A 228,399-nucleotide genomic window follows, 5' to 3' on the forward strand; every position below is an offset into this window, starting at 1 on the left:
GTCCTGTCAAAGACAACTGATTTAGCAACTCACATAAAAACTACATAATCTCAGAATCAAAGTAGCCAATAAACAAACTAGTTCCAAAGTTTTGTTTGGGAGGTACCTTGTTTTTGAGAACAACTGTGACATGACGTGCCAAAGAAGCTGATAGGAAACCAACTTCCTTTGTTTTTCCTACCAAGGGAGCTGGTAGGAAAAAAAGGATGTATGCAAAAATATAAATTCATATGGATTCATAAAAGGCAGTGATGTAAATATTTTGTATATATGTGTGGCATAATCTGAGATGGCTTGACAATTCTTTCCTGGCAAGTTTGCTATGAGGACTGCATAACGATATGCCCCAGCCTTTGGTCTCTAACTTATCTACACAGATACACGCACCCATTACTACACTTTCACATCCCATTCAATGAAATGAAGTGCAAATCAGCATGTCATAAAAAAGCATTGCTCAAATTAAAGTAAACCAAAACAGAACCAGTAGTGAAAAGCTCCTTAGTGCCTACCAGAAACAGTGTGATTAATGCAGAAAAAGGCTCACTTTGTTGAACACTCAAAACCATCTATGTTATTTACTAGACAGACCTCTGTTTCTCCTTTTGGGATCAAGCAGCATTAATGCAGTGCCACACCATTGCTGTGCCATCTCTACTTGCTCCAAGAGGCAGGGAAAGTTTTTTCTCCTCCCACTTTTTTGATGGGAAGTCTCATTATCTGTGGTAATGAGAACACTCACTAGGACACTAGAACTTAATATTTTAACCAGCAAATACAAAAGAAAAGGATGTGAGAAAAGTACTGGATGTCTTTTTCTCAATGTCACACAGCAGCAAGTTCCTGTCAAAGAAAACAAACAAGACTACCACTTTTTTTGTCACTATCACTTTTTTCTCAGCTGTTGAGGCAGAAAGCTAGGACATTGCATAAGATTGAGTCTTGTGGTCCCAAGAGAAGAAAAAGGCTTTCTGAAAGGCTCTCAAGAAGTATGCCCTTTGAAAACCAAAAAGTGAAAGAAGAGATGGTTCATGTGGTAGCTTAAACGATCAAAGGTAAAAGGAAGAAAATGCAAAATAATTTTACCCCAGTTCAACGGATATTTACCCTCCGAGCACCCTGCCGTACTTCTAGTCTCCTTCCAACGCTCATGCTAAGTCTGACCTTCATCTTCACATACGCTATGAATCCAAACCCGCTGCTTCCCCATGCAGACTCAAGCGCCATACAGCTTTAAATATTCCAGATCCTTCTGTTTCCATCCCCTCCAACGCACTCAGATCCCCTCACCTCCACCTGCCTTGCCTTGAATCACAGAATCACAGAATCAACCAGGTTGGAAGAGACCTCAGGGATCATCGAGTCCAACCGTTGCCCTGACACCACCATGTCAACTAGACCATGACACTAAGTGCCATGTCCAGTCTTTTCTTAAACACATCCAGAGATGGTGACTCCACCACCTCCCTGGGCAGCCCATTCCAATGTCTAATAACCCTTTCTGAGAAGAAATTCTTCCTAATGTCCAACCTGAACCTCCCCTGGCGAAGCTTGAGGCTGTGTCCTCTTGTCCTATCGCTAGTTGCCCGGGAGAAGAGGCCGACTCCCACTTCACTACAACCTCCCTTCAGGTAGTTGTAGACTGCAATAAGGTCACCTCGGAGCCTCCTCTTCTCCAGGCTAAACAAGCCCAGCTCCCTCAGCCGTTCCTCGTAGGTCAGACCCTCCAGACCCTTCACCAGCTTGGTCGCCCTCCTCTGTACTCACTCCAACACCTCAACATGTTTCTTGAAGTGCGGGGCCCAGAACTGGACACAGTATTCAAGGTGCGGCCTCACCAGTGCCGAGTACAGAGAGGGACGATCACTTCCCTAGACCGGCTGGCTACACTATTCCTAATAGAGGCCAGCATGCCATTGGCCTTCTTGGCCACCCGGGCACACTGCTGGCTCATGTTTAGCCGGCTGTCGATCAGCACCCCCAGGTCTCTTTCCACCGGGCCGCTTTCTAATCACTCTTCCCCCAGCCTGTAGCGCTGCATGGGGTTGTTGTGGCCGAAGTGTAAGACCCGGCACTTGTTCTTGTTGAACCTCATGCCATTGGTCTCGGCCCATCTATCTAACCTGTCCAGATCCCTCTGTAGGGCCTTCCTACCCTCCAGCAGATCGACACTCCCACCCAACTTGGTGTCATCTGCAAATTTGCTGAGGGTGCACTCAATCCCTACGTCTAGATCATCTATAAAGATATTGAACAGCACCGGCCCCAGAACTGAGCCCTGGGGAACACCGCTGGTGACCGGCCGCCAGTTGGACTTTGCCCCATTCACCACCACTCTCTGGGCTCGGCCATCCAGCCAGTTTTTAACCCATTTAAGAGTCCACCCATCCAAGCCCCGGGCAGCCAGTTTGTCTAGGAGGATGCTGTGGGAGACAGTGTCGAATGCCTTACTGAAGTCTAGACAGACTACATCCACAGCCCTGCCCTCATCTACTACGCGAGTCACTTTGTCATAGAAGGAAACCAGGTTGGTTGAACAGGACCTGCCTTTCACGAATCCATGTTGGCTGGCCTCGATGCCCTGATTGTCCTGCATGTGCCGTGTAATGGCACTCAGGATGATCTGTTCCATCACCTTGCCTGGCACCGAGGTCAGGCTGACAGGCCTATAGTTCCCTGGATCGTCCTTCCGGCCCTTCTTGTAGATGGGCGTTACATTTGCTAATTTCCAGTCAGCTGGAACTTCTCCAGTTAACCAGGACTGCCGGTAGATAATCGAGAGTGGTTTGGCAAGCTCATTTGCCAGTTCCTTCATTACTCTGGGGTGAATCCCATCCGGGCCGATAGCCTTGTGAGTGTCCAACTGGCACAGCAGGTCACTAACTGTCTCCTCCTGGATTACGGGGGGTTCACACAGCCCCCCGTCCCTAACTTCAGGCTCTGGGGGCCGAGTCTCCTGAGGACAACCAGTCTTGACATTAACGACAGAGGCAAAGAAGGCATTGAGCACCTCTGCCTTTTCCTCATCCCCTGACACTACACTACCCTCCACCGCAAGTGGTGGAGGCTCTCCTTGACCCTCCTTTTGCTGTTGATGTATTTGTAAAAGCTTTTTTTGTTATCTTTGACTGTAGCAGCCAAATCAAGCTCTAATTGAGCCTTGGCCCTTCTAATCTTCTCCCTATACGACCTGGCCACGTCCCTATAGACCTCCCAGGTTACCCGACCCTTCTTCCAGAGCAAACAGGCTCTCTTTTTTTCCTTAAGTTCTAGCCTAAGTTCTCTGTTTAACCAGGCCGGTCATTTTCCCCGACAGCTTGTCTTCCTACAGACTGGGACAGCCTGCTCCTGAATATTTAGCAATTCCCTTTTAAAGCATGTCCAGCCTTCCTGGACTCCTTTGCCCTTCAGGACCGACTCCCAATGGACTCGGTCCACCAACCTCTTAAACAGGCTAAAGTCTGCCCGGTGGAATTCTAAGGCAGAAGTTCTGCTCTTGCCCCTCCTTACTTCCCCCACTATCGAAAACTCTAACATTTCGTGGTCGCTATTCCCAAGACGGCCACCGACCCTCACATCTCCCACTAGTCCTTCTCTGTTCACAAATAGAGCCCTGTTCAGTTTAATCTCCAACACAAGTACGCGCACAGCACCCTTCGCTAGTCTGTCTCTAGCATCCTCCTAGCATGCTAAGCCCCTTCAGCTTCTACTTTACCGCTCTTGGGCTACCTCCATTGCTAACTAAACCCACAACAAAACACGAGGTGACCCCTCCAACTTTAAACTCTGCCCACCGCCCTGACTGGCCCGCACCGCAGGGCCGCCTCTCGCAGGGTAGCGCAGATGGCACTCCCAGTGCCACCTTCTGCCTCCCCCGGCCACCAAGCCACGCTGACAGGGTGGATCTCTGACAGGGTTTTGACGCTTCCCAGCTCCCTCCTTGGCTCCCCTCCGTGCAAGGCCTCAGCCCTTCCCTCCCTGACTGGAAGCACCCCAGCTCGCTGTCTCCTCACCGAGCCTCGGCCGCCATGTCCCAGGTCTCACTGCCCTCCGCCTCCCTCCTCCACTCACCCGTGTCCACCCCAGCGCCCGTTCCCGACCCATCACCTCAGTCCCTGGCACGACACGGCCGCCCCCCTTAGAGCCCCGCCGTCCTGGGGCCTGGCCCGGGACGGGGAGGCCGTTCCTCAGCCCTGGACACCCCCTCACCTGAGCGCGGCTCCCCCGCGGCCTCCGCCCGCTCCCCTCGCCCGCCGCCCCCCCGACCCCTCTCCCCCGCTGTCAGAGCAGGAGGGGCGGTGCCGCCCCATTCTCCTCCCCTCGCCTCCCCTCCCCTCCTCCCGCCGGAGAAAGAGAGAGAGACCGAGACCCGGAGGGAGACGGCGGCACCGAGGGCGCTGGGCAGGACTGCTGAGCGCGGTTGCTCGGTGTGAGGGGAAGAGGGGGGGGGGGAAATAAAAAAAAATAAAATAAAAAAAATTTTAAAAAAAGTGAGGGGGGGGTGGAAGGAGAGCGCATCAACTTCTTCTCTCTCTGCCCAGCAAGGTAAGGGAGAGGCGGGGGGCGCGGGGTTTTACTTCGCCTTCTCGCCGGTTTCTGGGGAGGGCACAAAGGTAGCGGGTCGGGGCGGCGGCAGCGGCGCCCCGCTCACTGGGTCGCGGTGGGTGTCAGTCACCCTGCGGAGCGCAGCACCGGGGGCTGCGGGCTGCCAGCGGCGCGGCTGGCTGCGGCCGGTGTCACCGGCGGGTCGCCGGTGCCCTCCCCCGGGTAGGCTCCGACCCTTTGTTACCGATGTTTTGGACCGGGGGGGGAAATGACCCCGCGCTGACGGGGCAAGGCAGGGGCGGCACAGCCCTGGCCGGGCGGCTGTGGGACCAAAGCCGCCCCTGCGTGCGGCAGGAGGGCGGCAGGCAGCAAAGCCCCGGGGAGAGGCGGGGAGGCGGGCGGGGTGGGCGCGGGGGGTGCAGGTGGTTCTGCTGGAGAGCGGGCGAGCGGCGAGCTCCCCCGCCCCGCGCTGCCATGCGGGCGGCCGCCAGCAGGGGGCTCGGCTGCCTCGCCCTCCGCGTCCGGGGGAGGCTTCGCCTGAGAGGGGAAGCGCCGGCGGTGGGCGGCCCGGGCGGGATGCGGGGTTGTTTCGGGGGCATTTGTCGACATGTGCAGGCTGGTTTTGAGGAGGGGAGGACAAGGTGCTGTGTCTCCTTCCCCGAGGGGACTGTCCCTGTCGCGGAGGGGCGGCGGTGTCCCCTAGAGACGCGGCAGCTCAACGGGCAGTAACAGCGCTGGCGGGCACCGAGCGCAGGCTGCCGTCGCGGGCCCTGTCACAGGCGGCCCTTCGGCGATTCCCTTCACCGTGGTGACGGGCGATCGACAGGACTTGTTTGCTGTTGGGAAGTAGAGGTAGAGGGCAAAAGCCGGCTGCGATGGGCCGAGCGCCGGTTCTCCGAGGCCGCTGACAGGTTTACGAAGGGCCGCCCCACCGCCCGCGACAGCGCCGAGGTGCCGCCGGGAGCCGGCCCGGCCCGGCCCTGCCCAGCGCGTCCCGGCGCGTTCCTGACGTCTCTGAAAGATTAAAACTTTGTTTAAACCATAGGATTTTGGCCAACCCGGAGGGTGGGCCAAGGGCTGCAGTTCGTTTAGGCCCCAAGCCTGCAAATGTTTATCCTTATTATGAAATTTAAGAATTACCAATGGTCAGATGCGTTTAAAGTGCAGGAGACTTTTTAAGTTACCTGGTGGAAAAATACTTCCCCTGTCTACTGCTTGTCAGTCTGTTTGCTTTAAATACCCTGAAGGTGTGACCTTTTTTACATAATTTTGTTTGGCTCTCTTTGAATTGGTGATTCTTACGACTTTTCCACTGAATTATATTTTAAATATTATTAAAATAATATTTCATATTCTTCGTACTTGATTGATACCTTGTTACAAAGAGCTTTTTAAAAGATGTAAATAAAAGGCTGCTGAAGAAGAAAGTGCTGTCTTTCATTTCCTGACTCTAGGAATAACTGAAGCACAATGTTTTACTACAGTTATTACTGTTGTTTAGAGCTGAGAGTGAAGCGAGTAGGTGCGAATTTCAGTTGCAGGTATAGTTATATATGTGGCCTCTGATAGAACAGGTAAAAGCTTTCTGCACTGTTAAATACTGTAACACACAATTAAGTTTGGTTTTTGTTAAGGGGTTTGGGATGTGCCCTCTAAAGAAAAACAAGGGTGGGTCTCCTATTGTTTGAAAAGCACTAGTGAGATTTAAAAAATTATTTTAAAATATTAAACGTTATGCTGAAGAATTTACTTGTGAGTAGGACAAAAGGACTTATGGAGCTGGTGGATTAACTTTTTAAATACCTCTTTGCAAAGGAATAAGGATTGTGTGAGGATTCTCAGAGCTGTTGAGAAATGTTTATTTATTCCTCATTTTAACACTTGTGGATTTTGAACATATGCATACTTCTCCTGTATTCTCAAGTATTTCCAATAAAATGCTCCAGAAAGTCAATGAATAATGTTCAATATGTGCCTGCCTGTTTAAAGGATTGGGCTCCGAACCCTGAAGGTTTAATTGCATATCTGTTAATACAGATACACCGTATTTGTTATGTTTTTGTTTGTTATTGGTAGTGTTTGTGTAAAACAAATTATTGGCTAAGGTGTTTAACAGAAAAATAATTTAGTTATAAAAAACAGTATGTAGGTACCAGGAATTTTATTAGTTGGGTTTGGCTGTAGATAATGCAGCAATCAGAAACAGTGGTGATTTCTTGGTAAGGCAGTTTTTAAGCCCAGGATGTAACACTAAAGGAAGTAAGCAGTAATAGGCGACCTGATTACTGAGCTTTTACTGGGATAATTAAAATATGTGAAGTTTCTTAAGATCACATGAGGACATCACAGATGAAAGGAGGGGTGATCTGACTGTATGAAAAGTTTGTCTAGAATTCAAAAAAGCACATTTGATTCAAGGTCTTCTTAAACACGTAAGTATCAGTGTTGGTATTTAGCGATTCAGTAAGTCATGTCCAAAGTATTTTGCAGATACAAGGAAGAAGAAAACTTGGTAGTGTAATTTAGGAGACTCTAATTAGTTGCTATGGGATATAGAGAATTAAACTATTTTTTAAGGGAAATCTGGAAAAATCTCTGTACCATGAAGCCTATCATATTATGAATGCTACGCTGTTCATTCAGTGTAAAACTAGATTCAGCATAATGTCAAAAATATACTCTAGGAAATCTTATTAATGATATATTAAAAAAAAAAAAGAGCTTTGCATGCATTTCTCTATAATTTTCAATGTTTCTAGGAAATTTTAAGTGGGCATAGAACTGTGAGGATTTTACTTTCAGCGGTGTAACCTTTTGTAGTATCTTTAATATTAAGCATTTTAGAGTGGTTTTTAAAAGTGCTTTTATGCTTTGTATGGTTCTGTACCATATGTTTTGTATTTAATTCTTTGAATGACCAGTGCAGCCAGCTTCGGGTGAACGTGGCAACTGTTAACTAGCGCTTAGCAACAGTGCACAATAATCAAGACGGGAAGTGAAGAAGAATACCATGTCTAATTGAAACTACAGGGGGCATTTAGGTAGGTAGGATGTAATTAACAAAACCTGGAGCTTGGACATGATATTAAGGCATCACATCTTTACTCTTGAAGAACGGGCTGCAGAATCATTAACGTAAAAAACATTTTATATTTTTGGTTTTATACCTCAGATGGATAGAGTCTTTGGGACATTAAGTGTTTAGCCTATTCTTGCATAATCATTTCTCGCACGTAATGCAGAAGACATTTTCCTTAGCTTCTAAAACGGACTCTTGAAAAGGAGGACTGTCAAGAAGACTGACAAATGAAGGAGTAATAAGCCTTGACATTTTGACAATGATGTCTTTTAGAGAATTCGTGAACTAGAGTTCATTAGATACAGTAAGTGATTAAGATATCTCTGATATTCTGAAACAGATTACAGTGGCAGTCATAAAACAACACTAAATTTTTACAATTAATGTGGTGTTATTTTCTCCAAGAATCATTGACTTTCCTCAAATCCTGTCTTGTCATGACATTCCTTAAAGTGTTGTGAAAAGTGTTGCTTGTAAGAATATTTGTTCAAAACACTTTTGCCTAATAAAGTTTCAGTTTCATTTTTTAAAAATTCCAAACACGATCATTTTGTTTCATGCTGTATTCTACGTGGAGATATCTTCATGGACCATTTTTATGTCTTGTGTATCCCGAACACATCTTGTTTCTAAGAACTCTGAAAATATCCTCATTTAATAAGGAGAGAACTAGTAAATGAATTTTCACTGAGTCATTACAGAGGCTCATTTGCAAGTCTGAGCATGGCTGATACAGCCCCTGTTAACGGATTCGAACTTGCAGGTAGGTAGTGAAGATGACCTAAAAATGAGGAGCCGTGCTGTGAAGGTGCTTATAGTGGTGAACTATCTAGTAGAATTAGGCTCCTAATATTTTAATAGAATAATTAATGGTTTTATAATCCAAAAGAAAAAAACACAGAATATCTGCTGGAGGAACTTGTGGATGACAGAAATTTGGAACAGTGTTTATTCACAATGGGAACAGCCAAATTTTGTACACTGCTGCGGTTGGCTTGGAAGAGTCAAATAGAAGTATGGAGTTCCTTGTAGACATTGCATTAAAATATAATTATTTTTGTTTTGAGTGACTCCTGAAGCCATATCAGCTGATTTCTGTTGCCTTACTATGTCACACAGTAATGTCACAGCTTCTGTGAAATTCTTTTGCGACATGAGAGGCCATAGAGAATTGTGTAAATGACTACCTTCATTGAAGTGTATTTAATGTAATTCTCATTGAGTTAGCATTTTAAGTTCCATGGCACTTCAGAGGTTAATAAAAAAAACCCCCTGTACCTAATATGAAGATCTCACAGCACGTATTGTCAAATGCTTTAGTTAATTGGCATTTAATAAATGTTTAATTTTTTTAAATTGCAGTTATATTACAGTAACTAATAAAATGTTCATAAAATATAAGATTGGAAGAACTGTATGTAGTGACATAAAATGACCAGAAGAGTAAGATGGTAGGAAGCAGCCTGAGTCAGTATGACAAGATCTGATAGAATTGGTCAATTAATATTCTCCATGTAAGGTTCTAGAGCGGTTATTTTGAGGTAGTTTTTCAACATGATGAAGCTGTGAACAGCAAAACAGTGTGGGCAGACTTAAGATACTGTTACTTAAGAGATTACCAGACATCTGTTGTAGTGGTTCCATGAACGAGCCTGGAGTGACTAGTTTTATAAAATGCTGTGCAAAGATCCTGTTCTCTCTCTCTCTCCCTCCTATCTCCATCCCAGTCTGTAATTAGCTCTTTTCAAGACTGTTGGCGTGATCTGAGCAGAGCACTTTGAGGCAAGTGAAGAAGTTAGTTACTAAATTAACTGTGGTCTGAAATGCATTCTATTAATACTGGGAGGTTTTTGCCGCCTTCTTTTTTTTTTTTTTCTTTAAATGAAGACTCATCTGTGCATTTTACCAAAAGTAATAGGGCTTCCCTGGAACGTACAGCGTGAAGTTGTTAGGGTTAGTTAGATGTCTGACTGTTTTAAACTGATGCATTTAGGGTGGCAAATGCAATTGAATATTTTTCTAGTACCTCTGTCTTTTTGCACTGAATTCTGCTGCATCTCCCTCCGCAGCACTGATTTCTCTGTTGAATAGAGTGTACACCACCAAAATTTCAGAGAGATCAGTAGCCTTCTTTAGAAGACAGTTTAGGCTGCTGTTTTTCTCTAGAACCGTACAGCATTTAAATTTGGCTTCATAAAGAAGCATTAATGTGCATATGAAAAAGTTTTCCTTCTAACTTTCTACATATTTGAGAGTTACTAGGCTTCCCCTTCCATTTCTTTTGTAATGCTACCTCCAACTTTGAAACTTGCTTTCTTGTAGACTCTCAGGTCTCTAGACATAAGGGAACATAAAGAGACCTTTTCTGCGAGTTTGATAGTTAAGTTATGCTTTTAATTGGGTGGATTTTTTTTCTCCCTGTTAATTCCAGTTGTCTTTTAAAAGATAGAGGTGGTTCATCTGCAATTTTAATGCCAATGCTCAGTGAGACTATGTATACTCTGTGTTTTATGGTCGATTTCTTGTTGTGTTATCAGTTGAGAGTAATTAGTAGTGTGTTTGGATATTGCTGTGTGCCTGATCCTCCACAATCTTCCTAAAAAAGAGGAAATCATCACTTTTTAAAAACTGGAATGTGGCATAGCATCCTTGGCTTAGTGAGATCCGAGCTCTTTGGAGCTTCCTCCATCCTACCGACTTCAGAGAGCTGTTGGAGTGGTAAGGAAGAGCAGTTGCCAATCGCTGAGTTCGACTGCTTCTGACGCTGTAAGGGATCTGGGCAACCACCTCTTTACACTGGAGTCACTGGTGAAACAGGGACATTCATGGCAGAGCTTTATAAGCCTTACTGTTGCCTACCCTACCCCCTACTGTTACTGATGTCTTAGGAGGAAGAGCATATGTGGCAAAACCTTGTGTTGATGGCTGTCGGTTTGGGATTTGCAGAGAGCCAAGTGCTTCCTTCCCTGTCCTTTGCCTTGCAGCCCTCCACTGCTCATATAGTACTTCGTTGCTATTAGTTCTCAGCTTACTATCTCCTTGGTGATAAGGTGTTGTTTGTAGTATGGTGTTTCACAGTGCATGATTACATCTCAGTCTTGCCATTCAGGAGATCATGCCATCTACTTTTACTGCTTTTGTTCCTGCCTCATTGACCATCTTCCTGTGGCTTGTCAGGAAGCCCCCCAAATTCTGTGTTCCTTTAGAGCCTTAGGTGGCTTTATTCTCCTGTGCTTTCACACTTTCAGTCCATTTTGAGAACAGCTGTTTCATAAAGGAAGCTTAATCTTGTAATTTCTTCAAACCACTTATATAGAATGAAATTCTTAGTGCAACTAGGGGATTCCTTTGAGAAGACTGGGAATTAGGTCTTTTTTTTTACAGCTACAATGCCCTTCACTGCATCAAGAAAAGGGAAACAGCTTCCTGCCGATTGTGTTGTATATGACATTTAAGAACATGGTGCTTTCCTAATCTTGTAAAAAATGCTTTCAAAAATTTATTTGTGTAGATGAAACGTTAAGATGTTGTTGTTACTCTTTCTAATCTTAATCTCTTAGAGGAAAAATTCTGACCATGAGAACAAGTGATTAGCAAGTGATCAGTACCAGCTCACAGAGGAGCAATTTTGAAGAAAAACCTCAGGGAAGGGGAGGGAAAGGGCAAAGGCATCCAAGAAGACTTTAATGCCTTGGATACAGGCACACAGAACTACCGATGGGGTATTTAAAAGCAGAAGTTCAGAGCAGAAAATATGCATATCCTCACAGTCCTGACTGCAGTGGTTTCAGCAAATTTTGAAGGTTAGCTCTTGCCAAATTTTTTTTGGATTAGGAGAGTCAGTTCTCGGTTTTCAAGCCTCTTGGTGAGGGGGAAGATGACTTGCCTGCCAGATTGTTATTTCACCACCTTCCTCCAGGTCCACAATCATGATTTTAGCAGATGTGGGAGGCAAACTGGATTTCAAGGGCATCAAGATTAAAACATTAGCTGTCGCAAGCTTTTGTGTCAAGAGCTATGCAATGTTTCCTCATGAAACAGCAGGACATCTAAACATTCAGATTTCTTTGCTTTGTAGCATTAACTTAGTAATACCTTTCTTACTTACTATGTGCCTGAGAGTGTTCCGGGTGCTGCATGGAAAATGCATAGGCAGTTGCGTCCTCCAGAAGTCCTCTAAGCTGTAGACTTGACAAACTAGTGAGGATAGTGTGTGTGTGCATGTACATATATATATCTATATATCTATATATCTATATATCTCTGAAAGAGAAAAGAACATGAATTAGAGATGCTGGGGTCTAATATAATGGTCCAGTGTCTTAATGGGTCATAGGATTCTTTAATGATTGCTTGGCGGAGATGGCTTATGCTGGTCTGATCTCTCACATTGTGTTCACAGTTTGCCTTTACAGGTGTAGATGACTAGACCAGGTGTTCTTAGTGTGTAGTAGATGTGCCACTAGTAATGCTATTCAAAACAGTATGCCTCAGAAGCTCTTAAACAAAAGCCACCATGAAAAACCACTTTAATTTTGAACAGCAGATGTGACCTTGTGGCAGAAAAGCCTGAGAAAAAAAGGAAAAAAAAAAAAAAAAAAAGCTTTCTTTTGGCTGCTCTCAGCTATCATAATGAACAGTGTTTGCTTGCTGACTGTCCAGCATGGTTGTTTTATTGAGAGATGCCTTGTGCCTGATGGCTGTGCAGATGGATGCTCAGTTTTCATCTGCAGCACAGCTGGCTGGCTTTCTGTCAGGCCTGGCTTTGGGGTGACTCCAGTTGTGATGTGGATTTGGTGTAGAAAGAGGGAGGCTGTGCTTGTGATGAGGGTTAAGCACTCCCCTGCACAGTGCAGTGTAGGTTTTCAGCTCCATTTGCTGTCACTGTAGTAAATCCATTTCTGATTATGTGCTAAGGCCAGACAGATTAACTGCTGAGTTGAACTTGTGAAGTTGCATGTGTGTGTTGCCAGAGTTCCTCCTGCTGAAAAAGGCAAATCTATATAACCTGTAGGTTCAAAACAGTTGAAAATTCATCCTACTATTGTTGCTATCTGTTTAAAGGGGGGGAAAAAAAGGGTTGCTTTTGATCACCATGTTTAAAGGATGCAGTCCCAGCAGTGTAAATAAATGAGAATTGGATCTGGGACTTAACGTTCAGTAAAACGCAGTATTCTTCCAGATGCTTTTTAATTGAATTGTCCTGTGAAAATGGGCTCAACTTTGAATTCAATAACATGCAGTTCAGGGTCTTAGGGCTGAAAAAGAGAGAGGAATGCAGCAGATGCTGCACAGTTTTGATACTTCTGATGATACTGATATCTCTAAGCTTGTGTTCTCTATTCTGATGCACTATATAAACAAATACAGCATGAACCTCAATGTATAACCTTGACACATGAGTGGATCTTTACTTTGCAGTTCATTAATAGTTTGTCCAAATTGCAAAAACTGCATATTGGGAAACAGATGAAGTATTTGCATCAACAAAACATTTCATTTTCTTTGAGAAAAACTGTATTTTATGCCTCAGACTTTTTAAGAAACGGGCCTTCAGTTCTTGTTTCATTGTAGTCTAGCTGAGACCTACTGACAACCTCACATTTAAATTTGACAGGTTGATGAGCAAAAACTGTTGATGCAGATCAGCCATGAACCAAAATACATCAGAACAGTGTTTTATTTTCACAGGATTTCCAATGTGGGCCTGCCTTGAGTGTGAGGTTGGACTGGTTGACCTTCAGAGATCCTTCCAACCCAAATTATTCTGTGATTCTGTTGTTTGTTGTAAAGTAGGGTAGTACAAAACCCATAAAACCAGGCAGTAGTACCTCTTGGTAGGATACAGCTTCCTGAAATAATTTATCTGGCCTGAAGGCTTTGCAAACATACTCAAGGAACAGGCTACTGGCAGCATGAACTGTTTTGGTAACCTTCTTTCTGGCCACTTTTCTGCTGTGTGCTAGATGTGCTTTCTATATGTCATCAGCAATACGTGCTGATTGCATATCCAGTCACACACATCAACGGGGAGACACAGTGAGTCCTGTTACTGGCACCTGTCTGCAGGTCTTGTCATGTTACTGGATGGCAACCCAGAAATGGTCTGGTGATTGAGGCCTCGCTGGGCATATGTTAGTAGGAAGTCTGCAAAGCTTGAGTGACTCCATAAGAGGTTGTTTGGCCTGCCCGGATGGAAGATTGATCATCAAAGGGTAATAATGATACCTGATGGATTGAATTTGATGCATTGTCTAAAGTCAGTCTTTCTAGATTAATAGTCATAATCGAACATTTTACTCCAAGGAAGCTTAAAATAAGCCCAGTACTATTAATTTTAAACCTTTTCAGGACCAAAAGAAAGCATGCATAAAAAAGAGATATTTGTTTATGTTGTTTCAATCAATCACTTCTACTTACTATTTTGTTAATTGGTGAGGTTTGGGAATTGCTGTTCTCAATTACATGCCCTTGTGCATCTTTCGGGTAACTGAGTTGTATGAGTGTCCGTATGTTTTCTTTTTCTGGGCATATTGATGCTTATGTGATGATCCAGTATGTGGGTTGCAGCTTCCCTCTAGCTGCCATATTCTAGCTGAACATAATCCATATGTAGAGGAAAAACAGCCAAGTGTGGAGAGAAGGGGGTTGTACTTTTTAGTTCCAGTTACGAAATGAGGAATGGAGGAGGCTGGATGACAACATACCTTTTTCTGCTTCAAATGATTATCTGAATAAACTGTGTGAAGTTGAGGTTTTCCAAAAAACAAAGCAAGGGGGAAAGAAGAACTAGAAATTGGCAACTAGAGGTTCCATGTTCTTTGAGAAACCCAATTTTAGGAAGAAGTTGACTGGCAAGTTAACAAGGGCCAGAGAACAGAACTGTTTTATGATCCATAACTAAACCTTTGCCCCAAGGACAGAAAACGAGTGTATTTGAGGGCAGTGCCTGGAAGCAGGCGGGCCTCAGGATGAATTCATTAAAACAATTCTGTTCTCCCTGTTCCAAAATGCAGTTCATGCTGAGAGGGACTGATAAATGTCTCATTAAAAAATGCTTGTTGAAAATGAGGTCTGTTCTGTGTGTTGTCACAGTGCCTTTCTGATCTGGAATAAATCACATAAACTGTTCTTTCAGCCAGCGTGCAGAGATTAGAGAATACACTGGTGAATCTTCTTGTGTCCATACTGTCACTATGTGTGCCAGGAAAAATAGCCCCACACTATGAATATGTAAGGAGAAAATAGTTTAAGGGAAATGGCCTCTTTTGAAATGGGTTGATGTCAAACTGGTGAGTAAACAGTTAAATGCAATGTCACCATACAGCCATATGAAGGGTAGTATTCCAGTTGTGATTGTCTTTGTTTTAGAAATGAGGCTTGCAGTGACATATCTGCAGTCATTACTGGCTTACCTATCCCTGATGTTTTGTAATTCTTTCTCTGTTTCTACAGCTAGGCTTATTTTTACTTAACAGATTGTAACTGATGATCACTGTTTTTTACCATTCTATTCCTCTTCCCGTCCTTTATTGGAGAGAAGCACTACTATTACGATTTTAATAAAATTTTTGTATTCAATTGATCTTTGGGTTCCGCTTCTGCTACCACTGAGTTATTTGCTATTGAGAAAACATGTTTTTGTAACTTTAGCTAAAGCTTAGTACATCTGACCTGAGCAGGTCAGAGGTAACTGAGGAATGTTCTTGTGTTCTGAACATGGCCAATTGCTATTATGTTCCATAGCAAAAAAGATGAGAATTTGTTCGGATCATTTACAGATACATGCTGTATTTCGCTGGAGAATGGCTTAGTTCAAGGTATAGAGTCAAGTTAATATAATAATAGATTGAGTTAGAAGACTTAGAGTTCTAAACTAGCAATTTGAGAGATAGAGAATCCAAAGAAAATCTGTTGTGATTTTTTTTTTTTTTAAGAAAAAGATACTGGAAAGCGGGCTCCTCAGACCTCACTTCATAAAATCGTAGAATTATTGAGAGAGATTTGAGGTAAACTTGCATCCTTTTACATTTCGACCAAAAAACATGCAACGTGTCTGGGGATTCCACCTTGGCTGAATATGGAAATTTCTTGGGTCACTGAAGAAAAGCATGATGGCATACGTAAAAGGGGAAAAGGAAACAACCTTTCTTTCCCCTTTTATGTGGTTATCTCTCTCTTATCATGGCAGAGCGGTGTAAAGGACATATATTTGTGAATGTAAGAGAGACTCTTCTAAAACTATGAAAAATGCTTCTGCAAAACAACATTGTAGCGTTTTTTCCCCATATGATGGATTATGTAGTAGCACGTAAAGAGCTTGAGGCTTCTGTTGCCATGGTATATTTCACACCATTTATACTGATGTTCAAAAGAAACAAAACCATCGCAGCCCGTGATTAATTTAATATGCCAAAGCCAAATTACTAACATGCATTAGAGAAAAATTGTAGGTTTTTTGTGTCTTATTTAGTAAAATTCTGACTGTGTTAGAAAAACGGGTATATCCATTCCTGAATAACTGTGGGATAACTATCGCTGCCTGCCTGAGCAGAGAGACTAGTTTCAGTGAAGAAGTGGATTTCAGCTACAGGGCTCTCACTAAGCTGTGAAAAAGCAAGGAAAACAGCTGTAAAAATGTTGTTGTTGGCCGTGAATTTACATAAATAACAACTTGCTTTCATTTGAATGCTCAGGGTGCTATTACAATATGGACTTGGGTCTGCAGAAGATCTGGTTTTACTTCTGAATACTGTGACTGAGAGAAGGCACATGGCTTCTCCATGCCTCATTTTCCCTATCTCTAAAACAAGGATGGTTGTGTCCTGGGATTTTTTAAGCACTATATACAGTAATGATTAGCCGTTATGGTCTTCTGTGGCTGAGCCTAGAGGGTCCTTAGTTCGAGTCTCCTGTCAGGACCTTGGGCTGTTGAGCTTCATGCTTCTGTCAGTAAGCTTTAGCCATAATAGACCAAATGGTGTTCTTGGCATACATACAAACAGTTATTAATTTGGCTTTTGTGTTCAAACCTTTTGTTTAATTTCAGTTAATTTTAATTAACTGAATTTAAACGTCTCTGTCTCCGGTTTCCCTGCGACGTCTGGTTGCCATGTGCGGAGAGCCGGGGCAGCGTCTCCACTGAGATGGCTTTGTGGTGAAATGGATTTGAAAGTCCAAGGCCCTTCCTCTGCGAAGCAGCTCATGGCTGGCGCTCTATTTACCCACCGTAGTGGTGCTAACTGGTATCTGCGTTGGTATTGAAGGAGTGTATGAAATACGCAGTGAAAATAGGCTAGGCTATGTCTCGCAGAAGGTCTTCAGCTGGCTAAAGCAATCGGTAGTTGAGGAGGGAGTAAATAAAGCGTTTGCAGGCCACATGCTGTCACAGCCTTTGCCCTCCCCCCATACCCTCTCTTTTTTTTTTTTTTTTTTTTATTTGGCCATATGTTTTAGTAGTCTAAGTAAGTGTCAGTGGTAATCCCGGCTCTGCGCTTTTAAAGGATGATTACCCAGTTTGTTGCTGAAGTGAAACTTTTTCTTCTCCATTTAATATTTGTGAGGGTCATAATTGTAAACATTTTTTTTTCTTTAATTTTATTGCAGATTGCTCTTTGTATGGCTAAATTTAACTACATCTCTTTTTGTGGCCTGCTGGGCCTGTTACCAGTTTGTATGATAGGGGGTCAAACCAACTGGTTTGTTCTCTGGATGCTAATATGAATTTCAGAGCCACTGTCCTTTTCTGCTCTCTTCCCCCTCCTCTCCACAAGCAGCCACATCGGGTCCCTTCCTCCCTCCTTCTTCTTTCCTCCCCTGCCCCAGCAGAAAAGTCAATGTTGATTATCTTTTCTTACTCATCCCTTACCCCGAGTAGCTCATTCACACTTAGGGTGGTTAATGTACTAGAGAATTAATGCTCCGAATATTCAAATGATTTGAAAGTCTCCTGGTCTGTACGTTACATTAAAGATACGGTGGTGCTTTTTGGGGATTAAATTTTATGGATTTTTGTGGGTCAAAGCAGGTACAGGGTTTTATGATGACTTTTAAGAAAAGGTCATCTCTCTTGTCAGGGTGCGATCAGGGTCATATCAGTTTTATATAAAACAATCGTTGGGAATTGTCCTGCTCAGGGGAGTAATTTCTCAGGTCTCCAGTGAACCTTGGCCGAACATGGAGGGGTTACTAACTAGCACTGAACCCCTGCTTATAACCCACCTTCATGGTAGCTCTCATGGCATGGTTACAGTTAGCCACCTTCTTGGTTAACAAAAGGAAAAGTGGCTAGTAGGCACGCAGAAACGTGTTGTCGTTGCACAGAATAAACCCTCGTACCTGTTATTTAAAAAATGAACCCACAAACATACCGCCCTAGTAGACTGAAATGTATGTGTGTCGGGGAGGAGGGGAATAACACGTAGGAAAAGATTTATGCCTTCCTTTGGGCTGTTGCTTGGTAACAGAAAATGCCTCTTAAGCCTATTTTTGGAGAGGGGAGGGGTGAAACTTGATTCAGTGACCATCTGTCCCGAGCTGGTTGATTTCCTGTTGAGCTCTCCTTTGTTTCTGTCAAACAATTGATTGTTACCCTTTACAGATAAGAATATTGTTGGTGACATTGCCCTGAATCAGCAGAGTGGCTTGTGGCAACCACAAAACAGAGCTATTAATTTCAAATTTTCTTTTTTTTTTTTTTTTAAATGGTTAATGAGTTTTTGGTTCTTCCAAGGCCACTAACTGTGGTTTTGCTGAGGTTTATTTATCTGTGTTGTGGTTTTCTTTTGTTTTTGTTTTTTCCCTCTTGGGGAGTGCCCGTCAGTATGGTAGGTGAGTGTAATAAATATAATTGAAACATTTTTTTAAAGAGGACGTAATAATGCCTTTTTTTTTTTTTTAGTCTGAAATCATTGAGGAAAAGCAGCCATGGTTTTGGGCATGTTAAGCCCTTTGGCAGTGGGGGGGCAGCAGAAGTTAATTGAAGTCACTGTTGAAGAAATCCCCACTGTTTCTGCGAAAACAAAACCCAGATTCTTAACTGCAAATGGAATATTTGCTATTGTTCTTGCTTAATTGTCAGAAAATCATTCTCTGAGTACCTCCCGATGTTTGCTTAGTAGGAGGGTGCTGGATAGATTTGAACTCCGATTAGATTATTTTTAAGTTATATGCTTTATTTATATTGCAGAAGCCTATGTTTTTCCTTCAGTTTTATGCGTGCAGGGTACAAGGTGCATGCACGTGCAAATATGTGCGTGTCCTCTGTAGCTGCCATTATTTGTTAAGCATTCCAATACTATTTCCTTCCCTGCCCTGAATTTCAGCATTCAGGGAAGAGGTTCATAGTTCCAGGTATCTGCTGAAGAAAAAGTGAGGCATGTGTGTAAGGAGACAGGTAATACCTGCAAAAAGAGAGTGAAGTCCCTCAATGCAATAGGACAGCGATAGTCACTGTTATTTCTGTTGGTCAGTGAAACTCTTTCCTGGAGTATTTCCATGATGCTACGTTACAGAGGAGGGCGAGAGGGAAAGAGCTTCAATACGAATGTCTTGGCATTTTACAGGTCTTTGCTTATTTGAGTTTAGCCTACTTATCACTCAGTAGATGAAATTTGGAGGTAATTCCCAAAAGTCACTTCACAGAGTGGAAGGTGTTAGAAAAGTTAATTTCCCTTTCTCTTCTGTTTTTCCTACATGCTCTTCAGGTTGCTTTCCACACGTAGAAGAGCTGTAGTCTGCAGCTTTCCAACGTGGTCCTGGATGTAGGTTGGATTTAGCCCTTTTTGAATCTGGTGGCAAGGTGCCTACTGAACATTGATATAGTGGATGTTGGGTCAGGCATACTTGTGAGATTTCCTTCCTTTCTTTTTAAAGTTGCAAGCGGTAATTAAAAATCTGTGATTTGGCTTAATAAGGAAGGTTCATATCAAACCATGTGAATGAGCCTGTGGGACAGCACTGTGGCTTGTTGGCCCTTCCATCCTCCTTGTTGGTTGCCCATTTCCTCGCCCCACCCTCAGCCTTTCCCCCTATTTTGCTGCTGTTTGTTTCACGTATGCTGGGATCTGCCAGAGGAACTGATCCACTTGAAAAACAACCTCTTTTTCCAGGTTACTTTTTAGGTGGATCAATTCCTCGATCCAGTTTACCACCGAGTGACACACCGAGCTTGGCCAGTGCACTGGAACATGTGGCGGTGGAAGTGATCAGTACTGAGTAGAATTTTTTAAAAAAGAAAAAAATAAAACATTAATGCCAAATATACTGTGAGGTGTTTTTAAACACGCATCCTCTGTTAGGTAGAGAAATCCTGCTTTGGGATTAGTTTGGAAATATTGTAAACTGGACAAGTGTACAGACGTCACTTCTGTAAAAGTAGTTGAACATACATATGTTCTGCTTTTTGCCCTTCTTTTAGTAGAAAACGATAGGCACCACCAACATGCCTTTCAGGTATTTTCAGTCTGTCTTGAAATTACACTGAGATAAAAAAAAAAAATTTAGATCTAGTGCCAACTAGGTTGATGTTTGAGGGCCAAGGAGTTTAAACTTGGCAGTGAAAGAACAGTTCTGAACTGGTTTGAGAACTGATTCAGTTTTTTTCTTCCTGCAGAACTGAGTTTCTGTGAGGGGAAAAAAATGGACTTGGGAATTTTATTTCAAGCTTGAAAATTCTGTTCTAGGTATTTGGAACACAGTTTTGTGTCCGGCATAGAGGAATTGATGAGTGGTTGTTCTGATCCAGATTTTCTCTGTTCCCTTAAAAGAGCGTTACTAAGCTGTGTAGCTCAAATAGTAGGGAACTGGCAAAAAGTCCAGTTCTCCCAGCATCTGGGGTGAGCACTTAAGTCCATGGCCTGTGCAGATGACAGAGCAGTTAGAATACAGGCCTGCGCTTATCTTCGTGCTTTCTTGGGTCAGGTCGTACTGCATTTCTCCCATTAAAACAGATCTGGTGTGTCCTTTGTTCCCAGATAAAAGCAGCTACAGATCTGCCAGTCGGAAGGCACAGCCCTGTGGCTTACCTTACAAACAGGGAGGCAGTAATTCTAGAAAGGGAAGTAGGTGGGAGACTGGCATCTGCTTGCATTCGCCTTCAGTGTTGCTATTGCAAGGATGGAATTATTTATGTTTATTTCCTGCCTTCTCCTGAACGCAGTCAACCAGAGTCTCAGCAACGCTATTCAATGTCAGGGTGTTCTGCAGGGGTTTCTTTTGAGAGGAGGAGCACAGAGGTAGGGTCACAACCAGCTGCTTTTCCTGCTGGGTGAGTTCATGTACGCTCCTCACGTATGTTGTTGTTACAATGCTCCTCCTGCAGCTCTGACTCAGCCTCGCTTACAGAGCTGATGGCGGTGCTATCCTTAATACCATTTTGAGAAATCTTCCTTTCCTGTGATAAAGGCCTGTTTGTGGTTTGCAGGAGAGAGTTTGGACACTGTAGCAATGACTTCCTCTGTAAGAAGATGAATGATGTTATCCTTTCCTCCCCAGCCCACACCCCCAACTCCAAAACCATGTGCATCAAGGGTGAAAGTGCCAAGCTTCCCTTCTTCTAGGAAGGTGTGGCCGTCAGTACCACTGACAGGCTTTCCACAGAGGAAGCAACAAAACAAAAGTTTTTAGGGAGACTTTTGTTTCCAACAAGTGGCTTTCTGAAGTCACTAAGTTGAAGCCTAAATTTGGAAAGAAAAAAAACATATCCTCAATGGAGATACATGGCCAACTACTTCATAGTCCATCACAGCCCTCTTCTGTGTTAGAAGCTATTCCCCAGGTAAACGCTTGCCTTTAGAAGAGCTCCAGGCCTTCGATATACTGGGCTGTGCTGATCCTCCAACCTTTGCTTTGTGTTGCAGTGGCTACTGACTGAGCTGCTCTGCTTAGACCACTTCTGGCAGCTTTATTTATTTTTAGCGCTCTGAAAGTGCGTTGCAGGAGAAAAGTCATTATGATCAGTTCTGCCCTGTACTCTTCTGGTCATCTGACATGCCTCTTGGGTGATAACTGTGGGTCATGGGACTGCTTAGTAGTTGGCAGCAGTCTCAGGAAGAGATTGAAATGTCTGGGGCTGCCTGTAACTGCTGCTTTAGCTGTTTTTTCATCTTACAGTGAGGGAGCAATATCCATGGAGAAGCTTCATGGGAGTTAGATGAAATCAATTGATTTAAGTTAAGTTCGGTTGCATTTCTACTTCTTCACAGTAGAGTCATTCCAGGTGTAAGTACTGCTGGGAGAGAACCTGCTTTCTTCATTGCTGGAGGAACCTTTTCAAGGGCTGGCCAAGCAGTGGCAAGCAAGCTGACCCTGCTCAGGGTGGCAGCCAAGGCTACACCAGGCCAGGCAGGAACTGTATGGCAAAACTAGGCTAAAGGTGTGAAGCAACATGTGACAGAGTAGAGGGAAGCTTGGAAGGAAATAGTATTTCTGGTGATTTATGCAAACTTATACCTCGTTTTAATAATATGGTTCTGAAAATGGTTTGTATATTAAAGAAATTAATTTACATGAATATTTTAGGAGGCTTTTTTTTTTATTTCTCAAAACTTGTGGTTTCCTCTGACATCCTTTTCTCCTAAAAATATTTTGCAGTTGTGCCTATTTTACCTTGTTTCCTCAGAGAACTGAGTGACCAAAAAAAGGAGGGACTGATTGACCTGAAAATTGGACTTCTGAGTCTTAAGCTAACATCTCAAAACCTGAGACGGCCTTCGTTATGCATACAGATGGATAAAATGTGCTCTTTTATAACCTGCTGGCTCACTGCTGTTGTGGATGTGCTCATTGTAGAGATGAGCCAGTTTCTGGACACCTGATTGCACTCAGGAGTGGCGAATAGCAGCTCCTTTCTATATCTACAAAATGTGTGAATCGATGATGCAAGAAATATTCTTCCATACATAGCGACTAATTGGATTTAATCTAGATACCCTTTGATTTAACTTGAAGTTGCAGTTGCCTGGAGGAGATATGCTGCTGGTTTACCCTATGAGCAGTGCTTTGAGAGTGTCACTTTGGTGTTTATTAATAACGTTTAACGTGATCCAGACATTCGTATAGCATAGTATAAAAAAAGAGAATCTGGACTATTGCATGTAAAATGGGTGTTGCCACTGCGTGGTGCTGCTTTATCTATGTGTGTAAATGACTGCAGAAGGCTGGAGGTAAACGGAGGCAGTAGCTCTTATATGTATAATGGTGTCCTGAAATGGCAATTTCTGTGAATGGAAAAGAAATACCTCATCAGTCGGAAGGGAAGTGAGCGAATGTAAGGCAAGGTAAGTGCAGTGTCTCTGAACTACTGTTACCTTCCAGGCTTTTTGATGCAAAGATTTTTGCCATCACACGATGACCAAGTAGGCCATTATTTCTGCTTTCTTTTTTTCTCTTACTGAGCAAAAATATGTTCCTTCCCCTCCCTTTTTCTCAGTCTTACAACAATAAAGCATAGTAGTGTTGATCTAGAAAGTTGATCAGGCTTTTAGAGAAAACTTAGTTTTGATTAACAGGCAAATGCTTTGGTTGGCTATATTGCTGTGTATTTGTAATTTGTAGTTGACTGCAGAATTCACAGGTGAGGAGAGTAGCTGACTTTCTCTGGCTTTCTGAACAGGCCTGGTTTGTACTCGTGGGGAGGAAACTGTGGGCATAAAGCTGTATGTGTAAAGTTCAAGGAGCATTTAGGTGTTCTAGGGGCTGGGTCTAACATAATCCAGATGGTTGAGTTTCTTGCTCATTTTTCCAACGTTTTTGCCTGGAGGTTTTTTTTCAGATTGCTTTCCCAGCTGACCAGATAGCGGCAAAGAGCAAGGGGATGGACCTGGAATTAAGCTGTCTAAAGCCAGTGGTTGGGAGATCTTTGTTCTGTTCTGTTTGACCACAAGCTTCCCAACAGACCTCAGCGGGAGTGAGGGCATGGATCTCAATTCTTCATTTTCTTTTTTTTTCTTTTTCCCCCTCCATGAGTAAAATGAAAATACAGTGTTACTGAAATGAGCAACTAAATTCTTCATGTTGGTGTTGAATTAACATACCCCGTAGAGCCTGTAAATAAACTGTGGCGTTACAGAAGTGTCCTCGGTGGATATGTTGGCTTTTTATTTTTCTTGCAGTATCTTTGTTTAAAGTGAATTATCTATTAAGTCCCAGGAAAGTGGCTCTTCGTTTTATTTTTCTTTTTGGAATGGATTTATTAGTGATATCCAGAGGGGTCAGTGGCATAGCTAATGTTTGTTTCGAGGCTTTTTGGGTGCAAAGGCGGGGTTCACAGTGAAGAGAGCTGTTTTGTTTGGTGTGGCTAATCAGGAGTGAGGCTGGAATTGCTCATAGCTGTCATTCAGGTTTTGTTTCAAAGTCCAAGGACCTACTGGGAAAAACAAAAAGCTAATGAAAGCTGACTGTATTTCAACCCAAACCCTGTGGAATCCAAAATGATGTCCTGACACTCTGTGTATTCTTATTCTCCTGCATTCCCATGGTTACTAAGGTAACAGGTTTTTAGGGGCTTTACATCTTCATTGTCAAGTATTTGCTACACTTATTGTTGCTGTTTGCAGATTAGGGCAATTTAAACAATGCCTTTTGAAATGGCGACCAAAAAATACAAAAAGAAATATAGTAGAAATAGATGTAATGAATCAATTACCCTCTCTTGTTCAAATTTTCAGTGCTACTTCTCAGAAGTTACATACAAAATGTCACACTGGTTTAGTGTAAGGATTTTAGGCATGGAGAAGTGCTTTTTTTAAGGCTTGTTCGTTACAGGACTCTTTGAATACAGATGTGAAGAGTACCACATAATGCCATTTCCAACCAACAGAATTGTCGTGAAGAAGCTTGAGTTCGTATTTGCATCAGGGTGTTGCTTTTCCGTTTATAATACATCTGAGACAGTTACCTGAAGGACTAGTGGGAGATGTGAGGGTTGGTGGCCATCTTGGGAGTAGCGACCACGAAATGTTAGAGTTTTCGATAGTGGGGGAAGTAAGGAGGGGCAAGAGTAGAACTTCTGCCTTAGATTTCCAGCGGGCTGACTTTAGCCTGTTTAAGAGGCTGGTGGACTGAGTCCCTTGGGAATCGGTCCTGAAGGGCAAAGGAGTCCAGGAAGGCTGGACATGCTTCAAAAGGGAATTGCTAAATATTCAGGAGCAGGCTGTCCCAGTCTGTAGGAAGACAAGCTGTCGGGGAAAATGACCGGCCTGGTTAAACAGAGAACTTAGGCTAGAACTTAAGGAAAAAAAGAGAACCTACTTGCTCTGGAAGAAGAGTCAGGTAACTTGGGAGGTCTATAGGGACGTGGCCAGGTCGTATAGGGAGAAGATTAGAAGGGCCAAAGCTCAGTTAGAGCTTGATTTGGCTGCTACAGTCAAAGATAACAAAAAAAGCTTTTACATATACATCAACAGCAAAAGGAGGGTCAAGGAGAGCCTCCACCACTTGCTGAATGAGGAGGGTAGTGTAGTGTCAGGGGATGAGGAAAAGGCAGAGGTGCTCAATGCCTTCTTTGCCTCTGTCGTTAATGTCAAGACTGATTGTCCTCAGGAGACTCGGCCCCCAGAGCCTGAAATTAGGGACGGGGGCTGTGTGAACCCCCCATGATCCAGGAGGAGACGGTTAGTGACCTGCTGTGCCAGTTGGACACTCACAAGGCTATGGGCCCGGATGGGATTCACCCCAGAGTAATGAAGGAACTGGCAAATGAGCTTGCCAAACCACTCTCGATTATCTACCAGCAGTCCTGGTTAACTGGAGAAGTTCCAGCTGACTGGAAATTAGCAAATGTAACGCCCATCTACAAGAAGGGCCGGAAGGACGATCCAGGGAACTATAGGCCTGTCAGCCTGACCTCGGTGCCAGGCAAGGTGATGGAACAGATCATCCTGAGTGCCATGACATGGCACATGCAGGACAATCAGGGCATCGAGGCCAGCCAAAATGGATTCGTGAAAGGCAGGTCCTGTTCAACCAACCTGGTTTCCTTCTATGACAAAGTGACTCGCGTAGTAGATGAGGGCGGGGCTGTGGATGTAGTCTGTCTAGACTTCAGTAAGGCATTCGACACTGTCTCCCACAGCATCCTCCTAGACAAACTAGCTGCCCGGGGCTTGGATGGGTGGACTCTTAAATGGGTTAAAAACTGGCTGGATGGCCGAGCCCAGAGAGTGGTGGTGAATGGGGCAAAGTCCAACTGGCGGCTGGTCACTAGTGGTATTCCCCAGGGCTCAGTTCTGGGGCCGGTGCTGTTCAATATCTTTATAGATGATCTAGAAATAGGGAATGAGTGCACCCTCAGCAAATATGCAGATGACACCAAGCTGGGTGGGAGTGTCGATCTGCTGGAGGGTAGGAAGGCCCTCCAGAGGGATCTGGACAGGTTAGATAGATGGGCCGAGACCAACGGCATGAGGTTCAACAAGAACAAGTGCTGGGTCTTACACTTTGGCCACAACAACCCCATGCAGCTCTACAGGCTGGGGGAAGAGTGGTTAGAAAGCGGCCCGGTGGAAAGAGACCTGGGGGTGCTGATCGACAGCTGGCTAAACATGAGCCAGCAGTGTGCCCAGGTGGCCAAGAAGGCCAATGGCATGCTGGCCTCTATTAGGAATAGTGTAGCCAGCCGGTCTAGGGAAGTGATCGTCCCTCTGTACTCGGCACTGGTGAGGCCGCATCTTGAGTACTGTGTCCAGTTCTGTGCCCCGCACTTCAAGAAAGATGTTGAGGTGTTGGAGCGAGTCCAGAGGAGGGCGACCAAGCTGGTGAAGGGTCTGGAGGGTCTGACCTACTAGGAACGGCTGAGGGAACTGGGGTTGTTTAGCCTGGAGAAGAGGAGGCTCCGAGGTGACCTTATTGCAGTCTACAACTACCTGAAGGGAGGTTGTAGTGAAGTGGGAGTTGGCCTCTTCTCCCGGGCAACTAGCGATAGGACAAGAGGACACAGCTTCAAGCTTCGCCAGGGGAGGTTCAGGTTGGACATTAGGAAGAATTTCTTTTCAGAAAGGGTTATTAGACATTGGAATGGGCTGCCCAGGGAGGTGGTGGAGTCACCATCTCTGGATGTGTTTAAGAAAAGACTGGACTTGGCACTTAGTGCCATGGTCTAGTTGACATGGTGGTGTCAAGGCAACTGTTGGACTCGATGATCCCTGAGGTCTCTTCCAGCCTGGTTGATTCTGTGATTCTGTGAATCTTGTAAGCTGTGTTACTTTTGCATTGCTGCATCTGTGAAATCATACTTTAAAAATTAAGCAGCCAGGGACAAATAGGCAAGGACTTTTTCTAAAAAAGTATGACTACATGCAGAACTCTGTAGCTGAACATGCGCTATCATTGCTCCCCTGTGTCCATTTAGGTCAAGCAGAAATATGCTTGTTCACGTCTTCCCTGGAAAACTGGATTGTGGAGGAGATGGTCAGGCTTGTAAATGTATCTCTAAGAAGACAACTTTTTCAAATGATTTAGTCTCTGCTGGCTTCTTGAAAGTTTGTGCATTGCTGCAGCAAGCATCTTCTGCATCTGTGGTAGGAGAGCTATTTTTTAAAAAATTAGTGCAAATGTTAACTCTTGAAACTAGTGAGGGCTTCACATCAAGCTGATTTGTAGGTTGACTGTTAGGTGAGTGATTTTAAACTTCTTGGGTCATAGTTTTCCTTCTGTAAAATACGGGTAATGCCCAGATACGAGTTTGGAATGAAAACTGTAGATCTTAATCTGTGTGTATAAAGTGCTACGGGAGGTTTTGATGCTGTATATATAAGATTACATGCTCAGATCATGACATGCAGAATATAAGGTTGGAACTCTTCCTCTTACTGATTTCCAAGTGTTTTGGTTAAGGTACAGTTAATTATATAATTAAATAGTTTTAATAGTTTAATAATAATAAAAATAACTTAATAGCTTTAATTATGTATGTACTTTAATTTAAAAACCACAGAATTTATTGTACTCATGCAGCCAGCTAGTGCTATGATTGTGTCTTTATAACGTAGTTTCAATAATTGCTATTTTTGTAAAAATAATGATGTTTAAATCTTGTTTCATTGGTGTTTTTCAGTGTGATTTTTTTTTTTTTCTTTTTTACCCCCCTCCACTCCCCTTGCCTCCTAAATGGGTTTTTGCTCTTTGCCTGCTGCAATTTTAAAGCTTTTAAAGCAGCAGAGTTTGTTAGCACCTCGCTGTAGAGCTGCTTATGGCTGATGTTGCTAGAAAGACAGTGTGAACAGAGTTGGAAGTGACAAGGGCAACTCTAAAACTGTTGTTAAGGGTCTTTCAGATTAAAAAATATTGCTTCATATGTAGTAAATCATTCACATTTCTGATTTTTCTCATTGCTAGTAACTGAGATTTTGCATCTTTTCATTTAACAAACTGAGCTGCTTATTATATATTCATGTACGCAACCTGTGCTCATCTTTAATTCTGCAGCTAGCAGTAGCATTTATGACCCTGCATAAAAGCCCTCGTTTAAACTAAGTTTTGTTAAAACAAAATCTCCTTTCAAGCTGTATGATCTACGTGCCAGAATTTCAGAATAAGTAATCCTACAAAGTAATTTTCTAGGACCAAGCAACATTTTTCCTGTGACTGAAACAGTGTTTTTCATTTGCTGTCTCTCCTCCCTTTATTATAAAGCTGTTTCAGAGTAATCACCTTAAAGCTTAGAGTTTCTGTGAGACTGAATGTGTGAAGTGGGCTTGGGATCGAGTTTGGGATGCAGTTTGTTTTGTAGCTTCCCATGCTGCCGTCTCGGACACCACAGCTGTTTTAATGCTGACTGTTGTGCACGGTCTGAAGCAGAACACATGCAGCTGAGGTATGGTATATAATGAGTCCTTTTTGCCTGGCAGAAATTAAATGTTTCTAGTTGAGAAGAATCCTACCAGACTGGGGAGGATACAGGTATTGTTCTCTCTGTCTGTCCTTGAAATGAGTCCGTTGCCATATACTCTGGAGCCCTTTGTTGGCCGAACCGAAGCAGAGGCACTAACTGTGGCGAGATCCCCATCCTGCTGAAATAAATCACCACCACCACCCATGCTGTCTTCATCTAGGCAAGACTCTCACTCTGAGAGCATGCCCTTAGATTACACTTTTTATAAAGGTAGGTTATATAAAACAACATTCTTGCCACTTATTTGCAGCTAAATAGTTTCCTTGGAAGCATAAGCTGGAGAAGGCCTGATGAGCACCTTCTTATTACAGTTTTGCAGATGCTGCTCATGGTGGTTTGTGCTTAGCTAGGCAAGTAGTTACCCATGTTTGGTTACAACCGTCACGACCCCCAGTATCAACAAGTAGTAAATTTCTTGCGGTAGGTGAGACTTACGTGGCTGGTGTGCAGACACTCTAAGTACAGAGCAGATTACCCCAGAAAAAGGGAGGTGACAGATGGGTGGCTGACCAGAGGGGTGAAGCTGAATGTAGACTGAATTATTCCCTGTGACGAAGGACAGAAGGTGCTTGGCAAGCATCTCTCACAAATTATCATTTTAGAGTGTTTGTAAGGAAGCCTTTAACTTGATTAGGTCATTTCCTTAATAGTTCTACATGTGTGGTTGTTATGTTGCCCTGGACAAAGGTGTGATTTGACATCAAAATGTCTGTGAACATTAGCTTTTTAATAAACTATTTATAACAAGAATTAAAACTTTCTGGTAAATAAAAAAAGCTGAACGAAGGAATGCGAATATGGGAACGGTCACCTTCTTTCCATTTCATATAAAGGTATGTATAGTGCATGATAGAAATAAGGTATGTAACTCAAAAACATTATACTATGTGCCACAGAATTAGAATTGTTTATTAAAATGTTAATTTTTGTGTTCATGACTTTTTAAAAATTTGTTTAAACCTGTTGTCACATTTGGAGGGCTTCTTTTATTTAAATTTCCTGAAAGTTTTATGAAGAGAGAAAAGATAAAGAGAAGGGAAAAGAAATTCTTTATACCTTGTGAAGCTTTTGAGGTCCAAAGCTACTGGTATTCAACATGTGGCAGTTGTAAGCTTACTAGGAGAGCTTGTAAATTCCTTAGTTGGAAAAAAAAAAAAGTCACCAAAGTGTTAAGATTATAAGGACAGACTTGAATGCAGAGGGGTTCCCAAGAACTACTTCTTTTTTTTAAATAGAAAATTCATATTGCTGTTTTACAAACTTGGAATAATCATTGAAAGTTAATATGGCAGGAGGGTGTAATGACCCCTCAGCAGAATTTTTTCCATTCTGTAGTACCTTCCTTCTGTACTGCAGAAGGGATGAACGTTCACCCATCTCCGGTGTACAGAGCCCCTCAGAGGAGACCAGAGGGGGCCTCCACCGTAGGGAGTGGGGGATATTGTCTGGGTGCTTTGTGTATGCTCTGACATTCCAAATATAACCAAATATAATATAAAAGCATTTGTGTGGACCTCAAGGGATCCTTGTACTTTGTGAATGAAAACCAACCTTCCTCCTTCCCTCTTCTGCTCTTCCATCCAAAAGGCTGGAGCAAGTCTTAAGCAAAAATGGATTTTTTTATTTTTTTTTAAACCCATTTTTTCTTCAACTCTACCTCTTTTGGTCTTTTTAAGCAAGCTTTCTGTATTTAACAGTAGACCATTTACTTTTTTTTGGTTTAACAGTAACTTTATGTTCTAATCAAACTGCATCGTAATTGCTCATCAGACAGAGGAAATAAATGGAGAACCACAGAACTGGAAGCACAAAACTGTAATAGAACCAGAATTAGCAGGTGTTTCTTACTGCACCTCAGCGGGTACTTTAGGCTTGTGGGCTTAGATCAACATGTCCAGGAGAGGCAGATATTATTTGTTTCACATCTGGGAAATAACAAGCTTACCTGATGGTTTGTAATAGCAATCAAAAAAAGAAAACGTCTAGCAACAGAAACTAATCTTCATAAAATTAGTGAGTATAGAGAACCTGTGTTTAAGCAAATAAGAGTAGGTAAACAGTGAGTGTGTGCAATTTAAATACTGGTTTTATTTCTGGGATAAAAGCAGAGAGTAGGGAAAAAGAAGCAAATTTATTAATTAAACGCTTCTTGAAAAATATGTAAAGAGAATCTGAGCAGTTAAAAATCCTTACTCCATCAATCCACAGCAAATCTTATATGCAGTTAAATGGAAGAGCTTTCATTTATCTAGAAATCTGTGGCCTGTGTTTAAAGCAAGTGTGACCTTGCCATCCTAACAAATACAGTATTTAATCTCAACAAGAGGCAAAGAGAATCGGTACAATACAAAAGGCAAATGTTACATATGTGGTATACGTCTTGTAATATATTGCAGGTACCAGACAAGCTTTAGTAATACCTACTTCATTAGGGCACGACACTGAATCTGACTCAAAGTATTTTGGACTGGAATATCCTGAGGACAGAATTCTTCACTTCTTCCTCCTGCCTGGTTCTGCTCCCAGACTACATCTCTCTCACTTTTTAAAATGGTGCCAATATCTTCTGTTAAGGTTCTCATTGCCTAGTTTCTAAGCAATTACACACAATAACAGGCACTTCAGCCAGTTGGTTTTGGAAAAAGAATGAGAAAGGATAGTTATGCTGAAAATGAGTGTCTAAATAACAAACAAAAAAGAAGCTACTTATTTCTGTTAGAGATTTTTCTTTGCTAAGCTTCAGCTTTTCATTTCATTCCGTATTAGATTGATGGGTTGGGTAGCACCTGCAAGTATTCCAGGCGTGGCTCTTGACAGACACAGTTTCCATTTGTGTTTATGAAAGTTGCAATAAACCATATACCAGCGTATTTAATAAGGAGTCTAAGCGTGCTAGCTAAAGAGCTTGTTCTGCTCTTTTTTCCCTATAGGAATTACTTGACCAGCCCATGTGGGATACTGCTTTTCTGTCAACTTTTTAGATTCTGTTTTAAATTCCTTCTGAAAACTTCTCTTTCATGATAATCTTCGGAAAGGAGTCTATCCAATGGAAACCTTTCTCTTGAAAATAAGTGTTTTGGACAAACTGAAATATGTTAGTAGAATCGTTAGAAACTTATACTTTCACTTGATGCATTAAGTACAGGTTCTTCCCTTCAACACGCTGATCAGTGATTAAATTGCAGGAGATTGTACTAGGTAGGTGCTTCACGTGTGTGTATTTTTAGAAATGCATGTGTAACGTTTCTGTATCTATCGGTGTAGAGCTGTGTAAGTGTGGGTGCCAGCCTTGACAGTGGATTTGAGAAAATGATTTTGCAACTTTGATTTTTTTTGGGGGGGGGGTTAAAAAAACATTGTTTTTTTTTAAATGGAAGATGTTTGAATACCCTTATTTTTAAATAGCCGTCAGAAGGATTTATTTATTACACACCTTTTTGGATCTTTCGACAGTAAGATACTACTCCTCAGTGGGGCAGAGCGTATTTACTTCAGTAACATCCAGGTGTGGTTGAGCACCAGAGAAGACAGTTGTAGTTCAAATGCCAACTCTCTTGAATTGTTTTTGACTTTTTTCCACATAGTTTGGCTGTTAAATTAAACTTTGAGTTGACGTAGCTCTTTGCATTCTTACTCATTGTGTACATTTCTGCAGTTCTCTTAAAATATTTTGAAGACTGAAAGTATGGGTAAAACCAGCAAGATGATTTAATTGCTGGAATGTTTAGTGTGCTCCTGGTTCAGACGAGGGAATTACTTTTATTCTTTGTGAGTAAAAACAACTTAATGCTTTAGCAGATGTAGTAATTTCTCGAGAAATAGCACACTATGAAAGAGATACGGATTATAAATTTGCGTAGTCTGAAACTGAAGATGACCTAAATTGTAGTAAGTTCCTCTTTGTGATACTTCAGAAGAACTATTCACATGAGAAAAGGCTGTTCCTCTGAGCTGTCAGGCAGCCTAGCAATTTATTCCCATTGGCAAAGATGGCTAATGAAGAGGCACAGACATTGCAGGATCAAGCTGCATCCCTGGCACACTGGCAGCTCTTCAAAATGTCTTTTGTTGACAAATAAGAAAGCTCTTGCAACATAAGTAAGCGTTGTGTCTTGCAGCCCACATTAAACAAAGATGGAACGAATGTAAGAATATTCTTTGTTTTTGATGAAGTGGATTTCTCTGTTGGGAGATCGGAACATAGAAATGATTCAATGACCCTTTTGAGTCTGCAAGATTTTATCTGCTTAATGTCATTTTAAGGCAGCCTGTGCTGAACACCATTGGCTATCAGAAACAGAATTGAATAGCTTGAATAAGAAAGGGGTTTCTCTTCAAGAACAACACATAAATGAAACATTGATAATAAACAGTATAAACCTGTTCTTTTTTTTTTCTCCTCCCCTTCCTATAAACTGACTTCCGGGAATTTCCACACACAGCCCTTATAATGAGGCTGTTTGGGGACTGACAAGCTGGGGAGCAGCTTTCCTTTTCACCCTGAGCGTGATCCAGCAGAGGCAGGGGTTGCCCAGGGTGGCTGTGCAGTCTGCCTCTTTGGAGGTTTTCAAGGCTTGACTGGGCAAAGCCTTGAGCAGCCAGGTCTGCTCTCACGGCTGACCCTGCTGTTAGTAGGAGGTTGGAATAGAGACCTCCCAGCGTCCATCCCTACCTGAATTATTCTGTGATTCTAAGAATAAGCAACAGTTAAATCTGTTTGACCTAATTAAATGCAAATCTTGCAATATAAAAGGCAGTTTTCAGTATGGATTCAATGAGAGCAAAATCCTGTTCCATTGTATCTGTCTTCACTGAACCAATTAGTCTGTGTGCCCCTACTTGAGCCACTTGTGCTCTTGATTCATCTATAAAATGTATATAAGACAGCTGCATGATAAATTGTGCTTGGAGGGTGTTGCTTCTGTTGCAGTTCTGCAAGCAACAGTCTTGGACCTTCAGCATAGTAATGCTGAAGTGGATCAGAGAGTTGGAATGACCCACCCTGTTATCTGTGGAACAGCGTTTCTGTGGATTGTGAATGATCTTTGTAAAGTATTAAAGTTTTAGAAAAATTCTTAAAGAATGTCTATACTGTTGACATGGCAGCTGTCAAATTCAGGTGGAGAAACTGTAGGCCATGCAGTAGATATAAAGTAAATTGTTCATTGAGTAACTTCTTCTTTGACATTTAGTGCTTTAATAGAAAAGTGATTATAACGTGTCTCATTTATTCAAACTATCCAAACTGAATGTATCTAATGATAATTAAACAGGCAATTTTTGTAATATTTGCATTAGCCTATGAATCTTTCTCATTAGTAAGTATATGGAGTGCTATAGCCTCTGGTTAGATAGACAGTGGTTTAATACTCTTAAGGGAGAAAATTTTCTGGTTTTCAGCTCAGTAGTACTGTAGTAGCATGAAACAAAGATTGGTTGCAGCTAACTCTGGTTTCCACTGTATCCCTTGCTACAAACCAGAAGGCCAAAGGGGTTGTCTTCCATCTGTGCTGAAGATGCAAAGTCATGCTATCTAAAGGAAAAGAAAGATGACACTGCCCTTTAGCCTGGGTTTAATGTAGGTCAGTTGGGTCACCAGATGACATGACTTTAATTGCCAAACTGCTTTTAACAATTGCCTTGGGCAGTGTTTAATTTCACTGATCTTTGCCAGCCTTCAGGAGAAGAGAGAGGAAAAATCCACCTTATCTTCTGGTTTTCACACGGTGTGTGCTCTGCTGCTTCTGTCATCTTTTATGACTGGTCAGTATAGATCAACATGTGCCTATGTGATTATCCACATACGAAAAGTGTCATTTACTTCCAGATTGCTCTAACCCATCAGACCAGTTATTTTTTTTACCTCAGTTTCTTGCTGCTGAGGATTTTGGGGACTGAGCAGGCAGATAAATTACATTCACATCATCTTCGTAATTGCTTGTGATTTGTTCTTCCTGAAAAAGAGCTAAAACTCAGTTACTTAATTCTTTACATAGAGATATCTGTATCTATATAAATCTCTCTTTATAGTTTGATGACTTAATCCTCTTTTGTACTGAAATTTCTCTAATGAAACCTATTACCTACTACACATTTTCTAGTATGGAATGAAGACACTATATACTTAAGCATAACATTGTTTTGTAATAGATTTCAAGCTGGGTTCACAAAAAAGTTTGTCGGCATTCTTGGGCTATTCAACTACCATGTGCAGAATTTCTAGTCAGCTTAAGTTGACCTATGATTTATTATCACTCACATTCCGTATCTTCCTTCTCATTATGAAACGCTGTAACAGAATTAATCACATACCATAATAACAGAAGAGGAAGAATTGAGCTGAATTCCGATTGTCCTACTTCTTTTCCATCCTGGTGATGGACTGGGATAGTAGTATGGGGAATATATAATATTCACTTTCAGAAATTCCTCAGTATACATCTTGGAAAGTGCATGCATGTGTGTCAGTTCTGTACAGATGCTCTGAATGGGCTATTACTCTGAAACAATGTCTTGAGGTTGTAATGGGGAGTGCTATTAACATGCTAGCTTAATGGTCCATAATGGTGGGGAAAAAAGACAAAGAAAAGCAAATGTTAAGAGTCACTAGGGGGAAAAAAAAAAACCTGAGACCAAAGCAAAAAACGTTTGTGCTGTGCACATGCGTATTTAGTATATCTACATCTTGAAGGTCACGTGCAGTTTGTCTCCTTCCTTTCTTTTCTGCAATAACAGATAGTAAAATTGCGAAAAAACACAGAGAAAGCGATGAGGGTGATCAAAGGTGTAGAACAACTACTGCTATGTAAGGAGCAACTAAGTTGACTAGACTTCAGCCTGGGAGTAGGACAGCTGAGGTCTGTAAAATACCGTGGGGCAGAAGGTGATAGCTGTTCATGTCTTCTGTAGAAAAAGAACTGAGGAGCATCAAATGAAATTAGCAGGGGCCACGCTGAATGCAAACAAAAGGTGATAACTGCAAGTGTGAGGTCGGTTGTGGCACTCCTTTCTCAGGACGCAGGCATGCTGAAAGCTTAGGTGGTTTTTAAAGCAGCTGAATAAATTTATGGTTGCTGTTAAATGAGCCTTGAGCTGCAGATCAGTGGAGGCTGGGAGAATATTTTGGATAATTACTACTACAGGAAGGTCACAGGGTTCTTATTCTTCTCTGAGTATCTGCTGTTGGCCACTGTGTGACTGAGGGAAGAAGGCTTGTGGTCTGACATGCCATGTCTGTTTTTAGGTTGTTCTGACCACCCCATCGTTCTTCTTTGATTGTGTGCGTCACTGGGTTGGGTGAGGTGGGCTGTGGAAAGTGTTTTAGTTCTGTTCTTTGCTTGCAGTGCATTTTCTGCAGGCAATGAGCTAGATGAAAGAAGCATGCAGTTTTCTTTTCTGCACCATGTTGGTTTTATAGGTAATAAAACTAAGTATTACAAGCAATTCCAGGAGTGCTAGAACTAAAGAAGCCCAGTTTCTGAAAGATTTGGATTTCTTGGTTGATAAACTCTGCTTTAAAATGTTTTCTGTATTTAAGAAGTGGGTAGGATCAGCCCTTCCTATGGCTTCTTTTTGTACTGCCTTTACCTGTAGCTGAGACACAGTCAAATCTGCTGCCTAGCTGGCTAGGTTTCCTTGTGTATATTGAGGGGACAAAATATCTTTCAGACCTCTCTATCTCTGTCCCTTTTGCATGGATTTGTGGGTTAAGAGGTACTTGACAGAACACATGGTAACATAAGCCACATTTCCCTCAGAAACCAGGCGAAAAGAAATAGTACAAAATAAATACAAATAATACAAATAAACCATCCTTCATCCTTCCCCAAAGTAGTAATAATTTAGTTGAAAAAAGGCCCATGAATATTAAAAATAGATTTATTTTAATCTTTCTAAAGTTTTAAGTGTAATACAGGTTAGCTTCCGTGCATGTGGCTGTGGACAGGAACAGTGGGGTATGAATGTGACATCCAATTTTTCTTACATTATTTAGTAACTGACACACATGCTGTGTTCTTGCTGGTTGTTAACAGCATGTGAATTATGAGGCCAAAGAGGTCTTCCTCATGACAATGGCTCATGTTTGTAGAAATGCAAAGGTCATGATCACGACTACTTTTTTTTAATGCCATCTGGATACCGATGACAATTACTGAACTAGACAGATCTTAAAGGGTCAGTTTATTGACTTACCTTCCCTGCTTTGTGAGTGGTGATGGAGTCGATGCAACCGTCTGACTTCTGTGCTGTGCCTTCATATTTCTGTGAAAAATAGGAGCACCTGGTTCACTAGCTTTATTTTTCTGTGAGGTGCTACTCAATTAGCAGTATTATTACCATCTTTAAAAGAGAAAAGAAAATCAACTTCTTAAAACACATTTTGTGCTTTGGGGATAACTTTCTTTTCCTTCTAACCTGTAGTTTAAACTTTAGTGGAGCAAAAAATTGATGGTTTTCCAGACTATACGTGTGAATGGTGACAGTACGGTATTTTTGAAAGATAAACTTTTAAATCAAATTTGAGTAAAGACCTCTTGAGATAAGCCCAGGCCATTCAAATGAAGCTCTTTACTCGCCTTTGGCTGAAAATAGGTGAATGTATGTTTTGGTTTTTAATCAGGCATAGTGTGTTTGGAGGGAATTGAAGCTGTAGGAAGTGTGGTCTTGGGTTGTAGCTTCTCTCTCCGATCTCAGATGTTCAAAATCAAATGTCCATGAACCTTGAATTGATTGTGAACCAATTTCTCCATGGTAAATTGACCTTTCATCTGTTTATAAGTGTGTGTGCTGGGCAAGGTGGAATGTGGGAAGTCTGCACTTCAGTGTGTTTAGCCACCCTTTACAAAGATTAAAAATGAGAAATGGAGAAGAGAAAGCCATTATTTGGCTCTTTGGAAACCGTAGTTTACAATTCCTGCACTGGGTGATTTCTGGAGTAGTAAGATATTAGGCTAGTATTTTGAGAGTGGGAGTGCAGGTCACACACACATCAGGAAGCTGAGTCACAGCTGGAGTGGATACAGCACTAGGAAATATCTTTCTTAATAGCCTGAGAAGACAAGAAGCACTAGATGACCTCATTTTTTTCATCTGAATTTTTTTGCTCTTTTGACTTTATTTTCCTAGTTGCTGAGACTAAGTGTGGAGGACGTCTTTTTTTTTTTTTTTTTTTTTTTTTTTTCCCTTCATACAGGAAAGCTTCATCGGCGTAAAACTGTTTAGTTTGAACCTGCCTGGATCTCTGGCCTTCTCATGCAGGTGTGGTAGGTGTATGGTAGATATGATACTAGAACTTAATTTTATCAGTTTACAAAACTGTTGATTTATAACTAAAAAGAGGAAATTTGCTTTATGATGAGAATGTTCGTCTCAGAAGAGACTGGAAATTATGCAGTAAATGACTTTGTGTTTGGTAATAGCAAATTTGTGTGAACTTTGTCTTATGTTAAAAGAGTTGGTCTAAAGCCAGTTGTATCTATGTGATAGTTGAGTGTAAACTTAAAGTTCTTCGAGTCCTTTTGGGAGCTGGGGGGAATGGTGGCAAGATGGAGGTTAAAAGTCTTACCAAGGTTAAAGTTGGCAATGAAAGAATAGTGACTTTTAGAAACAAATGAGAGGAAACAGCAAATGCTTTTGGGCAAAGATTTATTTATTTTTTTAAGTAACTATAGATGAAACTGGTCATGTAATCTGCTGAGATTTGCAAGTAGTTTCTGTTACACAATTTAGTGTTCCAATGCTTTACCAGACTTCAGTCATTTGAGTGAAACTTGGGCTTCCTGAACAGCTGTTACAGACTACTCTGTCCCCTTATTTCAGCTGAAGTAGTTGGCAGATTTTGGCATCAGGCACACAGATGGAGCAACGGCTTTGTTTGCAGGAGGGAAAATATTAGAATAACATTGTTCTTTCTTGCCTTTTTTTTTTTTAAACATCCTTGTGCTCTAATTACTTTGTGCTTGGCAGGAGTCGATTTAATCTTGAGTTTGCATCTTTGCTGTCCCTTCAGGAGTCAGCCAAAGCTACCCGAGTTAAAAGCCAAAACTTCTTGTTTATTCATGCTCGAAAGTTACTAGTACTGCACTGCTAAAACTCTGCCTCCCCTAGGACTCAGTTGCAGCCCATGGCTGTACAACCTTCTGTTATACCCCTGGCCCTTACAAGCTGTCTGAAGGTCAGGCACTGGAACTGAGGAGATTTGTAGGGTTGGTTTTGTGCGTGTGTGACTGTGTGACTTTACTGGTTGGATTTTAGGCAATGTGCAGGTGGAAGCTACTTGACTTAGATGGTGAGGAAATGGAAATAATCATGGGGGGGAGTAAAGAAGGAGGCTGAGAAAGATAGGGGAGCTGGGACTGAAGGCTGTAGGAAAAAAGGAGAAGGAGATTGGACTGACCATACAGGAATCTGAGGGTTTGGAAGCTAAAGGGGAAGCACATGCTAGAAGAAAAAAAGATTGGCTTGATGGGGAGGAAGGGTATGGGAATAAGAGTAAGAGTGGGATAAGGATCCTATGGGATGACTGGGACTGGCTAGTGAAAGGGGCTGGACTGGAGCTGGACAAACCAGTTGAGAGAGGAGGCAGGAGGGTTAGGTCAGAATAATATGTTTCCACAGTAGTTTGTCTATTGTAATGCCTAAAACAGAATCAAAAGGTTTTTTAACATTGTTCTTCTGCTTTCAGTAAATCTCTTAAATCTATTGACTGACAGTGTTGTGCCTTATTGCTGGTGGTCCACATGGAGCACCAGGACCTGAGGGGAGGGACTCCAAAGACCTTTGCCACTTCCATTTGCGAAGTGGACGTGGGAGAAGTGAGCACCACAGCGCTCTCGCTGATCTGTAGGAATACTGGCAGTGCTGCTTGACTTCTGCTTGTCTTCATGAAAAGAAACCATCAACCAACCCTCCCTCTTCCCCCTGTCTGGGGCTTAAATATCCCCACAAGTACTCTGTGATCACTGCTGTGGCTAGGACATTGGTGGGTTTGGCTTAGTGGTTGGGTCAGGCTGCTGCTGGGATAGAAGTAGGTCATGGTCAGGGTTGGGAAAACCCAAGGTCAGAGACCAAAGAAGTACAAATGCATTAATTTTGAGGTCAAGGCAGGGGTGTGGATGCCACGCTATGGTGTGGAACGTGGGAAGTGCCGGTGTATCAGAGTGAGCATCGAAGCCTGTAGCCTGGGCTGAGGCAGAGGCTGGACTCAAACTCAGCACCAGAATGTAGGAATGCCGGGAAAGGAGCCTGGAAGCGGGATGGTTGGGAATGAGTGCTCAGGTGTCAGAAAATAAGATCAGGGATTAAGGCTAGAAACTGCAGCATAAAGCAAGGTTCTACTGGCAAGCTTCCAGAAAACCTTCTGTAAAGATGTGCCTTCCACTTCCTGTTTCTATGGCTGAACACGGGGCTGCGGAGTGGGGGACTCCTTTCAGTCATGTGGGAAAAAAGGTTGAAGCAAAGCATAGTCGCATAAGTGGAGATAACTGTTAGTGGTTTTTCCTAACTTATTGCTGATGCCTAGGTTTCACTCTGTAAGGGAGTGTGCTACCAATGTGTTCGTACTGTGTGGTGGTACATTTGTGTTGTCCTAGGCATGGCAGGTACAGTGGCACAGAGGGAAGAAAAATGTCATTACACTGAAATCGTGTTCTGAGCTCTGATTTTACGAAGTTTAATGAAGAAGGTCCTGATAGCACTGTTAGGAGGGTAAAATCGGTTCTCTGGGAAACTGCTAAGGCCCTAAATTATTACAATTATACACTTGCCTATTTCAGAAAATGAGAATTCTTAACTTTTCATTGAGGAAAAGACGAAAGTGTGTGTGAAAGCTGGTTTGAAATATTAAAAAAATGTAATTAGTGAGCTTTCATGTAGATGAAACTAATCTCACTTACGAAGGCTAACTAGCCCCTCACTTTCATGACTGTAATAATGTTCATTTGATCCTGGCTGCTGGCAACAGAAAGTAGCTTAATAATTAGTGTGGGATGGGCTCATCTGTGGGTGGCATGTAAGGTGACACCAGGTATCACTGAGGGGAAAATTCATATCTAGGTATCTAGGCTGTCATATTTTTACCACCATTAGCACAGTCAGTGGACCAGAGTCCTGGCTGGTAGATGCATCTGCAGCTCCAGTTTAGCTGTAACAGAGCGAGCGTAGGATTTGGATCTGGATTTCCATGGGACTTTGGCTCCAGCAAGCAAGTGACTTGCAGTGTTCTGTGTAAGGTGGAAACTCAGGAAGAACTAAGCTCAAAGTCTTGTATAAATAAATACTGATTTACAGTTTTTGAGCTGTGGTGAATTCTGTTGAAATATCCAGTTTTAATTCATGGTGGTTGTATGGAAAGGGAGGAAGCAGGAACAGAAGTGATTCAGCATTTCTTTAGGCTGTCTTAAAGTGTATAACACAGGTCAGAGGATTTTCCCAGTGGTTTGCACACTAGACGTTGGGTTATATGAGAAGCATAATTATTTCATTTGATTTAATTTGGTTTTCCATCCCTTAAACTTAATTACTGTCATTGGGTATTTGTTTGCTTGTTTTCTTTAATTTTGAGACACATACCGAGGTGCTTTCTTACAATTTGTTTCACAAGATTAGATGATATTTTGGTGTATGGACTTTAAAATCTTGTGGGTTTAGGGTGAGATTACCTTAAAAATTTAATCTCTTGCTGGTACATCAAATTGAATCCGAGAAGCATTTCTATGTTAAATACAGTAAAATTAATTGAGGGAATATTTGAAAATAAAACCATTTCTTCCTTTCTTTTTTCCTGCCTTCACCCAACCCCATTCCCAGCACCCTAGGAGGGAGCCTATCCTTGTAGAAATCTTCATTCTTCTTTCAGGACTGGTATTTAGTCATATTCTTATAGATGATGTTGGCAAGTTATGAAGGGTCAATCAAAACTTAAAATTTTTATTTACCTTTTTTTCTACCCAATGTGTTCTTCCTGCCTGTTTTTGGTGGAGAGACCATAGAGTGTAGCGCAGGGTGGAATGGGGAGGGGAAAAAAGGGCTAAGGGAAAATGTAGCACTTCAAAAAATTTGCTTTTTCATTTTAAAGCTCAAATTTTTATTTCATGTTTTGTTTAACACAGGACTTGGATTCTCCTTTACTTTTTCATTGTTCCTCTATTTCCTAGTTCGTAGAAAAGTGCTGTTTATTAGGAAGCACTCATAGGCAATGATAGCAACATTTTTTGGGCCTCCACCCACACCACAGTATAATAAGGTTCCACTGACTGTAAAATTTACTAAAATATTCAACATTACTTAGGAGAACTGCCAATCCACGAATTTCTTAAGTATGAAGACATGTAGTTGGTGGGGCTGTTACTTGCTGTTTCTGTCTTCCCACCCCTCCCCTTTGGTTTACCAATAACTCTGTTTCTCTTGAAAATTTTCTTCTGTCCCCACCTAACAACTGCTTTATAGCTGACAAAAATAGCCATTTCCTAACCTTATCCTCTACCTATGGAGGTCATAAAAATTGCTAATGCAAATGCTGGTGCCTTCTGTTGTGTGATTCTAATAGGAAATGGATCACTGCAATTTATGGGGTACTTACCCTTTTCGGTACATGATGAATGGCTCACTTCAAATGATGTTTCCTCATTGATTTCCTACTATTTATCACCAGAAATGACAGAGCAGGAAGAACAGCATTTAAACATGAAGTTGATTTTGAAGATGACATCTTTTCACTACAGTGTGAATTCATGGCAATACAGCATTTGCTGTAGTAGAGAACCAAAAGACATGAAGTCAGTTCTTTAAATTGCTCTTCATGTTAGGTAGCTCTAAACCCACTTTTTGTTATGCTGTATTAGCTTACTGGCCTGTTCTTTGGTAGGAGAGTGATGGGCTTACTCCGTGTAGAGATTTTCATCACACTGCCTATTTGTTGCTATGTTCTTGAAACAAGTACATAAGATATTTATATGTCATTAGTCACTTTATCTATGTTGTCAAGCTCCTTGGGGGGTTGGAACTAGATGATCTTTAAGGTCCCTTCCAACACAAACCATTCTGTGATTCTGTGATTTACATTTCATTCACAGAAAAATCTATGTGCAAGTAAATTCTGTATGATATTTAGCAAGTGACTCTGAAATAATCATGTTTCTGTGGTGGTGTTGTATTTGGCTACGTGACAGCACATGAAGAATTAGAAGAATCCCTCTTAACCTGCTCAGTTTCTCTCCGGTTGGGCTGCATTGACTACAAAATGCAAACTGTCCGTTTAGTTTCTGCAGTGTACGTGCGGTCTTTTTCTCTGTGTGTTGGTATGTGAATCACTGGGCAAGAGCACATATAAGCAAGGTAGATCAGGGGCAGATACAATCCTTCAAAATATAGCTGTTTTTAAATTGACTAGAGTAGAAAACTGAGACATTCCCTTGCCAAGTAGGATGGCTTGTTTCAATTTAGAATGATGTTGCAGTTTAGCTGCTTGTAAGACTGGCTTAAATTTCACTGACTTGACAGTCTTTAAATACTTCAAACATAAGTAAATAAAATTGTTTCATCTTCTTTAAATGATAGTGTTAAAACTTGTTGGCATTCTTCATTTTCAAGGAGTCCCATGTTAGCTAACTAGCTAGCAAAAATAAGGCTATGTCGGTTAGAAAAAAGCATGGAGTTTCAAGAGCACTTTGATAGCTACTACTGCCATTAGGTTTATTTTTAAGTGGATATAAACTGATTTTTGAAAAAAAAAATGCACTATATGAAACCATTGAGGTGAAATGTACCTATTTTGGAGAACTGGTAATAATTTTGTTTTAACTTTCACTATGTAACAGCACAGCTGCCAATCATTTTCTTGAATTATTTAATTGCTTCTTGAGATTTGTGATTATAAATTCACTATTTTCTCTCTTATTGTTATGTGCTTACAGATTTTTAGTTTCAAACCATGTTGCAAGCAATGCAAGTGAGGAATAAAGTCTGCAGACCTTCAAGTCTGTGCAGTTTCCATTTCTTTCTCTTTTTCTGAAAACCATTTTGCGTAAATCTGTGAACAATCTATCAAGCTGCATATAGATGACTCGAAAAAATATTTCATATTGTCCACTTCCATTGCTAAGCATTATAGAATTCATCTTCAAATATCTCTAGTGTAAACACGCTGGATGTCAAATGAAAAAAGCAAATACTGTCATACCTCTCTGTTCGTATTTGCTCTGAAATGGGCTTCATACAAAGCACAAATTCTTTCTAAATGAAAAAGCACTTTTCTGTAAAACCATCACTTCCAACTGTCCTTCCCAAAATTAGTATTATCAAGTGTTCCCTACTTAACTTCGCCTGCTTTCTCCCATCCTGCTGCAGTTACTTTCAAAAGGAGGACTCTGAGATTTGTGTGAGACACCTCACATAAAATAACAGCAATAAAAATAGTTACTTGCCTTGCAGAACACTAGATTATATATTTAATTCATGTACTAGGGTAAAAGTTGTCCTATAAAGGGTTGCCTCAATTCCCATAGTGTTCAAGTGGAGCCACCACGGTTCGTGACTAATCTGCGATCTCTTTGGCAGGGGATGTTGATTGGGCGGACACTGAGTAATAGGTAATTGTGTGAAGAATAGCTGCAGCTTCAGATCTGTGTAATGTTGTAACTCAACAGATAATTGAAAACATGCCTTCAAAACCCCCAAATATTACCTGACTTAGAATGTAATATCGTAACAAGGTAACTTCTTGTTAGAAGGCAAGAAGTAAACTATATATTGTTACCTTGGGTGTGTCTGAAGATATGGGCGAAGAAAGGGAAGGAAAAAATATAGTTGCTTTTCTGTGCTGTACTTCATCTCCATGAAAAACAACCATTATTCATTTCAACATATCTGGTTTTCTTTGTAACTTAGTGTTTGGTGTACATGCTTGAGGGGCAGAGAACAAAATGTACTTTTTGAAGATAAGAAATGTTTTACATGTTCATGATGAGAACAGCATGCACTGAACAAGCACAAATCATTCAGACACCTCTTTAAACTTCAGATGTTGCATTGTAGTGACTTAAAATAAGGCTGAAGTAATAATATAAAAATGTACACAGAGCCTTTTTTTTTTCCTAAATCCAGCTTTTAGGATTTATGTTCTTACTGTACATCAAACAGCTGTTGATGGCAGGTCTCTTAAGTGACTGGCCCAAATCTGAGTTTAATAGTATTTTGGAATGAACTTTCCCAGTCTTTGCTCTTCTAAACCAGCCTTGTTTCTGACAATGGTAGAAACGTCTGTATTCACAGTCTTGGCTTCTGCTCTTGCTGGTGGCATGGCTTGCATTGAAAATCTCAGGTCCAGGGATCCTGATGTTCTGGTGCAGCAGCTAGAGAAGAGCATCTGAATACTGATAGTCACTGAACTGTGATGGGCATGTTTGTAAGGTCAGAACAACATTGGTTTTGAGTAGTGCTTATTGCTGGAAGATCTGTCAGCCAGGAAATTTCAAAACAAGTGCAATTGCAATAAAACTTTGACAGAATTTTAATAAAGTTATAATTGCTACATAAGTATTCAAACCTATTTCACTTGTATTTTACCTCTTTATTATCTGCCTCACGTTGTTAATATGTGAACATAAGAACTCATTACAAAAGATCTGATGTAGGTTCATGAAGTATTTTAGCAACGCTACCCAATTCTTTCATTACCTTTGCAGTGACATGGAACTATAGACCTCACTGAAAAATATCTACCTGAATTATTAAAATTATGTATGTCTAAGAGTAGTGGAAAAATTCTTACGGGAACTTTGGATATGATGGACCCTTTATTCAAATAATTTATACTAATCATCTTAAATTACAGATCAGTAGTTTGTAGAGAACTTTAAGAAACATTAATATTGTTTTGCTGTTTGTCTTTTAGAGGACAGGTGAGAGACATAATTGAGAGGAATCATGTTTTCATAATCAGTAATTTTACTAGGAGGGGTTTTTTGGTGTTTTTTTTTGAGTTTTGGTTTGTTGGTTGTTTTTTTTTCCTTCTGTGGGGAGAGAAATTAAATGGGTGATTTAACAAGGCTGTCTTATCTGTAAATATCATTATACTTTACTACTGGTCATGGTTGAAAGTCTTAGATTACTGTAGTCTAAAAAACGTTGGGTTTTTTTCATTGAAGCTGAACGTTTGAACAGAGGTTTCTGTTGTAAACAAGAATTGCTTATTGCTTTGAGTTCCAAAAAGTCAGATTTCATTTAATCCATGCTAGCTGTGTACCACAGAGAAGGGCACTCCGTGGGGCTTTCTTTTGTGGGTGCCAAGTTCTGCATTGCCTGAAGGTGCAGCTGTGTCTGTAAGCAAAAAGTCAGAGGAACTACACTGGAGAGTGTTTTCCTCTAGTTTGTTCCTCACTACCTAGTGCTGTTAAATAAATATTGAATAAAACTGTTAGAGGTACTGGGTTTTTATGTGTTTATCCTGTGCCTTGTGTGTTCTTTCTTTGTAGTTTTCTGCTGTATCTGAAGCAAGTGTTAGTTGTTTGTTGTTTAGTAAATGTCTAGTTTCCTGATGGTTTTTGTGGAAAGTCAAAACTTCAGGTGTGTAAATGAGTTGGCAAAGAAAAAAAAGTTGCACAACCGTCATGAAACTTCTTCATCACTGTCACTTACCTCCAGGACAGAAATGCATGCTGTTTCCAAAAATGCAAACTAACACGTATTTGCATGTTTAGCACTCAGAGACATAACTTTTATTTCTGTGCACCAGAATTGTAATCATACACTCTATAAAATTCTCTGCTTGGATAATGTTCATGACAGCTTCTTGTTCATCAGTGTAGTGATGGAAAGTTACTTCCTTTGCACTAAGAAGGGAAACAATTTATAGTGTCCTACAAACAACTGTCTGGTGAATACCCACTCACAGGATCTGTGTAGAGAAGATGTCAGTCAAAATACTCTTTTTCAAGTAATCTAAAAAGTCATGCAACTTTGGGCTGGAGCTTCTCTGCTGGAGTCAGCTTTCCCTTTAATGCTCTTCCAGAGGCTGATGTACCACTACATTAACAGCCACCTTTAGCTCCTGGTGTAAATAGGACTACACCTCCCTCTATCTGCTACTCAGACATCAGGAGGGGAAGAACACTTGATCTGGTTAAAACTTGTCATGGTGCTGTAAATGATGGCTTACTCAGAACCTTAGGCAAGCCAGAAAGTATGAGTGGAGGTTGTTAGTAAAGAGGGAAGCAAATTTTCTGTCTGTAAGTTTTTTCTTCACTGGAGTTGCTTCATTGCCCAGCTGCCCTTGGGTCTCCTCTTGCATGCTTTAATATATGAAGAATATACCTCACTGTGTTATGTGGAGATACTTTGACTGGACCTGACCGTGCTGGCTCTGCAGACAGTTGTACAGCTGTTGGGGTGGCGTTCTGCTGGACCTCATCACTTTGGTCTCAGTGGCAGTGGGGCACTGCTGCAGTACGTTACTGCTCTTTTGCTGGACTGTGCCTTGTAGACATCTCCAGCTGGTAGCAGCTATCATTCATTCAGCACTCTGTCATGGGGTGTAGGCACACCTCATGCCATACCTAAATGCTTCTGCTGATTAAAAATGATTGTGCCATACCTTGGATGAGCTTGTACTGAGGAAGCCTGACTGCTGCTGAGCCAGCATTGACTGGGATCACTGGCATTAACCATCTTATGTATTTTCTACCAGAAGGATCAGATTAACAAATAATATTCTGCTCACTGTGGAATACTTTTCTATCAGTCCAAGAGATGAACTATTCCACATACATCCCTAACATGGCCCTGAAATTATTCTCATTTCAAATATCGTGGCATTTGTTTACAAGCCACCTGGGCCTCATCTTTCCAAAGAGATTCCTGATTTCTAGTGAAGAACACCTTGCAGCCAAACTCTACTAGGTGATAACTAAATGCCTAAGAGGTACTTAGCATGGAGAGGAAAATGTTTTGTACTTGCTGTTGTGACAATTATTGCCAGGAAAAAACCATCCGCAATTCTGTGCTTCATGAATTTGCTCTAAATGAACGTGCATGTACTAACGATCTTCTATTTAATATATACAGGGGGAAACCATCGGTAACAAATGTACTGCCTTCTTTTAAAGTAGCAGTTTACTGTAAGGAATTTAATGTCCTGATACATCCTACCATCAAACAGAAAAAACATGAACATGGTATTTCTTAATATGTCTATTCTGTGGTGCAGTGCAAAGGTACCCAAGTTTGACTATTTAGAGAAAGGCTGGACGTCAAAAGACACCGAACCAAAATAATAAGGAGCTCCATGTGAGCTATCCATTCCACTGCTCAGAATGGGCTGCCTGCAGAGCTGCCTGCGGGGCTGCCTGCAGCTGCAGGTGGGCTCTTTCTGGTTCTCAAGCTGCCTCCTGCCTCAGATATCTTTGCTCTGCGTGTGCTGGGAAGATACAGCCTAGTTTGGGCTGTACATCAGCTGCGTGCTAAGTTAACAACAGAAACAGTTTCAAAGGCACATCTTATCTTTGCACAAGCTGCTGCAGGTCCCTTTGCTCTCCCATTGCCCTGCTGGTGGGGAACTACTCCTTTGCTTTCAGGCATGTAGTGCAGAATTCAGCAAGTCTGATACTGAAATCGTCATGTTTGTTGTTAAACTTCACCTCTGACTGACAGACCTCTAGCTTGCTTCTGGTCTTCCCAAATAGGAAGGGGAATACAGACCTGTCAGATGAACAGTGCTAGCGATTTTCACATAGTTGAAGGCTAATTGAAAATAATTCTAATTCTTTGCAGTCCTCCAGTGATTTTTAATGCACTTTGTCCAGTTCCTGTGGTCCAGTGATACTCTATATTGTGGCAGTAAACACTTGATAAATTCTTGCCACTGACTTGACAACAGAGAGAGGGAGTGCTTAGCTGAGGAGTAGAGAGCTTTTATGGACAGAAAGCTCTGTGGTCTCCACTGTTCCGGGGGACTCACCTTTGGCTGGCCTGGGCATTTGCAAGGTTACAGCTTGCCATTTATTGAACAACTTTTTTTTTTTTCCCTAGTTTCGACTCAGCATTCCCAGTCTTAAGAAAATGTCATGCCAGCAGTGTAGGACTGCAATCCAGAAAAAAAGTGCCATTATTTCTGACAGCAAACAAGGCGGCTTGGGTATGAAGGAAGGCAGGTTTTTTGATAACCTGTACTGGGGGAGACGAGAAGAAAGAAGGAGGCAGTCTTGCATTTATTTTCATATCCTTTAAACCAAGATCTGCATTAGGCATGCTTGATACTGAGTTTAGAGAACAACCTCAAATTTTGCACCCTAAGATCCCAATATTCCTCTGTTTCCCATATCCTTGTGTTCCATAGCCCTTTGTTCAGGCTTACCTTTCCTCCAGACTCAGATTGCCCAGCCTTGCTGTCCTGTGTCCCATCAACCTGATCTAGTCCCTCTTAGCTTAGAAAGTCCTCTTTCCTGTTTGGCAATATGCAGCAGACACCCCCTCACTTCTCCCACTGATGCTCCTTTTGCCTCCCAACTGGCAGCGTCTCTGCTTTTACCTACAGGTCTTTGCATTTGGATGGTCTATCCACCCATGCCAGTGTTCCCCATCTCTGCTCCATCCCTCCTGTTGGTCTGTTCCCCTGTTAGTTCCTGCAGCCCGTCCCCTTGGCTGGCTTGGGAAACTGCATGAGGAAAAGTAGGAAACTGCAGGTGGCTGTTCCTGTTGCTGCCTTAACATCTGCAAGCATAAAATGCCAGTAAAGAGACAGGGAGATCTTTCTCCAGGTTGTGGCCTGCAGTCTTTTTTTCAGAAAGAACATGCATTTTTTCACTCTTGCTCTGATATAAACAACATTTAACTTAGACTGCTGCAACCTGGTTGGTATCCCTTGAAATTTCATGCAATTTATGGAAAGAACACTGAGTTCATTTTTTGAACAGCTAATTTTACAGAATTGATTTTATACACCATAGAGATAAATACTGCTAGATTTTCTGGTGTAACTGAATGAAAGAAGACTGCTCGGAGAACTGGCCTGGGCCAGATAGCATGGACAGTTAGTTTTATGGAGGGGTAAGTCCTGAACGAAACAGTCAAGGTCAGAGTGGTGTAGCTAAACCCAGGAGTTACTGAGCTACTGTGACTTGGATGAAGCTGTCTTTCTTGGCAACCTTAGTAAGAGAACACACAGACTCTTGTACGCTTCTGCTTCAGTTGTTACATTGACGAGATGGAGGTCTGTATGGATTGTGGCCTGATTTATATTTGAAATAGGTCCCCAAGAACTGAGTCAGACTTGCCCCGGCTGGGAGCAGTTCCCAGAGTGCCATGCCCTGGTCCTCTCTGACCTGCACTGGTTTCCTCCACAACCAGCAGCTATCAAAGAATTAGAGCTTTAAAAGGAATGATTAACACAATTTCCCTTCTCTCTGTGAGTGTTGAAAAGAATTAAATGGACATATAACTATGCTCAAATCTTTTTCTTATCTTTTTTTGAGAGGGTGAGGGAGATGAGTGGAGAGGAACTACAAGGTACATATAAATATATATAATATGTATGTAATTAAAATATATATGTATGAGGAAACAGCATTTTGCATATTAAATGCCTGTTTCTGAGAAGTGTGCAGAATCTTCTTCTTTACATCAGAACATCGATGCTGGGTTATGCCAAATCAGTGTCCTCAACGATATGTTACTAGAGTGGAGTTTGGTTTGGTTTGTAGTAGATAGTATCCTCCTTTTAGAAGGCATTTTGTAATGTTTTCCCCTTAAAAACTGAAATTCCTTGCAATCTTCAGAAGTAAGTATGTTAGAACTTGAGGGACGTGGGGTAAGAGGAGGAAATTTCAATTGCATTATAAGAAAAATTATTTTATTTTGAATAATTAGGAATACCTATGACGCCCACAATTGTGAGAGAAGGAAAGGAGACCTGGGTGTATGATCCTGCTCACAAAGGAGAGTGAAAATGGAAGCAACCATAATTCAGTTCAGAAAGCACAGTATGTGCAAAACTTTTTTCCTTTGGAATTTCTACTCTTTCAGTGCACAGTAATGCTGACTGTCTCTACAATTTGTCTGGATTTTAAACCAGCTCAGCGTAATTAGCTAACTTTACTTATTAGCTTGAGCTGACTCTAGTGGTACAATGGTTGAATTGGTTGCCATTATATTTGTTTAACTGCTGTAAAGTAAGTTTCTAACAATGGGTTCCTACACTTAAATAGCACTGTCGAGCACTGGTGCCCTATCAATCAGTCAGACCTTTCCCTCCTGCTGTCTGCTCTGATAGACAGTTCTGCTGATGTGGGGTCTCTGGAAGAAGAGATCAGGAAGAAGGGATGATGGATAAAGACCATCTCCTGTCTTGGGAGGAAATCAGAAAAATCCTTTCTTTGACTATCAACAAGCTGCTTTGTCAAGGTGTCAGAAGATTAATTATGCTCATGCGAGAGGTGAGAGCAACCGTTTTCCCCCCTGGTTTTGGTGGCATTCTTCTGAACTGTGGCAGAGAATTGCAAAGAAAGAGGCTTAAGAGATTTCAGTCCCCTAACATCACAGTCCCATAAGCGTTTGCAAAGCTCTTAGGCATACATTGATGAAGTTCTGCCAGTAATTGATTAATCAAAGTATTTGTTTCAAGTGCAGTATGGACTTGATCTCATGAAACATTTGGTGCCAACTGCTGTTAAAGTCTGTCAGCATTGTGGGTTTTTAGGGTATATAAAGATCAAGCTTTCAATGAAAAGAGATGCAGAAAAGCTTTCCATAGCGTAACGATGAACATGGAAATGTGTAACTGTTCATTAGGTTTTGAAGTTTATAAATCAGTAAAAGGGAAAATCTCCAGTAAGTGTTTGTGGAGTATTTTTTATTGGAGCTGAGCAATTCTGCTTAATATTTTGTTTTATCCACTGTCCTTTGGTACATTTTTGAATAAAGTAAGTGTAAAGTGTAATAAAAAATGAATTATCTTACATTTTGAATTAATCTTTTTGGGAATAACTAAAATGTGCTAACTCGAATTCTGAACAGAATAGGTTTAGGTAGAAAAGAAAAAGTGTTTTTTTCTTAAAAAAAAAAAAATCAGAGACTTGAAGAAAAACACTACTTAAAATGAGGCCATGACTATGTCGCTTGATATATTAACCGAGTCTCTTCAAAAGCTCTTTAAATCTTGCACAAACTGTGTCAGTAAAAGGATTCCTTCCGTTTGGCCTGATGTGACTTAGTCCTGTGATCAAATGAAGGAGAGCATTTTTTTGTAATCTGTTGATTTGATATAATTTTGTTTTTTTCTTGAAATGGTGAAGTCTTGAATTAGTAAAACAGAATTGGAGAGTTAAAGAGCCACATCACTTTTTTAGTTTTTCTGGTTTTAATGTTAGCAGTGCTAAACTATGAAAAGTGGTGTATTTTTTTTTTTTTGCGCTTCTGTGCAGCCTTCCTTCAGATTAATATCACTTTAAGATGTGTTGAATGCTAATATGCTATAGTTGAAATTGTAACAAAACCAAACACTTTAAACATGGATGTGCCTGACCTTGAAATGCTGCTGATAAAAGCTAATGCTGTTAAATTGCATGCCAAATTAACCCTCATTTCCAAATGCTTTGTGTGTGCGTTTCCTGTAGGATAGGCTTTGATCCTACCAAGCAACACTTCTTTTACAATCAGTTATTTTTTAATGAAGGAAAATCTATGAACAAGTTCCAATGCCTGATTTCAGCAGTAGTGAAATGAAATGTTTTATTTTGTATCCTCCTACCACTGTGCTTTGTCTACTGTATCTAATGCCTGACATGATACAGTGTTTTGGCATAGAGGTAATACTGATTTTCAGCTTAAAACCTTATTTTCACATGTGTAAACCTTATCAAGGGTTACAAGTTTGTGTCAGAAAGGCACAGGAAACTGGATAATGGACTGGACAAGGAATAACTTTCTGAAGCAGTTGGATTTTTTTAAAGTCTTATTGAGGCTTAGCATCAGTAAAGATGGGTTTTAATCTAAATCAAGAGAAAAAATGTTGCTTGCCTCACAAATATTTTTTTCTTGAAGCATCAAGGTTCCTATTATTTTAGCCTTTGCCCATTTTGGAGCACACTTGGTACTGTTTTGTGTTTGTTTTCAATTCACAAGTTACATTGCAGGAGCATCTGCCTGCGCAATCTATGGGTTTTTCATTTGCATCTTTTGAGAAGTATGGACTTTGTGTGCGATTTAATGGGATATAATCACGTGCCTTTCTGGACCGGTGGGCCTGTGTAACTCTGGTAGTGTAAACTCCCACAGAAATCAGACAACAGGCATGAGCAGAAACTGCTCACATACAGATACTGGCTTTTGCCTGTTCTTGTCTGCTGAAGACCTCAAGTGTTTTCATTTTAAAATGAAAGTTCATCTTTTTATCCTCTGACAAATGAACCACCGTCTGCATAAATTCATTTGAAGGGGACATTATCTTCCTGTGTGAACTTTGGTGGGAGGTGCTTGCAGGCCATAAAGTGAATCATCCGTCTCCCTGGGATGGAGCTGCTATCTCGGCCTGTCTCCCTGACATCTCCTCCGCAATGTTTAGCTTCTGGTCCTCCCTCCCGCGTCCCTTCTCTGCTGCTGTGCCTGGGCCACCTCTGTCACCCGCACCCATCCCTGCGCCCGCCTGGGCCAGGGCTGTGTCTTGCAGGTCCTCCCTGCGTAACATCTCTGACCTGGTGTTTTTGCGCTTTCATTTGGAAAGGGAAAAATCACTGTCCAGGCTTTCACCTCCATCTTCGCTACCTCAAGACCTTGTTCACTGGCCTGGACAAACACAGCCTCATGCCTGGTCTGTGTGAAAATTGTTTTCTGAACTTGTCACCTTGATTGTGTTACCCTTCTTTTTGTATTCCTCTGCCAGCATTTTCTTGTCTTTATAGCATCAGACCTAAGCTCTTTATCTTCTCTTTCAAGGCCTTGAAATCCCTGAGGGTTTTTTCTTTCCACTATCTGCCCCTTGTCTCTCCTTGTTATTGAGCTGTCAGCCCCAGGACCCATTCAGCCCTCTGTGCCTAATGGGGCAGACGCACCCGACCTTGATCTAGGGCCAGGCCAGCGCTGTGAGCTGCGCTGGGTCCCAGCTTGTTCACACGGTCTCGCTCGTGTAGTGCTTTCACATCTGCCAAGGCGTTTTGGCTCCAGGGGTGGGAGGGTGATTGCACCGAGCAGCCCAGCCGGGGTGGGTGAGCCTTCCCTCAGCGAGAGGCTGCCGGTGGCCCTGCAGGCTCCAGCTCTGCTCTGGGTGGTCTTTTTTTCACCCTGGCTCAGGCCTGGCCTTGCTGCTTTCAGGCAGAGCTGCTTTAATGTCTCTGCTCTGTGGTCCTGCTCTCTAGAGTTGAATTTTTCTGTTACCCGGTGTATTCTGGTGCCTGCCCCTCTGGGTACAGGGGGTGACTGTATTCCCTTGTACGCCATGTTGTCTCGTGTGGATGCTTTGGAAAGGACCCCATCTGTAAGTCAGGGTAACATCCTTCCTAGTATACATACTGCCAGCTCCAAGGTAATACAAAGTATTAAAAGAGTATATTTTTCTTTACATACTTACTTTGGAACAGGCGTTTGACCATTTTAGAGCCGCAGGGGAGTAGGGAGGTGTGAAGAGTTGGGAGTGAGTGAGTTCAGAGTGCAAAGTTTCTGGGTTTTCCAAAGGCTTTGTTTTGTTTGGCTGTGTGCTTGTGAGTTTTTAAAGCAGCATCTTCTTTCCACTCTCAATACAAGAATTAATGTTACTTCAGTACAGTAAACCTTGATGCACAGTTGTTTCTTTATGCAAGCCCACATCGCTCTCAGCCTGCTTTGAAGGACCCTGGGTTTGCATCCAGGAAAATCCAGAGGCGAGGTTTCCACCTTGAGCCTAATGGTGGGGATTTGCCGTGGCGTGAGTGGAAGCGAGGGGAGGCCTTCCCTCCGGAGCCGCAGCAGATGCAGCTCATGGGCGAGCGGATCGCTCATGACAGTGCTGAAGCGCTGGGTGGAACGGGCGTCTGGAGGTCTAGTCTGGCTCTTGCTCTTAACAGGACTGTTGCCAGCACTTGTGTTAAAATTTGTGTTAGAGGAGGAAGAAAAAGGGGATAGGGTATAACCAAATATATGATTGTAGTGTAACTGAAGGAACCTTAGGAAATGCTAATAGCGAGAGGAAAAGATGAAAGGTTTGTTGTTGCAACTTTTTAACAGCATTTCTCAGAGAATTTAAGAGAAAATTAATTCTGCTGAAGTGACCTTTTTTTCACCTCTTACTGGCTCTTGAAAAGCCTGTGCTCCCTGAGCCATCCACACAAACACTTATCCAAATAATGAAAAATCCAAGTGCACATGCTCCAAGGGATAGTGAAGCATCACTAAAAAAAATTCTTATTGCTGCTACTATGTTAGAGGGCAGTAGTTCCTAAGGAAAATTGATTTTTTTTCCATTTTAATAACTTCAAAATGCTCTTGATCTACCCAGAAGGAAAATGTGGTAACTCCTAAATAACTAACTAGAAGCTTTTTGAAGCCAGGAGTATCTTTGTTGCTCTCCTTTTGCATATGTTTTCTTGTGACTAAGGATTTTGTTGAAACTTAAAAATAGTATTTAGCAAGATCAGATACTTTATCTCTTTTTAAGTCCTGTACTTCTCTGTAGAAATACAGAGTAATTGAAGATGCTGATGCTGTTTTTTCACTTTAAAATTGGGTGTACAACAGATAAAATGTGAGCTTCAAAAGAGGCTGTTCTGGAAAGGAAGTGAACTTGAGAAAAATGGGCAACTTAACAGGAATTTTTTTTAGCCTTCCTTTTAGCACAAAGTGTTCTTGTTATACTTGCTGACCCAGTTGTTTCACTGCTATTTCAGAGCATACTTATTTTCTCTTCGATTTTTTTTTTTTTTTCTTTCTATATTCTCAGAGAAGGAGTAACGTGCAACATTTGCCTGATACCTGACATTCGACCAAACAGTCACATCTCTGCCTTCCTAAATGAGACTATTTCTGTGTAATACTATTTCTTATGTTTTCTGAAAAAGGAGAACCAGTATTTTTCTGGTTTTGGCAGATTAACGGCTGTGAATGGCACCTTGCAATAAAATCAGCATTTCAGCACTGTCCTTGTTGGGTCTTTCGTATTTATGGGGGAGGAATCCCTGATCACTGGGTTGTTTTCTGTGCAAACACTGGGAGAATGCTGGGACCAACAAGGTTGAGCTGACCTTACGTGCTGGCCTGTTGCCTGCCTCTGACTGTCATGTTTCAAAGGTTAAACTAACTGTGGATGAAATGTAATCAGTAGTGTGCTGGATTCTTTCCAGATCACACTGGAGGAGTGCAATAACCAGCATTCTTAGCTTCGGGAGAGCAAGAGACAGAGGTCATTACCTGTGTGCATCTGAGCATGAGGAACCAACTGCCTTTCCTGCTACCTCCCACGTATGTTTATTTAAATCTTATCTGGAATTGTTATCCTGCTGGCCCCTGCTTTACAAAAAAATGGCTGTTTATTCTTCATACACTGTAATTTTCATCTTTCTGTTGATTTCTCAGAGTTTCCGTGAGATCTCAAACCCTGTCATTAGATGGGATCTGGATCAATACTGGGGGAAGCAGAAAGGGCTGGAAGAAAGAATTGCTGCCTTTTTAGATGACAGCCAAAAATAGGACAGAGTAAACCAGACAGTACCCTTCAGACAGAGACATACTGCACCAGCAGAGGAAGGATGATCATGGTAAAGTTAGCTTCCTTTGCTAGTGGGTAGCTAGGGAAAGAGCTGGTACAGTAGGAAGCTGGCGAGGGACAGAGAGCAAGCGTGGGAGGAGGAGGTGGAACAGAAGCACTGAAGCAAAGATACCATCTCTGAGAATTGATTTCCTGTTTCTTTCTATACTCAACCACTCATCTTCCCCAACTCCATCTCTCATTTGTGCAGTACTTTCAGTGCTCTGCATTCAGATCTGCAGCAGCAGTCTGTTCCCAGCATCAGATAAAAAGGCTTTCTGGAAGGCACCAGAAGCGTGTAGCATATGGTGGGGAAGTACTGCTTATTGTCATGTTAGGGATTTCAAGAGTGACAGGCAGTGAAGCCAGTATTTTTTTCTGCCTATTTAGCTTTTACACAACCTGTCCTCTGAAACTGCCTGTACAATAGACTTAAATGAGGAACAAAAAAATTGTCTTCCTTTTGAATTCTGTGGAAAGGTTCCTACTCCATTGAAGTGTGTTGTTTTCTTTATAGATCGGTGTATGGGTATGGCCTTGAAAACGAATACATTTAGCAGCAATGGAGACTTTTCCCTGGAAAGAAGAGGGGGGTGGATGGGGGAACTTCCATTTCAGAGCAAGTCAGACTTAATAGACCTGTAGAGAGGATTAGATTATTTTAATGTATGTCTTTGTATACAGTCTTGATTGTTATGTTATAATTAACAGCTGGGAATATGAATGCCTTTTCTTTTCCGGGATCTCTCTTTATGGGTTTTTCAGGTTATGCATTTTGTGGTAGTTTCTAAAGAAGCCCTGACAAGAACAGAGGTCTGTATCAGTTTAGAGGAAGGTCAGCTCTGTCCTGAGGAGCTCAGTGTAAGTTGGTTATGATGTCAGGAGAAGAAAATGCCGTCATCCTCCTTAGACCACTTTTACCAGACTCTCTCAGGATTGTAATCCCAAGCAGAGAGCACTCCTTATCAGTGTTTCCATCTGTTGCCCCACTCTGTACTTCAAGAGTAGAATTATCTTTTCCTTATTCCAGAGTCTTCATGAGATGATCTCTCTACTTCAGTGTGCGTGACAGAGAACAAGGTATTCTCTTCCTGTTTACTTTTCTTGTGAAATTCTTATTTTTGAAAGGCCTTTTCTTTCCTTGACCAATTTTTTTTCTTTCTCTCCATGCCAGAGTACTGGAGATGTGGAAGAACTGAGTAAAAGCACTAGCAACTGTCTTATCCTTGTGAAACCTGAGTAGCATTCTTTCCTAGTCCTGTGTCTTTCACCTGGCACTATGTCTACGCTAGATTTCTTTTTAATTGTTCAAAGAGCAGCTTGGTTTCTCCACCAACCTTAAGGTAAAATGCTTCAATGTCCACTTTCATAGATGCCCCTGGACTTTTAACATGCCAAGCAGTGTCTGGATTAGGCACAATTTCTGTGTGAATGGTTTATACTCTACTGGGATAACTATTTTAATGTCCAGTATTTGTGTCCCAAAATTTTGCTCAAGTATATCACTTCAGGGAGCTCTGCGGGCATTGTGGAAGTCTTTATTTGGAGGGCTTTTCAACAAAAGCAGTTTTAATGTGAGAAAGCATGTAGACCCAAACTGCGGTTATAGAGGACGTAGATCAGCATGAGTAGTGAAGATTTCCTGATCTGTTTGTGGTTTTCCTATCAGGTCTACAAGGAGCCCATCCATTTTCCAGTCTATATGTGGGTCTTCATTCCAGGGACTTTCTGCCAGCTCTGCTGAGTGACTTTAGGAACAAGAAACCAATTTCCTCCACCTCCCAGGTGTTCAGTCAGCTGCGCAGAACTGGGTCCATGGCAATCCCAGCTGAGGGAAGACTTGCGAGTCAGGTGCTTGCCCCTATGTAAAAATAACTAGAATTTCTCAAAGAGATAAAGGCTTTTAACGTTAGCATTTTTAGGAAGGTCTGGCTACACTGTGTCTTTCTGTACAAGAAACAGCAGTTAAGCAGCAAGTCCTGACAGAGTTTCTGTTTTGCTGGAGTATCTTAGTGATGAGGGAACCCAGGGCAACACAACTTGAAATAGTCTTGCTTGGAAAAGCCCTTTGTAACTGGAATATGACATCTGCTTTGATTAAATATTAGAAGATTTTTTAATATTCTGAACTGATCAGCTTGCCCTTTTGTTTAGAGTGCTCTGACATTTTTATTAGAAAGATGCTGTGAAAAATCACTAATGGTAATATACTGTCCATGACTACCAACCAAAGATCATGTTGTTTTCTCTCTGCAGTGTAAAGGCCAACTGCATTGACGTGGATCATTTTATGTGATTACTAGCTGCATCCGTCTTTGTATTCAGACTGGCTGATGGCTATAAATACAAACACTTAAGTGTTACTCTGAATGGTGATAGGCTGAATCTCAGAACTTCTATTTATTTTTCCTTCTCCTCAGTATAAGGGTTCAAGATGAGTCTGATGTATGACAGCATCTCGTGCTTCTCCTCCATGTAGATTTACATAGCACATACATGTGCACATTATGGCCACTGCCTTTTTACTTCTGTGAATTTACAAAGGCATGTTTATGCCTGAGTGCTGTTTTGGATAAGAAGATAGCTTTAAAAGCAGAATAGGGACTTCTACTCTGTCCATCCATCTTCTTTGTCTCCCAGGTCATGTAGGCAACAAAAACACTAGGAGCAGTGTGGATACTATGATGATACTCCAGAATGGTTTGGAAACAGGGGAAAACCACACATGCAGAATATCTACTCTATACCATTGGGTTTGTCCTGATGTCAATAAGTTGGTACAGATGTCCTTGGAGGATGTCCATATTGTATAACTAGATGTCTGCATTATGTCTTTCCCCTTTCAGATATGTTTAATGGCTTTATATTTTTGTGAAGTCACCAGGTAGAAGGAGTTTGCAGAACTTTATGGCAAGCCTTTCATTAAGCCTTGATAGCAGGATCTCCATGTCGATGCATACCATATATTTGTATCTGGATGCAGCTGTACGTTGTGCTTTTACGCTGTCCCTCTTAGACTCTGCTGAGCTGTTTTTCTGGGTATGTTTTCTCTGCACTCGTCACTGATAAGAATCAGTTAGCTGTGGGTGTATATGCTTGTGAAATCCCATCCCTACTGAAGCTCAAAGGTTTAGTTGCTATATGTGTGCAAAAACTGGGTAAGAAATGTTCTTGTGTTAAAGGAAGGCCTGTTTCCTCATCCTGCGACACGTTTCTGTACTTGACACTAGCAGTGGGAGATGCACAGAGCACAGCTAGCAAGCTGAAATGTTCTCTGTGTGCTGCAGCATTCCTCATAAATTTCTTCTAGCTCATGGGCATTTCATAGCAGGGCAGCTTACTGTTTCGTGAAGAAAGAAAAAGACCTATTTTAGCTTTAAGTATATATAATTCATTATTGTGTAAGACAAAATTGTGGCAAATTTTCCGGTTTTAGCCTGGAAGGTTTTGACTTATCTCTCTCTCCAGTGTCTACATATTCTTATGGACTTCTGTGTCTCAATTTTGCAGTTTCATCCTTGTGGCTAAAGTGCGTCCAGACCCGTTTCAGTATAAAAATCCTTTGTTAAGCTTCTGATAAGAAGTATAATATGACTCTTTCCTTTCCTGTGTTGAGAGTGAGAGTGAATGAGACACGCGTGTGTGTAGCATGGGAGGAGATGAGGACCCGGGAGAGAAGGCAACCTTCTCGTGTAATTACATGAGAATATTTGCAGTATGTGCGTTCTCTGCAGGAGACTTTTAAATACAGATAAAATCTAATGAATCTTCTGTTGTGAAGTCTAGCGGTACATGTTAAGTCTTCCAACTGAAATCTGTGGAACAGATTTAAAAATCATTATTAGGCCTTTAAAATGTCACAAAGATTAAAAAGGCAGAGAGGCCAGCTTGCCTCTTTATATTGTGTTCAGGGATACATTATTTCAGGAGCTTGTCACAGCTTCATTGCTTCAAATGTCACTTCAAGTAGGAGCAGTTTTTGTAACTACACAGTAAACTCAAGATGGCTTAATGGAAATGATTTCTTCATGTGTCAAAATGACCCCTTTGTTTCTCATTTTACTCTTTTGTTGCCTGCAGCTAATCTGCTTTTTTGGGTTATCAGATCCAAGCATCTTACAATGCTGACTCTAGCAGTGGCATTCAGCTGGAATGCTGCCTTTTGTTTACTGGTTTCACCAGGCCTCCAGTGCTTTCTTTGGTCATCTGGTGGCTCCACTAATGTGATTTGCACTCCCAGGCTCTGCAGGTAGTCATGGGCTTTTATAAGGGAATTAGAGGAAGGCCTGCCACCCTGGTTGCTAATGAATCCACAGGGTATTTATTGTTTGTGTTTTAGTTTTCCAGCTTTTTTTTTTTTTTTTTTTTTTTGGAAAGCACGCTGTGATCTGTTTGCAGTTTTATGGAATTTTACTCTGCTCTGCTCGGACTAAAAGTCACTTTACCTGGCTGTGGTGATGTTCATTTTGTTTGAAATAGAAGTACCAGATCCTATTGATCGGAGTGTACATTCGGGGTTTTCTCAGGATTTGAAAATAAATACAGAAAAATAGATGGCTACACAAATACTTAGAAATTATTTATTGCAATAAATAATACACAAAAATTGTTCCTGGTAGTCCTGGGTATAGTAAGGAGAGACAAACCTCCACCTTCCTTTGGGAAAATGCTTTCTATTAAAATAATAAATGTTGGCATATGTAGGGAAGCTGAAGTGTTTTGCTAATGAGGCCGCAGCTGGAATCGTAAAATTTTGCAAGCACACCAGAAGTAGATGCAAGTTTAGAAACACCATCAGTGCAGTCTTACCATTTTGAACCAGTGAAGGACATAGTCAAGTAAATATTCCATCACAGATTTTGCAAAAGCACACAGATCTGTATTTATATTGGAGATTTTTTTTTAGTATGAAAAGAATATATATACTCAAGACAGAATGTATGTTGAAAACATCTTGTACTCATTTTAAAGTAGAGGAGAGTTTCAGACTGTGAGGAGTTAAGTTGGGGAGAATGTCAGATGCTGAGTAAGATGCCATTCCTGCTTATATCCACAGCCTCTTACTTAAGTATCTTTGTGGATTTGAGTGGGGACTAATAGAGTGATTAGGGTTTTTTTTCAGATTAGCCCTGCAGTTTTGTTAGGGCCGGTATGTGCCTTGCACAAAAACACGCACAACGTCAATGTTTTTAAAGCTTCCCACTAGTCTAATTAAGACTCAACCTACAGTGGCAAGATCTGCATGTTTTTATCTCTTCATAAAATGTTCATCTCTTTCTGTTGTTTTAGAATGGAAGATACTGAATCTGTGATAAAACCAAAATCTGAAAAGAACTTTGGAAATAAATGGGCCCTTTCCATATAAAAATAGAGAATATTGAATCTATCCTTATTGTTATTTACCTCGAAAGCAAGTCTGTCTGTTTATGAAAGTCTGAAGAATTTAGACTACTAAGAGTTGTGTCACTAGTATGTGATGTATAGGGTTGGGTCTTAAGAGTAGAAGAAAGCTTTAGAAAAACTGAAGTACACAGACATGTTTCAGTGCCCTTCCTTTGTGCCATTCTGCGATGTTAATGCTCTAGCATTTATCTGTAATGTCTGGAGGGGGCGTATGTTTCATTTATACATGTGTCTGTTTATATTTTTAACATGTTAACTAAATATTGGAGTATTAATTTCTTTTCAAAGAATGTCAGTGATGTTGAGTTGGTGATTCCGCTTCAGAAAAATCATGTAGAAATTCAGGTGCAGGGTTTTTAATAGTGGACATAGAAAGCAAGAGTATATTGATTGAGTTTTACTAGGCTGACAGCAGCACGGAAGGTCCTTGTGACCCAGAAGTTTGTGACCCGTGAAATCTCCTTCTATTGAAATTTCCTTCTATTGGTAATCTCCTTCTATTGGTAATGTATCTTGAAGTACAGAGGACTGAAAAATGCATCTTGCATGACCTAACACATTGATTATCTACAAATGGAAAATTATTTTGGGCTTATTGCTACAATTGTGTTTGATACTAGTAAATATAAGGGATAGGCTTAAATTATATTCTTTAAACAAATGTTCCCTCAGCAGAAATTCACTAAGGCAACAGCTGGTATTTGCAGGTATGAATAAGGTCCACTGTATTTTTATTTGAAATGAGGATTTCAGATGCTTGGCCATTTTGCTGACTCAGCTTCATCAGCTTGGATTCCAGGGAGCAGAAATCAAAATTTTGTTTTATAAATTTTACTTGCATCTGATCAAAGGAGATAAATGATGGTGAGGAACTGGGCAGAGTTATTTCTAAAAATGGTAAATATCCAAGGTTCCTGAAAACGAGCCTGTAACACACACGCGCACGAGCAGGCAGATTTTACAGCTCTGTCCAGAGCACAGAAGGAAGATAAATCATGGCCATCCCCCTCTCATTTTTGAAATGGTTCAACCCTGGGGTTTAGCTGAAGGACTTAGGAGTTTTTGAAGTGCAAATAGACTGTTGAAGGGTAAACCTTTTCAGAGTTTCATTTAGATGGATTTTTTTTTTTTTTCTATGTGGATTTCTGGCACCAGCTGAGATCTGGAAGGCCACAGGATTTTTTTGTTTTTGATCAATCAAGCAAGCAGAACTTGCCATGGGGGTGTACATTCTCTGCATACATATTGATCCTATTGTGTTTAAAAGTAGTTAATTTAATCAGGGCTTTTTGAAACATTCTCTGGTAAGACTTGCATTAATGGAGTTGTCATTTCAAGGTCATGTTTCAGTGTCAATAACTTAATGGTAATGACAGAAGTTACCTGTAGGTGTAGTAACAATATTTCAGTTACTCCATGTTAAATTTTCATTGAGTGAGAACTAATTTTACATACGTGCATGTAAACATGTTCAGTTTCAATTGAAAAATGTTGCTCTCATTAAATGAAAGATTTTCAAAGCAGTCTGGTGTTACTAAACACATCAACACCAACAGTTGTGTGACTATTCACCATTGTTTGGATCAGTACCCTTGGCCTGTCCGTTTTGGAGTTTGACTCCAAAAACCTATTTTACACCTTGTCTCTTCTAGCAAAATGGTTGTAATGTCGGAGTTTTTATTCAGGGCTCTTTCTAGTAGTTTTGACCTTTTACCTCACTCTCTGTCTTGTTTAAAAGCAGCAGTGTGCAGAAGATGGATTGCATATTAACTTTAAACACTTCTCTCTTCTGTGATAAATATTTGGAGATTCAACATGCAAGGACTGTCTGTATGATAAGATGCCCATTTGAGTGCAGAGTATAGATTTTTATAAGGCAGGATACAGTTTACTACTTTTTGGTCCATATCTGATGCCAAGATCTTCAAGTATTTCAGATGAAAGCATTATATGTTTTCAAGATTTTTCCTGTGAGGATATTAACTGCAGACTTTGTTATTTGCTTCTTTGATTTGATTGGGCTGGAAGAAGCTTCAGAAAGTTGACGCGGACAAGGTGACGTTCAAGATACAGCAGAGTTGGTGGTGAAAACTGGATTCAGATACCATGGCTGAATGTGCCTGTAAATCTCCCAAACTCCGTTTTCTCATTGCTTTTCTTCTTGGTAGTTGCGGCATGCCTTTAGCCCTGCTGCTTGCTGAGGACTGGGGTTCCAGAGCGATGTGGACTGAGCGGGCTGGGATGTGAGGAGGAAAGCAAAGTCTTGCATACAACTCTTTCAAACATGTACCAATAATTATGTTCTGTAGTTTCCTACATGTAAGCATTTCCCCCAATTGAATGGGATTTTATCAAAGATTTCAGTGCCAGATCACTCAGTGACTCAGAATGGGAGAAGAACTCTAAAGGTGGTGTGGGGTCCAGAGTTGGGATCCTCTTTAGGAAGGACCAGACTTGACTGGTTGTTAGTTTAATTTCCATATATTGGATATCCAAAACAGTACTGCATTGCATAGTATGGGGAAATCACCTCTGTTAAAAAATGGTGTATTTATACTTTGCTTCTGGATCTACAGTCTGGTGGTTTGATGTTGGCCTTGCTATGAGAGTGCAGTAGAAAGATTTCAGATCAGGATAGGGACGTAAAATAGTATCTCATCACAAGTTAATAAATATGGCTAAATACAATTAATAAATAAGGCTTAAGAAGTGCGTGTTGTGATTTTCCCTGACTTTACACTGAACAGAAGACATTTGGTTAATAGGCTCCCTGTCTTGGTCTTTGTTTTACAACTCTAGCTTTTGTCCATTAAACTCACATGCTGTCAATCTCATGTACAGTAATGATGGTTAATTCCTGTAGTGTTTGAAAACTGATCATGAGATGCTGTTTAAAGCTTTGCCGAGGGAGAAGGGAATTCTGTGCATCTCACTGTGGAGAAGGGATTCCCAGCATTTGTGGCATTACTTTTGTGAGTATGTCACTGGGAGATGCTAATATGACCTTTCCTTTGTTAAGTAAGAGATTTCTAGCACCACCCAGGACTCCTCTCTTCAGCAAGTCCCATTCCACTGACTGGATAGAGAATTTTGGGCATATTTGAAGTCAGCGGTTTTTGCATCAGTCCTATTATGCACAGAGTGCAGATCTTCGTTTGGAAACAGACATCATTCTGTAGACAAGTATGTGGGTGTTGGCTGGAAAATCTATCATTTTCATGTAAATATTTTTTCTAAATCGTATGTGCTCAAATGTCAAAACACTGAGGGGCGGTTACTTGTGAATTACAGATTTATCAAGCAGCCGCGACATTAAAGTAATCTCACTTCGGTTACAATACGCATCCGTCAAGGGCACAGGCTTGGACGATGATTCTGAATTCCTGTAGAATTTAACTGAGCGACAGCTGGTCTGTAGGATGTGTAGATTTTAACAAGGTGATGTTTGTGTTTTGGCGAAGGACTTGTCTGACATGCTGCTTGAAACTGTTCCAAAGTGCCTTCTTCCTCCATTCAAGTCTGTAGGGATCCTGAGACAGCTTTTGTGTGAAATTTCTCTACTCTCTCTGCGCCCCTTGATTTTATCACAGGTAAATTCTACAAAATTCTTCCATGGGGTATTAGGAAAAAAGAGAAAATAAAAAGGCCATCAACACCATTAACTACAGCTACAACAGTAAGAATACTCTTTTTGGCCTTTAATTGTGTTGGATTCCTTTTCCTTGCAATTGTTTTTCTTTTTTTTCCTCCCCACTTGAGAGAGGTTTATGGTGCTGTGTCCGTCAGGATAACCCTGTCTTAGGGTTGAAGTTGTATTTCTCCCTGAGTTCCTAGAGGTGATGTTATCTTTTGTTCACTCAGCAGTATGGTCATTCCTAAGAGCATCTGTCACTTCGGGCATTGTAAGATGGATGAGTCTCAAGTGAACTGCTGTTTGAAGCAAATGGTGAAAATAAGAAAAGACAAGGGGGTTGGGGGTCTTCAGAGGGGACAGACAACAAGGAAGCACTGTTAGAAATCAAAAGTAAGCCAGGCGGTAGTGAAAGAAAGGGCCAAGATGGATCAAATGTTAGCAGATCCCCCAGGTCTTGGAAATGAAGGTTGGTGGTTGATGAATTCTGAAGAGATCTGCATCTTGACAAAAATGCTGCTGACTTGTTTCCTGCTTCATTTGCAAATAAGGGAGGATCAGAAGGAGGTGATCTGAACATCCGATGAAGAAATTGTTTTCTTATCATGTTGTGGTGTAAGGTTAGGACAAATTAATGCTGCCAATACTCAGAAAGAGGGTTAGTGCTATTTTGTGTGTCTTAAATATTGTGTGAGAATCTGTCAGTACTGAGTGGGCACGTAACAGTATAAAACCAAAACAGCATGTTGGCAGTTTAGCTTTTGGAAAGAACAGTAAACTTAAAATTCGTAGCCATTTGTGTTTCAGAAGGTGCTCAATGTTTTTAAAAGTGGGAAGATTCACTACAGTATCTCTGATTTGGCTGGACTAATTGAGTTAGACATTTTAACAGAAAGAAAATGATGTCAAAAAACCACACCCCAAACCCCAAGAAAACTCCCCCCAAGCCACTGACCAGCAAATCCATACCTCCCCCCGCTGCCAAGCTGAGCAAAGGTCTGTGTTTGCAAAAGCAGCCGGTTAAGGACAAAAGGCACTTAGAGCCCAGTGTGTGTCAAGGTTTGAGAAGGGTCCAGGAAGATCTTGGCTTGAAAAATTATTTTGTCACACTATTGGCATTGGTCCATAAGGGGAAGCACTAGTTGAAAGGTGAAGAAATTAAGATGATTAGAAGTTTTAAAGCTTCACAAATGGTAGAGTATCTCTCTTCTCAATGGATGTAAATAATAGATGAAAGACCAAGAGTGACAACAAAGGATCAGGGCGTTTAAGAGAATGTGTGCAGCCTGAATAGAGGTCTGTGGCCTAGGGCCAAAGGTCTTAGCTTTGAGTGTAATTAGAAGAAAATACAAAAATGTCATTACTAGCAGGTGAAATGTTCAGCACGTGTCCGAAAAATAGCAATTTCAGAGCCAGGAGCTGTTGGAATTGGATTACTGACATTCTGCAATCATTGAAGTCTCTGCAGAGCCCTACAGTTTGGTCGGGAGCTGCGTGTGTTAACCTTGTTGGCCATCTGCGATGGATTCACTGTTAGCATGGCGGGGATGCGCAGTGCCAGGGTGATGTCGGTGGTCCCTGGCAATAGAGTTGTTTAATGTCTTTCCTCAGAACACAACAATCCTACCCAAAACCTTTCCTGAGTGAGAGGTGAGGGGTATTAGCTGCTCTCTTAAATAGGTTGATTTTTAAAAATGGGAGGAGGGGGACGAAGCTTAAAGCTATATTGCTTTTAATTTTAAAACCTGAGTTTTGAATTCTAGGCGTACAGCTGAAAGAGTCGCACTCATTCTGGTTTTGACAGCAGGCCTGAGGCTGTGGTCCCAGCTTTAAGCCTAAAATCCCATTTGTGAGCAACAGGGAAAATTCCTTTAAATCTTTTGGCAAAATATTGTCCATTTCTATTGAGAAACCAAACCAGCTTGTGTGCCTGAGAAAGTCTTGTCAAAGTCCAGTCAATGATAACTTAATTTAAAGCTTTTCCTGATGTTAATTACTGTTCTGTACAGCCCTAGGTATTTTAGGAATTACTATTATGCCTGCTGCTTGCTACACCATTGTTGTCATTCTTTGGGGTATTTCAGGTGTATTCTCTTTTATCAACTGCAATTTTTGTAGAAATGTTTTCACTTGAATACCTTTATGGGATGTCAGATAGGAGAGAAACCAGCTAATTCTGATTTCATTTTGAACATTGATCTCCAGTTTAGCATAGGTAACCTAACCACTCACCCGTTTAGTTTGTTTCTTTTTAAACCAATAGCAAAATAATTACTTTTACATTATTTTTTTTTTTAATGTTTCTGTGACCGTTAATTTTCTCATATTGATGTGCTAAGTTCCTAATATTTCATATAATGACTTCAGTGCCAAAAATGTGCAGATTCTGTGACGAACTTGTACTTCTGGTAGAATGCAGAGAAGCAACCATGCAGCTTCACCAAGTATTTCTATACACAAAAGGTGCTTTTTTAAGTGGTCAGCAGTCCTTTCCCCACCCCAGTTCAGTTTTCACCCTAGACAAGTTTAGATAGGCAGGTTTTGTTGGCTTGTTAAAAACTATATGCTGGCACGAGTCATTCTGATTTTTTTCTGCCTTCTTATTTTTCAGGTATTCAGGAGTTTTAAACAACTTCCCAGCAAGTCACAAACTCTTAGCTGCATCCTTTAATCATGACTGCATTTCAAATAGGTTAAAAGGAATCTGAGAAGGTACCGTACTTGCCTTTCCTAATAGACAATACATTGTATGTCTGTGTTCAGCATCTGTGCTTTCATTTCCATTGACTACATTTTAGGAACAGTGTAGACTGTAAATAACGATTTTATTTTTGCTTTGGGCATGTACAACATCCAAGTTCTTCAAAAATCATGAAAACTAGTTCATATAATTAAACAGCCTTCACCAAAGAGGGCTGATTTGTGCTTCCATTTTTTTCTTATATATGCACAATGAGGTCAACTTCATTATTTAATGTCAGTTCTTTTGAAGCTGTAACAATTTTCTTCTGCTGTTTTACTTAGAAGCACTGCAAATACCTAAGCAACTAGCTAAATATATGTTTTATGCTCTTGGAGGGTAGATGTTTGTTTGTTTGTCCTCTCAAAGGGTTTAAAACAAATAGGAAGAAGAATGCAGATCTCTGTAATGATCAGGATAGATTTGTGCTTCCAACTGAGATTCTCACGGGTCTTTTTTTCTGACTTCTGAAAGCGGGGAAGGCTTGTCTTGGTATACAATATTGGGCTCGCATAGTTTCTTGTTGCATTTAAATAGCTAGTGTACCCAGAAGGCTGAAGATCTATTCCTGCTTTATGACCTGTTGTATCCCTGGGGCAAGGGCAGTGCTGAGCAGAGCAAGGGGGTCATGGCCACAGCCCAGGTTCTGAGCGGCGCTTGTGGGTTCCCAAAACCAGCCTGCAGGAACCTTTTGCTCGGCAACATCTGGAACATAGTAGAAGTCTGGAAGAGGGGAGAACCTCTAGGATTTTGCTTCGCCAGGTGCTGGGAGGAAGCAACATTAGCCTTTTTGATGGGGGGGAGGCAGATTCTGTGGCCCTGAAGTTAGGCTAAACAATTGCAGAGGTCAAAGGACATCTGAGTGCGGTCAATGAGACACCCTGGGGTGTATTTTGTTACTTAGTAAAAGGAGCAGCATCCTAAAACCCTAAAGGATTCTCTTGAAAATCTGTGTTGTGAAAAGGTTTTATGAGTCTGATGGCAAAAAGTGCTGATTTAGCTAAGGAATGCTTGCTTTTGTCTAAATGAAAGGCTAATCCTTACCAAATGTTGGCAGCTATTATAGTGCAGTCAATGCAGGTCTGAAAGGACAGTTAGAGTAGAAGTGTACTTTGGGATCCCAAATGTTTATCATTTTAATGATTCTGTAACTGAAAAGATTTCTGAACTTTCACCTTTGATCCTAAAATTTATACCATGAGCAAAATATTTGAAAAAGTAAAAACCTGCACTTACAAATTGAAAGACTTTGTTCCTTAGGGAGGTGCGCCTGCCCGGTTGCTCTATATCTCCTGACAAATTAGCTTTAGATTATCAGGATACTGCCTGGTTTAAACTATAACTTCTTTTAAGCTGCTAACACTTATTAATTGGTTGAAAAAATGTGGGGGTTTTGTGGTCTTGAGCAATTTTTGCTGTTCTTGTTTCAATGCTCACAAAGTAAAATTAAAGAATAGTTTTTGAGTCATTAATTCCTATAATTTGTTTAGCATTATCTTTCTTTAAAGCAATGGCTTATTAACACTTAACATTTGTCATAGAAACAGATAAGAAATCAATGTCAGAGCCAAGACCTTGTAAATAACCTGAAAGGAAATGTAATAATGGCTGTCTTCACCAGAGAGGTGGTGGGGGAAGGACCAGGCATGTGGCAGAAAAGGTTCAGTTCTTTTTGTTTTCCTTTGGAGGGGGGGGTTGCTGCAGGACACAAGCCGGGGCCTCCGACTCTTTGGCCCTACTGTCTTACACAAACACTCATTGTCGAATTAGGAAGAAAAAGATACTTGGGAGCCAGCAGTGGTGGCATTTTTATAGTGACTAACCTACTGTTTCATCACGATCTTTAAAAGAACACCATAAGAAGAGTGAAAAAGGATAAACTGCATAATTTTCAAGGGGAAAAAAATGAGCAAAGAAGTTGACAAGTAGTGTTTTTTTGTTTCCTTTTGTTTAAGAAACATGCTTGCAAATGTAACTCTCCAAAGAGCTTAATTTTTATAAACTCCTTAGAAGTACTCTATACAGATGCTTAGCACTGATTTATGTCAAGGTTAAGGCACCTTTAAACAAATAAAGTTGGGAATGGATAAACCTACTAAAATACAAATTGCCTATTAAACACAGAAGATGTTTGTATAGCATTCAGGTTGCTACAAAACTGACACATCTTGAAATTCTCCTGATAACCCCTTCTAAACTCATCAGGAAATGATAGCATGTGTGTTTAAGGGGTACACAAGGGAGCGGCCAGATACGATAGAGATGGAAGGTCAGGCCTTAACTTTGACTTTCTAGGCTTCAGCTTCATGCTTTTGCAATAAGGCAATAACAAATGAAGAAAGGATTAAGGTGATTTATTTGTTGATGAGATTGGACTGGCTTTTGCTGTAGGAACTCAGTGAGATGTCTGTTTGAGCCTGTTTTCAGCTTGAACAATGCATGTCACATTGTACAAATATATCTATGTGGAATTAAGGGCTGTGTAAAATAAACTGTATAAGGAAACTGCTTAGCGAAGTACGTATTTGAGCTATAATGCTTAATTTTGTTTGTAACCCTAGAATTTATTTACTCTAAGTACACAAAATGGAAGTATATGTATTATTAAGATTTTTTTCTCATCTGATGGAGAAAATTGTTCTGTATCTATGAAGTATTTACTTATCACGTGTTTTTTTTCAAATGGATTTTAGCCCACAGTGAGAATTTTATTCAGAGTATTTATATTCTGTGGCAGCAGTCACAGAAAAATATTATCAGCACTAGTTTCTTGAGTGTCAGCATTTACTGGAAGCTTCATATGCATGCCTTCAAAAATGCATAGAACCTTCGAATTTTCTGCATTGACTCACTAACCATAATAACAGCTTTGGGAATCAAGATTGCCTCTGCTAGCATGTTTATATTGCAGGTAAATTAAGTCCAGCCTGTAAACATCATTAAGACTTCCTTTTGGGAGAAAAACAAGTAGAGAAGCACATCTAATGTCTCCAACAAATAATGTCTTTTATTATCATTTTTTCTTCTTCTAAGACATGAAGACCCCATACACAATTTATTGTAGTGAGTGGTGAGTTGCATCACAGAACAAATATAACCATTAGAAACAGGAAATCATTTTCTTCTCCTATTAAGTGTTAATAGTTAGTGATTTTGAATTTTTGCATTTCTGTTCTAAGTAAAGATAAAAATTTTTCTTTGCCAGACCTAAATGGCATTATAAAAATACCATTTATGGACATTTATCCCACAAATACCTATTGGGATTCCTAAGTATCTAGAAAAGGTAGCTTGAATGTCAAAGCTCTTCTTTTTAGATATATCCCTGGATGTGATGTTAATGTTTTGCTCTGTCAATTGCATGTTTGTTGCAGATTTCATGTTAACTGAAATCTGGGATGTTGCAGAAGGCCCAGTAGTGATGTGCATCTTTGATCTCAAACAGGGGTTGCCTCTGGTAATTTCAGAGATTCTGGACAGAGCTTTGTTTATTTTACAGAAGAATTTGTGGTATTCTGGGGAGGGGAGAAAGTAGAGTCAGCTTTGACATGTGAGGAACACATGTTGCGTAAAAGGAAAAGGAAGAACTCTGCAAAGCACTCTGCGCTTTGAAGTTCATTTCCACTAAAATTCAATACGAGAAATTTATTGGGTTTTTAAATAGAAATTCTATGAGCAATTTAGACACTGTTTCCCAGCAGCAGAGAAGTTGCAAAAAAATGTCTGAACGATATTAAACTTGACGTTACTTGTGGGTTTAAGCTGATTGTTATGGTTTTGACCTATGCAGTGTTTTCTTGTCCGTTCTGTGCGTTGTTTTTTGCATAGAAATGGCCACGAAAGCAGCTGGCTTTGCTGGTTTTTGGTCTCTGCATCATGGGCTAAAAGTGACTGCAGACAGTTAGATATGCCTCTCAATCTAGAGACTGCATGGGAGCTTCAGATAAGAAGAGATTTGTTTGTTCCTTTCTAAGACATATTCAAAGTTCAGATGAGCAGAAAAATGATCATTTTGGACCTATTTGAAAATGGTATTTTCAGAAGAGCTGCACAGGAATGTGCTCTGAGTAGACTTTATAATCATTTTTGACACAACCTTTCTGCAAAAGAACAGGGGCTTGTTTCCACCTTTGGTGTCTCCTTTTTAGCGATGATTGTTTCCAAGCCTTGTAGAAACAAGAACTCTCTTTCAGACTTGCCTTGTTTCCAGACAGGGCTCTAGGGAAAAAACAGTCAGTTTTTGGAGGAGGTGAGGAACCAACAACCCACCTAACCTTCTTCTATCCAAGTGTTGTTAGGGAAGGCAAGTTTGATTACTTAAGACTTCCTTTATTACTCCTTGATTTAATTTTACTTTTTAATCTAGAAATCTGTGTTAGGGATTTGTTTAATAATCTTCCTGGAGAGGGAAAGGAACAAAACTTGATGGTGCTTTTGGCAGGATTATGCACTTCACAGATGAGGGAGATGTGAGAAATGATACATGTGAGGCTCTTGGGTGCAGGCTCTGGCTGCAGATACGGTCTCTCTTTCAAGGTGATAATGCTGAAATTACTTTGAGGTTGCATATTTGAAGAACTGCCATGCTACATCTCCAGCTCTGCCAGCTTCAGGGGGGAAAAAAGGATTGCTAACAGCAAAAGAAAGGTTGAAGTTTACAAAGTCCTACTCCAGTGCTTAATTTTTAGTCTGTTATAGCTGTCACAAACCAGAACATGCACCAGATAAGATGAATACTGTGGAAAAAGAAAATACTGAGTGGATGTTCCTGAAGAATTGGGTCATCTCTGTTTGGAAAGTTTTAAGAGCCATTGTAATCTGTATTACCATTATGCCTATTACTCAGAAAGATATATTTTCACTTGTCAGTTAGTATGTGTTGTTAGAATTAAAAATTTTCAGAACAAGCAATGTCTCTGCAAGATGAATAGCGATTAGTTTATATTGCTTGGCAATAAAAATTTACTTGTCTCCCTGATTTAGTAGCCCTTTCACATGAAGAAAAAAAAAAAAGAAGAAAAGAGCATGGGGAAAAACACTTCTACTGCAGATGTAGATACCTGGGATGATTTTTATTAAGGATTTTTCTGTTTAATGCTTGTACTGTACAATCTGTTGTTGAGATGTGTCAGAATGGATAACATTTTAGCTTCTATTTTCTGTATCTTAGTAGTGAATTTTTATGCTGCTTTTCTATCAAGTAGTGTCATCTTGGTTAGCAGTCTTAAAAAATGTCAAGCAGTGTGTATGCATAATTTCCTATATAAATGGTAGCTTGTGCATACAATAAATAAAGAGCGTAAGCTATGATATTTAAAACTTAGATTTTTGCAGCCTAGTGGCCTATGGATTTCCAATAATTAACATACATGGTTTGCTAAGCCACAGTGCACAGTCCTACTTCATAGTCCTATTGAAGACAATAGAACAACACCAGGCAGGTGAATATGTACTTACAGAATGAGAAGTGGTGTAGAGAGCATGTGCAGGAAAAAAATGAATAAGAATTACAAACAAGTTGAGCAAACTCAGTGGTTGGAAATGATATAATATCATTAGCTTCATATGGTGGTCTTCGTTAGTCCAGTTGTGTTGAAGAGTTGACCACAACGTTGTTGATAAGGCATTCAAAGGATGCTTGGGATTGTAGGTGAAGTGCTAAGCTTCTATGTAACCAGGCCACATATGCTTAATAGTTCATCATCCCTTTCATTTTCACGAGTAGTGCAAGCTGAGGTGCCATTATTAATGCTACTTTTTACGTCATTATATGGCTCTTTTGAAACACTGGTAACTTTCACTTTCTCAGGATAGAAGCAACCCCTCAGGGAAAAAATATACATAATTCATGAAAGTAAGCAATTAGTGATAGTTATCAGCATTAAAACCATTGACAAATATGGACTTGTGTTTCATATTTAGAAAGATGTAACAAGGCTGTTCACTGGGCTTCCCAGTCATGGAAATTAAAGAAGTCCACATATAATCTTTAAAAAATCGTGTAATATTAGACAATGTTCCATTGAAATAAACATTAAATCTCCATTAAAAACACAGCTTTAAATTAATTCACTGATGGATCTGAGAAGATACAGTTTACATTACAGATTATTGTAAACTACATAAATACATTTTATGTCTCATAATTCTGAATAGTTTGTTTTAATTAGTAACTACTAAATACAGTTGTTAGCTAATAGCTTTCAATAAGATCTATGTATTACTAGCAGAATATGTATTGTCAGTGAATATACACTTACGTATATGAAAAATATATAAAAATAACAAAGTTTCAATAAAAATCTGTTAGGTTTGGGAACAGGTACCGATTTTCAATACATGATTTGGGGAACAAATTTGGGCTTGGAAAAACATTTCAGTAAGCAGCAAAATGCTACGTGCCGTTACAGTTATTTAAATAATTATTACATTAATTATTTAGATACTACATTAGTTTTAGCTGCTGTTTTAACTTGGCTGACTGTGCTAGCACACTAAGTTATTAGGAGAATAAACCGTAATTCATGTGAGTGTGTGAGCATCCAAGTGTGAGCCCATACTCCTTTTAAAATAGTGAAGTCTTTTAAGATTACCAAAACTTCAAAATTAAAAGTCAGGTTTGTAGGGTGATAACCTTTTTTTTTTTCACCTGAAGGTTTTTCTGTTGAAAGAAAAGAGAAAATGTACCTCTTCTTTTGAAGGTGCATAGTAATGTTCCATTCCCTATGTACATTGTGAAAGATCCCAGTAGCATAAAAGAATTTGCTCCATCTTCTACAAATTAATTTTAAAACCCCTGGAAAACCTTCACAGTAACTTATCTGCTAATTTCATAACATCCTTTAAAAGGGCTCTAAAAGCCTTGCAGTGGGAATAAATTAAATCAATATAATTAACTCCTGAAAGCTTCTATATCATGAAGGATATAGGCCTATTCATGTAAGGTTCATACTTCACTGTATAATCTTCTCATTCTTGGTTATATACTACTGAGCATTTCTTTTTTTATTACTGGCAACTGAATTTTTATTAACTCTTCTATTCTTTTATAGCCTTATGGTCAAATTTGTTGTCATCTGGCTTCCTGTCATTGTCCACAACCCTGTATCATCGACCTTTCCATGAAACACCAGGGGATGCAATGGGAGAAGACTAAAAAGGATAGATTTTTTTTTAATATTATAAACACAAAATATGGTTTATTTATGGCTTCTAATTAAGTTCCTTTTTCCACAGTAGGAAGGCAGAGGAGGAATAATGAGGGAAATGGTATATTTGCAAAAGCTTGGAAGGGGGGGAGAGTTGTGTGAACAGATGTGTGGGGGTGGATGAGAGTATAAAAGAGACAGTAAAAGTGTATGGGTGCATGCAAGTGGTGACAGAACGTATTTGTGCCTATTTGTGTCTGAGCATTTGTGTGCGTAAGACAGTCTTTGCTCATGAAAACGAGCTGTGCATTTGCAACAGTCATCAAGAGACGGTCCTTGATTCCAAGCGCCCTGCCAAATGGTATCGGCTGCTGTTTTGCTCCATTAGTGTTCAAGTCTCTTTATAGTACTTTTTAATGTAGTTTTCCATATTCAGGTAAGCATATGTTGCCTTAAATGCTTCTAGCATAGCATCATTTATTCACAGAAACTAGTCCTCCATAATTTTTGCATATCATGTAGCACTGTAGGTGAGTTCCCGTGAATTAAGTAGTGAGGTCAGATGTTTTCTTTCATCTGCTTATTGCATCTTTTTACTGAGGAAATGGCATCAAATGAAGTTTGGCACATGCTTAATCATCTCAGTCCTCACTAGAGGAATGGTTCAGCATCCCCAGTGCAGTGACTGCAGCATTTTCCTCTCGCTGTGCCGTAAGAGTTCAGCATACCTGGAATGTGACATTTCTTTTTTGAGTGGGAGCCATAACCTGGAGAAAATAAAGCCAGTGCAATGTCTGTATAGTCCTCATCACAAAGCTTCATGTGCAGAAATGACTTCCAGCTCCAGTTCAGGGATAAGAACTGATTGTTGTCGGGTTTATGTAGTTTGATTCTAACTACACAGATTTAACTCTGAAACAGTATCGTAAAACTTCAGACATACAAAAGATCGCATCTGAAGATTCTGGGACAGTTTTATCAGAACATTTGACAGATAAAGGAAAATGCAGGATGTTAGGCAATAAACATAAGTGCTGAATCTATAACTTAAAATTACTGAACTACAATTTTGTAAATCTTGACTTGAGCTTAACTTGCATTGACTTCCGTAACATTGCACCTCGCGATATATTCTATGTTTGATTGCAGTTGTAAACTCCTCTTTATGCGTACAGCTCAGTAAATAATACTGTTAAAAAGAACTAGAGAGACATTTCACTTTTTAGGTAAGAGATGAGATTGAGTTTCATTTTCTATTTCTTGGTGGTTTTCCTTTTTCAGCTTCAGTTTTACATCGCTGCTGGTGTATACTGTGAAGCTGAAAACTCCCAAATCACTGGATTTTTAAAAATGCAATTCAGACCTAATTTTTGCAGTATTTGGGGGTGATTTGAAGTTGACAGCTTCGTGCATATAAGTTCAACTTACTAACACCATCCTGAATTCAGGTGTGAATTTTGCCTTTAGCATGTTTATTGTTTTGTGAACTGTGCCTGAAGACTATGGCGATAGTCTTGGGGTGGAAGGGATGGAGCAGTAAGCAGCCTCCATACTAGCACCACTTGTGATTTGCTCTCTGTTTCGTATTGTGGGGAAGAGCTACCCTGTTCCACCATCCTGCATGTAGCTCTGTTGTGTATCCATTTGTCTGTCCAAGGAATTGTCCAAATCCAAGATAATCTGATGCGCTACTAGACTCTATTAGAACACTAATAGAACAGACACTATTAATTGAGTGGTAAGAGGAAAAACCTTGTGAGGAAAAAAATAGGCATTCTTGATCTTTTCCATTCCTCTGACAAAGTAGTGGCAACATCAGACTGAAAGACTAGATTCTAAATGATATTGGATGCTATCAATGTTTTCTTTGAAATAAAATGAAAAGTAAAAATGAAAGGAAACTCCACCGTAAAGAGTCATATGAAATAATCATTCATTTTTCCTGAAAGACTTTGTGAATGAATTATTTACCTATCACTTGCTACATAAGATTGTAAACTCTTTTAGTTGAGTTTGAACATCCCTAACCAAGAGACAATAGCAGGGTGAGAATCTCAGGACCTTGAAAGGACTGGGGGGGAAGAAAACTGATCTTGGAAAGGTTATGAGATAAGGCGTCTGTTACTGAGACTGCTCTGCCTTGTACTCTTGTATTGACTCACACATAAGTCTTTCCCCACTGAATGCTACAGTTAATGCTGGGTATATACTTTTGACATCAAAGTCTACACTTTTAATTAGCATGTATATTTGTTACTGTTGTTGTTAACTGTCATCCTTTCTGCTGTATGCATGTTCATGATACATCCTAATGATGCTTTAATGGGGAAAAAATACTTCTCCCAGTACATCAATAAGGATGTTGTAAATAATAGAAAATGCTACTTGTACCTGAAACAACCAGTTCCCAAACAATCCTACAGCATAAATAGATGCCTGGTCTCTCTTTGACTGAGATAACCCTCTGAGATACAGAAGCTGTGCTGGGCCTGGCAGTGCCTTTGTGAAGGAACTTGCTTGCTTTTTCTTTGAAGAGAAACTTTCCTGTGGGGTTAGGCCAGATCAGAAGCTAGATTATGTGTTTTGGAGAACACAATTACATCATTAGGTTAAACACAAAGCAGGGACTTGATAGAGCCGACTTAATGGAGGGTGTTTGCATCAGATTCATCATTTGCTATCAGGTAATTGTGAAATTGCTTTAAGCCATAACAACAACACTCACCCCCTCCCTCATCCTCCAGTTCAGTTCCTCTCCTTTAAAGTCACTGGGGTCATGACCCACCTGGAGGCCAAATATGTGGTATCTGGTGTACTGAATGATCTGATTATATTTTTACTAGCAGAGCCTTCAACTCAACATGCAGTTCTACTCCAAAAAGCTATTGGGTAACAATCCATTTTCCAGAGGTTACTTTTGTTTTGGTATGTGAAGGACCATAGTCACCTATTTTCCTCACTAAAAGTGGGTAGTGTTTACTGTACTTACACATTGCAAGTCTTCTGGAGCTGTAAAGAAGCCGGGCTCTGGTTCTTCTTGAGCATCCAGTGTCATGTTTCCGCACAGATTTTTTTGAAACCTGGATGACAGCATAAGACAAGATAATTTGTTTGAACTGACAAGACTTTCTTGTAAGTTCAGCTTCTGGGGTTGAAAGAGTCATCAGAATTTCACTGGGTCCTTCACCACACAGTTAAGTGATGCGGTGCTAAAATCAATCATCTTTGAAATTTTGCTTTGTATTACTTCCATTTCTGTCTGCCTTGATGGAAGCTCACAGCAGCTGTAGTTTTGTTTTCTGTAATGAATGCCTATATTTACTTTTTTATTAAAAACTATAGCATTAATACTTCTTCACTTGTGGTCAGGTTACTGGAATTTCATGATTGCCTTGTTCATGTCTCTTTGTAAGGACCCAGACTGAGATGTGACAGCTGCATTCCAGCTCTGCTGTTAAGGCAGCTCTCAAACTCCAGCAAATCTCACAGTTAATCCTCCAGTTCAGTGTTGGGCCACTGCAAAGAAGACTTGAAGCAGGCTTAGGAAATCTGCTTTGAAGAAGCATAGCAGCAGTGGAGATGTGTTGGGTAGTAATCATGATGTCTTAGTATCTGGATCTTTGCAGAGGAGTACCCCGAGAGTGATAGAGCCTGGAGGTGCAGGTGATCTGAATGTTAGGAAATTCTCCTCTTATGTCATGTTTTGCTGGAGATTTCATTTTGAAATTATTCAATTTTAATTGTGTCTTCTAGTCTCTCTATAGTAAGTTTTAAGGACATTAAATAAAAATTGTCTAAGTAGAGTGGCAAAGTTGGTGAGGTAAAGAGGGGGAGCCTGGAGAGTGGCTGTTGTCAAACTGATCCTTCTTCCTTGGCAGGGTGTCAGGGAGGAGAACATATATCAGCAAGTCTTACTATACATATATACTCTGCATGATGCACATATTAACATCCTGCAGAGTCCAATCCAAAACAGAGCTCAAAAGTTTTCTAAGAGAAGTAGACGACTTATGGATTACACAAGTATCCAGTGGTGCAGGTAAAAGGATGGGTGAGGGTTGGTATATTGTATTACAGCTGTGCAAATTGCTCGTCACTGGGAATCTAACCAGCTCTGTGCTGAGCTATCTGCAATTACTGTGCACATCGATACGGAAAGAATTATTTACCCCCAAATCAAACCTCTTGCCCATTAGAAACCTCTCAGTGCACCCAAGTAGGCTCCGGTGTAGTTTGGTGCAGTATGGCTGGATACAGGACAGTGTGCGTGAGGGTGAGCACTGATGTATCAGTGTTGACAGGAGAAAAACAGGCGTGTGAGATCGGGGAGCAGCTCCTCAGTCAAGTCCAGCTCCATTTTTCTCTCAGACACTGTGCCAGATAGTCTCAGTTGCACTCAGCCTGGCACCAGCTTTCCCACATCCCCCACGGGCCCACTGACACTATATCACATGTGGAGAATTTTAGGGAAAACTCATCTTAATTTCACTCTAGAAAACAACAGGGTTTTTTTTCTGCTTCTTTTATTTTTACCAAATGGCTTCATATGGGAAGGTAGGATAGACATATTATTTGGATAACTTTTTTTAAGAATGAGCATTAATTTAGTTACATTAAATCATTAGATTTGGTCGTATTTAAATGCAGACATAGCAGGTACATGTCTTAAGAACAGAAATGGTTTTTTTGTCTTTTTTTCCTTCCCTTATTTTTCCTCCAGACTCCCTGCTGCCTCCTCCAGCCCCCTCCACACTCACGAGCATGTTTAAAGCCCCTAATGCTCCCGCTGCCTCCCCTGCGCTGCTGCCCTGCCCTCCCTGCGAGCTGCCTCCCGTTTACACTGGGAGGAGGAAAACAAAGCGCTTCCGAATTGCACTAGGCCTTTAGGGGTGGATTCAAAAGCAGAAACACTAAGGCATTAATACCTTCAATTGATGCCGCTGGCTTTTGGGCAGGCTGGATCAGGGTGGCACAACCCCAGCCGGCCAGCAGCTCGCTGTCTCTGAGGGTCTCGCCACCTCCTCCCCTCCTGCTCACTCTCCCCCTCAGCTCCCTTGAACTCCAGATGAGGCCCAGCTGCCCTAATGGCCTCGGGCGGTGTTAGGAAATCAGCTGCCCAGTGCTGGCTCTCCGGGGCTCCCAGCTTCCCCCCGCCCCGCAGCCCAGCAGGACCTCTGGCTACTCTGCCCTCTGGTACCTCCGCCTGTCCCGGCTTGCACAAACACATCCCCGACAAGCCTTCCTCCTGCTCCTCTTCCATGGTGCAGAGACCAGTGCTCACACAAGTTGCGGTTCCTAAGATTTCCTTTACTTGGCGTTTCCAATTGCAATCTTGTTTTCTCTTGGCAAGCTAGAAATGTCCTCCAGTAATACTAACCAGCCTTCTCAGGTACATCCACAACTATTGCCACCCACAAACAAGTCTATTTGTATAGATTCCAGGGAGGCAAATTAAATTTGTGTGCACACAGCATTTTTGCTGTGTGCATGCTATATTTTATTGATAGTTTCCCATTGAAATTAAAATAGTTGGTGTAGATTGTGTGCAACAAATGGATTGTAGAAAACGTGGAAGATGAGCAGACTTCAGGCAGATGATATGCTATGGGAATTGCAAATTTTCTGATTCCTAAAGACTGATTCATATTTATTACAGTATTCTAACTAAAGTCTTTTCTTTTGGATATGTTCCTGAAATCCTACGTTAAGCACATAGTACCTGACATAAAATACCATAGCACAGAAATGAAATTTTATGGTATGCAGTTTAATGATATAATAGTTTGTCATGATTTCACTGACGTTTGTGGAAATATTATCCCTGATTTCAGTAAAACCAGGATATCAGTCACTTAGCTGTTTTTCATCAGTTCTTTGTTCAAAGGCACCTGACAGGATTTAGTGTACTGCAAACTTAATCGTGCTTCAGGGTAACTTTTTCCCTAACTCAATTTGTAGTTGTGTGTTTGTACACACTCCTTGCCTTTCCAGATTTAATGAAAGCTTACAGAATGAAAAAGAAAATCTACTTGTCTTAAATATTTTATTGCTGAAATACCTGAATGTGTCATGTTAAGAAACTGTCTTTATATTGTCTCCGGTTGGGGTAGGTAAATGCTGTTGCTCCGAAGTTTATTAAAAGCAAGTCTAAGTTAGAGATGTGGAATTCTTTGCCAAAAGTTTTATAAAGTCTGTAACTGAATGGGAACTGAGCCTCTGTCCCAGGTTGGAGGTGAGTAATTAGATAAGCTTCATGCCTATGTATTCCAGTAGTATAGTAATATTTAGCTCTTAGATATTTGTCTATACCAGCAGATCTCAAATGCTGCTGTAAGTGGCTGTCATCATTATTGCTCTTTTACAGGTGGCCCTGAGGACCTTGAGCAACCCAGTGTTAAAGCAGGAGTGGAATTGTAGGTTTTCTAAATGGCAATTTATCTTCTTGGCCAAGGTCTCTTCGTGGTCATAGGGCTAGGTGACATAGAGTGAAGGGAAGTACAAAGATAACGTTACAAGGTTTTGTACTTTTCTGTATGTTGATTTAACTGAGGAAAAATTATCCCTGTTGAAATAAAATTCTCTGAAAATGCAGTCTTGTATTCAGAATAGTGAAAATGTTAGATTGTTGTTTCTTTGGAACAAATGTCATATGGTATAATGATTCAGCAAAGTGGAAAATTTCATGTTTCAGTGAGTCTCCCTCAACTCATTGTAAAACTTCCATGGCCATCCTGCTACTAAATGTTTATATTTGAGAGTCTGTATCCTAATGAGAGGGGCACAAATATAATAGGCTGTGGGCTGTAAAATGTCACCCAAGGAGAAGTAATGGTCTGTTTGTGCTTGAATGTTTCATGAAGTTCATAAATTCATCATTGTTATAAACATAAATGTTAATTGTCAAAGCAGATATTTAAATGATTGTTATCACTATACTGGTGTAAAGCATAGTTTAAAATAAAAACATTTCACAGCATTTGCTGTGTATGGTTTGGATGTTATTTATTTCTCTCTTCTTTTACTTACATCTTCTGTTCTAGGAGTATGATTGGACAATTTGAATTATATGAATCAGACTACATGTAAATCGTAGTGTTACATTGAAGATAAGAGGCGAAGACCCTGAAAAGACAGAGAACTGTCCTTCCACATAATTTCAGTTAATATCAGCAAGAGCAAAAATTCAAGTTATTGGATGTCTCTATGTATTATTTCTCTGCAAATGATGGCATACTGACAAGTAAAATTATGTTAACACAGTTAGACAACTAGTCCTGAAGCCAAACTTGACGTTTTTAATTTTCTGTGTTACATACCCTGCTGTAGTCCATTCTGAAAATCCTAAAAAATACAGTAATCATGATTTTATCTACCCTTCATTAAATTTTACACCACGCAGGTTCTTGAGGCTGTTGAGAGGCCGTATATGCAGAAGACACAAAGCAGTGTGTTGGAAATGTGCTAAAAGCTGTTATTGAAACAAGAGGACACAGTCTACCAGATTGAGAGAGAAATGTGAACATGTAGTACTAGTTAGAAGTGTTATTTTCATAGCATACTTTCTTAGTACCTTTATATCACTGTCATGGTGGATGTTAATAAGACATCACTCTTCATTTGTAAATGGTCTGCATATGCATTTTATCACCCCCTTATCAGATGTTTTCTTTGTGGTTTTAGATCATGGGGAATTCATATGCAGGGCAACTAAAATCTGCCCGTTTTGAAGAAGCTCTTCATAATTCTATAGAAGCTTCTCTGAGATGTAGTAGCGTTGTCCCACGGCCAATCTTCTCACAGCTGTACCTGGATCCTGACCAGCCTCCTTTCTTGCCGGAAGGTAACCATGAAAGTATGGCACATTTCAATTGTTGTTTTTCTGTGTGAGAAAAGGGTGGGATATGTTTCATTAAAAAAGACAAAAAGCCACACAGCAGTTCATTGTGTGACACAAAATCTGAATCTTGGGCCTCATTAAGGAGAAATGGTTATTATTATGGCATGCTGATTATTAAAAAGGAGCTAAATGCAAGTACTGATGAAAAGTTTATTTTATTTTTTATTTTTGCTCAGATGTGAAGCCAAAGGTGGAAGAGTTGGATAAAGAGTTAGTGCATCGCTATTCACAAAATGGAAGCCTGGACTTTTCTACCAACCAAACTGTTAATGAAATGGAAGATGAAGAGGAGGATGAAGACCTGTCAGATTCAAGTAGTCCACCAATCCCGTATTCACAAAAACCTGCCCCAGAAGGGTCTTGCACTACTGATGGTTGGTGTCCATTCTTTTACATGTGTGATCTTTACAACTAATTCTCAGTATAATGCATAGTCTCTACAGTTAGAAACTCTTTAGCTAGGAAGTCTGGGAATAGAGTTTATAGCCAAAGCCTTTAATCTGAGAAAATACAGAATAAGAGGACTTGTTTCAGGCCATAAAATGTAATGTATTATTTGAAAGTAGGGTCTAGGACTGGTTGTGCCACTTTATTAGTTTCTGAAAACCCCTTATTTTCTTTGGTCATCATTGTTTCACTGTCCTCAAAGAAGTTGCACAAGTCAGCATCAGTATGGCAGTTCTCAATCTATCCCTAAATTATTCTCAGAAACATTGGCAAAGCTGGATTAGTTGCTTCCATGGGCAGAAGGAGGAATTTGGAGAGAGAAAGTGAAGAGACTTGGTGTTCCTTCTGCTGCCAAGGGCAAAAGAGGGGTGGTAGTGGAAGCTTGTCTGTCTGTTTTGTCTTTGCCACCTGCCTGCTGGCCATTGCCTGTTTGCCCTGAGCTGTCCTGATTGTTGTTCTAGATAAGTGTGAGGAAGTGTGGTCTGGATGATCAGGATTGTGAACTGGCTGAAAGAAAGAAGCCAGAGAGTGGTGGTCAATGGGACAGAGTCTAGTTGGAGGCCTGTATCTAGTGGAGTCCCTCAAGGGTCGGTACTGGGACCGGTACTATTCAATATATTCATTAATGACTTGGATGAGGGAATAGAGTGCACTGTCAGCAAGTTCGCTGATGGCACAAAACTGGGAGGAGTGGCTGACACACCAGAAGGCTGTGCTGCCATTCTGAGAGACCTAGACAGGCTGGAGAGTTGGGTGGGGAGAAATTTAATGAAATATAACAAGGGCAAGTGTAGAGTCCTGCATCTGGGCAAGAACAACCCCATGTATGAGTACAAGTTGGGGACAGACCTGTTGGAGAGCAGCGTAGGGGAAAGGGACCTGGGGGTCCTAGTGGACAGCAGGATGACCATGAGCCAGCAGTGTGCCCTTGTGGCCAAGAAGGCCAATGGCATCCTGGGGTGTATTAGAAGGGGTGTGGTTAGCAGGTCAAGAGAGGTTCTCCTCCCCCTCTACTCTGCCCTGGTGAGGCCCCATCTGGAATATTGTGTCCAGTTCTGGACCCCTCAGTTCAAGAAGGACAGGGAACTGCTAGAGAGAGTCCAGCACAGAGTCACGAAGATGATTAAGGGAGTGGAACATCTCCCTTATGAGGAGAGGCTGAGGGAGCTGGGTCTCTTTAGCTTGGAGAAGAGGAGACTGAGGGGTGACCTCATTAATGTTTATAAATATGTCAAGGGCAAGTGTCATGAGGATGGAGCCAGGCTCTTTTCAGTGACATCCCTTGACAGGACAAGGGGCAATGGGTGCAAGCTGGAACACAGGAGGTTCCACATAAATATGAGGAAAAACTTCTTTACGGTGAGGGTGACTGAACACTGGAACAGGCTGCCCAGAGAGGTTGTGGAGTCTCCTTCTCTGGAGACATTCAAAACCCGCCTGGACGTGTTCCTGTGTGATATGATCTAGGTAATCCTGCTCCGGCAGGCGGATTGGACTAGATGATCTTTCGAAGTCCCTTCCAATCCTTAACATCCTGTGATCCTGTGATAAGCAAAGTTGTTGACAGTAATATTTTTGTTTGGTTTTAAATGTGTTAAAGAAGGGGTCAGATCATTATGAATATACCTATTGGACCAAGTAAACTTGATGTAATCGATTCATCTTATCTCATAATTGTGCTATTCTGAAGATTTAACTTCCTTAAAAAAGGAAGATCTATTCATATTTATTAGATATGCATCTCTTAAAAACAATTCCTGCCCCCCTCTAACACTTGGAAATAAACAACCACGTTTCCCACTGGGTCCAAAACCCATTCTTGACATTTCATTTAATATCTTCCCGAATTATGGGCTTCCTTGTGTAGAGGTCATAAAAAGTTGTAAGTTGTAGAATGGTTTTGTACCTTATTATAGTGTATGGTTCTATGTGGTAATAGAAGTAAGCACTAGTGACTGGTAATCCTTTGATATTTTTAGGGGGTAATTGGTGGCAAATGTTGATGTTTTTGCCTTTACCCCTTCTGAACGCAGCTTATATAAGCACGTTTACTCTCCATAACAATGTACCTCCAGTTCCCTGTAATACAATGAACAGAAAGTCTGGCTGCTATGGGAAGCTGGGGAATATTCTTGGGAGAATTTGTTATTCACACAGAATTGTGTTTGCTGTCCTTTGGAGGCTTGTAAATTGGTAGGAGCAGAGAAGGAGAAAGTATAAAACAATGTATTCATAGAAAGGTATTCTCAAGTGAGGACAAGTATCAGTAAAGGCTGCAAAATCTCTTGTAGAGAGCAGGAACAGTTCTGATTGCTCTATTAAAGAAATGTAAAATAAAGCAGGCGGGATGCAGAGGAGAACCAACAGGCTGGTAAGAGGAAGGAGTTCTATCTAATAAGGCTCTGCCTACCAGGACAGAAGCTGAGATGGCGTATGGTTACACCTTCTAAATATATCAAGGATAAAACACTAAGGAGGGAGAAGAGCTGGTCATGCCAACAGGGCCCTGTGGAAGTGTAATGCATGCATAAAATGGCTGTGAATGCGTTCAGGTTAAAGGTTTAGGATTCTTTAACTATTGGTGACACGGTTCTGAAACAGCCTGCCAGTAGCAGGGCTCAAAACCCTGTCTGGACCCAAGGCCACCATTCGTTTGATTGTGAAGAGCTTTGTATATGACATCAAGACATCTTTCTCAGTCTCACTCACACGTTCCAGTGATCCCTATTTGCGCTTCCACGCCCAGACAGAAATGTTAGTTGTGAGTCTCTAGTTAAATGTCTGTGTCTTTACTTGAGAGGTGACCTTTCATTCATGTTCAAACTGTTCCGTGTTCACCAGTGCCTTTGCCACCTCTGCTCAGGCTTGCTTCATAAGGCTGCCCTGCCCGACGTGGCACTGCAAGGAGGTGCTTGGCTGTCAAGCGCTCACTGCAATGCAGACCTCTGCACTGTGGCTGTGTGTTGAATGTCACAAGGTTATGCCTAGTCATGCTATAGTTACATAATATATGTAATTATATGCTCATGTATATATGTAATATTACACTCTTTAGTATGTCCTGGAAAAAGATGACCTTCGAGGGGCAGTTTTGTGTTTTGATTTTTATCTAGAAGTCTTTTATGGTCAGGGCACCCTAGAAGAAAGCTTCCTATGTTATATCCACAGAATTTTAGGATTGTTCATTAGCCATTATCAAGTTTACTATTCTGAATTTACAAAATCAGTATTGTTTTCAAGGAGCTAATTTAAGAGAGCTGTGATTTTGTATCTGGAAAAGGAAAGGAAAATACATTTTTTAAAATACAACTAATGATCTGTTAGGTCAGTTTTATGTAAGTGTTTAAAACACTCAGGTTCCCAAACGTTCACGCTGCAGACCATATCTCAGCAAGATATTAATCTGATAGCTCATCTTTCATCTCATGAATATGCCCTTCCAAAGATGTAAGACAGGATCGCTGCCATTGTTTACATCCCTTATCTTAGTTATTTAATTACAAAGATAAATAACATTAGGAAAATGTTAAATAATACTGATAGACTAATTGAAGTCACTGTAAGTGTTTGGATGCTTTAAACTAAGCATATATTTAATTGTTTATCCAAGGGCAAAATATTGGTACTAGAACCTGCAGTTCATAGCTCCGATTGCTGTAAAACCCATCTCCCACCTTTTAGCACAGATGACCTGAAACCTTTTTCCCTTTTAAGGTATTTGTGCTGTTTGCTTTTCCTGAATTCAGGATTTATACCATACCCATCATACTATTTTCTGTGGTGGCTTGTTCTTTTTTTCAGATGGCTGAGTTGTCAGTCACATGGGTACAGAAAGTAGATCTTAATGCCTTTATTCATCAGTTAAAAAAATAAGTGCCTCAGAAGTGACAGTTTCTTGGATGTTCCTTCTTAGCTGGCCTTAATATTAGATCCCTTACCTCTCCTGTTAGCCAACTGTAAAGAGCAAATGCATTTGCCATTGATCCTTACTATTAGTCATAAAATTAAAGACTTTGTAATCAAGAAGAATAATGGTATTTGGGGGATTCATTTATTTTCAGGGGCTTTATTTTTCTGCTCAGCACAAACTTCTGTAGCTAACTTACCTGTTCTGTGAAAATAAGGTCTTAATTTTCATATAGGTTCCTCAAATATGCTACAGAATAATACAAGAAGCTGTTCTGAACCACTTGTTTGCTGTAGCTTTAAAAGAGGCTATTTCTAATTTGTGGAATAGCATTTTATGCAAGCTGTGGGAAACACAATAGTAGCACCTTTCTTTTATTAGTAAATCCTCAATTTACCTGACGCTTAAAGAAGGGCCGAGGTGGTTTCAGAAGCTATTAGGTAAGCAGGTACTTAACACCTGATCAGTTACTGTGAAGTTACAATAGCAAGTGACAGTGACTGGTAATTCATATGTAATTCTTGGAAGCTAATTCCTTATGCAAATACCCCATTTACTGCAGTACAGCAAGGGGCTGGTATCCCACATTGAAACTTCTTGTTACTGGTGGGGAAAGGGAAAATATACACAAATTTCATTTTTAAGAAGATTCCAGCACTTCTAGGTGTGGACAGTTGTGAGGATATATTTTCATTTTCAGGAAGATGGGACTTAATTTAAATGAAGTGATGTTGGAGAATGCAAATGTGCTTCTCAGAAGCAAAACCTAATGAATTTTCTTTCAAAGACATGCAGATAATGTCTGTAAAAGCTATTCATTATTCATTTTTGTGATTGCTCTTGGTATTTGCAAATCTCTAATCAGAATATAAATGCCTGTTCTTTATTTAAAACAAAGCTGAGATCCTGTGGGAAGATTTTTTTTTTTTTAATGGAACAGCTCAGCTGTGTGCTTTTACTTTTTATAATTCTCTTTTTATATAAAGAGAAGCTGATTTGTTTTAGTGTCTTGTGGGTTTTCTCCTCTTCATACTTAGGTGGCTGTAAGAGGTACACAGGTAAAAGTGATGCTGAAGTGCCATCCTTTTTTCTTAAGAGTTGTATGCGTTGGTGCTGCTTGACATAGAAATTTAGGTGCAAACTCAATTATAAATTAATAGCTATAAAATGTAAATAGATTTTGCGTGTTCTAAATCTTAACCATGGGCAGCACAAGTTCTGCTTGTACAGAGACATCATGTCTTGTCTTTCTTAACGTGGAAATGGTTATCACTCATAGGTAATTAAATATCAATGCAAAATCATGCAAAACAGAAGAAAAAAGTTTGGGGTCTCTGTGTTGCTTGCCAGATAGAAAAATACAATTTTATATACATAAATACAGCAGAGAAAGGGGTTAACCCCTCCTTCCTCTGCCCACGGTCACAGAATCAACCAGGTTGGAAGAGACCTCTGGAATCATCGAGTCCAACCGTTGCCTTGACACCACCCTGTCAACTAGACCATGACACTAAGTGCCATGTCCAGTCTTTTCTTAAACACATCCAGAGATGGTGACTCCACCACCTCCCTGGGCAGCCCATTCCAATGTCTAATAACCCCTTCTGAAAAGAAATTCTTCCTAATGTCCAACCTGAACCTCCCCTGGCGAAGCTTGAGGCTGTGCCCTCTTGTCCTATCGCTAGTTGCCCAGGAGAAGAGGCCGACTCCCACTTCACTACAACCTCCCTTCAGGTAGTTATAGACTGCAATAAGGTCACCTCTGAGCCTCTTCTTCTCCAGGCTAAACAAGCCCAGCTCCCTCAGCCGTTCCTCGTAGGTCAGACCCTCCAGACCCTTCACCAGCTTGGTCGCCCTCCTCTGGACTCACTCCAACACCTCAACATGTTTCTTGAAGTGCGGGGCACAGAACTGGACACAGTACTCAAGATGCGGCCTCACCAGTGCCGAGTACAGAGGGACGATCACTTCCCTAGACCGGCTGGCTACACTATTCTTAATAGAGGCTAGGATGCCATTGGCCTTCTTGGCCACCTAGGCACACTGCTGGCTCATGTTTAGCCGGCTGTCGATCAGCACCCCCAGGTCTCTTTCTGCTGGGCTGCTTTCTAACCGCTCTTCCCCCAGCCTGTAGAGCTGCATGGGGTTGTTGTGGCCGAAGTGTAAGACCCGGCACTTGTTCTTGTTGAACCTCATGCCGTTGGTCTCGGCCCATCTATCTAACCTGTCCAGATCCCTCTGTAGGGCCTTCCTACCCTCCAGCAGATCGACACTCCCACCCAGCTTGGTGTCATCTGCAAATATACTGAGAGTGCACTCAATCCCTACGTCTAGATCATCTATAAAGATATTGAACAGCACCGGCCCCAGAACTGAGCCCTGGGGAACAGTTACTTGCTTCCAAATTAATGTTTCTTACGTGGAATTTTCTCATTGAGTTTAAAAAAGCAGCAGGAACTTGAAACTCGAAGAGTGATTTGCAGCCCCAAAAGCCAAGGGAAAGAAGGATAATGAAGGGCTCTTGAACATACCATCTGCTTGTCTTTGAAGGAAAATTCAAGAGTTTGCTGCACAGAAGCAGATTTGCATTCTCTACATATCTGCTGGTAGAAGTGAGCCCCAGCTGTACCTGGCCAAGCTCCTCAGCCCTCCCTGGCTCTCTTGTTGCAGCTGTTGAATAAAAGAGAAAAGAGCCCCCAAAGGCTCTGGGGGTCTGTGCTGCCTCTTCTTGCTGCTCGCCCATTGGGATCCCTTTCTCCTCTGCAGAATGGGAGCCAGAGGAAACGACTTTTAGTGTCAGCCGTGTTATTTGTCTTGCTCTTTCAGAAAACGAGGTTTCGGCAGTTGCCTGTGAGCTCTGCTGCCTGTCTGTCAGGAAACTGGTAGCTGCTTTCTGCCACTTCTGGCAGAGAGGTGGAGATCCTAAAGGGTACTGAGTTTCAGCAAGATTTGTGAAGTTCAGGAGCTGGTTGGGTGCCATCAGTGTCCCAAAACTAGTGTCCCCTGGGGCAGAAAGGTAATTATAGCTCTCCTCTTACACAACCTGAACATTTCAGAGGCGTGTGCTGGCCAGCCAGTCTACACATACATACCTCTGATCCAGAGATGTCGCCAGCCAAAGCAGAGGAGGATGCCGGAGGAGATTGTGCAAGGAGGAAGAAGGGGAGCCATGGAAAGGATCTGAGGGAACTTTGGGTGGAATAAGAGATGATACAGGGGGTAAATCTTAGGTATTGTTTGCAAATTGGGCAGGGTGCGGCATTTCTACAGTACAGTCCTACATATCCTAAATGGTGTGAAATATTAAATATATTCAGATCAACAGTCTCTCAGGTAAGAGGCTGTGATAGCAGACTGAGATATAGAGTCTTGTGCTCTTTCTGAAAGCAAGTCTATATTGAAACATAACTGTTAACAACACTGGCAACCAAAATCCTGCTTTCTTTGGTGTTCCAGTATTGCTGTTGCTAACAATTCATTCAAAAGCCTCTCTTTAGTCACCATTTGTGCTTCTGGGCATTTCCTGAAAGTTTTTAGGTAGAGACAAGGCTAAAGAGTAATTGTGTAAAAGCACAGCTTTAAATCTGTCTTAAAATCTTACAGCACTTGCTGTTTCATAATCCTTATCTACAGATTTCCTGTTTGCCCACATTGTCAGCAGTGGGTGTTTTTTCTATTTTAAATCTAGACGTAGGGTGGTATTTTTCAAGCATGTCAGCTGCTCAGATTTCACTGAATACTTAAACATTTAAGGCTAGTTTTGAAAATTCTGGACATAGTACCCAAATGGCATAAACAGTTGAATAAGCAAATTCTATTTTGAATGCAAGAGAGTTTTGTTCCTAGATTTATCTGCAACTGTTTCTTTCTAAATTACATTGAAAATTCTAGATAATACTTAGCCTGGTACCTAGCCTTCCATTTGATTAGGATCAATATGTTTCAAGGCATACACTTCAAAAAGAGTTCAACATATTAAAATCAAATTGCATCTAGTCAGAAGAGAATAAATTTTGCTTTAAATATGTGGTTTTAGTGCTTTTCCCCTAAAACATATGTAACTTTTTATTGGTAAGTTATTGTTATAATCCATTGATTTGTAAATAAAAACTTTTTGCACTTCATTTTAATTCATTGGCTGTGTGAGGGGCAAGTCCAAACTAGCCTTTGGCTCGAATGAGCTGATTGAATAACTGAAGAAACCATTCTGCTAAGAATTGGTTCAGCAGATTGTGGGTCTAGGCACAAGACTGAACCTGTATCGGACCCTGTTTTCAGCAAGCTGCTGCTTGCCAGGAAGTTCATGCTAGCTGACTGTGCATTCCACTTGGCGCATGCTCTTTGCCTGGTACAGTTTTGAGATAAAAACAAAAAACAACATGAGCTTTCACCATCTTTGCTGAAGTTTTAAACTGTGGGTTTTAGCACAGTAGGTAAGAGTGCAGACACAGATATTAATAATGGTTGAGGTGACACTTGGTTAAGCTGTGATCACATTGTGTTTCCAGATGCTTAGTCAATGTCTTTCTCCAGTGGTTTGATTTTTCATTACAATTTCTGTAACAACTGTGGACTACTTGAATAATATTTTAAATTAAGTGTAGGTAATATACATTAATAACTGACATCTTACTAGATATTACAATAATTTCGAATTTAGTTTCATGTATTTGTTTTTAACCATAATATTAAAATAGGACACATTATTATTTAAATTGTCTTTATTTTGAAATATTGATTCATGCAAATGCATGTGCGTCTTGTCTATGTTGCAATATTTCTATGGTTGTAGCAAAAGAGAGATGGTCAATGGATGAATGGGTGATGTCTTTGGACATCCCTGCAATACAGGGGTTTTCTGCCAGCTGCTGCTGGGAGAGGCCAGACTGTAGCACTGATCTTGCAGCTGGAGAAGTGAGAGTTGTAGGGGAACACAACATAAGAGCCTTGCTCTTCATAAAACCTGGTAGTGCTTTCATCGAGTTCTGCCTAAGGGAAATCAGAAAGCCCTATGTGACCGTATCCTTTCCTGTGGAGGAAGCCACATGACTGTTGCTTTCTCTCACACCTGTTGTTTTCCTTGCTTGAAAGTAGAAATTACTCAAAAAGAATAATATGATGGAGCTGTGCAAAAAAGTGATGGGTGATTTTGATCCTTTTAAGTCCAGTGCTGAAACTAATGGAAGAGTCTTTGAATGTTCTTGTTAATTTACTTAGTCAAAAGAATCTAACTTTGAAGCTGGCTTTGGTTTGAGCAAAAGACGGGACCAGCTGGACCTCCAGAGGTCCCATAATTGCTCTAAGCTGTCCCATCCAACCTTTAGAAAATCCCCACCGTGGCTGCTTGGTGTTGTGGCTGCCTGGCTCACCGCGAGTCCTGAGCTCCCAAGGGCCCCATTGCGGTGCCCAGCCACAGCTCTGGGCTGCCCTGCCATGCTTTTTGTGTGTCCCAGCCTGCCGCCTGCTCGCAGCAGGTCTGAAACAGCAGAAGCTCACTCCAGTCCCCAGTTTTGCTCACTTATGCTGCTGGCTGCAGCCCTACCTTGACCAGTAGCACAAGAACCGACGTTATGTTCTTATTTTGTGTGCATATGTGTGTTTGGGTAGGAAAAAAAACTAATTGGAGACTTGAAGTCGTGCAGTCCATTGAGACTTCAAGAGACTCAACTGGAGACTTGCATAAAACATAGTGTACATCTCAAAAAAACAGTGAATTAATCTTTTACTTGCTGGAATTCCTTAAATGTATAGACAAGATAAAAATTAGATTTTAAAAGATTTTTCCTTTAGTAGTCAGTACTAAACTTCAGTCATCAATTTATATCATTCCTTTGTGTTACTTAGTGATGTTTATGTACCAATGCCAGCCTGTTAAAAGCAACAAAGACAAAAATGGTTGCCTTGAAAAAACTGTAAACTGAAATTTGGCAAAGAAAAAGTACTCTTTGGTGTGTTTTAAGAGCTGTTTTCTGTTATAAAATCACACACTTTCCTTCTTATTTTGAATGTTTTTGAAAAATTGAGTCTCTGAGCTATTTGGTGTCTAGTCTTTAGAGATTTATGTCTTTTCTCTGCCTGAATGTGTTTGGGATCTCTTTAAAATAATGTTTATCTATTGGCTCTGAAACCCTGAGCTAGTGAAATCTGATGAGATGCTATCTCCATTTCCTCTATTTCCCTTGAAAAGGGTATATTGAAACCCCCAGTTACAGCATCAAGATGTGAAGCCCCATTTGCTTTTGTAACTGGTAATAAGAAGAAAATTAAACTAGATCTTTTGAAGGTTTATCATTTGTTTTGGTTTGTATTTTAGGTTTTTGTCAAGCAGGCAAGGATTTACGGTTAGTATCTCTGTGCACAGAGCAAATTGATATCCCAGCAGGCTTCCTATTAGTAGGAGCCAAATCTCCCAACCTTCCTGAGCACATTCTAGTCTGCGCTGTTGACAAGCGGTTTTTGCCAGATGATCATGGAAAAAATGCACTTTTAGGTAAGAGATTTTTTTTTTTCTTCGTGCCTTAATAATTCAGAGAAAAGGGTCTGTTCAAAATTATCTAAAGTCATTTCAGCTAATGACCTTCTCTTGGAAATATGTTGAGGAGAGGCTTGTTTTAATTAAATTAAACCTGTAGCTGAATCTGCCTTAAAAGCCCATTTTAAAACAAGTCCCTGGTTCCACAATTAACCACAATTGAAGCTTGGTGATTTCTGTGTGGGCAGAAGTCAACTGCAGCCCTGGCATTCTAAATGTGAACTATCCATATACTCTTTATCTCTACTGATGCTCACAGCATTTTCATTTAAGAAGAAATATTCTCATGCAACTGTAGAAGATGAGCGATCTATTTTTCTGTAGATAAGGAACAAATTCTGCCCTTGGCTCCACCGGGAACGTTATTCTCAATAGCAGCTCTGAGGGCAGTTCACTTCTCAAAATCTAATACGTAAGGAAAAAAAAAACCAACCAACATTTACATCATAATTGGTTACATTTACGAGCTTTAAAATTTTAATACAGGAATGCTTCTTGGTGATTGAAGGCAGGCGTATGTGCACCTAGATTTCCTGCCTGGCTTACAACTGATGCATGTTTTAACAGGCTAGTAAAAGTGATTTAATTTAATGTATTTTGACTCCTTTAACCTGTTCTGAATTTACTCTCTCATTTCTCCCTCAAGTCATAGTGCTGCCTAAAATATATCCAGAAAGACTTTTCAACAGGGAAGAAATTACAATAAAGCATAAATACCCTGATTTAAGCACACTGCTCAAATTCTGGTCCAGACCAGCAATATTTTGCTTAACTATTGAAAACATCTCGGTTTTGTACTTATGTGCTTTAATGTTATTTCTCCCTTAAATCCATTTAATATGCTACTACACACTGTAAACCTTTGGCAGAAATCCCACTGGCCTGAGTTAGATGGGAGCTGTGGTGTGATGTGCCCTTGCTGGGTACGGTTGGAGATGTGCGATAGTGGGGTACTCTGGTGTATACTGCCATCCTCAGAGGAGCTGCTCCCCCACTAAGCAAGGGAAGTGTCAAGAGCTGATCAATAAAAACTATCTGATAGACAGACAGATGGTGTTTAGTCTGATTAAATGTGGTACTACTTGTCTTTGTTGATAAGCCTTCCCCCGGCCCCTCAGCTTTATATCATCTTCATTTGATAATGAGCCTAGTGACTCACAACTCTGCTCTGGCATTGCTGATGTTACATATTTAAATGCCTCTAGGCCTGTGTAACTGGTACCTATGAGCAAAGAATTGACTTAGTAGCTCTGTGAGACCCTGAGGACTGTTTCTGACAACTATGGAGATGCACCAATAGTTCCTACGGGTTGCAAGGGAGAAGGGAAGGACTGACTCAGTCCCAGGAGGAACAGGATGAAGAAATCTACTTCTTGGCATCCTCAGCAACACGATGATAAAAGGTGATAATGAGGCAGAGTAAGGCTAAAGACAATGACCTAATTAATAAGAGCTTTATGGAAAATGCACTTTGTCAAAAAGACTGAATATCTTTTTCGTAAAACTACGAATTTGGCTGACAGGTGAGTGTAGGAACCAGTGTTCTCCAAGGTGCTTGGCATTGTGGAAAATAATTATAGTAGTGACGATGAAAAATTTGTTTTGTTACAGAACTTGAACTGATTAGTAAGTGGAAAAAAACACAAAAATAAACATTTCTACTAGGTATTAATCTGCCCAGCACTATTATAAATCGTTATTGATGTTCCAGAAAGAATATAAAATATTTCTTCCTTAAGGGTTGAAAGCGCTTCAGAGATGAGTGACAAGTAACTCACAGGAGTTTAATTGTTCAGCATTAAATAATAGAGGGCTTATTCAAACAACAAGAATTTTAAGGCAGGCCCATTTCAGAACATGCACTGTGCTTTGCTCTGGGAGATATTGGACTGGTGCTGTCTATATGCAACATTCCCATTATCATAGTTGTGAATGGCACTGGGAATCATGGGTGCTTATAATCCTCAGTCTGGACCCTGTCCTCCAGACCTCAACTCAAAATTTCACCCCATTCTGTGAAACCATGTTGGGAACATTGCAGAAAAGCAGTCTGCTGCCTTTGTTCCTAAATCTGTTACTTTCATGAGTGGTTGTAGGGTTTTAAAAGCATTCTGAAGCACTCCTAACTTTTGCCACGAAAATGTTGACATCAAATGATTGCTTCTAAGACTTTAATAAGCTGTAAGGTCCAGCTTACTTGGAAAGTGCTTTGTATAAGGAGTCTCAGAGAAAATTTATTAGATATTAAGGTTAATTTTAGTCACAGGAAGTTGCAGTGGCTCCTATGGATTAGGCACTGTTTTGAGAGATATGTATGCAGCTTGGAACCCATGCTTTTTTAATGTAGAAAAAATTGATTATTTTTTTTTTTTTCCTTATGGAAATTTCCTAGCCTGGCATCATAGCTCTCCCCCTGCCAAGTACTTATTCCTCTTTGCACTGTGTAGAGTGGAAAACTGGTGGTAGGATTTTGCCATAAGTTAGTGTGACCTAGAAAGATGGAGAAGTTTCAGAAAAGCTGAGACTAAAATCTGCCTGTGTTTGGCTGCTCCCTGACACACATGTGTGGGGCAGGGCATCTACAGAAGCTGTCTGTCTGGAGACCTACAGTCTCTCTGAGCTGGATGTGCAGGTAGGTTAAAATGGCCTTATTTTTAGGAGATAGCATAAGTCATTTAATCTCTACGTGCATCTTCCGCTTCATTCTTCCAGGATTTTCTGGGAATTGTATAGGCTGTGGAGAAAGAGGATTTCGGTACTTCACAGAGTTTTCCAATCATATCAACCTGAAATTAACCACTCAGCCAAAGAAGCAGAAGCACTTAAAGTACTACCTAGTAAGAAGCTCCCAAGGTGTACTGTCAAAGGGACCTCTTATTTGCTGGAAAGGTAATAAAAGGTGCCCATTTGCTTAGGGGTTTTTTATTATATTAGTGTGATGTTGAATGAAAAATCGAAAGTTGCTATTGAAAATGTATGCATTCAAAAGGAACTGTGGAAGATGACTTCTTTTACTGCTTGAAGGAAGAATTCCCACTGATGTCACTGAAGTCTGGGTTTTGCCAGAGAGATTTATTTAAGTCTTAACAGCAACCATGCAACTGTAAATGATCTTCCTCCATCTCCCCATACTTTCAAGGGGAGCCCTAAATCTGCCCTTCTTAGCTTGTGCAGCCATCTTGGTAGAAGAAATAACGTTGCTCAGTCTGCTGATTCTTTTCTGTGCCTGAAGCAAGATGACTCACAGCCAAGGCTCCAGCACTGGCTTTCCACTGATACTCATCTCAGCAGGTGCAATTCAATCTGTCTAATGCCTGAGGACAGCTAGCAGGCCATAAGATTAAGAAAGCTCAGGTCACTGATCTCAGGGAAAGAGGAGAAATCTTGCATACTCTTGCCATTTACTGTGTGTTTTACACTTGGGCTTACCCTCTACTGGAGTTGCATGTGCAATATTGTTGTGTTCTAGAGAGACGACATTTGTGACCCCCAAGTCAAGGTAGCCATGGGGGTTATTGGAGGATGCAGGTTTTTGGAGCTAGAGCCGTGCAAAGACTCAAGGATCCTTGAGAATGATTTACTTACTTGCTGTCTGCCAAGTTGGTGTATATGCAGACTGCCTGTCTCCCTCTGCCGTGGTCTCACTCAATAAAGACCGAGTTCGATCTGGTGCCTGTTGTTCCAAAGACGATGATGTGAGGAGAGGAGAAGCTCCACAGGAGGACTGACACACATCTGAAGAACCACATCCTCATGAGAATGGCAGCTTGACACCAGAGAGAGATGGTTATCACTGAGCTGTATGAGTGATTATAGTACTGTATCAGTTTGTGGTTCAAAGGGATCCTGGTTTCAGCTGCTTTTCTCAGTTATGAGTATAATTAACTACAGTGGATGTGCTTTTCAGCTGCGTTTTTCCCAAAAGCTACAGAAAGATTTAATTTGGCAGTCTCCTTTTGAAGTTCCAAATACAGAAAAAGGAAGCTTTTTTTTTTTAATTTTGGAATCTTTTTTCTGAAACCCCTCCCTGATGCTTATGCAGTTGGGGTTGGTGTGTGTCCTGGTAAATGCTGTCAGGGGGTGACACACACGAAAAACTATTTACAGCCACCTTCTGATCACAAATGTAAAGGTGTGGAAGAGACAGATACTGGGATCACTTTTGGTCATACGCTGAATGCAAGTGTTTTGAGCACCCATGAAAATTTAGAAAATTGACCAAGAATCGACCTCATGGGCATTATTTTGATAGGCTCTATCCCGGTATTGATACCACCCATCTGGTAACCCTTCAACCTTTACTTACATTAAAGGTCTAATTAGAAGAAGAAAAATGCTCTTAAACACCCCCTTCTCTTCAAACAAAACCTGATTAGATCTCAGTTAAAAAAATGGATTAATGTGTGATTTTTAAGGTCACTTTCTCCTCCCTCAACTCAGTTTTCATCCAAACAGACACTCACAGCACTGAGATCTCCCTGAAGGTTTTGTGAAGGCATACTAAGAATCTGGGTTTCAGCACAATTTCTCCTTTTAAAGGGCAACATATGATGGTTTGTGTAAAGGTTGTGCCACAGAAGTCACTGAGTGTTTCCTGGGATGTGTCCAATATCTTCAAATCTCTTGGAAGCTGCAAACTGAGGGCTCTTGCCATTTTGCAGCATCTGGTCTGTATTTGCCTGGCCCTCTGAATGGCCCCCAGGGAAGTTTTCTTAATTAGAAGACAAAGTTGACTAAACTGCGAGAGCCGTATTTTTGTTGAATGCTGCCATTTGCCGCTGTTTGTTGTACGTGCTGTATGTATGCTTTTAACATTTTGTCGCCTTTCGCTGCCGTGTTGCTGAGTTTTAGCTACTGGAAGGCAGGCCTTGTTAATATGTACTGTAGCTGCTTCGTTTGCAGAATGTAGAAGCAGGCAATCATCTGCTGCTAGCCTCTCTGCTAAACCAAATTCTTCGGTGTCACCGTCCACGACCCCAGAGGGTGGATCAGCTAATGGATACAAATCAGGGTTCACTCAGACAGGTAGGAGCTGAAAGTGCTATAAAGATAACCATTGGGGGTGGTAAGTTACCTCAGATATTGCTGGTTCAGGGATGCTGTAAACAAGTGGGTATTTACCTCAAGCCATGTATGGATTACAGCGAGGAGGATGCCTTGCAAAATTTGCTTTGTGAAAGATTAAGACCTAGGTGAGGCTGAAGGTTAGCTTAGTCCTCATAAGAATAGTCAATTAAAAAGTATTAAAAGATCTTTTGATTAATTTATTTGATTCTGTGTCTCCCTGTGTTTGTTTCATTTAATTTTTTGTTAAATTACACATTTATAGGGAGGTATTTACTTAGTATTTAGACTAGGTTATTTGTCTTGAAAAGGAAAATAATCTCCTTTTGGGGCTAGGGGGGCAGCTTTTATTTATTTGCTTGCTTATTTATTTACTTATTTAAATTTTATTTCACACAATGGTGTACTTAAAATACCAATTTCCCCCTACACATGCGGTGGTTTTGTGTTATGTGAGCTAGCATGCATCTCATAACTGTTTGAAAAGCTATTGATGACATACTTAAACAAGGAGAAGCTATAAAAGTCAAATGTACATTGGCTGACAAAGAAGCAGCATCTTAATTTCATTTATATATTTATGTATTACAAAATGCCAAGGTGCTTTTCTTTGAGCTTTTTTCTCATCGCTTTATTGCAGCTTCATCTATGCTGTTATATGTTTTTGAGTCTGTCTGTGCTGTGTCTTGAAAAATTAAAAACAGGAGAAAACTTTCTGTCAGTTGTAATTGGTTGATATATATGTACCAGAACTTACATTTCTCTAGAGGAGTATGAAATGCAGATGAAAAACCAAGATTGTTAAAATACTTCTCCTACTTACAAAGTATGTTTAAAAGGAATAATAGACAATAGCTGAACATATGAGCATTCTTATGAAATTGTAACCACTGATCAGTATGTTCAGAGACACTTTCCCCAGGTGGTCCCCCCTGTCTCTGATTTCATTTTCACCAAAGCCTAAAGCATACAGCTTCTGAAACAGAGTGTTGTTTAAACATCTTCATTTTATTGCACAATCCCTTGGCTTCCAGATCCTGGCATGAGAACTGTGCAGATGCATGAGAACCTATTTATTTGCAACAACAAATGACCCAATATTTACACAGCTTTGTCTTCTATTGTACCTGCCAAGTTAATAGATACACCTTTTTTATACTGCTTTCTCCTTATCACTCACTGCGATTTTCAGTCTGCTTGGTGTTTCTGTGTGTCACTGTTTGTACTCTTAGGTCATGGTTGTCAAAACCTTTTCATCTCCTTCTACTGTTATCTTCTAGTGAAGATAATGTCACATGCATACATATAAATCCCCTGTGACCGGGAGAGGTGGGGGAGGGCACCTTTTTTTGGTGGCATGAATTCTGACGTGTGTCACCTGTGATGGAGGTCTGACTTTTTTCTCTCCTAGGCTCTGCATACCTGTACTTGGAGTTGAAATCTCGGTTATTTTAAAATGAGAGTACTTATTAGCAAGTTGCTTTCTGAAATTGTTTTCAATTTATTGTCAACTCATACCCATTTTTTTCCTTTTAAATTTGTGTAAATATTTCTCTTTTCTGCCCTTGTAAGTGAGCAGTTCAGTCTCCAAGTTGTAGAAGACACCTGTAGGTAGACAGTTGTAGGCACACTCAGAGTACTGCATTGAAATGGTAGTTTCATGATAGAAATTAGAGCACAAGATAATTTTGAAATACCATAGTTAAAGCTGGCAGTATGGAGTGGCCATGGCATTGCGGTCAGGTGTCGGGTCCACCTTTCAAAGCAGTGGGGGAAGATGCAGTTCTGTTGCAGAGCAGAGGCAACTGGCAATGCAAAAATGGCTGAAACCTTGAACAGAATAAAAAATTCAGTTTTAGGCAGACACACAAGGGAAAACTTCAATTCAGGTGTTTAAAGTGTGTTAAGCAACTAGAAACAGGTTTTTATAATAAAAAGACAAAGAATTTTAGTAAATGATAGTACTACAAGTTTTGCTTAGGTACCGGTGTGATGTTTAAACATACACCAGCTACATCTGTGTTCACAGATAAAATTTCAAGAAAATATATTAGAACTAGAGAGGAGAAAAAAAACCCAAAAGCTTCTGGACAGTTTACTTTGAGCAAAGCTTTAACACTACATTGTTGCTGCATCATATTTAATGAGAGACCAGTGTTCTCCTCCAAAGCCCCTGACCTGGTGGTCTGTTTCGTTAGCCATTCAGCATGTTTCCTGGGATCGTAGACAAGGTTTGCTGGTGGAGCAGCAGCAGCAGCAGAGGCTTCTGTCTTCGTTCCCCATCTCAGTTATTCTGGCAAAGCAGACTTTCCTCCCCACCCTCCTTTGCCAAATGGTGTGTGGCCTGAGGGTGAATGCATTTGGCAGATCAAGTTGGTCTTTGCCTTCTGTTTTCCTTCCCTGTCTGTTCTTACTAGGACATCTGTAGGTGAACTTAGCCTACTTTGCCTACTTGTTGAAAACTACTTTCTGGACAGATGCTGAGTTAATGTTCTTTCACCCCAGTTATAAGAATTTGGATTTGTTGGTGTATCAGCATCTGCATGTCAAATTTTTCTTGAAGTAAATGGCAGATATTAAATGCCTGATGTTAAAGTAGGGGCCTACATGCCGAGAGGTTTGGAATCAGTTCTGATACACAGTTTTACACTGGGCAAGTATTAGAATTCGTTTGTTCTTCAGTTTATCCATCTATAAAATAGGACTAATATTTTTCAGCCTTGGTAAAGTACTCTAAGGAGTTGCTGTTTGTTAATTCATGCAGCGAGTTTGGATTCTGATACCCTTCATTTATTACCCAGACTTGTAAATGGACATACACTTTTCATAGCCTTATAGGCAGTAGTGCTGTAAGGAGGTTATGTATCTGATTTTTTTTTCTGCCCTAAGTCAAGCTCAGCTGTGTCTGACAGAGGTTCGATAACTTGTTCTTGAAAATCTCAGGTGATGGAGATTCCACAACCTTTTTAGACAACTTATTCCAATGCTTATTCCCTACACTTGCTGGGGGCAAGTCATGTAAGCTCTTTGCCTTAGCTTTCTCATCTGTAACACGGGATAGCTGTGTTTACTTGCCTAACCCAAGGGCTGTTTTGAGGAGCAATGAGATAGCCCTTTCTACAGTTAAAATATGTTTCCTGTGTATGTGAATACAAAATATTGTGAAAGAGATCAATCAGCAGATTATGAGATTCTATAGAAATGCCCAGTTAAATGTTTGTTACAACTCCTAGAATATACTGATACATGATGATTTCTGAGGAGTGTAAAAAAATTGTTTGCGTTATATGCAGAGATGAGTTTACATAAATGTGTATGACTGTTCATGTGTATATAATACAAATTGTATATGTATGTATATATGTAATTTTAAATCATTATTTAATTGAACAACTTATTTTCTCAGATTCTTCAGTATTCAGTCCAGCAAAATCATCTTCTGCTGTTAACTTAAGTGGAACTCAAGAACCATCCCGGAACAAGAACGTTGTGAAACCTCTGGCTCTGTCAGTACAGCTGGTAGGAAAGGCATTTGCTGCAGGTATGGCTTTGCTTTCCAGGATAGCTGAGCGCCAAGGGAATTATCAGCTTAACAGCCAAGAAATAAGGGAGTCATCTTTTTGGTGGAAAAAGGAAAGGAAAACATTCACTAGCATTCTCTAAAACTCTCATTCTTGTAGTCTTCTGCACAGAAAATTTCCATGGCCACTACTGCCCCCAAACTGAGTCACACCTTGGCTTTCAGATTTGACATTTGGTAAAAGCGCATGTCATATCCCTCTTTGCACTTTCTAAGATATCTAAGAGAGCATAAAAGTCACCTCTTGATATGACAGATTTCTTGCCTGAGTAACTGAGAGTTGTGTGTTGTTCTGCATTTGTAACAGGTAGAGTTCCTCCAGATACATTTAATGGAATTTACTCTTATTTAAATGAGTTTTAATATCTGTGCTGTTTTAGTTATTTATTTCTGTATTGTGTGTTTAATAAATTAGAACCCTCAACTGTGGCATCTAAATCCCTCACTGGTACTCTGTTGTGATATTCTGTTTTTTTATTAATTTAGTTGGTTAGTCCTTTAAAGAATGAAAAAAAATTACCACACTTATTACAGGGAAGTATGCTTGAATAAAGGAAAAAAATACATTTATTTGGTTTATATATGCACATGAGCATCACGTTTTATACATGATGTATTATGTCTGCTATTTTATACAATATATATTGTTATGTATACGTAATATTATTATGTTGTATCTAACAAATCATTAACAGCTCTTTGTGTAAAATACTCTTTTCCCCTCCATACTTGTGTAAGAAAGAGAATTTATCATTCACTGAAATTACTTCTTACCATTTCAACCACTTCTGTAACTGACCCGTGTCCACACTATCTATCTATACCAAATCATTGACTCAGAGTACAAATGGGGAGCTTACAACAGGCAAGTGATGTTATTCAAATTTTGCTTATTGGCAACCTGAGAATCTTGTGCCTGAATTTATTTGGATGACTGCAACTGGCGAGTTCCACATTACATTGTTTTAAGCCGAATACCCACATCTCAAACTCTTTCTGTTGCAGCTGACATCAGCAAGCTGCTGCATCATCTCCTTCTCTTGCTCTGGAATATGTTCCTGGTAGCTAAATCCTTGTGAATCTGGCAGATACGGCAAGGAGCTGTAGTCCCCACTGAGCTCCATGTCTGTTCTCTGCGGTTTATGCTTTTTTTTTTTCTTCTGAAAAAATCGGGCTCTGAAAAAGAATAAGAAGGAACTCAGAAATGTGAGGATAACTTCTTGTGATCGTCCGTTGTTGTAGTTTTATTTCGTGATCTGGATATAGTGGGTCCTGCTAGGGTGTCAGGCGTGCTGGAACTGGAGGATTGCCCTAGGCAGAGGTAGTGAAGTCAAGCGTGGTTTGCCTCAGTAACGCTCAGAGCATGCATACTTTACAGCAAACTGCCCTGCCTTCCCTGCCCAGTCTCCTTTGCTAAGGCTTTAGATGAGAACCTGGTAGTGAATTACTGTGTATGGCACATGGATGACTAGGGGCTTAGAAAACTTCGCAAACTGAATTCATGATGTGCATTTTTTTTTTTAAATTTCAGTGTCTAAAAAAATGTGTCACAAACTTTCCAATAATTTTTTTTTGTGAGTAATTTTCTATTTTATTTTGGTGGAATTTGTTTTGGATTTTTTTTTCCACCTATCCTCCCCACCCTGAAATCTGGAGACGCTGTTTCAAGGTTAGGATTTTGCAGCCTATGCCCAAATTACTCTCTGCCAAGTACACTTCATGGTTTCCCTGGAGTATGTTTCTTTCAGTCCTGCATCTTGCCCTGTTCTTTTGTGTCTGCATGCAGCCATATTATTTTGTTTGTTTGTTTTCAAGATTGTCTCTATCCACACACTCTATTTTATTATACTCAGCTCCCCTTTCACTGCGTGCCACTGATGTTGCTAATGGAAACACTAATGGAGGAAGAAATAATGTATTGAGTTCTACAGCCTCTCGGCCAGTGCCTCACTCGACATCTCCAAGCCCTGGCTGTGCAGCTGGAGACCAAGGTAAAGAAAACCTCTCTGTTCCTTTATTTTAAGCTGCACTGGCTATTGAGCCTGAAATTCATGATTTTGTTTTTCTTCCTATCACAGCTGTTTCTGCAATTCAGTATTTACAGAGCCATTTGGTTTTTGGCATGACCATTAATGATAATGCTGTACTTTTTAACACAGTTAACAACATGTTTCACATCGTAGTCTGGCTTCGTGTAAATCTAGATGTGAACCTCTGGTGCTGAGTGGCATGATACCAGCTCAACACCAATGTGAAATGGAAATGTGGGCTGGAATCTGGTCATTTGGGAGGATGGGCTTTAGAATTAGTTTTTTTACTTTCCTTCTCAGCATCAATGACCAGTTCTGGACCACCAAAGAAACGTCACCGAGGATGGTCTCCTGGGTCCCCAGTACCTCCTCCTGGTTTAGCTGCACCTGTTCCTACAATTCGGCCTTTGTCAAGAGCAGGTAAAACTTGAATAATACAGAGATGTCATTTGTAAAAAGCTGTACTCAGCCAGACCAGTAGCCTTGTGCTTCTTCTCTTAAGTGTTGCACAGAAAACACAACTGAGCTTGTTGAAGTAGTTAAGGACACCACGGAGAGTTTTTCAGATGCCCCAGAAAAGCACACATGACTGCCTGGTCTTTGTTGCCATAATCTAAGATGGGACACAGGGAAAGTGAAACTACTAGGGGAGAGAGAGGAAAGGAAGATGTGAATAATATTAACAAAAATCCGAAGCTATCTAAGTCCCCCAAATGTAACTCAGTTCTTCTAAAATTGTGCACGTGTATGGATATATGAACATATTTGAAGGTTTTCCATTAGCCTTCACCTTGAATGTTTGTCTCAGTCTGGTTGGCATGCTACAGAAACTGTACGCTCTGTTCCTACACAGGAAAAAAGGCTTTATATAATTTTGGCCTAACAAAGGACACTGATGTCCACTAGGTCATGTTTAGTTATAAGCAAAAAGTTTGTGAGACCAAATGTCGGTTGAGCATGGGAAAGCTGTAGGAGGGATAAGTGGTGATATGAAATATGAAATGATATGAAACAGGATTAATTACAAGTATGTGTGAATACTCATCAATATCCATGTAGGTACCTCTTCATACATAACTGTTAATAAATCTGTTCACTATTTAAGCACTTCTCAGTTGTGGGATTCAGCATACTTTGTAAAGGGGAATAAATAATTGCTTATTTGTGTCTTTGTGGAGTGAGAGAATAAACATACAAGGAATAAAAAAAGCCATTTGTCAACATGCACAATGTATTTTTAACTCTGCTTTGGAGGGCTTGGTTTTCAGATATTTTGAAATTAATTTTCATCATAGGAAGAAGGGTTACATGGTAGTGCAGGCCTGCCTACTTGAGCACCCTAAGTCAATTGCAGCTTTTGTAGGTTTCTAGCTTCAGAGATGTGCTGAAGATTCGTGATATAAGGCAATCTGCCCTTTTTGCCGAGTTTGTCTCCACCAATCTGCTACCCCTGCTGTACTCCATTTTCCACGAGTCTTTCGTAGTATTTTTTCTATCAGATAAACAATTTCCACTGCTAAGACATATGCATTCATTCATGCTGCCTTTGATGCTTTTCTGTTGACGGCATTGTTTGAAAAATCTGTTACAAACCACCAAATGAAGCCTGAGAAACTTCTGAAGCAGACCTCACACTGAAACCTGAATACAGATTACAAAGTTCTTGCGGTTTGTTTCTTTTTACCTGTGAAAGACGCTTTTGCTCTTTCATGAGAAAAGCGTAATTTTTATCCTTGTAGCAACTGTCTAAGGACATCTTGGAGATTTTGGCCTGTATTTGTTTTTCTTATCTACATATATTCTAGGTCAGAAGTCAGAGCAGTCTCTTCTCTTGTATTGAGAGGCAGTATTGAGAGGTAGCCTCCATCTTAGAGGTGGCCTTTTGGCTTAGTACTTGGCTTTGTTTAAAGATGCATATTCAAACCTGTGTTTTTCCCTTGCATTCCCACCAACAATACAGTGGTCAGAAAAAGTTTTATTTTAGGGATGGGGCTACAGGAGGATATAGGCTCTTAATTTAAATTACTTAAAACTATAGCAGGAAATGCAAAGACCTTTTGAATTTTATTACATTTAGTGATCTGAAGTAATTTTTTCTATTTGTTCATAGGGCCAAATCACAGTATGAGCCCTTTAGTAATGGAAGCTTCTCTTTTCTTTATTTTATAGAGCCTCTTTTGTCAGTCCCAGTTCCTCAATCCATGTTAACTGGAATTCTACAGCCTCAACCCATCCCAGCAGGGGAGACTGTAATAGTTCCTGAAAACCTGCTGAATAACTCGGGAGTCAGACCAGTGATTCTGATAGGTAAGTCTTACTCTGGGGAATCAAATGCTGCGTTTTGAACAAATGCCTGCTCCCCTAGGAGAAAGGGTTTTTTGATTTCTTTTTGTTGGTTCTGGCATTCAGTACAATATGAAGTCAGTTTGTGATGGATAGTTTGCTTTAGTTGCTCAACATTGAAAACTGGAAGATAGCCGATTTCTGGAGAACCTGATTTGCAAACGGGTCACGATAAGGTCGAATATATACAAAACCTCTGGCCAAATTGAAGTTTTGTACAAATAAGATTTTTGTAAAATCCAAGAATAGAAATATTCCCATGTAATGAAAACAGCTTTCCAGTGTAAACAACTTACAAAACAAGCAAATATTTCCTGCAGCATTTATAGTCCACATCTTGAAGCCCAAGGATTCTGCATGAGAACCAGAAAATTGATTTGAACTGACTAATCAGAAGTGAATCATACTAACTTTTTTCTTTTGTTGTCCATACTTCTTGTAAGCAACTGAGATAAGAGATCAAGCTTTTAAAATGTGTTAGCTGTATGAAGTACATTTGTTAACCCTTAGAAAGACATTGCTTTTACTTTAAAAGTATGGCTCATAATGCAAATATCACTTTCAAGCTAAGCTACTTGGGCATACTATATAACAAAGATGGGTTGGCTAGTACGGCCAAAATTTTGATGAGTGATTTTTTGATTCTTTAAATCTCCTTTCAGTCCAGCATCATGCAGAGGGTTGTATAAAGTAGCTTCAGTGTTAACAGAACATGCTTGTGAATACAATCTATGGAATAATTTATCATTCCTGAAGAAATGGAGAAGTTCTTCAAGTCCTCACTTGCACAGATAATCCTAATACACACAATTTGCAGAGAATTAACAGGGCCATGTACTAGTAAAACCGTCAAGGATAGGGTTACACTTCTGCTGATTTGTTTTGCTTAATGTTGTTTTCTGGAAGCCTATTCTAAAGCTCTAGCATGGTGCTCTAACGGTTTTCAGAGAAACACTTCCTTATTAAAGATGAGGGTGTCTACAGTCATCAGCTTAAGTGCAAATTGAATGCAGCCCTTAGGCTCTTGGAGAGTTGCCAGTGAAGTCCTCAGTTAGGGTAAATGTTAGTGGCCTTGAGAAACAGTGTCCTATTAATAGTACAGAACCAGATGTACCCAAATGGATGGGTTTGGCAAAAACTGTGGAAATTTTTTTAAAAGGAAAACAGTCTCAAGGAAAAGAGGAGTTAGCCTGTGCTCACCTGCTTTACCTTACAGAACAGCATGTTTAATCGTTGATGTTTATTTAACCTGTTTATGAAAACAGAATGGAAATGTGGCAAAAAAGTGAAATGAATCATAGCAATACTACGGTGGCTGAATCAATGCTAATGTGAATTATGCTGCTTTTATAATGTTAAGATCAATGTACTTTTGCTTCCGTTGATTTTTCTTTTTTTGTGCACTACGTTATGGAGAATCTGTATTTAAAGGTCAGGGTAAGACCCAAATAGATAATATTCTCATTTGTATTTGGATAACAATAATTATTATCCTGCTGGTATGCAGTTATTAGTTTTTGCAAATCTATGTGATCACTTGTTGTAAAATACAGCAAAGGATTGCTGGCCTATCTCGTTTGTTTTGTAAGCAATTATAATGCCAAGAACAGTCATTGGTGCGGTATATTTTGCAAGGTAACATTGAGAAGTTTGGAAATGTATACATTGTGCAAGATTTCAAGTAGTGGCATATTTTTTGAATTTCTGGGGGTTTTTTTGTTTCTTTTATCAAAGGTTATGGCACTTTACCTTATTTCTATGGGAATGTTGGTGATATTGTTGTAAGTCCCTTGCTGGTGAATTGTTACAAGATTTCACAGCTGGAAAACCAGGATTTGGATCTCTTGGGTTTGACCAGCAGCAGTCAGCTGCTAAGTGTGGAGAATATGATACTTTTAACTATTCAGTATCTTGTCCAACTAGGTAAGCAATTTGTCATAAACACTTGTTTTTATTTGTGACTGTCCTTTTTTCTCCCCAACCTCCTTATGTCAGTTTCAGAGCCAGTTTTGTGGCTATTTTTGTGCCTGGAAGAGGTAAGTGGCTCCATCTAGTGTGTGTGACTTTGCTACTTTGTTCATCAGACTGAAGAAGTGAAGTGAATTTAAAGGCTGATATGGCTTCTGCTCCCCATATGGGGATTGACCAGGTCACCTTTGTGAAAATGGATTTGCAATGCAGATAACTCATTTGCTTAGGGTATCAAACCATCCGTTATCTCAGCTCCTTCTAAGGACACTGAGTCTGTTTTATTCAGTTTTGTGACAAATGCTGGCAGATGTGTGGTGGTCATCATTGTTTTGGTGACAGCACCGTTTACATGAAAACCACATTTGTTATTCAGACTAAGGCAAGTTATTCAGTGAATATCTCATTCTTGTAAATGTTTTTCAAATGGGCTCTTTGCAAGTTTGAGAGCAAACCAGAAAACCACATTTCCTTTCTCTATTGCAGGTCCAGACATTTTTCCCTACCTTAGAGTAAAAAGCAACAGTCTTAACAGTAAAGTTTTAGAAGTTAAAGAATAATGCAGGATAGTGTTGGGAAACTTCTCACAGCGGTCTCGGTCTTAACTTCTGTGTTTGAAAAAGATGCTGCTTATCATAGAGGAGTGTGAAATGACTTTTGTGAAGAGCGCACTGCTTTTCCTCTACTGGGTTTCTGCTAGGCCATAACACGCAATGGTATGAAATGTGCAAACATTTCAGAAGAAGCATAACTGGTGATAACCCTATAATTTGGGAAGTAAATGTACTCTGTGCAGGTTTAACCTATGTGTTCTTATGATTTTTTGTTCTCCATTGATGCAGTACTGTTGTAGACAGGACGGAGGCCATCTTCTGTGTTGTGATACTCTCTGAGTGACCTGTTTGCTTTATTTATCATTCTCTGCCTTAGTAGCCCATTGCATGCTGGGTTAGAACTGACAGAGGGTTTCTTTATTTTTTACAGGCTGACTATTTTTCTGTTGCCCTTCTCTCAGTGAGCTTAAATTTGTTATGTGAGATTTTTATTTTTATTGGAAAGTTTGTAGAGTCTGCATGTTAAAACCAGCTGCCTCACGCAGTTCTGCGTTGATAGAGGCACCTTGCGAATTTCCTTCAGAGAAACATACAATCAGCTGATAAGGCATTTCCAATTAAAAATAAATTATTTATTGAAACCTATGGAGTCAGTGAACCACAATCCATGAGCAACTCCAGCCTCAGATGGATGCAGCAAGTCTACACGTGCTGCAAACTAGAGGAGGCTTCATGCAAAGCTTCTGGAGCTGAGCTGTGTTTAGCGAGCACTGTGCCTTCAGCATAAAGAAGTTCCCTTATTAGCAAGTGTTTAGTTTGGCTTTTGTTCTTAGCTGTGCAAAGCTGAATAGTTTTCCATTTAGCCTTATGTGGAGATGGGTGCCAGCACTGTAAGATGAAGGAGCCTAATGAGAAAAGTAAAAACGTTCTGCAGGGCATGGGGTTCAAAACATGTTGCTGGTTTGAATATTGCTACAAACTTAAAACTGTTGGATTTGTGACAGTTGCACTGAACTGTAGCCTTTATCCCATTTTGTAAAATCAAAGCAGATTAAAGATGATTGGAGGGCAGCCAGCTTCAAAAGTATTTGACAAGGAGAAGAGACAAATACACACATAAATTAACAGTTTATTCATGTGAGTTTGTTTGTATTCATTTTTTCTTGAGAAAGTAGGACTAAAAATTACTCTTTATTCCAGAGTGTACTGTGAAAGAGTAAGATAAAGGCAAAGATAAAAAAGCAGACAGAAGAATGCAATAGATACTGAGTCTTGCCTTATTTTTTGAGATCTCATTACTTGTACAAAATGTATTTGCAGATGACTCTGATCGCAGATCATAAGAATATTATTTATGGAAGTGCTCCTTTTTAGAAAAAAAGATATTTCTAGAATTCGTTTCAGTATTCCTGTGAGATTATGACAACATTATTAATTGTAGGATAATGCTGTTGTGTTTCCAGAAATCAGCTGAGCAATCTCACAATGATATTACGAATCAAAGCAAAGAAAATAAGTGCGTTTCTGATGCTTTCATTTTAAGTCTGCTATTGTCCCCCTGTACTCAGCACCGGTGAGGCTGTATCTCAAATACTGTGTCCAGTTCTGGGCCTCTCACTACAAGAAAGACACTGAGGTGCTGGAGCAAGTCCAGAGGAGGGCAACAAAGCTGAAGGGTCTAGAGAACAAGTCTTATGAGGAGCAGCTGAGGGAACTGGGGTTGTTTAGCCTGGAGAAAAGGAGGCTCAGGGGAGACCTTATTGCTCTCTACAACTACCTGAAAGGAGGTTGTAGCGAGGCAGGGGTTGGCCTCTTCTCCCAAGTAACAAGTGATAGGACAAGAGGAAATGGCCTCAAGTTGTGCCAGGGGAGGTTTAGATTGGATATCAGGAAAAACTTACTTACCAAAAGGGTTGTCAAGCATTGGAACAGGCTGCCCAGGAAAGTGGTGGAGTCACCATCCCTGGAGGTATTTAAAAGACGTGTAGATGTGGTGCTTAGGGATATGGCTTAGTGGTGGACTTGGCAGTGCTAGGTTAATGGTTGGACTTGATGGTCTTAAAGGTCTTTTCCAACCTAACTGATTCTATGAAGACTATACACAGTTAAAGCTGTGACTGTGAGCCATAGCACTGGTACAAATAAATTCGACTGACTGTGATAAAGGAATAAGTAAAAAAAGATCAAGAGGTGTGTTTGATTTCAGTGTTTTTTTACAGTCTGTCTCCTGTACTTACTCAGATTTCACATATGTTATCTTTGGCAGCATTCTCAGTGAAGTATTCTCAAGCTTTGTTTTTATACCTTAAAATGCCCGTATCTGCAGTATGGGTTACATTCTATCATTTGTAATCATCTGCTTTTTACTATTGCACTACCATTTCTACAAACACAACCTCATCCTACCCAGTGCTAAGGTCTGTGTTTTGGTTTTTCAGCTGGAGGAGATTTCTGGACCCTCTATTAACTACCTGCCTAGAACTATGAATTTATTCTCCCTTCTCTCTTGTTATGGTACATTTGAATCACTTTGACTATGTGTATGCTATGACACCCAGAGGTATTTTGTAGCTTCCGTATCTGAATGCACATCTAAACTCAAGGCAGGAACAAGCCTCTGTCTTTAGTGGAAGGGATATTTAGACACCCAAAGCAAGAGGTTATTCCAGCAATTTCCCCAGTCTTAGAGTAGTTCTCTGTGGGATGCACCATGAAGTGTGTCTACCCAGAAATGGATGGCATTTGAATATGTTGCCTTAAACTGTAGGTGCTTTTTGGAAGCATAACTATGTTAATAAGATCTTTCTCAGCTATGAATTTTACATAGTATTATTCTTTTTGCAGTTTCATTTTCTGAAGTCAAGATGATCCTTTGCCTACTCATTTCTGTAGAGAATCTTCAAAATACTCTCTTTTAACCTTGACTGATTCATGTATATTTATTTATGAAACTGTTCACAACCAAAATTAGCATCTATCATTTTGTCTTCCATCTCATCTGATCTTAGTTCCATTTTTTTTCTGGGTAGTTGTGGAGAAAGACTGCCATGAGCCAACTGCGGTATTGAGCACTTCACTAATTTCAGAATATTTCCTTATCAGTGCTTTTCTGATAACTAACTTTATTTTTTTAAAGTCTTTGTCTCAGAAATAATATGAATGAAATTCTGTGTGTTGTCATACACAAGGTTTTCCATTTGTAGAATAATTTTTAGTTTCTTGAATTCATGACAATCCATGTGTCTAGAGCCTCTCTTAAGGGACCTCCCTCAGTCATCAAAAGCTTGCTTTTATTTCTTTTAGTGTATAACATCTTTTTTGTTGTAGTTGGTATGTTGTAGATAGAGTTTATTTCTGCAGAACATGATTTAGGTCTTTATTAATAAATGTCTATTTTTTCTGTTTCGAGATCTTTAAAGATCTAGAGTACATGGTGCTGTCTAAGAAGGGAAAAGAAAATATATTCCAAAACAGAGATTATCTATAAAGAGAAAATTATGCCCATACTGTGTTAAATTATACTCATCAGAACTTTTTGGTTTCCATCAAAAATGAAAACAGCCTTGCATTTATACGTCTGTAGTTGTCCTACCATCCTATAGTAATTGGATGGTGACACTCTCCATATGTTACTTCTCAAAAAGGCAAAACGACAACAGGCAGCAGTTTTTACAGATTATGTACTATAGGTTATTTACCCACTCCCTGCGGGGCTTCTTCCACAACCCTTCTGTTTCCTTTTATTGACTGTCCATTTTGCTTGTTTTCTTTGGCCCTGAAAGAAAACGTAAAACCAAACCCCAGCATTTCACATATCTCTGGTATTTAAGTCTCCACTTTTTGTCACAGAAAAGCAAGCTGCTGATGTGTGAAGCTGTCTCCTTTGGCACTGGCATGGGATCTTGGAAATTTAAACTACGGTTACTTTTTACGCTGCATTCGTGACTGTTTTTCGTCTATTCCCTGACAATGAGACAAATCTTACTGAGCTAAATGTTAATTGAAGCTGGGCTGGGGGCTGATGCTAAGATAGGATAACTTATATTTCTGTTTTCCAATTCAAATTCGCAATACAATTTACAAAGTCTAGGGAATGTAGATCTAAAGTTGCGTATACATCTTAACATTAGAAGTTTGAAGATTTGCTAAATTAAACTAACTTAACTGAAGAAAAAGAAGAGGTTAAATGTGTTTGTTTCCATCCATGCTTAGTTTACTAGCATGCATCATGAGAAAAAGCAAAGCGAAGACCACTTGACAGGCTTTGTCATTCTGTATGTCTGCGATTAGACTGCGAGGATAAGCATTTGGGTTTTCTGCTATAAAAACATATGGAGGCTACATGAATAATCCTGCTGTTCCAGGCAAAAGGCACGTGTTTTCCCACTCCCTTGTTTGTCCCACCAGTTTCTGAAGGTAGAAAAGCTAGGAGTGAGATGGAATACCTCATTGTTAAATTTAAAAAAAGAGAGAGATGATGGGAGAGAGAGACTTTTAATACGAAAAAGCAAGAATATGCCGTGTGGGTAGATATCCGCTGAGTCATGAGTGGGTTTTGTAAATGTAAAAAAATATGGTGAAGGAGCTTGTCAAATCAAGACAGACATGTGATTATCCCTGGTTCAATAACATTTTGATATGAGATACTGTTCTTCTGTTTGTTTGTTTTCAATGTAGGTCCTGACCAGATACCCCTGAGGGAAGAATTTGAGCAGATCATGTTGAAAGCTATGCAGGAATTCACTCTGAGAGAGCAATCCTTGCAAATGAGTGCACAGTGTATCTCTGTGTCACCAGGTCAACTCCCTTGGCTTGCTAGGTTAATCGCTAGTGTGTCCCGGGACCTGGTGCACGTGGTTGTTACCCAGAACTCGCTGGCAGAGGGCATCTCAGAGACCTTGAGGTCTCTCAATGAAATGAAGCATCAGCAAAAACTACCAGACTATGTTGTTACCATTTGTGCATCAAAGATAAGAGGAAATGAATTCTGTGTAGTAGTTCTAGGTGGGTATATTTTCAGTACGCTTCAAATACCCATGCAATTTTGCTGAATTAATTTTCTCAAGTCATTGTTCCAGCTTTTAAATCCCTGTTGTTCTTTTTATTGTCCTTTGTACTGTTATACTGCAATGTCATGGTTTACTATTCCTCCATCAAGATTTGGAGTACTGATGTCCATCAGGATCTAGAAAAATAGCTGTATGCTAGTCATTACTACTCCTTGAGAGGCCTGAAACTTTATTGTTTGTGTGGCTACTTCAGAAAGTATCTTGAAGTGACGCAGTGACAAAATAGTCGGTTTGTCTTCCTCTGTTTTGCGTAACAGCTGTGCTATTTCACATGGCAATATTGGATTGATTACAGTCTTCTGCAGACCACTGTAAAACAGAACATGCTTTTTATCCTTTTTACCATGTTGATTTTCAGATTCCACATTGGTGACTGGCTGTGATGTTTGTGTGTGCATGAGTGTGTCTGGATGGAAGTGAATATTGACTAGTCATCTTTCCTTTGTAGGCAGATAAATCAGTAATGTCAATTTTTTACTTTTTTTCACGCTAGGGATAATTACTTTTTCATATTTACCCAGAATCCTCCATTCCATCTAAGATACAAATACCTATTTTGCATATCATTTGTCATCCATGTACGCAAAACTATGGGAAACAGCTTGCAAAGGGTGTGCTAAACCAATATAACTAATTTTCCCATCACTAGCAAAATAGACTTGAGACTCCTCTCCCAGTCTACTGGGTAAAGGCAGTGGTGATCCATGACTGAAGATGAGCATGCCCCACACCTCTGGGATGAAAAGGTTGTGTTGACAGTGCACTGTATTAAAGATTGCTCTCTCTTTTTCCTTCTCTCTTCTCCAGGTCAATATCAATCTAGGGCACTTGCAGAAAGTATGCTTACCACCAGTGAATTTTTAAAAGAGATCAGTTATGAGCTCATCACAGGGAAAGTTAGTTTCCTGGCATCACATTTCAAAAATACATCTTTAGGTGAGTGATCCTAAGAAACAGAAGTTCCAACCAGGACAATAATTTCTTTAGGGTTGGTGTCTGTCCTGTTCAGCAGTTAAAGCACACGAGTACAGCTCTGCCCCCTCCACCAGGAGGCATTCTTGCATTCTCTTCATTCGCTATGTGTAAAGGAGTGCTCGTCTCCTTCACTCGTGCAGTGTGAGTTACTCATCCTGTGGCAAGACACTTTTAACACCGTTTATACTGCTGAATATGATAGCAGGGCACCCATAAGTGCATGAGTCTTTCCTTGTTTGCACTTTTATCACAGGTTTTAGAGGTTGTTTTATAATGTGTGTTTCTTTGTAATAATCAGATGTCATCGCTAGCTGTAAAGGCACAGAGCTGAAATTATTCGGCCGTGGTTTCTTTTTTTTGAATTCATTCAATTGGCACATCAGTAAATAAAAGAGAAAAATATTCTCCCTACCTCTCTTCCCTGTATCTCTGGTCCCCTGCCGCTTCACAGATTTGACATCAGCTACATGAGAGCATGTGTGTATGTGATGTTCTACATCATTTGTTTGAAACAGCTGCCAGATAATTAGGTGTTGCTAATTCTTATCTAGGTGATGATTTGGACAAGCTGCTGGAGAAAATGCTACAGCAGCGAGGGGAAGGTGTCATTATTCCTTTTAACGGAGATGTTAGTGAGTGTGTGTCATCTCAGGAGGCAATTGCCATGGTTTCTACTCAAGAACCAGGTAATTTTTTTTTTTTTACATGCAAGATATGAGTAGTTTGTTAAATGTCAAAGTGTGTGTGCCTCAGAAGAGTCTGAGGGCACAGCTGCAGTCAGTGTGCCAACCTTTAAATAATAATTATGCCAGCTGAATGTAGCAATACAGCAGTCTCTCAGACAGAAAATCTCTGTAGTAACCTTCAGCAATGTTTTTCCCCCCTATGTTTCATAATTCCTAAGCTAAAATATGTAATCTTCTGTTCTGCAGTAAGCAGAGTAGAGAAGATATTCCTTTGTAACGTTGGCACTGTGGACTCATCTCACCCTTCTGCACCTAGAAAAGGAATGTAACCTTGGGCTTAAGGCAGAGGGGAGCAGTGTTCTCATTCTGATCTCCCCAGGTGTCCTCCTGTATCTTAACATTTGATATTCCTCACTTTCCACATGTAAAATGGTAATAATATGTACTACACATTTGTGCCCTGAGGCTTAAACTTTTAGGGGAAGTGTTTTAAGATCTTGGCCTGAAAGTACTAAGCAAGTGTAATCTATAATTTGCTTATTTGAGATGTGTCTTATTCAGTGTAATGTGATGAGGTACTTAGGTGCAAAAGATGAGCTAGGATTCCCTGTCTAGAAATGCTGATTCTCATTTTCCCATTTGGAATTCTTTCATTATTCAAAGTTTTAACCATACTTCCCTTTTCATATAACAGTAATGGTAAAAGATACACTGAGCTGCTGTGAACGCTGAGATTCTTTTAGGACTAGTATCAAAGCAAATTCAACCTCCAGTAAAGCTTTTTCCCTGTGAAAGAAAGGTATGCTCTTGATTCACATTAGTTAGCTTAAATTAATCAGCTCGGTATTAGATCTGAATGAAAGCAAGGTGGTTTATAGTCTCCACATGGATCAGAAGATCCAATTGGGAAGGCTGTCAGGTACTTTGTTCTGGCACCCCCAGAAGGACGAGTCTTGAGATTCCTCACAGGATTAATTTGAAGGGAGAACGATCTTTTGATTCTGTTATTTTTTTGTTCTTACTATGTAATGATGTGCAGCAGTGCTTTTTTAAACCTTCATGTTTTCTCAAATGATTATTTTGAGATAGTTTTGTCTTTAAAATATGGCTCTACAGTGAATGAAGTTACTGGAAATCTGCCTGAATTAAAAAAAAAAAAAAAAAAAAGAGGGAAGTCTCCTAGGCCGTGAGAGGGACCTTTCTGCCGTAGTAGATGTACTGAAATGAACACTGAGGCAGGTTTGAGCAGGAGATAAGCGCACACACACAAACACATGTGTGTCTATATAAAACGAACGTACCAGGTTTTCGCCCCAAACACCTTCCAATTTTCATGTAAATTGCAAGACTTTGTAAAGTGGCTTATTACTTAAAAAAGCAACAATAGTTCTTGTGTATTAAATTTGCAGTAGTTTTGGATTTTTTCTGTGTTTTTTTAAGAAAGTTGCCTTAGGTAAATTTTATGATAAGCAGTCCATTAATCAGGATTTAATTTGTAGTAGAAAAAATTACATAAACAAAAAACTGTAATGGCATTATAGGTTTTAATTTGGTAATTTGCAAGTTGAAAATATTCAGGGGCTAGTGAAACATGGACTGTTGGGCATATACTTTACCTGCTGGAAATACTGAAATAAAGAAACATGTTTTTTATTTGAGGAAACATGAATCCTCTGGTACATGTCTATAGAGAGCAAAGCTCCAGTCCCCCAGTTCTTTGCAGCTAGTGTTATACTGACATTTATTAAGTTCAAATAAATTTGAGACTAAAATTTTGTTAAAAATCAAGAAACCTCCAAAGAAATAAATGCCCCCCGGCCCAATATTTGAGATGTATTGCCTAGGTGTATTGCTTATCTTCCCTTTACAGCGTATATTACTATCAGTCAGTAAATATACATATGGGTATCTCAATCATGACTTAGAGTGGGGCTCAGTACATCAGAGCAGAGATGATGTACAGATGAACTCCCAACTGACCTGCTGTCCCATTAGAGTCTTTTTGGCCGGATTAGCAATGCAGGCTCAGTTTCCTCGGATTGATAGGTGTGCTGGCTCTCATCCCATTGTGCCCTGAGCACAGCAACCGTGGCTGGTTCCGCCAGCAGGAGTGATGAAGGGAAGCTCCTGAAGGAGAACTGCAAGTTTCAGGAGAACGTTAGAGCTCTGTGTGTGTATAGGTATGTGCTTTTTATACATATACACATGCACATCTTTTTTTAATCCTTCTCTGGAGACATTCAAAACCCGCCTGGACGCGTTCCTGTGTGATATGGTCTAGGCAATCCTGCTCCGGCAGGGGGATTGGACTAGATGATCTTTCGAGGTCCCTTCCAATCCCTAACATTCTGTGATTCTGTGATACTGTGTGATATATGTGTGTATATATATCTATGCATGCATATTATGTATGTGTTGGTTCATTTAACGGAATGCATTTCACTGTGTTGGCATTGAGGTTTCCTTGGGTTGCACTGTTAAAAATCCTCAAAACATTTAGGACATTTAAAAAATGGGCAGTGCTGTACTTGAGGTCATCTGATACATTATCACATTTTGATCAAAAAAAGAAGGTTGACATTTGTGATCTGGACCCAGCTCTCCAGAGTGTTGAGATTTATTCTGGTGAGTGATTTTTTTTCCTGATAATAGAGGGTAGGCTGTTTGGAGGGTCATGTTTATTGGGGGGGTGGGAAAGTAAACATGTTTCTTGTTGTGTTTTGTTTTCTTTTTCAAACAAACACACTCTAGATTTGGATGTTGATACCTTCCAAATTTACCAGCCACAGCTTACAGTTGCCAGAAAGCTCTTGTCCCAGGTTTGTGCTATAGCAGACAGTGGAAATCAGAGCCTGGATCTGGGCCACTTCAGTAAAGTAGACTTCATCGTTATAGTTCCCCGTTCAGAAGTCCTGGTGCAGCAGACCCTTCAACGGATTCGACAATCAGGTACAAGGAAGGGCCGGGAAAACAGACTGTTAAACCAAAGTATATGATATTATTAAATTGTATCTGGTATAAATGGAGAAGTAAGTTCCTCCAACATGTATTTTGCCTGACGAATATTAGCTCCATTAGTAGGTATCATTGATGAATTCTAAATATCTTCCTTTGATGAACTATGCCCAAGCTGTACCATGTAAGTGTCAAAAGAGATTGCCATATTCATGCAGATCTGAGGAATGTGTGACCTGGAGAAGCATTCACCTGTCAAAACAGGGAGGGGGTGAGCAAATGCAACTGTTCAGATCCTTTATCCCCTAGAGCTGTTAGTGCCATTTGTTCTAGGTACACATTTGTGCATATGCCCTTGTATTAGCACAGATGTATGTGCAGGAAGCTCTCTTATTAGGTAGATAAATGCCTGAGTAATATATGTACATTGGTACACAATAATTGCCATACTGGTTCAGACACTCCGTTGTCTTGTCTGGGGTTCTGTGTGTGACCATGGTGGTACCATATGCTTCAAGAAGAACAAAAAGGCCTTAGTGGACAGGTTATGGAAATGTACCCCTTGAGAATGATCTCTGTTGTCCACTCTGTTAGTGACTGACATGTGTCCAGAAAAGCGTAAGAATTTCTCTGTAGAGCAAATTACTGTCTAATAGAACTAAGGACTATCTGTGTAAATGTTTGGTCCTTTTTATCTCTTGATCTCTAATATCTGGGAGTAATGAAGTCCTTAGGATAGTTGTGTATTTAGGGGTTTTTTTTATCATCTGAACATTCTTTTTTTTCTGCCTTCAGCTTTATCTAATAATACCTTGCATTTGCATTTGAAAAACATGAATATGAGCTTCTGGTGTAATGCATCTATGAGTGGTTTTGGGGAGCTGTTGGCTTTTTTTCCTCTTATTTTCTACTCTGAACTAAACAGTCCCACACTTTTTGATTGCGCAGATATGCCCTGATATTGGTCAGTATTGTGGTCCATCTCTGTATTTTTTTTCCTCTGCTTTGTACTATTTTACTAATTAAATGAAAAGAATAAAATAGGTTACTTGAAGTACGGGTTTCTTTTCCTTTCTAACACAACTTTATGGTTTTTTTGTTCCATTCCTTGTTTCTTCAGACATTATATTTACTTAGTTTGCTGCTATACACTAAACCAGAGGTTTTCTGGTATCTGTTAACAGGGTTTCACATTTGTTTTACTTTTTTTAAATGAATGGTTTTTACTTTACTTTTCAAAATAATTTTTTTAAAATCATTAAGACCCTGGCAAATTCATAGTTGACCCACATTTCACAGTAGCTTGTTGCTACTTCTTCAGATTCAAATTGCACTCAAATGGCACTCAAAGCCATATACTATAATAGCCATCGTGCCTACTTTTATATGATGGCAATCTATCATTACAAAGACTGCTAGAGAGTAGTTGTAAGTCGTATTGACACAAATGTTGAAGCAGGGCATGAAAAAAAGGATATAATATTAGCGAGAGTCAATTTTATATAAATTTATGATTTTTGCAAGGGAAAGGTAACTTTTTCTGACTCGAGCAGGATTAATATATTAGCTAAATGTGAGCAAGTTTGGCCTAGGATCATGGACCATAGCCAACTGAGCGCTGCTCTGGAAGTTTTTGTGGAGGTTTGATTTTGGTTTTTTCCTTTTTGGTAACATGAGAAGTCTTTGAAAGGTCTTCAGGCACTTTTTCGGAGGAAATTCAGAAGCCAAGAAGTACATTTCGGTCCCCATTGTGAGACAAAATGCATTCGGATAATCAACTTCTTACTAGGGTGTATCAGTGATTTGGCCAAGTCCTGATATTGGCAGACAAGTGGCAACCTACTGTTGACACTTCATTTTTGGATGCACTCAAAGGAAAAGATTTTTGTTGTTCTCTTTCTGACAGGTGTCCTTGTGGACTTGGGCCTAGAAGACAATGGAACGGCATATCAGAGAGCCGAGAAATACGTGGTTCGGCTAGACAATGAGATTCAAACAAAATTTGAAGTTTTCATGAGACGAGTGAAGCAGAATCCCTATACGCTGTTTGTGCTGGTTCATGACAATGCCCACATGGATTTAACAAGGTAGCTGCTTCAATCTACCAAAGGAAAATCATCCTCTTCCAGCATCTTTCACTTAGGTTTTACAAAACACTTACATCTTAGACACCCAATGCTTTCTCTAGGCCTAAGGCATTTTGTTGCTCAAAGTAAGAAATCATCTTTTTTGCTTGCCCACGATATTTGTTAATTAATTATGATTCAGCTGAAGATAGGTGAGACTAGTCTCAGATATTTGGATCCCTAACAAACAGGACTGTTTGTAGGGGTAAGTGCTATGGTACTGAAGTCCAGGAAAAAGGGCTGAATTTTGCAACTTTCTTTGTTCCTCTTGCCTTTTCCAGATTCCGCCCCTTTTTCTCTACTCAAACCCAAATCTCTCCCATGTTCACAAGCCACTCATGTTTTAATTCATGTTTTTATCCTTGGTGATAGTGTTGGTTTTAATATAAGGTGGCTTATAGACATTTAACTCTTTGCATCGTCTGAAAAATGCTCTAGCTACTGTAAGAAAAGGATTTAAAAAACATCTGTGTTGGATTGGGCCGGCACTGGGTTTGAATGCAACAACACGTACACGCATGTGCAGAAACATTTCTTCATACTGAATCACAGCTTTATTATGGAAAAAGACAGAAATAACTAAAGCTAATTTTTCTGCTTTTGTTCCATGAGTAAACTGAGGAGAAAAACCTTAATGTGATTTAGACATAGTGTGTAAGGCTGTGGGATTCATTTGAATAATATGAATTATAAGTTATGAGTTATGTATAATTGTGTATAATTATAAATATTATGTATAATTATAAATTATAAGTTATGAGTATATGAGTTATAATAAACAAAATGCTTTCCTTGAAGGACAGCTGAAAATAGATAAAAGCAATATTCTTCCTGCGTTATCCCCACCATCGCATTTTTGTTAGTCTTTGCTGTACACTGAATTTTGAATTGCTTAATATCCTGGAGGTGGAGGTAACTCCAGGAGCTGAAAATCAGGACATCAGGAAACTACCAGGCTTTTAGAAATATGTTGTTTCAGCTGGAAAATCTGCTGGATTTTGTAAAATTGTTGCTATATCCTAACCCCACAGCTCATGCAACAGTGTTTCTCAGTCAGAGGAATTTCGTCAGCTTTGGCTTATTTTTTGTTTCCTCCATCCAATGTTGTTTTAAGTTGGCACCCTAATTCACCTTCTCACCGTCAGCAGATTTTGGTCCTTTATTTAGTTTTTTTCCCCCTGTAGCCTGAGTCTACCCACAGAGAACACTCAAATGGTTTTCACATCTTTTACCCTTCCAAAGAGATTTTTGAGCTGTGATTCTCAGTGCCATGATCACTTGGAGTTTTTTCTTCAGGAAGAGAGTAATCCATTGAATCTCAGGATGTCAGTAAGGCAATTCTTTGCATTCTTATTTCTGCAGTGCCATTTCAAGTTCCCTGTCACATGGTGAGCCTAGTCATGGTCTGGCTGATAGAGTTATTAATTGCAGGGAGGTCCTTGAAGCATTCAACCTCCTTGTTCTTCAGGTCAGCTCTTTTCCTTATGCCTTGCAAACGCAGCAGTCCAGGATCAGCTCTAGCAATGAGGTGCATTGGATACAATTTGACACTGTGGTAAGTGTTTAATTGTTAATTTTAACTCTTAATTTTAATATGGACTTCACACCTAACAGAATCTAGCAGATGCATATGCTAGGAGGGAAAATGTTAGGAGGGAGCTCTTTCTCTGCTGGAGTTTGTTTTCTCAGGCTCCAGATATGCAGCCATGGGATGCTGTAGCATTGACATTTAGGCCCAGGAACTACACATTTTTCTTTGTGCAGTCATGTACTATGAGAAATGGCTTTCTACACTCTGGTCAGACAAAGCTATGTAAACATGCCATAACACTCTGGAGCTGGCTTTCCATTTTCAAGCAGCCTGACTTTTGACTGTAAGTTGTATGTCACATAGTCTGTCAAATCTGTTCATTACTTTTCTGGTACTAATAAAAGTTGTGTGCTAGGTTAACAAGTTACGGTGTAGTAGGCGCCATCATTGTACAGAGCAGAAGGTCTGTTGGACATTCAGCACCATTAGCTTTTTTCATCATTTCAGCTAGCTGATTCTGAGGATGTTTTGGCTAAACCTGCTTTAAAAATAGCCTTTTCTCCTATTCCTTGTTTGGTATATTTATACCAAGTTCGGCTTTACTGTGCTGAGTGGACTATTGGTTTCTGTAAAGTGTCTTAAAGAGGTAGCTGTAAAAACTAGTTAAAGTCAAACAAACAGAATAGTGGAAATGAGAGAGTGAATGAATATTCAAAGTTGCTTTTTTGTTGATTGTTAATATAAGCCATTGTGGTGACCCTCTGTAAAATGGCCTGGACAATTTTTTGTTTCCCAAAAGTAAAAAATCAACATTTTTCAGTCTTCTGATTAAAAAAATAACCCACAAAAAAGGGAAGGCTGTATATGATTAATTCCATTCCTCGTGATTACTGGTGATGTAAATGCATTGGAGACCATGCTGTGCTTCCACCAAAGGCCTCATGAAATTTGAGGCAGAAAATATTCTGCCTTTCTGGTTGCTTTCAGATTTACATTCCAGCAAAGAAATGATGAGTTTCTAATTGCCATTAGAGATGTGTAGAATCTGTCAATCAAGAAGAATTTTGGAAATTAATAATGCTTCTATTTTCAGGTTCTGCTTTGAATAAAAATGAGATAACAGTTGTCAGTAGACACAAAGCCAGAGACAGGGAGTCAGAAATTAATTAGCAGGATTCTAGAAACCCCCTGCAATCACAGGTAGGAGGTACACTGAAAAAATTGCAAGGACCTACAACCGTCTTTTCTAGCAGTAGACAAATAATAAGCTAAGTAGAAAACAATTTACATTTTATTGTATTCTTTGAAACAAACAAATAGCATCACTGAGGGAGACTGAATGAAAAGAAAGGGTACTTCGCTTTAGAAAATACTTTGCACTTCTTTTTTAAATGACAAAAGAAATTAAAATTGGTTCCAGTTTTCCTTATGTTTTTGCTCTCTCTGTATGGAACAGGATGACGCAGCAAGTGAAGACAAGCTGTACTTTGGTTTGAATGAATACAGCAAATCCCTCCAATGGGGAGTCACAAGTCCCCTTTTGAGATGTGATGAAACCTTTGAGAAAATGGTCAACACGCTTTTAGAAAGGTAAATAGTAACATGGGAGCTTGGGATTCTGCTTAACTGGTATCTTAATGATGCAGATATATTTGAGCCCCATCACAGAGGGATGAAGTCATGATGACCTTTGATGTTGCTCTTGGAATCTGTGAAGTGTGTGCAATTTTAATTTTTGTAACAAATTTAATGCTGTTGAAGAAGGAGGGGATATCCTTCATCTGTTTATACAAGAGATTAGGCCCATTCAGCAGCAGTCCAAGCTCAGCTGTGCTACTCTCTGCTTTTGGCTCAGACGTCACTAAACTAAGGTGCCAGAGGTTTCATACCTCACCACTTCTGGTGTCTCTCTGCTGAGACTGCCAACAAATTTTTCAGTGGAGGCCCAGGTGAGTGACATCATTTCAAAAACGTCATTTTTGTTATTTCATTAGCTGGCTATGGGTTTGTTTCCTGCATCTCAGAGCCTCAAAGTGGCTTATTAGTACCCTGTGGCTGCCTGAACAAGCTACTTTCATAACACTTATCCAAGATATAATTAAATGTGCACATTACAGGAGTGAAGGCAATACTGTCATTTCCAGCAATGTGGAGTTAATCTATTCTGTGTATCGGCAGGACAAATCCCTTATAACAGTTCAAGCTATAGTTCTAACTGTATTTTCATATTTACTAGAACAGGATTGTTCTGTCTTCAGTACTGTTTTCCCTATTTTATTTAGGTCAATATAATAATTGTAAATGTCTCTATATTTATTAAGTAAAATACAATATCAAATGTGTTAATTAGCAACATAAAATAGTAACTAAGCACATCATTAATATTTATTAATATCTACAAATATGTAAATAATGAATGTGATAAATAATAATAAGGTCAGTTAATCTTAATAGGTCAGTTCTTTAGGCTTCTCATAGTCTTTCTGGTCAAGTCCAGCAGAAGAGATAGTGGCCACTATTGCTCGCTTTCACTATTGCTCTCTTTCTGTTCTTAAAATGTGGATGGGGAAAAGGATGAAGGAAGATCAGTGCATGTGCAAATACTGCCCTGATAGGAGGTTAGTGTAAGACTAGAAAATGATGGGAGGTGAACCTGTACCTTGGAGCCAGGATATGCTTTTGCATCACTGTTTATTGATTTAACCTCTGTTTTCAAGAAACTGGGTTATTCCATCTGAGTGGGTGAGCCATACAAGCTTGCAAGTCTGAAAACATTGCAGACAGTTTGGTATTATACGAAAGAGTCTATTTGTTTTAGAGGCAAAAATGCAGTGGGTATTTTCATGGGAAGAGGAGTAAAAAGTGTTTTAAAAATGTGTTGATTTAATGACTGGCTTATGGTATACAGAGCGAGCTACTGTACCCACTGGTTAAAGACATGCACAAAACTTTATTCAAATGGATCCCATATCACCTATTAAATTACTCAAGAAAGAGACCAGAGAAATTTGGAACTTCTAGTTGTTTTAGTCATTTGGATTTCTGTGGCACGAGACTAGCTCTCAAGGCATAATAGCTTAGTTTTTTTTCTGTATTATGGTGGTGAGTGAACTCGTGGGGAATGTCTAGAAATGGAGTGCTTTTTTGCTTGAGTAGGTTTTAATCTTTTTTTTCTTAGCATTGTACTTTGTGAGTTCGTATCTGTTGTCACAGCATATAGCTGTAATGAGAGAGAAAGAAACATTGTCTATGTAAGTTAAAAGGCAAAATGGAAGTTCAGATTTGGCTTAGAGCAATCCCTATTGGTAAGCCTTAACTTTCTGGTGAGAGGGTGAGAGATGTGGAATTATGAAGTACTTCTCCCACAAGCCACCTGCAGCAGTGATGGTCCTCTAAGTTCCTAGGAGAAAAAAGCTTGTGGACAGCAAAGCAGTTATTAGCCTGTGCTATGGATCTGAGGTGACCTGCATCTCCATCAAGTTAAAGATGAAATTTTGGCCCAAATGAAGATAACAGAAGTTTATAATTCCCATTACTTGAGCGCAGGACTTGGCTCTTCAGCTTCTGCATTTGGACCATGTTGTATTTATTTACTTAAAACACAGTTAGATTTTGTGCAAAATTATTGTCCATGAAAATCAAAGGCTACAGAAAAAAATGGGCAGTTCTTCATGACACTTTCTGGGGTTTTGGCTAGTTTTCAGGCATCGCTGTGATTTTTGCATGTGCTAATGCAGAACTGTATCTCCTCAAAGGTACCCTCGGCTGCACAGCATGGTGATTCGCTGCTACCTTCTCATTCAGCAGTATTCCCAGGCTCTGATGGCTCTCACGACCATGGCCTCACTAAGAGATCACAGCACACCCGAGACACTCAGCATGATGGATGACCTTATCACTTCTCCAGGAAAGGATAAGAATGGCTGCGGCCACATGCTTGTCATTAGGGTGCCGTCTGTGCAGCTAGCCATGCTGGCCAAGGAAAGGTTACAAGAAGTAAGAGACAAGTTAGGTCTGCAGTACCGTTTTGAGATCCTCCTTGGGAATCCTGCCTCAGAGCTTACTGTCGCGAAACACTTTGTGACACGGTTGAAGGTTAGCAGAAACTAAGTATTTGTTTGTATGCCTATTGTAGTCATCTGAGTGTCGTACATGTTTTGTCTTTATTCCCACGTGTTTATAGGTTAATTATTCTATAGGAAGAGGGTGCATGTTCTGTATCTGTCTCCATGGAAGTATACTGTATATTTAATGAGCATAAATGATTTAGAAACTTGGAAAAAACCTGAATTGTTACTGGTCCATGAAGTCAAACACTGGCTGTTATCTCACTTCTTAAAGTTGAATAACAGCATGAGTCAGATAGGGTTCGTCTCTGAATCTCTGAAAGCAGAGCTCAGATCTCCTTAGACAAACTAATTATTTCCACCAACTTATCTGTCTGTCTAGTGTCTCTGTTGTCTGCTCTGTCCCTCCATCTTCTGCCCTTCTGATAACTGGTAAAGTATGCTGTTTGTCATAGACTTCTTTTCTCAAACCACTGCATGCCGAAAGCCTCTTCTGCACAGCATATATGCACCAAGCCAAACTTTTGCATGGATCTATAAAAGCATGGTTTAACTAGCCAAATCCACTTCCTGAATTAACCTCACTACGTTAAACAAAGGGAAATGGATTGTCTGCCTTAGGTACCAGCCTGGAAGTAATTCTGGTTATCTGTCTTGATCCCTGCTCTAAGTCTCACAGAGAGATTCCTTTTCTATTTCTACTATGAGTTATACAGTGTATTCAAAACCACACAGAAAAGGAGTTAATTTTGAGAGCCTTTCTTAAAGAGCTTGCTTACAACCAAAAGCAGATAAAATGTCCTTTAAAGAAGCTACCACTGCTGCTTCTCAAACCTTGTCTGTATCAGGAGATGGAAGAGAGGGAAGTAGTAGTTGTGAAGGAGAAAACCACATGTGTGATAGGAGCTCTGTGCTGCTGGGTTTTTTTTGTCTAGGCATTAATTCCAACCTTAAGTCAGTCTGGACTGTCAGTCCTGTGAGGGCTTCTTTATGGCCCTTTCCCATAAAGGGTTGCAGCCCTTGCACTTTGCTAGAGCAGCCTGTGAGTCCTTTAGTGCAGATCAGCATTGAGTGGGAAGCTGTTGCAGGTGAATATCCATGTAACCATTGATCTAGAATAGAGGAATTTGATAAAGCAGAGAATGAAAAAACTTCTAAATAATTCTTATTCCTCTCCCCCACAATGTAAGATGCCTTTTTGGAGTGAACAAAGCTGTAGGATTTTGGACTTGTTTCTTTCCTTGCAGGTGACTAGAACAAACACACTCAAATCTGAAACATGCATATGAAGGGAGTGAGGAGAGGAATTCAGTTGCCCAAAGAGAAGCCTGTAGTGTCTTTTTAGGTGGGTTATCCCAGTGGCACTCCAGAATGATGAAGGTCGCCTGTGAGTCTTGTGCTGGGCTGCCGTACCTGCTAGTCTGGTGCCTGGGATAACACGGGGTGTCTGAAATGGTGTGTGCATATGTTTGGGCAACTGATTCCAATTTTAAAATTCATCAGCCCTGCTACCATTGAGCCTAGTTTATTGCAGACAATTTTGATATAGTCTCTGTGCTGCTTGGCTTTTTACAGAATCACAGAACGGTAAGAGTTGGAAGGGACCTCTGGAGATCATCTAGTCCAGCCCCCTGCCAAAGCAGGTTCCTCTAGAGCACATTGCACAGGGTAGCTTTTCTCCTGATGTTAGTTGGAGTGCTGAAGCTGGAGGACTAGAGCAAGTGCGGAACTGATCTCTGTCTGCTTCCACTACAAGCACCTAGGCCCTTTTTTAGGGGAGGGGGAAGAGCAATATGAAGCTACTGAGTGCTTTCTGGTGAGGCTGAGGCTTGAAATGCTGGTCCCACCAATAACAGCTGTTGGTTGCAGGGAGGATGAGACTTCATCCTGACCTTTTTCAGGGGCAGGGAGGGAAACTTTATAGCTGTTAGCATCCCCAGTTGACAAGTTTGACTTAACTTAGCCTCTCCCTAAGAGGGTGTTAGCAGTGTGTATGGTGCCGCAGCAGGGCAGGGAGGGTGGGCAGCTGTCTCTGCAGTGCTGGTAGCTGGAGCATTCCTGTCTCTGTCAGACAAGCCCTCTGGCCAGTCAGACAGGTCATTCTTCTCCATCAGAGAGTCAGTGTTCATGTGGTATGGTGCATCCAGAGGTACAGAATGAAAGAACAGGTGGAAAATAATTTAAATAACTGTTTTGTTGACCAGGCATGCTGTCCTGGCATACCCTTTAAGTGTAACTAGAATCAAACCATTTGGGAGGCATTCGGAAGTGAGGAGCCCAGAGGGCTGCAGCTGTCTGCCCCTCCTGAGTAAGATGGTCAAGAAATACATCTTCTGTATGCAAGTTTATAGCTCAAAGCCCCAGGCACTTGGGCTCTTTTTAATTCCTTAGGCTAGCAGAAAGGAAATCAGCTTTGTATCTGCCCCTATTTCATTTTCTAGCCATGCGCTTTCACAGAAACTTAAGTCGTTGGAGAGGCAGGGTAACACACAGCCAGACTGACCCTGCTGAGCCAGAAAATAGCTGTTGTCTGCCGAGGCTGCTTTACTGAGCCAGTACATGTTCTTAGGTAGTTGGAGAAATTATTTTTTTCTGTGAACATGTTATACAGAGGATGCTGAAATCAGCAGGGGAAGGAAATCAGGACTGGGGAAACAGAATAGAGCCAGAGCAGAAAAGAGGAATATGACTCCATATCATGCTCTTCCTAAGCTAAGAAAAAAATAATCATAGGGTTTTTTTTTGGTGGAAATTTTCAAAAAGTCAAATGGCACACTGAGCCACTGATCTGCTAGTGAGTCCTCCTTTTCAATCCCCTTCATCTGCCTGAGAAGATTACTCATAAGTCATGGCCTTTCTGGGGAAGAGAAGGGGTAAGGAGAGAACAGGTCAAGGGTACAGGTTGAGACTAGAAGAATCAAGAGGGAATTCAAGATAGGGTTCTTCTTGCAAGGTATGTTTTCCACAAAGCTTGTGTAAGTCTTGCTGCTGTGTCGAGAGAGCTGTCTTGCACATCTGTGCTGAGAACAGTAATATATATTATTTTTAATGGGCAGTTTGAGTGGTTGGGCTTGCTGTCATGACTCAGCCAAGTAGATTCTGTGCCTCAGCTAGATAAGAGTCTTCTCCAGAACTGATTTTGTCCATTATTAATAAGAAAGAAGGAAAAATTTTTTCCATCAGGGTGATATGCTGTAGCTCAAATACTTGATGATTCTGTAACCATTAGGACTTAATTTCCTGTCTAGAGAGACTTCAGTGTCTGATCAGCATGGAAATGTGACGTCTCTGGGTTATATGGAAAGAGCTTCTCTGCTGATCCCCTGTCTTGACTGGTCAGTGATCTAAGAGGCTGTGTTGGCAGTTTTCCTGGTGGTACCCATAATGTATTGACAGGAATGGCTGGATATGAACCCGCATTTTTTCATTTCAGCTTTATAATACAATTTCAGTGTTTGTAGAAATAGAATAGCTTGTTTCCTTTCTAAGTGAGAGTCTCTGAGTCTTTCAGCTTTACTTCCTTTTAACTGTTGCTGTAGGATGCTCATGCCTGTCTTGATGAAATACTGCCTGTCTCATCTGGAAGTCTTGGGCACTGTGCAACACAGCAAGAAAGATATCGTTGCTCAAGACAAAGCAATGTTTTTTAGGAGGCTGCATCCAACACAGAGAACACAGGCTCATCCAGGTTCAGTAAGCTCTGCTGAACCAAGGGGACTGAAGGGTGTAAGGACACGGGACTGACCACCCTTTCCAGTGTTAAGGGAAAATGGTACAGTTTTGTGGTCTTGGCCCTTGGTAGACTGTAGGCAAGGAGTCCTTTCTTGTGGGATTTCCTCCAGTGACAGGGAAAATGTTTTTCTTTCATATAATCTTTCATTATATAGAATAATTAAGCAAATATTTGAGGATCATGGAATCATTTTCATACTCCACTTGAAGGTCTTAGTTTAGCTTTACATTGATTTCAAAGAACTTTTATCTGTGCCAGCTTGAAACTGAAGGCATTGACTGCGTTTTTCTCTGACCGGCCACACTAATACCACACCAGGTGTATGTGTCCAGCACTAAATAACATATGCTATGCATCCTTTTTCTGTGCATTTAATGCTTGGCTAACACTTTGCTACCAGAAAAAAATGCATGCCTGTACCTAAGGTCTCCTTCCTTTTGGTTGTTGAGTAAGCAAACTCTGTATACAAAGAAAAAGCAGGAACTGAAAACAGGTGAAAGTTTAGCAGGTGTCATTTAAATGTGACTGGAAGTTTCTCTGTTCACAGGCTTGGAGGGGAAATGAGCAGGACGACTGGATCCCTCGCACCTATCAGGATTTGGAAGGTCTACCTTGCATTGTTATTCTAACTGGCAAGGACCCTCTAGGAGAAACTTTCCCCAGGTGCTATTACTCTTGCAATATGGTTGTTCTCTAACATGTTTAGATAAGTTGGGGGGTGGATAAGTGGTTTGATACCACCTGGCTATTTTGTCACAAAAAAAGTGTATTTTAGACTGTATTTGGGAACAGTTTAAAATTTTGGAAAGTGAGGTTTGTGAAAAGTAAAACTACTGTACTGTATGGATCAATGAATGTCTGTGCAAAGTACCAAGGAGCATAACTTATATGCTGAATATTTTAAAATAATTTTATATTTACTGGATAATAAAATTTTTCATGAATATTTAATAAGCAATTAAAGATAGGGAGTATTCTTCAAAGTCAGAGAAAACAAAACATTCTTTTTTCTTGGGTTGGGTTTTCTAGGTCGTTGAAATACTGTGACCTTCGACTAATTGACTCAAGCTACTTAACTCGCACTGCATTAGAGCAAGAAGTAGGCCTGGCATGCTGCTATGTCTCAAAGGAGGCAATTCGAGGGCCTATTGTAGCTCTTGACCTTAGTGAGAAGGAGCATGAGAAGGCTAATAGTAGCGAGAATGACTCCGATGAGCTGTTGATAGACTTGGACCGACCCCAGAGTAATAGCAGTGTTGTCACTGGAACCTCAGGTCAGTTATTCTGCTGTTGCTCTGAAAAACAGGTCTTCGTTCCTACTCATTGGAATTTGAATGCAAACATTGAGATGTTTAGTCAAATGTGGGTTGCTTAGCTGTATCCTGCTGCAAGCTAGGCAATGAAATAGTAGTAGCAGATTCTTACCACAGTGAGCAATTTTCATGTGTACAGCTAAAAGGGGATGTTGTTGCAGTGGGAGGATGGTATGCCATAGCTAAGGGCCCCTTGTGATTTTTATTTTTAAATATACATTTCACATTTGTTGCTAATTGCATCTGGTGGATCCTGAAAAGATCTTAAAAATCAGAGTAGAAATGAATAATATAAAATTTTAGGACTAGAAAAACACTCTGTAACTGCAGGGGTAGCTATGGGTGACGATGGATATTTGCCTCCTTGCCAAGACCAACAGAATGGCTGGGTCTTGCCCTACCTCTTCAGGCATCAGTGGAGCATCATCTCCCACCAGGCCTTCCCTTCCTTGCATTCCTCAGGCATTTCTGGGTCCTTCCCTTTGTTTCCCTGTAAGTTTGAGGTATTAAGACAGCTGAACTGGACCTTTGCCATACACCAGATCTTCCCATACACCAACTAAATCTGACTGGTATGGAGGAGGGAGCATAGCCCAGTTCACGTTAAAATTGCAGTGAAACAAATGCTCTCTTCTCCATAGAAAGGAAGGTCAAATTGATCTATGTATATAGTGGTGTGTTATACTTGAATTTCAGAAGGTTGTACCATCAAATTCCAAATCCCAGATGGGAAATGATAGTTAACGTACAGAGATTGGGACTGGGACACTTGTGTTTGGACTCTGAAACTCAGCAGATGGGCCGTTGCCTCTCTAGCAAGAGGGACAGTTGAATGTCAATGATTTCTTTTTAAATGGTGAAACACTGACCTAAGCCGCAGCAGAACAGAAGTATTTGTACATTAGGTTTGTCCCATAGATCAAATGAGTTCATGATTTTATTATGTCAGTCAATATCTGTTGATTGCCTGCTCTTTTTTTCCCCAGGTTCCCTGGCTGACAATGGCGTGAGCTCCTCAAGTGCTGCAGACAGGTCTCAGAAGCAAGTGGCGTCGCTTAACTTTCAGACTGTGGCACACAGCTCAGTAGATGAGGGAGCTTACCCCAGTTTCACAGCCGGAGAGACCCTGAAACAAGAATGTGACTCCCTGGGTAACCAAATGGCGAGCAGCACCACTTCGAAACTATCATCATCACTGTCTTCAGTCTCCCAGACGTTTCGGTGGCCTACCCATTCAGCCAAAGACAGCAAGGCCCTCCATGCTGCGCTGCCACGCATCGTCATCCTGTCGAAAGCTGCCTACTGTCTCCTGAGCTCGCAGAAAAACGGGAATTTGCCTTCCTCCTCTTCCCTCCTACCTCACGCTGACGTGTCTTGGCTGAGCTCTCTGAGACCTCTGCTTCACAAGGACATGAGCAGTGAAGAGCAGTCGCTCTACTACAGGCAGTGGACAACAGCCCGACAGCACCACGCAGACTTCAGCAATCAGGGTGAGGCGTCCGGCTCGAGGAGTTTTCACCCCAGGCGCCTGCTTTTGACAGGACCACCGCAAGTAAGAGAACAGTTCCTTCCTCTTGCCTTATTAGCGGGATGAGAGGACTGATGATGAGGACTGGAGATCGTGCTGTAAAGGTCCCTTGCAAGGTTGCATGCAGTGGTGTGTTTCGAGGTCAAAAATCAGTCAAATTTGAAGGTTAAGTGGTAAGGAGAGGAAGGGTGATGCTGTATGTCATGTTTTAGCCTAAATGAAATACGTGTGGATGGCACTGGGTGTAAAATTGCCATGAGCATATCAGTAGCAGTTATGACTGCCCATCTCCCTGCATACAAACATGATACAGGCTATGGGCCAGGTTTTGCTCACAGATCAGTTTTGTAATACTATTCAGCATAATGGGGAATATTACATCTTGTTATGTTTTCAGGCAGAGCTAAAATGGGGTAAACCCAAAGGCATTTATCTGAAACATATCCTGCCTTTGTATTAGTCTGAGATGGGATTTGGACTTTTTTCCATCTCTGGCTCAGGTGGGAAAGACTGGCTCATACTTGCAATTCCTACGGATTCTCTTCCGCATGCTGATCCGGTTGCTGGAAGTAGATGTGTACGATGAAGAAGAGATTAATGCCAGTAAGTATTTAGTATTCATTCTTAATATGCGTTATAAAGAGCCTCTGTTATGTATTATTCAGCAGTGATAAGTTTTTAGGTTCACGGAAAGACTATAAATTACACCTACCACTTGTCCTGTCCATTAGCGTGTAGCTAGACTTACTGTAGGTGTCTGCATATATTTAAATATAGATGAATAAAACTGTAAATTTTATATTTGGCTTAGCCGAGAACTATTAAATGTATTTTGGGCTGATATATTTGGATAGTACTAAAATGAAAGTGAAGACAAAACTGTAAATGGGCAACATCTGCCCATGTTATCTCTCATTGCTAGTTTTCAAGCACTGGCTGCTTTTAAGCAAACAAGACATTTAACAACATTTTGTTTCTGGCTGAAACATCACTGTTATTTATGTTTAATTATAAATTAGGCACCAATTTTCAGTAAGACTGTCTGTAGTTTACAGATTTTATGCTGAGGAGAAAGGGGAGGGGGAGCTGCTTTGGATTTGCACTCATTTATCGCATCTGACAGATCCATTAACTGCTGTGGCAGGACTTCGCCTTGAGACGCACAGACCCTTTTAAAAATGAATCCTCTTCAGGGTGTTCTTTACATAACTCTGTGGTGTTGTAGTGAAGATAACTCCATGGTGCATAAATCTCATGGCCATTAGACTGGTATCCTGAAAATGTACTTGTTGTCAAACCTTTAAAAAGACTAATTTGTATTTCTGCTCAGAAAGTGCTGTTAAATGAAAAAAAATGTATTTTCCTTTGCTTCGGAGCTTTGGGGACTGTTAGTCTCTTATTATTTGAACTAAAGTACCCAGGAAACTTAGGATGAAATATCAACATGTGAGAGAAGTTCTGCGTTGTGCCATCTGGCCTCTTGTGATCACAGCAAGGTGTCACACCCCTGCCAGGAATGGGTGGAACTCCATCAGAAGAGCAGTTTGGGTTTGTTTGGGGTTTTTGCTTGTGGCTTTTTTGCTCCCACTACTTCTGTTGGAATGCTTTTCCAAAGCACTAATGTTCTGATGATTGAAAATATTATTTTATTCTCCAACCCAAAGATGTTCTTGTCCCGGTTATAAACATTCTCTTTGTGACCAAAGAAAATATTAATTTGAATTAAAATATTTTTCTCTTCTTTGATGTTTGCTTCTATGGTGTAGTCAGGCAGTAATCTTACTAATCTTACTCTCTCTCATTGTTCATCTAGGTAGCCTGGATGTTCTTACAGGATCCTCACAAATGACAGTCTCTATTCTCCTCATCGATTTAGTAGCTTTTGCCTGCACATCTGTTTTCAGTTGATCCTTCTGGTACATGGGTGTCCAGAACTGGATGTGGTATTCTGTGGGATGTTTAATCAACCCACCATACAACAGCTCATGTGTTCCCCTGCACCCACTGAAACCCCATGATTGTTGAAACCTATGATTGCACTGGTCTTTTCCATTCTCCCGTTTCACTGGCACTGATAGCTTGTACTCTTGGGTTCCTCTACAACTCAGTCATTTTCAACCGAGGCGCTCCCAGCCTGCTGCAGATATGCTTGTTATTACTCCTTGGTTGTACGTATGACTTGTGTTTTTTCTGTTAAATATCATCAAGTTTCTGTTGTTACAGTTTTCAAGGGCATTGAATTCTTTCTGGATGATCTTAGATTCCTTCTCCATATTGACAATGACTCTTAGAGTGTGTCACCAGCAAACTTAAGCAGATTTTTCTTTTGAGTTGGTGACATTAGTGAAAATATTAAACAGTATGCCCCTCCACTGATCTTTTAACTTCACTGGTAATCTCCATCTGCTTTAACGCTTATGATGTTACATGCTGCCATCTCCTGTTTAATCAACTTGTTCAGTTTACAGACCATTCACTGTCTCCATTTTCTTCAGCTGTATTAATAATTTTTCATATCGTATCGTATCAAATACTTAAGTCCAGCAGGATAAGATGCGTTGCATTTCCTTTGTTCAGAGAAATAGATCTATCATAGCTGTATAATGAAAGTAACACAGGATTTCTTTGGTCAACCCGTGTTGCATTTTATTACATTTTTCATCTACTTCAACATCTTTAATTATTTCCTTTACCCTCTCCAATTTTTGAATATTACCAAGGTCAAAGTAATGGACCCAGACCTGTGCAGATTACTGTATCTCCTCTTAAATGGTGATAATATATGTGCTATGCTTGCATTGAAATCAGGCTCCTACCTGATTTCACATACCTGTTCTTTCAGAAAACTGGCATGGAGATTACTCTTTATCTGTGTTTTGAGTGTGTATCAAGCTTTTAGAGTTTTGTTTCCATCTTGGCTTGTAGTAAACCTTTGATTTAGATTCCCTTCAAAACATAATTGTCAAAGTAAAAACAAAACAAAAAAAAATATTTTAATTTACATAGTTGAGGTGATATAGCAAAGAAAATTGTTATTTGTTTGCATGCACTTTTCTGAGGTGTACGTCAGCTTGACATTTGGCAAAGCTTATTTGATCTCTCACTTGTTGATATTTAAGACAAAACTTCATTCACCGGTGAGCTTTTTCTATTCCTCATGGACTTTGTTTGTTCTTAGTGTCCTTTTTGATGTAGTCCCTCTGAAGCCCCTTCCTCCTGGTGTTTTTATTTTGCTTGGTATGCTGGTTGCTGATTGTTTGGCAACTGCGATTCTAAGAAGTCCAAGTCTCATTCATAGGCAAGTCCCTGGTTTTCTCAGGCCAGCTGACTTACAGAGCGAGCTTTGTCTGGATTTGTCTGTATGGACAAACTAATACGCCTCACCTGATCGACGGTGTATGTTAATTTGAGCATGACACGGTGCCAGTGAGGTTAATGGCCTCTAAACTGCTGGTGGCTCACATCCTATTGGGTCAGTCAGGGTAGACGAGCATGTGCTTGTCTGTAGACCCAACCTTCGTTTCATCTGAATTTGCTTTTCTAAAATCAGTAACCTCAGTTACACACCTACCTTTGTGTGTTCTTCCATCTCATTTTAAACTGAATTGACTCGTGTTCAAGCTGCAGTCCAAGGTTGTTTTCTTTGGCCACTGCTTTCTCATGTTCCCATTACTTACACTTGATTTTCTACTTTAGACTTATCTCTGTTGGATCAAAGCAAAGAAGCTCCAGTTGATCCTTGCTGGCCACATCCCATTCTCTAACAGGCATGTGTCTTTTACTGCCTTATCATGTAGCACCAGCTATTAGTTCATAAATTTATACAGCTTCTTTCTCCTTGCTTTCATCCTTCTGCCCTTGGATACTTTTACTTCTCATTTACCCAGTGCTCCTCATGCCACCATGGAGAGGCTCAAGAGTACACCTGTATCTTCTGCACGGATACAACCATTCATTTGAGCATTTTATGCTTAAACCAGGGTGAATTATAGCTCAGCAGCTTGATGAGGAGCAGTACAGAAAGAAACCTGTGAGGCTCCTTTGCCTGCACGCACTTTCAAAGGAATTACTGTTTCTTTGAAATGGCTTTGTGTGGATTATAATTTTAATTTTGGTAATATTTATGATGTTCAAAGATGTCTGTGTGTGTGTGCACCTGTGTGAGTTCTTGTGCAATTGTAAATCAGCAAATACCACATAAATACCATTCAGTGGGTATCTGATACTGCTTACCTGAAGTGTGTTGTTGCAGATCATACAGAAAACAGTGAAATTACTCAGTCTAGCAATGACCACTGGCCAGATATTGAGATCTTCAGCAAAATTCCTTTTGACATGAATGTACATGACCCCAAGTACAGAAGTATAAGTCCCGTATACACGGAACAACTGTCAAGAGTGAAACAAGGTAAGTAGAGTTTTTTAGGACTACTTTCCTACAAAGAATCAGGTTTCATCAGTTTCATTGAACACACGAGTTCATAATAGCCTTTAATCTCCAAAATGAAACTAAACAAAACAATTTGTGTGTTGTTTACAATTGTTACTGGGATCACAGTCTTTGTTTTTAAAATTCATTAAATTTCTCTTTTCTTTGTGCATAGAAACAAGCAAAGAAACAAAATCAGAGGAACCTAAGAAAAGAGAGACTGTGTCCATGATGTTGACTAAATACGCAGCTTACAATACGTTCCACCACTGTGAGCAGTGCCATCAGTACATGGACATTAATCCTGCCGCACAGGTTGGTGGCAAGGTCCAAGGGTAAACTGCATCCTTGATTTTACTGTGGTCTCTCCAGGCGTACCGCTCTGGTCTCAGGACTCATGCTTTCACCTTCCCTGAGATGGAATTGTTTAATTCTTCCATTCTCAGGGGAGATATTGAGCTACAGACCTTGGAGCATCAACTGTGTCTGCTGCGTTCTGCATGAGCAGTTCTCCTTTCCAGCTGCCTCTGACAAAGGGTGAATATTGTGACTAGTTGTCTCAAGCATTATTCAGCCCGCCAAGAGTGTTCACAGTATCTCATGGGAGAGGACTGTAGAATTAAGAGAGATCCTTGTCTTACCTAAATGCCAGCCATCCACACCTGTGATGGGAGACTGGAAGGCCTACTTCTTCCTCCCTTTGTATGTAACTGTGTGTGCTTCTCAGCAGTAGCTTATGAGTCACTGGACAAAAATGATCATCCTTAACTGTTTGGTTAAAAAACTTTTGATCTCTAAAACAAACAGTTATGCTCACAGGAGACTGTCAGGTAAGATTATTCCTGGTTAATAGCTCAGACATTCTTTCTTAACCACCACCAATAGTTTACTTGGAGGTTTCTTATCTCAAATCATTCTTTCCTTGCGTGCTAATCTTTTCCAACAGCTTGCTATTAACCTAACACAGCATAGACACACTGACCTGGCAAGGCACAATGTCAGTTACCTCAGAGCAGCACCAGCAGGTCTGATTTAAACCTCATGCTTCATTAAGTACGTTGACACAAGCAAATCCCCCCAAAGGACATCTGTTGTTCCCTCCACTCATCTTTGTGCATGTGGTCAAACATAACGACTAGTAATAAATATAAGTATCTACTTGTATGTGCAGGTGTCAGTTGTGTATATAGAATTACGATAATTCAACTCAGAGAAATTACACATCCAAAGGGGAGTCATTGGATAGCAGGCATTAGGAAGGGAGAGAGATTCTTCAGTGCTTTAACAGAACCTAAATAAAGCCCCTTTCATTTTTCATCTTTACTTAGGCTAATTATTTCAGTTCTTTAGTAAAGATTATAGAAAGGTGACTGCTAAGAGAAATGATTTGACCTTTAGTAAGACAGATGCTTCTACAGGATGAAATCTTATAAGATACGTAGGCACTTTGCGTGCACTTACACGGTTCAGTGAAGCGCAGTGCGAACTTAAGCTCACCCAAATTCTTCATAGTGTTAATGGCGTGGTCTGCCTTGGTTACGTAGCTGCTTAGAAGAGCATTGCCACAGGAAAAATACCATCCTAATGCAGCCGTGCAGCTGCTGAGGTGTCTGAATGGCAGTGCATTCTGCTGGGTAGGCACAGCCACACGCTGTATTGCTCTTTGAATCTTTGGGGAAAATTTATTTGGACAGTTTGTTTCCTAGTATATATATTTTCCACTTCTCCTTGTAAATATTGATAAATAATTTCCAGCTCAAATGGACTTCAGAAGAGTCCAGTTTGGCCAAAGATTGTTACTGGTACAGAAAGCTGATTGTTTTAATAGCAAGGCCAGTTACATGCGTAAGTAATGTGGTTTATGGTAGAGGAAAATGATAATATAATAGAGTTAACTTCAGTTACTGAAGGAGAATGTTTTGGGTATTCTTCTCTGATGGCTTCCAGTACTGTGACTGTAAGAGCAGGTTGCCATAGACTCCTTATGTGTTACCTGCTTGCAAATCCTTCTTCCACTTTTTTTTGTTGTATACAGATATCTGACTCCACTCTGCATGCATTCACATTTTCATCCTCGATGCTAGGAGAAGAGGTTCAACTGCATTTTATAATCCCCAAGTCCAAAGAGAACCATTTTGTCTTCAGCAAACAGGGAAAACATCTAGAAAGCATGCGTCTCCCACTCGTTTCTGACAAGGTGCGTGTGCTGCTCTTATCCATCTGCTGAATGCAGTCAACTTGACATACGTTTGCAAATAATGGTCGTTGGCTGGGGGTTTATTTCTGTTTTCTTTTTGTTTTAAAGTCCTTTGCATAATTCCTGCCTGACTGTCCTTAGAAGTGGAGTTTTTGAGGACAATCATCCCTTTTTGCATTCCCAGTTTCCAGTTCATATGTGTTGCAATGATCAATAATCTTAAAATCCAGTATAAACAATAAATAAATAAAAATCCATATCAGGAATAACCTGCTTTTTACCTAATGTTGCCAAAATATCTCCTGTTCCAGCAGAATTTGAATGCAGTCAAGAGTCCTATCTTCACTCCATCGAGTGGACGTCATGAACATGGCCTCTTGAACCTCTACCATGCCATGGAAGGCATCAGCCACCTACACCTCCTTGTAGTCAAGGAGTACGAAATGCCACTCTACCGTAAATACTGGCCCAACCACATCATGCTTGTCCTGCCAGGCATGTTCAACAACGCTGGCGTTGGTAAGAAACACCTTCAATGCATTGCTGTGAAGATAGCAAAATCCATGGTGGACAATGTGGATCATGTTGTTGAAGGAAGCATTGCAGCAGCTCCTCACATTTATGCTGTGATAATCGCAGCAATATTTGTGCAAATACAGTGGGTGTAAAAACTGCTGTTAGGGACGTGGAATATATGTTTGTATTGATCACTGCCTTCTCAATTTAAAATGTGGTGTTTTATAGACCATATTCACTCATTTTACTCAGCCCTGCTGTGTGAATGTTCATTCTAGACATTTTACACATGATTTTTCAAATTGCAACTTTTTTAGTTAGCTGAAGTTAAATATTAACTGCAGCTGAACACTGGAGGCTTGAACTTTGGACTTCATTTTCATGGATGTTGAGTTTTTCCTGCAAGAAGTTTTAAATAGCTTCAGTTTTAGAATTTCCGCCCCTTCTTGGTTCAAGTTACTTTATTAATGCCCACAAAATCATGTTCTGCAGAGTCTCTTAAGACGTCCAGTCGTCTTGGTATCTGCCTTTTAGATTTACTCACACTGAAAAAGGGACATATTGATTTCTTTTTAAACTAAGATGTTACGAGCACTAAGTTCATAAAGGGTAATGACTGCTGATGTTTATGTAGCCTTTCTCTGGGAAGAGAGAGTCATAAAGTCTAATAAAGATCTCTGTATGTTTTCTTTATGGTATTTTCTCAGGTGCTGCCAGATTTCTTATTAAGGAACTTTCTTACCACAATCTAGAACTGGAACGAAACCGCTTGGAGGAACTGGGAGTCAAGCGCCAGTGCGTGTGGCCATTCATCGTGGTCATGGATGACTCCTGCGTCTTGTGGAACATGCACAGTGTCCACGAACAGTCAGGGTAAGTAACCACCCAGCACTGGGGTCCCTGCACTGATCCAGCACAGACAGCGGCAGACCTGCTACTTAGGCTCATCTCTAGCATCTGACAGGGTATGAAAGACCAGACAACTGGAATAGTTGGGCAGCTGGAGCTGCTGGTAACGCACTCAAAATACTGCTAAGCAAAAGCAGCTTTCGGCAATGGCTTTGATGTAATAACATCAGGCTGCCTCTCCAAAGGGCCTCACAGAGGTCATTATTCACTCAATTACTATTCAGCTAGCCCAGGAACTGTACACTTGGACATTGGATATATTGTCTAAAATGTGAAAAATCAGCTCTTTCACTCAGAGCAGTAGAAAGGCTGTAGATTTGTCTTGTTGACCATCAACATCCAACCTCCTGCTTTTGAACACTTCCACGTGGTTCAACCCTTACATCTGTGTCCCACAGTCAGTACCATCAACAAACCTCTGCTTGTGCTTGTTCTTTGCCTAAAGCCACTCTTGCTTTTAGTGACTATTTGAGTGATTTCTCAATATGTTACTTCCCTGATTTGTTTTGATTCAATATATGTTTCTCAATGAAAACAGTTTATTTTGGGAACTTTAGCTTTTTAGAAGGCATTAAGCTCTAGCTCTTCTCAGTGCTTATGCTGTCCATTACAGAGAAAATAGAAACTGCTGTGTCAGACCTTATTCTGCTGAAAGGCCCATTTTCTTATAATGACTAAATTGATGGGATAAGATTAGTTGGCTGTTGTTTAAAATGTCTGCGTTTATGTATATATTTTTACAGCATCTAGAGTAAACTCTCTCAACTGTTAATGGAATTTCTTGGTCCTTTGTATACACATATATGTATATATACGCAGTGTATTCTATATAAAAATAATAAGCCATGTTTGTATGTATGATCACGTTTTGCAGCCAGTCCCTGGAGCCTGGGGGTTCCAGCAAGAATGTGTCTCTGAAAAGCGTCCTCCAACACATTGAAGCAACCCCCAAAATTGTTCATTATGCAATACTGGGTGTTCAGAAATGGAACAGCAAGCTGAATGCCAGGAAAGCGAAGGCTCCGTTCTCCAGGTGCCACGTGCGTGATTTTATACTGCTCAACATAGACCTGACCCAGAATGTGCAATATGATCTAAACAGGTAGGCAATATAATATATATGGTAAAATAATATGCTGTCATGATAAGAATCTTGTCACCATATTTCTAAATGCTGTCGAGATAAATAGAAAGATCCTGTCTAAGGTAACGAGCGCACAACCGCAAAAATAAAACACAGAGTGATGTATATTGCATCTGAATGAATAAGGTGTCAAAATAAACTTACCATCAGCCAAAAAAAAACCTGGGAGAGACAGACCATGAGGCAAGGGCACGGGAGGGCTACAGAGGCCTGAAAAGGCAGGGGGAAAGAAGAAACTTCGGGGGAAAAAAGTAACCAGGAGACGAAAGACAGAAGAAAGAAGCCAAAATTACATGAGTCAAAGGAAGAGTGTGGAGCTTCCAGAGTGCCTCTGGACGAGGCAGGAGCCTGTTGCATGACTAAGAACAAGAGTGTAGGTAATGGCTGAGCCATTGCTCTGTCAAATGCTATGAGGAGGGATTCCTTGTGTTTCCTTCAGTCAGCTGTCCTCCGTATTGCCACTCGGGTTTGCAGTAAAAACAGATGAATAAACATTGTTTCCTTCCTTTTTTTTCCCTTCCTCACCTAACTCCGTCCTAAAGCATTTGCAATAAAGCACCATTATCATGGGGCTTTACTTCTAGTTTTCATCACAGATTGAAGCAATATCCAATTCCCCCCCTCCCCGTCCAAGTGAGTTTAGAACAAACTCTATCTCTCCTAGCCACAGACTGGCTCTGGGGCATCTCACCCTAGTCTCCTGCTGCGGTTTTCAGGGATCCCATGTATTTGAGTGAGGAATTGTAGCCTGTCAGTGCAAGCTGGGGTCTGGTGTGGCTTCCAGAGCTCTTGATTTCACCTTTCTGGCTGGTTGAATCATGAGGTGGGAATCAGCCCACAGAAGTGAGCAATTACATCGTAAATAGCGCAGGATAAATGTTACATCAAAGCCACATTTATCCTCTGATTCCACTTCATCGAAAAATATGCCCTATAGAGCTGGGTTGTTCAGAAGTGGAGGTTGGTCACTGCAGAGTTTTTCTCAGTTCTAAAATACATATTAAAAAAAGAACTAAAAAGAAGAAGGAAAAAAAAAAAAAAAGGAAAGGGCAGGGAAGAAATGATTGATGCCAGTACATGATGAGGGCGAGAGGACTAACCAGACTTGGTATGAGGAAGAAACATTCAGACACACTGAAAAGTGAAGACTTGTTTGTTCTTAAGATGACCAGAAGTTGCTTTCCTACACCAGGAGCGCATTGAAGGAATGAATCTTCAGAGCTGTGTAGAGAATTTGTACAGGCACCATATCAGATGGTCTCCAGAAATCTCTGCTGAGCCTGTTCCGGTGCGTTTCAGCAGCGGGTGTGTGAATGCTTGCTCACACACAGCAGCCACAGAGCTGGTTTAATGATCTTGTGTTTAATGTCCAGGTATTTCTGTGAAGATGTAGATTTTAATCTGCGGACAAACAGCAGCGGCCTCCTCATCTGCCGCTTCAACAACTTCAGTGTCATGAAGAAGCATATTCAGGTTGGAGGACAAAAGGACTTTGTTGTTAAGCCAAAAATCATGGTGAGTGTGGACGTACGCTCTGTCATACGTAAAGGGTAAAATCAGGACCTATTTCCCCTAGAAATAACGAGTTCTCTAACCCTTTAGATTTATTCAGTGCTTATTTGACATTCATGGCCTATTCCGTGGTAGGGCTGCCACATCAGAAATAGAAAATAATAAATATTTTGCTAGTTATAAATTATTAACAATAATCCTCCTAATCTATTAGAAGATGGACTGGGATTGGAAAGAGTTTGGTCTAGCTATTCAGTGGTATCTCTGACAGAGGAAGAATTTGCAGACATACACTCTGATCAAAAGCAGGCAAGTTGTACTGGATTAGTTTTAATAATTTTAACACAGCCGCTGGTTTCCAGTGTTTGCTGGTTCGTGATGACTTTCAGTCCTTGCACTTGCTGACAAAAAGAGACCGGAGGAAAGGCACTGAAAATGGCAACCTTCTGAAATCCCCCCGGGAAGTCCAAGTGTTTACAAAAAATGGTGTGGGGATACCAAATATTTTATATGGAATATGTTACATCTGTGCCAGCTTTAAATGGAGGTATATTTCAAAGAGGTGATTTTAATCTAGGAATCTTACAGTTTGTGTTCTTGGTGGTTTTAAACACATCCCACACCATCCCTCTTTTAAAAAATCACCTCCGTATTTCAGGTTTAACTGACTAAACCCTGGATTTGAGTATTTTGGGAGGTTGTTTTCAGAATTTTCCTTTTCTTGTGGTTGCAGCGGAATCTGTAGCGGACTGGCCGATGAGAAAACTCTGTAAAAAACATTTTCTGTGAATGCCTCCACACAAGGAGGATGTAATTTCCTGTACTACCCAGGAGTAAGGCAGGATGAAGGGCATTGTGACAATGTGTACTCCCTATTTTATGTCCCGTCTTTAGGCAAGCAGATAGCCACAGAAGTACTTTAGCCACCACAGAACACGTAATTCATCTACTTCTGTGCTGTGGTGCTATGTCAAAATTGAGTGGAGATTTTTGATTCTTTCCCCCAGCTTTCTCTCTCTTCCTGCCCTGTCATGGAGATCCCTTCCACAGCTCAAGGAACTCCTGCAGAGAAGATACACTGAGTAGGTGGGTTAAAAGGGGCTCCCCTTGGTTTCGTTGCAGGTTTCAGACAGTGTGGCACCAATAATGCCTCTTCAGTACGTCTGCGCCCCTGACAGTGAGCATACATTGTTGGCAGCCCCATCTCAGTTCCTCCTGGAGAAATTCCTTCAACATGCGACGTACAAACTCTTCCCAAAGGCCATTCGTAACTTCAAGAACCCGGTATTGGCCATTGACTGCTACCTCAACATCGGGCTCGAGGTACAAAATATTTGCAGGAATAATGGGGACGAGTAAATGCAAACCTTTACTTCAACATCTTTCTTGTGTTGAAAACCCCTTCTTTCACGAACCCTCAGCGTCAAGGGTAGCGTTTGAACACTTTGGTCTCAAACAGTGAGCCACAGCTGTTGGAGCTAAAGGACCAGCTCCACTGGAAGAGCTGGTGGTAAAGCCTCTTAAGTGGCTGGTGTGGGTAGAGACCCAGAGGTCTGTGATGGATTGACATGATTTGCAAAGGAATCAGGCATGTCTGTCTGAAATAAAATTTCATATGAAGCAGAAACCCAAAAGTGATGCCGTTCTTGACAGAACTTGGGGTGCTGCATAGTCCGTAGAAAAATTATCCACAAAATTGTTTAGATCACTGTCCTATCATACAGCTTTTTATTATCTGTGTTTGATTTGTCCTTGCACCAAACTTGTTTGCCTGAGAGAGTTTCTGATAACAACCCTTGTCTGGTCGTTTGCTTCACTGATGGACAAAGCTCACCCTTGGTAATACAGCTCTCCTTTTAGATGCTTTTCTTTTTATGAAGCTGGGTTTCTGGGGAAACCAGGTTTTTGCAAGTATGTCTTAGATGTCTGTAGGTAGGGAGATCAGAATTTTTGAATCCATTGGTCAGTTTGAACTGGGTCTGAAGCAGGGTGAAAGTCTAACAAGGGTTTTGTTCTGACAACTTTTATGGAGGTCAGTGGCAAGATAGAGAAGAAACCCTTTGATACAGAACAGCCGTCACAGCACTGAAACACAGGAGACCCCCAGTGCTGGGAACAGTTGATGCTTGTTGATGCTTGCAGTCAGCAGGAGAAGACATGCACCATAATAATAAATGATCTTAACAGTCATTATAAGCAGCAAATTCACAGAGAAGCGGAAAATCAAACTGAATCATGGAGAGCCCTGAAATAACGTATTGCAGACTTGGTGACCAAATCTGAATGTAGAAGTCTGTCCCGTGTGTTATTTCCTGGGGGAAGTTTGCTGAATACTGCATTCTTGTTGGAGTGTGTTTTCACCAGCACCAGCTGACTCGCCTGCTGTCACTAAGTTATATTCCATTCCACGTAAAGTCATACCTGGACATTTTCTAACACAGCAGTGCTTCCTTGCTTCTCCCCCTCTGTTTCAGGTGGCGATTTGCTATATTAGCTCCCGCCCACACTCGGTCAATGTCAACTGCGAAGGGGTGTTCTTCAGCGGACTTCTGCTCTATCTCTGCGACTCCTTCGTTAGTGCAGACCTCCTCAAGCGGTTCAGGTTTCTGAAAGGTAATCTCATTGCTCGGGGCATCCCGGGTGCTGTCCTGACAAGTAATAGCACAGAGAAAAAGGGGAAAGGTAGAGGAATAACCAGCTTCATTGAACAGCTCCGTTATTTTCACAGTTAGTGCTGCCGTTGTTTCCAAAAGAAATAGATGGAGTGTTTCTTTTGAGAGTGTAGAAAACTTCTGTTCCTGTTGGTGTAAGTGCAGGTAATTGGACATCAGGTAAGCTTTGATAAATTACATTTGTTAAATTATTTTAAAGTGACATCAAATAGAAACAAGTGCAGAAAAACAAGGATACATGGAAAGCTGTCAGTGAATCGTGCAGTCAGCAATGTGAGAGTTTAGAGCATGGACATTACTGCTGAAGATGAGAAATTCTGCTCCAGTAATCTGTCTATAATGGCAGTAAATATGCAGTACTGTAGATCGGGGCAGCTCTTAGCTGGAAGATGATGGGGTCTCCACCCTCACCAGAACTTTATAAACCTTGTTAAAATCTTTCTTCATCATTTTCTCTTAACACTAATAAATGGCAAATTGCCGTAGGTATTCGGTAACGCTGAAGCGCGTTACAGAGCTCCACTGCGTTTGTGGTGGCACGGCTGAGCCATTTCCTTCTCCTGCTGAGTCAGGATGGTGCATGTGTGTGGGGGGGCAGTGGGGGTGACAATGAGCCAGTCCCAAGAACCGTGGTTCAGAGTTTGTTCCTGCACCTGCTTGGGCCCCCCAGCGCAGGTGCAGCGCAGGGAGGCACAGCCACCGTGGGGATGGTGCTGCCCTCGCCAAGCCCCCAGAGCTGATGTGGGCTGAATGCGGCCAGAGAGGCCGGTTTGTTTGTTGTTTCTGGGGCAAGGGGTGGTTTCTTCACAGAAAGGGGCGTTGGATGCCTGGTAGGAAGAGCCTTCCCCTGCTCAGATCATGCAGAGAAGGGATCTGAGCCTGAACTTCCCATGTGTCAGGTGTGTGGACTGGGGCACAGAGCAGAGAAAGCCCTGGAGGTGTCCAGCTCTCCTGCTCATTAAATGACTACGCAGATGGAGGGAAGCTTGCAAGTTTAAGCCAGAGAAATTCGGGATTTGGGTTATTGTTCCTCTTACAGTGCTTTACCGAGGGGAGCTCTTGTACTGAGGGGAAGTTATAGCAGACTTTCTCAGGAGTCAGTTATGGGACTGACTGTGGTTTGGCTTAGCAGAGTTTCATCACTGACCTTGTACAAACATAAATGTCCCATGAAACAAAAAAAAAAAAATAGGCTTTATTCTTTTGTCGTAATTATCAGTGATGTAAGGATCTTGGGTTCAAGTTAACGTTCTTTCTGCTATGGTTGATGATACTAACACCAGTGAGACAGCGACGTCCTGCGATACAGAGCAGACCCCGCACCACACTTGCTTCTCCCAGTCCAGGCCTTCCTGCGAAGGGCCACATGCGCCTCTGTCCCAGGGCTCACGGGAGTGATCTGAGCCCAGGCTGGCCAGTTGTAGACAGACCCTTGTAATGCTTCTTTTTTCCTACCTGGCAGCAGAGATTTCTTTAAAATATCTTAGGAAAATGAATGAAGGAAATAGAGTTGTTATTGTACCCTGAGAATCTAACGTGCTTTTCAATTGAAGGTGCCACCCTGTGTGTCATATGTCAAGACAGAAGCTCATTACGGCAGACAATAGTCCGGTTGGAGTTGGAGGATGAGTGGCAGTTCCGACTTCGGGATGAGTTTCAAACTGCTAACGGTAGTGACGACAAACCACTCTATTTTCTTACTGGACGCCATATATAAGCTTCGCTACAACCCCGCTAACAAAGAAAAAAAGAACTTTTTTTTTTTTTTTTTTAAAAAAAAAAGTACAATCACTGTGGAGCAAAGTGCAACCAGTATTTATCGAGACTGCTCTAAAGGATTCCCCACAATTCTGAAGTAGGCTTTATTCCTAGGGATAACGTTACCACATCAGTTATGATTTAAAGGATCCTGGATTCAAGTTATTTTCACATGAGTCACAACCACCGACGCTACTCAACACGGCCAACCAAGCTGCAGGATCTAGGAAGAGGATGTCGTTTTGTTGAAGAAGAATTCTTTTTATGTTGAGCCGAGCTAGGGGAAGGAGCTGCTCTCAGCAGCTGCTAGTGTTGAAGGTGTTACATGAAATGCAACCCAGCGTGTGGAATTTATTGAAGATCTGTGGAGGAGAGCCCACTGTGTCTCTTCAGCTCTGTACTGTGGTACAGGAATACTCAGGGGTTTGAAACTACAATATAACGTAGATATTTGTATTAAAAGGAATAGTCTTGTTCTCTGTGCAGCGTTAGTTTAAAATGTGTAATTGTGTATGTATTGCAACTGTCTTTGGCAGAATTTCCACAGGTGTTCGAAGTTTACTACTTTTAGACCTGAACAAATCAGCAAACGCATGGCAGGCCCTGTGCACCCAGGTTCTTTCACCCCATTAGGCACCTCCTCCTCGACTCCAGGGACAAAGCAAAAGGCTTCTCCTAGATGCTCTCTCTCCAGTCAGAGGCCAGAATAACTTCCCAGCAAAACACCTGCAGTTTCTCACTCTTGTCAGGGTTTCAAAAACCTGTGGTCCGTCCTCCTTTGCGTATGGAAACAAGCTCTCCTGTACGTCTGATGCCTCCGGGGTGGGCCGCATGCAGCTACTCTCCATGTCCTTTTCACTCAACTCCAGTTGGCCGCAGAGCTGAAAGCTGGTCTGTCCAGTCATACCCACGTGTGAAGCAACACACCAAAAAACATGCAGGAGGGCAACGCTGCCTAGGCTGGATCTGAGAGAGACGGAAAGTATTTTACGATAGCTCTGGAGCGAGGGAAAAGTCTCAGGGAGCTGGGACTGCTCTGGAGAGACTCTGGCAGCAAAGACCTTTGAATGCATCACCTACCCCTGTCTGCCCTTTGTTTTTTGATTAGATGCTGTAAATACTGGTTGTAGCAGTAGTTGCACGTTGTTCTACTTACAAGCATATTACTGATCCTTGTTACATTGTTCCGGAATGAACTCTGTGCAGCAGTGTTTGGCTGTCAGTGTTCAATCGTAGCGGTACTCTGTTCGACTCACGCAGTTAGCACGGGTCACCCCCTTGAGGTTTCCATACAAAAAAATAATAATCTGCCTGCACATTGTGACCCCTTTATTAAAAAAAAAAAAAAAAAAAAAAAAAGCAGTGTTGTTCTTAAAAGTAGTTCAGGAGTAGCAATTTGCACCCAAAAAAGCAATGAAATTAACACGTCTTTATACCTGACCTGCAACTCATTGGAGAAGGACCTGCCAAAGCTGCATTTTTTTTTATGCGTAGTGTTAATTAAGCAACTTTTTTTATCTTGTGAAAAGAGATGTTTACAGATGAAAAAACATAATATATTTGACGGAGGCTGAAGGAAAATGGTTTGCCTATGTCTGCGTTAATGTAGCTTAACTCTGATGCTGTAAATTTAGCAAATTTCAAATGAACAACCCCCTTCTGTAAATTTATTTTTTATTTTCCTCCAGACACAACCTGCCTTATCTATTTTAACATGTGAAAGAAGTAGGGATATAGAAGATGCTTCTGGAAGCTTTTGATGCACACCTGAATGTATTCCGGTAGTTCTGGTTTTGCCAGAAGGGCTTAAGGCCAACCCTGAGCCTTAGTGTGGTGTACAAGTTTCAGGTATTCCGTGTTCAAAAATGGTTTCCTTTTTGTTTGTGTATTTGATGTTTGCACTAAGTTCTTAAAATTCCAGGTGCTGAGACTACTAGGAGGAGTTAGCCCTCTGGTGAAGCAGTGCAAAACTGTCCTGAAGGTTGAGAATGCAGTCAGAAAGTCAGCCCAGTTCCCTGCCTTTACCAACTGCCAGTAAACCCATTTCCTTAACTCTCTCCCGTGCGGCAGCAAGGAGCTGGGGTAACGCTCGGGGAGGAGCGTCCCGAAGCAGCGCGAAGGCTGTAGGCCCGTCCCACTGAACGCTTTACCTGGCTGCCTGGGAATTCCTGGGAAGGAGACCGGTATTTGACGTCGAGATTATTGCTGTTCCATTGTGGTTTTAAGCCTCACCCTCAAGGCCATTCTTATGAATGTATTCAACTGGCCAGCATTATATTTTACCTGTAGATGTTCTTGTCTATTCACAGGTTAAATTTGAATGTAAACTAACATTTAAAGAATCATATGCAGATGCTTTTTTTCCTTAACTTATGTAATTGCTTTTTTGTGACTTTTGGAAGAGGGTTAAAAATGTTGCTTTCCTAGTGTAAAGTTTTCTTAACCAAAAACTTGGTGAATTTAGCTTCACTAGTCAGTCTACCTCATGTTATTGTTTATGAACTGAAACTGTCTGAAGTTGTGGCTATGGTATGTTTATAATGTGCTTTCATTAAATTTGAATATATTAAGTTACCATTTAAGACTGCCTCTCTCTTACCTGGCACGCCATAAAACCAGTGAGTGGGGCGCTCATGTTAGCAGTGTGAGGTGGGTTTCTCAGGGGCAAGTGCTGTTGGGTGTGAAGAGAGAGAGGGAAACAGTGTCCTGTGCAAAGTATCCTCTGGAAGATGGTGAGTCGCAGCGTGGAAGCAGCAGCCCCTACAGACCAGGATTCATCACCGGTCCGCTACTTGAGTTTGAAGTACTGGGACTAACGTTTCAGAGGTGGTGTGACTTCTTTGCTTTAGCTCTAGACCAAAGTTAAGGACAGCACAATATGAACAAGTGTATCCAAACTGCACATAAGTTCCAAAATTAAAACAAACTGCAAGTTTAAATGTAATTAAATCTTTCCCATCTTATTTTAGGGTTTTAAGCTATTACTGAAGGTTGCAGGCACCACCTCTCACCTTACTGTAAACCCTGTACGAGGATGGTATGGATCTGGAGCTACTGGGGCAGGGATCTTCAGGGTGTGATGCAAATGCACTGTCCCTGCACTGTCACACAGGGTAGTCTTGTCTAACCCCCAAGCAGGTACGAATGCAGTGACCATGTTTTCCAGAGACTGCTTCAAAACACACCCTGCCATTAGCCACCTACGTAGCATTTCACACGCCTAAGTATGAAGAAATACACTAAAGATTCATTCACCACACTTAGTATCAATACAGAGTAACTTTAAAAAAGCTATCAAGTATTTTATTTTTAATCTATCTACATTATGTACAGATCAAGAAAGGCCACAGCAGTTTTTCAACATACAAACCCTTTAAAAGAGGAGAGATTTATCAAGGAGTGACAAGTATCAAAGCAAAGTCCACTAACAAAGGTATATACTCAGTACAGTACTTGAAGAAGAAGGATGAGTACACCAGTCCTTGGGGTTTGCATTCCACCTTCTGCTCTACTCTGGGGGAGGGGGGGGGGTAGGACAAATTTCCGATGCTGCTGCCACTGAGCAGGCTGCCTTACACCCAGCAGCGCACAGAACGCACCCCAGAAGCCACCGTGCAGCCTGTGAGGGTTATCACCCATGACAACTGCACCGTAATGCTTTTTGCCTCGATGCAAGTGAGCGTAGCCTTGAATGGTGTCAAGTGAGCAGCCTGGAATGGCCGCACGCAGCTGCTGGGACTGGTGGGAGGAGCTCAGCCTTACCGTACCGACAAGCACTGGTATATCACCACGTTAAGAACTTCAGCATGTACTCGTCAGTGAGACCAGAGTCTTTGCATTAGTTTACAGTCCACTATGAACAATTTCCTGCTGCATGTAAACATGACTAACTAGATAAAATACAATCAAACTTTTGTAAAAGTTAATAAAATAGCTTTCTTTTAAAAAAACAAAGTTAGCCTATTACTGCATTGTTTACAATTTTTAATAAAATAGTACAACCTTCCGGTTGTTACCAGTCCTGAGTTCACTGTAATAAAAATGGCCCTGGCTTCTGCTGAAGGTCCGCACCCATGCGGTGCGTTTTGGCAGAAGTCTCCCAATAAAAGCGGAATTCCCCCAGGAGCAGCTAAGTCTGGTGCTGCCCATTGAGGAAGTTGTATACCAGGAACTGGCCGGTGCCACAGTACTGCGTTGCAAAGAGCTTTCCATCAGGAGTGGGGTCAGAGAAAGCGATTTCTTCTTTACTTAAGTATGAGCCATATATGAAGTTGCTCCTGTTTAAAAGGGTGGGGAAAAAAAAAAAAGGAAGAGAATTACCCTCAGGGAATAATGCAAGAATATTTATGCTATTAGGCCACAAACCCTTACTTTGGCACAGACGTTCAAAAGGAAGAAGCTCTGTTAGGAGGAGGTGGCGCTATTTATATGAGCTATTGCCTCCTTCCACACAGCAAGGAGAATCACGTGTTCTGGACGGGGTTTATAAGGTTTTTGGTTATTTTAGAAAAAAATGTTTGTACAGAGCAATTACTTGTGAGCTGCATCAAGAGTTCAGTTTCAGAGCTTAAAAAAAAGTTTGAATTCATTCCAACTATTTCTTCATAGAAAAGAGACTGCTGGGACTATGACTACACTCACTGGGGATAAAAACATCAGCTACAAACAAGTTAGGGTGCTTACAGAGGGGGCTGAAAGGACCTGATGAAATGTCAAGTTCCTAGTTTGAAAAAAACATTTGAATTTTGGATGAGAGCACATCTGGGATTAATTTAGAACATTTACCAACACAACTGTAAGGCATAATTAGTAAGTGATACACTTTCAGTAATAACTATATGAAAAGGAAGACTCAAATTGCTTAACTTCTTTAAGAAAATATTTTCTGGATGTTTTATTCTTATTTGAAGAAAGAGGAGGGATACCATTGTACTTTTCTGGGTGGCTGTGTGAGCAAATTTAGAACACTGATCTCAGGCTTTAAGACCTCGACTGGGGGAAGGAGGAGGTCATGTTCATCCTTGGAAACAGAAGAAACTCCGATTAAAGTTAAGGGTTTTAATTCCTGTAAAATAAACCTACATGCACTTGCAAAGCAAGTGTGAACTTTGATCATATTGACATCTCCATTAAGTCTGGAGGAAAAGACAATAGGAGCAAAATCCTTTTTAATTATTACCAGCTTTATTCCCTTCTCTTTAGTGTATTTAGGACAATGATTTTTGCAAGGTCCTTAAGACTGTCTGTCCGGGTTCTTGTAACTGCTGGTCAGCTGTGAAAGCTCGAGTGAAACAGGGCAGACATTCTCAAGGTGGACTCAAGTTTACGGCCACTCTGGTGGACATCTACAAACCAACCGAGCAGCAGAATTAACACAAAGCTCTTCCTGGTGAGCCTATTTTCTACTAATGCAGCAATGAGCTAATGGAAGGCCAAACAAGCACCAGAGCACAGCAAAAGGTAAGATGCAGTGCACAGCTAAGAGGAGAACTAAGACCTCTTCTTGCTAGCCGCAACAAACCATTACAATTGATTCTGAAGATCTTTTAGAGCTGTAACTGAGGGAGCAACTCCAGCATTGCTTTGGGGAAAAAGTCTTTCCTTTAGAAATAGTTCCTAGGAAGCTACTGAATACACAATTAAAAATCAGCCAAAAATAAACCCAAATCATCAAGTTAATATGCTGCTCTGAATGCAGGTATTCAGATAGAACGTGATCTGCTACAGACTTTCTAGCTGCTCCACCAGCCACACAAGATGCATTCTGCAGAGCAGAATAGCTTTGCAAGGCTCTCCAAACACCCAAGAGGGTGAGGATTGGCAGACAAGGGCGTACCTGTGCTACAAACTCCAACAAGGCAGGGCTAGCCAGGCATCTCACACAAACCTGACAGCCCAGCAGTAATAATTGGGTAGTTCTTGGCATCACTCAGAACAGGTGTTTAAACATCTAGGAAATGTCACTAGAAGAAACTTAAGGTCTGGAAAGTCAACAAAAAAAAAAAAAAGTACAGTTGGAAGCCACCAGACTATATCAAATAGTTCAATGCACTCCTCTCTGTTCGTTCTCCCCAGCCTCTGAAGAATGGACATTTGGCCAATGATCAGGTCACAGTCCTTAACACTTGGGTAATCTCGCACTTTGACAAAAGACAGTCTCATTTCCTTCACTCATAATTACCTCAGAGGAGTCTACCCAAGCTCATTGGCAGGCTGCTAGGCTGACTCATTACAATTGCCCTTAGGAAAAAGATTTCTGTTAAAGACGAGCTATTGTAGAATACTGACATTAGTTACTGAACTCCACACAATACTGGAACTGTTAACTGTGCTCAAATCTACATCCCCAGTATCACCAGCAGGTTAAAAATACAAGCTTGAGACACACAAAGCAATGTATGTCTTGGACTGAGTTTTATCTAAAATACATGTAACCAAGGAACTTTTTTTGTATTACCTAAGACACTCTATCATCCGAGAAGCAATCTTCTTTCGACGCATCATGCTGAATACCCATATTCGACTAATCCCACAAATAGCAGGTTCTGGAGAAGTTGAACAGCACCATGCCTTCTGTCTTTCAAATATGACTTTCTCATTTTCTGAACTGACTTCTGGAACCTTCTCTTCTATAACTCTGTAGCCCTGCAGGTGACATAAAAAATACCTGTCACTTTATAAAAGCACCGTTAATGACCGAACAAGATCATTCTTGTGTTATTTATTTCAGTTAAACATACTTACTTGCTAAAATGTCTTACCAAAAAGACTGCATATTTGTGTCTCATTTAATTTCCCTTAACAGTTTCGAAATTGGAACAGATGATAAAAGATTAAACCAAAAAACCCTTGAAAGCTTATCTGAGTTAAAATAACAGCAACAAGTAATCCAATTCTTATTACCACCTGTATTGGACTGTTTGCATCAATTTCTTTGACTTTGACTAAGATTGTTTTGCTTCTTGTCTGCTACTCCCAAGGGACAGGAGAAAACACCACAGTTTACAAGGGAACAGACAGAACATGTGACAAAGTTCTGATATCAGTTTTTAGTGCTGCAAGCGGCAGCACAACTTCTTGTCCTGCTCTCCGCTGCACAGTTCTGCCTTCTGCTTCTGTTCGCTGTGTAGCTTTTTGACCCCTCAGTGATTCAACTCAATCCTATAGAGTACCAACTTTTTCATCCATGTTGGATTTCTGCCAGGCAGGGAGATGAATCTGCTTGTCAAGAAGCAAGAGGAGGGCCAAAACTAGCATAAAAATAGCAGAGGAAGAAAAATTCCACCCTTTGGCTGCAAGTTCTTAGATGAGCAGGTCTGAGGCAAGTATGACACCATACATGTGTCTCAGCTCAGTGTCAGCTATCAAAAATGAGTAGCTACATTTCAGAATGGTCTACCACCAAACATCTCTTCCTCTCTGGAAAAGGCATACACAGAATACTTGTTTGCTAAATGGCTAGACTTAAACTCCGAGGTAATTCTATAGTTTCAGAACGTCCAAAGACCACAGTCACTACACACTGACACAGACTGCCTTTCTCCAATTCAATCACTTACCCACTGGATATGTTCTGCAATTAAACAGCCGATAACTTTTTTGTCATTAGAAATAAAAAGAAGAGTTTTTGTTCTAGAGTAACACATGAGCGGAGCTTGCTGAAATCCCAAGTCATTGTCTACCATTTCTCTAATTTCTTCAACCTGTCAAAATAAGTTTAAATGCTGTTTAAGAAACACATGTAAATACACAAATATATATATTTGCAAAAATGCACTAAGGTATCTAGAACACCAAAAGCTACTCCAGAAGTTAAGGATTACCCTAAGTAACCTGCAACACATTGGTCCACATGAACATTCCTCAAATAATACTCAGCTGGAATAGGAAGAGTAGAGACCTTTAAGTCAGCTTCCCTTAAGTCCAAACTTCAACTAGTCAAAGGCTAATAGAATGCAGATAATCGAAGTGTGGACTCTTATATTCTAGAAGTAAATGAGATCTATGCCAAAAGTTCAACTAGCTTAGTTGAAGGTTTTCTATCTGTTATTTTTGAACTCTTAATGGATTAGTTCTTTCAAGGGTTTTGAGCAGATGACAGCAAGCACAGTGCCAAGGCAGTTAGAAAAGGTACGCATTTTTTGTAAAAGAATGAGTAACTGTCATCTTTCCTCAAGCTTTCTGCTCTTCCATTAGCTTTGCAACAAGTAACTGAAACTAAAAATAAAATTTTGTTTAATATTAGCAGGTTTAGAAGAAATACATAAACTCCAGCATGAATGTAAACAAAAGCTTATGCATGAGCTGAGATTTTACAGGGGGATTCTTGTACCTACGACTGGACAATGAAACAGCCTTTATCATCTCGAATAAGACAGAAATAAGGTGGCCTTTCCTGTGTGGTGCATTAAACGGCATAAACTTCTTTAACGCGTGTTGTAGTTACATTAGTAAAGCAAAACTAGCATTACTGATGCTACGAATATATGAAGTTAGTACTGATCAAATGAAAATTGTGTGAAAAAAATGCTTTTAAAATAACTTTTAAAAGGCATAGTATCAGTTACTCTCTGCTTTCTCACCTAACCCTCAGGTACCAGGCTTTTAATGACAAGTCCAATTAGCCAATTTGAAACACCAAGTAATCATTCTTGAAGTCAGTCATCCATAGTGGTGACCGTTGTAGATTCTCTCAACTTTAACCATACAGAAGTATAGAGAACTCTATCTTAAATGACTTCATTTGCTACAGTCTTCCTTTCCGCTGCCCCACTTAAGTATTTTTTTTTCCTTCAGCCATTTTAGTAAAAAATGGATGTGCAATGAATACAATAAAATTAAGATAATAACACCAGAGAAATAAAACTTATTACAATATTTGATACAGATAACTATGTATTAAGAAAATTTGTAGTTTCAATTCAATACCTTATAAAATTCTATGTTAGGCTAAAGAAAACCCACTACAGTCACGCCATCAGAAAGAGCTACTGAAAAAACAAAAGTAATGACATATTAAGATGTATGAACACAGGCTAGCCAGCAAGACACCAAAGTACACTGCTGCTCTAAGGTTCCACCAGTGTACTGTGCCCAGTTTTATATTAAGTGTTTTAAAAGAGACGTGAGGCATGGCACGAATGGAAATAATCTAGAGGAGAGCATGACAATGGTCAGAGTTCTATAAAACGTTATTGAGTATAAACCAAAAAGCAGCACATCCTGTCAATCTCCTTCAGGTGAAACAATCAGTTTGTTCAGGCACAAAAAAGCTGCAGCAAAGAGGAAAAGAAGGATGTTTTCTACAGCTATGGCAGTTATGATTTGCACTAATGAGCTTAAATTGCAGTGCAGAGATTCTGCTGGACGTTTAGGGAAAATTTCCTAATGTTACAGATAGCAAAGCACTGTAACAGAGTCTGAAGAGGTCAGAAAAAACCTCCAGTGGTAGAAGTTTTAGAAAGTTGTCAGATACATTACAACCAGAGCTGATCCTGCTTTGGACATGGGAATGGACTAGATTGCTTTGAGGCCACTTTCCACATAAATCTGTTTTTATCCAAAAATCATTTAGAGAATGGTGCCATATTCATGCTGTGTAATAACATCAATACATTTCAGTTTGTTTAAATACAGTAGGAAGTTTACATTTCATAAAATATCTGGCAATCAGCAAGTATATTTAAGAAAAATGTAAAAAAATCAGTTGGTTGATGCTTTTCCCACCCCTGCCTTCCACTCCTGCTCAGACTCATCCTCTCTATGAAGAGAGCAGCAGTGTGTAAGAGTGAGATGTCTGACCTGTCTGTGGAAAAAGCTACAGAACCACTGCAGTTTTGAGCCCAACTTCAACTGCTCACACGTAAATTATACAAACTTTCTATGAACATTCTCATTACTTATATTAAAATATCAAACAAGGTAAGATAGACAAGTCCAGTCCTTTTCACCATACCTTTTTAAGTGCATACTTCGGGTCATCAGGAAGAACCATTATTATCTTTCCATCAGGATATTCAGCCAAAATTCTCTCCTTTTTCCAACCCTAAATAAAACAAACACATATCTAAACCATACACAAGTTGTACTTCTACAGACAGAAATTGCATATTATTGTTCTAGACACTGAACTTATGCAGAGACTTCACAATATTTAGCAGTTGCTTTGCTAGAGAAGGAAACTTCAGCTAGCTTTTTAAAATGAGCACAACAGATATAATATGATCTTATTTATACAATAATTTATACAATAGCCTAACTATATCTAGAAACAGTTTGTTAAAGTGTCTTATTTCCCAACTAGATTTCTTCCCCCAGGACTGCAGTGCAAACTGAATTTTAAAATAGAAGTAGCAAACGCGGCTCACGTAACTGATTTCCAAACCTATGTAATACTTATTTTCCAAAGTCCAGTGAATGGGAAAACCCCTAAGTTTTAATAAAATATTTCTTTTTAACATAGTTACCTCCACAAATACACACTCAGTTTTAAAGTTTGGCATGCGAAAGACCTCCAGGAGGTTCTAAGTGAACTGATTGGCATGCAGTTGCCCAAAATGTAAGGAATAGTTTATTTTGTTACTGATCATAACTGTTAAAGCCACAAGAAGGATACTAGAAAAAATTTTATAACTACCTTCTAAGAATCTAATGGGGAAGGAGGCTACGTTGTGTGTATCTGAAGTATAAACATACTCAAAAAAATAGAGGTAATTAACTCTTCTTCAGATCCACACTCGTGGTGAATAATGAGCAGTACCTGCATGGAAAAAAACAAAACAAAAAAGCCACTTAAATCTAGTAAGATGGGACTGGTAGATAATAGAACTCAAGTTGCTTTGATGGGACCTAAAAATACTGAATGCAGAAGTAACTTCAGCCACTAAAAAGGCTGATCTACAAGTCTTACTCAAAGCAACTTTAAATAAAAAAGCCTTTGAAGAACCAATATTGATGGGATATTTCTCATTGAAATCTGTACCTTCCCATAAAATAACGTTTAACTAAAGACCAAACAATGGAATTTGGCACTGAATGAATGCCATATATACTACCACAAAAAAAAAAGACAAACTTAAGTGTTATAATACTTGAACTGTATCTCATTTTAATCATGCTGATTTTACTCCTTACCCCAAAACAGACACGAAGAGAATAATTTCAGAAATGTATCTACTTGCTGGTAGCCCTGGAACTGTTTAAGTGTGAGTTTAGCACCAAGCACAGCAATGGTTGCAACAGACACTGTTTCAATCCTGCCTGCTTTTCTTCTCAGTAGCAGTTGCACCAAATACCAACACGAATGAAAATCCTATTTGGATTTATATAGATTATGGTCTGAACAGAAAGAGCAGTAAACAGCAGTGTCACAATATTCAGGTAAGCAGAAAAGTGTAATTTGTGGGACTGTGACATGCCTTTTGAGACTGCTAGAAAAGGTGTCAAAAAATTCAGGCAAGGATTACTGCTCTCCAACCTCAAACACCATCCTCTCTCAAGTTTTTTGTCTTTTGCTGCCTTTTGGTTACCTGTTTGCCCTGCAAAAACTTTCTATAGCCTACTTTAAACCAACCATGACCATCACTCAGCAGATAAATGCAATGTGTTTGATAATCCTACCATTACAGCATCCAGAATGTTGCAGGCCTAATGCAGAGAATTCAACTCTATTCTGTTAACATAATAGCCACGTATTTCTAACAAAATTAAATCTGATGGAAGAAAACGTTTCTGAACAGCTTACTGCTGTTACACTTTCAAGCAACACTGCATTAGCAGGTCTAAAAATAATTCCATAAAAATGCAATAATTTACTCTCTAATACTAAGAACTCATTATTTTCATTATTGTCCACCTATTAATTTTCTTAAGTGATTAGTATAATATGGGAACTGATCCTATTCACAGGAGAGGTAGTTTCAATTGAAGTAGTTTTGAATTTATTCAGAAGTGTATCTTTTAGATGAAGCTTTCCAAAAAGTTTCTGCAAACCCTAAGCTCATCCAAAATTTTTAGTTCATTTGGTTTACATCAGAGAAGACATTTTAAAGTCATACTCCTTTGTTATTGAAACAGCTTTAAGAGTTTCAAAAAGAAAAACTAACATGTCACATAAGCATCTGCATCTTCAGCATCCTTATTGTTCAGTCTTAGTAAGGAACGAACTGTGCTTCCTTTAATCCAGACAAATGGAAATAATGCACAAGATGGGTCACAGCTCTTTCATACTCTAACATTAAACCTGTTAAAGAAAACGTGCTATAGCTTCAACTGGGACTGATCCTATTAGATAACTACAATACACAAAATACACTTTAGTACTAGTATCTTGCATGCAGTCTGAAGATGATTTCCCTTAACACACTTATTAATGTGTTGGTTTTTTTTTTTTTTAACAAAACCCCACTATTTTGACACTATTAAAACACCTTGTGGAATGTTGTGTTTTGTTTCAATCACTGAGAACGAAAGTAGGACTCCTTCACTCAGGCAGATGGGAAAAGCACCTTACTATAGCAAGAAACAAAAGCATGATGTCCGCAATATACTTTATAATATTTTACTGCAATGTCAGCAAATTTGCATATCCTTTCCTTTCAATTGACATTACTTTAGGGCATTAAGACTTATTTAGTGTTGAATGAGATGCCCAAGCATTCATATACATTGCTTGTGATGACCAAAAAAGTTAAAAGAAAAGCTATTATTCCCACCAGCATACATGTTCTGCAAGGCCTGGAGTAAAAGAACATGATTATACCACTCCTCCATGATATTGGAAGTCTATGCTCAACAATACAATACCTATAGCCAGCAGCAGCAAGGCACATATACGCTAATCACCACGCTTGGGCAGACTGGTGCTGTACAGAGCCCCACCGGTGTCTAATACCTGTTGCAATACCCTCCTCTCCTCCATGTTACCACTATTTATCCTACAGGTATTTGTAATCTTTTGAGAATGTAAGGCAACTCTGCCACGATCAGTTAACTCATTTTTAATCTAACTCTAACTTTTTCTCCCAATTCAAACAAGATTAAAGATTGCTCCTGCTTGCTTATTAAGGTGCAATGGCAACAGAATTACAAAAGGAAGAGAGCATTCAAAAAAGGGCAATACAGAAGAGCAGTCACTACTGCATCATGAAATAGCAGTATGGACGGTAATTACAAATGCACTGTGTTGTGCATTGCTTTCACTGGCTATTATATATGTAGATAATGAATGATGTAGAACACAGTTGGAAAGATGGCTCCAACATTAATGGCATTGTAGCTGAAGTGTTCAGCGCTCAATTTCACGTGAACTATGTTCTGCTTATCGTTTTAATAATATCTGATGTAGGTTTGCCTTTAAAAGCTAAGTTTGAAGACACAGTAGACTGCTTCCTCATGTTTTTAAAGTTCCTACATAAGAGCAGGAAATGGGACAGTAAACCTGGTATTTTTCTATATACACCAGTTCTGGCTTGTCTGTACTCCCTATTTTTCAAATGAATACAAATACATGGAAAATGGTGGTGTTTTTTTCTTACACCATTTTTTCCTGAAAAATACTGAGGTACTGAAGAAACTGTGGTTAATACTGTATAATTCTTGATCTTCACTAAGAAAAGCATTTATTAATTTTTCCCCTAATAATCAAGTTTAGTATGAAATTTCGTGCACTTCTATTCTTGATAATCCTTAGCAGAGAAATGGGTCTACTGCCTTCTTCATCACTCCATCAAATTACAGATATTCTGCCTCACTTTCCTGTGAACATAATATGGAGAACGAAGTTTTGACTGTAGAACAAATTAAGATCCTCAGCTGTAACTATTAAATACCACCCTCTGTAGAAACTAAGATTCTTACAGAAGATAGCTAATGGTAAGAACTTTATTTGGAATATTATTAAGTTCTATATTGTACAGATGTATCACTTTTGGAATTAATGCAAATCAAAGACAACCACGAAATCTTTCTAAGATTACATGAAATTCATCATCGCCTTCAATCACAATATTCTATTAACCTTAGGTTCCAAGAAGTCCAACGTCGCTTTTTTTTTTTTGTATGAAAATCATAAGAACCTCACAGACGGGCTTGGATGCAAGTACAGCAGAACAGCTATTTAAAACGTATCAGATTAGACATTAGCCCAAGTAACAGCTTCTTCCACTTTCTTCAGCTCAAGATATTTTTAACTAAGAAGATGAGCTTGAAATACAAACACATTAACTGCATTCACATCAGGCACCTGAATCCACAAGCACTTCCTAACTTAAGTATTTCGTTTTGCAACTTAAAAACATCATTAAAAATAATGTCTTGCTCTTAGAAAACTTGTGCAGAAATACAAAATTGATACTATGTGGTATCACAGAGAGGATACAAAATTGATATTGTGTGGTATCACAGCCAGAGGATTTTATAAAACTGAACCACATATCCATCCCACAAAGTTATCCATCCCACTGGAGTTAACACTTGATGTATATGTCATCACTCCATGCACGCACATGCTAGAATAGTGTATTTTTTCTGGAGACTTTCAGATGTCTGAAACCAGAAGGATAGTGAGACAGATTCCTACATTCATCTGCAGTAGGGGACACTAATCTATTCCTGCTCCAGTACTATCCTTGACTACTTTACCTTCTTGCTTAGTCAATTTGCACACTCCTATTAACAGCAAATGGCACCCTTCAGAAAACCCGTATCAGTCCTTGCCAATCTTCTGTTCCCAAATCCAGAAAACGTCATTAAACTTGCTAAACTTTCTCTCTCCATGCAAGGCCTGCAATTTCCTTATTGTCTCTATCAGCCATCCATGACAAAACAAGTATTCCAATAGCACTTTCTTGTTAGCCTGTCCAATTTCTGGGGGCATCGTGGAATTTCTAGAGATCTAAAAAGACATTTTTACTAAAAGAAACAAGACAGTCAAAAAAAAAAAAAGCCCACCATGAAAATTATATTTTGTTGAAGATAGTAATTTATTATTTACATGCAAACTATCTTCTGGCTACTCATTACTTTTAAAAAACCCACAAAGCAGCTGCATGCACGTGGGCAAGACACTAACAAGGGCTGTTTTCAAAGTTCACAGCAAGAAGCTCTAGCATCATAATGTATATCGGCTTTCTTTTTCCAATTCTGTGAAATGAATCATCAATAGAACTACTAAGCACATAACAAGAGACACTCAAAAGGGAGAAAAATTGAGAAAAGACTTCTCTAGTCAGACTGGGACTGCACCATATGGCATGAAGAATGTGAATGACACGAGAATGAAAAATGCTTCTAAGATACCTTAGAATGGCCTCCAAATTGACAATAATGCCAAATATATTAACTACATAAAAAAGAATATCTGGAGAACTAATAAAGTAACATACCAAGGTCACCAAAACCAGATGTTCCTGGACCAGAAAATCTAAGCAAAAGTTACCAAGATTTTCTCTAGTACAAATTTTTTAATCCTATGATGCTACTGTCCAGTTAACACTTTCTGTCAGGGAAAGGAAGGTAGTTATAGTAACTACATACAAATATCAGAAACCAAGCATGTAACACCTCCAAGCCATCCTCCCAACAATCCCCACTAGGAACCTCCTAGTGAAACTACGTTAACTAGCAATCATTCTTCTGGTATTTCTGGATGACTAAGAATTAACAAGTAGAGACCTGGTGCACTAATTCACTGGAAAGAAGGCTTATCTAAAATTCAAATTATTTTCTAAGAGGAGGTGAGGATGTTTCTGTCACAGACATTACCACAATACAATCAATCAAGAACCACTGACTATGGGTCAAGTGGCTAGTGTTAAAGACTTATCTATTTAGCATGGCGGAAGTTACTCATCCATGCAGAAAACAGTGTCGAATAAATTATAAGGGGGAAAAAAAAAAATCAGAGGGGAATTTAAAGACTCGTAAGACTCCTTCCTTCGCCTCTTACTCTACAGTTTCTCTTACACCATAACTGCCTAAGTCTTGCTCTATAGCCATCTATGACAGTCACAAAACACAACTAGAGTCTTAGAAGATCTCAGGGATAGAACTGTTTACTCACTGAACTGACAATACAAATAATTTGCTTGAGTACACATTGTGTGAAGTTTTAAAACTATGCCTAGCAACTGAGAAAACAATAGGGAAAGTTCTTCTCAAATTATAAGCACACCTAACTTTATACATAGTTGTTTACAATGGGTTTAAGGCAGTCTGCTCTTTCACTTTTATGTTAATCACGTTGTTACTCTAGACTTACATACAAGTGAGAATTTCAGCTCTCTCAACTTTCAAAACATTCAAACTTCAGTGCAGCTTCCTATCTACGTGAACAAAGCAGTTTTAAGTAACTATTGAACTCATCTGTCAGTTTCTGTCCAAAAGAACTAACACCACCTTCTGTAAATTATGTTTACATCTTTGGTAACATTCAAGATCCAAAAGTACTTGGGGGCAGGGTCAGGAAAAGGACAAACAGAAATGAAATGGGGAAATGTATTATATGCTGCCATTATAATGTACTGCGTTCCACCACACTTTCTGCCCAGTCTCACCCTCTAATGTAGCTAATGTGTATTAGAAGAGATCTTTCAAGATGTCAGGATTATTCATCAAAAACTAACCATGAACAGAACAAATACCAGAACTATTTACCAGATGGTTTCAAACACTTCAGCTATGAAGATATATCTTTATATTTGTAAACAGTGAGATAAAACTGAGCTTGAGATTTAAGAGTAGCCCAACAGCCATTTGGTACCTACATGAAATGAATTGGTGGCCTCAGTTCAGTTATCCTGGAGGTCTTATCTACTCGAGTGTAGAGTACTGAAGGTAACATGTGTGATAAAGAAAACAGACTTTCTGGATACTATTCTGGATTTCAGACATGTGAACAGATATTTCCTGTCAGTCTTGTAATATCAGCTAGTGTGAAGTAGCTGATTTTAAAATATACTTCAAATTGTACGAAATTTTGCAAATCTGAGCTTTAATATGAGAGATATACTCATATACAGCACACATAATGAAGTTAAAGAATAATACTTTTATATTTAAAGATTACAATCACACTATAAATTCAGTAAAGTTTCAATATACTATGAAGTTGTCTCAGCTGGATTCCTAGGCAGCCTCTCTTCAAATTACACATAATTAAGAAAAAATAATTTAGAAGTCATCTAAGATTACACAATTACAAAAATAATACAATCAGCTCTTTATCTGACTATTAAGCTGACCACTGCAAACATCAGTTGTACTGAAACCTGTATTTAGCACTTTCAGAACAGTGACATTCCTCTGTCTTCCTATCACCACCCTCACCCCCCAAGATTAAGGAATTGTAACAGAAAGAATACAATGGCAACGAAACACCACTATCCTACTACATATTTTTATATATTACACATAATCTGTCTACCATGGCTCTTAAAAACATTTATTTCCTAAAGTGGATTATTTATGGCCTACTGTGATACTCATCTATTACTTAACGTAACACTATGACTTAATGTAATATGAATTGTAACTAGTACACAGCAAATAAAAGGTAACGCTTATGTCTTTAAAAAGATATGGTTTTCTTACCACATATTTTACAGCACTTATGAACTGGTTATGAAAGAGCAGATGTTGGGTTTCATCCTCTGGATTTGATGCAGTGTAAAGCATTCCACAAATATTACAGGAAATAGCACCAAATCTCTTCTGTCCTGCATCCTATTTAAAAAAAAAAAAAAAAAAAAAAAAAGAAGAAAGGAAAAAAAAAAAGAAAGGTATTTGTCAATTGCAAGCACAGTAAACACAGTTCCACAGAACTTTCATCTAATCAGACATGCCTTTTATAACTTATCTTCTGGAAACTCAATACAGAGGCTAAAATGGAGTGAAAGAGGAGAACACAAGTACAGAATTTAGAATTCCATCTTTCAAAAACCCACACAGCCTCAAAAGGCAGAGACATCAATCACAGAGCAAACTCTACCCAACATTAAAATTAGCTCCCCTCCCATTAGTTTTGAACAAATGACTTCTCTCCTACGAAACACAAAGAACAGAGAATTCTTCCTTTGTTACCCTATTTGCAGTAAATAGAATCATCTTCCACAAAGAAAATTCCCACATCCAGCCCCACGCTATTTGGTTTTCCCTACAGTTCTGCTGCTGCCTGTCTTTTGGGTGTGAGTTGCTTTGAGGTGGGTGAGCTGCTTTCCTGAATGTTTGGAAGGATATTATAAAAAACAAAAGTTACAGAAATAATCCTTAAGATCAGCAATACACCTGCAGCAGCTGATCGCTACCTTTTAGGTTTTTACGAAAGCCAAATATTTCAAGGCAATCAAATAGCATTATGTTTTTTTCATCCCTCTCTTCATTGATTAAAAGCCTCATTTAATATACTCTCAGGACTTTAAGACTTAACTCTTAATTGGAAACAGCGAACTACAATGCCTGACATGCTATCTTAATTGCACAGGGTTCATAACTTTTATTTTTCAGACACTGGATAGCAGCTACAATACAAATGGAAGAACATACAATTTTAACTCTTGAACCTTTAGGTTATCCTCCTACTCTACAACCAAACTAAGGGCACTACTTAGTTTGCCCAAACTAAGGGCATTGCCAAACTAAGGGCACTACTCAGTACCTATTGCTTTGCTATTTATTCATTAAAACAGTGTTATTAATTTGGAAGTACGCTCAGATGAAGGAGTCAGTGCCTAATAAAGAGTGAAGTGTCAGGTGCAGGGGGTGCCTTTTGCAAAGAGCAAAAGAATACCAGTTAGATTGAAGTCTCCAGCCAAAAAGGCACATTTTAAGTTAAGGCTTAATGCTCAAATACATTATTTTGTTTTCTTTAACTACATATGGAAATTGAGTTTATGTAAGCAGCAATAAATATCACTTTTAATCTATTTTAACATATATCACATGTAATAGAGAAACAAAGTTATTTTATACTCTAAAATAGGATACTATATAAGCAAAAGATGACTTGAGGGCGTTTTTTAAAAGGAAATTGATCTGTGCCACAAATTGAAAGTGCACAACTTGCAAGAAAACATATCACCTGTAATTTTGTTTTCTAAGAGCTGAAAATATTCATAGTGAAAAAGCCTACTTCACAGAAGAAAGCATTTTGCAACACAGAAAAAGTGTTTACAAATCATTTCGTACTTCTTCCAGCTTGAAAGATATGTTTAAATACATCTAAAAGCTAGATGACAGCTCAGTTCTCCACACAACAGCAACTTATTTCAAGCAGTCATTACTGAAATCTAAAATGTAGGTAGCAGTTTCTTTCCAAGAAGAGACTAAAGCTACAACTGGCCAGGGAAACTCAGAGTTGAACTTCTCTTTAAGAGCACATATATGGAACTCAGCCAAAAGAAAGAAGCTGAATCTGAGAAGTCATTTCTTTAACTGTATGTCAATCTATACATTCCTACTGCATACAGAAGGAGAAACAGGAGTGCACTGATTTTCTGAAGGAAAAAGGAAAAATGAACCCTGAAGTTAGATTTGCAAAGTCAGAATAAGACGAGGTTTCTAAAGGTGTAAAAACTGAATCCAACACATTTTATTTCACCTGCAGACTTCCTTTAAAGCAGCAATATCATTCAAAACAAGGTACCCAGCTGGTCACCAAAATATACTGCATTTCAAGGATTTATACATGAAAGATGAAAAAAGGCAGTTCAGCAGGAAGGATGATGTATAGTGATTACCTCAAGACGAACCAATTGAATTGAACTTAATTCCTATCTTGAAGATAGAGAATACATCCCCTATATCTAGGGTAGGATAAGTGAAGAGGAAGTCTACTTTGATGCTTGGAATATACTTCAAAAAAATAAGAAATGTAAATTAGAAAATCAGCTACATAAAGCAACTCAAAATATTTAGCACCTATCAGTAAAGCAGCAAATGTCATGAAACAATTTCTGTTCAAATGATCAAGAAGCTATAGGTATTTAAGCTAAAAATATCTATTAGTTTACTACCAAAAATCTCAAGCCAAAAAAAAAAATAGCCTAGCTATGTAGGAAGTCAACAAAAAAATTTGGGGCAAGGATATCCTCAAAGTTGTCAGGCTCCTTCGCTCATTCCATCTTGCCTTGTAAATACATACACTGTCTTGCAAGTCTCCAGGAACAGGTTATTTCCCTGGAATAGTACAGCCATATTGTATTTTACAGTTTGACTTCCTTGGATGTTGCTGGTATCGGTGGTTTGGGTTTTCTGGGGGATTTTTTGTTTTGGTTTTGTTTTTTTAAGGATTTCACTGCTATTACTATTTTTACATGCATTCAGTTGTATCAATGGGCTACACACCCAGGTTAATATTAAAGACCTATTATGAGAATATCAGAAAAACCACACTGTGGTATCTAAAGCAATCTTTTGAACTCTGTAGCCCTAACAAATACTGACTATACTTTTTAGCAAATATTTCACAGTATCCTGAGAGTAGTAAAGAAGATAGCCTTCCTGTGAAACTGAAGCTCTATTTCAAAGCCACACTACAGGACATAGTGCTTCAGGAAAAAAAAAAAAAAAAAAAAAAAAAAAAAAAAAAAGGCAGCTTTTTAAATCCAATGCAGACTACAACAATAAAAACAGAACATGCAAAATAAAGTCAGGAATTATGAAGAATGCATTTTTGTGCTTTAACAAATCATCTACAGAACCTGACTATTTTTAACCTGATGTCATTGCATAAGCAAAAGTGGAAACGGCTTGCATCAAGAGGGAAAAAGTGCTCCCAAACAATAACACTGCATTAAAGGTTGCCAGTCCTTCCTAATGGGGAGGGAGGAACAAAGAAAACCCAAAAAACCAAGAACATCTTATGCACCACATATAAGAGTAAATAAAAACTTAAAACTGGGATTTGGGGTGGAAGAAAAAAAAAAATCTTCTCAGCAAACATCAGATACTGGGTACTGGAGAATAAACTGTCAACTTGTCACAAAAAGATGTAAGTGGCTTGACTCTCAGAACTTACAGAAATGTTTTGCAGAGCAATACTTAAGAAAATGTGGGGTTGCAGGCAGAAAAATGTGTTACTCTATTTAAAATTCAATTTTCTAAACAGTAACAATAAAGACCAAGGATACTTTTATTTCCTAAACAAATTCTGCATGTGTAGATGGCAATTAAGCATTCCCAACATCTCAGGCAATCCTCATTAATACAGGCACAGGATATATGAGATGCAGTGTTTCAAGGCTAACTGTAATTGAACATTGTGACAATGTTGTCTTAATCTCCAGAAGGCTTTCTTAATTCTGTGTTAGACAGAAAGAAAAGTCTTACCAATATCTTCTTTGAGAAGGTGCATGTCTGCTGATCCTCCATATGTAGAATAAGGAGCCCTGCAAGCAAAAAAGGCATTTGGTGCCTCTGTAGGAGATGAAAAAGGGCCCTTTTTTTTTAACTTTCTGTTTTTCTTTTTCCCCCTCTCTCTTCACGCACAGATTAGGTCACCTCCTTCTTGGTTACACAGTGTTAGTTAGAGGAAGATTATTTTTTCCTCTAGTCTTTTCACAGAGCAAAGAATAAAACCCAGCCATAGAAACAGGCAGGCTGGAAAGGAAATACAAGAAGAGCAGGAAGGAACAACACAAAGATTTTTGGGCTCTCCATAGAAAATGAAAAGGTCAAAGAATGCTATTTCAACGAAAGATGCATTCAAGACTGAAGCTGTGGGTAGATCCCCTTGATGACCAGGAGGATCAGAAGACATGACCCAACTCAGAGATGAGTTTCACTTCAAAATGAAGACTGTGCAATTTAAAAAAAAAAACCAAACCCAACAAAAAAAAAATACCATCACCAGTACCCATCTTTCTGAAAAGCTATTTTAGCCAAAGGATATATTAAAACTTTCAGAACTGTAATGTATCTCATTTTATTTAACATTTTTGAAAAATGAAAATTGAGGGTCATTATCCATCATGAAATTATGTCCTCACTGGTCATTAGCTAAAGCAATATGAAAAAACCACAAAGTTAAAAAAACAAACCTGCACAATATTTACAATGGACAATTAATCTGTTCTCCACCCAAATAAAAACGTAATTCAAGCATATTACAGAGAGTGTTCCAGTTGTACTGGTTTTGGCTGGGATACGGTTAATTCCCTTCACAGCAGCTGCTATGGTGCTATGTTTTCGATTTTTGAGCAAAACAGATTTTGTAACACAGGGATGTTTTAGCTCTTGCTGCACAGTGCTTAAACAGTGTCAAGGCCTATTCTGTTTCTCACGTTGCTGTGCCAGCGAGTTGGCTGGGGGTGCACAAGAAATGAGGAGGGGACACAGCCAGGACAGCTGAACCCAACTGAGCAATAAAACCTGAGGGAAAGAGAGAGGAAGCGGGGGATGTTTGGAGTTATGGCATTTGTCTTCCCAGTTGTTGCACACAATGGAGCCCTGCTTTCCTGGAGATGGCTGAACACCTGCCTGCCGATGGGAAGTAGTGAATTAATTCCTTGTTTTGCTTTGCTTGTGTGCACAGCTTTTGCTTTACCTATTAAACTGTCCTTATCTCAACCTGTCAAGTTTTCTCCCCCATCCTACTTGGGGAGAGTGAGCGAGCAGCTGCACGGTGCTTAGCTGCCTGCCAGGGTTAACCCACAACACAACATTAGTAGCCTTGGTGCTTGAATTCCTGTATCGGGTACCCAGCTAACCTTACAAAACATTCTCCACCGTCAGGACAAAGGACACCAAACACAATCCACCTGAATTTGCTAGAGAAAGCTGGGTTGCTGCGGTGAAGTAGAAATGGGAAGGAGTGATAACAAGAAAGGATGGCCATTACTGCCCCCGCTAAGAGCAGAGCTGTCCCAAGGGTACGATTCAGGTCAGAAGGAAGGAAGAGTGACTGCTCTCAACTACCAAACTCCCTCTCCAGTCACTTATGCAGCAACCACTGCCTTGTTTTTACTGGGATTACAGGAAAGAAAAGAGGCAGTACTTAACTAATGTGAACAACAAAACACTGCCCAAAAGCCATTCTCCAGTTCTTCAGAGAAATTGCCAACCGGACTATACCAGTTTAAGGATGCAAACAGCAACTCTAAATGATTGTTATGCAACTTTCTTCAGGCTCATAAGAAATCACTTTTACACTTCTTATTTCCACTGAGGATTGTGTTTTCAGCTTAAATCAAAATATTTCTTTCACATATTACCTATTTCAGTCAAACAGGAAACTATGTTCAAGTTTAACCAAAATACATGTAAGGAAAAATCCAAGTATGATATCCAGCTGTGTAAACTGAATTAGCCTGCACATCATTTCCACATATAGCACCAATTGAAACCTCAGAACCAAAAGCATCTTCCATAAAGCAATCCTGATCCATGCATTTGCTGATACTTATAAAGATCATCTATATTTAATCATGCTTGCCTGCATTCAGGTATTAACTCAGATCTCTAGAAAGGCAGAAAAGTCTCTGTAACTCTATACTATCTTTTTATTCCTTCAGTAACTTGTTTCGGCTGTTCATTCTTTTTACACATTCTTTTCTAAAACTGATGAGTATCACTTTCAAAAGACTAGCTCAATTTTCAAAGGAACACATCTCCCCAGTGGCATAAAATGGAAGCAGTATTCCTGTACCTCATAGTCATTATTTAGAACATTCCTTTGTAGCATGAATGCTTTTATCAAATCCTATTCTTATGGTCAAAATTTTGTTCTAGATCTGGCAGGCAAGCAGAATTTTTACAAGAAGCAAACAACTGATTTTCCTTGTCTTGGATGTAAAGCATATTCAGAACAGGCTACATCTCTAAACACCAAGTCATGGATTTGGAACAAAACATATTTTTAGCCTCAATCTTAATTTCTTTCCTCTAAAAAAACACATCATACTTTCTGAGGTCTGAACCCAAATCTTTGCACACCACTTCCAACACCACTGTTTCCTGTCACGGTTGGTTTTACAACGTTTGTTGCAGCATTAGATTCCTTGCTGTGTTCAGCTGAAGTTCTATGCTCTGAAGAGACTTGCTTTTTAAGATGTGTGACAGTAAGCAAATCTGAAGAAAATAGAAATAACTCATCTTTTGTCTTAGCTGTACCACTACAAAATGAAGATAGGTTTATGTTTGATAGCTGCTCGATAACTAAATGATGTGTACCAAGAAAGAGAATGGTGCAAGTACAGCTACTAAATATTTCTTCTACAAACGGAAGTTGTATTATTTTACTTCTGTTACAGTCAAATAGCCTTAAAGCTTGTTAAAGATTATATTACTTAAGAAAAATAGAAAATGAATCTGTTCATTAGAGCAATCATATGGGAGAAGAAGGAAAGTAAGATACATATTTAAGGATTAAATATAAAAAAAAAATAAAGCGTATTGTGGAAAACAAAGACTAGCTTTACCATAACACCTCTTTAAATACAGCTCAGGAAATGAAAAGGTTAGAATACACAGACAGTATTGTAACATCCCTGACTCTGAGCCTCATATACTGTAAGGACAATTAAAAGGACAGATGTCAAGCTTAAATATAAAAGACTAGGAAAATTCAACAGCAAAACAAAGCTAGTGTATCATGTGGTGAGTCAAACTAAGCCCAGCTAGTTTTTACCCTTTAGTTACAAAAAGAAAAAAAGGGTTCTGTACATACATTAAGATGGACTGTCTTGACAGCTCTCCAAAAGAATCAGATCTGACAATGGAAAGCCCAAAACTGCACCTTTCAGGCATTTAGTTTTTTTAAAAAGTGGAACAAAGTACAAGTTAAATGTTCCTTGCTAAGAATAAAAGCATGACTTCCCAACTTTGCTCAAGGTAAAGAAGAATAATGAAACTGCTTCTCTTTAATACAACGCACCAGAAAATTGAAATAAAAATGATTTCTAGCTATTAACTATAAAATTTTTTACAGGCACTATAAATGCTAATTTAAGTGATTTGGCTGTGTGTAATAAGACTGCTTTCTGTATAGGAGAAATTTCAACCTGAACAGCTTTTAAACCAAATGAATCTTTTCTCTGTTCTCAGAGGATCGCTACGGTAGTACATAAATACTTTTGAAAAGATTTCCTAGAAAAAAAAAAAAATCCAGCCATTCAGAATCAACATTTAAAAAATTCACCATGATTGTGCAAACAAAACCATTAATTACAAAATGCACCTTATTTTATTACATGCATTTTGAGTATTTGTGTGAGCAAAGTCTGGTAGTTTAGAAGTCAATTCTGCGATTTTTCCCCTCTAGATGCTAGCACAAACTATTCTAGACATAACTATGTCTCATCTCCACAGTAACTAATGTCAAGGATAGTATTTTACAAAATGGCTTAACAAATATTTGGGTTCCTCTATACGTTTCAACAATGCTAAACGCAGTTTTCCCCCCGGGTAAAAGAATAACAGAGCAATACCTTACCTAATGCTTTCTTGGTAAAGTGAACTATAGGCATTACCGAAATGCCCTTTCAATACAATAAAAAGCCTACTCTGAACTCAATGAAATCAAAGTGAATTAGATTTGTATGAAGTGCTGAAATATATTAGATATTATGAAGCTGTAACTTTCACATTTAAAAATTAAATACAGCACTCACTTGCATTTTCCAGAAGTACAGACAGAAAACAAGAAACTAGGTCTCTCCCATTTTCCCTAGTGCTCTTCACTGATGACCTATTCTTTATATTCTAAAATTTTGCTAGGTAAATAACTTAAAACTTTTACTGTCAAATACCTAGGGAAAAATTGTTACTCTCCTAATTTGGGCTGAAAACAAGGATACTACCAGCATAGTAAGTTGCAAAAAAATCTCTTTGTATGAATACTGCAGAGGAGAGCTACACAACCTCTCTTCAGTAGCTAACCAGAAAGTTATGTATTTCTTCTTGTCAAAGATCCTAGCAACTCTTCAGTCAAGTTCTATTAGTGTATGAGCAAATTAAGTTAGCTTTACTGAAATTAAAAGGAATATTCTTACAGTTTTTTTTAATATAGTTAAAATATTTAATCATGCATTTTAACTCTGTTGGTAAAATGAGTTTCAAAGAGGCAACAGCTGAAATACTTTGTAAATATTAGATATGGTTCATTTATAATCCTGTGACTAGGCATTCAAGTGCCTAGATTTGTATCACTTTAGGCAAATCAAGGCTGTATCTACCAATTTAGTTCTTAGAAGCTCTGATTTTAAAATATTTCAGTAGGGATATAAAAGTGTTCATAATTCACCTGAGTATATTTTAGTTAGTATTTTCATGTGTATAATCCATGTATTACATGAGAACATTTCAACTTAGCAAGACCACCAGAGAGGGGTAATTTCACAAGAATCCTCCTTCCTAATGGCCTGGATTCCTCTCCCTCTGTAGCTTCCCAGCTCCAGCTTTTCATTTCTCAAGGATTATCTGATGTGTAGATTATTAAAAACACAAAATGAAACACAACCGAAAACTCTAATTGTTTCACTATCAAGCTGTGTGATTCTACAAGATAGAATAACGATTGTGTGTCACTCTCTTCCTTCTTATTTTGCATTTTCTTGTTTTGAAAGAGATACCTACATTTGATAGCTAACAGCAAATAAGGGTAAGAACAAATAACCAAATGTATTGCTGCTTAAATATTATGGTGAAGATGAGTGCATCCACAGGAAAATCTTTATATTTGTCTCGGAACAACGGACATTTGAATGATGCAGGAATAAATGTGTTGATACCAATTTTGCACACAATCTGCCAGACTCACCTCCCCCTATAATTGTGAAATTTTAAGAAACTGAGATTTTGCACATAAGTAAAGGCAAGGTCATTCTCCCCAAAACAACTGTATTTTTACTGAACAGCCATTCTATTAAAAAAATGCAGAAATTTGTTTTAACAAGACTCGGCTTTAAACATTATGTCTGCCACCATTTTTTCCATCAATACTGAATGGCAATCTAGTACAGGTCCTACTTTCACAAATCATTTACAATGGCAATAGTAGTATGTATAAGTAATGATTTTTTGTCAAGTTTATAAAAACACAGCACTGCAAATTCAAAAGTAATTTCTTCGAGAAGCTATAAGCTTTACTAAAATGGTATTACTTACTATGATCAGCTGCTTATCACCATCTTTTCCTGCTTCTTTTAGCTTCTGAATATGCTCCTCAGATGGTAGGAAGTTACTGCATTTTGATGCTAATGAAGGATTTGACAATGGAACCCTTGAAATATAAATATATTTCATGTTAAAAAAGAAACTGCTTATATGTGTCATCCTAGATACTCAAAGCCATTGTGATTAGTATAACTAAACTTTAACAAGATGCAAATCCAAGTTCATTACCCAAAACACAGTCCTATATATTTTAATTTGTAATTCAAATGGAAAAATAAGGAAATAAAAGGATTAACCCCAAAATACCGTTTGTGACTAGCCTAATTACAAGAATTTTTTTTTTTCATTAAAGAATAAAAAATTAAATCTACAATCAAGTGGGGTAGATTAGTCACAACCGTTAACACAAGCATCTAACTGAGGCGTTTTCAGAGCATGACTGATGGTGCCTAATGCTACATATTTCCTACGTAAGGTTTAGGTTTCTAGTTTTAGGTATCATACATCAGGCTGCTAAAGCACACCATGTAAATATTCAATTTACAATTCAAACTTATTCTCTTCTAATGGCTGGCAGTGAAGTGAGGGAGAAGAGGACCTGAGAAATAAATGGATGAACACCACTGGAATCTTTCTCACTCAGTTTAAGTTTCCCCTTGTCACAATGGAAACAAACACTGGAAAGTACTATAATATATCAACAAAGTTATTCTATGAACTTGCTACTATATTCAGGGGGAAAAATAACATTAATTCCAGGTCTGGATAAAACTTATGGAGATCACCATAGCAAAACACACACAAAAATACTCGTGCTTCAACTAGGTATTCACATATTTTCTGTTTCTGAGAAAACTAAGGATACAGGACCAAACACTTCATTGTAGTAGCTGCTTTTCAAAAATAAAAACTCTCGCCAGACATTCTTAAAACAGCATTTTTTGTGCTAAATCATAGCTAATTTTTTTTATTCCTGTCCTGTGCCCCAAAACTTGCATTAAGTAGCTACTTCAAGGTTTGCCTTTTCCCGCTGCAACCTTTTCTTACAAAGCCCTAAAGAGAGCTACGCTGTAGATATGCACGTTACTCTGTGTTATGGCAAGAGTACCACAGAACAAATGATATCTTAAATCTCAGATAGCATATGGAAAGCAGGGTGAGAAAGCTCTCACAAGAAAAATATATATCCAAATAATAGTAAAGCAATATGGGCTTGTTCAGATAATAATAAATTTGAGTAGATACCATAAAGCTGTTTGGCAGTTAAGAATAAAAATATGAAAAATCAAAGTTATTGTAGTATTTATTGAAAAATCTAAAAATATTAATTTAACTAGTTTTACATCTACCTTATCATCTGTGAAATTCCATAGTAGTAGAGTTTTTCAATAGGTACAAAAGGGCTGGTTAGTCAGAATTGTTAATCTGGCCTCAGATGGATGTACTGAAAAGGAACTGCATCATTTCTTCTTGTCTCCATTATGAATATAGAAAATAGTATCAATAGACTAACCACTGTGCCAACTACGTTGCTGTTCAAGGTATCAGGTATGAAGAAATTATTGTCTTTAGCTTGTAATTGGTCAAAACCAAACATTACGTCAGAATTGTTCAAAAACTACAACAGTCAACATGATCAAGGGTAAAACGTAAATTTGAACTGTTAGTAGTAAGAACAAGAATAATTTTTTATATGGCAGCTGACACCTTCATTTCACAGCAATCTCAAAACAATCCCAAATTAAATCCTCTCTTCTCGACCTAAAACGATTTTATATATACAAGACTCCCATAATTTAAGGATTAGGAAACTCTTCAAGAAGTAAGTGAAATAATTCAGTAAGTGAAAATCATGTGGTAAACCCTTCCCATACCCTCTGGTTATCATCTGATTTGAGGAAGAGACCATTAGAAATGTTTTCCCAACTCTTTTAAATTCTACTTTTTAAAACAAATGTGCAGTTACAAATATCTAGCTTAATAATTTTCTTAACAAAATAAAACCATCCCTTAATAACTGGGTAAAACAAAAGTCTATTTTTATAAAGGACAAGTCACTTATTTGAAACTTAAAGTTGAGGCTGGGAGACAATAGAACAGTTTTATAAACCTCTCATAACTCCACGAAAGGTTACTGTAATTTCACTATGTATGAAATACTATACCTGTTCTCAGTTTCGGAAGTTTGATTTGTAAATGAAGTTTGCGTCAGCTGCTTGGGAGCCAAACCTACAATTAATCAAAGATTACAACTTCATTATAAAATTTTTAGTTGCAAAGGAAATTTGAGCTACATAAATACTGATTTACAAAATCATATTCAAGACAATGTCGCAATTTGTTCATGGCCAACAAAAAAAGACGCAACCTTGAGGCAGTATTCAGATGTTTCTCCACATACAGTTAAAAAAATATGCAGTTTTCTTCAACGTTTCCACAGCAGTTCTGCAGAGCAGTTTGCCAGCAGCTAAAGTGCTGCTACTAAAGTGGCCATGAGTGTGACACACAAAGAAATATGAAAACCCTGGTGAACAGCTCTAATCCCAGAAGTTTAGTTCTGCACCAACTGTACCTTATTCTGTGAAACACTCCCCCGAAAGGAAGACTTATGCTTCCCATACACCTGGCCAGAAGAAGAGGAAAAATTAGTAGTAAACAGTTACCTTGAGGTTCACTTTCTCCAGGTTCTTTTTTTAACTGTTTTGGTGGGCTAGGAGCTGTAACATACTTTATTGAAGAACTTTCTGGACTTGATTCCAAAGGTAATTGAAAGTTCTAAACAAAACAGAAAACATTAAATAAAAAACCTGAACTATTTAACGCCTCTGACCTATTAACAAAATCACTCAGTTAACTAAGTATTAACATCTTGAATACAGCACCATTTTTCTGATTCCTACATTATTTTAAGCAAACAAAATGCAACTGATTAGCTAGTCCATGTTGAAGCTTGTGGTACTAATTTTGCAAAAAATCTTTTTCACTTTATATATAAACTTGTAAAATACTTCCTACAGAACATCTTTGTCCTTAAAATCTTAAATTTTAATAGAAGCTCATTCAGATAGAGAACACTTCCCCCCCCGCCCCCATCACCTTTTCAGAACAGAACAGCTATGCAAGCTTAATTCATCAAAAAGTGTCCATATGAATGTGTACAACCTCCGGCTCCAGCAGGAAATTTTATCGATCAACATTTAGTTAACTACAGAACTTAGCAGAGTGGAACAGATTCATTTTCCAGCTTACTATCATCCCATCTACGACAAGGCATGAATAAAGGATCTTTAATACATTTGAAAATTCTAAGTTACTGTAAAATAAAGTCATTGTTAAAACAAACTTTCTGAGTATGGCATTCTCAGAAAACAGAAGAGATTTAGAATACACTCCCACCATACACCATAATTAAAATTACTTACCTCATCTGGCCTTGCCTCATAGAAATGTTCTGTCAAATTATGCAACAAACCATTTTCTGCACCTCTCTTTGTGGGCTGTTTTATTTCTAATGTCACTTCTTCAGCTGCAGCTCTTTCAGATGAAGGATCTGATTTCTTCTGCACACAAGTTGCACTTTCATTCTCAGAGAGTCTTGTTATTGACAGCTTGCCTTGTGCCTTCGAAAGCTCTACTTCCGTAGCTATTTGACTTGCCTCTGAAACTTCAAGGTAATCTTTTAACAAAGAAAGCTTGGGGGCATTTGCAGAATTTACGTTACTTTGCTTCGTGTTACTGGCTTTCAGTAATTTAATTTTGGTCCATTTAGAGTTTTTGTTTGAGGAGTTATTTCTACCATTGAGAGTGCATTTGACAGGCATTCCTTTTTTGCTAGGGAAAAAACGTTTGCATTGAGTACTTTGACCAGGTTCTTTCTGAGTAAGCATTTCACTTTGTTGAAGCTGCATGTCGCCATGCTTTTCTTCTGTTCTGCTACACTCGGCATTAGGGGAATCTTTTTTTACCTCTACTGTGTCTGACTCAATCTCACCTGCGATTTCTTCACAAAGTTCAAGGATGCTTACCCTTTTGGATTTCGCATCGCGCTCTGGTTGATCAGCCACATTTGTTTCACTTACAGATGGCTGTGAAATCTTTTTTGGTTTTGTACTGTTTTTTACATTCTGATGCATTCGTTGCTTTTCCTTAGTTACTGTTTTAGAATTTGGCTTAGGAGAATCTGTTTTCACTTTCTTAGTGTTGCTAGGAATAGGAGATAAAGGGCCCGTTCGCTCTTTCTTAACTTCCTCAAGACTCTCATCAGGACACAATGATGATCCTTGAAGGCTGTGTTGAAAGCTGTTGGAATTATCATTTTTATTGTCTGCTTTACATTTTTTCTCTTTCAGAGAGCTGGTCACTTCTACATGTATTTCTTTATCCTCATTTGTATTGTTTGGCTTTATTTTTGTGGTTTTCTGTTCTGTTTTCTCTCCAGCAGATTTAAGTACTTTTGCTGCAACACTGTGAGTGTGTCTTTTTGTCTGGCTACTTTGTTTAACTTCCAAAGCTTTTTCTTCTTTAACTTCTCTGTTGCGCAGGGATCTTGCTGGTACGTGTACATGTGTTAACTGCTGCAGTCTCTGTGATCTCCTCGTTACTGGCTCATTTGGTGCAATTATGCATTTTGACTTAGGAATTTCTTGCACAGATTTCTTCTGGCATACCTCCTTATTTTTTGCAGATTTAGGCTGCTGTTGGACCTTTTTGTCAGGTGTTGTTTTATTATTCAAGTTGGATCCTGATGATCTTGTAGTCATGCGCATTCCTAGTTCAGGTTCACTGCTGGTGTCACTGAAAGATTCCAATAATTATTTTTTCAGCATCCAGAAAGCAGAATTTGTCATAAGGCTCTTCTCATTCCTACTAACCTCTGCCCTTTTTTTTCCTTTTTTTTTTTTTTGAAACACTAGATCTTACACCCTCAGTACTTTTAGAATAATTTTCTCTAGAATCATTCTAAAAAGACTTCACTTCCACCTGGTTACTCTTAGGTGTAGTAATTAATGACTCTTATGCATGGCAAGACTGAACTATGAACCCCAGATGAATGCTTTTTAACATCTTCAGCAGTTTTTAATTGTTGACACTTGTGGCTTTCAAATGAAGTATTAGATTTATTTTCGCTTCAGAAACACTTTCGGAGGAAGTCTTTCTGGATTTCAAGACACTAACATGGTTCCAGAGAAAGATCATGTAGCAGGTATCATACTTAATGACTTAAGGCTGATCTTCCTACTAGTACTATTTAACTATTTAGCTGTATCTTTAACTCAAATTCATTCTCCTTAGATTGTTTCTGCACTAATTTAGTCTAGGAAGTTTACCTAGAAAAATTACTTATTTTTTTGTCACTGACCTGTTTGATTTGACAGAGGTTTTGAGTACAGTTTTCTCCTGCACTGCACACTGATGAGGCTTTGATTTCTTTGAGACATGTTTTGTATCTGACACCTCTTTTTCCTTCTTCGCCAATGACGGTTTGCTGTTCTTGTCCAGCTTTGGACGTTTAGCAGAAGGCTCTACTAACATAGACTTCCTTTTCTGAGCTGCCATTTCTGTAAAACATAATAATTGATTCAGCTTTTAGGTTCTTTGTCAACTGTTGCTACAGTGTCAGTTAATACAACGGAAGGTTTGCCCATTTTACAAAATAAGGTAACTGATACTCACTTTTCCTTTTAGAGGCAGATCATGCTGATTGTGATTAGAAAGCAAATCATCAAAAGAATACATTTATTTTACTCACAGGTTTTTACAAGAGGCAATCGATGTTTAGGCCAAACTAACTTATCAAGGTGTGCCAAGAGCATTCCTTAGGTATATGCTGACGAACAGGACGTTTCATGCCACCTATGAAGAATATAAAATGTTCATGTAGTAAGCACTTTACTAACTTCCTTCTCAGACTCTGAATTTGGCATTCCCACTCTCTTCCATCCCTTCAAACAATGCTTAGCTTTAAAGTTTCTTTGATAATCAGTTAAAAAAAAAAAACCTACAAATTTTATTTCCATATCCAACATTTTTTGGCATTCTTCTGTCTTAAGCATTACCCTTTTACCTTTTGAAAGGTGGCAGATATAGCACCATTTGAAAGGAAGTTTCTCAGCCTTTCGCATTTTTCCAGAAAATAGTATGCTGCTCTCTTTCATAGCCCACAAAAAAGTGGGCCCGCTGTCAGTCCTGTGCCTCACAGCAACAGTGAATAAATCCATTAGACTCTACTAAGTTTTGTGGCTGCTACTACAGAACTTCATAGTCATCAGCAACCACCTATAACTGTTCCTTCTAATAAGACTTAAGCTACAAATCAGAGACAGAAAGCCTAGAAAGTAGCATTATTTGAGACATTTGCCTTGGGCAGTTAAAGATGATGTCTTCATGAGAACTGAAATGATGTTAACGATGCAGAAAAGTCTCAAAACTAGCAGAGATCGTCAGTAAAAGATCTTCACAGATTCAGTTGATTATATCTTTCACATCTATTTGTGGCTTCTGAAACTTTTAAGTTCTCTTATTCAAAGACACTGTTTTTGTAACATGGCATTAAGTAATAATTGTTCAGCAAAGGTTCACTAATATATTTTTAGAATTAAGATAACTGGAAGACTCAGTGCTCAGAACTTTCATATCACCTTTTTTAGGTCAATAATTATTTATTAATTTTTGCCATTGACAGACTAACAAATATTTCTGTAATAAAATCATATTACTTTTCAAATCTTAACTAATCTGATATTAAATTTGACAGATTTTAAGGTCAAACAGGAACTTTAAGTTACCAGTTGTAAAACACAGACCAGATACTTCCATTTCATTACAACTACAGTAAGCCTTCCAGCACTGACAAATGTATGTCTTTCTCTAACAATTCGAAAGATACTTACATTAAGCTCCTTTTAATAATTATTCATTATCCAAAGGAAAAAGTAAAGACCTGTACTTTTTCTTTTTTTTCAGACTTTAAATTGTCCTTAACCTCATTTTCATTTATCCACTTTTTTATGAAGACACTTTTAACCACACAAGTCCGAAAATGCTCAAATTCCAGACACCAGTGCTGTCTTCTGACTTTCTCTTTTAAAGAAGCTGCATGGCCAGTGACTCATATTTGAAACAGAATTAAAAAACATATCCAGTGAAGAAATCTCTAATAGCACTTTTCGTAGTGCTATTTCGATGTGTCTCCCGAAGGAGCAGGTAACAGAATTTGTATGCCTTACTTCTAATGGCTCATGAGCTCCATGACACTTAGCAAGACTACAGGTTTCCACTAGTCAAAAGATTATCTGTCAGAGCCACAGTATAGCCACTCACACTGAAAATAACAGCTGTTGTTGCTGAATAAGTCTTTGGTCTTGTATTCTCTTAGTTTAGAGCACACCGTTGACTCTCAGAATTTGAGAACACCATGACACACACTGTGTACATCTAGACCTTCTTGTTTTTTTTCCAGACATATACAGACATCACTGTCACTCTCAGCCACGTGACATGGCATATTCAAGAAAGACTTTCAAGTACAAAACAGAAAACATAATCCTTCCCTTACCAGTATTGCTTCTCAGGACACTGACAAATAACACTCTCCTCCCACAAAGAGAACTAGCTCTTTAATAGTCATTTCTTTCCTACTTATACTTTGCACAGCAGAGCAAGGACTTTTCCAGACATTCAAGAACTGGCAGTTTCTGCCCTGAAGAAGTCCCCTCTAGTAAAAGCCAGATTATGGAAAGAAGGTAAGACATAGCAATACAAGAACAAACTACACAACAATCAAAGGTGTGGGTGCAAGAGGTAGAGAAAAAATAGAAGCAAGCAACTCCCACACTCTCAAGTCCTTAAAGCAGGGGCAAGCCCTTGGTCTCGGCTGAGACTGCGGGCCCAGCTGCTTGACAGGGTGCTGGGGTCTCACAGACGAGCCCCCCTCACCGACTGCCACGACAGAACCTCGCAGCGTTCATAAGAGGTTGAGATCCCAGTCCCGGCTGAGACCCCACGACGGGACTCAAGAGGAAGGAAGAAAAGAGAAGGCCTCCAAGCATGGCCCAGTGTCATCCGCCTCAGCGCCCCGCCGTGACAGCCCTTCTGGAGCAGGGCCTGGCAGGGAGCCCCTGAACCCGGTCAAGCTCTCCTCAGGCCAAGGCAAGTGCCACCGAGGGGCAAGGCGGGGGCCGCGTAGAAGCAGCCGTACACCGCAGGGCGCCCCCCCCCCAAGCTCCCACTCGCGAGGAGTCGGCGAGACGGTATCGCCCGCTCACTCCCACCGCGATCGCGGAGACAGCGGCGGCGGCAGGCAGGCCCGAGCCCGGGCCGCGGCCGGCCAGGCAGGCGCGAGGAGGAGACGCCGGCCTTTCGGCCCCGAGGCGGGGGCAGACGGCACCTCTCCGTGCCAGGAAGGGCGACCGGTCACGGAGGGGGGGGGGCGAAAGGCTGACGGGAGCCGTCGGCACACGAGGCGTGTTGGGGGGGAACTTCCTCGTCCCCCTCCCGCCCCCTTCCCCCCTCACGCCCTCCGGCGCGAGGCGCCCACTTACCTCGCACGGGTGTCAGCGACGTGCCGGCAGCGCCAGCCGCCCTCCGCGCCCGGCTCGCCAGCTGCAGGGGGGGGGGAAGGAGGAGGGGGGAAGGGGCGGGGCGGAGCCGCGCGGCGGGGTGGAGGGGAAAGCGCACGCGCGCGGGGCCGGTGGCTGAGCGGGGGCGCGCGCGGAGTCTGGGGCGGGTGGGTGAGCGGAGGCGCGCGCAGGCTGCGGCGTCGAGGTCAGCGCCGCTCGCACCCCCTCCCTTTCCACCCCCCGCCAATCGGCAATCCCGCGCTCCAACCCTGCTCACATCCGGGCACCGGAGAAGCCACGCCCCCTGGTGGTGCCTCCCCCTGCCCCCCCCCCCCCCGGAGACGGGACACTTCCGGCGGGCGGGGTGCGGGGCGTTTGCGCATGCGCAGGGGGCGCCGTAGACGGAACGGGCGGTTCGACGAGTGCGCCGGGCGGGGCGGCCCTTGCCGGCCGCGGGGTCGGGGCCTGCCGCACCGGCCAAGCGCCCGCCCTCAGGGACTGTCTGTGGGGCGGGCAGTCTGTCCCCGCCGCCTCAGCGGGTGCCCGGCGCTGCCCCTGTCCCGTCCCGCCTGGCGGCGTTATCCCGTCGGCTCAGCCAGCTCGCAGCGGCTGGGGCCCGGGTTGGTTGGTAGGCCCTGTCCTCTGCCATGAGGCTCCTCGTCTGCCAAAAACGAGGGGGAGAGCGGCACCGCGTGCTGACAGGCCAGTGCTGGTGAAGTGACTACGTGGTGGCCCGGAGTGTGTCCGTCGTGCCTCGTGACTGGCACTCGTAGCTAAATGCAAAGTGAAAAATACCACCGAATATCCCCTTCAGAAGTGCGATGCTGCACTAACTAGAGTACTAATGTAGAGATACCTCGTGTACCTGGTGTGCTCCATCCATACTACCAGGCTAGGGCTAACCTGAGGTACATCCTACCTGAAATGGTATGTGTGTCGGGATCTCAACATGAAGTACCTTTGCTGTGCATATCCACTCCTATTGACGTGTTCTGCTTGCTAATACAGACAGTTAATTTGACTGTAAATTTACATAGCGATGTGTATACATCACTACATCAGAACGACTGGAGAACAGCGTGATGAACGTTGGCATTAGCCAGCCAATAAATGACCGTGAAAGATGTTAGAAGAAAAGTTTTTGAATGGCAGCATGTGACAGGGTTTCTCGCAGAGATTTCTGATTTCTGGTACAGATCTCTGGTAACAGTTTACTAATCTAACAGACGAGAGACCACACAAGTATTTTAGTACTTGGAAGATACACAGCACAGACATTCTGCAAATATTCTTTTGTTAATGTTTGAAGTATTTAAAAAGTGGTTATTTTGATTTTTATAATAAAATTTTTAGGCCTTTTTTATAATCTTCTGAATATGTTATTGATTTCTATAGCTATTACATTTATGGGATTGTTTGAAATTGCAGTCAAGTTGCTGAATAGTGTAAAAATTTGTATATATAGATCAAATTACTGGGAGGTATTTTGTTCTGCCAGTAAATTTTTTTTTGTCTCTTTATTAACTGCCTTCCTTGATAAGTCCTCTTTCTGGACATGCTTAGTTGAAGCACAGTTTGTCCTAGACAAATGGAAATTTTCAGCAGCTGCAGTTTTTGAAAAAGCTGATAGGAGGAAATGTTATTTATAACTCCCTATAACAGCTCCTCTTTAATGCATGATAATCTGCTGTGACTTTACAATGAATGCAGCAACATGTCATCTGCTGCTTTCCTACAGGAACCTGCAGAATACTTCCCAGATGAAGGATACTTTAATCACTGGGTTGCCTGTAAATTTCTTCATGTTATCCCTAACTTTGTAAATGTAACATGATGTTTTCCCATCCCTCTTTCTTAGGAACATGAAGCAAGTAAAGCTAGATTTTCTGACATCCTTCCGTGGAATGGTAAATTGCTGTACATCAGGGAAGGAGTAAAGAAACAGGCATTCTTATAAAGTATTAAATTCCAAAACTTGGAAAAACTCAATTCCTGGGATAGAAGCATATGAGTAAGTTTCCAGTTTTCCACAGAAGGTGGCAGCGTCTTGAAGCACTGATGTCCGTGTGAACTTTCGAGCAAATGTCACTTTGCTGAAAGAACAAGAACTTTACAGAAATTTACTCTCTTCAGAAGTTGTGGTGAATATGAACAGGAGTGCTTGGGCACAGATTTGCTGTAGAACTAGGGGACCTGGGGAGGAGAAACTGCGTTCACATAGGTGGAGTATGTGGTTAGGACAGGTTTAACCCCGAAAGGATTTTATGTTTATTTAGCCTTGTTTACCACTACTGTAATACTGCTGCAGTGCCTCTTGTCTGCAGCTAAGTGAAAAATGACTTGCTTCTAGGTTATGCCTTTTTTCACACAAGCAATAACTCAGCTGATTCATGGATCATCAGAGAGTATCCTGTTGGGCTACAGCTTCGGGAGCTGCAGTGACCCTGCGTAAGAGCTGACTGTCACCAAAAATGGGAAGCCTCTTCCACTATTTCCTCCACTTTCTTTCCCCACTATCAGCAGTGTGCTCCAACTCCTTACCTCATGCCACCCTCCCTCTAGCCCCTGAGGGACCCCTGTAAGCAAGCAAATTTAACTCACTGAGGTAGCAAAAAATTAACTCAGTGGAAAAACGATCATATTCTGCCAGGGCAAGAAAGTCTGAGGACCATATGACTGGAATCAGGGGGGGTAAGAAAAGGCAGGGGAGAAGGAAAAGGAAGCCTTCCCCTTTTGGCATAAGGGAGCTGTTAACATTGGCAGTTGCTTGTCTAACTGCAGCCTTAGGGTGGGCTACACAGAAGATTGAGCCTTGATCCCAAGCTCAATCACAGAATCACAGATCTTGCAGCTGCATTTGACATGGTAACGCTCTCCCAACATGCCCTACTGCTTATCAGACATCTCATCTGAGCAAGGAAGTGGTGACTGACCCACCAAGAGGCAGTAGCTGCTTAAACCCCTCAGCTGTAATTAACCCTGCAAGCACTCCTAGTGCCACAGACAGGTTAGCTAAGGCCACATGTGAAGCTGATTTAAACTAGTGGTTTTTCTAATCACTAAATGTATAGATCCTTTAAGGAACTGGAAGAGCAGCTGAGGCAGCATAGGGCTCTGATTTCCATCCATTCATAGGATTCAGAATGTCTCTCTACCCTCATCCAGGAAAAAGGGAGAGGCTGGGTTTTTGTGTCTCCGGTAGAAAAAAAGAGACAGGAAAACTGGATCCCTCAGAGGAAGAGGTGTTTGCCAATGAAGAACTGCTGGCTGTTGTGGCTGCTGGTGCATTTGGCAGATTTTTCCTTTTCTTCTGTTGGAGTGAAAATTAAAAAAACCCCATGGCTGGGATATTCTGCAGCAGATCGGCTGCATGGAGTTATGTTCCTGGCTGACAAGAAGCACCGCTAGCCTATTGTGGGGAGGGGATCCAGCATGTATGCTGGAGGTGTTTGGAAAGCCCCCAGGGAGATTCTCTTGGGCTTTTTTATAGCTTCCTTCTTTCTTCTTCATTGCCTTGAGTGTTACAAGGCTCTCTTTGGCCAGCTGGCATCCTGGGATGAGAACCGCAGCAGGTGGCTTAGGCTGAAGCAACTCTGTAACCCAGAGAAAGAATGTTTCCTCTTTTTTTCAGAGGGTGATGGTGCATTGAGTAAAGTGGCCTGAGAGCACAGTGCTTGCTCCTGAGCACTATGTGCAGGGCTAAAAGTCCTCTTCCTGGCAGGTGTGAGTCGTTGGCATGAGCCAGGTAACTGTAGGAGCTGTAGGTGACAGAGGCAGCTCCCCTGTGAAATTCCTGTGTAGATAGCATGTGGGATGACAGGGACTGGAGGGTGCCCTGACTGCCTGACATTAAAGAGCTTTACAGTAGACTGAACTAAGAAAGCAGGGGGCTCCACATTGAAAATCTGTGTGGGGAGGTGGGTTCTTTTGGTTGGTTTTGGATTTTTTTTTGCAAGTAGGCAGGAATAAACTGGGCTGGGACTCATCCAGTTTGCTCGTATGTTGAATGTGAGGGTTTTTTTGGGGGGGCGCGGGGCGGGGCGGGCAGGGATAGAAAGGACTGTAGATAGCTACATCTGGAGGGAAGGCTGGCAGCTGGTTTGCAGAGATTTGGGGCCAGGCCAGACAGTGGACAGTGGCTATATACATATGTGAGTGGTGCATAGGGGTCCAGATGATTACAGGGAAAGGGAAGGGGGCCGTTGTCTGAAACATTTGAGAACTGCTGAGATAAGCAAGCTGCTTCATTCTATTGACTTGAGGGCTGAAACAGTTGACTACTAGATCTCAGTTGGAAATGTCAACTTGCAGCAGGGAAGAGGTAAGGAGAAACTTCCTAAACCACAACTGGGGAGTAATTCTTGAAAATGGAGCCCCCTTCCAATCTCTGTAATGGTCGGTCTAGTCCTCAAGTGACCACACTCGGCAGCAATCAGCATGTTGATGTCTGAACCGTGATACTCGGTGGCATACTGACACGACCATGATGACTTGCCTGGAGTCACTGGCACTTAATCGACATTATCTTGAGACCAGCTCCTGTTGAGTTGTAGACTGTTCTCCATAGCCCATTCTGGTACATCTTGTAAACTGTGCTGTTTTATGTCCTGGTTTCTAAAAAGAGCATTAATCCTTCTTCTGTTCAGTGTGAAACACATACTGTGGGTGAGTTTCTCTGCGTTCATGGAACCATCTTTTTCTATTTGAAATTTTCAGTTTTCCTAGGTCTATTTGCCAAGAGCAGACATAATAAATTACACCTTAAAATCTTGGTTTTTATGATCTGGTAGTAAGATGGCTAACGTCACAGATGGTTCCTGGGTGACTGAAGGCCTCACAGACAGATAAAAAGAACAGTACCTTGCATTGACTCCAAGAGCAAATTGGGAAGAGGTGGATGTTCTGGAGCACGTGTGTAATACGTACTGCTTTGAGTGTGGGGACTGGCCTGGGCACTCTCTAGAGGTCCCCTCTAACTTCAACCATTATGTCATTCTGAACTAGGAAGAAAGTTTTCTTTAAGAAGTGTCTGCAACCTTTGTGACTTGAAATTTCATTTTCGTTATACTCCATCTTTCCAGTAACGAGTACATTGTTAACCAACAATTTTCTTCCACCTCCAACGTTTCATATCCGTGTTGCCGTCTGGATACTCAGATCAGATGAAAAGCCAAATAAAGGCCCTAGGAATTCACATTCAATAGAGGGGATGAATTGAATTCTGGAGTCTGACTGGTGACTGGTGAAACTCTGTGTACAAGGTACAAAGGTAATACATAGAAGAAGTGCCATAAACTTTTTGCTAGCTTGTGTGTCCTCTGCAAGAACTGAGGTAAGTGTCTACATTATATGTTTCAGAAAATCTGACTGGGAAAGCTTGAAGAGATCCATAGTAAAATTTGATTGTTGCCACTTGGCATGCTGTGCTTTGAACAGTGTGTTTTCCCTAATGGGGTACAAGGAAAAACATTCTACATTTGGGGAAAAAAACCCAACTTTATAGACATTTGCTAGATGTAGCTTTGAAGATAAATGTCTCATGGGATTGAGTATATGGGATTGGACCTAAATGAGAAATGTATATGGGATTGGACCTAAATGAAATAAAACAGTGCAAAGAGACAGAAATTCTGCTGTTAATCATGTTAACTTTTATTTAAACAGTAAGTAAGTGTGCTTGTAATGTAAGTGGTTTTATTTTTATTAATACTTGATGTTGAGTTTTGAACAGTACTGTACCCAAACAATTTTACAACTACAATGCTCCATACACTGTTTATTGCTCATTGTTTTTATATGAACATAAAAAATGGAAATGAATGTAAGAATAAATAAGGCACCCTACTAATATGCTGATTTCATGTAGTGTAGTAACATGCACAAAATTTCATTTTGCTTTTACAAGTCACTTTCTTCCCGTTTTCCTTATTAGAGAAAAAATAAGTTAGATTTTATTATTTGGGCAAGGGCCAATGTTTGTCTGAAAAGTGAAAACTTGAAAGCACTTTCTATTTTTTTAATTTAACCTTCCACCTTACAAAACTAGCTTTCATATAGCATGTCCCAATTTCTTTTTCTGAAGACAAAAAGTATTTTTGTTCTTCCTTTGCTGTTACTAGGAAACATGCCTTACAAGAGGACTGTTCACGTACTGCTTGAGACAGAAGGCCTGACTTGCTTTTTTATCCGCGTTTTCTTCTTGTACTGACTCCACTCAAAAGATAAAAATAAAAATGCAAAGGCATCTTTACTGCCTTATCTTGTGTGGCTGGGCCCAAATCAGTGATCAGCATGAGGTGGGAGCTCCACAGAAGCTGGTTAAAAGCCTTTTTTAAATTTCAGTATGCCCTAAATTAGGACTTCCCAACAGTATCAAAATACCTTCTGTCCAACTGTCCTTTTTCCTCAAGCATCTCACGTTGGCTCTCACTCTGTTTCAGGTCCGAGGAGAACAGTGATGCGTCGGTCAGCCTCACAAACTCGTAAGCCACTAAGGGCAGAAATCACTTTGCAAAGGCTTCAATGATTTGACAACCTATTGCCGAAGTGCTGACAAATGCTCACATAAACAAACCAGAGAGATGGGGCTCCAACCCCCCACCCCAGCTGCCTTTAAACAGTTTGTTGCTTTTTTTTAGAAATTATCTGAAACGATAGAAGAGACAAAGGGTTCGGATTTTTTTTTTTAATTTAAAGCAGATTATATCCTAATTTCCTGATATACTAATGTTTATTCTTTAAAACTGAAATGTTCTTGCAGGGTAATATAAGCACAACGGATAGAATCATTGAGCTTACCAGTTATATGAAGTATGTATTACATATATGACAACACCCACCTTTACATGAACTTTGAAATGCAAGATGTCTTTTAATTACATAAGTTATTACAGTACTGTTTTAAAGGAATCTTTTGGTTATATGTAAACACTATAAATTAGCTGCTTAAAAAATAATCATGTAAGACAAGTATGGCATTGACATAGTTTAAAAAACAGTAACTAGCCCTAAATCTGACTACTCTCAGGGTAGAACAGCAAAAGCAGATTATCAATCTAATGCTATGGAATAACATGCTGAAATTTGGACTTCTTTGAAGAACCAGTGCTTCTTTGTATTCCCTCCTCCTTTTGTTTTCATATTTTAAGATTTTCACCGTCAGTGCCCTAAGGAATGGGCCAGCTTGTACTTTGTGTGACAGGATAATATATGCTATTTTGAGTGTTACCATTCTTCTATTAAAAGCCATCTAAATTAAGTCTCCTAAAAATGTACTGGTTTAAATTAAAATCCTGAGGAATTATAATCTGTTTACTTGATGGTTTTGGTTAAGTGCAATTTGATGTATGCAGAATGCTGTTTCATTTAAGATCATTCTTAGTAAGGCATATTAAAAATAAATATAAAAGTGACAACATAATATTTAGTTTCTTGCTACAAAATCTTAGGCAAAAAATATTTTTGCATGTAGTAATGGACTTTATCCATTTGCTGGCTTACAGGAGTTAAAATTTGTGCATTAAGCTTAACTGCCCTTGTCAGAACGTGCCACTGTGCAATAATACTGGTCCAAAGCTACATGCTAAAGATTTTGTTTCCATGCTCAAACATAGCTTGCACAAACTGCTTGAAGACTCTGTCCATGTAAGTGCACTTCCTTGGCCATATTCCTTCCAAAAAACCAATGTGGCCTCCACACGAAGTCAGAACCAAAGCAATATTTGCATTTTGTTTGGCAGTTTCTACTGGTATAGCTAAAAAGGGGGGGGAGAAAAAGTTTTAAGTCCTTATCCTTGTATGAAATGCCAACCACTGAATAATTTCTCTTAAATGTTTCTCATATTATATATGAATAAATATACACAACATTAACGTATGCTTAAATGTACCACAGGACGTAGAACTGTAGCTGTGTTAAAAACCATTTCTCTCTTCATCATTAACTCACATTATCCACGTGATTTTTCTGGCTGCTGTAAAAGTTTCAGAAATCACTGGGCTTCATCTTTCTTTCAGTCCCACTGATGGAACAGCACCCACGTTAATGCATATTTACAATTTGGTATGAATAGTATAAGTGAAAGGACAATAAAGCCTGTAGTTTTTAACCTGTGTTGCAATATTCAGCTTTGGAAAAACTGAGGAACTCAGACCTTAATTATGAATCCTATTCTTTTTGTAGAAGACTCCAAACACACAACCTTTGATGTCACGATAAGATTTTGTCTGTAAGATATCCTATCAGCTAATATTAAAGAATATCCTGGGTTATTATCATTATTATATCTGATTTGCCATACACTTACACCTGCACATTTAGACCACACCATGCAAACACACTGGGAGACGGTTCTTGCCCTGACGAGCTCATAATCTAAATAAGCGTGGGAAACAGAAAGAGAGGAAGGCAAACAACCGCACAAGGACACAGGAAGCTGCCCCGTCTCACCCAGTAGGTTAGTGGTTCTCTACTGAATAGTGACTGCTAGAAAATGATTTAATTTGGAATTTAGATTATTAGACCAGATACTACAAGGATTTTTCTTTTGCTGAGCTACTTTTCAGCTGGATCAGCTTCCTGATCTGGTTCCCCGTGTTAATGCCAATATATGAACAGCGGCAGGCACAGTCAGATAAGGACTGCGGTGAGGTGGCCCTTTCAGGGACAGCCTACAGTTAGCTTAAAGTCATCAGTGAACTACACGCGAGACACGTGCTGATCTTGAAATGCGCGGAAAGGGAGCCTTCAGTGGATCTTATCTTGAATACACATAAATGTGTGGCTTAATCAATGCTATCACCTGAGCAGTTCCCGTTGTGAAGGAAAATAAAGGTCAGTTAGTGCAGCCTGACATGTATATGACTTTACTAATGGCATTTCAGTGTGATGGGATGACACTATTGTATCACATGAACTGGTTGACACAACAGTGGAGCTTTATGGAGCTGTAGTGTTTGTGCTCCTGACATAAAAATTAAGTTACTTAAGCGAATTCCTCTGGAGTTTTAAGTATGCTAAATATACTGAACAAGCAGAAATCCCAATACATTTCAGTGAAGAATGCCTTTTAAAATTCCAGTTTTCAAATAATAAACTTCATGGAAGGGAAAAAAAATTCATGCAGATTTTTTGATTATTCAGGGTTGACAGAAAAAACAACAGCAAAACAAGACACGCTTTGTCCAGACAGAAGGGAGTAGTCTAAAAAAGGTTATGATTTCACAAGAAAATAAATCTGATTTTAGGTCATACACTGCTAAAGTAAAAAGGCCTTGGCACTACAACACAAAGCAGCGAGTCATTTGCAGGATTTTTGTTGGCTGCTTCATTTATTTTAAAGTATTTTTGAAGGGAGATTTTTAATCAGGTTCCCTTTTTGGAGGCTTCAGCTGTCCACATCCCTTTCTGACTGAACTTCCTTCAGAGACATGTCCCCTCCCACCCCTATTTCTAGGAACCTGCTTTCCTTTACCCCTTTATACATTTGCTATTTCAAAGGTCATCATCCTTGAATAATCATTATCTCTGCCTATCACTACCTTCTTCATAGGTGAGTTCCTGACTTTCATTTGGGTGCTCGCAGACTCATTGCTGTGTCCTTCAGATGCCGATTTGCCTTCATTTTCAGCAACTAGAGTAAGAGCACAGCACCAGTTCCTTAGCCAAAGAAAGACCCCCAGCCAGAGTACATCACATGAGATCCTGAATGCAATGACTGTGGTGAACAGATGCACAACTTAAAATAGATGAGGGCAGAAGCACTGGACCTGCAGAGTCAGGGGAGCAGTCTGCGCCTCAGAGGTCCTTACTAGCAGTGCCTGGAACAACATGCTCTGTTCCACTCCGGGGCCTCAGCATGGATGCTAAACCAACCGTATCCATAGCAGGGTTAGTGTCTTTTATGAATGCTGTGTTATAAGGTTCCTGCCCATAACATAAGGTACTTGACTGTGCCCTGAATGGAGCACAGACAGAGCTCCAGAGAGCAATGGGGATTCTCTTGCAGAGTACATGAGATTCTGTGCTACTCAGCACTATTCATTTGTTTCACTCTTTCCCTCCTGTCAAAGCTGCGTGCATCTAAGTAGTTTATAGATTCCAGCATTTAGTAAGTGATTTTGATTCTTTACTAGGTGAAGGAAACCATGATTCTCACTACCTCTACAAAAAGTCCTTGACTTTTCCTTTGTTCAGCTGGAAAATTGACAATACTATATGCAGTATCTGGGCCTTTTAAAGCAATACTGAGGCAAGACTAAAAAGAAAAGTCAATGAAATAAAAGCCTAGGGCCTGCCAGCCTTGACTGGGAAATAACACAGGCTGAAAACAAGAGATGCGGAAAACAATGTGTTATTTCTTGCAATCCAACACATGCATCATTTTCAGACTCCAGACTCAGCCAGCACTCGTCTGGAGTTTTGCCTCAGTTAATCTGCCCAGGAATTTCTGATCCAGCTCCCCTGGATTCTGTGGATGAACACACTGCAGTATACAGAGACAGTGGCTACGATTCATGTGAGCTTCTGCCGACTGCATGGGAATTTGCCCATTTCTCTCTACCAAGCCATCTGCTCCTTTCCCCTCTAGTAGCGCATGGGCCGTGTTAAACAGAATCCCGACAGCGAAGTGGGGATCAGACTGTGGAAGGGTATGGGGAGAGACAGATTTGCTCTCCAAGAATCAAGAGATAACATGAGAACTCCATCAATCCTCATGGCTTCAGGATCAGCTGCATCCTGGCCTGAACACACCTCTTGACTAGCTAAGATTGTGCAAAGACATGATGGTCATTCACTTTTTCAGACTAGTATAAAAGCATAGAGAGAAATATCTTTTCTTGCCGAGAAAGTGCGTTGCTGGGGGTGTGGAAGTGAGATGACAGTGAATGTGTCCTCTGCTGTGCCAACGCTGCTGGGAAAGCCCTTACAGGCAAAGCTCACTGTGACCTCTCCATATCTGTCATTCAGAGGTTACCAGCATAATTATACCTCCCAAATCAGTTTGCTGGTGGTTAATTACTCATTCCCAAACTGACTTGCAATACTGTAGCGGGTGCCATGTGCTGCCTGCCTCCAAACAGCTACAGCAGCTCTCTCCCAGAAGCCTACCAGCACTAGGATGCTGGTTATCTTCTGTGCCAGGTAAGGTGTGAGCCACACACAGGTCTTTACGAATGTCACCTTCCCCATCCTAAAGTTCTCCCTATTCTAACTAAGACACGTTTACTGCAGAATTCTGCCACAGATCATCGCTGTTATCAAGCTGCAGCACTGTGCTGAATATGCAGTCATTTGCTTCCATCTGCAGCGAGGATTTTTAGTAGGTGCACGAGCAGGAGAGCCTGCCCTTGGCATAGTCAGCCTTGATAGAGTTGGATCACCATTTGTATGACTCCCCAGCAGAGTTTCTTGATCTGCAGCTTCTCAGGAGAAGAATTTAGAAATGCTGGTGTTGCTCTCCAGTGCCAAAATGCAAATGCTGCTTGGCAGTGGTGTGGTACTTTTCTCATGGCTGTTTCTAGGGACTGTTAGCCATCCACAAATAAACCCACAATGCAACAGAGCAAATTCTGCAATGTAAAGGGCAGACGAATGGAGCACTGGATGTGATGCACTCTAGGATATAGGATGGCATGCCAAAGGATACTACTGTTCATTTTTGCCTACATATAACCTTGTACTTATGTTTCTACTGACCAAAATCTGTATTGCTGTTTGATCCAGCAGGCACAGACCTGTTATTTGTGATCACAGAACCACAATGTAAATACACACGTGCAGAATTACCTCATTCAAAATCCATTTGTTGTACATTCTTTGCAAAAAGTATTTTTTAAAAAAGAACAATAGGAAAACATACAAGTGAAGCAGCATTGCCTTAAATAAGTCACTGCTGTCAGACTTTCTGTTCCATTGTTTGGTTGATTTCTCCCTGCTCCTTAAACTCTTACCCTAACTGTTATCGGTCTGGCATTCCTTGGCCATTTGGTCTCTCCAGACAACTTCATTCAATGGTGCTGTTTACATAACAGGATGCAAAATAACACCTAAGGCAATTACTCCAAGTTTGGATTCAGAGGGACAGAAAAGGCTCAGAGAGTTCAATAAAAAGTATAACTGAGCTTCAAACATGCGCTATTTGGCACAGTGGATCAGGAGGGAGCTGGTATGGTACCTAGCTTCAAGGGCAGCCTTTCAGCTTGGGCACAACACTCACCAGCGGCGATTAGCTAAGCATGAGTATAGTGAAATTTAAGTCGGACGCCTAATATGCTACTTAAAGTCTCTGAGGAGAAAAATGACACTTCAGATGAAAAGTGTGACACTGATAATGAATGCTATCATTCCATCTGCTTGATTTATTTTTCACACTTAACAAAATAAAAGGGATTGACTTGGTTATATTACATATTTCCTGAAGCAAGGGCTCATTTAAATTAGTTATGGTGAGAGAAGTGTCATGCAATGAAGAAAGCATTTGTTTTCATTAGTTAGTATTACGCAATATGAGAACTGCACTCCAGAATTAAACTACAGATACATCGTCTGCCAAGCTCTATGAACTTTAAACAGCACCATTAAGGAAGGACTGCAAATAAATTGATTCTTCCTAATACTGGATTGAGATCAAAGGGCACATTTTCAGAATATATTCAAAAATAATTCCTGGGAAGTACAAAGTGTACCAAAAAGCTACATCAGAAGAAGCAATCAGGTAGTAAGAGGCAACAGAGACAGCATCTGCACTTTTTAAGGAAAGTCTCTCTTCAGGTCCATATTGTGTAGTGACAAAGCAGACTTGGGTTTGCATCCCCCGAGCTCTGTTTATAGAAAGATATATGTGTCTGGCTTTATAAAAGGATACTTAAACACAAAGGAATTCTGGCACAGCTTTCTCCCTAATGAGTTTTCTAGGCCTGTTTCCCAGCTGTCGGAAACTACAGCTATCTACAACAGAGGTGGAACGTAGCTTAGAGGCTGGTAGGTATTACTGGGAGAGATGAGGCATGAAATAACCAGTCCCCAAAGTCAATAAAAGACTGGGGTCTGGATGAGAAGAAATTTTGTGGCTTTGAATCCATTATACAGTTGTGAGTGGAAACCGCCTCTGGTTGCCACAGGCGTACATGTGTCCACACGCTTTTAAGTCAGGAAAAACAAGCCAGTTGCCAGAACAAAGTCACCTCCCAGAGTTTACACCAGCCCTTTATGTTTGCTAACATAAAACAGCCTGCAAAAGTGTCAAGAGGAATGAACTCCAATAACTGATGGCAACAGCCATAATTTCTAGGCTGCTAATCAGGGTGCCCTATGTTTCCTGCCAGCACAACTTTTCACATTGAGGGTGCACAGCACAAACAAAAAAAGGAGCCAAGGATAGACACACATAACAGAGTCATGCTATTAGCTGAAATTCAACATTGTCCTGGTGGCCCTTTCTAAGGTAAACGGCACCACAAGGACAACGGTTTACAGCCAACAGCATTAACTCTGTGAAGAAGGAATAAATGAATGCCTAAGCACTCCAATATTTCCATGGAGAAAGGCTGGTTAGGGTCAGAGTTTAAGAGAGGATGGACAGTCATTACAACAGACTCTTAACACTTCTTGTTTCAAGTCCTCATGCTGCTCTACCTCACCCCTCTCCACACTGCAAGACTTCTAAGGCATTCTAACAATAGGTGAGATACTTAATCTTACACAAGTGACGATCCCCATAATCCACTGATCACCAAGAGCTGTGTTTCCTTTAAAAACCAGCTCCAAGGGAGGAGAGATCTGCTACAGCTGTACTCTAGGGGACTCAATCTTTTGGCTAGTCAAACTACACAATCCCAGAACTGTTGAAGCTGTAAGAGACCTTGAGATCATCTAGTCCAACCCTTACTCAAGCAGGGGTTACCTAGAGCAGTTGCCAAGGCTTGTATCCAATCAGGTTTTGAGTATCCCCAGAGATGGAGGCCCTACAACCTCTTTATGCCAGTGTTTGAGCACCTGCACAGTAAAAAAGTGTTTTCTTGTGTTTAGATTGAATTTCATGGGGTCAGGGTCAATGGTTGGCTCTTGAAAGCTGGAGGTTATATTCCCAAATGAAGAGACAAGGGGATGGAGTATCTGCACTAGCTTTAATCTAGTTAACAAAGGTCCCAGTCTCTGTGGTAATAGACTGGAAAAGGTTAATGAATCCTCCAGGGACAGAAGCACATTGTCTGGTTCACTGCTGGTGTTACTTGTGCTAACTAGCAAGCTTACTCCTGCCACTTCACTTTAGAACAGAAACCACAAACTGAGCTAGAGCTAAATCCTCTCTAAGATACTTAATGGCAGAAGCATCGCACAGCAGATCACCCCCCTTGTGGTACTATGGGGAAAGTCATCCTCGGGGTCATAAGACCCATAAAAATTTATCTTCAGAATCACTAGCAAGATTTGATATTTGGACACAGATTTTATGGTCACAGCCCCATCCATTCTCATTTCCTGGACATTATATGATTATAACAGAAACAGCAACTGGCCAATTTCAAGGAAAAAAAAATATAATCCCACAGAGGCTAGTGTAAATCCAAAGGGACTAACTCTGGCTCAGAAAGTTCCTGGACTGCAAATTGTTGAAGGTGGATGCAGTATTCTGGAGGAGTACTGCTATGTTTGCCCAGATCCGACTTTTTTTAAGCCTCTGTTTTTTGCCAATGTAAGAGATAGGTAGTTAGGCTAATCCAGTGTCACCGTTTTTTCCCTCGTATTAGCTGGCTGTCACGTCTTTATATTGTTCATGCATAGCATGGGTGCTTTTTGCTCTAGAGGAGAGGAAATCAGACTGCCTTCTTCTAGTGCACTCTACTGGAGTGGCTCTTTTCTCTTCATGTTACATTTGTCTCTAACAGGTCTTCAAACTGTAAACAGTAATGTAAGTGTGTGCGTGTTTCTGTATATGTTGTACATCTGCACACAGACAAACACTACACACACATACACACACAGAATCTCTTCCAATTCCTTCATTCTTCTGTTTGTCATTCTAATCTGTTTGCCTACTCACTTTGGTTTTGTGACTCATTCTACGAGAATCTCACTTGACTTGTGGTGGCAGAAGAACACTTCCCTGAAATAAATCAAGTGTATGAACTTCATATTTAAAGGTGTCAGGTGTTCACTGCTGAAGACCGTCCCCTCAATCAGCTGTTCATTATAGTGGTTCTCTCCTACACTAACTTTTATTCTCCCTCTCTTCTCAGGAGAGAAGACCGCAGGAATAAGCATATCTTTTTAAGACAGTTAGCAACAGGATTTTGATCTTCAGATCAAAAGCAAAACGTTCATAATGATCATGTTTGGCAGAAAATAGGAAGAAAGGCTGAAAACTCTGTTTTCCATTATCTGCTTCATGTTCTAGTTAGATTCTTATTAATTTCAACATGCCTCCTTCTAGGAGCTCACCTTGTCTGTATCTCTTCCCTTACCCTAGAATTTGGCCTACACACTAACTTACATTTTTTCTTACTTTTAATTTCCAGACACTGGAGGTGGCACTGAGATCATGAGCAACAACAGCTGAGGATTTCAAGTCATCTGAAAAATAAGCAACTCCCAGACATTCTTTGTAGGGACTGGATTGAAAAATGGCAATAAAAAAATACTGGGTTTCACTTTCATTGAACTTTGAATGTCTACAATCCAGATATCTGTACCCAAGTTCCTCATTATAAGCTCTCTTGATAGTTAGTGACTAGAAATGGGTGCTTCTGAGAGGGAAATATATCTGATATCTTTCTTACAGTGGGATAATTCACACCCTAAATATGCATATTTCTTTCTTTTGACTGTAAAGAGTCTACTAATGGCTAATGATTGCCACCCCATGTGCTTCTGCATTCTGTACTAATCAGGTCTCTCCATCACAGAATGAGTCCAAAGGGCAACGAAGCTGATGAAGGGTCTAGAGCACAAGTCTTATGAGGAGTGGCTGAGGGAACAGTAGTCTAGAGAAAAGGAGGCTGAGGGGAGACCTTATCACTCTCTACAACTACCTGAAAGGAGGTTGTAGCGAGGTGGGTGTTGGTCTCTTCTCCCAGGTAACAAATGATAGGACGAGAGGAAACGGCCTCAAGTTGTGCCAGGGGAGGTTTAGACTGGATATGAGGAAAAATTTCTTCACCGAAAGGGTTATCAAGCATTGGAACAGGCTGCCCAGGAAAATGGTGGAGTCACCATCCCTGAAGGCATTTAAAAGAAGTGTAGATGTGGTGCTTAGGGACGGTTTAGTGGTGGACTTGGCAGTGCTAGGTTAACAGTTGGACTTGATGATCTTAAAGGTCCTTTCCAACCAAAATGATTCTATGATCATCAGCTGTTTTATATGTGTCTAACACTGTAAGTAAATTGCAAGATTGATCCATCCCTGGAGGTTTTGATCGTATGTACAAGTAGCATTTAAATACACATCCACACATAGGTCTGAGTGCATTCTCAGACCCATGTAGTTTGTCTTAATGATTGCATATACAGATAAATATATTTTAAAAAGCCAAAACTTACCATGACCTGGTGAGAAAACATCATCCACAGAGTTTAGACATAACACTGGAATTCCTACTGACTTCAGCTTGCGACACGGGCTAGCATCTTCATAGTAATCATCAATTGTACGGTAGCCAAACATGACTGAAGTGAACTGTTTATCAAATTCTCTAACAGTTCTAGCCTGAAGTACAGAATTCAAATAGAGAACCATGTCAGCATTTGGAAAACAGCATCCAGCTAAAGCAGAAGTAACGTTTTCACATACCTTCATCACGAGATCCATATTAAATAATTTCTCCAACATTTGTCGATGCCTAAAATGAAAGAGAGAAAAATTAGAGGGCTTGGTTTTTGTCATATAAACAGATATATGTAGAAGTCCTCTGCTTTACAGATACATTTAGAAAAATAACACCCTAACAAGAACATGCTTGGGTTTAATCTTCTGTCTTATTAAAAATCTGTCTGGAATCCAAGAGCAGAAGTGTTCATTCATACACAGGCACATCCAGCAACATACTAAAAATCTGCATAAGCCATGAGAAAGATGCCAAAGACAAGAGAACTCAAGAGAATTAAATTTTTGGGAATACCGAATACGCCCTAATTTTGCAAAGCAAAGGATCAACTAGTCCCTTCCATGCTTTTGCAGTCAAGGCTGAATTAAAAGAATTAGTATATATACTTATATACTCAAAGTCAATATGTGCATGTGTAAAAATCAAAAAATCCATTCACTTCATCTGTAAATACAGAAGTACATTGGTCTTGTGCCAAGTCCCTTGAGAAGCAGAGAAATTTAGTCACACTGGTGACAATACTTCTTGCAAAGATCCTTTATTTCAAAATTTAAGGAAGAATGCACGCAGAACAGCTATGTGAAGTGTTGTTACAGCATTAATTTTGCCAATGTTATTATACCTGCTGTAGATCTCACGCTAACATCCTTCCACCTTGCTAAATAGTTTAGAAGGCAACTCACCTGCTGATAGAGGATTGTAGACAAGTAGTCAAGTAATAGTTGAAAAGAAGCCAGTTTAGTGGCTTCTCCAGAGATTCTACAGATTCAAAAACATTCCAACCCGCAGAGAAAATTGCAGCTGCCATTAAAGGAGTGTCTCTGCCAGTTTTGCCCAGGTAATTTAAAAGAAGCATGCTACAAACAGAAATGAAAAACAGAAACATAGATACTATCAAATTGTTTGCTTCAATTTAAGGCAAATATAACAATCAGCCACCTTTTGTCTGTTTTTCAATAGTTTCTTCTATCAGCCATACAGTTGTGCCTAATACTTTTAAAAGGTAGTCAATGTAATCAACATATGACTCATGAAGTTTGCTTTCTCTCTCTACTGTCAGAGACGAACTGAGTGCACTGTGTAGGATGTGGGTAGGAGTGCATTTAGAAATAAATAGAGATGTACTAGTCTTATTCATATCACTAAAAGGGAGGAAAGGTCAAATAAATGTATCTTACTCACGGAACAGGTATTCCTAAATTGTTAGTAAGTTTTACCGGTTTACAAGCTCTTGGTCTTCCTGATCTGCTAAATCTGATCAGTGTGCCTGACAAATGCAAGCTGCCCCTGGCATGCCTGCCTCACTATGAAGCTGTCTTTTGAGTTGAAGGTAAATGCCTTTACCCCACCTCACACATATGAGAGAACACAGCTGTTCTTTAACACAAAGTATGTAAAGACTGAAGTGTTGGATAATGAATAAAACTAGCAAAACAAAATTATGAGCCAAATAAATGGCTTAAGTCTTGCCTTTCTGACCAGTTGCAACTTACAGTCTCTACTGCTGATGTACAGTTGAGTTGAAAAAGGGGGCAAGTTCACCAGTACCTGACCCTTCAAATGTAGAAAAATTAAAATAGCAGGAAGAGAGTAAAAGGAAAATACTAACAGAAAAGCTCTAAGTCTTACTTAACTGCCTGAGGCCCTGAAGTTTACAACCAGCATTTTAATACCAAGCCTTTAACTCAAAACATTACAGGTTCTACAACTTAATACAGCTCCCTGGACCACCAACACACTGTACCCTGGCTTCACCTACCATACTTCATCTACCACTACATAAAGAAGACAGAAACCTTTAGCGAAGGCATCATGAACCAGCCTGCCATCACAGAGGTCTTATCCCCGTGCACTTCCTACCAGATCACAGGACAGCAGTGCAAAAACGAAACCAGTCTTTGGTATTACCAAAGACTTGCCAGTTGGTAGGAACCAGCAGGAAAAGAACAGCAAACAGCACTTGGGAGTGGGCTTGGCCCATCAGCTCACACAGTTGAACTCAATGAGGAAAGTCACCTGTGGCACATATAGGAGTTAGATAGCATATGTTCCCTCTCACCCACAGAAGAGGAGGAACATGTGAGTCACCGGTCTATATGCTGTAAGAACATTGAGCCATAAACCAATAAAAAAAAAAGTTGCAGTAGTAGAATAAGCCACTTCTCTAACAGAATTCACAGAATATATGCGGTAGAGAGAAAGTTTAGGCATCTTTATGGTAGAAAACAAAGTCCCTTTCCAAAATAATACATACTGAAGATCAGTAGAACAAGTGGGCTTTCATCTACGTTTACATCTTTGTGAAGTGAATGTTTTTTTTTCTTCTTAATTGGGCAAATGTGTCCTATATAGATAAACTGGCTACTCAGAAAATTTTGAAAAGGGATAGATAATAAAAACTATTGTAAGATAGGACAAGTCGATGATTTTCACAATAAGCCCCTGGTGAGATCTCTGCTCCTGCTTAGTTTTAAACATGCAAGTGCTCCAATTAATTTCAAAGCATGGAAATAGTCCCCATGTGGATGATTAGAGACTCTTCCAGTTTTCTGTACAATTAAGCATATGCTTTCTCTTTGTGGTTCAGGACTTTAAAAACATATTGGAGGAGGAAGGTGGAATATCTTGCCTCAAATCATCCAGTGGTGGCAGTGAGGTAAAAGCCAGGAACACAACACAGATCCCCTGTGCCACACTAAAAGACTTTGCCACTATTTACGATACCACAACTAAGTTAAGCCAAGGACAGAAATGACACTAAGGGCCGAACTGGTCTTTTGCACCAGTCGCAGAATGGCTAGCTTCTTCTGCACCTTCAGCACTGAAAACCTGGTTCTTCACCTACTACATCCTGGGCTTCTTAGTTCTAGTGTAATGGTGCATCACACATTAAGTTACCCACAAAGAACTACTGTGCTTTAAATCTTTATCTCATCATTGAAACAAGCCTCTACTGCAGATGCTTCTTTGGCTTTCATCATTTCCAATGAAACATATTTTTGCGATACATCATGTTATTTCATGTTTTGCATGCAAAAAAGCCTGAGCTGGGGAGAGAGAGCATGCCAAGTGAGGTAAGAGCCAACCAGCTTGCTAACCTTGTGAAGAAAAGTTTTAAACTAGGTTTGCCAAGGGATGAAGTACAAAGCCTGAAGAGAAGCAAAGACCTGACAGGCCCTGATGAAGCACTCAAGGGATAGCATAATGGGGGAGGCTCTCACACTTCCCTGGGAAAGCAGCATGACTGTGGCCCATCTCATGTGCTAGCACATGCACAAACACACAGCATGGGAAAAAATTAAAGGAGGAATTAGAAGTCTGTGTGTAATCACAGAAGAAGGATATTGGATCACAGAGACATGGAGAACTTACAGGCAGACAAGACTATGCTATGATGGATGCAAACAGACTCTTCATGAAGGATTGGCCTTGCAGGCAAGGAGGAGGGTTTGCACCTTAGACAAAGATGCCATTTAAATGCACAGAACTTTGGCCTGGTGCAGGTTACAAGCCAGTTCAGAGCTAATAGGTCAAAAAATCAGAGAGGAGGCTAACAAAGGGGATATCATGGTGGGTGTCTGCTATGGACCCCCTGATCAAGAGGAGGAATTAGAGAGTCCAAGTCTTTAGAGAGCTAAAAGAAGCTTCATAATCACCAGGCACGGGGAACTGTAACCATCCCAACATCAATTAGAACAACAGCAAGGCACAAGGAGATGAGATTTCTGGAAAGTATCGAGGACAATCTTTTGATACATGATCAATGACCCAAATAGAGGCAATGTTCTGTGGATCTGCTACTCACATGTAAGGAAGAACACGTCAGGTATGGGAAGACAGTCTTGACTGCTGAGATTATTTGACAGTGGATTTTTAAGATCAAAAGTGAGTGGCGGAGGTAAGCAGCAGAATTACAATACTGCACTTGAAGAGAGTTGGTTTTAATTTGGTCAGGGATCTGGCTGGCAGAATCCCATGTGTGACAGCCCTGATGGGCAAACAGGTCTAGGAGAACTGTTTGACCTTAAGGACAACTGAACATAAAGCACAAGTGTGGTACGTTCTGATATGCAGAAAGTTGAGCAAGAGTGACAGAAGACCACATGGAGGAACAAAAAACTCCTGACTGAATTCAAGAAGGAAGTGTCCTAAAGCTGAAAAAGGGCTGCCTGGGAGAAACAGTCACTGCCCAAGCATGCAGGGATGCAGTTAGGAAAATGAAAATTCAGCTGGAGTTGGAACTAGCAAGGGATATGCAGGACAACAAGAAAAAGGCTTTTGCAACAAGAAAGTCTTCTTGGTACAAAGAAAGGCTCAGAACAAAAAACATCCACTCCCTTCTCCTCATCAGTGAAGCCAGACATCTCATCATAGAAGGCAATCAGATCGCTCAGGCATGCTTTGTCCTTGGTGAGTCCAGTCACCATCTTATCCTTCATGTGCTTGGAAATGGCTTCCAGAGGATCTTCCCAAAGAACTGACGTTAGGCTGACCAGCCTTCATTCCCTCTTTGGATCACTATTCAACAGAGCAGGGAACCTAGTGACAAAAGATTTGTAAAAAAGCCAAGGCTACCTATCTTCCCTGTCTTTACTGCTGAAGTCTGTTCTCAGGCCTCCCAGTTCCCTGTGCCTAGTGGCAGGGTATGGGAGAGTGAATTATTACTCATGGCAGAAGAAGATCGAGTTAGGGCCCAGTTATGCAAACTGGACATAGACACGTCAATGGGACCAGGTGAGGTGCACCAAAGCTCCAGAGGGAAGCAGCTAAAGTCACTGTGAGACTGCTCTCTATGACTTTTAAAAGGTTGCAGCAACTGTGGGATATTCCTGATGCTTGGAAAAAAAGGCACCCATCTACAAGAACGGCAAGGAGGAGGAAATACAGGCTGGTCAGCCTAACCTCAGTGCTTTGGGAATATCCTCTGGAAGCTATTTCCAAGCATGTAAAGGTAAAGAAGGTGACTGATAACAGCCAGCATGGATTTACCAAGGTTGAAGACAACCTGACTGCCTTCTATGATGAGCTCACTGCCTTCGTTGATTAGGGGAAAGGAGTGGATGTTGCTTACTTTGACTTTAGCAAGGCTTTTGACAATCTTCCATGGTCTCTGTGTGGCCACGTTGGAGGGACATGGTTTGAATAGCTGACTTGCAATGTGGGTGGAAAAGTGACTAGACCACTAAGCTGAGAGAGTTGTGATCAGGAACTTGAAGTCCAACTGGAGCGGTTGGTCCAGTTACTAGTGGTGTTCCTCAGGGGGTCAACACTGGGGCCAATACTGTGTAACATCTTCATTAACTGGATGATGAGAGGGAATGCACCCTTAGTAAGCTTGCACGTAAAATTGTGGGGAGTGGCCGGTGAACTGGAAGACAGGGCTGCCATTCTGAGGGACCTCAACAGGCTGGAGAAATGGGCTGGCAGAAACCTCATGAAGTTCAACAAAGGCAAATGCAAAGTCCTGCACCTAGGACAGATTAATGACTGGACAGAGAGCAGCTCTGCTGAAAAAGACCTGGGCAAACCGAACGTGACTCAGCAATGCACCCTTGCAGCAATGAAGACAACTAATGGCATGCTGTGCTTTGTTAGTAAGAACAAAACAAGCAGGTCTAGGGAAGAGATTATTTCCCTCTATTTGGCACTTAAGAGATGGTATCTGGGGTACTGTGCCCAATTTTGGGGTTCCCAGCAAGACAGACACTGGCATACTGGAAAGATTCATGTGTCTTCACACTGAAGACACCGGCAAAATCCCAGCAGCATGAATGGAAAAAGATTGTCCTGATTTAAAAGGCTTCCAAGTTTCTTATTTATTTGATTATCAATAACTATATTTCTTGAACAAATCTGTATTTATCCCAAAGCTCCTACAAATCATTAGTAGATTAATGTCAATATACAGGGATATATCTGCCCACCCTCCATAAAATTTATCAGAAAGAAGGGAAGTCTCAGGAAGCTACCACTGTGTCTGCAGTATTTCTAATGGAAGTTCTCTCCTACAATTTTCGTTAAAGAGGCTGTCTGAACATTTCTTCTAGCTTCTAGCAGCTACTTTTCTAAGCAACTGTGCTATCGTTGTCTGTTCTAGCTGTGCTTTCTGGAGAAAAGCCAGGACACACCAAGTCTTAATACCACATGCTATATCAACCCATACTGGTTTCAACAACAATACTACTTCTTGCTTCTGAGCCAGACAGAGCAAATACCCACATCTCTTCCAGCTTCACCTACCCACACACTGCAGAACCCAAACAGAGCGAACATAAATCTTGTAATTTCCACAGGTTGCTAAGAAACATGGTATGTTAGCTTTAGTTCCTATTCTTTATCCTTCTGTTCCAAAGACAGCCTCCATAGTTTCCAAAGATTATATTGCCCACCTGTTTGGTTGTCAATCTGTCTGTCAGTGTTCTCCACCCCCTTCAACTTTTGAATGTTGTCCAATTTTGACCTCCCCTGATGCAGAGCTAAAAGCCTCAAAGAGGAAGTTTCTGAAAGTCTTTTGAATATTGACCGTTGGAGACAGACCCAAGTTAGTTGCAGTTCAGTAACTAAGGCAAGTATTGCAGAGTAACAATTTACCATCAGGCTGCAACAGTCTTATTTTCTGATCATAGTTAAGCTGAGACTTGTGTTACATAATACCTTACCCTCCCATAGAAACACCAGCTGCCATGAGTGGAGCTGAGGGGTGCAGGTTGTGTACATGATGAATAACGGCCTCTAAATCCTCTGTGTTAGCTGCACAGTAAGTCCTTGGTGTCTGTAAGAAGTCAGAGAGAAAAATGCCATCATCAGCTTTTCTATTATCCTTTAAGGACAAAGCAAACTGAACAGTGGATCATTTATGTAACAAGATAAATTTAGCATTTATCGTGAAACTGTGCTAAATGGCAAATAGAAACTCACAGCATTTCACAAGGAGGTGGAGGAAGGAGTTATACTTGTTATCATTACGAAATAAAACAGGTGACAAATATCTTCAGTATCTGCAACCTCCAGGTGATTAGACGAAATCGGAACACACAGCAATGAGCTAAACTAGATAGAAGTAGATAGGCACCAAAATTTTTAAAATACCCTGAGGAAATGGAAACATACCATAAAGCCTGCAAGTTACAGAAAAGAAAGTTATAGTGACAATTTTACCATCTTCACCACATTCAAATGCAAAAGAAAATATTAGATTTCAAGTTCTGTTGGCTAGCATTTGGAAAGTAGCCAATATTTAGATTCTACACACAATACAAGCAAATAAATAGATAAATAAATTCATCAGTGCCATTTACCTAATTCACTAAAATATTCTGTTAACTAAAGCAACAAAACACATGTATTGTCCCTTCTCTATCTACCATCAACATCTCTTCACATCTTGAATTGAGACTTGGAATGATGTCCATTGATATCACTGAGATTTGGATAAGCCCTTCCTTGCTTTTGAAGGATAAGCACAGCTTTTGAGCCTCACCTGCACAGACAACTGCTACCGGTCACAATCTGGGGGACTATCTATCTGGAGCAGTTTAAGGGAGATAAGTCCTTTTAGGTACAATAAGAATCACAGTAAAATGAGGGTTTTTTCTACTAGTGTTCTCTAGATTTCATCTACAGCAAAAGAGAGCTTTTAACTATAGAGTTGCTACTAACATGCTAGTGACCTTGACTTAACTATAGGTAGTGACTGGCCTGCCAAAATTCAGTATAAACATTAAAAATATAAAAATACTTAATTAGGAGTTAATGGAACTTATTTGTTGCCTGAAGCAACAGTATTTTAAGAGTTTTTTTTAAATTGCTTTCAGTTAAACAGCTTGGATATCTGTGGGCAATTTTAACAAGTTTAATTAGATGAAACTAATTACTTAAAATACATTTAACGAGAATATTGAAATGTTGAAGTCAAAGATAAAAAAAGCAGGAAAGAAAAGCTAAATCTGGATAAATAAAACTGAAGAAGTTTTTAATTTCCATTTATGTTGCATTTCTAGTTCTCATTCACATGAATCACTCTTCACTGTTTTACACCCCACTAATTATGAACAGTGTGAATGTGTTTTATTTTAATTAAATTGTCAAGTTTACAAGGAAAAAAAAATATTTTTGGTAACCAGGGTCTAATGTATTCTAAATGAAAGTGTATTTGAATAAAAGTTTATAAAACTTCACAACAACTTTCAATAACAAATGAGAACAGCATTTTAAAACTGATTCTTTAAATAGCTGTTATTTGGTGTAGATTTGAATCTATCTTTAAAGAGACTAGAAAAAGAACTACTTGCATGACTAATTTCTACTGTGGTGCTCAACTATGCTTCAAACTCATTAACTAGGGATTTTATATTAAAATGTAGCAACCCCTTTGCAGAAAATGTGATAATTTCAGCTGGTTTGCTTCACAGTGAGATCTTATAAAGCTTAAAGATGTAAATCCGATTACAGTAAAATACACACAATGCATCCAAACAAGAGAACTTTTCTCTTAACGATTCAGAAATTCATCAATAAGGACTTTGTGTGTCACAAAACTGCTTTGTAGATCCATCTCCAAAAGTATGCAGAAAACTACTCTTAACATGTCAATATTTACATTGAAATGCTTTATCTGATTATGGGAAAACTTTCTGAGCTTTTTAAAGTTTGAGACCAGGGGATTAAAAAATGCAAAACAATACTGAGTATTATGCACATTCATTCCAGCTGCAGAACCGTCAACAAAATGCATATGAAGAAACAAAGCTTATTCAGCAATATTTCATCATGCCTTGTCCCTAGCTGCAGAAAACGTTTAGCTTCAAGACTGTGGCATTTGTGGAATTGCCAGTTATTTCTAAGCAAACGTGATATGTCTGTCCCAAAGACAAAAGATGTCTTTTGTAGCTGAGTTTGTGTCATAATTGCTGAGAAAAACACAAGGACATATTTAACTTTTAGGATATGGCTATCCATATAAATCCGGGTCATTAATTCAACAACACATAATATGGATCAATTTTACTGGCACAACTTTTTAACCATATCAAAATCTATATTAAACTCACATTGGCAACTGCGAAAGTAATTACGACTGCTTATATTTGAATTTGTATGATAAAACAATGGGAGAAAATTGCATTGATTGAACTGAATTTCTTGGATGTGTGCATTTTAGATACTGTAGCATTTTTCAAAAGAAAAGTTTAAGGATTGTTCATTTTAATGTTACACATATTAATTATTTAAATTATTTCCTAAAATGAAATGTTCACAAAAATTGTGTGTTGACTAGTTGGCCTCTCAATTTTAAAATAAAAGATGAGTATTGGTGCTTGATTGATCTACCAGGTAACTAGATTATCTTCTCTGCATTTTCAACATACGCTGTGAGTTTCTCTCATTTAAATCCAGATGTACAAATAGACACAAATGATTCTATATATACTGCTTATATGTGAGAGATGTTTATCTTAGCAGTCATCCTTACCAAAAGAGCCTCACCAGCAATTCCCCGATTGTTAAAAACCACGCATCTAAAAATTGAGAAAGTAAATTCAATTACACACATTGTTCATTTCATTTAAAAAGACAACTAAAACACGAACAAAATTGAAAATGCATAAAGAAAAATAAGCCAGTTGTTCGAACAAGTTCAGCACATAAATATTTACAGTCCTACAGATCCTAAAGTCTGACCTGTGTGAAATAACCTTTATACCAAAATGAAGTTCACTGAAGTCAGTGGGACTCTATTGAGCTCTGTGATTTGCCAGTCAAGGTCACATTACAGGATGAGAGCCCCAGGGTTTACTTGAACTTGTTCTGCCTGCACTCTGAGCTGGCCAAATACGAGCCATAAGCTCTGCCCGTGCAGGGCTGAGCATAAAGCAGTGCTCTGAAAGAGAACATCAGAGATCCATGCGTAGACACCCTCCAAAGCTACACAATTGTATTAAATAGCAAGAAATGAGCCAAATCAAAATTATAATGACAGCTGCATCTAAGTTGCAGGTTCCTGGGGATGCGAATTTTTTTTGTCCAGTATAGCAGAAGTTTCTGCTCTCTTTATGTTGGTGAGAGTCTGAATTTTCTACCTTGATTTAAGGATCTATGCTTTCTTAATACATCTTACTTTTCTATTACTCTTCTACCATCTCATTGTAATAATTTTGTTAAATAAAATATACATATTTTAGATGGGTTAAAGGCATGAAAAATTACTTTTTTCAGTATTTCTCAAATGTTGCTGTTTAAAAACAAAATTATAGCATTCTGTTGAAATCTGACCTAAAGCTCTCCTTTTTAATGCTATACCTTATTTTCTTAGGTGATCAAATGCAGATATTTCTTTCGGGAATACCTAAAAAATTAACAGTAAGAAGCTGTTGACTTGAGAGTTTTCCTCCTCTGATATTTTTTACCATAAGTTTTAAACTGATTTTACAAGTACTTTGAACAGTTAAAGTGCTACTTTACTTTCGTAATTAGTAAAGCAGTTATCCACACCTCCAGAGAACAGACAGCCAGACACGTACATAAACGCTCACATATACATATTTGAAGAACTTATTAGAGTCAGTACCAGAAGCCAATCTGCAAAGACAAAATTTAATATTCCAAATACAGACCCTGGAACACTGACAACTTATTTTAAAGCACAGCAGCAGCAATATGATTACATAAAGGAATCTACTCATCAACTAATCCACTTATTTTACCCAACTCTGACCAGAAGCCTTAATAACAAAACTAAATTAAGCAGTGACAATTAAGAGGTGACAAACCTCTTCCTTAACCACCACCAGTAATAGCAGGCTAGCTCCCCTTTCTGCAGTCACGAATTTGAGGCTGCTCAATCAAGAAGTTTTGGCATTCAGAAGCTGACCTCCTCCGAGGCCTGCTGCCAGCAACCCATCCACACGAGTCTTCTTGGAGCTGAATACAAACCCTTTCTCTAGAAAGTATAAAGGTAACACAAATACTGGTATTATAATTTAAGAAGCAGCAGCAAAAGCCTATGCAGACTTAGCTTGCTTTCACTGCAATCTCTAGGGCATGTCTGTAGATATTAAAACTGCCCTTCTGAATGTACTGCCTGTTACATAATTCTACTATTATCATCATTATTGTTATTATTAATAATACTTTCTTACATAAACTAATGTCTTCAGATCTCTTTTGCCTTAGGAAGGCGTCTTATACATATACATACTTATAGTTGATCTTAGAAGAAGTGAAATACTAGCAATGAAATACAACAGTACCTATATCCCAGCATTTCGCTTTGATGGATCATATGAAGTATGTAGGATTCCTTGCTCGTTCCTGTCAGGCCAGGCAATAACAGGACAGTGGGTCTTGTGCTGGCATCCGGATAATATAAGCTGTCATTATTATCAAACCAATCCAACGAAATCTGTCCTCCATCTGCTGTTTTAATGAGCTCACTGAAAGGCACATTTCAAGACAACACTGATTAGATTGAAAAATACGTGCATACTATTAAGAATGCTTACAGTGTACAAAGTACCAGGTATGAATTCTGCATTTTTAATTATGTTTTAATACTCAAAGTGCCACCTAACTAGGCCTGTTTGCATGTTTACCATTCAGAAAGAGCCACGCCTCCAGCTGACATGAGTTAGAGTCAGTTTGTGGAGCAATTCTCATTTACGGCAAATGAAGAGTTGGCCTTTCATGAATTGCTGCTGATGGACTGGAAGCTCGTAACTAATGTGATTTTTAGCATTGCCTTCTATTTTACATATGCTTGTGTACTGTAGCTTTCCTTTGGATTATCTGAGAATCTTTTGATAGCACTCTGGGCAATGTCTCAAACATCTATCACAGTTTTTTCTCTTCATCCAAAGAAGCAGCGTGTATAATGGAAGGCACTTTGTTGTTTTAAACATGCAGAACACGAACACACACTACTGTATCTTTCACCTTGTATCTCCACAAACTTTGCTAGAATGCACTCTTAAACTATGTATCTTAAGAATGCAACAAATACGGTAGCATCCCAAGAAGCTAAGCATGCATTTAACAATGACAAGAAGGTTTCAGTCTTTTTTTAGAAACATACAGCATCTTCCCTCTTCTCTGGCAATGAAGACATTGTACGAGAGAGTTGGTATAGGAACTACCAAAATGTAAGCCTACCTTGCATTTGATTTTTCATCTGAAAGTCTTGATAGCACCTACTCCAGATTTTAAAGCTCGTCAGCCTTGTTGGACTCATTAGCTCAGCTTTGCCCTTTTTCAGTAATGGAAAGTAGATGCAATGCTGGTTGTGCTGCCAACACAATCTCAAATGGTGCAAAATAAGCATTGCCCCATGGAACTATGTTTCTTCCCTCACAAACCTTGAAATAGAGAGTATACAAGAAGGGCTAGAAAAAGTGGACATGGCCATACCACTGAAATGTTTCCTAGTTACTAAAACTAAGGGAAGCTGCTAAATGCTAAATCTATTCTACCACGCAAACAGAGCTGAAACAACTTGTGCTGCATCCAGGTTCCGGCGCATAAAAGTACTTCTCCTTAGGTCTTGTGCCAAATGCCTCATTTGCCAGACTAAGTCTCATTTCTGTGTGAGAGAGATCAGCTGAGGACAAACAATAAATGTAAGTTTTTTCCCTCTTAGAATTTAGGTATCAAAGAACACAACATAAACCCCACAGGTAAAAGTTACTCTGAAAATACCAGAAGTTTTATATATTTGAAACAAGCCCGAATGAGGCCATGCTACGGTTAAGGTAGAACATGTTGATTCAATGGACAGATACACTGATTGCATGACCTTTGCAAAACAATGGCATCCAAACACCAGAATATTTGATACACCAGATGACTGTGCTGCCATCCAGAGGGACCTCAACAGGCTGGAGAAATGGGCTGACGGGAACTTCACAAAGTTCAATAAGAGGAAGTGCAAAGTCCTGCAGCTGGGAAGGAAAAACCCCATGCACCAATACAGGCTGGGGGCTGACCGTCTGGAAAGCAGCTTGGCAGAAAAGGATGTGGGGGTCTTGGTGGACACCATGTTGAACATGAGCCAGCAATGCACCCTCACAGGAAAGAAGGCCAACAGTCACCTGGCTGCGTTAGGAGAAATGTTGCCAGCAGGTCAAGAGAGGTGATCCTTCCCCTCTATTCAGCACTGATGAGGCCACACCTGGAGTATTGGGTCCAGTTCTGAGCTCCCCAGTACAAGAGAGACATGGGGCATACTGGAGAGAGTCCAGCAAAGGGTCACAAAGATAATGAAGGGACTGGAGCGTCTCTCCTATGAGGAAAGGCTGAGAGAGCTGGGACTGCTCAGCTTGAGAAGAAAAGGCTCAGGGGGATCTTATCCATGCGTATAAATACCTGAAGGGAGGGTGAAAAGAGGACAGAGCCAGGCTCTCGTCAGTGGTGCCCAGTGACAGGACCTGAGGTAACGGGCACAAACTGAAACACAGGAGGTTCCCTCTGAACATCAGGAAACACTTTTTCACTGTGAGGGTGACCGAGCACTGGCACAGGCCGTCCAGGGAGGTTGTGGAGTCTCCATCCTTAGGGATATTCAAAAGCCGTCTGGACACAATCCAGGACAACCAGCTCTACGTGGCCCTGCCTGAGCAGGGGGGTTGGATAAGGTGACCTCCAGAGGTCCTTTCCGACCTCAACCATTGTGTGATCCTGTGAACATATAACCACGTCTGTTCTTATATTGTCACCAATATTTCAGTGCTCCAAAACTCTCTGAGCTAAAATAGGGCCATTTGGGAACCTTGACCTTTTAAACCTACTGTATATTGAATCCAGTACAGAGATGGTTCCAAGCCTAGGATGGAGTTGTAAAGGTGGGCATAAAGCAAAAAAATGGGCACAAGCTTGAGCAATGACAGTAGCTGTGACACCATCAGAGTAAGGTAACTGCTGGCTACCGAATCGATCACTTTCCAGAAGAAAGGCACTTACTTCCTGTACTGTACTTGGGGTCTAGAGGTGATAAAGGGACGCAGGAGTGTCTGCACCCGACCTTCCCAGCACCAAATTGTGGGATAATAAGTTTCTGTCACAACAGGGCAATATTCCTCAAGAAAGCGGCAGAAACGGTCGTTGCTGGCCACCAGCTGGGGTTTCTAGGGAGAGAGACTACAGTCAGGCATGGGCATTCATGTAAAACAAACTAACAAAGAAAGAAAGAAAGAAATTAAAGCTTTTTAAAACCCCCTCCCAGTAAACTAATTTTGTTCATATAATCATTTGCAATGCTTTTTCCTTTCATAGTAAAGAGATAAGTAAAACAAAACCAAACGAAATGCCAAAATGCCCAACTGAAAAGTGAAACCAACTAAACATTATGAATTCCTTACCTATTTCTAATAACATGATAGTCTAGCTCTACTTTTACCAGCATTGTACCTTTCACTGAAGAATCAAACCCACACTGTCCCACAGTAGGGGAGAAAGATTTTACTGAATCAGTTTTCTTGCACCGCACAGAAATGACACTTAATCTATGTACTTTGTGCAACTGCAGTACCTATTTTAACCTGGTAGGATGCTCCTCCTCGCATCTCATACTATGATGCACAACTACATTGGTTACTCTTCTCTAATAATGCTTTGTATACAGAGATTTTTCTTCCAGCTTCCGTTTGTACACCAATTAACGTGGAACCCCCTGTATACCTAACGTCTCACGTTTTAGCCACAACATTTCTTAAACTTCTCTTTTACACTGACTCTCCAGCACACAAGCATTAATAGGACAGTAACAGATGCTTTGAAGAAAACCGTTACACATACACAGCAGCAGTGGCATGTCCTCCTGACCCTTCATTTTTCTCCTCTGACCAAAGTCAACTATCCTCTTCTCGATGAAGAGGAAGGCTATGTTCTCAGCAGTTCTGTGAAGGTCTGTGGCAACACACGTCTTCAGCAGTCATAGATCTTTTGATATGCGTATTTTCAGTTGATTAAGCATTCAACAAGGCGTTCTCACCATGGGGCCACTTTAGGTCAGACCAGGCTCACTGTATCCAAGTGATTTGCGAATGCCTAATTTAACTGTGAAACCACTACTGACGAGAAGATGTACAAGAGTGTCCTAGCGCCCAAAACACAATAGTGGCTCCAAAGGTATTTATAATGGTACCGAAGGCAGACACAAGGGCAGCAAACTACTTTTATCACGTGCCCCATTAGTAAACCGAAGAGGCCGGGTTTTTGTTGTGGAAGGAGCGCTCCTGGCCCCCCGTTTCCAGACCATCGCCCCCAGCCAAGCCCTCCCCCTGGTACAACTGCGTTTCGGGGACGCCTGAGGCCAGAGTCCCTTCCCCTCCCAGCCGGGGCACGACCGGACGGACGCTCCCTCAGGCCGGCCGGCCCCCGGGGGCGACCGGCGAGGCCCCAGCGCAGGAAACGCCTCAGCGGTTCACCGAGGGCCCAACAGCCCTGGCGGGCGGGGGGCGCTGCGCGGCCCAGCCCGGCCGCGGAGACGGGCCTGTGCGGGGGGTGAGCGGGGTTTCGGCCAGCCGGGACCACGGAGCGGCACTTCCAGAGGAAGGACGGGGGACGTAAGGGCGAGGCGGGCGCAGCGCCCTGCCCCTCGCCCGGCCATTTCAAGGTGCCGCCGCTCCCCACGCCAGAAGGACGCCGGCTGCCTCCCCTGAGGGGGGTGGGTCGGGGTGACCTTCGCGGGACGGTCCCCGCCAGCACGGTGCCCCCTTGGCGGGACACCTGCGGAGCCCGCCCGCCCCGCCGCCCTCCCGCTCACCTTGGCGATGCTGCTGAGGTAGTAGCAGGCGTAGGCGACGCCGAAGCCCAGGATCAGGGACAAGCCCACGCCGGAGCCGAAGAGCCCCACGCGGACCTGGCTCTCCAGGTAGAGGGAGAGCTCCCTGGTCAGCACCTGCCAGTCCATCGCACAGGCGGGGCGGCACGGCACGGCACCGCACCCCGGCTGCCGCGGCCGAGCCCGCTCCGGCGCGGAGGGAGGCGGAGAAAAAGGAGGAGCTGGCGCCGGTCTCCGCTGCCCCTGCCCGCGGACGGCTCCGCGCTACAGCGCCGCCGGCGGCATCCCCGCACCGCCCCTGCCCCGGGACCGCCGAGGCCTGAGGGGCGCGGGTGGGGGACCGAGGCTAGGACCGGCTTGGAGGGGCCGGGACCGGGCTCGGCGCGTAGAGGTGGGCTGCGGGCGGGCTGGCCTCCTCCCACAAGCGGGTAGCCGAGCCGGGCCGGCAGGGCCGCCTCCGCCGCGGCAGGGCCGCCTCCGCCGCGGCACGGCCGCCGGCATCGCCCACCTCACGGCAGGTGCCTTCCTGGGGCGCCTTCGGTGTCGCCTCACCCCTGCGCTTTCCCTCAGGCAGGGCAGGGGGGGTCAGATAGGAGCGGGACCGTCCCCGACCATGAGGAGCAGCTGATGCAGGCGTGTGGAAACTCAGTCACTCCTGGACAGGCACCATGTCCGCTTCCCAAACACTATTATTTGTACAGGACACAAGTCCTGTATTGTCCAGGAGGAAGAGGGGACCCCGGGGCTTCCAGATGCAGCACTGGTTAATCAGCAATATCTATCTAAATATTTTAAGCGTGACTGAAGCATGCAACTGCTTTTCCACTTCTCACTGCTGTTAAAAGGCGTTAGTGAGGATCAGAGCGGAGTAGAGGTATTCTCTACCTCCCAAGAGAAATTCTGCCCGCTCCCTTTTCAGCTGTATGGATTGTTGCAGGGAGGCCCTCATGTGTTTGCTTACTCATGCAATTCCCCCTTCAGCTTCGGAAAAAGACGCACAGTATCTGCGTCTTTTTTTGGCAAAGTCTTACGAGCGCAGCTGATAACACAAAGATCCTAGAGCTGAGCATCTGCTATTTGAGATGTGTGCATGCACCACGGGACACAGAAATACTTTCCATCTCCTTATTCTATGCCTTAGCTCCATGAACTGGGAGAGAAGACAGACTTTGCTCGGTGAGACTCTTCGCTTCCTACTTTATCCATGTTTTCTTGCTATATCCAAATTTTAAAATCTAATTGAACTGGGGACCATATCCCAAAAAAGAATGTAAGAGCAGAAAATGAGAAGTGGCCTATTTTAATTGCTTCTCCTTACTCAGACAGATCTTAGTAGAGAGATGCAGCTCTGACATAAAGCATCTGGGCCCAACTTTTTCTTGTGCACCATGAAATAGTGGTGGCAAGCTCTTGGGTATTGGGCCACAGCTTAACTTATAGAAATACTGAAAGGGACTTTAGCTTTCTTTGCTGTAGAGAAAAGTGCTACCATGTTCATACTGTGCGATCAGACACTGCTTTGGTGCAGCAACAGTGGATTCTGGTCCTGCTTTGACAACTATCATGAAAACCCATTGTAACATCTGAAGACTTCGCACTCAAATGGTTGTTTCTGATTGCATTGCTGAGTTGGATATGGGATTTGGAAATGTCAAGCGTGTTTTACCATTCAGTCTGACAAGCAGAAATCTACTTCTCACCTTTTTCTTCTCAAGTAAAAGCAGTTTGTACAATTTAAAGAATTTTTCATTAAAGAATCAGAATGATAAAAGTATGCAAAGTAATTAATTGATATTATATTAAGAAAAGTAAACTAATCACAGTGTACTGAAATGTTCTGAAGACATTTAAAAATACCTATTCTTCCTATCTAGTCAGCTGTCCAAAGTTTCCAGAGGCACGGGGGCAGAGCTACCGCAGCTGTTGAAAAGAGTATGGGAATTGGTAAGCAGAGGCTGGGAAGGATCTGGGGTTTGTTCCTTTTCCCTGCTGCTGTTACAGAAAAAGGGAACAGAATGGGTGGAAAGCCTATTGTCAGCAACCCTGTGCTTCCTCTGCTTCTGCTTACGGAAAACAGCCCTACTTGGGTCTCGGTCCTGACTTGCTGGGAATGTATGTTGTACACCCCAGATGAAAGAATTTATGGTGAAGGAACACTCCAGCATGAGCAGCTGGAGTAGATAGCTTAGTTCTGAGAACATGTAGGCTTCATCAACAACATGAACTTAGGAACCTTTGGAGACACTAATTTGGCTGAACTGAGGACTAAAAAAAAAAAAGTAAAAAAGTCCTAAAAAACTAAAGAAAAGAAAAATCCCAAATGGCTGAGAAAGAAGAGGACACAGCGTGTGTCCATGGGGCTAGAAGGCTTATGAATGCATATACACACATTTGACCAAAAAGTGGAAGGCATGGCTGTTGATGGTTAGAGAAACCCTTCTGACGCATACAAAACCAGCAGTTTAATGACTTGGTCAACAATCTAGAGAGATTGCATGCACGAAACAAGATCCAGACACAAAGGTTGATGAGGTTTATCTGGTCTTTGACCACTGCCCTGTGTTGATTACTCATGGGAATATTAACAATATCAGGCATATACGACCTTCCATGGGCAAACTGAAACAAATTACATGTATTGAGAAGGTCTGAGGGTTTTTTGCTCCTGTGTATGCATGTTGCTACAGTGTCAATAGCCACAATAATGTTAATAATGTTAATAACTTCCTTCTGTTTTAAGCAATCCCCATCAGATCCTCCAGTTCCAGTGCTGCAGGTTTTTTAAGTCTTTAAAAGGTTATCCTTTGGCCTACAACACATTTTGCAGAGCTGAAAAAGAAAATGCTGTACTCTGCTCATATTACAACCACTTCCAAGTGATTTAGTGATTGCAAATGGTGTGTGTGGGAAGAACACAAGGTGGTCACTATGGTGTTTTGAACTCTTTATCACATTTTTTTCAGAGGAAGACAGTCCTACATTCCCAGAGAGACTTGCTATTTGCACTTGTGCTCTCTGCACTCTAAGTGCTTCGTAGAATGATTGCATCAACCCAGCTCTAATGGATTATAGATTAGACAGAAAGGAAAGGGCACGGGATTGTTCTTCCGTATTATCTCCCAATTTATTTTGCTGAAGCAATAGATAATAATTTACAGAAGCAAAGGGTTAGTCACAGCTTGATTTACATTTTTAACTAGGAGGCTACACTAGTGCTATGTTGTCTTTATTTTGTATTTTGTTAGGGGAGGTGGTTCTGTGATTGTTTGGGGTTTGGGGGGGGAGTTATTATGTTCTTACTGTTGATCCAGTGGACAATTGCAAGCTGGTCTCAGTGCAGTTCTCTGTAGCCCCACTCCTGGAATTGATTTCAATAGGCGCTGCAGCACCTCTGAGGAGGGGCAAAGTGACTTTTAACCTCAGAGTTTTAAATTCGAGGTTCTGTTTGTTTATATTCTTTTACTATTTGTTTAACTTCAGCATTGATCTAACAAAATGGGAAAAACGTCTTTGTGTCAGCCTGACCTATCCTGGGAACATTTAAAAATCTCCAAGTCCATGTGTAAAACATCTGCAAAATTTTCCATCAATGCAGGGAAGAGGGCACTCACTGTTCCTGATATTTATTATCAGCAGGGGAATGGGAGAAAAAGAAGTGCACTTGAAAAATTCAAGTCAGCATTTCTTAAGCTTTCCACATGCATATTATAGATTTTTCTTTCCTTAAAGTATGAATGAAGTAGGGAATTAATGAAGTCAACATAAATATTCTGTGTTGGAGGCTCTTCAAATTTCAGAGGAAAAAGCCAGGCTGTGTTTATGTTTTTACTCCTGGTGTTCATGAAAAGTCAGGGATTGTGGCATTAGGAATAGCTGGTTGTGTTTGTTCCCTTCTTGAGCTTTGATACTCTTACTATTACCTCCATATTCTCATGCATCCATATCTTTTTCTTCCATGCTTCTCCTCTTCGCTCCCTCATGAATTATTTCTCAGCCCTTTCCAGTGGTAAAGTCGGAAGGAACATAGGATTCACAAGGAATGTTTTGTATCATGTGATTTAACTTTCTTTAACTGACTTTCCTTCAATTAAAAAATGAGTATTTCAGTTCAGCAGGTGTAGCAGGTATCCCGATTACAAATGCCGCCCCAAAATCTGGTATTGTTTCACTCTCTCTGTAGGTGGTTGAAGATACCTTCAACAGCTGCTGCAACATGAAGACTGCCTGGTATTTGTCTCGCTTGGAATGACTCTTGCAGGATCTAATCTACATGAAACCAGTTTCCTGCATTTGAATACAGCTGGCAAACCGCTAAATACAAAAACGTGATTAGCAGAAGATCAGACCAATTTGACTCATCATCATGTTATATAATGGTGATGAAACTTTGTTATGTGTCATCATAACACATGATGTTCACAGAAGAGTTAAAATAAAGGTTAAAATTTTGTGATATATAGCTGAGTATAATTCTCAGAAATGTGAATTAACTTAAAATTGTTTTGTTCAGAAACCAAAGATGACAATCCACGGCATGCTGAAAACTGACAATATGAGACAGTTCAGTACAAAATAAATTGAAAACAAGCAGGTATATTGAGGACACTTCTCTTAAGTTATTTTTTTTCATTAACAATGTTATCAGAAGCTGCTACAGAACTTGAAGAATTTTTGTAAGAGTACAGTAGGGCTGGATGTTGAATCTAGGTTAAATTTCCTCCTGGCTCCAAGGAATCTTTATTGTAGCTTAAGGTGAAACATTTTCATTTTTATTTACCTATTTTAATTCCTTTGTAAACACTTTAAAGTAGATAAAAATTTGCATCTTGTATTTCAAACACAAAACCAAAGCATTTCAGAATGCTTTGTAATAATGTAAAAAAAAAAAACCCAACAACTTCCATATACATTCAGTAAACTCTTGTTCTACCTACATCAACAGTATGGCTCCAGCTGAATTCAGTGGAGTCAGAAATACATCCAATGAATCTTTTTCTTTTAGGCAATTTCTTAGATTTTCTTTAACATGTTAATAGTGAAAAATATTTATAAGCATTAGACATAACCTTAAATGAGATGTCTATTAAAAATGTTTACTTTACGCAAAGCATACAGGCTAGATTAGCAACAGATTCTTTTTTGCTATTTTCAAAAATTTCTAGCTGTGTTGTTAATAAATACAGATTTCAACCAGTCTATCAGAGTGTACTGGAAATCTTAGAATTTAGGATTACATAATATTGTGACTGGGCCTATTTTCTTATGACAAACAGACAATGTTTAGATTCTGCTTGAGTTATTCAATGTGTGTAACTATTTTGGCAGATTATTAAAGTTAAACATAGATATTATTTGGTGTTTAAGTCATCTTTCAGGAATTACTTAGTGCATATTGAGCGCCCTTGTAATACAAGACAGACCTGTACTTGACTGTAAGCACACGATTAATCTAATTGACCACAACAAAAATTATAATGCACATACATTAGAAATATTCTTAAAATATCTTGATGACCCAGGCAGACAGTTTGTTTTACTAGCAGTCAAAAAATATGACCTAGCTGGTTCTGACTACATCTAAGAATTTCAAGTAAGTACTTCCTTTACAATCTTTACAATCAGGAAATTTAATGCCAGGAAGAAATTAATCTCCCCTTCCAATACATCATTTCATGTATGAATAAAACATCAATATGTGGCTAAACATTTGGAAATATCAGGTAAGTGTACATTCTTTAATCCTCTGAGGTATGCTGAAGTAGGACAATTTGTATAGATGTGCAAACATGAGTACATGGTATCGTAGTATGTATGCCCTAGATTGCTACAGAATTTTTACTTATTTTATTTTGTCTTTGAATATTTAAAACCTCAAGCATAACTTCACAGGTATGTTGTTTTCTCTCCACTCAAAATAGTTCAGCCTAGTAAAACTTAAATCCTTAAACAAGGGAGAAGATTCCAGGATGCTCCTGCTAGGGAAAGATAATATTCTTTATCCTAAAATGCTTTTTTCAAATTGTTGAGGTTTTTAGCCAGCTACAGAAAAAAATTCCTTCTTTTTAGCAGATCTCCATGGGATTAGTTTTGTTTCACAGCAGGAAAATGAAGTGATGTATTTATAATCTGTTCTCTGCTCAGCTGTTTTTTCTTCCTAGAAAAGAAGTAGCAGATAGAACTCCTTAGGGAAAGAAACAGCGGCATGGATGCTGTGGGTTAATGTATATATTCTAATTAACAGTTTAATAGAGGATGCCAGTAGCATGGTAAAAACCAAACCCATCAAACCAATGTGTTGTGTTGCATGACAGCTTGCACACTATCTGGCATCAAAAAATATTTTAATCTGCAGAAACTAGGAAAAAAATCAATGCCAATTATTCATGACATTTCGGAAAATTGCAGAAGAAATTTAATTGTGTTATGGATAATGAATCTGGTAAAGAAAGCAGTGGAAATACAGTGCAACAGTTGACAAGACAGGTGTGTTTTAGCATTAATGAGACATGGTAGATGGCCACCTGATGGCAGCAGAGGCTGAGGAATTAGGGTTTTTTTTCTACATTAAACTATGGATAAACAGGGTATGGCCTAAAGTTCCTAACTGGTTCTTCAGGTTCTAGAAAATGTACATTATGTATATTTTCACTTAAAAAGATGGGGCATGTTCATCAGACTAGAAGTTTCTGTGAAGAGTGATTACTTTTCATTTTTAAACAAAAATTACATTTGGGGAGAATTTTTTCAGTAAAATAGTAGTTTTCGTCTCATTTGCCAATATTTCCATCTTTCTTCCTCAGTTAGTTGAGTTAGTTCCACCCAGAAGAGTAGGTGTATTTTCGACAAAACCAAGCCAGTTGCTTCCTTTTTGCTAATTCCTTTTCCTAATACTTTTGTCCGCAGTTAAAAAAACTGCGTTATAAGAACACTTTTTGGAGAAAACCAGAAAATTAAAATCTAGAATGCCTTCGATTTTTAAGAGAAGGACTGAGAAAACTGCTTGTTCTAATACAGAGTCTTGAACTGAGGAGGCAGAATTTTTGGACTCAGATTGGTATAAATTAATAAACTCCACTGTTGTATTTTAAAAAGAAAACTACAATCTGCTCATTATATGTAATCTAGATGCTCTTTCTCAACTTCTAGGAAGCTATTTATATATATCCTTCATATGACACATTCTGAGAACTCGGGATTTGTGTGAGATAGTAAACAAAAGCTCAAAACTCCACAAATTCATAATTGTCTTCCCAAGAAGTCGGGAATTTTTTTCTTCTAAACCATATGAAAGATGAAAGCAGGCTTTTCACATGGGATTTTCTCCTGCAGTAGGCACAGCCCCCTTTCTGCATGGCGTGTTCCAGATCCTACACTGCAAGTTCAGCTTTAATCAAACAAGACAGCCCATAAAAACTACCAAAGCCTCTCTTCAATCCATGCAAATACTTAGATTAGGATTCCCTGCTGGAGCATGACATTTTGCAGAACCGAAAGGCAACCAGGCAGATCTCTGGAATGGCTTAGATGAACAGAAGCATAGGCTGGGTGACCTCCAAAATCCTATTTCCTGTGACTCTGTGAGGGTTGTCTTGAGGGTTGTCCAACCCTCTGGGAGGGTAGCAGCTGCTCTTAGAAAAAGCCAATACACTCTCCAACAATAACAGGAGTTTAAAGGGATGTCATTAGGTTACGCACAGTGCTGAATTCTGCATAAACCAGAGGTCTTCTCTCATGGCCCCTTGCTGGATTGCTCTAATATGGCAGGAAGTAGTGAGGAAGGCCATAATCACCAGCTAGAGAATGGTGTGACTCAGCAATGTACATAATTTCGGGTAGCTAGAAGGGAACTCATTCCATAGTTCTTTTTGTGCATCCAGATTCCTGCACTAAATGCATATTAATGAGTCTTAGCAATTACAGTCAAGTATGCCTAAAGCACTGTGGGTTACCTTCCTCCAGCCGGTGATTTACGTGCTCTGTCCTGACTACCTGAGGTATTCAAAGCCAGCACTGCCTCACAAGGCAGGCAGCAGTGGTTAATTACAGCAGCACTCTTCAGGTAAACAAGGCCTTTGGCAGATAAGCTTCATCTGCTTCTGCTGCAGCAGTTTAAGGTATTACTGCTCTGCCAGTCTGCCCTGGGGGTCTCCTCCCATAACAGGGATGGCAGAAAAAAGCATAGGGCCCACGCCTCTCTGCTGGCGCTAGGTTTGAGGAGGCTGATGAGTCAGTATGATTTCTAGATTGTAAACCCAAAAAGCAAAGAAATAAACCTTCTGCTAACTCCAGTAGTGAGGTTTTAGATGGCATTTTTTTTCCACAATTTGAGGCCTGATAGATTAAGTTACCTGGAGTGTGAGCACATCTCAGATCTAAGGCTGTAAAATAGCCATTCTGTGCAATGAGGACAAATGCAAGTTCAGGAGATTTGATAAACTCTCAGTGTTCATCAGGAGAACAGAACAGTCCTGTCGAGGGACCAAAGACTTGTTAGAGACAACTGAAAATGCCACATGCATTTATTCTGTGTGAAACCAACCAGCCAATGAACTCACTCCCTCTGCCTGCAAAAGGCCCTAAGCCAACAAGAGGTTTTTTTCAGTTGGAAAGTGAATAAGAGTTCTTTCCTTAAGGTATTACTGTGTCCAGTTTCCCACTGCAAATAAAATGCTGATACATACCTGAAAATGCTGTATCTGTCACTTTTCTTGTCACAATATGATAATTGGATTCCACATCCTATGGGATCTTCATCTTGTTTATATCTTTGCATGTTCATTTATTTCTAACTTTAATTCAGCTTATTTTCAAAACTCAAAGCTCTCTTTTTCCTTTTGCTACTCATATTCTGATTCTTCTATCTCCATCCTTCCGTGAGTCTTCAGGTGCTTACTCAGAATTAGATTCTTTTACTTATTATTCTAGTACTAATTTTCATGCTGATACATACTTCTGTGGCTGATAACAGAAAAATATCAGATAGGACCACTAATGTCCAATGTAACTTGAAAAATAAATCTTTCCCCAAAGTTATATTATTCTCTGTTGTGTACTTGGAAATCTGCATGTGAAACCGGTATTTACTGGTTATTTTGAATACTAATTCAGATAAAAGGTTCAAGAGCTAAAGACCTTTTTTCCATACTGATTAGTTAAACACCAAGCAGGCACACAAAATAAATAATATAATATGTGATTCAAAAACATAACACCATAAAATATTTGCAAGTCTGGAAAACCCGGTCATGTAGCCAATGACAATTTTGCGACTTCCACAACTTTGTGCTGAAACAGTTGGGGTCCCCAAGAGCAAGGGATGTTGAAAATACCTTAGACACTCGATCAACATAGATATACAAAACAAAGGGAAGCTTTTACAATTTGAAAAGTGGTAATGGCTGTAAGATAAGGAGGCTCCAGGATGGTCTCACTTCAGATGGCTGGGCCATAGGATGGGCGATGCATGAGATAAGGGAATTGCAACAGCTACCTCGAAGGATGTGGCCTACGTGATCCTCAGACTGAGTTTGCACAGAAGCAGGGGTCAATCAGTGAACACAGTGAGGAAGACTACCGGCCTTCATCTGAAGACCCCCGACGACCACCAGGGAAAACAACTGCGCATGCGAACGGACATTTGCATATCTCACGGCTATGTAAATGACTTCTCGGAAATCCTATGACTATGTATAACGTTATGGTATATATTCTCTGAAAATTTGCCAAACCGGCGGAGCACTCATGGTGGATAATCCCCAGTGCTGCCCAGCGCTGCAATAAAGAATGCCTGCTTAATAACACATTCTGGTGTTATTGAGTTTTCTTTCGGACTCCTTACTCAGCCGCACCTAGCTTCCCACTTCGGTGAGGAAAGTTAGAAAGCAAGGGGGTTTGGAGATCTCCGATTTTTGTATCAGTGGCCATGTAGGACTAGAAGTGGCAGGAGATTAGAGTTCAGAAATCAGCCAGGTAGTCACTGGCAAGGCAATATATGAGATCAGTCTATTCACTCTTTATTTTCTACCACACCAATAAAATTGTACAAGCCTCTGTATTTTGAGCTATGGAGAACTCCCTCTTAGCTGTTAGGGGAGCATTCACATTCAGCCAAATAGACGCTGGGTTCCAGTTATCACCTGTGTTCTTGTGTGCCTAAGCCACCTCTAAAATAATCCAGGCATCTTTAGAGATTCTGTTTTTTTTTAAGTAAATTGTCTGATAGAAAAAGCAGGTGAGTAGGAGATGTAGGGGCTATTGGGATAGACAGAGCAGGAGTGGTCAGAAGGATTATCAGGAGAGAAGAAGCTCCAGGATAGTATCTGCCCAAATGCACTGCTGCTGAACTGCACCAGCAGCCTCTCTGAAGGTCTATAATTTAGAACTTCTTGCAAAAATAAATGTAAGGGATTAACTCTTCTGATTCTTTCCAGAAGAACTAACTCTGATCTCAGACTTTGTTGGTTTTCCTGGCACACGTTTCCTAGTTGCAAAAAGCCTTTTTTATCCAATCATATCAAAGACAAATAGAAAAATGTGCTCTGGTTATCCTTAGATATGCATGAACCTTATACTTGCCCATAACTATCAAAGCACGAAAAAGTAGAGTGAGGCAGATGGGGACATTATGACTATAGATAGACCCTAGCTAGATACTTTAATAGATCAAGAACTATCCAGAATTTCTGGGAAATTCTGCCATGTGTTATACATTTGATTTTGATTACATGTACCAAATGTAATAAGCTAGTACAAGCTGTGGGTAGCTTTTGTATGGGGAGAAGCATCTGCAAGAAAACCCAAACTGCCTGGCAATTGCATGATTTCCTAGGGTGGTATCTGTTAGTGTTTTGAGGTTTCCACTGCAGAAGTGGAAATCAGACACTGCTTGGGAGTGCCTATTGTCAGGACACAACTTCATGTTTAAGGCAGCATTCTTCAGCCTTGGCATGGGTTAGGAAGGAATGAATTATGTGAGGAATGTGGTGGTAGTCTGGTGGTTACATGTTCATATTATTCTGCTCTGCTATACATATTGTGAGAAACTACACAAAAGAAGTCAGGAAATGATCTCATAGACTCCTCTAGCCATATTAATAACCACAAAGGTGGAAGGAAGCACAGAAAACAGTAAAAATACCAGGGACACGAGGGTAGCTGGGCTGCTTTTTATCAGCCATTTCCCTGTTGACTAAGAAATGGTATTCTTTTGTCTGGTTCAGACTTGTCTGTCTTTTAAGATGGATGCTTTTAAAAAGTTGACACAGAACATAATTAGAGAGAGACAAAAACAATCAGAGGACCATTTTTAAAATTAAGAATCATATTCTATGTAAGATTAGCCAGGATGTGTGGAGTTAAAGGAAATCCTTGAGTGTCATGAGAGTGCTAATGAAAAGGCATGTGCACGAGTAGGTACATCCTCTGCGAGGGATGCTCCGAGGTGGGAAGGACAGGTGGACGTAGAGATTCCCCCTTTTTGCTGACTGGAGCACCTGAATACCAGCTTAAAAAGCTCCTGGGCTACAGAAGTACAGCTCCACTACCTTCACCTCAATAGCG

The 228,399-nt window shown here is 40.3% G+C and overlaps 3 protein-coding genes across 6 annotated transcripts; 1 reads left to right on the plus strand and 2 right to left on the minus strand.

Annotated features, from left to right (window-relative positions):
* Positions 1-4,495: 4,495 nt before the first annotated feature.
* On the plus strand, positions 4,496-151,118 carry GREB1L (GREB1 like retinoic acid receptor coactivator). The gene is made up of 33 exons (XM_068396532.1): positions 4,496-4,545; positions 67,860-67,960; positions 82,817-82,976; positions 83,210-83,407; positions 93,701-93,877; positions 96,632-96,808; positions 102,390-102,524; positions 104,417-104,554; positions 104,894-105,013; positions 106,763-106,900; positions 108,671-108,859; positions 114,136-114,462; positions 115,335-115,463; positions 116,054-116,188; positions 118,940-119,137; positions 121,050-121,230; positions 122,632-122,824; positions 124,257-124,390; positions 126,556-126,895; positions 131,148-131,263; positions 131,630-131,874; positions 132,900-133,465; positions 133,942-134,044; positions 137,694-137,849; positions 138,046-138,185; positions 139,906-140,067; positions 140,382-140,586; positions 141,291-141,456; positions 142,367-142,594; positions 144,010-144,151; positions 145,271-145,471; positions 146,623-146,761; positions 148,374-151,118. The coding sequence occupies exons 3-33, from the start codon at positions 82,820-82,822 to the stop codon at positions 148,535-148,537; spliced, it is 5,799 nt and encodes a 1,932-aa protein (XP_068252633.1). The 5' UTR covers positions 4,496-4,545; positions 67,860-67,960; positions 82,817-82,819; the 3' UTR covers positions 148,538-151,118.
* Positions 151,119-151,855: 737 nt separating this feature from the next.
* On the minus strand, positions 151,856-184,313 carry ESCO1 (establishment of sister chromatid cohesion N-acetyltransferase 1). Of its 4 annotated transcripts, none has more exons than XM_068396435.1 (12): positions 184,227-184,313; positions 181,436-181,539; positions 181,046-181,244; positions 179,109-180,480; positions 178,350-178,461; positions 177,852-177,915; positions 175,678-175,792; positions 166,168-166,299; positions 158,534-158,623; positions 156,138-156,281; positions 155,036-155,223; positions 151,856-152,855 (listed from the first exon to the last, which is right to left on the minus strand). In XM_068396435.1, the coding sequence occupies exons 3-12, from the start codon at positions 181,240-181,242 to the stop codon at positions 152,708-152,710; spliced, it is 2,562 nt and encodes an 853-aa protein (XP_068252536.1). In that variant the 5' UTR covers positions 181,243-181,244; positions 181,436-181,539; positions 184,227-184,313; the 3' UTR covers positions 151,856-152,707. The 4 variants fall into 4 exon arrangements, with proteins under 4 accessions (XP_068252536.1, XP_068252537.1, XP_068252538.1 ...); XM_068396436.1 differs by having other exon boundaries at positions 181,360-181,539; XM_068396437.1 differs by lacking the exon at positions 181,436-181,539 and having other exon boundaries at positions 184,227-184,283.
* A 7,506-nt stretch (positions 184,314-191,819) lies between these two features.
* ABHD3 (abhydrolase domain containing 3, phospholipase) lies at positions 191,820-216,969 on the minus strand. The gene is made up of 9 exons (XM_068396597.1): positions 216,823-216,969; positions 215,019-215,182; positions 212,318-212,500; positions 210,541-210,586; positions 207,728-207,840; positions 201,752-201,925; positions 201,035-201,083; positions 200,785-200,950; positions 191,820-191,998 (listed from the first exon to the last, which is right to left on the minus strand). Exons 1-9 carry the CDS (start codon positions 216,967-216,969, stop codon positions 191,820-191,822), a joined length of 1,221 nt encoding a protein of 406 aa, XP_068252698.1.
* Positions 216,970-228,399: the final 11,430 nt, after the last annotated feature.

This window comes from Nyctibius grandis, chromosome 3 (assembly GCF_013368605.1).
Source record: "Nyctibius grandis isolate bNycGra1 chromosome 3, bNycGra1.pri, whole genome shotgun sequence".
NCBI classification, from domain to species: Eukaryota; Metazoa; Chordata; class Aves; order Nyctibiiformes; family Nyctibiidae; genus Nyctibius; species Nyctibius grandis.

What these genes read in the sequence shown, in the direction of transcription:
- GREB1L (XM_068396532.1), top strand. Translation starts at nt 82,820, where the DNA reads ATGGGGAATTCATATGCAGGGCAACTAAAATCTGCCCGTTTTGAAGAA. An exon ending in TGTTGTCACTGGAACCTCAG is followed by an intron (nt 131,875 to 132,899) that starts GTCAGTTATTCT and finishes TTTTTTCCCCAG; the next exon opens with GTTCCCTGGCTGACAATGGC. An exon ending in GTGCAATATGATCTAAACAG is followed by an intron (nt 142,595 to 144,009) that starts GTAGGCAATATA and finishes TTTAATGTCCAG; the next exon opens with GTATTTCTGTGAAGATGTAG.
- ESCO1 (XM_068396435.1), bottom strand. Translation starts at nt 181,242, where the DNA reads ATGGCAGCTCAGAAAAGGAAGTCTATGTTAGTAGAGCCTTCTGCTAAA. An exon ending in TGGAGAAAGTGAACCTCAAG is followed by an intron (nt 177,916 to 178,349) that starts GTAACTGTTTAC and finishes GATTAATTGTAG; the next exon opens with GTTTGGCTCCCAAGCAGCTG. An exon ending in TTGCAGAACATATCCAGTGG is followed by an intron (nt 155,224 to 156,137) that starts GTAAGTGATTGA and finishes TGTCACCTGCAG; the next exon opens with GGCTACAGAGTTATAGAAGA.
- ABHD3 (XM_068396597.1), bottom strand. Translation starts at nt 216,969, where the DNA reads ATGGACTGGCAGGTGCTGACCAGGGAGCTCTCCCTCTACCTGGAGAGC. An exon ending in CCCCAAGTACAGTACAGGAA is followed by an intron (nt 212,501 to 215,018) that starts GTAAGTGCCTTT and finishes TGTGCCTTTCAG; the next exon opens with TGAGCTCATTAAAACAGCAG. An exon ending in CTACAATCCTCTATCAGCAG is followed by an intron (nt 201,084 to 201,751) that starts GTGAGTTGCCTT and finishes CTTTCATTTTAG; the next exon opens with GCATCGACAAATGTTGGAGA.